The sequence below is a fragment of the Lates calcarifer genome, linkage group LG21 (genome assembly GCF_001640805.2).
Source record: "Lates calcarifer isolate ASB-BC8 linkage group LG21, TLL_Latcal_v3, whole genome shotgun sequence".
Lineage (NCBI taxonomy): Eukaryota > Metazoa > Chordata > Actinopteri > Centropomidae > Lates > Lates calcarifer.
Genome location: NC_066853.1, coordinates 7,455,848 through 7,744,205, shown reverse-complemented (window position 1 = coordinate 7,744,205; position 288,358 = coordinate 7,455,848). Strand labels below are relative to the sequence as shown.

The following is a 288,358-nucleotide window of genomic DNA, read 5'->3' as shown; positions in this document are numbered from 1 at the left end:
CGAGAGCTTTTATTATCTGAAATCTGAAACAAAAGATTATTATCTGAGTAAAACACTGAGTAGTTTATTTTCCTCTAGTATGACTGTAAAAAAATAACCCGCTCTTCTGGTAAAGTAATAGTCCCAGTGGAGTTTTACTGTTGCTGACTCATAATTACTCTATCACTATTTCTGCTAATGTCTTCATGTGATATAATGTGAAACTTTCCTGAGTCAGTCCTGGAAACAAAGCGCTCCTGCAGCTGGTAGAGGGTTCACTGCCTTGCTAACAGGTACTTTAGCAGGGGCAGGTGCCTAAGGGTGAACCAGCTGAAGCCTGGTCTCTTTAAAAACACAAAGACACATGCACACAGTGAATCCATAAACAGGATGATTTGCAATTGGCGTGATTAATCCAGAATCAGACATAACATGCAACAAATAAATGCAAACGTGATTGTGCTGAGCAGAGGACTATTGTTTCCATCTAGTGGCTGAATGGGGAGAGTATGCAGCTCCACAGCTGTTGCACTGAGCATTTGATCTTTTCTCAAACGGGTGGAACTCAAGGATTTTGGCCTCTCGCCCTGCAGGACTGAATTGGCTGTCAACTGCATACTGTCTCTATTAGCCCCTGTGTTCAAACTCAGTCTGGTCGAGACAGTTTTGCTCTAGTCTGGCCTGGGAGCAACTTGTTGCTTGTAGGATTTAGATCAATGCTGATAATGCACAGAATAAGCTGAGAAGTTAGCGCGACGCTGTGACCTCTTGAATATGGCTAGTAGATTTACGTTACCCGTCAGCTTAGCCCACCACAAGGATCGGACACTGGAGGAAACTGCTAGCTTGGCTCTGTCCAGAAGTAACAAACCTACTAACACCATTAAAGCTCACTATCCAGATTCTTCAGTCTGTATAAAAACCAAAGTGGTAAAACAGTGATTTAGTTTTATGTGCTTGACTCTTTCTTGGTGGTGAAACCTCAAAATGTAGTTTTCTACACGTTTTCGTGCGGGTTCGAAAACCAGGAGTAATAAGCATGAATTCGTCAGCTCTGATTGTGCTAGCTGGAGGGGCCAGGCTGCAGATGTTTCCCCCTCTTTATAGTGTTTCTGTCAACTTAAGCTAAGCTAACCTAAACGGCTGCTTCATACTTAGCACACCGACATGAGAGTGATATCAACCCTCTCTTCTAACTCTCGGCAAGAAAGCAAATTTCCCCAGAAATGGCAAACTATTTCTCTGCACAATATTTTGATCCTGCCCAATTAGGTGTGAAAATACTGCTGCTTAAATACTGCACTTTGTACTATCAGGCTGTAAATTTACCCCTGCCTTATGAAAGGAAATCTCCTCGTCTTATGCTTTCTAGATGACAAATTGAGCTAGATGAAGGCTGTGTGTGCAGCTTTATCAGATCTGGCTTCAGGTAGGAAAAAAAGCCTCCAACTTCAAATTAAGTCCGATTGAGCGGGGTAGGAAATACATTCCAGACTCTGCGATGATATCTTATTGTACGTCAGAGCCGAAGCTTTTGGTGAATCAAACAGAAATGCTTTGACTGAAGTTCCATTACTACTCAGCAGCCTCTCCACTTTAACGTTTTTAAGTTCACACTTCAAAGACAAGGGGTCATTGGAGACGGCCTGGAGAAGCCTGAGTGTGCCCTTAGAAGGTCTCAGATTATTATCAGTGAGATACAGTATCTCTCTCTAAAGTAAGAAGCACATATCAGGATGCATTAGCATCCAAGGCGCAAAGCCTCTCAAGGTGGGGGCACTGGTGGATAAAGGTTTGACCCTCAAAGCAGCTCAGATTATAGTTAACTGTCCCTCACATCTGTATCTGTGAGTGTCAAAGTACTAACAGTAAGCAAACTGAACATGCTTTATTTGCTTAAATACAGCTGTTTTGTAACTTAAATTAATTGTTTGACAGTGAGAAGCTTGATACTGCTTTCGTAAATGTATGGTAAATTTTAGGCTAGCACCAGCAGCCAGTTAGTTTAGTTAGGCATACGGGGGAAATAGCTAGCTGGGCTCCTGTTAGCATTTGCGTTGTTTTTATACTTTGGTTTTTGTAGGGACTAACTAAACAAAATATAATTAGTGAACTTTAGAGGTGCTGGATTGTTTTTTAAAATATTTTATTTTTGGAGGTTTTAGCCTTTATTTGATAGCGACAGTAGAGAGAGACAGGAAACGGGGAAAGAGAGTAGGGGAGTGACACGCAGAAAAGGTCTACCTGGATCAGGAGTCAAACCAGGGACCAGCCGCTCGGAGCACAGTGGCCCATCTGGTACATGCCCCAACAATTTGGCCATGAGATGCCCCACTTGCTGGATTTTGTTAGGGTCAGACTAGGTGTTTCCAAGGCAAGCTGTTTCCCCTGTTTCCAGTCAATATGCTAAGCTATATGCTGCTGGTTTCAGCCTTATATTATAGCATAGCTAGCCCAGCTCGGTCTAAAGGTATTAGCATTTTTAAAACTCACTAATGAACATATTAACTTAGCCTGCCAGGCCAAGAAAAAGTGTGCCACGTAATCCCTGCAGATTTAGCATATTGTTACTTTTGGACAGAGCTAGGCTAGCTGTTTGCCTCTTTTTCCAGTACCTAAATTAAGCTAACTTACAGCTTGTTGTAGTTTTATACTCATAGTTTTGTATTTATTTGCAGACATGACAGTGTTATCGATCTTCTCATCTAACTCTCGACAAAAAAGCATAATGAATAAACACTTAGTGGATTGATTTACAAATTAACAATTGAGTAAATTGACTGTGGGTGGCTATTGATTCTCTCCTGCGTTCCTGGGGCGACATCCATAAAGAATAAATGGCACTGTGCTGCTGATTAGTTTAGGAGACACAAGGTCTGACCGCACCATTACTCCGAGTCCTGGGCCCTACAAAAGGATACCATTGTGCTTTCTCTGTGTGTTTTTATTTCACCTAATTGTGTTATTTCTTCTTGACCTGAACGGAGAATGGGCAAAGACTAGGAATATGTGCAACTGAGTATTTTGATTTGGACACTCGCTGGCTTGCAGTCGAGTTGTTTTAAGAGGGTCAGTGTTATTTACTTTGCCATTTGGTGGAGGAAATGGATATATGCTATTTATTTCTCCCCCTGCTAGCATTCTCCCGCTCATAGTACTGCCGTATGTCAAGTCTCTGTATGGCTTTGTAATAACTAGCCTACAAAAAGAACCCCCCCAGCTTTTATTTCACGCATTCATCAGGCAATCTGGTGCAGTGTGGGCCTTGTAATTACTACCTCTCACTTATTGGTTATCATATATCAGGCACAAAGCTATAAACATCCCGTCGAGAACAATGGGAGAGCCTTGCCACAGCCTGGCATGACATTACCATCCCAGAGACACAGGCTGTCTGAGATTGTTATGGGTGTAATAAGAGACACCTCACACTTAAAGCAATACATCTGAACCAGCGCACTGCCTTTGACAGGGAGTATAATGGTGAATTGTTGAGACTTGGATCATGCAATTATCTCTTTGTTCATATTGTGTTGTAATAATCTGTAATTTATGCAGCGCTAGGGGAATGAGCGGACACAGGAGATGAGTGAATGTTAGCAGCAGCAGCTGTTTAAGTTTTCTTGTTTTCTAATCACAGCTACAGTTATGATGTCTGTTTAAGTGACATTGTTCACTTCTTTCCAGATCCACAATTTGTTATTTGCTGTAATGAGAGGACAGTGTGCACAAAATGTCTCAGTTTCACTGTTATGCAATTTTATGTAGCGCTATTAGGTGACTGGAGTGAATGGGCCTGGTTCATCACCTCAGTCCATCTGTGTTCCTCATCCACAAGTGTTTTGAAACCAGATAATGTCCTTTACAGCCTGTGGCAGGTAGCAAGAATGACGCCGCTTCCATATCCTTAAAATATCAGCATTACAGGAATTAAACAAACATATAATTTAGCCATTTCACCATCATTCAATATCATTAAACTGCCTTTGAGATGCATTTACATATAAATAACTTTATTTTGAAAATAAATGTATCCAAGATAACCATCTGAAAAATCATATATTACATTTAAAAATGCCAGCATGCCAGAATCACTCGATGTATATGACTGTAGTTTTTGATGGTCCCACTGTGCTATGCACAGCGGAAATGGAGGAGCTACTCACAGCTGGGGAAAAGTGAAATTAACTGTGAACGGTGGTGCAATGACTTCAGCAGCTCCACACACAGAAATTAAAGCAATAAATCTTTGTTTTGACAGCTATTTGTGAAATTTTCAGATTGAAAACCAATGATGGTGTTCTCTACATACATGTGAATTGATGCAGATGTTTTCTTGATCACGAAACATCAGTTTAATACAGTAATTTCTTGTTCTTCTACCATCAAAACAGTGGCGTTTCAACCTACAGTGAGTACAATACGAATATATACTTCCTGCAGCTGTTTTGAACTAAACGTCCCCTCTATGTTGTCATATTTATAAAACTAGTGCCCAACACTTAAGCTTTTAATTCATGTAAACCAAACATTGACCATGGAAACTAAGTTACTGGTTGAATATAGAAGTCATCTTTGCTACCAGCTGGCTACAGACAACATTTTAGCAGCATTGCTTTCAAGGACAGTGGCTACTTGTTGCTAAAACAAGTTTATACAGGTTGCCAGATTGTGGTTCATATAAATAGGATATATTTTCTACAGTTCCCTGTTTAGACTGAGAGAAAGGTTGCACGGTACTTAAAAGGTTTGAAGCACACGAGAAGTAGTGCAAACAAATGTGATGGTTGGAGTTCTAGTTGGAATATGTGAAGAACTATACTATCAACTGTAATTGTAACTGCAATGACAAAGGACTTTTTCTTTGTCTGCCATTTACCATGTTTAAATGCTCTAATGCCTCCTGTAATTCCAGAGCTTGTCATTCCTTCAGTGCACTAATTATACCCAGCCTTTCACCTGCCTGCACACCTGCTCTGTATTACCCTAATCAGCCACCTTTTATATATACTGGTACACCAGCAGTTCACCAGCAGCACCCAGCCCAAGTTCTGCTTATTTGTCTGCTCCCTGTTTGTTCTTTCTCGCCTTTCCTGACAATTTACCTGTTGCCAACCTTGTTTTTGAATCGAGGCCAAAGAATCTGCCTTTTAATCTTACCTGCATGGCTCTGCCTCTGCATCCTGATTTACACAACAACATCTACCTTGTTTTATGGGCTCAATAAGAAGACAAGAATCATTCAGTCAAAAGAAGAAGAAAAAAAAAAGAATTTTAACTGTGATTAGTTGTCAGATTTGACATTAGAAGTTGAAAATAAAGACCGTAGACACAGAATTGCTTCAGTTAGTCTTTGCAAAATCAACAACAATGGATTCTGGTACATTAAGTACATTAAAAATCAGGTTTTGACTGCCTCTGCAACTGCATATGGACATCTTTCTGATGCTAAATTGCAGCCACCTTCCCTATGTGGCTGTTTTTCTTAATTTCCACCTACTCATTAACGATTTGTACAGATTCATTTTTCATGGATTCATCAGCATGCTCCATGAAAACTTCAATCCAAATGCATTATAAGACAATACTGATTGTTTGTCATGAAATAGTAGTTGGTACACAACAGCTGGCCTTGTTCTGAATTATTCCAGCCTGAATGTGACATAAGTTTGAAAAGGCCCCTGTGGGAAACTGGTTTACAGGGCCTCAGTCCTGCAGCTGAATCATCAACTTAAAAAACAACAACAGAGAAACACAAAAATAGAGTTACAGATGTTTGATTGTGAAAGCATCGACAGTCCTAAATGTGTATACGGTATGAATTAGGCGATAATGCGGAGAAAAATAAAAAGGTCAGAATGAAGTGTTTAGTAAATATGGATTATAACCTTCAGTCCTTCAGCCATGTCAGAAAAATGAAATAAACGGATGATGTATTGGTGTGTTTATGTATGTCTGCGTGCAATATGCGGACATGTGTGTTTGCACTGGAAGGCTAATACTGCATGGCTCAATTTGCAACAGTTAAACGTCTCTTGCTTTGTTTTTAAAGGCTGAAGTTTCTGGGCACACTCAGGTCCACTCTCAGATGTCCTTGGGGAGCAATGCAGCTGAAAGCAATACTACTGCGCGGTCATGCAGCCATAGTGGAGAGGGGTGTGGGGGGGTGTTTTGAATGGCTGAGGCTTTGTGCAGAGGGAAAGTGGGGTCAGAGGATTTAGAAATATTTAAAGATAAAGTTTTTAGGGAGGGAAGCCTAAACAATGATATTTTGTTGTTTAAATTGTTAGGATTTTTGTGGGAGGATATGAGAAGTAACGATGCCTGTTTGCCAAGGTCGTATAACAGGAGAAGATGTTATATTCTTCTTTCCCAGAACGTGAATACTCCACACTGATTGAGTGCTGGAATTGATTGTATTTCACTGTGGGTCTGAGTGCAGCTAGTGAATGACTGTATACTGTCAGCCAGGCTGGCCTGGAAGGACTAAAAATGGATTGAGGGGGGTGGTGGAGCGAGCAAGGTTAAAGGAACAAGTAGCATGTCTGACTTGAAATAACACTTGCAGTTGCCATTTATTTTGACAAGGCCTGTCAATCACCTATGGAAACTGTACTTACAGAAAGGAAAAAAAACATATAGATTTACTTGACTTTAAAATATCTTCAGTAAACCCACTGCTTTGTTGGCATTTCAGATCTTGCTGCGCTAAGGGGTTAAATCGTTACAATATGTGGACTTTTAAGGACGGAAATATTATCTGAAAAATGCGACGGGTTGGGTGAGCACATTGATGCTACTCTTGCTGGATGGGATATAATGTGTTAATCAGTAAACTTTAGAGGTGCTGGTGGGCACAATTTGTTTCCTTTGGACAGAGCCAAGCTAGCTGTTTCCCTGTGTTTCCAGTCTTTATGCTAAACTAAGCTAACCAGCTGCTGGCAGCAGATTTAAAATTCACTGTACAGACATAAGAGTGGTAACAATCTTCCCAGGTCTCACCAAGACGAAAGTTATTAAGAACATTTCCCAAATTGTCAAATGTTTATACTTTAAAGGTGCTATATGGAGGTTTTTGCTATTGCAACTAAGCTAATGTTAGCATTTACAGTTGTTTACTTACTAAGACCTTCAGTCATCATTGTGTTTACAAGACAAGGGGATGGAGGAGCACTACTTCTTCAACCCCTCATGTTGGACTGAAGGCAGACTGGATGCTAGTGTCTCATTTTTGCAAAGTGGTATTGTAAGATGAGACAGGATGGGGCTAGCTGTTTAGCATGCTGACTTCAATAGGAGAAAAGAAGCAATAGAGATAGATGCAAAACAAGAGTTAACATTGGTGTTGTTTTCCACCACTGGAGACAGCAACATTTCTTCTAGTCTTGTCAGTAAACAGCTGTTAATGCTAACGCTGACTGTGTAGCGATAGCAAAAATGTACATAGAGCACCTTTAAATCAAAACACAAAAACATGGAAAACAGAAGATAGTTTTGCATTGTTGTTTTATTGCAGTCAAATCACAAGAGAGCTCACCAGAATCCAGCAGTTAGATTTTTTCATTGTGAATAGAGAAATGTTGTACATATTAATAACTGTCCAATTAATGCACAAAGTGTAGAAAACCCTCCACGGAGCACAGGTTCAAATGCCAGTTCCTGCCAGGCCCTCACATTTCTCCCTCCTCTCTTTCCCTTCTTCTCTGTAGTGTTGGAAAAACTAATAAAATACTGAAGGAGGGTGGATTGCTCACTCTTTGAAAAAAATGAAGGGAGAGGATTACTCCTCACAGCTGTGCAGTCCTGAGGCCATATCTAAGGAGCCGCCACTAGAGAGGTCAGCCCTGTTGCAGTCTCACACTAGCTTTTAAATCAATCACGTCAAGGCTGTGAATAGCAGGCCAATAAGCTCAATTAACACCAAAATACTCTGAATCCGTGCCCTTCTGCTGCCCGTCACCACCTCCTGGGAGAGGCCTCTCAGATCTCAGGACATGAGACGACACCGACTGCCCTGACCCACCATAGCTGCCTGCCCAGCCGCGGCCTCACAGCCACGGACAGCCCCTATCAAGCTATAGTCACATAACTTAAGCCTGCACTCACACACAAACAGCCTGGTGCCTATTTATACATCACATCCTGGCAACGCACATGGGAAAACAAGACCCCTGCGCTATCAGTGTATCCAGTGTTGTCTGCCTTTCACTGTTCTGCCCCCTCGTCTGATGTCGGAGGGGACAGAGACATAAGATAGCTGCTTAGGATAGCTGAAAGATGGCTGCTTTAGATAGCTGGAGATACCAAAACAACTTGATTATGCATTTGGCAGCAGGGAGCAGTTGTTGATATTCCAGACGTTGCATTCCCTGCCGACATTCCTGCCCGTGTAATTGTCTGTAGTGTTGTGTTATCAAATCATTATCAACATGAGTTAGCTGCGATAAAACAGCAGGGCAGTGTGATTTAACTCTGCCGGCAGCACTTTGTGCTCTGCTGTGGAATAAAAAAAAAGAAAACCCTACATGATTCTTTATTTGGATCCTGATTCAACTGATCCCTCAATCAAAAAAAGATTTCACAACACAAATAGACAGTGCAACGTGATAAACATGTGATGGGCAAAATATCAGGAACACCTCACAATATAATCTCTGCCGTGTATATAACCTCATGAAGTTTTTGTTTGGGTACGTTAGACTTGTTTTCATTCAGCTCTTCGATAACAGGCTGTGGTGTTTTGCGGCTGCAGGTCACTCATAAAGTCTGTCTTCACAATCAAATCTAACAACTTTTGACTGAAAACCATCGTTTTAAGATGTAACTAATCAAGAATAAAAGTGAAAATGAATCAAAGCACAAATATCCTCTTTAAATACATAAACACCCACCACCTGCCAGGCACCATTAATTTAAGACTCCCACTGAAAGCAGAAAAACTCTTTAAGAGACTATTAGGAGAAGGAAACCAGTCTGTTCATGGAGGGATCTCCCATCAGGATGGTGTTGTGTTACAGGCAAGCCATCTGTGCAATTTCTCTCTCATGTTTCATTTTCTCATTATCACAAAACAATTATTTCACGGCTTGACATAACAAACAATATTCTCTGACCACGAGAAGATATTCTGATCTGGAGTTAATTTGGATTATTTTTCTACAATCACAAAATAAGGCTTGTTATGATTTTTAAAAAATGACAAACATTTAACATGAGCAGAATATTTTTTTGTTTGTTTGTTTCTCAAGTATCTCAAGGTTTTTTATTTGTTTTTGTTTTGTTTTTAAATGTCGGACTAAAAAATAACAGGGTGTAATGGTGGCCAGTCTGAATCTCCCACATTTCATGCCTATCCTCATACATTATGCAGGAGAAAACACATAAAAAGACATCTTTTGCAGTAGCTTCACAGACAAAACAACCAAAACTGACAATTACAAGATGTGGAAACAGCAAAAATCCTCACTCTTCACCCTGGAAATAGTTGTTTGATGAAGTAATGTTAAAGGAACAGTTTGACATTTTCTGAGATTTCCATGAAACAGCATGACAACTGAGCTCACTCCACCCACCGATGAAGACTGTGAGGTCTGGAAAAAGTTAATAAGTGGACCATAAGTTAGGAATAATAAGCATTTTATACACAGTATAGCGCTTCTAATTAAAGTGATCTGCAGTTGATAAATGGAAATAAATCAAGGATACAATAAGAGAAGCTTGAGCGGGATGATTTTTTGGTAACACACAGCAGTATTAACAGCCCATTACACAGTACATGGACGAAAACAAGACTATATGTTTGTCATTTTGGGCATGTGACCCATATATTTTATATGTTCTTCAACAGCATTTAATCCCTTTAATTACCTGACTGTGAAATATCTTATACCATTATTACTTAATGCTGTAATTCTGCAGAAAATCAGTGTCATGTTTTCCAAGCTTCGGTTTTGTTTTCCAGTGTTGTAGCCAGTATTTACATAAATACTTAGAGCATAATTTATTTCCTCTGGAAACACTAAGTATTTTACTTAGTACCTGACTGTAAATTGCAGGCTGTAATTTATAATATTACTGTTTTTTGTACTTTAACTCTTCTGTAAATACAGTTTATATTGTGTCTCATAGATTAGTGGATAACACCAGATGACCCAATCCATCTTGGTGATAAAACCCAGGTCTGTGGCCCAGCATGGTACCTCCTGTCTTATCTTGATTGCTGTTTTTCTTTTTTATCTCTGTTTTCTTACCAAGAAATGCCTCCAACATGGCACCAGGAAGTTTGATCCTCCAGGCTTGTTTAGTTTAGAGCACTTCAGAGGTGGATCAGCAGTGATCACACAGCCCGAGCCAAAAATTATACACCCAGACGTAAGATGGGTTTAAAATCAATTTGTTGCTCTCCGCTCACTTAGACACCACATTTAATCATGCTGATCTTCCTTAATCTTGTTAATCTGCATATCCCGTTTCTCAGGGACTCTCTGTTGGGAAATACAACATGTGCTGGCCAAAGAGTCATAATTCATATTTTAACACATGTTGACTCACTCTGTGCCGCAGCCAAGTGTGGAGGTACGCTCAGGGGGGAGGAGAGAGGGTTTGGGGTCCATTATAATTATGATGATGAAGCACAAATATCTCCTACCATTTGCCATGTGTCTGAGCGGTTTGAGTACAAGCTGTCAGCCGAGCTCCAGCTGAAGAGAGAGAGAGACAGACAGGGAAGGCTCTGCAATGATGATGATGAAGCACAAATACCTCTTACCATTTGTCATGTTTTCATGTGTTTGACCATTTCAATTACATGCTGTCAGCTGGAGAGAGAGAGAGGGCAAGAGAGAAAGAGAGAGAGAGAGCACGAGAGATAGAGCGCATGCCAGAGGGCGAGAGAGTGCGAGTGACACATGTTACACAGAGTGAGTGAGGGAGGACACATGGTGGGCCGACGCCGAGATACAGAGTGAAAGGAAGAGAGAAAGCGAAGGGGCAGAAAGCTGGCAGCAGAGAGGAGGAGGTGTGTGTGTGTTATATAGAGAGCAAGAGCGGCTGGAGGACATGCACAGGGATATCAACTATCTTTGACCCTCCATCACCTTCTATCGCCCCCTCCTCCACCCCATCTGCCCAGCCTGTAAGCCTCAGCACTGGGACGTCAAACAAGTCCTAAATATAACTTGTGGATGGATGAGGGAATCAGGTGGACTCTCCTCTGGAAACAGTCCACATCTGAAGGGTGTGTGTGAATGTGTGTGTGTGTGGAGGGGTGGGATGTTATCATATGTGCATTTGCCCCTCCATGAATGTGCATAGGAATGTGTCCCAAGACTTACTGATCTACTGTGCTAATGTGTTGCTGCTGCTACACTTAATATCTGAGGACGTCCACAGAGAGAATATGGTCTGACTTTTAACTTTTCCTGAGGTTTCTATAGACTATATCCTTCTTTAGTTTGCTTTTTAATTATCCACATATCAATACTTAGGTCAAATTTAGAGGTATTTAAACAATATTTGAGTATTTTAATTCCTTTTTGCTACTTTATTCTTATGCTTCACTATAATTCAGAGGGAAATATTAAACATTTTGGCTGGGCTGTGATTGTGAGGTCAGCCTTAGAAACGTAAATGTCCATGACTGACTGAGTGATGAAGTTACACAATTGGTTGGCTGGCTGAGCGTTGGAGTTTCCCCATTGGCTGTCGTTCTTACAAAATGAACTGGTGCCAATAGTGTCTGTTACATCATCAGGGGGTTGTTTACAGGCAGCGTTGCCAACTTAGCGCCTTTTGCAAGATTTACAGACTTTACAGATGCATTTAGTGACTTTTCTGCAAATTTTCTTGAATCTGAGGAGTTCTCCCTGCTTTTTGCAGCAGCATTATCATTTGCTCTGTGAAATCCGATCTCACCGCCCTTTTTGGGTGTAATACAGACTAAAACGTGACAAAGAAATATATGAAAGTGTGCTGACTTACAAATTATGTCATTTCACAATGTTGTCGATGTTTAAAAAGAAACATAACTACATTAAAACATAGGACTTTACCGAGAGAGACATGATGATGCATTACAGCACAGAGAAATGAATAACATCATAAATAACAACTAAAACAAACATGTAAATAGAAAAATAGGTGTGCAGATGCTGTGACTTCTAACTGGGGACAGTGATCTTTGCATACCTGTTAAGACATATGCATACGAGAATCAGTGATGATGAAACAGTTATCAGCTCCTGTACACAACTGACACTTTGGTGAAGCTGTGTCAGTCAGGCCTTTCATATAAGAAAAGATACAGTCTGAATATTAAGAAAAACAACAACAACCAATCCTAGGCACCAAACAATCAGCCAGCCATAAAACACTGACTGTGTGATCCCTGCAGGACTGGGGTTTTCCTGTGAATATGTCCACAGATGTGAAGGAGCTGATTTGTGTTACTTCTTTTGACTTAAAGTTTTTCCAAACTTGATCTCCTCGTCTCATCCTCTGCATTTCCTCTTCTCTCCTCCTATTTGGCTGCAATAATCAGACGCAGTGCGCGCCACGAGCCGGAGGTGTAAGGCTAAACCTGCGCTAACACCGGACAGCTAATAGGCTCATCCATCATGGAGGAAATGAGGCTCTCCCCCACTCTCACTCTCTCTCCTCTCCTGGCTCTGTCTCACTCAGCTCTACTCTCGAGCCCAGACGTACTCGCACACACTTGCAGGCGAAATTACTGCAAAGTTCTCCAGCAGGGTACCCTTTCTTTATTATTCTAAGTGAACAAGGGGGCCCTTCATAGTCAACGTAATTTATCCAGTGTCTCATTTTGGAATAAAAAAGCCCAAAAGTGAAGCGGAAGGAGCGAGAAGGTCGTTATGGTTTGAAACCTCCAAACCTCAGGCCTTCCTGAGCGGACTGAACGTGGAGCTGAGGCCAGAGGGGTCGTGAGGAGGCCCATTCAGTCCTGGCTCTGCTTTGACACAGGCAAATACACAGATCCATCAATAGGACCATTTACAAACCCTTGCATTCCTACACTTTGTTCTCTTCTCAGTAATTTGCTGGCTGAAAATGTTTAGTTTCATGGCTTCATGATACTAAATATGTCTCAAGGATTTTTTACTTTTTCAATGCCAGAAAATGTGAAACCTGTTTTGAAGATGGCGTGTAGACGCTGCCTAATGGGCCTGCATCGCAACTGATGATACTAAAAGTTTTACTGGAGCCCCAGAACTTGTGGTGCCTGAGGATACAGGGTCTAATAAAACAAGATGTTTACAGCTATGGTGTGAGCCTCATGTGGTACACACATTTTTTTATGTGAAGTCTATGGAAACCAGGATATACAGTATATATCTGTGGAGTTTTGACCCCTAGTATAGACCAAAGCTTTTTGATTACAAATGACTTTTCTGTTAATTTGACTGATACAATTCCTAAGTGGGTGATTGCATGGACAGATAACTAGTTCGGGACAGATGTTGTTAGCCTTTGCTATTGTGCGATTTAAGAAATTCCTATGTTAATATGTGCAGGAGCTTCAGTCTCAGTATAATTTATATGTCTTTCCACAAAAAAATGATGAGAATTCAAATTTTTGTTTGACTTTTTTTGTTTGTTTGGTGATTGGTTTACTTCCTGTACATACTGCTCATGCAAACATGTGCAGGTTACATACAGAGATAGACAGATACATTCACACAAACACACCTTTTGATGGTAAAAGACGTCTTTGATTTGGTCCCAAGTGCTGTACCCAGAAGTCTGTGTGTTTTCCCAAAAGCAGGGAAATCATAAAAAGTCCAGGTTTCTAAATTACTGTCACTCAAAGAGTTTCTTTCTCCTTCTCACTCTCTCTCTCTCCTTCTCCGTCTCCAGTCACCTCTCCTCCCCACCAGCCCCGCAGTCTCCGACCCTTTCCTGCTTCCACCAGCAGCAATGGGGGCTTTCTCTTGTTTCCTGGTGCTGGCGCTGCTGGATAAACACACAACCTCCCCCTCATATAAAGGCTCAATTCTTCTCCATCATGTTTTAAATATGGATACAAAGAGAAACTTGTATGATAATTTTTGGCATATGGTGGTGGGGGTCAGTGGGTAGGGTGTGTGTGTGTATAAGAGAGAGAGGGAGAGGGGTGGAGGGTGGGGGTTCTAGGCTAGACAGAGTTCTGCCTTGTTCTGATACTTGTCTAAGATTTCGAAGTTTTTGTTTTATGCAAGACCAGACCAGTGCCATTTGACAGCCTGACAGACTGACTGACTGAGCTGTGGCTTGTGATTGTGTTTAACCCAACATTGGCTCCCTCCAGTCGCATGCTGATGTGATAAGTGCTGGCAGCGCTTGCTGCAGCATAAAACAGCGTTATGGAATTTGGGTGAAGTGGAAAACACACCGTGCAGCCAGAGATTAAACAAAGGCTTAATTGCAAAACTCAAAATGAAGGAGATCACTTCTCCTGCTCTGATGGTGGGCTGTCTAGTCCCTGGGCACGCAGCTATCTTTCATCTTTGATTTCGTGGCGGAGTAATGGAAATGAAGACAGAATCTGGCTCCTGGGTTAGAACATGCCACAGATGACACAGATACCCTGGATGATACTGATGGCCTGCTGATAGCCTGTAGATCACCTTACTGCCCCTGTGCCAGGAGCACTGCAGCGGGGCAAGTACGGGCCCCTGAGGAGAGTGATGTTACCCTCCGTGGATGCTTCAGAGGCCACAACAGCTTCCAGTAATACAGCAAAGTTGCCTCAGGCTTTAAAAATACACAAGAGTTGGTTGTAAACTTTTTTTAAATCAAGGTATATTTAGTATCATTTTCAGACTTGCTGGCTTATTAGAAAGTAAGCCATCTCTAATCTGGCCTTTATGATTATGGTTATGGCAAATACCCTTGGTGAAGGCATGGTTGGGGTTAGTTAACAAAAACTCTTCCCTCTGCCCCACTGCATACAGGGTACACTGCTTCTTGTGTTGGTGATAAATGTCACCATTGGACGTTATCTGTGAGGGGCATGATCGTCCAGGATAAATACACTGCAGTTCCCTAAGGACAATGGACTGAGTAACTTAGCAATGCAGGCACAGGAGACAGTTTTGCCAACATAAGATGACGTATGTAATTGTAATTGCGTTGTAATTTTGCCTCAAAGAGTCAATTCTACAGAAGCAAAAATAGCATTTGCAATACACAGTAAAACTGTGCTCATGACGTGTGATGATCGGCTGAAAAAGCATGTGACTTTGAGACAGAGGACCCATGTCCTATGACCTACCAGTGGTCAACCTGAACCAAATAGCTTAAGTGAATGTTTTCCCACAGATAAAAGTGCATGTCGAGCAAATCGCTTGTATGTGCTAAGCACGCCAGTAAATACTTCAACATGGCGATTGTAATTGGACAACTCAGTGCAGCTTTTACTGGAGCTAGCTCACTAGTATCTACACCTCAAGTTGGGATTATTCTGTCAAACCACAACATCCAAAGCGAAGAGTGTACTTTTATGCTTAAGTCTTAAACACTGTAGATGACAGCTGAGCAAAACCCCATCCACTGATGAAAACCCTGAGATAGGACTGGGTCATTCTCCGGATTTCACTGACAAACAATTCATCTCGCTGCTCACATATGAGGTGGATATAGTATTTGATGCTTATCAACACTGGAAATGAAAAAAGCCATCAGATAGGAGCTGGCTCCAGGATTGTCTCCTCTGGTGCGATTCTGGTGATAAAACAACAGGATCAGCCACGATTTGAGCTGGATTGTGAGTACGACACTGGGAGTAGGTGGAGATGGTTGAACTCTTGCTAAAGAGGTGAAAAAGATCGGAGGGCGACGATGTGATAAGAGATAAAACAGATTACAGATTGCACAACCTTTTTCTGTGTGCAGGGACTTTATGATCCATTATAGGATTAGTGTATGCGCTGCAGTCTGACAATGAATATCTGTGCACATGGAGCTATATATTTAATACATGATAGTCTAGCTGTTTTTGCATGAGTGCGGGGGACACCTATGATGATTGGCAGCCCAGTGCAGAGGTAATAAAACAGCTCATTCTTCTGTCTGTCAGAACATAGAGCGCACATTCACCAGCCGCCAACGGACACAGCTTACTCTGGTTTGCTGAAGAGGACATATAAAAATCCTGTTTCTTTTGTAATCGTCCCAAATGCCTATTTGATATTTTAATCCCATCTCACCTTACCCCCGTCTCTCCCAAAAATGAAAACTCCAAGGATCTGGAAAAACAACACCTTAAGTTTATATTTGGCTAAACCTTTTCCATTTTGACTTATTCCAATGAGAATGTTTGTATTTTTGTGGAGTAAGTAAAAAAAAGTCCACATCAAATGGATCATAATTACTCATGCCCGGTCTAAAGGGAACTATTGACAATCACAGCTACAGTTGGATTCCTGTGCTAGATTTCCAACCAGATAAAACTACAGAAAAAGCCTTATTCAACCGAGCTGGCGTTTCCATGCATTTGCTGAGTCTGGACTGTTGATTTTTACACAGATTATAAAAACTCGCTATCTGCCAGTGACCTAACTTCATTAATCTTTCATGCTTGTGGAACAAATAAACACCCAACAAACTTCAACTCCAAACCCTCCAATGCTCAGAAGAAGAAAACTGTAAACACGTCCCCAAGTAGCAGCAATACCTGACCCTTAGCAGCATTTTCAATTTATTCACATTTAATCTGGTTGGAATTATATCAGTGCTAAGCAGAAAAAGGAGATTTATGCCTTTTAGCTCTACTGTATATGAGTATATGTGTGTGTTGGGTCACTCCCCCCCGCCCTCATTCAACACCGAGGCACAGGGGAGTTTAGGAGACGCACTGTAGGGAGGATGATGTGAGATAAAGCGCCCCTATGCCACACTGTACACCAGAAAACTGATCTCAGAGATAATAAAGATCTAAAACACTGGTCTCGAGCTGGTAACTCTGACTCATAATAACCTGCTCGGTGCAGTGGGCATGAAAGAGAAAACTTGAATGAATTTGACATGCGGAGGAGTGAGCGATACGGTCAGTGAAAAAAGGCAGGAAGGAAACAAAGGTTTTAGTGTTTCCATCGAGGCTTGTGAGGATTTTTATGTTGTTTGTTTGGTAGGGAGGGCTGCGTACACAAATTTCTACATCTCTCTCTGACCATTATCTTTATATATTTGAGTCATGTCTGTTGTTTTTTTGCTTATGTAATCACTCAGGACTTTGACAGTGTCAAAAAGTCTCTATCTATCTTAAAGGAATAGTTCAACTTTATGGCAAATGTGCTTATTTGCTCTCTTGCTGCGAGCTTCCCCATTTCTGTTATTATGCTAAGCTAAGCTGCTAGCCTCACATTATATTTAGCGTACAGATATGAGAGTGGTAATGACCCTCTATCTAAATCTCAGTTAGCAAAGAAAGCATATGTGGTCTTGTACAGACATTAATTTTCCTCTCGGGATGAACTGTAATCACTTTAACTTTTCCACGGGCGCCCTCATCACGGTAAAATTTCCGTGTCCAACACTGTAGTTCATGACCAAAAACATTCCCATTAGCCTCAGCTGTTGACTGCTAATTAGCAGATGCTAACACGCTAACAAACTAAATTAATTAAGTAAGTGCAAACTTTTAAAAGCACTTTATTAGCTTATGGGCTATTGTGGGAAGTTGTCAAAGGGATTTTCCATCTGTCAATATAAAAGACCTTTACCTCAGGGAACTTATGAAATGGTGGAGGAGAGCTGATCTGTGGCAACAGAATATTGACCTAAACTCACTCATTCAGAATAATTAAGTGTATCTCCTCACTAATTATATAATAATGCGGATATAATTTGAAGAACACAAGCACGCAATTATCAGAGTAGAGAATCTGGCTTACTGTATGTGCATTAGTCTGTTGCCCCATGCATGCTAGGACACTCTCCTGCCTCCCTAAACCCCAGGGACTCTATACATTTATTCTGATTTACAGATTCTGTATCTTTGTTGCAGGTGCAGGACAAAGCAACAATTTAATTTCTTTATTTTCTGACTTATGACTGTGGAACAAAGTTGTTAATCAAACTCAAACTCAGGCCAGAGCAGTGAAACATATGGACTGAGATCTCCCCTAAGCATACAGAGGAATATATTCTGCCTCCCTCTACATACGTTGTCTCCGCATGTCAGTGTAATGATATGATTTTGGGAGAGCTGCCACTGTGGAGGGCATTAATAAGCCAGAGCTTAGTCTGTCAACATTCAATAATGTACTTTACTGTGTTCTTGATCCTGTAAAGCTCCAGCCAGCATAGCGAACTCTCTCAGTCTCAACAGCAGGATGGAGGATGAGCTAAAATATTGATTGCTCTCACTTCTCCACATAAATCCTGTTAACAAGAACGCTTCATCTATCACAGATGTTGGACGGAGAACATTGTGTCTCTAAGATCGAGAGAAACATTAATATTGTATGTGAATTTCTGATAGATAGCCATGTATTCTGAAAGCAACATTTTTCACTTTGCGGGTGAGAGACCTGAGTCATAAAAAAGACGAAGTTAGTGCATATAAGGTAATGTAACTTTTTAGCTTGGCTGAAGAGTTTCGTCCAAGAGCTGAGCGCTCCCTCCCCCCTCAGATCAGCCCTTGTTTCTCTCCAGGTTAAGCAGACGTGAGTTATGAAGCGTGTTCACCGACAGGAGAGGTTCAGCTTCCCTGGGTGTCATTGTTCTGGCCTGTTGATTTACAGCACATGCCTGAACTGTTTAGCCTGTTGATTTACAGCACGTGTCTGAACTGTTTCCCCTCCCGGCCAGAGAGAGTCGTGGCCCGTGAGAGCAGTGGTGGTGGTGGTGGTGGGGGGACTCTCTGCGAATCAGAGGCCTGAGCAGTCCAGGTCAGGCTGGGCGACCTGGTTCCACAGGGAGGCATACTGAAGTCTAATAAAGCTCCAGCGTGTCTGAGAGCAGAGAGGCCCCAATCCATAGGGGGGACTCAATCTGTCATGGCCCATCAGTGAAGCCCTAAAGCACAGCGATGGCTGTATTCCTAACAGCTCACTGGGGCAGTGTTTGTTACTGAGCAGGTCTGAGCTGCTACTGCCTCTACACTGCTGTCTCCACTCTACAGTCCATCCCACAAGCACTAGATATAGAGCTGCAGTAATGACCAATATGCCTGTTTGATGGAGGCCGATGCGGCTTAGCTCTAAACTGTATGAGACAACTGATGTTGACTGATGAACGCTGTGTATTGCAGGTCGAAGGTGACAGCAGAAATTAGCATTTAATGGCACTCAACCAGGCTAAGAAGTATGTTTTTGGTGGATTATGTGAAATGCCTACATGTGTAGAAATGCTAGTACTGTATGTTTCTCATTTTTCTCTTGCCAGTTGTTTCAGGCTAATTACATCAGTGCTGGAAATAACACATTCTCTATTAATTCAATCGTTTTTCTAAAAGGAGAAATGGGTCTGAGCTCTTATGGGTTAAATCTCTCTGCATGTCACAGTAGAGTTTTAAATAATAAACAAACGCTACACACTGCAGCTTTAAATAATGTTAAAATAAAGAATGCCTGTCACTTTAGAGCTTAATGTGTCACGTCAGTGTGCTTCCTTAAACACTTCAAAGATTGAGCAGTAATATTGTGTAGCCTCTATCTTCAAATAATTTACTCTGAAGACCAAATTCTGCAGGTGGTTTTGAGCGACACATTCAAGTAACCTATGATACAAGAGTTTGATGTTGTCAGGGCCCTGCAGCCCTGAGACATGCTTCATTTAAAGGAACACTTGACTGATTTTGAACCTTATTTCCGTGTATCGGTGGTAGTGGTGTCTGTAGGTAGGTCTGTATCTTCGACAGTACTTGCCAACGCTCTGCAGCCAGCTGAAGCAGCCGGGTTTCTTCTGTCATCTTTTAATGTGTTCTGACATCAATGGATGGTAAAAGAACTGCAGAGAGAGTTTGGCTCAGATACATGTTTCTTTTTTTCTCTCTCTCTCTCTCTGTGAATTGGCTCTGGGGTCGTCATTACAGTGGACTTGAAAAAGACAGAATGACATCCCAGCACAGGACGTTGTGGATTATTTCACATTTTACAACATGTTGTCAGGGTCAGGACGTATGAACTACAGCCCAGTGCTGAGGAGACGCAGAACAGAGATTCGGGTTGCCACTGCTTTTTCCGGGAGACGGCACCATGGCAGGTCGATACGAGCCTCCAGCAGCTGACAGGTAGTGTTTGTGCTCCAGCTGCTCACCAGTGCCAACTTAAACCAAATCACTGTGCTGCAGTTTCAGACGGGCCAACAGAAACAAGAGGGCAGTTAGTTGAGTAAGTGTTTCTGTTGACTAAAGCTGCCTTTCAATATCTGATACATTCATCTTTTTATTTTCATTTTAATTATCTAAATGTGTTTTAAATTTCTCTGTAAAGCACTTTGGTCAAGAGTTGTTGTTTTTAAATGTGCTCTATAAATAACTTAATTCATAATTTGTTCTGGTAATGGATATTAAATGTGGCTAGAGGATCTGTAAAATGTACATATTTACTGTTTTACCCTCCCCTTCCCAATCACAGTAAAGCCATTGTTCAGTTATGTGTGCATTGCACATTCACTGCTTGTTGTGTTTGCTCACTGGTCAGACAAACGGAAACAGTTTCAGCAGCTGTGATAAGGAACTTACGCTAACAGTCAGATAAACAACCCATTAAGTTGGACTTGATCTGTGGGTGTGCTGCTCCCAACTTCATACACAAAGCCTACTGGTACTGCCTTTCCATATGGTTACCCCTGTATAGGGAAATCAAGTTTCTGGGCATAGAGGATTTTGTATGATAACACTGAGGCAAACTTGTGATTTTGACCTGCATAAATAAATTGAACTGATTTCCAGACTGAAGCTCTTCATAAGTAAACAGCTGTTAATGCTAACTTACATATAGCACCTTTCATTTTCCTGAGAATCTATTTCTGTTGATGCCAGATATGTACATTTATTTCCCTGACTTTGACTTCAACTGACATTTCCAGGTGAAATTTCACCAACGGTTCAACTTACATTTGAACTGCTTTCAGGTCTTAAAGTTCATCTGACTCTTCAGCTCCTTTCAGCACTTTGACTTCAACTTCACCCAAGTTTACTTCAACGTCTTTCAATATTTTGTTTAAATATGAATATATTTAAATCTAGCTGATACTGACAGACACGTCTTTCCTCTCTTCAACTAGCTATCAGAATGCTAGCTGGACTCGCTGGGATCTCACAGCGATCATAAAGACCACATTATACAGCTGTACATCTGTGACTCAGCCTGAGGAAATGTCACAGCCGGGCTGTTTGCCACCCTCTGTGTGCTTCCTGGCGTGAGGGACACTCACACCGCTCTGTCACACCCTCTCACCCACAGATGCCAGTCAAAGATGACCAGGCCCTCGCTAATACATGCTAATGCATTCAGAGTGGAACATGTGCTGCGAACCGCACATTTCTTGTACTGTACGTCGATACTAATGTTTAAAACATTTGACCTCTCAGTCTTGATATCACCGCAAAGCAAAATGAGTTAAATCTGGCTCCGGTCATTGTGACTGGAGCAGCAACTGAGACCTCTGCAGCACATGTGCGCAGCGCCATCACGGAGCGTATTTGCAAGGGATTACCTCGATGATCTGTGATAAAGTGCTCAACTGTTTTCCACACACTGCTCTCATGGCCACAAGGGCATTAGAGATGGATAGAAACAGGGAGGAAGAGGGAGGGAGACAGAAATAGTAAGCGAGCTAGATGGACACAAAGACAAAGAGTGACAGAGAGACATTGAGAGGTAGAAACAGAGGAAGACAGAAGGCCGGTCAGAGGGAGAAATGAGCAGTGGCAGAAGCGACAGACTGCGAGTATGAGATGGCAGAGAGGGAGAGTGAGAGAAAGAGGGGAACAAAGAGCATATTGTCAGTGCTGGGCGCTAATCGTCTCCTCTTAGGCTGCCAGAGACAACAGGTGAGAGCAGTTTGACTCCCTGCAGGCTCCACGAAGCTTTCAGGGCTCTGTGTGTGTGTGTGTGTGTGTGTGTGCAGGGGCCAGGGGACCTCAGGAGAACTCTGCCAATGCCAACTCAAACGGCAAATGAGGAGTGAGGGCCGCACCATCAAAGGGTTCTTTTCAGACATGCCAGGGCCTTGGCTGTATATATATGAGGGAGTGTGTGTGTGTGTGTGAATATAAGTGCATAAGTGTATTGTGTGTGTGTGTGTGAGTGTGCACTTTTGCATGTGTATTCTATGTGCAAGATAAAATGTTTACACATCCTCCACGAAATGCTCCATCTCCTCACACCAGCAGTAATGAACGCTATATGTGTTCAAAGCAAAAACAGAGGGGACATTGCACTGACTGAAGAAAGGACGGTCTTTGATGTTTACAAGAGTGCATGGGCTTATTATGTGTTAACAATCTGACGAAGCATGTGACCCAGAGCAGCTGTTTGCAGAACTCTCACCTATAGGAGCATGGAAATGAACACAGAATTTCAAGCAGGAGAGATTAAGAAGGAAAAGTGAGGCGAGCATTTGTTACTGACATGATGTTAATAGTGAAAGAAATATCTGTAGAGGACTTTGACTGTCTGGTATATTACCATCCTATGCTGCAGCCAGAATAGGAGCTGTCCTCGGCATTGTTGTTGGTGAAAATATACAGATGAGTACAACAACTGAAGATAACCTTTTCTGGAATTGATCAGATTAAATGAGATCTGCAGTAGGGCTCTGTGTGGACTGGACCTGGATTTTCTTTGAAGGAAGATGGACTATTGAACTGCTGAGCTGAAAACAGCCCAGAATAAACCCAGAAAAAAATATTCAAAATTATTTTAATAGCTCCGGACATGTTATAATAACATTGTACTAATTAAAACTAGAACCTCAAAACAGCCAGACAGACTGGTCAGACTGGGCCACAAACACGAGTGAGCAGACAATTATACAGGTTGGCCAGTTTTGCCAGATTGGCTGCCACTTCATTTGGAGGTAAAACTGAAAGTGAGGTCACCTTCAATACACATGAAACTGTGACTTTTCACATTTTCAACAGACAGTTTGAGCATTCATTTTACCGTTCAACTTTATTTTCTCATCCAAATAATTTTGACTAATCTTGGGTTTTGTTAACAACCTGTAGCAGTTACTTTAGTACAGTTTTATCATAACTAATAGAAGTGATGGTTAGAGCTGCAAAGTTATAATAAACCATCCTTTTCCTTTAAAGGTCTATATGTATGTTTTTGCTATTGCTAGATCAGCATTAATGTTAGCATTAACAGCTGTTTACTTACCAGTTGTGAAGAGATATTGTAAATCTCGTCCAGTCATCATGAGAGGATGAAGAAGTAGCACTGCTCATATTCTAACCTCTTGTCTTTTAAACACAACAATGGCTGAAGCTCTTGGTAAGTAAACAGCTGTTAATGCTGTCCACTCACTCTGGTGTTTTCACTTGTGTTGAGTGACCACACTCATCTTATGGCGGGGTCAGACCAAAGTTCGCCGGACCAGATGAATTTGCTTCCACTCCTTCACTTAAGAGCTCAATCTAATTGACTTTGACACATGAAATAACAAGACTTTCCATCGTCCAGCTGGTTTGAGAAACGGGCTGGGACTGACCTCTCACTCAGGAAATATTGTTTGTTTATATTCTTGTTTTCTAACTTCATGGGAAAATAACACAAGCAGCAGAAGAGAGAGGATGCTGCTTGTCTGAAGTGAATAGCAGGAGTCCCAGCGAGCTGGCAGCAACTCTGAATAAAGAGAGATATCCCCATTCACAACATTACTGAACATTCATTTGGATGGTGCATTTGGGACACCTGCCATGACATATCTGGTAATGCAGCCATGGAAATATGTGTTATTTTGCCACCGGTGTTTCATACCAGAGAGCAGATGTGTGACAAAATCTTCTATTCTTCTTCTATTCTGTGTCCACCAAAGAGAAAATTCTGATTTAAATTCAGCGTATACAAAAAAAAAAAAAAAAAAAAACCCAAACAGTGATTTCTGCCAATGTAGGTGCAGTAATGAATAGTACTGTCCTAACCATTGTGTTTGTGGTGTTCAGAAGACTTATGGAGGGGGAAGTGGAAAAGAGTTCCAGTGGAAAAAGTGCAGAGCTCTGTTGTGCAGGGCATGGGGAGTGAACTATGCATGCAGGGATAAACAAATGTCCTGGAGTCACAGCAGACCATGGTAAGAAACATCTGGGGGCAGTGTGTGCATGTATTTATGCTGGCATATTTGTGGTGTGCGCGGGCATTTGTATGTGTGTGTGTGTGGGAGATCGCAGACCACATCCTCATGATCGTCACAAGATAAAGCCCGGCCCATTAATCCATCGTACATGCGAGTATAAAACGTCATTCACCAAAGATAAAAATAAGGGCGATAAGGTTACAGTGTGGAGTTTTTAGATTTGAGGCGTGTTACTGCTGAAAGCATTCTCAACAGAAGTTATGGCCGCCGTCGCTGGACTGGCAACTTGAGCTCCGTTGGATTTTAAATGCCAAGAGATGGCCTGCAACAAGAAAGAGCCTAAAGTAGTACTCCCTAAATTAGCCTGTCTGTCAAAACAAGATGGAGTACCTCTGAGGACGCAGCGTCCAGAGAAAGAGAGGGAGTGTTTAAAACTGTATTTTCCATCTGGGATCTCATATTATCAATCTTTTTTCTCACAAACATAGTTTTAAGCTTATTAGGATAAAGAATGTTTAGCCCCAGATTTGGCTTGTATTTCATCAGGCTTCTACACGACACTGAAGGCAACATATCATCGCCATTTGAACCAGAAAATACACTATCCATCCATTATGATGGTGCATTTGAGGAGCCTCTTCATCTCTGCTCTTGCATGAGATGGGACTATTAATTCTGGCTGCATGCACCTGCAGCTACTTCTTTGAAAGACTGAATTCAAGAGAGCAAACCTTTTCACACTAAAACTACCTTTAATAGTGTGTTTTCAGTTTAAAGTCCACCATCCTTCTGTGCAGCTGTCAAGACAGACTTACCTATTGTGATGCAGCTAACCAGTGTTCAATCTCACATGCTTCCAGGCTGTAGTACCGTACCTAAACTCTTCTACCCTGAGGCAGCTGCTTCTCTCTCACCTGGACGGGACAGTGACTTGTGAAGCCATAAACATGACATCATAAGAAAACAGCAGAGATGCCAGGCTGCTGTCGCCAAGGTGGACACTCTCCAGACCTCAGCTGCAGACTGACATCCTGTCCTATAATGACTGAAAAATTGTACAAGGTGCATCCTTCTAGGAGTCTGAACATTTTTGCCAAGAATCTGAATATACCTCTTCCTCCTCTTCCTGCTCAGGACCAAATGAGTCACAGTATGAGGAGTACCTATGAGGAAATACCACATAGTTTGGTCATAGTATGGGGGAGTAGTTGTCTCATATAATATTGAACAGACCCGACCTTCGTCTTTCAACAGAAAACCCACGTCCTATACTTTTCTTTATTAAAGAAGCAGAATTTTATCCATCAACAGCTGCGTATCAACACACCCCAGATGTTCAGGGATGCTGTGATAGGAGTGAATTTAGTGAGACGCACAAACACAAAGTGATATTGTGAGGTTGAAACGCAGTGACAGACTGGAAGAGGCAGGTTCCAGAGTCTGGCAACACACACACACACACACACACACACTAAGAGCTAGGATGGACCTGGATTTAGTCCAGACTGCCTGCCTCGCCAACTGTCAGTCATATTACACCGCTAACAAAGAATGCAATAAGTAGCAGCTAATTAAATCAAACTGGATACACTCACGACTTAGATTTCTGTTTTTGTGTCGCCGTCATCCAACACTGTGGAATTGATCGCTTTCATACCTGCTTCTGAGCACACACACACACACACACACACACACACGGGCAGGAAGAGATGTCCACACAAACGCAGATGCCAAAACCCCTCGGTCAGTGACCCCTGAGGCAGCATGTTGTACTGTAATTAAAGTACTTTCACACATGCACAGTTCAGATGGAGGGGGTTGTAAAGCGTTTCCCTGATACAGTATTCTGTATCATTGTATCCCCCTCCCTTCGTTTGATGTGCTGATCTTCAGTCACCCTGCAGTGGGTGAGGGAGGGTGGGGAGGTGGGGGGTGAGGAACATCAGAAAGCTTTACACTCCGGCCAGCTCAGGTTTCAGGATGCAACAACTTTTTGAACTTTAAGCTGTTTCCTTGGGATTTTCTACTTGTGGGAGAGAACTTTATTCCTAGTGACAGGTGACTGGAGAGATGTGGCAGAGTGCTGATCGTGGAAAAGGGTAAACTGTGAGAGTTAAGAAGCAGGATAACATTTTAAAGAGCCTGGTGTAGTCTCAGTCTAATAATCAGATTGAATTCTGAGGTCTGGAACCAGATGAGCTTAGGTCTATACTCACTGCATACTGCAGCTGCCAAGGGAGTATGTGGAAAGATTGTAGAGCAGCTAAACTAATGTGAGAAAAAATATAAAGAAACTATGACTTGATTAAGAAAAAATATCCATATCCAGCAGTTGTGCCACAAATTGTGGTTTGAAAATTAGTTTACAGAGGTCTAAACAGTTATAGCTAAAAGTATAAAAATAATACATAAGTGGATGAAATAGTTGCCTGAAATTAATTATATACTCTTGAGTTTGACACAGGTTTGCTCTAAAAGACATGAAGAAACTGTCTTAGTAGATATTTGTACTTTAATGGTGCAAATTCCTCAGCAAATCTGCAATTAATCAAGTTCAACCAGCTGATATGGAGTAAACCTGGGACCCCTGGGCTTCGGGGGACCTGTGCCAGGATGTTGATCCAGCCTTGTGAGTGAATTATTTTTTTATTTATTGAGCAAAAATGTCTTTTTTTCAGCAACTAGTCAGGGCAATCTGTAAATTCCTGCAAAAGAAAGAAAGAAAAAAAGAAGTCATTTCCATCTTTTACTGAGCCATAAAATTCCATTTTCTTGAATCAAGTGAAAACAATCTGTTAATGTGGTGAGGTCATTTTCACTGCTTCCAATACAAATCGACTTGCTTCATGAATTCTGTGCAAACATGTCATTTTCTTGATTGTCATGCTTTGTAGTTATGGTTCAAGACGATACTCTTTTCTACAAAATTCCTAAAACATGGGTCTATACAAGGAGCTAGTGGCATTAGTGGGTCCATCTGGCAGCCATTTCTTCTCTTGTTAAAAATAAATACATAGACACCAACAGAGACAGATGATTTTTGCAGTAAAGGGACCAAACATGGTGTAGAGATAGGACAAGGCTAAGAGTGTGGGACTGTTTACAAGTGCACATTAGTGTGTGTGTGTGTGTGTGTCTGATGGGGCTCTATCCATGACGTTGTCCAGCCCCTGGCAGAGGAAGGGGTCTGAGGTCTGGGCGCCTTGGAAACTGCCCATTGGGCCTCAGCAGGGAAGAACATCATGCACACACACACGCTCTGTTTCTGTTGGACCGCCCTGCAGGAATTCACTTATTTGTGGAAATGTTAAGAATTCAAGCAATGAAGCTTAGAAAACTGAACAGTAACCAAAAACTAAACATTTCCTGAGCGGTAGATGGGGTCAGCGCTGGTGGCTCAGGACGACGACGAGGCTCTCAGGCCTGATTCTTGACTCTTGATTCTAATTTATCGTCATTGTTGGGAAATAAAATGGCATGAAAATTTGCCTCAGGGAAAAAAGATTTCAACCGTTGAAAAACAAAATGTTTTGCCCAAAAAATAAAGACCTCACACTAGTACGAGACAGCAAGCAACAGCCCTCTTCCTCCTTCAATCTCTCTCCCACATGGCTGGCTCTCACTTTCCCTCAGCAGACAATGGCCTCTCTGTCTCGACTGTTTAACCACTTTCTCACCTATCCTAAATACCCACACACACACACACACTCATAGACACGCCCGGGTGCATATATAGTCACAAATCAGCGCTGTTTTCATTTTTACATCTATGGAGACACACACGCACACATGCACGTGTACGCACAAATACAGACACACACTCGCAAAGCCAAAGAAGGGAAAAAACCCAGTAATATCAGTGGTGTGATACCATCCTGAGGATGCCAGGGCAGAGCTGAAGTGTGGCACATGCCTTTGATGTGAATCCAGAGCATGGGCATGTAACAAACGCAGATACCAAATTACACCCTGTCCTGCTTTGATCTCTAAAACCCCATGCCTGCTTCTACAGAGGTAATAAGATTGTGTGTGTGTGTGTGTGTGTGTGTGTGTGCATCAAAGTGTGTCTGTCAAAGTGTTTATTTAGATGTGTGTGTGGTTTGTGTACATCTTTGCCTGTATAATCAAGTATGTAAAATTGCATAAATGTATCTGTATGTATCTGCATGCATGGGTGCAGTCATACATACAGTGTGTGTGTGTGTGTGTGTCTGTGTGTGTGTGTGTTGCATGCAGTTTGTATACTGGAGGGCAGCGTTACAGCCTAGGGCTGCAGGGAACTGAACCCTGGCAGAGGCTTGTAGGCGCCTGGTAAAACATGTTCCTGGAGACCTTCTGCTGAGTTTGTCTTGTCGTCACGTCGTCCACAGTGGACTCCTCTCGCTGCCTTCACAGCCGACGATGATCGGGTTGCGTCTTGGATTTCCATCTGAACCACCCTCTAATCTCATGACAGTCGAGCGTGAACGGAACCACTTCTCAGTCCTGTAAGGTCACCTCCCCCTCGCAGGAATTAGCACAACACATGTTTATGTGTCCCTCATTATATAAATGTGTTTGTGGTTTTGGAGTGATACCCTGAGTGACGGATGATGAATCAAGTACTGAGGTGACATTGTGGTGTAATTATAAATTTACTGTGGTTTCTGAAATGCTTCTGGTTTCCAGGCTGATCCTGGCTGCTGGAGTAGGATCATGATAGATGATATCTGTGCTTTGAGATGAGGGACAAGATAACCACGCGACTGTTAACCTGCAGCATTCAGTCTTCACTCTGAAGACCTATTTGTGAATGGAACTCATTATAGCTGTGCAGATAGTATGAGGAGTTACACCTCAACATCTGTTTGCTTGAATACTGAAAGAAAAATCTGAAAACATTGTCATGAAAAACATTTTAAAAAGTCAAAATATTCCACTGATAATATGAGAAAATCAATGTGAAATTACAATAGAATATTACAAAATGTTATAGGCACATTTACATCCTGACAGTACAGCTCTTTCTGTGAGTCATCAGTAAAACTAATGCATCACATCACACAGTACATCTTTATTTAAGACCTGTAAACAAAGTAAAAGACAATTAAAAAAAGAAAAGTCAGAAAAAAGACACATGGAACATTCAAGAGGTCTAAGATTCTGACCATGTAAATGCAACATCTTTAGTTCAAATCCAGCCAAGGCCCTTTGAATGTGATCCCTCCTAGTAAAGGCAAAAACATCTAAAGAAATATTAAAAATCTCTTTAGTTTCTCAAGTTAAAGTTAAAGTAGACAGTGTCACCCATCAAGTAATGAAACATCTAAAATTACACAGTACTTTTTATCAACAGTAGGACTCGGATCCCCCACTCCCTGAGCCTTTTACACAGCAGGAACAGAAATCAAAACTGTGCATGGACACAAGAATGAAGGCTGTGTGAAGACAGAATAGATAGATTCTCACAAACAAGCTATGCAGTTTGTTGTTACTATGTTCTAAGTAGTTAACATCACTTACTTAGGTTGTGTTATAGTTTGTAAACACAGGGTGATTTTGGGGGTGGGGGGTAATAAAGGTAGTTGGCATTGCCTTGTTAATGCCAAAAATTCCTATGTTAACATGTTTTGTTTTTTAAGTGGAAAAATGTTGTGTACACGACAGTTTGTCTCCCTGCATCCCCTTGTTAACGCTGAATGAGTCATCCAGTGCTCGTAAATACCGGAGCAGCACAGCCAAGACAACGGGGATGATGAGCAGCGCTGCGGGAGGTTGAATGCACTTCATGGGTGTCTGGCGGCACTTAGTGGTGAACGTGTGCTACTGAAGAGACTTCATGATCATCAGCTCTGCAGCACTGAGGTCGCATGACACTGCCTACTCATGTGAGTAAAAGGCATGCGTGGCATTTCTGCAACACTTTGAGTCTTTCTAACAAATGTGGCACATTAATGCAAATACCAACAGTAATCCTGCTGCTATTCAGTGACACACAGCCATTATGTAGCTTGTTTACAAACACATGTAAACACTTAGGCCTGTCAAGATGGCTGAGTGATGTAATGGAAACTATGAATGCACTGGGATCTGCTGTCTCACCAGGAATAGAGGGGGTAAAGTATAAAGCAGGGGTTGCAGCACAATGTCAGTGTGTGTTTCCATCCGGGTGCAATACTGACAACACAAACTGGTTTTGTTTTACCACTGAGACAACACATGTCCCATCGTGTTTGGCTGCAGCAGCACAATATTATCTAGATAAACCTTGCAGACGTCTTCAACAAACCTAAAAGAAGACCAGTCGCCTTCAACTCTAGCGCTTAAGACTACCATGACCTGGATGACCTACACAGACATGTTTTAAGGCTCCTGGGGTGATAAGTACAGTACTAGAATCAGGCACTTCGAGGCATTCAAAGGGGCTGTTGTTCCATCTCTGCCTGTTAGTCAGGTGATGAGGCATCTACAGGATGACACACATCCTGGACCTCCACACGTCCTCACAGTCATGTCCGTTCAGTTTGGGGTTGTTCAGCTCGTCAAACACTCCGCTGTCGATCATCTCCTGCTGCCACCGGATGGACACTGCACCCGTGCTGAACTCCTTGAAAAACTTCTCATCCTTGGCATTGAGCTCAACGTCATGGACTTCAGAGGTGTCTGTGAACTCATCCGTGTCCTTGGCGTAGACCACATTCGACTTTGGCATCCAGGGAGGATCCAACAGCCCCGCCTCCAGACGGTGGAAATTAATGTTCTTGAAAAACATGTGGCTTCGTGGGTCACCACCTCTACAGATATCAGAGAAACAGAATGCACTACATGTTTAATAACTGGACTGGGATTGAAAGTTATGATATAAAGGCAGGGGGTAATTAAACTGAGTGTTCAGGTGGGGCATTATAAATTGATTATGGTGAAATTCTCTCACAGTTTACATGTCTGGGTAATTGAGTTAATAGAGTAATGATAATACGGCAGTAAATTATGGAAACTTCCAGCAAACAGCAAACAAGGTCAACAAACGTAATGCTAATATAAATAAAAGCCACCTAAGTTACACCCACACGTGTTTTCTGTCTTTTTGCCTGAGTAAAGGCATCCACTGACACCCCCTCACTCTCCTGTTAGTTTAATAAGTTTATTTGTTGCACCTGTTGGAGCAGGACAACTTATCCTTATTTTATTATCCTTATTAGTACACTGGTGACCTCATATAAATCCCAGCATATCTCCACCCTGAGTAGAGGACTAATAAAACACACCTGTTCCGGATGTTGAGCCACCACATTAAAACCACAGACAGGTGAAGTGAATAGCGCTGATCATCTCGTTACAACGTTCTGCTGGGAACCTTGGGTCCTGGCATTCAGCTGGATACATAACACCCACCTGAACATTGCTGGAGACCAAGCACACCCCCCCATGGCGACAAAACTCCCCAGTGGCAGAGGCCTTCCCCAGCAGGACAGTGTGCCCACCACACTACGAAAACTGCTCAGAAATGGTTTGGGGAACATGAAAAAAAGCCCAAGGTGTTCACCTGGCCTCCAGACTCCCCAGATCTCAGTCTGATTGACCAAACCAGACCCGCGGAGGCCACAACCCACAACCCACAGGACCCAAAGGATCCACTGCCAGTGTCCTGGTCACCACCAGAGGTCCTGTGTCCATGCACCAGCAGGTCAGGCATGTTTTGGCGGCATGGGGGCACCCACACAGCATTAGGTAAGTGGTTTTAATGTTGTGGCTGATGTGTTTATATAGCCACTTAAATTATTTACTGTCGGTAGGTTTTAAGATGAGTCCTGACTAGTGTCAGTGAGGTGGTACACTATTATATAATCCAGAAAAGGTGTGATGTGACGGTAGTCTGTGGCTGATTTGGAGCTTTTGCAAGCATAGACATTTAAGATCAAATTCACACAGCTACAAACCAACAAGTCAGATTATGACATGAAATGACTCAGACTGGACAACATTTCACTATGCTGCATATTTTTAGTAAAGTTAAAAAAAATAATGCAAAGCTGTTCTCATGTCCTTTACCCACAGTTTTTTTTGTAAATGCATTAACTTATAATGATAAATTCAGTGCCCCCCTGTGTTGGGAAGAATCTAGTGCTTCAGTGGAGTTTATCTGGAAGCTCATTTCTAATATCCCTGCCCCCTGACTATTGTTGTCTAGACCAGAAGTGTCTAATATTTTAGGCTTATTATTAAGCACTGTCTTCTCAGATTGTTTAGATCCCTGAAGAAATGAAATTTGCCAGTAAAAAAGAAAAGTCAGAGAGGTCAGTAAATAAAGCCAGAAAACAACCATTTAGTGAAACAGAATTACACTATGTTTTGTGATGTTTCCTGTTCTCTTGAGCCCTTCATCTTAAATTTATCTGGTGACCCTTTCAAAGTGTCCTGACCTCCAGATTGGTAACCACTTGTCTGGACTTTATGGTACTCCTGGGCCTGTTCCTCTGGGGACTGTTTATTACCAAAGATAACAGTGTGGGTGCAGAGGAAGTTATATATTTTGTTGATGAAAAATTTGTTCCATGACACAAACAACATAACCACATGTGAGAGACTTATCTTTGAGAGAAAGTTTTTACTCACCGACACCCTAGGCGATGCTCCACTTTCCTCTTGAGAAAGCGGCTGATAATATCTTTGGTGGGGGCATCAAAGCGTTTGTGTTCAAACTTGCACTCGTCCTCCAGAGTTCGGCGAGTCACCTCATCGTTCTGAACCTTTTCTCTGAAGTCTTTAAAAGGCAAACGGGCCGCCACCATCTCATAGATGCTGCAGCCCAGAGCCCACCAGTCCACAGACGTGCGGTAATACTCCTGCCTCAGAATCTCAGGGGCCATGTAGCCGGTTGTACCGGCCTGACAACACACAGAGGAGGAGATGGAGAGCGAGGTGAGGGAGGATTGAAAGAGAGACATAAGCCTTCTCCATAATTCTGGTGTATAACTTCAACAATCACAATTAGAGAGAGAGGTAGGGTGGTGAGTAAAGGGGGGTAGTTTTCTTACATGTTTTGCTCTTTGCCTACTTTAGTTATTAATGGTGACTGAAGCTCCAGATTATTTTGAGATAATGGGGACGATATTTCAACTCAGGCCTTGATTTTTTTAAGCGCAACATTCAAAGTTCATCTCCAGTCCCCCAGCTCAATAATTTGGTTGAGGCCATAAGCTCATTGCTATATCCTGTAGCACATTCAAAGACTGAACACAGTTACACTAATGTAGATATTACTATTTAGCTAATAATCTCTCTCAGAGCAGGACAGACATTTTTGAGACCAGACTGAACAATCTGGTCCAGTAATTAATTCACCTTTACAAACTTAATTTCACTTATCTGCAGCAGACTATCTTAAGCAGCCTCCATGGGATGGAAAACAAGATTAAATAATGAAACATGGAGACACAAACACAGACACAAGAATGCAGTGAGAACTGTGGGGGCTGACACTGTTACAGTAAATAATGCAGCTTTACCCTCCCTCGATCGGGCCGGTCAGCTGACCAATAAAACTTTATTGTTCACTCTGATTACAGATGGGATATCTCTACTGGGTGGAGACCTGCTGTGAATCTCCTGACTCATCTCCTTGGGCAGACTGATGGAGGCCGTATCTGGTATTAGTAAAGCAAAGATCAACAAGCTATCGCTAACAGTCTGTGGTCAGTCCTCTACGCATTTCTCCACCAGTGCGGCCTGCGACTGTGGATGAGGTCAGGCACCTTTTAATAAGATTAATTTGGGTCACACAGGGTTATTCTCTCATGTGTTGTCTGTCAGAGCAGGACTGAGCCATCATACCTATTTCTGGTAAGCTACTTAAAGTTGTGGGTGAACTAATACACTGTGTAGTAGCAGTAAAGAGAGGGCAAATATTGCTTTCTTTACTCATGTATTGCACTCAGAGGCAAAAGGGTAATGACTTAGGTATTTTTCTATACATGAACAGTGTGATCCAGAGCACAGAGTAGAGTGCTGTAGGTTGATCCAGGGACAGGTCACCATACTGACCTTCTGGCAGACCATTTTGCCCTTTGGCAGCTCCACGGCCAATCCGAGGTCTGACAGGCGACACTGTCCTTTACCATCCAGCAGCACGTTCTCAGGCTTCATATCCCGGTACACAATGTCCATAGAGTGCAGGTGGAGGATCCCGGTGGTTATCTGGGCCGTGTAGTAAACAACACGCTCCATGCAGATACCACGCTCCCCGAGCTTGTAGATATGAAACCTGAGGTCTCCTCCATTCATGAGGTCCATGACCAGGCACAGGTGGGTTGTGTTGTCGTAGGCGTAAGCCAGGTTTACGATGAAGAGGCTGTTGACCTTCTCAAGGATCTGCTTCTCCAGAAGGGCCAGCCTCTCGCCGCTTTTCTTCTTCAGACACCTCTTATCCAGCTTTTTGCAGGCGTACATTTGGCCTGTGTGTTTCACCTGCACTGCACACACCTGCAACACATAGCAATACTTTAGGAAACAGTTTTATTTATCGACTGTTACTATGTCTTCCTGAAATACATTTTTGCTGCTTATTGCTGTGACTTTAAAGTCAGTGTAACTTTTACTGAATAATTGCCACTGGAGCTACAAGTGACAGTTACAGGTTAATGTAGAGGAAGCCAGTGCACAGACTCTCTGAAGTCTAAAGCTAAAGTTTACTAATATAAGCTAATATTAGCCTCCGTAAGCTGCTGGTCATACCAGACCAAATGAGACATGAGACCTACCTCACCAAAGCCACCTTTACCCAAAGTCCTAAACTCATAAAAGTATTTGTCATTGATCTTCTGCTTCTCGTACTCCTTCCACTGCAAGAACCTATAAAAGAAGGGGCTTTTCAGGTACTCAGAAAAAGGTTTTCCCCTCAGAAAGTTCCTTGTGGCTTCTCTTATCTGGTCCATCACCACCTCATTGAAGTTCTCATCTGATAAATGTTTGCATCTCTCAGCATCCTCTCCTGTAAGGTAGGAGAGAAACCTCCTGGACTCAGGGTGACAGAATGTAGCGAGGATGCTCTGTTTGGCTTTCTCTCTGGCTTCATCTTCAGCAAAGATCCAGTGACTCAGCTCCTCCAAGAACTCAGCAGCGGCCTGGCACTGCGGGTCAGAGGACAGAAGAAACTGCTGGAACAACTTCCTCCCAATGGGCTGTTGCTCACACAGTGACTCGTACTTCTGCCCAACAGCCGCCTGCAGAGCAGAGGACTTCTTCAGCTTGGGCAGCGTCAGGCTGTGCCTCTGCTTCCTCAACGCATCGCGGTCTATCTGCTGAGCCCTCAGGTAGGCTGTGTTGGCCACCAGGTTGTCCAGTCCCACCAGATCACCCATGTTGGATGAACTCTGTGGCGCACCAGGAGGCAGCTGATAAACTAAAACACAAGAGTTCACTCATCTGCAGATTCCAGGCACAACTGAGCGCCGTCAAGCACCTGCATCCTGATCATCCTCTACCTCCTGCACCACGCCTCTTTGAGCATTAAAAGTACCACCGTTCTCAGGGATTTGTTGGTGGCTAAGTGTCTTTGCATGCTTATTCGTAGACGGCTCTCAGGGAAAGCAACTTATGCAGTTTGAACTTAAGAGGCTTTAGGCTGGGCTATTTTTAGGAGATGCAAATTGCCTGTGTGCAGTAATTGGACTGCCAGCATGACATGCTGAGGTGGCAGATCCTGACCCTAACAAGTTAGGGTTGATCATAACTTTTTATGAGATAAGCCACTGAAACAGCTGCATGTGTGTGTAATATGTACATTGGGCAATGAAGTATGCTCTCTTCATGGCTTATCACAGGAGAGAGAAAGAAGACTTAACAAATTTAGCCCTAATTGGTTAAGTAAGCAGCATTAGAAATCATTTCATGACAGATCAGTGAGGCAGCAGTCAGGAGAGTGAAGGCTGTTCTCAAACAGCCTTGGAATGAATGCTGTCCTTGCAAAGCCTAAGATGTTTAAATTCTGTCAGAGGAAATATTGATTCAGCTTGATGGTATCTTTTGGACTAAGTGTTTGTGGCGAGAGTTGTGTAAGTCTACATATCTGCTGCAGGATTCATGGTGTAGTAAAGCACATCAAATTGTGCTTAAAGACAAAGGATTAGAAAAAAGAAATGTAAAGCATAAATGAATTAGAAACATCTGAAAAAGTAAGATGTACAACATCACAGCTGAGCTAGCACCACAATAATCTCTTAAATTCAAGACAATATTTGTTTATAGAGTGCCAAATCACAACAGAAGTTAGAGAGACCCAACAATTCCCATCATGAGCAGCACTTGGTGACAGTGGAGAGGAAAACTAACTTTTAAGAGGCAGAAACCTCAAGCAGAACCAGACTCTTTTTTTTCCAGCTACATTTAAGTTCCCTGTTAGAGGCCTGAACTTTGCAGATTTTCTATTTTTTTCCCATATATTCCTGCTAATTCCCAAGGGAAGTCTCCAACTTAAACCTTACATATGCAAGTGGAAATATGTAGTGTGCAAAGGAAGAAGAATGTGCCAGACATGGTCACACAGAAGTCAGAGGACAGTCTGCCAACCTGAGGAAAGAAACTTTCCCTCAGTTCCCCTGCTACCTCATTAGCTCTCTGTGCAGTGGGTTTCTGGCTTTGTGCATCTGTACAGGTGGATCTATAACAACTGCAAATTGTTAATACCAGTGAAACATCAGTGTTAAGTTTGGTGGAAGACGCAGAGTACTTCTTGTTCACTTCCCCCACATCATCAAGGTTTAAGCAGTGACCTTCCAGTCATTAGCCTCTTGACAAAGTGAATTACCCCTACAGGTCCTCCCCACTTACAATATTCCTCAACGAGGAAACTGTACTCAGCAGTTTTTCAGAGGGAACACTGAGTTCTTTTACATCAACATGGCCACTATTTAAAAACACGTTTATCATGTTGATTCATCATTCATGTAATTAATCCACACAAACAGTTGCTCTGAATAGGCCACAATCAACGAGGAGGTTAAGCTTGAAACTGGACCGAGGCCAGTCTCACCATACATGTATAACAAGTGCTAGTGGTGTAGTGGTTTGCATGGCTACCTTCCAAGTGGTGCACTTTGGCTGCCAAAGTACTTATGGCAGAACAATGACTCAAGGGTTTGAGCCAATCCTTTACTGGTACTTTCCACGACTAGAAATTGTTTGGTGGATGCTAAATCTCTACGAGCTGCATAGATGACGTTCAGGAGCTGACTCCATGCTCTGACCTCCTCTGCAGTGCTGCAAACTAAACCCTCTCTTATACTGTGTGCAGTAAGAACAGATGCACAGTAAGACGATCTTAACTGGATTGTTTCAGACATCTGGTTACACATCTGATTGAAAGGAACATTGTGTGTATCAGTGATAGCAAGAGATAAGAAGCTGATTAAGGAGTGGTTGTGGGGTAAAAGGGGCTCACGTAACAGAAAACACCTCTCTCTCCCTCTGCTAATGACTATTTTAGATTTTTAAGGACTATTTGTTTAAAAAGTGGATAAATATCACCTATCACCTTAAACCTCCTGAGCTCTGCCCTGCCAGTACTACTTGAGTCCTGGTACTCAGGTAGCACTAGCTAATTTATATCAAATTTATATTTTGATATGTTAAGGAACACATGTTTCCATGTTGCACAATAGGGGTCAAAATTATTGAATCAGAAATTTTGATTAGAGAGTGAAGAGTTGGCAAGAATTTAATGCCAGATTTCTGTTGTTGAAAGTTTTATAATTTTAATAAGGTTATATACTAAGCATATTCAAATTACCTGAAGAAAAAGTACATGTTTACAGCTATTCACAATTCTTTATTTTTAAAAAGACAGTCACGTATTCAAGATGTGCCGAACACCACCACAGACAATAATGTAAAGCTAACATGTGACTGAACACTGCAACAAGTTTCATTTGTCTCTTCATGACTCTTGATCCCCTCCAGCCACATCAGCTAAGAAGTCTGCGCTGCTTTAATTTCATCCGTCATCCTCCTTCGACACCAGGATAACAGGGACATGCAATCACGAGTAGGAGGACGGTTGTTGAGATCAGTGGCTCTATGCAGGACGTTGCAGTGATCATTGTCAAGTCTGTCACCACTTTAGGGTGCGGTACAGGTGCCGTCTGAGAGTCAGACCTGCTTGGATGTCGAACTTATTTACCGATTCTCTGAACCACCCAGTCCTGCTGGCAGAGGGGACAGCGGTTGTTCTGCTTCACCCAAAGGGACATGCAGCAGTTATGGAAGGAGTGGTTGCACTCTCCCCATACAACTGGAAGAAAGAGGAGGAGAAAGCAAGAGAGAGACACAGTGAATGAGCATCAGAGCATGAGGGTCACACAGATCACAGCAGTACAACCATATTTCTGTTGTTTCAGCCTCCCCATCTAACCCTTTCACTGTATTCAATTAAGACGACAGGGTACGAGTCCTGCATTAAAGTTTCCACTATAGTTTATAAGTATTAGTATCAAATCCCTCATATAGGCACCAAAGTAAAACTACCTTTTATGCAGATTTGCCAATTTCAGAATAATATATATTATTCCATTATGATCATTGATGCATTGAGTTGTACGTTACTTTAATGTTGCAGTTGGTAAGAGTGTTAATTTTGATGACTTTATATATGGCTGAGTAGCTTGTGGATTTCTCCCCTAAGGATCAATAAACTCTTACCTTGATATTTAATAATACATCATAATTTATTTATTGATGTATCATATATTATTCATCTGAATAGACAAAGTTACAGGTTACAGTGTAAATGTAGTGTAATAAAAACGACATTTCTAAATGAATTGTGGGCTTTGAGTTTTAAGTGGCAGAAATGGGAGGTACTCAAATAGAGTATTAATACTTGAGTAAATGTACTCCGTTACTTTTAAACCGCTAGGACTCTATAAAGAAAACAAAACACACAAATAGTGACCTTGTTATTCAACCTCCGGGTTATGTTATTCTTTGGTCTGTAATAAAACGGCTGGTTGTAGGTGAATAAAAAGCGCTTCGCTGGGTTAATTGCTGTGACAGCTCCGTCAGATTAGCATTAGTGTTAGCCGGGCTGTGTTGCAGTGCTGACATGGACTTACCAACACAATCCTCCTGTTTGTTTTCCGCCTGGCATCGGAGACAAGCGTCTGCAAATCAAGATAAACACGATTCAGTGTCACACCACTGAAAACCTTTGCCGTTCGTGGGCATATTAGCAGCGCTAGCTGCATTAGCCGGTATCCAAGCTAAGTTAAGCTAGCCGTCTAACGCTGACACTTACCCATCACCTGTACCCGACAGATTGCACAGGTGTCACATTCAACGTCCCAGCTCCACATCGCCACGGCATTCCACTTCTTTAGGGAAAACATCTTGTCACCGCCCGACTTAGAGCCCGAAGAAGTGTTGTGAGAGAGGACTAGACCCGGCTCGTCACCGTCATCCATCTCTGCTTCTCAGTACGCAAGGTAACGTTAGCCAGGCTAGCTAAGCTAAACAAGATGGACGAAAACAGTTTGGTAATGCTAGTGCTAATGCTAGCTGAAGTAGCAACCGTCTTATCGCCATAGCAGCAGGAGAGGGCGCCATTTTCAAGGATATAGAAAATCGATACGGACCAGTTATGTTTCCAACATCTTGTTGAATCCATGCCACGAAGAATTTAGGCTAACCAGTATTAGTATGGTACTTCTAAAAAATACTCAGAGAATGCAGATTTCTGTAAAAATCGTTTCAGTGCAATTCAACTCAACTGCCCTTCAGAGGACAAATACTCTATTTACAAGCCTAATCTTGCATTGACAGTAAGTAAGACAGTAAAAAGAGGGTTATACAAATCATTTTCAGGTTCAATAGTTAACTTTAATCAGACTAATAAGCGCCTCTCCCTTACACTAAGGTTTATTAATATATTTAGTCCTTCCTCTGAATATTTGAAAAATATACAAAAGTGTAATTTCCTTGTTTTGACATCCATTTACGGTTTTCATCCATTTACGGTTTTACTTGCTGATGTCTAATATTTGACCTTGATTTTAGCTCTTTCAGCCAAACTGTCAGTATTGTGGATGTAGTACATGGCAGGAATCTATAAACTTTACTAAACTGTACCACAGAAAATATTCCAACCTGACACAGGGATGTTGAGAAAAGCATGCAGACATTTCGAGGATATGACTCCAGTCAAGCGTGGAACCAAAGAAACCCAACCTCTTCGTCCAAAACATCAGTCTAGTCTTTACTAATATAATTTAATGCACCTGTATTTTATCAAATGGAAAAATATGGAATGGTACTGTAGCACTTTCACAGTTGTCAATTAAAGAATACACAGTGTATTTCACTGTTCAAATGCAGCACAAATATGCTGCACAGAGGTCAACAACAATATTGCAAAAACTCTTTATGTGCTTTAATCAAAAGCTGTGTAACTCCTAATATACACTTCATACAACTAGACAGCATAGACAGTAAATAGTGGTTGGGTTTTTCAGTTAGAAGGGCTTGTTTACTGGCCAGTGTATGTAATCCCTAAAGCACCGTGGGATTGTCTCATGCATCTCTGCTGTCTGTTTTGCATCACTTCTGCCCTCACACAGTCTGTTCTCTCTGAAATGAAGTGAGCTGAACAGACAACACAGTAACATCTGTTCTTCTTTTCTGTCAGAGGTCAGATCAGATGGGCTGTAGTGTGTGAATTTACCACCAGTGACACACAGCAGTCACTGTACTCTATGTAGTCATGGTGCTATGTGACAATTTGAATTAAGGGTCTCATAAAAATATATGTCCTATAAACTCCACCTCACATCAGATAACGTTTACATTTATTTTGATATGAAGGCATACAGATAAAATAAATCCTCTTAGAGTCAGTCTGGAGATGTATACATTATATCTTTCATATACATCTTCAAATGTTTTACAGCAACTGGTCATGACCTTGAATTTTAATCACACGATCAATCACTGTGCAGCCCTCCCAAAGTGTTTCTGCGGGTCAGACCCAAGATCAGGGTTCAAGGTTTCTGAGGTTCTGTTCCTTTGGGAAGATTTGTTTGTGTTCTGAATACATGTTTTATGGTTGCAGACAAATTTTGCAGGGCGGCAAAGTGCAGATCATTTGTACCGAACAAACAGAAATTAGTTTTAAAAGATGTTAAAAGAACAGATTTGTACAGCAGCCCAATAATCAAACACAGAAATGATGGGAGGAAGTGATGAAGTTTAAGATTTCCTTCACCTCCTCCTCTTGAATGACACTTTAAAACGAGCAGAAAGCACTTATTGAAATATGTAATCTCGGGCTGATGTTCAGACCGAAGGGCCGTGCTGTTTCCACTAAATTAACTCACTGGACAGAGTGTGAGATAAGAAATGGGCCGTAATTCGGACGTCTGGAGCCAGGTTAAGTAGAGCTGACTCCTCTTATCTCAATATGTCATCAACCTGTCTGTCTGCTGTGTAAAAATGATTTATTACTCAACAAATTTCCTCGGCTCTAAATATGTAGTTTCTTGTAACTATGTCCAGCTGGCTGTTGGGATTTGACTGATTACCGTGACGACTGGGCAGTCACAAAGAAAAGGACAAACTCTTACATAAATTGTCACTAATATGTATGAATTAGACTTATTTATCTCTTTTTATCTTTAGTGAAATGTTTCTGAAAATAGAACAAATGAACCATTATTATCTATATTAAGGCCATTTCACATCAAATCATGTTGTTCTAAGTCTGTCTGAGAAATCATGGCTGCAAATTTAGTGCCACAGTCTTTAGTAAGGAAAAGTCATGAGCCTGAAGATGAACTCCAAAGCATGCAGATGTTTTTCACTGTTTTAGCCTAATTGCAGTTTATGCATTGAGACAGTATAACAATATAAGCATTGACTGGCATGATATTGTGTTTCTGTTTTTGCTCATTGTTTAAGCAGTTAAGCATTCCCACATGTGATTACAAGACACTGCTCTATATCAGACATATAACATGCATCATTCGATAGCACAGCTACAAAACTGAAATATCAGTTATTACTTTGTGTACACTCTAAAATAACATAGGTCCAAAATTAAAATAAATTGTATAATGAATAGCAGAAGAAGTAAAATAAGGCTACAAGCTAAGTTCTGCCTTACTTCGTCCTCTTCCAGGCTTCCAAGTAACTGGCTAACTGGCTAACCAGTCATCACAGTGTTGTGCAAGAGTTTTTCAGTATCATTTTACCTGTCCTGGTGCAAATGCTTTATTCATACAGACAAGGGCTTGATTACCAAACGGGTGAAGCAGACATCAGTCCTGAGACTCCAGAGGCTCCAAATGTTCACTTTGGGTCATTTGGTTTGTGCTAATTTAATTAAAAATGTGTTTGGGAACACGCACCACTAAACATAATATCAACTGAAACACTTCTGCTGCTTCAGTACCAAATCTGAAGGCCCCCGTCTTGAAGAGAAACAGAGTTGTTATTCACTGTTGTGCTTGTATATCCCCAAATGAATGTGTTTAATTAAACTGCCACACAGCACATATGGGAGAGAAGAAAGTTGTAGCATAAAAAAAAACTGCGTTTCGTAGAGAGTTGTGCAACAGCTCTGTCTACATTGAATTTGCTTTGGATAATGGCCAATAATAATAAGAATGTTTGATTCAGTTTTATCACAATTAATGACATGTATCAGTTTCATGTAATGTTGCTGATATGATGTCAATATGACTATTGACAGATCTTTTTCCTGTTTGTGTTTGCTGTTTACCACGCAGGTCACCTGTGAAGAATAGGTGAGATGCTGAAACTCTGGTTGAGGCTGTGTGGCTACTCTAACTTGTTACCATGGCCTCGCACATGCAATATACTCACTGAGGCCAAACTTTTATTTATTGCACAGAATCCTTTCCATTCTATATCCTAAATGGTCAGGAGTGTTTTGACAGCAGTAGGTGGGCACGTTTCCGACCGCCCTTGAATGCAGCAGAGGCCGGAGCTTCACACATGCTGCACACAGAGCTGCACTGAAGTAGACATACATCCACTCATTAGGTGCCTGTGCTACTCAGGACTTCAGAGAGCTTTGAGAGAAGATTTGTTAACCTGCACTGAAACTTGTGGATCAGGAATCGAAACACTGTCAGAGGAGGAAACCTTTGTTTCAGAGAAGTGGATCTATCATGACTGCGAGGATTCAGGGAGCAGCGGCCCGGGACAAACCAGTGCCAAAGAGCCGAGCAGCAGGTAATTTGCTGGGAGCAGAGGTGGTGATGTGATGGTGCACTGGTGATATTATCAAGTACAATACATGATGTAGTGACTGGGGCAGCTGCATTAAATATATGTTTCACCTAAATCATTTTATTGTTTGAGATCTACTGAGATTCATTGGTTTAAACTGTCCAATAACAGACAGAGACCCTGTAGATGAAGAGTAATTACCCAGCAGTAGATTCATTATAGTGTAGATACTGATGTTAGAGACATGACCATGATAAGGTGTTTAGTAATGAGGATAGGCTCACTTTTAATTTGAATTTCAGTTTGTATTTTTGCCTTATAAGAGGACTGCATGCAAATGTCTTTGTATATTCAATGATTGAATATTGATGATATTGTACTTAATGGCATTTTATTTTTACAGTAGTACTAGTTTATCTGTACTATCTTCTCACAAACTGCAGTATATGTGGTGTTGCTTTATGCTATTCAGTTCTCCTAAATTATATTACTCTATTACTAGTTCAAATCGTTATAGTAATTTCCGTCAAGGTAAATAAATGCTTTTTATTTAACACCATTGCATATGAATGTTGTCTTTCATTAAAGAAGGAAGGAAAGAAAAACTATACAGTATACAGGTACAGCATATCAGTGGCCGTTACATTAAATTTAATGTCCAGACAAGTTACTCTGGTGGACTGATGACTGTATAAATTACTGATAGATATGATTAAATGTTGGAAAATGAAGAAGAGGATACGAAATACTGTGGCTTAGACAGACATTGTTTTGCTAATTTTCAGATCTATTTAAAATTGGATGAATATTTTTTTGCGTTTGCCAGCAGCTGTTCTCTTGAAGGACGTGAAATGAATCCAATAATTTACTGTATTTCACAACAATTTTTTGCAATTTTACAAAATTATAGACTAAGTGATTTCAGCTGTTTTGTGATATTTATTCCTCTGTAGGATTATCTCTCCGTAGAATCTTTTATTTTTCTGATTAATGAAGAACATTTGCTCAGTGGTGTAATTCAAATATCCTGAGGGTTGAAAGCTGATGTTTGTTTGTAAACATTGTAAACATTTATGACATTTGAACTGGACGAGATGGAGACATTGGGTTTGGATCATATTATTGTTAGAATTAAATTAAGCGAAATTAAATTAAACCTGATCAAATTAAGTTTGTTTTGTTGACCTTGAAAGTAAACTAGAAATATGCAGGTAGGCAGCTGCCAAGAGGCTCACAGCTGGCAGGCATGCAATCTAGTTTAGTGTGTTTTCTTCATCCTGCATTGTGCCACATAACGTGACTGAGTGTATCTCCCTCTCTCTCAGAGATGATGGCGAGAGTCAGGAGAGCTCTGTGCCTGGTGCTGGGCATGCTCAGTCTGTCCCTGCTGCTGGTGGTGCTGGGAGTCTACACAACCACCCGAACAGAGAGCCTGGATGTGACTGGCTACAGCTCTGGAGTTATTGTAAGTTGTTTTTCATTTGTCTCCCGTCATGATTTACTCGGCTTGAAACAGCAAGACGACAGATTTATGTGGTGAAACAAAACTCGGAAATGTTGGGTTTTCAAGTTTTGCAACGACCAGGAAATCAGCTGGAGGTTTTGAAACATAGCAAACCATCCTCCAGCATGTGATATCCATTATGAAATTAAAGCTGCAATCTTTTAGTCTCACAGCGCCAGGCCAACAGTTTAGATTCACTCATTGTGATCCTCTAATAGGCGGACACAAGTTTAGGTGGGCTGACAGTCAGATGTCAATATGAGCGCTTCCTGCAGTGACAGGCACTTGGCAGACAGTCAAAATTTCTGGACTGGACTGGTCCTCTGGAAGTGTGTCAAATTTCCCCATAACTGCATCCACCAAAATCAGTTTCTGGATGAATCTGTGGTGAGATTTGAGCCATGTTTCTCCTGAGAGAAGCACAATTTTATAAATGTAACACCTTTTACAACAGTGTAACATTAAAAGACACTGTGTGTTTTAAAAGTTGTACCACATGTGCAGTTTTCATGTACGTATAGCTGTTAAGTGCTAATACTGCCATATTGTTCTTCATGTTGCTGATTTTTTTTCTACCTTGGTATGGGAAGCAAACCGTAACAAGGTGTTACAGTTTCCAATAAAAATGAACCTTATCTTTATTTTGCATAACACTTACTGTATTCGTTACATTCTGCTCTCTGCAGCTGACCCTTGGATCGTTCCTGGGACTTCTGGGACTCCGCCTGGAAGAAAACCGCAAGCAGCTGGTATAATCCTCTCCTCCTCCTCCTGTATCTCTTCATCTGACACACACACACACACACACACACACACACACCTCATCCTCCGTTATAATTTTCCCTCATGTTTTCCCTGCGCACACCCAGTCCCGACTTGCCAAGAGGGAGTGTACATTGGCCAAGAGAGACATGCAGTATGTTTTCATGGTGACCAGCAGTGCTGCTCTGAAGGCCTCCCACTGTGACACCAAGGACTTTTAAATTGTATCAATGTGGATGCTGCTATTCCCCTGTTCATCATATTCTCAAAACTCATCTTGTGTCTCATCTTCACTTTTAAAATGTCTGGATTTTTGAGGGAGATATTAATTATTTCCTGGCAGAGGCTTAGAGGACAAACAGTAACACAAGAGATAAAGTTGCAGTGGAGATGCAAAGTGGGAGGAGGAATAGATGCTATAAACGCCATTTTTTTTCTCGCTCTGTTGGATAAATTTACAAATGCAGAATTCAGACTTTCAGATAAGATGGTGGAATGTAAATGTAGTGTGCTACAGTATGTAGTAGCTAAGGGAGTGATCTCAGTCTGAAACTGGGAGACTAGCTAGCTAGTGAATCTTAATTCACCTGCTAGCTACAGCTGAGGAACTCTGCCAGCAACATTTTTCATGTCCGTCTGAAATTACAGACATGTTTTAAAACATTACTAAGGTCCTAAAGTGGTAAATCTGCCACCAGTATCATCGTAAATATATGTGAATATTTGTGATATGGTCTGAGAAGGGGGATGTGGAGACAATTATTCAGTTTTTGGTCTGTTGTTTATTAATAAATGTTTCTCAGATGCTATAACTGACAGCTATCACACAAACGAGCCGAATTTATCAGAATCTAACAGTTATTTGTGTTATTTTATTTAACAAACTGCAGCATGTTCACAGTTCTTTTTTTTGTCCTGTAAACTGCAGCTCTTTCATGTTGCATAGTAAATAACTGCAGTAGCAATAAAAAGAAAACCAGACGTAGATGCTAATCTGCTGCCCACTCCTTTAACACACACTCCTCACTAAAATACAACTCTACATGAGCCAACTACAGCCAACTGTTATTCCAACCTTTGTAAATTTGTGAATCATGCTTCTGCTGATCATTCTTACCTAGCTCACAACTGGCTCAACATAGAGTTTTTTCTTTTTACAGCAGTGTCAAAGTGACGGCAGTCTAAAGTGTAGTAATGTAATAAGGTGGCCTGGCCTGCCTCAGTGATTGGTCTGGTTTTCAGGCCAGTAATAAGGTAGATTCACTTGTCATAACTGACATATGGTTGTTTACACTGTTAGAACAGGAAATTAGGTAATTTAATTTGTTTAAGAAAGAACCATGTATGTTGTTGCTAGTGTAACTGTGCTGGCTTGCCATAATCATGTTATTTGGGTTCTCCCAGTAAATCGTCCAAAAGTTAATTAGCTCTCCTTCCATGTATCATATGTCACGCCTGGGTCAAATATTTATGGTTTCTTTCTCCTGGTATTTATAATATACCTTTCCCATGTTTCTATAGGTACAGCTATGGGGTGTAAAAACTTTTCCATTACATCATTCTCTATGCATGGAAGATAATCAAACACACAGACTGACCTTAAATACCCTGATACCATTCATGTATTCAATCTAACGTAACATAAAAACACAATGTATAGGTGTAGTACAAAGGAAACCACATTTCCTAAGTTGTTATTGTAATGTCAACTGAATATTGCTATCTAGGGTTAGCTAGCATGTAAACTAGTCTTATAAATGTCAAAAATTGAATAATTACACATAAAATAGACTGAAAAAAGTGGAGCACATAAACCCAACTAACCTAAGAAAAGCTCAGGCAGCTTTAATCATGAAGAGATCTAAAACAGACAACAGATTTTTTTTTTTTTTTTTCTGAGCGCAGCACAGTTCATACATGATCCAAGTTTGATCTCAGTGGAGCAGTCTTAATCATTACATCATTTTTACCTGATGTGCTATCAAAGGATGCTGTCTAAACAATCCTGGTTTATGTCAGAAATGTCAAAAAATAGCACATCATCCTATCGACAGAGGACACGAAGGGCATTTGTGGACAAGACGTCCATCGGAGGAGATTTTTGGACAGAGCTGGTTGTGCTTTGATTTGATTTTATGTTTTTTCGTCCTTTTCACCAGAGGAGACAGGAAAATGACTGAGGTGGAATAATGATTGATAGTGGAACCTCATTTTCCATCTTCAATTGATTTAACTGCTGACATTTTTTTGGATTGTGGTACATTGAGATTGTGATAAATGAAGAGAAGGAATGAAGGAGAGATAGATAGATGGAGTCTCAGCTCTGCACAGTCAGGGGCTATAAGTTACGCAGTGTTAACACATTTATCTTGATTTGTTCGCTATCAAGAAGGCAGGAATAATGTTATGATTTTGAGGAGCTGCTGTGTAAACAAAGAAGACTATCATATTTCTTTTCTGAGATTGATAACAGACCTTTAAAGACTTGTTTACAGAGTCTAACCAGTGTCGACCATTGTTAACCTGTGGTTTGCAACAATGGGAAGAAATTTCAGTAAGCCCTGTTTAAAAATACACTTATAAAACATAAGAATTTTGCACAGTAACATTCACACACATACTATATATACAGACAAATTTGCTCACGATATCATAATATTTCTGCTTCTTCCTTTGTTCTTTCTTCAGCTGACGGCTGCGATCGTATTCCTCAGCTTTGGGATCATCACCTCTTTTCTGTGCGTGGTGATTGATGGCGCCTGTATTGTGTTAAGCATGGTGAGTTACCTGCACTCGCATGTGTGAACTGTAACACTATAGATGACTGACACTTTTACACAGTTTTATCCATGAAAATTTTATCCACAAATTAAAGCCCAGTCTTTATGACATTTGTCAGCTTTTCTTTTTTTTTTTTTGGACCTCATACATTACCAGTCATGAAAGCATACTGTCTTGGTCTCTGAGACTTTTTTTGTCCAAGAGGATCCATCAGTGCTGGAGACCTGGAGGAAGTCCAGTTGGTTTTGGCTTAACAAGTCCAGATATGTGATGACCTGGATGACTGAGGGTTCTTGAGAGAATGTGACTGAATGTGATAAATGTTGGTGTGATAAAGACTGAGCTGCCTCCCTAAAAGAACATTCAACAGGTTACAAAAGCAAAGTAAGGATAAATTTCATTTGGATCTGCTTGACCTGAGAAGACTCATTCAGAGAGAGACAACAGTTACTTCCATTAAGTTGTCTCTATGCACTCACACTAATTCACAATTGCTATCGGTGATGCACTTGAGTCTTGTTTTTGACTAGTATTTTCGACATTTTACAGCTACGGTTGTATTTATCCTTTTTATACCACACAGTAAAAAGGGGTGGGATGTTAATTTCAAATAATGTCTGACGTGGTGATGTTTGTTTGTTTTTTTTAGATCAGATGCTGGTGCTGTGATCAGATCGAGCTCAGTCCTTTAAAATTTGACAATGAGTTGAAAGCAGAAAAGGTTATAGGAGATATTGCATGTCAGCACAGTAGTAAAGGAAACACACTGGCATCTTGAACTGTTTGTACTCTTTACAAAATACCATAATGTGTGTGTTAAGAGGTTAAGAAAAGAATTACATGCAGTGCAGCATCGCACTGCATGACAGGTACACTTTGTTTGTGGGTATAACTGACTCCTTTGAAAGATAAAATGATATAATGTTATAATTATAGCACTGTGGTGCTTACAGCATATAGAGGAGTTATGAGTGCATACCTTCCTCTGAGAATAAATTCTTTTCTTGTCATCGTGCTTTACCGTGTCAGACCTTTGGCCTTGATTCTTTGACTCTATTCTCCGTGCGGTAAATTATGATGTGCAAGAGTTTAAAGAACAACATCTCACCTGTCCTCCATGTATTCTAAACTAGATAAGGATGGTATATGTCTGCATTCCTTTTTATCCTATATAATAAATTAAATATATTTTATGTTCAGGATATTCATATACATATAGCTGAATATGTCAAAAATGTAAATAAACTCCTTCATATGTACCATCTCAGTTTTGGGAGGGGGATCAGTACAGACAACATCATCAACTAGACAACAGCAACTGGATATTTCCATCTTTGTTGTGTTTTATTTTATTATACAGTGAAAGGAAAAGCATTTTCCAAAGCTGTGTATGACCAGTCAACATCATTGTTGGTCCAAATCAAACCACAAAAGCACAGAACCAGGAACAATGGTGAAAATAGGCCTGTGACCTTGCTGTCAAAGTCTGAATTGTTGGGTTTCATAAAATACTTCAAAACAATCTTAATGAACTAAACTCAAATCCAAAAAAATCACCCATCGTTACTGTGGATTTTAGAGAAGCCGTTTCCACTGGGGTAAAATTCAATTTAACAATGTAAAAGAACCATAAACATTTTGTTCAGAGTGGATTGAGTGAGTTTTGGGAAAGCGCTCTCCAGTTTATCACAAACAGACTCCAAACTCATCACTTCTTTACTCAGATGTGTAGTTGGTCTGTGCACACAGCCATCTGGATTATCTTGTCCAATAAATGTTTGTTTGTTTTTCATTTCTCATTTCTTTCATTCTTAAGTAAGATTGATTGGGGCTGCGTGGATGATATTTCTTCATATGTTAACTTTTGCCAGGACATGCGTCCACTGAAAGCAGAGAGATGCCAGTTCTACAGCAGCGGCGGCAGCTACATCTACGAGAATTTCTACACCTCTGTGAGTAAAGATGTACAGACATATACAAGGAAAATATATTGTCTTGAATTCAGACAAGATATCACATCTGAATTTCAATTAATGCAAGCTTGGTTAGATATAATCCCATTTTCTCTGGAGGTAGATTTCTGCTACGATTGTTTTGGACTTAGCTGTTTTCTTTTTCAGGTGTCTTGTTGGAATCTAAAGGAGTCCTGTACCATGACAGTACGAAGTGGGACCTGCTACTGCTGCGACCTGTACAACTGCGCCAAGTGAGACAATGCCACTGCCATATCATCTCAGTTTAAATGAACTCAGCCATCATTTCAGAACTGTCACCAAACTCACAGGCGTAGTCTTGCCATTTATTCATTTTCTCTTCTAACAGTTTAAAAAACATAATAATAAACAGAGCTGTTGTTTTCTCTGCAGTGGAGGCTACCTCAGCAACTACTATGAGTTTGTTGGAGTACGAAGCTGCGAGGAAGTTTTCACCATCTACATTTTGATCTGGACCCTCACCGGCCTCAACCTTGTGGCCTTCTTCACAGGGATACTGACCACAGCGGTGCTCGGCAGCATCAAGGACTCGGTAAGACACATTTTCATAAAGGTTCAGATTTGTCAAAAATCTAAATATATAATATAATAATAAATTTAGCTTATTCAGGTATTTTAATTTTAAACACATTACATGAATTGTTGAAAATGAAAGGTTACTTTACTGATATTTGACTCCAACTGAAAACATGATGAGTTTTCAGGCTCACAAACTTTGGACAGTGAAACAGCTGATACAGTGAAATGAAAATCATTTTCCACAATCTAATCCTGTGTCCCTATGTCAATTGTTAATTTATCTTTTGTTATTTATCATTCTAAATATGAGTAAATAACAACAAAAAAGTATTTAATGACTCATCCTGAACTCGAGGGAGGTTACATACATGTGTCCACACACTTGACCGTTAGCTGGTGTGGGTAGCTAGCAGAGCAGATTCATAGTAAGAGGCGTGTGTTTGGATTTCAGCTGGTAAAGACTTTATTCACATAGAAATATATTCATTTAGTTCTTGTCCCTCTCCTCCTGGTCTAACAGGAGGATGCAGGTGGACAGTCCTACTCCTCCATATCTCACTGTGCCCTATATTCCTCAAATCATAGCTACTTTTTAATCCAGTAATCCAGTTTACTGAGGCTAAAGACGCTCTGACGTTTCACTGAGACTTTAAAGGTGCATTAATTGATTTTTGGCCACTAGGTGGCAGAAGAATGCCAGAACGATCTGAGCAGAAGCGTCATTGTCTACATTCACGTCACATAGACTGAATCTGTGTCTGTTCACATATTTTTGCACTTCTACTGACTTTCTATGCATTAATCTTAACAGCAGAATTGGTAAGGGACTATTTACACTGTAGGGAAAAGTATAAAATGAGGTGGAACATGAAACAGTGTAGACAGGGTTGTAAGCACAAATTGCAACCTCATCACAGTTTTTTCAAATAAGAAAAGCCAACAATTAACACTTGTTGACAAAAACAATCTGCCTGCACATTCTTTTAAAGTTCCTGGATGCTGGTTGCTCTGACTTTTACTTGCAGGACTACATTATTGTATAGTCAGCCGAGTTGCGGATCAAATTGAATTGACAGCCTGAAGGTCTATGGAAGGTCATATCCAGCCAACCATACCACAAATAAGACCTGTAGCATAAAGTTTGCTATGACAGAGAAAACTGATTGCATCCAACCACAGGGTAAAGTCTAAACCTACCTGACCTCAAGCCACTTTCACTTATTGTTCTGTGCACAAAAGCTGCACAAGGAGACATGGATAAGAGCGCAGTATGAGGATGTGGGTTATGGAGTCCAGAAGATATTGTCCATTTGATGTTCACAGTTCTCTAAAATGCAGGGTCAATGTGGGTCTTATTGTGCGCAGATTTTATTTGGCTCCGAGTATGATGTAAACTGAGTCTCCAGACCTGTCAGTTAGTATCATCCCACCATGATCAGCTGATGAGAATTACACTGAAAAGGAAAGTGAAGCAGTGGGTTCAGGAGAAGCCTGGAGTTCATTACAAAGATTTCAGAGATGGTTACACAGCAACAAAACAGTTATACTATACAACTTTAAACAGGGAATGACTTGATGTCTGGACTATTACTCTAAATATTCAAGCTAACAGCATAGCTCTTAACACAAATGCAACTTCAATCTGTTCTTTCTGACTCTTTATCTCCCACTGGCACCAGGGTAGCAGTAAAACCAGCAAAGATAGGATGTTAAGCTGGAAAAGTGGGCCACGAAAGCTGATAAAAACTGAAAAACAGCAGTATTAACCAGGACTGTCTCTGGATGTTAAGCCCTGGTACCAGAGGCATTCCTCCACTCTTCCTGCTGCATCTTCTGCTTGTAAAACTAACAGAGAAAATTATGACCATGTGACCGTGATTGCTGCCCGCCAAAGTAGCCATTGACTGCTTTACTCAGTTAAAAATGAACATTACACTTTTCTTGTGTGTACCCACTGTTTCATGCAATATATAAATGACTTCACTATCAGTGCTGACAAGTCTTCCTTCCCTGGCCGCCATTTTCTTTAAAGTTTGAAAACACGTTGGTGGTCTCTCCTTTTCTGTTACGTAGCCAAGATGGCACCCGTTGAGAGTAACAAATGTCCACTGTTCAGTGCACCATCCTGGTACTTACAATGTACTGCATGTTTCCATACTTGCCAGTGTGCACTCAAAGTAACAAGCATGAGTACGGAAGTGCGCGAATTGAGATGCAGCAAGTGAGTCAAAGACATTTACCCCACCAGACTCTCCTTATTTGACACAGTCTAAATTTTCGTCTTCAGCATCAGTTTTGCAGTTGTAAATCTCTGCCTCCGCCGGCCCCGCCTGCTTGAAACAGAGTGTTTTCGTGATTCCTGAGGAGCTCGCTGCGCTCTGTGCTGCCAGAGATTGAGCTGATCTGGTCTGAGTGACCCCAAACTCTGCAGAAGAAGGCTGACAACAGACCACACAGCCTCCATCCTGCCGTCATGCTTTGCTGAATGCTGCCAGAACTGTTATCTTTTCATCGCATCGTGCAAAAAAATATTCTTTATCAGCTACAATTTAGGAAGCAGACTCCCTCAACTGCCATAGTTCTCTCTGTTATCTTTGTATCAGGTGTTACTCTTTTTTTCCTCCATATGTTCTGAAATTTAATGTAATTCTTAAATCACTGATCTGTCAGTTGCTCTCCCACATTCCACGTCCCATATTTACATGCTTCCACTTATGAGACACACTGTTATGACTGTTGTGTGTCTAAAACTTTTAATATCAGAGTCCATTAAATTTCCAATAACTGTAGGAGTGGTGACTTATTCTCTGGAATTTTCTGTCCCATCTTTTTCTTCGTGGAAAAATATTTATATTCATTGCATTGCAGCTTTTTAATCTAGCTTTTCTATCAGACCACCCAAATGGGGACCAAAACAACACTGAGGCCCAGAGTCATTAAGGTTTTTGCAGGGACAATTGCACGTGACCAGATAAAGGCCTTTACAACACAAAAATGTGAAATCCATGCCTGCAAATATACACAAGCTGATGCTAGTGGCACATCTGAGGAGGCAGAGGACAAACTACTGTGTGCAGTCTGTGATTGGTTGATGCCTTTATTTGTGAATATTTTCCAAGGGCTTTAAGTTTTAATATCAAAGAAGGATAATGATTCTGTTTACAGCAGAGCCCTTTTTACCAAATCTATCTCTGTCACCACTTGCTATAACCATTTGACGCAAGTTTAATCTCTGTCCAGTTTTCAGTTATTCAACATATAGGATCAACATTTGGATTTGTACACATTCTAGTCATAAATCCAAGACTTGTTTTGATTGGGATGGGTCCAACTGGCCTGATGCTCAGTTTTGGAGGTGAGAGATTTGAAATGTCAACATTCTAAACAATATATGGTTCAGACTTTCCATAATCAGGGCTAAAACAACGTAATGTAATCAGAGTGTGTTCCCAAACTTATCAACAGATAATTTTAATCATCATCATTTTTTAATGGCTGAATGTGATGTCTGTGCACGGACATTTATGTTTATGTTATAATGAAATTAAAAGATTGTTACATGGTTGATGGATATTGTCTGTGCGTTAATGGTTCTTTGCACTTACAATAACATTGTGTGTGTGTGTGTGTGTGTGTTTCTTTGTGTCAGAAGAGCAGTGGCCCTGTGACCAAGCCCTCCGAGAGCGCGCCGTCTTCCCCCACAGCTCCTCTGCTGATGGATGCCAACGTGCACACAGTTCATCAGTCCCACCCAGTCAGTGTGCGGTCGACACACACAAACACACACACACCAACACAAGCACAAGATAACCATTACATAAATATGTGTATAGTCTAGTTTTTCCGTACGTTCAAAGTCTGACACTGTGGGCTCAGACAAAACTTAAACAACCTGAGCCCTGTTTCTTTTCTATATTTGTTTTCATTGAGGCAAATTAGGCATTAAAAGTCTGCTGAATGAACCATTAGCAGTTCTTGCTTCAGATGTACCCACTGATGTACAAAACACTACCACAGGATTTACACTGATACCGAAGAAATCTTAAAAACATCATTTTAAGGCGAGTTCAAGGAGCATCTTTATCCTGTGATTTTTATGTATATTTCCATGTGTTCACATTTGAGTTGTGACTCACAGAAGGACTCAAAGTTTTGACACAAATTGCAGCTTTGAAAACCTTATGGCGTTGAGTGAAGAAAACCATGTATATATCCAAGAATTGCCCTACTGATTTCTCTGTAGACTGTGTTTCAGGGCAGGGTTTGAATGAGCTCCATCAACACTGAGATAATGGATCTCACTTGTTTCACACAGGGGCACGAAAAACTTAAAAAGTAAAAACAACACAAGTACAGCCTTGCAAAAATGAAACTGAGTGAGTAAGACTGGTGTAAAAAAAAAGTATTACATAAAAATTTTATGGATATAAGATATCATCTGTATTAGTTTTGGTGCATGTTTTAATACAAAAACATATTAGTTTTAGTTACAGTCATTCACAAGTCATTTTATTATCTTTAGTTTTGTCTAGTATGAGGTAATGGAAACTAAAACCCACTTTGTTTAGTTTTTTTTATTTTATTTTTGTTTATTGATGTAACCATCACTGTCCACGTACTTCCATGCGTTCTTTACGTTGGCATCGAATCCGTCCACTAGAGGGCAGCTAAAGTCGAGAGTTTCTAAGAACAAACATAGCGACTGTGTAGGAGGTCGTAATAAGGAACCTTTTCAGAAAGAGATGAAAGCGACAGCAGCATGGTAGAAGGAGGTGGTCTGTGAGGCCATTAAATGCACCAGTGTTTCATCAAAAAAGAATCTAAAAAGTTTGTTTGGTTGCACTGTAACTCATGCACCAGTTGCTCTTTGGTTGTATTTTTGTCAAAGTAGCTGCTCAGATGCGCTCACTGTTACCAGCAGTTACCACAAAAAGTTTAAAAATACTCTTTATATATGTATTGCGACGTATGAAATGCATTTACTATGTGTAATAGATCTTACACAATGTGTTTTGATGAGAAAAGCATTGTTTAAATGAAATCTCCATGGAGTCCCTGCAAATAATCAAACAGAAGTTATTGAAAAAGACTGTTGAAGTCTCTGCACCAGACCACCCACATTTGATCAGCTTATTGGTTGTGGCATTTTACCTTTGATTTGAGCAGTAAACCTCATGTGTTTAGAAGCAAGAATGCTGTATTTTTATCAAAACTATAAACCTGTCTTTATAACCTGTTTACTGGAATTGACATCAGTAGAAACTAATCAAAGGTAAAGTGTGAAAGTTCATTCCTGATTAGAAACAGCAGTTTGACAAAAACCGTGAGATATGGCTGAAAGCTTGTAAAAAAATCTCTATATTTGATCATTGGCAAAACAAGGACTCAATTTGCTTTTCATAAGCAAACAAAAGACACAATGCTAGAAATTATTGTGAGAACTCTCGTAACATTTGTTGTAGATTATCATAAATTGCAGTGTTTAGTACACACAAAGGACATATGACTTGAAGTCTGTGGTCAGCTTCTTTTTTTGTTTCCTTCCTTTCTTTTATTTTCTTTCTCTCCTTTGTCCTGTCCTGCTCATCCAGGGAGCCTCGATGTATTTCCCTCCAGCAGAAAACGCAGCTGCCTCACAGGGTTTCCCTCCTTCATCAGCTCCTCCTCCCTTCGCCCCGCCAACTAGCGCACTGCCTTTCAGAGTCCATGGCCTCTCTGCCTGAACTCCATCAGCAGCTTTTTAAACCAGAAAATGAGCAAGAAATTATTATTATTATTGTTGTTGTTGTTGTGTCGTTAACTTTCGTCAATGTTGTGAGGAAGGGAAGCTGAAATAACTAAAAGACAGAAATGCTGTTCTGAATATTAAGCAAAAATATATTTCGTTTTCTAAACATCCAAAAGCAGGGAAGTTTCGTGGAAAGTGCCTCCTGCTGCATTCAATTGTATGAAAAGTTTATACACATTTTAAACATATATTACTGTATTTTTGCTCAAAACATAAAAGTGATGAGTTGTAAAATGTTTGTAAATGAAATGTCGCATTAAGTGTTTCATCAGTCGACTGCATGTGTACACAAGGGTGTTTTCGCAAACATCAGTGAAATCACATGTGAACATGAACCAAATTCAGGCAATAGTGTTGTCATACAGCCAAACATAGTCCGATGCAAGTGTTTGTAAATGTGTGTGTGGTGTCACCTGTATGTGAGTTTATGTCCTGTGAAGTGTGACTCAGATGACTGATCTGATGATCTGACTGTGCTGCCACTAAATCGAAATGAGGACAGTAACTTGAATCTCAGTGACACCCACAGATATGTTTTATACATTATAAGGGATTAATCCATGAATTTTTTTATTAAATAAATGATTTGTCAAAAGAGAGACTGGTCTGGAGTCTTACGTGTGTTACAACATTAAAACCACCTACCTAATATTGTGTAGGTCACATGCCACTAAAACTGCTCCAACCCTTCGGGTTGTGGACACTGGACCTGTGCGGGTGACCTGTGGTGTCTGGCACTGGCAGCAGATCCTTTGGGTTCTGTGGGTTGTGGGGATCTGGCTCCATGGATCTGGCTTGTTCAGTGCGTCCCACAGATGTTGGATCAGATTTGGATCTGGGGAGTTTGGAGGCCAGGTCAACACCTTGGGCTCTTTGTCGTGTTCCTCAAAACATTTCTGAGCAGTTCTTGCTGTGTGGTAGGCGCATTATCCTGCTGGGGGCTGTGCTTGGTCTGCAACAATGTTTAGGTGTCTGATTCATGCCAAAGTAACATCCTGATGAATGCCAGGACCCAGCAGAATATTGCTCTGTAACCAGATGATTAATCAGGTCATCTGTCACTGGTTAATCAGTGTATGCACCAGAGCAACTCTGGACATTCCTGCCAATAGAAGGTATTTTTAGTCTTGGTGGAAAAAAAATATTTCCACACAAGTTCATTTGATGTGTTTTCTACAGCACAGTTCACTTCACATTAATGTGGAAGCTTATGAGACACTAAACAGTACATGGCAAAACCAGAGGAGTGTGAGGTGGGTCTGGCAGCAAGATGTTGGGAAAAACAAGTTGGACCGACAATAGCCCAACTCTGTGGGAATTACAGGGCACGTTTCCTCTGTAAAACACTCTTGATGGTGAAGAATTTAAGAAAACTGTCACAACTCATATTGCAGTTCTTACCAGGGGTAGATCCATACATCCAAACAGCAGATATAATAACCACAGTATGTGAGAGTCAGCAATAACACACATATGACAACCATCAAGATCATTTTGGAAAATGGCTATGCTAGAGACAAACATCAAAACTGGGATCTGTAGATTTGACAAGAAAGGAGACCGTTGTGTATACCGTAATTTCTGGACTATAAGCTGCTACTTTTTTCACACGCTTTGAACCTTGCAGCTTAAACAATAATGCGGCTAATTTACAGATTTTTAAGGACTGACGAACTTCATGCCAGCAAAACATTTAGCCTCGTCACATCAGACCAATGAAATTACCGAACAGGTCACAGTGGACCAATGAAACTGTTCAAATTAGATCAAACGCACTCACACTAAATTCTTCAGAACAGTCATTTTGCGCTTAATGCACACACACTCATCATGGAAAACACACTAAGAAATGCATATGATGCAGCTTTTAAGTTAAAGGCAATCGATCTGGCTGTTGAAAAAGGAAATAGAGCTGCTGCATGTAAGCTTAGCATCAATGAATCGATGGTGAGACATTGGAGACGGCAGCGTGAATGTGTAAATATCTCATGTTACAACATAGACACCTGCGGCTTATAGACAAGTGCGGCCTATATAAGTACATTTTTTTTTTCTTTTTAAATTTAGTGGGTTCGGCTTATATTCAGGTGCGCTCAATAGTCTGGAAATTACGGTAGATAAATATTACACTGCTTTAATGTTTAATTGCCTTAAACGAAGGATATGAAAATAGATTTCACGTGGCAGTACAATTATGAACTGTAGATAAGTCTACACCACCCTAAATGCTAACATCAGCTTGCTAACACGGTCACATGGCGATGCCAACATGCTGATGTTCACCATTTTGGCTCATCAACATTGGCACACGAAAAAGTTGATGAGAATGTCACGAGTTTTGTGGATGAAGAAGTCAGGTGTCCACCATTGTTATTACAGGTCAACCTCTCTGGGCCATGAATATCTGATGGTTGTTGAGTTATTTCTGGACAAAGGTGGTGGACAGACTGACTGTATCCTCACTTATGAGTATTTTCTGTTCTTGTTTATTGTCTGCGCGTGCATTTTTGTGTGTGTGTGTGTGTGTGTCCTGTTGGGCGTGGCCTCCTGGTTGCTGCTGCTGGTTGCGCCAGTTCTCCTGCACACCTGCTGCTCATCACCTAATCAACACCTCAACCTGCTGCAGCATTTAAACCCCGGCTCAGTCCTCTGCTCTCTGCCAGTTTGTTCAGTCTGAATGCTGTGGTCAGGATCTTAGTTTTTTATTCAAATATCAGTTTGTTGGTTTCTTGTTCTCCTGTGCCTCAGATCCCATTCATCTGCCACTTTTAAATTGAACCTTACAAGTCATACTACCAGCATAAAAATTCCATATGGAAAAATTAAAGACACTTGAGGTTGATCTCTCAGTTTCAACCTGAACTACTTTACAAAGTTGACCCACTCTGACACTGAAAATGCCATCAGTGATGAAGGAGAAAGTCTGATATTTCAAAACTGTGCAGAGCTGCTGAGATGTCACACATGTAAAACACAAAATTCACATAAAGTTCAGTGGTGACAATTTGAATCCACGTCAGTCATTGAATTAATTCATATTAATAAAATCTACACAGTAACTAGCTTCAATCTGTAAATCTCAAGTACATCATGATCCTACAATGGAAACAAACTAAGGAGCAGAGACCAACAACAAGGCCACAAGATTCACCATCCTCTACATCTGGCATTAAAACTTTGACTGGGGGAGAAAACTGACCACAGAAAAGGGGCTACATGTTTTTAGATATAGGCACGACCAGTTGGCTATACTCATTCACCTCATCTCTGCTGACTTCCAGTAAAACATAAAAGGGGCAATTACAAAACTCAGGTCCGATTTCAACAGAGAAATTCAATGATCTCGGATTAAGAACAGCCAGGCTGTCAATCACATGTCTGGGAAACATGTCTCTGTGGAGGGAGTCGACTGCTGAGACTCTGTGGACCAACGCAGCAAGTCCTGTAAAGAGGGCCAGACAGCCTTACAGTCAATATAGTATTAAAGTCAAAATATGTTCGTGGTTTTACTGTGAAATGTGATGACTGTGACATTTGCAGACCACTGAGAATGCCCAAAAAAAAGTCAGAGTAGCAGCAGCAGGGCACCAGTCAGGTTGTAATGTCATTTCCAGGCTGTGTGTACTTGTACACACATCAGTAAACAGAAGAAATATACACATCATGCAGATTTAAAATAAAACTAATTTTTAGAGTACTAGGCACATCCATTTGGTGGATGTACATAGTTTTTATTTTTTTTAAATGGCCTAAGTTCATCCCTCCTTTTGAAGTCTGTGAGATATCGGGCAACATTTGCAGCACGAAGGGAAACACCCCTTCTCCTTAAAAAGGTGGTGTACATACAGACACAAAATGTTCCTGAGTATAAAGTGGAGAGCCTCCATCTCTTTTCTTGTTCTACTCATGAGAAAACTAGAAGGAGAGATTATTAATCATTTTGCTGATCTCAAAGATTTGACATCATCAACCATGGATATTTTTTGCCCGAAGATTTGCAATCACATTGCTCAAACACTCGTGAGTGAGTGATTGCATTAGAATTCACAGGAGTAACTGAAAATCTTGTGGTTTAATGCTGCACTCCAGTTAACGTAAACTTTGAAACCTCTGAGTGGGAACTAAAGAGCAGAAAAATGTGCGTTCATGTGATTAACTCAGAAAGCAATGTGGATGCCCACAGCAACATCTCCACACTGGGTTTCTGTATGCACAAGGAATACATAAACAAGTTATTGCAGCTGCTTGACATCGGTTATATTTGTCTATTCCTTGTGTCTCAGTCTTTGTTTTGTTTTATTTTGAAACTCACCTCTTCTCTTGTTTAAGAGACTTCCTGCCCTTGTGTGTTTCCTGTCTCCTCCCTAATGTGTTTCACCTGTGTCTAATCGTTTCTGTATTCCCTCCCTCTTTTGCCAGTTCACCTTAGTTCCCTTTCTTTGTCCAGTGATTCAGCCATTGTTTCCTTGTGCAGTCGTTTGTGTGCATGACCACTTTTTCCGTTGTTTTTGGACTCTGTTTTTGCCTGTACAGTCATAAAGCAAATTACATTTTCTACAAAGCTTTGCTGGATTCAAGCACATGCACCTTGATTACACCAATCACATCCATCCCAGGCTCTGTCAGATAAACTGGAAAAACTGTCTAAACAGTGGATTATCCAAAGTAACCAGGATGTTATTTCAGAGCAGATGTGCTGCTGTTGAGTTTGGGGGTGACCTGACCCTTTAATCTATGTCAGCAAGCTGCAGGTGACAGGAAATCAGGAAGTAGTATAAGCATCAGTCCACTGTAAGAACTGTACACGGGCCTCGGGGATCAAAAAGCAGCATGACTCCGTATGATGTGTGTACTCTGCATCAAACTTTTAATAACCATTTTTGAGCGTCTGTTTTCCTTCATAGATGAAGCTTTGTACTCCTGTAATGTGAAGACATCTCATGCTGTGGTATACATCTGACCCTTAAAACACAATATTTTCCTGTCACAGAGACTTTCAAAAAATGAATTCCCCCCCCCTAATAAAAGTGAAGACAGCTTGCAGGCTCGGGTGTTGCCACATATAATGACGCTGACCGTGATGGATGGGAGCAAAGCTGAGGTTAAAACACAAGGTCAACCCCATCAACAACTCGTAGAGAGGTTATTTAGAGGTTATTTATGTCAGGCATGTATGGAAGTCCGTTTCGTAATGAGAAACTTTCTTAAAACAATGACTTGCTACATCATCATTTCAAGAACGTTTCTCACTGTTTTTCCACCACGTTGGCTTCCATAGTCACGAATGCCATGTACCATACAGTGTGGTGGAATCTACCATCTCCAGATGTGCTCTGATAATTCTACAACATTAGTATTAATATTAGTTGTCTGTTTCCCCTTGTTTCTCTTTCCCTGCTGTTGTGTGTTTGTCCCTCCCAGGTCTTCCCTGGTCAGTTCATGGACAGAACCTCCATGGCTCCCTGCCCCAGCCCCAGCCTCCAGTACAGGGGAAACTCCAGCCATGATTGTTACTCACCTTTCTCTGCACGTTTATGTACAATAAACTGTCTGAATTTGCATGGTGGGTTCAGTTTCATTAAACCCAACAATCTTCCACTTCTGTAATGTAATATTATTTTTAGATTAGATCCTGAAGATGTCTACTGAGTATTTGAGGAATTAAAGGAAGTTAATTTGACTTTTTGATAAATACGCTTTTTAACCTTCTGATAGTTGAATGAGAAAATTGATGTCACTCTGTCTCTGATAAATATGACGTCCGTTAGGTTAGCCTAGTTTGGCTTAAAGACTTGAAACGGGGGGAAACAGCTAGCCTGCCTCCTTTAGACAGGAGACAGGAATGAAGAGAGAGTCCTGCTGTCATCACCTGAGAGTGGGGGTCAGCAGTGGGCCAGTACCTTGCAGCTGGTAGGGATCCTGTCTACTGCTCGCTGACAGAGTGGAAATTCAACCAGGAGTCTCCCTGAAGGCAAAGCACATTTATTTGTGTAACGTCTTTTGCACAAGGCATAAAAATGCATTAAAAAACGCTTACAAGAGTCACAGGATGAGAACAAAATAAACTTTAATGGGATAAAATGAAATGAAATGAAATTTAAATAAACAAAATGAGGTGTGGGTTGCTCCCCTGAGCACCCTGCTGCATCAGGAACTTGAAAGATGTCCTCTATCTGTGGATATTAGAGGTTTCTTATCGTCCACCCATAACACTTCAACTTATAGATGTCAAATAAACCGTAGGGAGCCTCCTTAACCCACCACACTGCACATACTGTGCTCCATTACCCGAAGGTTTGCGACCACCTCCAACATCAACAAACCTCACACACTCTTTGCTGCAGCAGTGTTACTCGATGTGAACGGGGAAACCCAAGCTGACATGAGGGCAAAACAGTAAATGTTTCAGCAGAGAAAAACAGCCACAGCTCTTGTTTCTGGTGGCACTGCCAGGGGAGAGCAGAATGAGAGCCTAAGACCTCCCACACAAAGTCATAACTGGGTCGTACATGATGCCAAGTATGCAAGTATAGTATTTTCAGTTACACACAGGGTTAAAATCTGAAGCTGCTCTCTGTTTGCCATATGTCAACCTCCTACTCTTACGAAAAAAAATTCACATTGGGGTGCAGCAGACTGATATTACTGTTGAAATGAGGGGGGGAAAAAAATCTCTACACATGAGAAATGAGATTCTTCAGGAGCATACGTATCTTAAGGAGCTGTGGCTTTTACTCAGCATGCAGGAGACGGCCTCCGCCTGCAGAGTCATTTTGGGTGAGAGGAGAGGAAAAGAGCAAAAAGCCAAGGAAACAGCTGCAACAAACACGAGGAATTATAATCACCTTGGGAGACTTGTCATAGCAAGTAACACAATCAATTTTTGAGACTCTTGTTTTTCTGTGTAGCTAACAACAACCCAGTGAGTGTTGTATTGTAAAAAAAAAAAAAAAATGGCTGCCAGCAAAGTTTTTATCAGTACCAGTCTTCACTATAAAAACAAATGTTTAATAGAGATAAATGACTGTTGACTTAACAACAGGTTGAAGATAAAGGACATGTAAGCCTGTATATTTAAAGGTGCTATATGTAAGTTTTGCTATCGCTACGTAGCCAACATTAGCATCAACAGCTGTTTACTTACCAGTCTAGAAGAAACATTGCAAGTTCAACATCAAACTGTACTCACCAAGGGCTGTTTTGCTTCTGTTTATGTCACATCTTTTCTTCTACTAAAATTAGCATGCTAACCACTTAGCTGCAGTCTGTCCTGTCTCGTAATATCACTCTGCTAGAGTGATTCATGGTTCCAATCTGCCCCTGGTGCAACATGAGAGGATGAAGAAGTGCTGCACAGAAGGTGTATTCTAACCTCTGGTCTTGTAAACACAACGATAGTGGAAGCTCTTAAGTGGGGTACACGCTACAAGATAAGTAGCCCCCACCCCTCCCAATCAAAGTTAGCTGCAGCTCCCTGATCTGCTCCGAAGATGATCAGATTGATAAATATTATAATTATCATAAATTAGAGAGAGACAGATTTTTTTTTTTTTTTTCAGGGCTGATACCGATTATTAGTAGTCCAGGAGGCTAACCGATATTTGGAGCCGATATTCATTTGCAGTAAAAGTGAAAATATTGGCGTTAAAATTTTGAATAATACAAACTCCAACACTTTGTTTAAATGCCTTTAAGCATGTGTTAAAGAGCTTTTCAGATTTGCAACATTTTAAAGGTTTTTTGTATTTTAGACAATAGACATCTTGATTTTAAAATTCTAACAAAGTGCAGGGAGCTCCCAGGCTCAGCAGCATGTCTTATAAAGTTAAATGAAAACTTAACTTTAGGGAGCTATTTATTTGTTTTTCTACAGTAAATAAAGTTTTCCAAAATTTCAATATAACTGAAATGTTATTTTATTTTTCACTTCTTTGTTTTAAGTTCAAACAAATACAAAAAGTGCAGGGAGTTCCCAGGGTCAGTAGCATCTCTTATAAAGTTTTCTTATAAACTTTCACTGCTGATTGGCTGTTACCTGTGCCGTGGCTCTGCGTGTAACCAATCAGATGGTGCTGTGGGTGGGACAATGCTGGAGACAGACTAGTGACTGCAGACAGAGAGGTGCAGCTGCATCAGAGCAAAATAACCAGTTTTAATTGAGATATATATATATATATATATAATATATGAAATGCGTCAAAATGCCAAATATCAGCGCCGATGATCGGCCCGGCTGATGATCAGTCTATCCCTTTTTATAAATCTTGCTGTGTGGGGGGAACACCGAGGAAAGCCAAGCAAGCTGAATGAAGCACAACAAACAAGAGACAGGTCCTCCGGCGTGTTTATTCTAAAGTCTTGTTTGACTGCGCAAGATTTGGAGTTTTGAGAGTCCAGACTGGTTGTTGGTGGTGAATCTGTTGGTGTGTGGTGTGCTGTGTTGGTTTTCTCACACACTATAAGAACAAAACTGTGAAATTTGACATTGTTTGTCATTGTGTATGGTCTCTCACATTGTCTACGACTGTTAAGATTTTAAAAATCTTTTAGTGTGTGCCAGGCTTTAGCAGGTAAACCACTGTTAATGCTAACGTTGGGCATGTAGCAACAGCAAAAACTTACATCCTTTTTAAATTTAAACACTGAAAAGCAGGAATGTTAAATGTGTAACTCATTTTACTCTTCATAACATACAAAAATATAGTGTTGTTTCACACAACAGTAAAAAGTTGTGATGACAGCCCCAGTTGCTGAGCTGCAGGGCTGCTGACCAATTGGGAGACTAATCAGTGGCAATGGGACACACCTGGACCCAGTGTGCCTCATGCATATAAGCCAGAGCAGCACTCAGTCTTGGTGCAGATCCTCTAACGCTATGTAACTCTGCTGTGAGTGTGAGGTTTTTTTTTTTTTTTTTTTGGTTCCTTTTCATTGATTTTACACCACAACATCCACACAGTACATTTTCACTCAGCCGCTCCCTATACTATTACAGATGCTTCCAGACTACCTCTTTGTGTTTGTTGATAATTTTGTTATAAACAAATTACTTTTTACTGAGTATATCCGTGTGTCTTCCGTTTGTGATTTCCTCAAAAATATGGTTCATCACTTTAATACTGACTGCATTAAAGAACTGTTTATTGGATATTGTTTGCATGGAGGAATTACCGAACAAGCCTACTAGACACAGGTCCAAGGACCCAGGGGTTCAGAGGAGCCCTGGTCCAGAGCCTCTCTTTGAAGTAACATTTTTTTGTTAAAGTCAGTAAAACAACTGCACCACAAAGATATTCAAGACAACAACAAAGTGACACAAATGTCTGCAGGGGCTACTCGGAGGGGCCACAGAAAAATGCACAAAAACCACAAAGATGAAATGAGAGACTATAAAGAGAAACATATGATTATAAAAAAAAAAAACATGCAAAACAACCTCAATGACCACAAAGAGACCCAATACAACCACAAAGACATGCAAAATGACCACAAAAAGACATAAAAACCACCATAGACTCAAAATAACAATCAATCATTTTGTGTCTGTTTCAGTCTGTGGCTCTTGTCAGGAGGGCTGGGGAGCCCATTGTCAAACAATCTGCCCAGGGACCTGGGCTGACAGAAATAAAACTGGCAGAAACGCGATTTACCTTCATCCTTGTGTTGCTCAGAGAATCAGATTACAGCTGCTAAATATGAGTTGGAACATTGTTGAAATGGATAAGTGTGTGTGTTTGTGTTAGACGTGTACTGTAGTTTCCTTCTGAAGAACAAAAGACAGATGATCTCTAAAGTATAATTAATTCCAGTCAAAGCTTAAAGGGTTGTAAGATCATGGGCCAATATTTTCACAGCTGGTTACTGAATTTCAATTAAACCTCAATGTTACTAACATTCCTATATATATATATATATATATATATATATATATATGTATGTGTGTGTGTGTGTGTGTGTGTGTATGTACAGCTTTTTGCTTTGAAGCAAAGGCAGTTTGTTTTTATGCAGCTGGGTAGATGAAGTAAAACCAGAGGTCAAACAGGGTCATACATCTTTTACTTAAAGAATTTGTTTGTGTTGGAGGAATTTAGAGTTTTTCTTTTTTTTCAGGAATAAAAAATGGGTTAATTTGAACAAAAGCAAAACTTAAAGGAGCTCTCTGAGATGTAGAGCTGTTGCCGAATTGCTCCTCCAACAACTTTCTTTCCTTTCCTTCTGTTAATGTTTTGTTCTTTTATTGTAAAGAAACTGTTACAAGGGATAAATGTGGTTTTTCATTTGGACCAGCTTCTGTTTGATGTGTTTGACTACGAACAGCTAATTTAACAATCTAATGTTGCTGCTCTTACAGTGTTGAGCTGAGTGCTGTCTTGATATTTGGCTTGTTATGTTTCGGATTGTCTGTCCATCCCTCTCTCAAGATTGTGATACATTAATAACACCTTGAAGGAATCTCTTGAAATTTGGTACAAATGTTCACTTAGACTCAAGGATGAACCCATTAGATTTTGCCAGTCAAAGGTCAGTGAGACTGCAAATAACACGTTTTTGACCATAGCTCAAGATTTCACATGCTAGTTAACTGCAACTGGATTGGTTGGCGGAGGCGTACAACAATTCAAGTACAGAAACTTCACAAATATGAGAAGCATTGGCAAAGCGTTTATTGTAAATTGATTCAAATGGACACAAAAAAGACCATGTATGGAAAATAAAAATGTTTCATTAGTATAAAACAGCTACTGTATTGAAGCAGTATAGAGACATTCAGAAGAACTGAATGAGAGATATGAAGATATGCTTTGTTACTACTGACTGTACACTGGTCAAAAATAAACTTTTACATGTAAAAATAAAAAAATCCTATAAAGGTGTCAGACTGTCTTTTGTACTCACACTCTGCTATGGCAGAACAGATGTAAGTTGATTGATGTGGGGGAAAAAAAATATTGTTTTGCAATTTTCCGCCTGTATTTGAAAAGAAATGTGTATATTGTTGCCGTGCTTTCAGAGAAAACTTGGATTACAGAGCCCTGAAATCAGTTTTTGTTCTTGCATAAACCTGGACTTCTTCTCATTTCCATAATTAATACAAAGACCTCAGAAAGCCACATCAGATGTGCGAGTTGGCAACTGCCCTGATTGATGTTATTTCTCTGATAGTTCAAAGCGAATCTGAATATTTCTCTCAGTTGTGATGTTATGATATGACTCTTGGCCACAGTCCAACGTGCGAAAGTCAAGACGGCTGCTGTGCTAAATGCACTTCAACCACTACCAGGCCACTTCGTGTTGTTTCCACATGCATCTCATCCATGAACTGACAAAGACTGCTTTTTATTTCAGGACAATGCACTGACATGGGAAAACAAATGGGGAGGGGGGGAGATCCCTTATTAAAAGCAGATAAAAGAATAATTCATTGACCAAGTGAATGGAAATAAAAACCCAAAACGTGTTCACCTTCATATGAAAATGAGCACACGACCAGAGGACATCAACCTCTAGTTTACTGGCCCCATATTAAAACCAGGAGTTGACATGCAAGCTTATACAATATATAACAACAGCTTTATGCTCTGATTAGTTCAGATTCAGATCCATATATTGTTGTGGAAATTTGGTCCAGAGTAGTTTTGTTTTTTCAACCTTGTCCGACTGAAAACTTAGAGCATAGGCAAAGATCATCCAATGATTAATTTCTTAAAATCAACCATTTTACATTTGTATTTTGGCTCTGATTAGGCAGTTCACTCACTTACAGCCTGCATGTGAACACAGTCAGTGCCAGCTGCAGCTCAGTGGGACATCACACACACACTCACTCACACACACACACACACACACACACAAAGTATTCACTTCAGTAACACTGCGTTAAGCTATCGACAAGTGGAGGTTTGGCAGCAGCTACGACCACGTACAGTCAGTGAAGGGACAAAAACAACAACAAAAAAAGCGGCCAGTCTCAAGGAAGTGCTGCAGACAAAGAACAAGGTACCCTGCCAGTATAACAACACATTAAATCAGTGTTTAAAAAAAAAAGATACAAAAAACATTTTCCTATAAAAATATATTGTTAAATATACAAGATATACAAGACATGCATGTTAGAAATATATGACGGACCAAAGACAAAACAACTTATTCCACGAGCAAAAAAAAAAAAAAAAAAATCGAACCAAAAGAAAGCCAACCAAACAAAAAACAAAACAAAAACATGCTAAACCCTGTATTATTAACATTAGCAACTGTTGTTAAAATAAATTCAAGTTTCTTTTGTATCTATCTTTCAACACTTCATTGTTCAAATGGGCAAAATATGAAAAACGATAAACAAGGAAAAACCAGGATTGAATCAGAGTTTGACTTTTCTCATCAGTTTTCTCCAGCACGAAAGTGATTTGTTGATTCATCGATAGAAAAACAGTAAAAAGGTTTAAAAAGTTGCAACCTAAAATTTTGAGGTTTTGGTTTTCTGAATCACTATCATATAACATCTGAGTATATTTACTCATTTGGCATTTACATACATTTGTTGGGATAAAAAGTTGTCCAGGACAAAGAGTGTAATAGTGTTTATTATTATTATTATTATTATTATTATTATTATCATCCTTTTTTGTTGTTTTTACTTATTTACCACACTGACTTTTCTTGACTGTTTTGGCAGTGGAGTGCTATGACCAACAGCTATGAAAAAGTTAAACTAAACCACAGAGCGTCGCATTTCACACAAATTCTCTGGAGCAGATTCTGGAGTGATGCACGACTGCTGGCTTAAAAAAAAAAGAAGGACACAATGTATCTGTTTGTTGCCATGATTGTCGGGTATTAATTTAGGGATAACAGGGCCCCATTTGTTAATCTCATTGCATTTCCTCCATCATTTCTTTCATAAGCCACTATAGATATGTTGCAATGCTCTAGGCATGATAACACAGATCTGATGTACACCGTACCAATACAATTCACAATCACAGCGAAATATAATTGTGCACCACCACATGAAGATTCACAACTGAACGCATGCAATCAGCATTAAGTCAGAATATGTTAGCAAAAAACACACACATAAACCAAATATATATATATATATATATATATATCGATATATATATAATTCGTCTCCATTTTTAAAACATTTGTATTCAAAATACATTAATTTTTTTTTCAAGTCAAACCTATGAGAAATAGTCTTTGGTCAAGAAAAATATCTTAAAAACTACAGTCTATCGCTGTTATTATATAGGAATGAGACAAAAATGTACTCGAGATCATGTAACTGATCAAAAGAGGGGAAAGCTGATACCAAGTATCTAGTCATTTTTCATTTGGAGAGCTCCAAATATTTAAAGTGCTTCTGCATTATTCCCTCAGCATTTAATGCGAAAGAAATATCCATCAAAGTAAGGCAGATCGGTTTCATCTACTTAACTACACTCTGAAAAAATATATACACACATTTGTTCAGAGGAGAGAGAGGACACTAAGAATGGAGAAAGATTTAAGTGTACTCGGGCACAAGTAGAGGACGGTTGTCCAAAAAGGTCAACTATCAATCAATTAGCAAACAGAGATGTCAGAGATGTCAGAGCAAAATGTTAAAAGATTGGGAGAGTATCATCACAGCTGTTGATATAAAACTAGGTGAATAAAAAAAAAAATAGCAGCCTATTCACACTCTCACATCTAAAGATGCTTTTCTCATACAGCTGGAGACTTAAAAGAGGGCGTAAATTAAGACAGGGAAGAGTCTCTCTATAAGGAACCTGCAGTGGAGAGGACAGGGGGAGGGGGAGGACAACTAAGTGGGTTCGTTTTTTTTTTTTTTTTTTGAGGAGAGATCCTGGAAAAAAGCTCACAATCCATCCACTTCCCTTAGCTGTAGTGGAGTCATGGTGTCTAGAGGTCAGGGTGTATCAGTTGTTCTTCTCCTGGACATGCAGCAGCCGTTCTCTGGGACAACCCCTCCTGGGGTTTCTTCAAGACACCAGTGTGTTACTGTGGTGCTCTTTGTGGTGCGCTGACACCTGCTGCTATGACCGTCTCAGGCCACACCTGCTGGTTAGGAGGTTTTCCCCACTATCGGGTTGTTCCTGAAACAAAAAGGATGATAAATGATTTTTCTGTGCGGAGGTGCAGCTGCGTAGCATGTAGTGAGAGCAGTGCAGACTTACAGGCTGCCGTACTGTGCTGTGGTGTCGTTCCTGATGTTGTGCTGCCTCTGAAGTTCCTCCATGACGTTGCGGAGCTGTTTGAGTGTCTGAAAGGTCTCTTTGGGTTCCTGAATGGTGAACTTGGAGTACTCCTCCTGCTCCCGCTGAGGGCCCTGGTACACCGCCATACTGGCACACGCGTCTACGGGAGGACAGACATCATTATACAGTGCAGTTTTACACCTGACTCTCTCTCAGGTCTTCACGGACCCAGGAATAGGAGCTGTTATGTACTGTAGCAGCTAATTGGGATCCAAACAAACACTTCAGTAAGAGACACACCTGCTCAGTTGGACTGAGATCAGTAGACTGATCAGGAATATTCATGTACAAAATAAAAGACTATGTATAAAAGAGCCCACATTATTATTTTGGCTTTACTCCATCATGTTGGATTAGCAGTTAAAATAATGACAAGCACATTAAGCACATGTGTATGAGTTAATCATTATTATTACTAACAATGATTAATGCTCAAAGAATCCAATGCTGCTCTGGAGAATTGTGTAATCACCATCAAACGTGCTAATAAACCAACTCAGTGTTTCATGAACAGGCACTGACCCTCCATGTCCTGCAGTTTGGTGTCGTTTGAAGAGAGAAGGGAGAAAATTCTCTCTGTTTCCCGGTCACAGTCTATGTCCAGCTGCAGGTTGGCCAGCATGGTGCTGAAACAGGAAGGAAGTAGAGTGTAAGACGAACTTTCCAGGAGTGAATAGTAGAGAGAATTATATTTTTATTTCTTTGAATTTGAGAAAACCAATCCGACCGAACCCTGTGAGCTCTATCTACAAACAATTAATGACAAACAGAAAAAAAGAGCAGGACTGAAGAGTGAAAAAACTTCAATACACTTTGCTAATTACTGTGTGATTCCAAGAAATTGGCACTGTGTCGACAAAATACAAAAATGTGTCTGTTTTTGCTTATATCTGGGATATTTGAAGTAAAACAGGTATACAAGTCATCATGGTCTCTGGCAATTTGCTGGTGTACAGCTGGTATCTGAATTTTCTGCTTATTTTATATTTTAGTAAAGAACTGCACTCAAACAATGATCAACCTAAATTTGGTTTAGTTTGTACAAAGGTTCCTGGAAGTGGAAGTTCCTGCAGAGGAAAAGGCCTAATGCTATGTTGAGAGTGTTTTTCATGTGCATTGATGTACACATGAAAAGTGAGTGTTTTGCAGTTGCTGTAAAAAAGTCCACCTAAACGACCCAACTGTGGAAACTTTCTATTTGCCATTTTAGAGAGTTTTTATATCCAAGTGTTATCAAATCTGCTCTTTCTACACATGTGTCAGTGTTTCACAGCGGCAGTGAGTGATTTTATTAAGTGTTTATTGTGCTCTGCAACACATGTCCCACAAAAGAGCAGTAAGAACACTGAGTGCTTTATAGATGATATATTTCCTGCCCTGCTGCTACTGGTGATGATGATGTGGAGGAAAAGACTCACGTTGTGCAGGGCTTGCAGCCTGGTGCGTTGTTGCTCTGGTTTTTGCAGCACTGCCAGGCTCCACCGGTGTAATTTGATGGGTGGAAGGTGGCCAGGCGTCCTTCGTTGCAGCGGCTGACCTGGCCCAGGACCTCCAACCACTCGCTGGCCTCCACACAGTTTCCTGCTTGCACGTACAGAGGTTTCTCAGAGTGGACCACCTGAAACATCTGATGTAAGAGGGAAACAGAAGAAGTTTAGAGGCCAAATCATGACAGTGTTTCCAAGCTTTTATTATATCCCCAACAGTTTTACAGTCTTGTGTAAAATAGTAATAAACAGATCGGTGTATGGAACAATAGGAGCAGCCCATAGACGTATGACGACTTTTTCACCTAAAAGAACCTCAGAGTGTCACCAAATACGCACAAGACTATCAATACAATATTTCATCATTTGTTTGTTTTAACTTGGGCAACTGAAACTGGTACAAAAACATTTCCATCACAAGGGGGGCCACATTTCAGAAGTGATGACTGGGCGTCTGGGGGGAATTGACTCACATTTTTGCGGTTAAAGGCACTTTCATCCAGTTTCTCCACCGCCTTGATATTTTTGACGTTGATGGTGCAGAGGGCCTCTTTCCCTGGAAAGCAGAAGTCATTCTGTCAAGTTTACACAGTAACAGAAGTGTTAAAGACCTAAACTGAAGTCTGTTTGTTGGTGTACAAATATGCTCTTTGTAAAATTAGATAATATGAAGAGCGTGTAAGTGCACCTTTCAATATGCAGTTTAATAACTAATAACTCACGATTTATTTGTTTTTGGCAGTTTCTGAAAGATGGAATCCGATTCCTATCAGATGTTACTTTCTGTTGAAATTAACACTTGCCAGTTGCCCCCCATCACGAATGCTTAGGAATAGCAGTATGCTCCAAACTATTGGACTTGTTGAGTTCTCACATCCAAAATGGTGGGTTAGCAACCAAATGAAAGCACTGCACTTGGCTTCAATCGCTGCCAAAATGTTTACACAGCAGGAACGCTGTGATAAACAGATTCCTAGAGATTCCACCTTGGTGCTTTGATATGCCAGCTGTACTGATGTGGAATGAAATTTAGAAAATGCGTACTAATTGGAAGCATTCATACTCCAAAGAAACATAACTCTAACTTTAGAGCTAGCTCTCTCCATTGTCTCCAAAAAGCCTTTTAGAAACTGCTGCTCTTAATACAAAATTTGGATGATTTAACCCATCAATGATAGAGATGGAATTAAGTTTTAAGTCATTTCACATGATTTTAACTCTCTGCATTAATTCTTTATCGTAGAATTGTGTATTTGTAAGTAGTCGGCTAGTGACACAAGTTAATCCTGATGTATCTTGACTCCACATGTGAGTAATACATTATACTGCAGCACACCACTCTTGACCCTTTCCCTTAAATCCCCTGAGAGGATTTTATTTACTTTAGAAAACCCTAAAACTTTTACTACGTGTGATAATGACCCAAATGTCATCAATCAGTGAAGGCAGGGTGAACACAGTTAACAGATTTGTAGCCCTACTGGGTGGAGGAACAGAAGAGCAGCCTCCATCACAATTATGCTGGTGTTTCATTAATAATAATTTCTGTGACTGTACAACATAACGCTGTTAACATCTCAACTCAAATAAAACCAATACGTGTAGGATTTGAAAAGTCTTTACTAATGTAGCACTACAGATAATACTGTGACAGAAAAATGGCATGTGGCCATCTCCTGTTAGTTTTATCTTACCTTTTTGTTTATGGTAGGAGAGCTCCCTGTTGGTCACTCTAAGCCATCTCTTTTTGAAGTTTTTCTTCCCAAGGCGTTTTCTCCCCTGGGCGCGTTTCTGTACTTCCCTATAAAAAGACACGCGCACACACACACAGGATCTGCCTGAGTTATCTTAAAGGGCATTGAAGATCCAGAAATACTAAACTGCTGCAGCCTCCTTTTAATTCCTCTTAAAAGGGGTGATTGATAAGGTGACCCATGGTAGAAGGAGACGAGTTAAACTGCTCTCATTACATGCATGTGCACTTCAACTCTTTTAGTGATAGTGCAGAAAGTTTTAAGTTGATAACTTTTGTGGTATTTCTGTTTTTTGTGAACCCCTTCATACTTTACATCCATGATTGACTGCTTCTGGGGGGAGAAAAATGACCTTCTCTCCTGTCTCCTTCCCATTGACCCTGGCCAGACTCCTAATGAACACTCACCCCTCTTTGAGAACCACTGCGTCCTCCAGTCCGCTGGACTCCTTGCTGACGTTGGAGGAGATCTCATCGAGAAACTGGAAAACAGAATTGACACTGATATCAGAGCTCATCATTTGAAATGATATAAAACAAAAAAACCCTAATAAAATAAATAAACATTCACATTCTGTGAACAAAAAATACCTTTTTAACTTTTTCAATACATTTGTCCTCTTGGAATGATTTGAAGAAGTCATACATGTAGGTTTCTTTGAAACTAGACTGAAAAGAGAAAAAATAAAGATTTCAACATGTGACAGACTGTATTAGAAAACACATCAGGATGATTAAACAGACTACAGCCTCCTCAATGTCACACAAATCTTCATCTAAAAATCTTAATCTTACCAGTTTTTTTGACAAACTACCCCAGCTGCCCAGAGTCTGGATGGTTTTTGAGATGAGAGTGAGTGTGCGGGCAATCTCGGGATCCTAACAATTGGAAGACAAATGCACAATAAACAGCAGTGGATAAGAATGTGTGTGAATTTGGTCTGCATTCGTTGAATGGTCCGCTGTGGTGCCAGGGGTAATGCACTTACAGGATGATGGGAACGGAGCTGGAAAGAGTGAGGAGAAAGGACAGCGACTGCGAAGAACCGCAGGAACACAAAGCTGCTGACGGCCGAGTACTGAACATGAGGGTCAGCTGTCGAGAGAAAAAGTGTGTGAGAAATGACTCAGCTAAGGAATAAGCAAGTCTTGTGAAGCATAAGGAAAAACACAGAGGCTGACTTTTATTACCATCATCAGTTTACTATGAATGTTTCTAACTTGTCTTAGAAACTTAGAGATTTGGCTCCACCTAATGGTAGGCATATATCAACACACTGTAAAAGCTCAGTCGTTTAACCGGTTATATTACTTAAATAACATATATCCATGCTGGTAATTTCTCTGACTAAGTGGATACAAAGATAAAACAGTAACACCTTACACAGGCTCTCGCATTTACCTGGGAAACGTTTGCAGGCCAAGTGTCTCAGTGACCTGAAGACATCACACATGAGTGGGGGACAGGTCGAGCTGGACTGGGTGATAGAGGAAAAGACTTTCTGGACATAACCCTGTAGGTTCTCCTGTAGGAGTTAACAAGAACATTAGCATTATTATGACATATATATACAATACTAAGGGGAAAACAGATATCTTCAATAAAGAATGATCTGGGAATATGAAAACATAGCCAGAACTTTTAGTTTGTTGTCTATTAGTGATTTATCAGTATGATCAAAATCAGAAGAACTTCTGGATATTCTGGCATGTCTGTGGACAGGTTTGTAAAAGTACATTTACCTTGTTGACCTCTACGTTGTCTCCTTCCTTTAGTTTAACAGGGTCGATCTCACATGTTTTGTTAGATTCACAAATCTAAAGATTAAAAGGACAAAAAACAACAACAACAAACAATCAGGATTCAGCAAAATGTATTAATGAGAAATGAGCAAAGACTGAGAGTTTGTGCTGTGTGGAATTGGAGATTTATTCCTATTTCTTTTGGCAGCGATTGAATTAGAAGGACAACAACAGGAGATTTTTTTACTACATGTCTCAAATGAGCGCTTTAATAAACAGCAATATAAAGTCACAGATAAAAGACAAGATATGAAGACAACCGAGAACACAATAAGGCACATTTTGTAGATGCAGATAGAACAGCATCAAAAAGCTGGAAAGGGACGACTGACTCATTAATGCAAGTCATATCTGTGAAAATTCTCAGTCATCCAGGTCATGGTTATCCAAGAAGAGTTCAATCAAGGACAACTGGACTGTTGTAAATACTTTAAGACGTTTGAAGTTTCACCTCCCATCCAAGAGTCTTCTTCAGTTCTTCTGCCCTCGATTCAACCCTTCATGGATATTAATGCGAGCCATTTAGGGGAAACTATATTATATTGAAAAACTGTTTTAGTGGTTGATGCAGGACCCTGTAAGAAGTCCAAACCTACCAATTACATCTGCACATCTGCTCGCTTGCAGTGGAAAGGCAGCTGTGCAAGTGGAGTTTTCCATATTGACCTCAGTGACTCATGTCCATTCTGGCATCTGGATATGAGTGTGTCTGTGTGTGTGTGTCGTTGTTAGTCATACCTCATCTATTACAGGCTTCAGGGTAACGGCCAGGTAATTCTTTCCCACAATCTTCATCATGTCATCAATGCAGCGTGTTGCCAGTGAGTTGCCACGGAATATAGTGTTAGCCTCTCTGTGTGGACACAGAAATATTCCACCAACATCAAACTAACATTACAGCCATTTCTGACTATGTTTCATGGCATTTGTAACAAATTAGATACTCCCCATTAAGCACTCTTTGTGTTTCAGTATTTAAAAGTTTGACAGTCCAGCTCTGTTCATCCACCATCCAAAGCAAGTGAAAATAACACAATAACGCACGAAAATTCACCTTTAAATATCTATTGTTTTCCAGAGCTCCTTCCTGTTTCCAACTTAATTTTGGTTATATAGCTACAAGGAATGATGGCAGAAACTGCAATAGTCACACACAGGTTGTCAAAAACAGGAACTTCACTTTAAGGCTTTGCGAATAAGAGAAGTAACAATGTGGTCATGACATTTACGTGTACACATTTCTACCCACATACCAGTGTGTACCTGTGCTGTGTGTGTTACGAATGTGCGAGTACTCACTGAGTGTTGTCCAGCTCCAGCGCCGCCACAGCAGAGACAAAAGGCACAAAGCGATTGTGGTGGAGCAGCAGTCGAACCATGGGCAGAACAGCCTCATACCGCTCTCTGTAGATGTCCCCCAGGATGTGCGCTGCTGACGCTGAGATGGGCTGAAGGAGGCAAAGAGAAAAGAGCGGAAGGTGAGAGGGTGAAAAGGGGAAATACACCGACTGAAGAGAGAAGGAAGTAATGGGGAAAGAAAACAATGCGCAACTAATCAATTCCATTCTGATTCTGATATCACCTGAAACTAGAAGCCTACAACTGTGTTCATTCTTTTTACAAGGTTTTCCCTCCATCTTAGGATTCACTGTAACTTGAGCTATTGTCTTGCCTTCACATCTGGGGATTTGAGCAGCAGGTTGCAGAGTGGTGTGTAGCAGGCAGATGGCAGCACCGTGTCTTCTATGTAGGTCAGCTTCAAACGCAAGGATCCTAAATCATCAGACTTGGACTTGCTGCCGTTCCCTTTAGGCTGGAGGAGATACCTGTGGCAACAGAACAAAACCAAGGTTGAGGTGTTTGAGGAAAACAGGTGTGACACTTCTGGACACCTCCACATAACACAACAGTAAATACCTTTGCCCTGGTATTTACTTTTTAAAAGCCATATAGAGCGCAAAATACAGTGTGTAATATTACATAAAGGCAAAATAAATAAGAAAATAGAAGCAGATCCTGATCCTGCTGACCTGAAACCAGCTGCTTAATACATCAGGAACCAACTGTATCCCTTATTATAGCAAAAAACAACAGTGAGGGAACACATTGCGCTGTTTATGAAGCTGTTATAAAACACTACAGAGTACATAAGCACCTTTTATAGAGTCAATAAATATGAGAAATACTGCCATGTAGATAGTAATATATAAATAAGATACTTTATGTAAACACAGGAGCTTACATATCATTGTATTAGCATCACAAAGCCTTTAAAGACTTAATCAACGGGCATGAGAGTCGATACAACAGAAATCAAAGCCAAAGAGTTTATCCATAAACAGCCAGTAATGTGTTCAAATACATTAGTAGATAACGTATATGTACAATAGATGATTAGGGATTACATTAATACATCTACAGGATGTTTTATTGTGGCTACTGTTGCTCTGAAACATCACAAAGATGAAAGCAGGTCAAACTTCTCATAAAGGGGTTTCTAATCCCCTGGTCCTGTGTGCACCATTTAAATCAGTAGTTAACTTCCACTTAAATCAAAAGGATTTGTTAAATAGTTTAACTTGTTTTAAGAGAGTATTTCTCATGTTTCTGCTGCATGCATGTCTCCCTAGAAGCCAACAGGTGGAGCAAAACACAAAATGATTCAATGTAGAGTTGAACTGCAGTGCTTCAAAAGCAGCAGCAAACGTACATTAGGTTCCTCCATAAGCTGCTTGATCTGTAATCATGTTAAACAGCCGCAGAGACATCTCTCTGAAAAAGTCACGTGACCACCTGTGCTGATTTCATGAAGCTGAACTGTTTTTATGTGAGCAACATGGACAATTTCCAGCATAAACACAAGACATGAGGTTCTGCCACCATGCAAAAAGCCACCCACGCACTCAACTCACAGCCCTCATGTACCAACAGATTGCTATCTGGCATAATCCCAAATCACCTACACTGACGCAAAGCAAGGAAACACCCACACAAAGGAAAAACTGCTGAACACGGAGAAATCTAGGAAGATTTTCAAATCACCTTCTAGCTGCACAGAGAACTTAACAGTACAAGTCGCCATAATGGATAAACAGGACGTAGCTCCCAGAGAGAGAGACTCCAAAGCAACAGGCTTCTCCTCACCTCCTGTAAAGACCTGATCTAGTTAAGAGGAAGGTGATCGGGCTGTGATGACAGTTTCTGCTTGGCTTTGTTTAACAACAATAATGTGATACATTTTTAAAGAAACACATACATCCTGCAATAAAGGCAAAGACTTATTTTGATTATTGTGCTGTCTTTATGTTTTAAAAGTCTAATAATTTCTACCCAGATGGAGACAAGCATCTTGGTAGTTTTTAACTTGAGCCAGGACTGGTGTACATATGTATGCAGCAGCACAGGTCTTGCAGTTACACATTATCTTCTCCTGGAAATCTGAAATGGGCCTATTCATTTTCAGCTCTGGTAGCACATGAAAGCCTTGAGGACACAACAACATGGCAATGTATGAGAGAAGATCTGAAGTACATGTGGAGAGAGAGTGTCAGACTGACTGACTGTTTTATCAAGGTGCTTAAATTATGTGCTGCTTGAAGAGAAGTATGCATAATAAGAGATTTGGTTCTGCGAAATCAATTTTTAAATATGCTAGATTGATGTTAAGACAACAGATAATGCAAAGAAACTATCTTGAATCCTGCCTTCAAAAACTTCTCTTCAAATTTCTAAATGGATTTAGGTGTGTGTATATTTGATGGACATCAGAGATCTCCCACTGTAAAACATATACACAATAAAAGCAGGAATATGTTTGTATGTGCTGTTTTCCTACCAAAATAATACATATGTTTACATTCCTCATGGACAGTAAATGTTAGAAATATAAAGACATTTTCTTCTGTCTTAGTCCTTACCAGGCTTTGTGGATGTGGTCATTTCGCAGGATCTTGACGGGGACTCGTGTCTCCCCCAGAAACACATCCTGAGCCAAATTCTCATTGTTCCACAAATCAACTCTGCAAAGGTGGCAGATGAGAACTGAAACAACTCATTCCATCATTGAACATAAGGTATTAAACTACACCAAACCACATGTACATCAAATATAAGACAACTTTTATTGCTGTGTGTGTGTGTGTGTGTGTGTGTGTGTGTGTGTGTGTGTTCAGCACAGACACATAACCACCCAATTCCAATATGACAAAAAGGACAAAATAAATCTCACGACTCAGTGGTGCTTACCTGCTTGGTACATAAACGTCAATACAATACCCGTGCAATGACACCACCTCAAATCCAAACCTCAAAACCATGCATGAGTGTTTACCTTTGACTCTGTCTAGTCTTACCCAGTGAGCTATGAGTCCACTGTGATGGAAGCCCCCACATATCCTTAACCAGAAACCAAGGCTCTCTATCAGTAGTCAGAACACACCAGATCCAAATTCACTTTTTTTGTCCTCATGTTGTTAAGAAATAATTTTTCTTCTGTCAAGACTATAGAGGGGGGACAAGAAAGAGGGAGAGAGAGAGAGAGAGAGAGAGAGAGAGAGAGAGAAACACACAGATAAAAGAAAAACAAAAACTCACTTGATCTCAAGTTTTTCAATGTCCTCTTCCTCCACTTGGAAATGAGACTTTTTAGAGTAGCTGCTGGACCGTGTGACCTGAGGAAGAACATGTCAAGGCTTACTTACAAACAATGTTTGTTTGTTTTTTTTAATGCATCTGTTTTCAAGTAATCTAACATTACTGTAATCAGTAATGATAGATCCGACAGCAAAAACGTGTAGCTGAAGAACTTACCTCAAAAAAGAAGGTCTCTTCAAAATGAGGGTTGCTGGTTTTCTTCTTTACCTTTGTCTTCTTTTGGTCAGACCTGAGGAGATACATTACAGACTCTGATACTCACATTTTATTTATCCTTTCTGTTTTTGTTTCTTTGCATCAAGATTACAGTCATTTTTGAAGGTCTGTATTGAGAAACATCTGTAAAATTAGGTCTAAACAAAGTTGAAGATAACTGCATAATCATTATGCCACTGCCTTAGTCTCAGTTTCCTTTAGCAATTACACTTTGGTTTGATATGAATCAAAAATATCACACAGATATTAGCTCCCCTCCTGCTGGCTCAGCCCCAGGTTAAATTGTTGAGTTCATGACCCTCTTTGAGCCAGGACGTGACCTAAGATGCTCAGGTGAGATGCTTACTAAGATGCTTACTAGTTGAAACAAGGTCCAGGTCTAGGCAGCCGGCTCTATAAATTCATTTAAATCTTTAATGCATTCATTTTCATGATGTATCATGATGTTTAGCACCTGAATATTTCTTAAAGCAAAACACATTTTCCTCTATTTTTTGCCTTTTAACTCTTAGTGTAGAAAAACTGTTTATTGAAGGAAACTGGCAGGAGTCTCCATTTACAGGAGGCTGTCTTATTAATGTAAAACCACCAAGTTAAGAAGGAGCAAACAAGCTGCTGTATGTGTATGTTGTCAGGAAACCATAGCTTCCTTTTGTATATGTGCAGTATTCAGAGTTACCTGGCAGGTCCAACGAGTGACACGGTGGCATAGGGGTCGCAGTTCTGCCCACTGATCAAAGGCAGCTCCTGGCACTCTATTATCCTAAAGGGAGGTCACACAGAAATAAATATGATTACAATGTAGGGATGTGACATTTTAAAGGAAAATATCCTTAGCACTGTGTTAATTTGTGTTAATTATTATGAGCGGAAGAACTAAAAAAGACATTTACAAAGTTACAGGCTGGCAGCAGAGTGGGGGTCGAGCCACCCTTCTAAATGCTACTTTGGACCTGATCATCTTTAATAAAACTCTCAGCATTTCAAGCAGTTATGAAGTGACAGACTTTAAAGTGACCCAGACCTTGGGAGAGATTAGCTTCATAAATGGTAAACAATTTCTTGTTGGTTCAACAGATGCCTCGGTGGAAATGTTAACTCTCTATGGTCTGCATCATCATAGCAAAGAGTGAGACTTTTAGAAACAAATTAACTCATAAAGTCATGTAATAGCCAATAAAAAGATCAGGATTTTAGAGTGTGCTTGATGGAAATAATACACACTGTTCACTAATTTCTTTTTACCCAAATAAATAAAATCAGGCTTAACTCATTTTTAACACCATTAACACTGCTGCTGATAAATGCTGCACTGCATAAAGCTAACAAATACATGTTTTGATGTCCTATCTAGATTCTTTGATTGTGCAATTTTTCATTTGAATTTTCATCAGTAATTATTTCTAATCACTGGGTCCTTTGCTGTTGATGCAGCGTTGACTCATGTATTGTTGGTCATGATGCCTGGAACCAACACTGGACACAGAAGGCTGACATATTGCTACGAATTTGCGATTCAAAATAATTTTCTCTGTTTCATTTAGGTTTATCTGGTATCAACTGTCAAGATCACTATTTAAAAATGACACTGCTGCCAAGTCCTCAAACAGACACGGGGGTGGAGTATAAAGCAGCAGTCTGTCACTGATATAAATGCATTGATAAGGTGGTGTTACAGTCCTCATTTAGAAGTAAGTGCTTAGTGCCCTCATGTTTGGCTTGTGTCGCACAGGGACCACTGCTATTTTCACAGGTGTTTCAGGTGACAACAAACAGACACTGTCGGCACTCTAAACAGGATGTGGCTGCTAAGCAGGAGCCAACAGAGAATAGGAATGAATGCAGCCCATCACTAAGTGAGGCCAGAGGGAGAAGCCGTGCAGAGCGAATGTCAGGATGTTTGTGTATCATCTTCCAGGGTGTCATGACAATGCTCCCCATAGTCTCCTTTGCATCTCGTTCTTAAGTCAACCCCATTTTAGTCTTCTCTGACCATCTCTGGTGACTAATCACACTGCAGCAGGGTGGCACACAGACAGACACAGATGACTGAACGTGTGCAAATTGTAAACTTAACACTTTTGATTCTACCATTGCAACACTTTATAGTTGGGCTGTTGAAAAACAAAAAAAAAAAAAAACAACCTGCAGCATTCATCCTCTATGCACATATGGCAGTGAGCAGTTACAGTTGAAGCAAACAATCTGAGTGACACAGTGAATGACGGCAGCAGAAAACCACAGCGGTTGCAGTGTGAGAAGCGCAGGCTTCCTGCTCAGATGCCATCACTTCCTCCTCATTACCCTGCTCTTCAAGTATGAATGGGGGGTGCAAAACATCACACGTAAACAGCATGAGGTCTGACATACACACATATACACGTACGCACACTTTATCCTTCAATGAACTCTATCCTTTGATCTTCCCATGTCATTATCTGGTGACAGTAGCAGCTTTCTGATGTCAAATGCACAGCTGGGACATAAAGGTGATCGATAAAGTAATACTGTGACTCAAGCAAAACCTAGAACAACCCACTAAGAGCTAAGATTGCCAAGAGATATGATCTCATTAACGATAGCTGCTCTTTGGTAACAGCTTTAAAACACTGCTCTCTGTTTTCCTCCTCATATACCTCTGTCTGAACAATCAAGAAGAGATGTTTCAAATTTCGATCAAAGCATCTCCTAGTTTTCTTGGCATATTTTTTTTTACATTAGATGTTTTAAACTCATGCTTATAATCACTGAGAAAATGTACACAGCTGGAAAAAAATTTCACTGGCTCAGGGGAAAAGAGGAAGAGTTTTTAGAGTTTAGGTAGACCTCTTAGTCTGTTCAGGACAGTGAGGTGTTGTTTCCACATCAAACCACACAACTTAAAAACCTGATTAATAACAGTCAATAACTTCCTGATTCCTGACTGTCGTGCCTGATTGTGTTTCAAACAGCTGTGGCTTAACAATGATTCAAATACTACTTCTAATTTTCTGTTTTTATTATGTTATTTCTGGCTCAGTCTAGTTCTGTAATTGGCTTATATGTGAATGAAGCCTATGCTTTCTATGTGTGTTGTATGCATTTGTTTACATATAAAACACATGCACCTGATTCTCTTACGTAAAACACTTTGACACAAACTGGTTTGTTAAGCGCTGTAAAAATAAACTAGAGCACATCACTGTCTGGAGTTGATCTTTTTAAATTCAACCTTGATTTCAAATTCCCAGTTCACGAGACAAGCAACTGAATCAGACCACACTTGCCTGTCAACAGGGGGATCTTGGTACTCACCGGACCACTAAGTGCTGACCTACTGAGCCGTTCTCCGTGATCACTTCATTCAATCGCATCTCAAGGTGAACCTTACCCTGTTGAACATTAGGAGAAGAGAGTGACCAGCGAGAAGTTACAAATTATTCAAATCATGAGATCTCATTCTTGCATCAGGGCACAAGTCAAAAGTTGCAAGCTGAATCCTGAGTTAATATGTGGGTTGTAAACAAGATAAAAGCGTGGGCTGCAGTATGTGCTTGTGAGAAAATGACCGGCTGCCAAATCCATCAGCCCACCTAATCATTAACCCTAATATTTATTTTACCAATGACATGTAAAAATACTTTAATTCCATTTTGTTTGAATGCAGTGAAAGTACAGCTACTCTGTGGCCTCAGTCGGAGACCTGTGGCCCAGCTCCACCTCATGTTTCATGCTGTTTTATATTAATGGAGGTGCCATGTGTGACTAGACCCACAACAGCTGTGAATTTTGTCATCACTCAAAAGGATCTTTACGGGGTCGGATGTGGTGAAAGCTGCCGGTCTTGCCTTCGGAAGTGTCAGAGAAAGAGAGAGAGAGATACAGAGCGAGAGAGTGAGCAACAGAGAGAGAGAGAGAGAGAGAGCTAAACAAAACGCCCACACACTTGCACTCAGTCTCTGCAATTCAGCACTTGGCTGAGATGGTGAATAGTTCTTTCTGATGCAAGATAGGCCTTTAAGCCAATATAATACTAACTACTGTGCAAGGATATGAATGAGCCAATATAATCACCAAATTAACACTCACATTACTCACATCACATTGCACTCCTATCCTCCCTTTTGGGTAATGAATACGGTCAGAAAAAATGTGTATTGTTTGTCTTACTAACGCAGTTTTCTGTATCAACTGAGCAATTTCACTGGGATATGAGTTAACACTGCTCACCGCGCACATACACAGACCCTGTTTGACTACACAACCAAGCCAGTGAGGCATTATAATAACACCTCCATCACTCACTAATGTAACTTTGCAGTTGAAAGTGTCTACTTGTGAGTGAATCAGTGTAGCAGCGCATACCCAGAATAGTCTGGCGTGGGCTAATGGCAGCTAGAGTCAATACGTTAGCTACAGCAGCACAGAAGTGGTGGTGTGCTGTTAGTTTCACCCAATGCAACCAGACCACAAAATCTACCTGATCAAATAGAACCCACATACATGCCCATATGTGATAAGAATTAGAAATGCACCCCTGAAGAGATTATTAAGAAAGAGGGAAAAAAAAAAACCTTTCAACACATAAAAACAGACCCTGGACCAAAAACGCCTCATGAGTCAAAGCTATACAGTAGCTACAGTATCATAATCATTAGTGAGTGCTAAAGCAGCAAACTAGCTACTTTAATCAGCACCAACGGATTTCAGAAAAAAATATGTTGTCATCATTTAAACCGCAAATTTGTCTACCAAATCACTCAGAGACATTCTTGTAAACATCAGTATTGACTTCATCAGAATGTTTCCGCTCTGGCTTTGGGCAGGTGACACACTGGGAGTATAAAACGATGACTACCTGGATTCAGGCAGTATGCAAATTCCAAGTAACCATCTTGCATGCAGTCACAACAATAGACCAGTTACAGTTGCATGATTAAAAAAAAAGATGAGAGCGAGTCAGGGTTGAATTTTATCCAGAATTTTGAAACACAGCGCGAAAAATCCAGATTTAGATAATGACAGTAAAACAATGGTAAACAATATTTGCAGAAATAGTTTTAGTGATGAGAGCTTGACAGCAGCGCTGAATCGGTCGAGCCCGTCTTTGGTTTTCAAATTGCAAAAACACAACAGTTTGGACTACTAAATCTTTATTTTGACATGGAGATGATCTTATCTGTATGCAAATGTTAGACCACATGCAAGTGGATTTCCTGTTTGTTATGTTGGGGTGCTGCAAGATGTGAAAGCATGCATCCCCTGAGCCAGAGGTGAGTGGTGCTGCCTCACTACCGATAACTATAGAGCCAACTTCAAAGCAAAAGGAATTCAAAGCCAAAACCAAAATGTTTTCAGTTATAATCAGGATGAGATGTGCTAGAAATTAAGAGCAAAATTTTGAAATATGTCTCATCATTTAAAACATTACATTTCTACCTAGAAATTACCTGGACTTCTGAGTTAGGATCGACTGGCTGAAGGCTTAACCAGTGCTCCTTCCCACTGTATTTACACAGGTCATCCTTCCTAATTGACACTTTGCCTGAAAGGACAAACACACATTAAACTACAAATCATCCATTCAGATGAGAAAACATATTTGAGTAAATGCCTTTCTTAATGCGACTTACCAACAGGTAGGTCCCTCTGGAAAACGCTCTTGGCATAAACATAGAAGGATAAACACTGAAACGGACGTGGGATCTCAAAGTAGAAGTCCTCTCCATAGAAAGGGCTGTAAATAAAGGCAGAGGTTTAAATTAGCAAAACAAGGTTGCATCTTTTTCTGGGGGAAAAAAGCAGCATGTGAGAATGTGTGTCGTAGGAGGTGTAATGTGTGATAAACTGCGATCAGAATAGTGGCTATAGATTATCTTATTCAAACAGTGTTTAATTATTGATTTGTTAAAGTTGATGCTTGATTCTTGACTGTGAGCAAAACCAGTATGGCTGAAACTAACAACTGTTTTCCTCGTTGATTAATTTGCCAATTATTTTCTTGATTAATCGTTATCCTTTTATGCGTTATCCGTCTATGAAATGTCAACAAGTCATGAAAAACAGCCATTCAAACTTCCCACAGCCCATATGACAAACAGATATTTCATCTCAACTCATTGTATATGACTACAAAAAGCAGAAAATTCACACATTTGAGAGGCCAAACCAAACAATTTTTGAGTGAAAATTGATTAAAATATTATTGAAATCTCAATATCAAAATTAATTTTCTTTTTATAAAAGTAAAATGTGTCACAACATATCATTATAAATGAAGTATACTGTGGTGGTACAGACAAGACCCTGCCTACAAATCATCTCCAGATACAAACAAGCAAAAATCACGTCATCTCATTTCTAGACTTTTTTTTCAGTTAACATGAAATTCATAAATTACCACTAACTGACTCATATCATAGTCATAACATCTGTCAAATAACCGCAGTATGATTTGTTTTTAAATCATAAGTCATGTGAGGGATGCAGTCAGTATTAAATTGTTGCATAGAGTGTTGTTTCATGCTTCACAGTTACAGTCCCTTCATTTCATCTCCTCACCTGTCTGTTTATACAGTGAAAACATGTGATCTCTAGATTAAATTCCTCATGTAACACTGCTGGTGGGTTTTAACCATGATGTAATTACTGTGTTGTGTTTATGGCCCTGGATTATGTAGAATGTATGCAGCCTGAATGTACTAACATTTCCATATCTGAGTATAACTATCATCGGCACAGGAATTGGTTACTTCACTGGGAAATGAGCTGCCTGAGCAGAAGGTGGACAACACAGGGTGCCCTCATGACTCATCAGGGTTGACGAGAATGTTGTAGGTTTAAATCTGTCACTTTTGCCATCCGTTCTCTCCATAAGCTTTCTTATCATTTCCTTAATATGTAGTCTAACAGTGCACACCAAATTAAAAGGGAAAAAGGATTGCAAAAATACCTGGACAGTAAAATTAAAGTGGGCAGACTTTAAAGTGCAGAAAAGTGGCAGAATATACAGCCCAAGGAAAAACAATCTATTGAAAAAAGCCTTTGTTCTACTGGCAAGCTCAAACTTGACACTGTCTTAACGTTGTCAACCAAGCAGGACAAATGGAAAGAAGGGTCCTACTCTAGTAATAATAAACATCCATCCCTCTGCTATACTTACTAACCCTGTGCAGGACCATGTGGATAAACCAATCCACTTTCTGTACCTGACACTTGCCTATTAGTTGATGAACTTCCTAGCTTAGTAATAATAATAATGATAACAAGTAATTATACATAATAACTCCACAAAAAAACAAACAGCCTGCTACATGCACATTTAATCCACTGTTACACCAGTCTCTCACTTACAATATTATTGTCTGCATCACAAAATAAATATTCATGACTTCTGTAAATTAATTTTAACACTTTTCAATAACTTCCATGGACTTTTTTTCTGTTGAGGGAAATAAATTCAGTGCTTTTTAAGACTTTTCAAGACCTGTATATACTCTCTTTATCATCATATGGACTTTCAGTGGAATCATTTTGTGATAACATTTATATCACCCTGTACAGACAACACAATTACATTCACACCTGTGGGTAAATTTAGAGTTTCTGGTCCACCGAACCTGCAGGTCTTTAGACTGTGTGAGAAAACCTGAGCACCTGGAAGAAACCAATGTAGACGCAGGGAGAACATGCAAACTCCAATCATTAAACAGCATGTGCTACAATACTGTGTAACCTAGCCGAGCTGCAAAGGTGGTTAGATCTCTGAGATCTAGAGGGCTGCCCTGTAGGAGCTGGCAGAAACGCAGAGGGCCCAAGCATCTGTGCCACTCAGTCCTGCCAACATGACTACCTCACGACCAAGACAGCGAGTGAAGACAGCTTGATCTGACATAGCCGATTGTAGGTTAAGCACTACCTCGATGTACGTGCTGCCTGCAGATGGACCACCTGTCCCAAACAGACTGAACAGTTGTACTGGATTAACCATTCATATGGTCACAACTTGGTGGACATTTGTTTGGTGTATGTATAAGCTTGTTTTCTGGAAAAAATATATAATATTCACCACCAGTACTGAGGGAACCTGGACCTATAGCTTTCTAATCCTTGCCTCCCTCCACAATTCATGCATCTTGGATGGTGAAATATCTTTCCTGACACTTCCGCACTGGGTTTGGCCAACACATCCAATGTACACCCACACATCCTCCTCGACATCACATGGAATTATGCACTTGTAACCTCCCTATTCTGTACACACTCAAACATACACCCACACTATACTACCCTTCTGTTGTCACTGTAGCTTCTAAATAATGTGAGAATACTAGGTAGAACCACTTGACCACAGCTGTTTGTACATGCCTGCTTTATCCCGGGGATTAGCTGCAATTAGAGCTTCCATACAGCCTTTAAACCATTAGAAACAGGAGTCCATACAACGCGCATGAGTCAAGCACCATCAAATAAACAGTAGGCCAAATTTGAGTGATTATTAAGACGTGCTAAACAGAGGCTAAGGTAGTTGAGAGTGACACAGAGAGAAAGACAGGGGAGAGCGTGGGAGGACACACTTCCTCAGAGACTATAAAATCCTTTTGAACGGCACCGAAATCAGGAGAGTGAGAGAGAGAGAAAAAAAGAGCTGTTGTGAAATACCTAGAGAAGGCAGGCCCGTGTTTACAGTGAGATGTGCAATGATGTAGATAGAAACCTAAAAGGTTTCCTGAATGCCCATCTCCCACACCTTTTTTCTGAACCGCTTGTGAGCATGTAGCTATTGGTAAAATATCTCATTTCAGTCAGAATCACGTCATGTTTCCCAGCTCAGACAGCACCACACACACACATACAAACACATACACATACACACATCTCTGAGCCATGTATTGACACTTTCTAAGATGTAATCAAATGACTGCATTTCAAACCAGATATTTTTCCCATGATAGACCTACAAACAAACAAAAAGAGAGAGAGATTTTCCCCAACAAGATTTTTAGCTTTGCTTTGATTTCAGTTCTAGTAAAAACAAACTGAAAATTGTACAAAGACTAACAGCAGCCAACAGTAATGTTCCTAAAAGCTCTAGGCCACCAAGTTTGAGTAAACTGTGTCTTACATCCAGAAGTTCCCAGTTCAAAATGCACTAAACAACACTAAACTAAACTAACACTAAACTCTAGAGCACTTATCACACTTTTACCCCAGAAATGGATGTATAATGGATGTAAATGACCTCCCAAGTTCCAACGGTCAAAAACCGAAAGACATTTAATGTATAATGACGTGAAAGTCTGGCATTTTTCCTTGATTGAGCAGGTTCTAAGTTGCACATTGGGAGCCGTACAAAAGCTTCACCATCACCAAGCTCAAAGATTTACTTCAAATGGAACAAATAACCTGAATGCTCTGCCCGAATGTAAACAGAAGGATGTTTGGATTTACTTGTTGCCGATTTACGTGTTGCCGACATATACTGTAGATGAGGTGTGCAGTGACTTTACATGATAAAACCCCAGACACCAAAACACAGTTGTTTCCCCTACAGAGGATGATGTATTTTTTTTTATGTCACTTGTAGTACAGCTCTGACCAGGAAACAAATCACTGAATACTTTCATATCAGTCACACAGCTATGTGGGTTTTTTTTCAATGTTTGGTATCTGGTAATTTCAGACTTCCCGCTACCTCTATTCTTCTGTATTAGCCAGTGATCCTTTACTCTAACGTCAACATAATCAAACACCTGTAGAGTAACAGCTGTCAAACTGCAACTCTAACTGATAACAAGAAGACAATCAATATAAAAATACACTGAACACATGTCAGAAGTTACAGAGTTATCAGAGTTATTCTGCTTACCTGACGCTTTTGTCATACACCTTGGTGCGAAACACCTCCTCCTGATCCAGACTTATGGTGCAAAAGGTACAGAGATCCCTTTGTCGATTTGGACCTGAGACTGGACCCAGGTTCTTAGCTTCACCTGCAGCACCAACAGAAGAATAACATTACTACCAAATAACAATACCCATTTCCGGGATTAAAACGAAAAACAAATAAATACCAATTCACTGGAAAAACACATGCACTTGTGTTACGTGTACAGTGTCTTTGGAATTTCAGTAATACAGGTTTTAGACAATCCCCACCCATGCTACTCTATAACAGTTGTCAGTTTCTATACCTTCTTCTGGTCTGCAGTTATAAACATTTAATTTTACATTAAACAAGGGTGCTCAAGAGATATATGAACTGAATGACATTTCAGCATACATACAATATACCTTCAACTAAAAAAACCAACAACCTGTGTCTGGATTAGTCAATTTCTACTTTTAATCTTGATCAAAAAAGAAAAAAAAAACTGTTCTTAAATAAAAGTGAAGCTTTCTGAATACAAGCTAATCTCAATCAATATAAGCACATGTGATTACAATCATAACAATACATGTTTAAAACACGCTCTTGTGTATTCAACATCCTTGTGTTCATATGGGGGCTCTGGCTCTTGCCAGTTGCCAGGGCAAGCTGCAGAGCGGATGTAGCTGAAGTAGACTTGAGGCTCATATGTGGTTAAAAACATGAAACATTGACTTCCTCAGCATAACCAATGGTGACGGTACAGCGCTGATTCACAAATGACAAACACCTTTGTAACACACACCACTTGCACACACACTTCCATTACATTGCAGGCAGACCCAGATTACATGGCATGAGGTTTTGTGCAACACATGCACAAAAAATGCTCCAAATCAAAGCCAGAAAAGCTGAACATGAATCGTCAGAACAGCTAAACAGCAGTCACTCAAGTGCAGCACTATCAATAACTTCACAATGAGTCAGATTTAGACTGGTGGATTAGAGGGGCAAAGACAGTAGTCTAAATTGATCCTGTGGCTTTGGATAGGTACCCTAAGCCCAGGTGGGGACCTAATTAAGAAAAGCCACAAGTGAGATCAGCTTTTTAAACAGGCTATTAATAAAGGTGTATGGCTAATCTGAATGACCAGTAAAAACAGCTAAGTTGTCACTAAGCTTGGACCAGGATGACCTAGGCAAAGAAACACATATGCACACAGTCACTAACACACAGTATACTTTGACCAAGCAACCATACAGCCATCTCTTCTCTTCAATAACATTTCCACTAAAACAGAAGCATGTCACCCTGTGAAAACCATGACCTAAAGGTCAGAAAGTATGCCTAAATAATACCTGTCTCAGCTGAAGACTGCCTTGTCACTTTAACATCTGGTCTTTTTCTGATTTTGTTCTGACAATGAAGCAAACAAGCACGTATGTAAAAGTGCATTGGCGATCTAAATACTGCTTTAAGACTACATCTTCACACAATGCCACCTCCATTGATGTAGGCTAAAGGAAAAAGGACAAAGTGTGAACGAGGAAGAATGGAGTTTCGTAAGACTGCAAAGTGAGTTACATGCCATGATAGTTCCTCTATTTTGTTCTGCTAACCGTTTTCTCATTAATTCATAGTAGTGAAACTGACATTTGTCTTCCTATTGTGTGCCTATGCACACAGCTTACATACTAGTTAACCTATTTCCACCTTACAGTAAATACACATAGTTAAGCCACATTTATAACTAGTAATAATATGGTCTACACCTACTTTAGAAACATAAAATGTCTCCCAAGCTCATGATAAAAATGGTTTGCCAAACACATAACATATGTAAAATAATAATAACAATATTAAAGACCACGTTGCTTTAATGTCACTTTATTTCAAAATGAATTCTTCCAAAGACTGCACTTTCTCCATTAAGAAGAAGCAAAGCCACTGGGGTAAATCTAATCCTAACCATAATCAATTACCTCAAACACCGCCACAGAGATGATGGTACACCAGTGGATGTAGACTAATTGATGTGTGTTAAAAGTGAGAATAATCAAACATGCCACCACACATGTAATACCCTGTTATGTATGAGTACAAGTGTATTATGGGAATCAGTACAGGCTTGTGTAATTTTAATCTTAAATAGTTGGTAATGGCTGAAACCCGAGATACACATCTTGGACTTGAGTAATTTGACAAAAACCACAATTACACATTCAAACAGGCGCACAGCCTCTTGGCAGGTATTCCACTGGACCAGCCCTGCCTGTGAATGAGGATGAGGAAACTGGCTTGTGTGGGCATTTGACTCTGAAGCTAATGTTTCCGATTTGGACCGTCATTAAATGCACGACTATTGTAATACTATAATGCCTACACTGGCGCTATTTGGTGCTGCAGGCAAACCAATTAACTCATCTCCACGGAGGTTTTAATTTTTAATGTAGTGATGAATGATGACACACGATCATTTAAATGTTACTTCATTAATGCCTCCACATGTGGGTCAGAGTCAGACCTGCTGGAAGAAACTGTGTGCTGGGGAACGAGTTGACGTCAAGTCGTCAAACATCAATAGTCAGCAGACCACTGTGACACAATGATTGGCTAGTTACTAAGTTGTAATTAACGTTACCGGGTTGTCGTTGATATTTAACGTTAGGTGTCTTCAGTAGCTAACATTAAGCGGCCATTACTTTGCTCATTGACACGTTTTTTGATGTGTTGTCGCTCAATTTAATGTTATTACAGTCTAATATTATAGGTGAGTTACCTGACTTCCAGATGCCTGCAGTGAGTAACGTTACAGCTGAATGGCTTAGTGACGGCGGACTGTAGTGTTTGGTAGTAGCTAGCCTGCCTGCTTTGCCACCAACCCTAACTTAGCTAAACCGGGCACCTCAAGCCTACAGAATATACTGCCGTATTTTGAGATCGTTACAATTTCTAATACTCGTAAACCAACCGATTTGCTCGAGCAGCCCAACTGACGGCCGCGAGGCGCTGGTCGATGAATGAAATCATTCACAACAAGCTAGTAGCTGCTGCTAGCGCGCGCTAGGCTAACTTGACGTTAACCAGCAGACCGACCAGATGAACTGGCTGCCTCTGCCTCCACACTGCCGATAGCACGCCGCGCCCCTCCGGCTTCCCCCCCTCTCGCAGCTCGCTGGTTCTACCGATCTCTCTCACTACACCCTCCACACTGCGAGAGACGGAAAACACCGGGTCGCCGGACAAAACTTACATATTTTACCCCGAAGGCTCTGTAAAATCCGAATCCTCGCGTCGTCCTCTTCCGCCATGGTCAGAGCTGACTGTTGTCGCTGCTCCGGTGCTTTCAGCGCTGGGTTATCATATCCGTTTATGAATGCGGGCAGAGCGGAGAAAAGACAGCCCCACTGCCGCGTCACGTCAGGTCCCGTACACACTGATGTCTTAAAAACGCCTGGAGAAATATCAAGCTTCCTCAAAAGTCGAGCGCCTCGCTTTGGCCAATACTTCAACCTGGAGGTGGTAGGAGCTTTAAAGGGGATTTGAGGCGTCTCTGTAATGTTGTTCATTATGCAACGCTTGGGGAGCACACATACGTTAAGTTAATCTTGGATGTCAGTACTTTAGGTCAACACTGTCCATATATAACATGCTTGTGTGAGTGAATTAATCACTCATCTGAAACGGGAACACGGTTGCAGGGCTGCTGAAAAGCTGGCTGTTTCCTCGATCAGTCGATTAATCGTTTTGTCTATAGAATGAAAGAATGATAGAATGAAAGCTGATATACAGCTATATATGTTTTGTTTGGTCTGACCAACAGTTATAAACCCAAAGATATTTAATGGACTCACATATAGATACTCACATACTAGAAGCTACATGCAACATTTTTGCTTTTATTGTTTGTTTATCAAAATAGCTGCTGATTAATTTTCTGTTCATCAGCGAATCAATCAATTGTCTAATTGCTGCAGTCCTAATTAAAACATTTTCACTCAGTTGCAGAGAAAACTACACAAAATAATATTAAAAACACATCACAGCTAGCTATATTATTACTATTATTTGTGTAGCACTCAACTAAAAAAGTTAGCATGTTTATGTTTAGTCAATTTTTATATCAACTGAAGAGTAGGAAGTTTAAGTGTGTCTGAAAATATATAGTAAAAACCAACATATTTGACAGCAGTTTGTGTAAAGTAAATCCAGTAATGTTTTGCTCACTGTGGAATTTTTTATTGAACACACTGTGATATATGATTGTGACTGTGTGTCTTACCTGAGCTTTTTGTAGATACTGAAAACAGCTAAGATCATCCTTACTGTGGGAATTCCTGATAGTTGTGTCAGTGCTTTGAATGTTTATTTCAGTTTAATTGTATCTGTTTAATTTAGAAGGCATTACACAGGTGTAGACTTTTGTGGTTTTCCCAAATATGGTATTCCAGGATTTATAAAGATAATTCATTCATCTTGACCTGTGTTAAGCTCATGTTTTAATATCTCTTTTAGAGGAAAACATGGCAGACATCCTGGGTTCTCTTCCTGTCTTTCAAGGCGATGTTGCTCCTGATCCTCATAGCTGACAACAGCAGGGAGTCTGAAAGGGCAGTCAGGTATGCATAACTTTTATGACCAATTACAATGTATGATCTTAGTCTTCTGTTATCACGTAGTGCACACTAGTTCAATACCTGCTGTTTATACTGATAACATTTAATCTAGACGTTTGATGTTAATGTGGCACATATTTCTCATTAAGTCAAATGTATGTGACAACTTTTAAACTGCACGGTAATGTCACAAAATTCAAAGACTATTTATGTTAAATACTTTATGTTTCTGTCAGATCAGATTCTTTTTAACATAATAATTTACTTATGACCATATACGGTAAATTGTATTTTAAAACCATTACTACATTAGGGTTAGTTAAGGTCATACATTTGTATTTATATCCTATATTTTGTTCATGCTTACAGAATATTAGTGAAAAGTAAAATAATCAATCTGGAATGACATAAATAACATTATGAATAGTTGCTATCAGTGATTTTTAATAGGGGAAACGTTCCCTCCATGGCATACACAATGTGTGGAGCAGTACCTTATACCGCAAAATTATGATCCATGTGTTACATCATAAGACCAGTCTAAGAGAGCAGCAAAGAATTTAGAAACATCTGGAATTTGTATTTTGAGGCCCAGCTCTAAATACAGATGCAGTTTGTGTGGAAGAAGAAGGGAATGAGGTTCTCAGATGGGCTACAGGTCCCCGAAGGACCAGGAGGAGCAGATAACCACCATGTGGCTTTATATTTAGGAAATCAATTGTGGAGCAGGTTTTGCTGTTTAATGTGGCCTATTTTTAAAAAATCTTCACATTTTAACTGCATGACTTTTAGGGTTTCTGTAGCTATTCCCTTAACATCTGTAACAGAGTATCAGTAAGAGTGCTCATCAGTCAGTATGACATGTAGGTCAGTGGTCATTGAATACTGTGACGATACTTAAGGATTTGTCATATGCGTAACTAGGCGTAAGGAGGACAGGATGTTACTGTTTAGAATATCAACAACATTTATTTAAATAGTTTTACATGTTTTTATACATATTAAACACACAAAAGTAGTAACTCAGTGGTGCCATGTGTTAATTAGAAATTAGATGTATATCAATGGTGCTTAGAATTGAAATTGAATTATCAAAGTATTTTAACCAACAGATTAGCATAGTCAAACTATAAAGTGCAACTCGCCATGCCCAGTTAACTGAACGGGAGATTCAGAAATGTGACAGTTGTAAAATTTATATTGTTTTCCTCAGATTTATTTTAAAAAGTGAAGATGTCACCACACTAGGCAGCTTTTCAATTGTCCGTCACGTCTCACCCCTGTTCTGAAATTGCACAACTTTTGCAGAAATGTTGCCAACATTCATTTCTTTCTCTGAGGTTACAGTCATCATCAGGCTTCACTGAGTCTGCCTTATATGCATAGACAATGGACAAAGTACAGTCTGTGTCAGAAGATCCTCTATTAACCAAATAATATCCTCTACAAAGGTGAGTTTTGGAGGGAAAAAGTTACAGCCCACACTGATATTAGATCCTCGTGTTTGTTAATGTCCATTTGAAACATTTTATTGAGCTCAGCTGTGAATGCAACATTACAAATCTTATCATTTCCTAACCACGGCAGTGGCTCAAAGTCAAATTTCATCCACTTTCTCTTTTGCCTATACTTGGTCACGGTTCTCAACAATCTCTAAAAAAATGGCTCCTCTTTGCAGACCCATTTCTCTGGCTTGTGTATAGAAATGTGAGCCCCTTTAGTCTCAGAGTCATTTTTCCTAAACAGTTTACCGGACTTCTCACGATCACTGTTTGTTTTTGGCCTCATCAAAATATCCTTGTTGCTATCGCTGCCTCTGTCACGGGCTTGCTTTTTTGAGATGAGATGCATAGAATGCAGTGCACTGATCCTTTTTTTCACTGTTTTGTGTTTTACCTTTGGGGATGTCAGGGAGAACAGTGGGTCAATGCAGGGTGATAATGGACTTTTAATGTTGGAATATGACATGTCCTGGTATGCTGACAAAGACATAAAGTCAGTTGTGTCCTCGATTTTAGGTTTAATTTTATCAATGGAAAAATGTCCTCCTTCCCCTGTTTCACTTTTAATGTCGATGCTGCCTTGATTGTCACTGTCTTCTGTTTTGATGGTGTCTTGTTTATTGGCTTCACTTAGGTATTTAGAACATGGTGCAAAGTTGTCATAATTGTACCCCTCCTCATTTGTCTCTTGGTGTTTTTTCTCATGGCTTCTCTTAGTGGCAAGGTAGAGGAAACGCTGGGGACAAAATGAGCAGCGATACTTCTTCTCCGGGTTGGGGCTCCGGGGTGTATTGTCAAAGCAGGAGCCATTTTCCATACAGCTGTTGCAGATGTAATCACCACCAGCCGGTGCCTCACCAGGGGGACCTTGTTTACCACAGGTCCGGCAGAAACATGGATGTGAACCAATAACATGAGCCCTCAGACCGGTCTCTGTGATAAAAGAGCTGTCACAGATGTCACAGTTGTAGTTGGCCCTTGGGCTGCAGTTCCTGCTCAGACTACGTTTCACCTCTGCACTACCACCTGAGACGTTCTCTTCTGTCAGCCAACTATTTCTGTCAAGGTGGGCCTCAGTGGCAGCTGTTTTATCTGCAGATGTCTCAGCATAACGGTGAAACAAAGCATTTCTGTGCTTCATCCTCAGCCTCTTCCTCTTCTTTTTAGCTTTATAGGAATAGTAGGGACGCCAGAGCATGTCAGCTGTGTCACAGTCATTGGGATCATCATACGTCTCAGGCTCTGTGGTGGCAGTGACTTCTGGTCTGAGGCGGAGCCTGGGGCTCTCTGAGCTTTCCCTCATTGGAGGGCATTGAGCTGGGCTTTCCTCCTCACTTAGCTCTCTGACTCTCCTTTTCTTTCTGGGGAAGAGCTTAGATCCTTTGATTCGGCGGCGGATGATGGCTTCATTGCCTATTTTCACTGTTATCTGACAGAGTGGCATGGCATCACCATCCACAGATGGACCCGGGCATGCAGGTTTGGCGATATACGTTTCCGTCTTTGCCCCCACTGTTTTATCACGCACTAGATTATCTGTGCTTGATTGGAGTATCTCCTTGGTCATGTCCTCAACTCTTTTTGCAGAGGCTGAAAGCTCACCTAACTTTTTGACAGTTTTCAAAGAGTTTAAGAATGGCACATTGTTACTGATGTACTCTGAGTTCATAAGCACTGGAGGATCGTCTTTGTAACCCCCTGAACTGGGTTGCAAAGAGAAGGTGCTGTTGTAGTTAATGAGGGGGGAATCACTATTCTCAGCCTCTTTTCTTGTGCGTCTCTGAATTTCCAATTCACTGTTCAGATTTTGGTCAACATCTTGGTCACATGGCTTGTCAATGCTGATGCGAGGCATGACAGGGGCCACGGTCTTTGTTGTTGCCATGAATGTCAGAGGGAATGACATGGTATCAGAGTGGCTGATCAGACCGTTTTCTTCAAATGGAGGGATAAGAGAGTTGCTGTCTAGAGGAGCTTGGTCACCTCTCTCAACACTCTCTGAATATGTCTGACTGTACGTTTTGTACTGTCTCTTTCTAAACTTCATGGGCAGAAGCCTGTAGAGCTTGATTGGGTAAACGCTGGCTTTCAGCCCACCATTGGCAGATTTTTTCTTTACAGCTAGATTGGGATCGATGCCGTGAAAGGACTTCTGATGGTTCTTTAAGATATAGTATGTCATGAATGTCTCCAGGCAGAAAATGCATTGATAGCGTCGTTCACCTGTGTGCCAGATTTCATGCTTTGTACGGTACTCCGCCAATGCAAACACTTTATTGCAATAATGACAGGGATAGGCCCTCTGCCAGGAATGTACATTCTCATGCCGCTTCAGACTTGATAGGGTGACATAGACCCGTTTACACACACTGCAGTTGTATCTCCTCTGACTGCCACCTGGCCTCGCTGCTTTCTCATCATGTGGAAGCTCTGATTGGTCCACTTGAAGCGGCTCTGGGGAGTAAGGAGTGGAGAGGTCATCGGAAGGAAGCTGTGTCATGTTGCTCTCCGTGTTCGGCACGTCATCTGAATGGAGGTCTGTCTCTTTGGGTGGTGTGCCAGTATCATCTAGTTTAGGCGGCTCTCTTCCAGCCTTAGGACAAACCTGCTCATGGTTGCGCAACCGTTTGAGGTGTATGAACTTTCTGTGACAAAACTTGCAAAACAAATGACTGACAAAACGCTTTTTATGTACTTCTGAGTGAACGGTGAGAAGAGCTTTATTTGTGAATATCTCTGGACAGTGCTCGCATCCGTAGATTGAGATACTGTCCTCTGTGTGAGGGGAAAGGGCAGGGGGACCTAACTCCATTTGAACATTGTCAGTGGCTGTTGGTGGCCCTTGGTCAACACTCTTTTCTGTTTCTACCTCTGAAAAAAGTGGAGGTGGTGTCATGAGTGCAACAGGTTCTGCAGTTACACTATCAGCTGATGTGGGGGTTATTGTATTTGGTTTGTCTGCTTGTGGTTCAGCTGGTGTTGGAAGCATTGTTCTACCCACAATGCCTCTTAGCCTGTGGCGCTTTTTAAGCGGGCCTGTGTTCCTGTAAATAAGTTGCTTTGGCTGAGATATTGCTGGCTTACAGACCTTCTTGTTGTCTGACTGACTGCTATCTTTGCCTTCAGTGGATTTGCTCACTGCATATGAGTGCTCTGAGAGGGCGTGGGTGGTCTCATTGTTCCCATTGAGGCAGGACGTTGTAGGGCAACTTGATGGGAGTGGTCCCACATCTGGTGACTGCCTCTCTCCGCTGGTTTCAGCCAGAGGGGTGAAGGGATTGTTCCCAGGACACACTTCAGTGATAGAGAAGGCGTTGGTGATGCGTGGCCCTCTGGCACTGTCTATCTCCTCAGGCCTGAGCACTTCCTTCTTTGTTTTTTTAGACATTGGGGCTGCGCTGGAGTCTGTGGATTTAACACATTCATCCTGTTTCTCTTGTTCTGCAAGCTTCTCTAAAAAAGGAATTCCAAGTCTTTTTCCAGCTGCGACTAGTCCCACTGTGTCTTCTGCGCCAGTCACCTTTGAACAGTAGATGAAGTTGAGGATACTGGCGAACACCTCTGACTTCAGGTCCATCAGCTCCAGCACTTGGCTGGAGCTCCATGTCTCAGGAGTTGTCAGAGCGTTCCTGAAGTACCCACTGCAGGCTGCCAGGATGTTCTTGTGGGCCCGAAACTTAACATCCTCCACCACAATGGTAACATCACAGAAGAGGCCTTGTGACCGCTGCTCGTTGAGCTTGCTGAGCACGGTGTGAGGGTGAGCGCTATCCATCAGGTTCTGAGTGCATGGGGACACCACTGTCATCTAAAAAACATGAGAAGAAACAATTACATCACAGATCCAGACGATTGGTGTGTACATTTTATATTTGGCAAAAATAATTTTGCTCTTCTAGTGTTTAAACACTAGATGGCAGTAATGTCTTGACAGATATGCTCCAGTGGTAACAGTCTGGTCAACAGTTCTGATGACTCAAGCCATCATATCAACTCATCAAGACATCCTGTGTCATTAAAAAAAACTGCTTGACGTTTAAATCTTTGAGGCAGACTATAGGGCCATGAAATGATAGTCTATTTTACAGTGGATGTATTTTTTAATCAAACTTATTCAGGATTGTGCCACTACTGTCGTAAGTCTCTTACATTATTTTGTTCCTTTTTCGTATTCTCGTTTCTCTTTTGAGGAATCTCAGTGGGCTATAAATATATATATAAAAGCTCAATGAGACATAAAAGCCTGCATCAGAATATTATAACAGGGGCAGACCTCACTGATATACTACAGTAATAACAATACATTTGTTTTGGTACTTGAGTTACAGCAAGCTGTAAACCTTTTTTCAGTGCTCAGATGTGGGACAGTGATTGTTTTGAGGAATGAGTTTATGATTTAGAGTAGTATTTCAAATTCCAGCTGGCAGAAAATATACAGGAGGGAGAGCAGCAGTGTCCCTTAAACTACTCAACATGCCTCTGTGCAAGCCATTGAACTCCCTAATGCTGCAAATTTGCTGCTTAGTGGTCTACAGTTAACACCGGAAAACCGCAAAGTGAGGATGTATCATGCAGCTACTTAGAAATACTGTGAGGATGCGTTTTAAGTCAAAGGCTGTAACTAAATGTGCGCCAAAACCGTTGGACCTAGAATTGTAAAGTGATGGTTGCAATTAAATAAAAGTCTTGGATATAGTGACCTAATGTACGATGTTCTCTTAATTACTTCCTCAATGCAACTACTTTTGTTCTGCCGACTTATTTCCTATCTGTTCCACTGTCGTATTTCCATTACAAATTAACTTTGTTTTTCATTAATGGAACTTGCGTGTCATGAACAACTGCAGTCGGTTAAGCACTAATAACATAACAAAGTCACAAGAAGCCTTTAGACTCATCTTTCTAAAAACATCAGTACCCTAAATGCAAGGGAAGTCAAGGTCTGCACGTGATAAAAAATATGCCGTGACTCACTTGGTCATAGATTCATCGTCTTTATTAGTAATGATAATTCAGTTTGGGTGGTAATCTATTCAGCGTGGTACCACAGCTCTGCACTAGGTCCGGTTTAGTTGTCTTCACAGTCCTGCTCTTCTTAATATGAAAATGAAATGCAGATAGTCATGCACTGATGAGTCATATGTTCCCTTCTTCAGTTGTCAGTTAGCAGTAGAGGCATCTTTCAACATGTGTCATTTACAGTTGTTAGGGAACAGTTAATTAATAACTCATGAGGGAAATGGCAGCAAGGAAGGGCCATTGATGACGCAGAGAAGACCAATAATCACTACTATGAAAAGTAGAAACATTAATGTTTTTGTCCCTTTCCGAGTAACTGTAAGACTAGAATAAGACTGTATGTTAAGGACACTCACTTTAGACTTCCAGTTATTACACACAGTCACATGCTGCTGCACTGTTTATACAGGCAGAACAGATTTCTGGTCAGACAGGATTTGACATAGATTTTGTATATTGACAAAGCAGTATTTATGGATAGGTTTGATTTTTACAATAAATTAAAATGATCTGATCTAAAAGGAAGTTAAAGTTCATTCATTCTCACTTTGAAAGAGGATGTATCACCCAGCATGATGTTCTATCTGTGGCCTACTCATATCAGAGTCAATGTGGTTGGAGTCTGCTCTGAGTCATTTAGCATGTCTTATGTAGCATGCTGACTGTACCTGTTAAGACACGGTCAGCCTGCTCTTTTAGATGATGAATCAACACTATTTAAACATCAAACTTAAGCTCAGAGAGAAGTTAGTACTTCCCATTGTTATTATTATTTTTTATTCATTTACGGCTGCAGTGAAAGTCACACAGTGATTGTACAATTTAGCATGAAACCATGATTTTCTTTCCCTGGAGATGCCCTAGCTAAATGCTACTCAGGAGGCAACACTGCTATTTTACATTCCTCTCTGATGTAAAGTTTTTTATTTGTTCTTCTGCTTACTTGGTGGAAAGGAGTTTTATTTGTCGTAATCCATATTTAGTTTGTGTAAATGTAAATTATACTGTTAAGATGTCTCAGGTTGTATTAAACTAACAGGAGGTTCAATTTGATATCTTTTGTTTTGTGTTTAGCAAATTTTTGTCTTGGGCACTACGTACCATTTGGAAACTTGTTGAAATTTTTTATTTTAAAGGTAATAAATTCACAGCAGTTTTTGTTTTCACCAGAGGTAATTTTAGATAGTTTTAGCTAATTTATTAATTACGTAATATTATTTTTTTCCTTTTTTACCAATTTTGTATTCGTGCAATAAATACAATATGGCCGCCGTTCTTTAAAGCCTCTCAGACGGCTGAAAACACAACCAGCCTCCTGCCCTCCTTCTCAGACAGGCCTCCGTTGTCATGGCAACATGCTATGGCGCAGCACTTATTGGGATTCAGCTGGATGGAAAGTGACTGTATTAGCTGTCCGGGTATTCAGTCCTCTCTCTCCCACAGAATATCCTGCCCTGTCTGAGAACCTGCAACACGCAGCAATCTACAGAGCAACCGAGGTTTGCCTTTGTCTCATCGCTTGAATATACTTTATGTGTGTGTGTATTGGTCTGTGTGCCTTTGTCTGCAGCAGAGATGCTACCCAAAGGACTTTCTCATCTGATTACAGCAAGTGATGTGCCACGGCTTTTATACTCATTTCTCCGTTTGTGCTGTTTACAGAGACAGTTTCATCTTTTCTTCTAGGGTTGCTATTTTACTTTCCCACTTTCATTTTTCACAATTTGTACCAATTGTTGTGGTTTACTGCCACCACATGCTGAGCGGAAATTTTGAATTTGTCATCAGTGCTTATGATTTTGCCACACCCCACCTTACTTTAGCTTCAAAGCTCATGTGAAATTATTTTTTTTACATCTCAACCTGTAAAATAAAAAGCCCCACGTACCAAACCACAAACCAAGAAATGACAGTATAGCATACAGAGAGTCTTGTCAAACAAAGAGCGAAATGTCAAAGCAAAAGCCACTTCACGCACCTCTGCAAAGCGTACTTCCGCAAAAAAACTGATTATAAATTGAGGGAAACCATGCAAAACATACCTTAGTAAATCAGAGAAAATGATGCTGGGCGAACAGGAAACAGTGTCATGCAGTATCCCTCTTCTATAGCACTCGGTATAGGCAACTATACATCAAAAACAGTTTCGTGAGAGCAAGGCGAAAGTAGTTTTTTTTCTATGATGGTCGCTGAACAGTGGTGTTGTCAGAAGCAGAGCTTTTTCTGACGTCTTTCTTCCTCTCCCTCCCTCTCTGTGTGCAGATGACTTCAGCTCCAACGTCCTTCGCCTCTATCCATGCAGCCCAGGTCCTGGGCTAGATCTACCCTGCCCTCCTCTGACTGTCCCTCTTCTGTCCTGCTACAGCTATAGGAATAACTCACAGTTTATACAGCATGTAGCTAAACTGGAGTATGGGTCTGCCTTTGTGTTAGCTGGGCAACTGAAGCGTTCGTACTGTAGCCACTGAGCAGGAAACGGCAACTTTTATTAAGCATGGCAGAGGGCTGTGCGGAGAGCGGAGAGATGCTGGGTGCTACATCACACATCAGCTCTGTGCTCGATGCTACAGCCAGGGAAAACGCTCAGCTGCATTGCTGATAGCAGCGTAGAGTGAGAGATCCTCTGCTGTACAACAAATGCCGTATCAAATCTCCCCAGCACACCAGCTAAATCCTGATGCATGTTTATTGTTGACCAAAAGGAAAAATGTCTTTTGCATGAAACTAAATAATCTGTAGCCCTCGTAGAAACAACATGCACCTTGAATGCATAACGCTACACCATCTGTTTCATGCTTATGCACTCAGTCTCTGTCTGTGCAGCAGTATATTACACCAAAGCCCTTCGTCCGCGCTTACGCAGTCATTGTGGTTAGGTAATGCAGAACCCGAGAGAAGATGGCAGTGACTACTGTCCTATTGTGTATCAGAGCAGTCACAGGGCAGATGTTCATCGATGCTTTTTCTCACAGTTGCAGTGATCATGCAAACTAAATGCAAGGCTGAGGGGAAAAAAGAGAGTCCTGCTATCAGCGGGGACTCTGGGTATACCTATATAGAGGCTGCTGATTGATGCAAAAGCAGCAGATGCGTCAGCACTGCAGACGAGGGGGAGGGGAGGAAGCTGAACCCGACATGGCACTGTGAGCCTCTTGCTAGCCTCTGAGGACGGAAGCAGCTCTTTTATTTACATAACTGAGTATAGAGTCCTGTGGCTGTGCAGGTCTCCTCCTCATGCAGGCTGAAACCCACTTTAAACCAGTTTCAAAGCCATTTCATCTTAGGTGCTGTTAACTTCAAAAGGCAAAGTAGCAGGTGTCATATCGTTATGCATGCATTCACTCATTGCTTTAAAGGAGAGAAACGTGCTATTCATGTGGTGTTTGTAGTTTCGCCTCTTCAAATACACTTGGTGATCATGCTTAATCTGAGCTGCTGTATTTGTCCTGTTCCTTTTTCTGTGTTCGGTGCATCACATCACTGTAGTTTCATGAATGTGTAATTAACCACAGGCTCAGTCTGCTATTTTTTGGTGCTCACAGCAAGACCTGCTTCCTTGAAGACCCCTGCATTAGTCCGGGGAGCAGTTAGTGTGCCAGCATTTAAGGTATTTACATTTTCACTCTATGTTAGCGTGAAAACTAAAACAATTATGAGATTACTATTCAGATTTTAAAGGCTCCTGAACTTAGCCCCAGTTTTAGGTGGCTTCTACCCACCACTCTTGAGTTTTCCATCTTTTCTAACTTCTCATCCTCCACAGATCTCCTCTTTCCATCTCTGAAAGCCTCCTCCTTCATTTTATGACCATATAAATCACAAGTAGTGATAAAGAGACTTTTTATATTGGACTGTTGTGCTGCTGTGAAAATGACTGAATAAATAAACTTGTACCTCAAAAAAACATTAATAACCTGATTTTGTTTTTGTTTAATGTTGTACTAACTGTCAGTCAATTTGACATTGGGTCCAAATCCTTGTTTTGACATTTGGTGGTGGGGCCTCCCTTTTGTTTACATTTGGATGATGGATTGATGCTTTTATGGTTTTTGAAAACTGCACACTAAATATTTATGCCCAACAGCCTAATTTTACTTTCAGTAGCTTAGCTTTACATGCTGCGGTCAAAGTAATATACGTTAAACTAATGTATTAGAACAATTATCCATTTAGATAAAGATATAGTTTTAAGTTTTTCATAAAGTCAGAGAAAAAACAACAAACAAAAACCCTTCTAACTTTAAGTTTCAGAAGGTGCTCTGAAAACACCAAGTAGGAGCAAAGTTTGTTGTAAATTGCTTCTATTTAGCACTGCGTTACTTGACTGTGCATACTTTTATTAAGAAACCTTTATTTTATTGACTTCCCATCAGTGCACTTCAGCCTTCATGTCGGTGTTTATAAATGTAAATGCTGCATTTGAGAAATAATAAAAGCATCTACAATGTGCAGGCAGTTGGTCTGGCACAAAAATGCTATTCTGCAGGAATTGTTGTGTCATAGCAATAATGTAGTAATAGATGGCATGAAGGTCTTTATCTGTTAAGGGTGTACCCAGCCTCTTGCCCAATGTCAGCTGGGAATGGCTCCAGGGATAAGCTGTATAGATAATGGAGGGATGGATGAAGGTATTTATTGCATCAAATATAGTTTATTAATAAGCCCCGACTGAAGGACATTAAGCATGATTTTTGTTCATTGGTTATCTCTGTCTTTGTTAGTGAGGGGGATACATGTGACACCACTGTCTGCAGAGGTTGCCAGGGTCACTCCCTCCAAATGGCAAACAGGCAACATTCAGTGTCTGCCAAAATGCTTTCATATAGGGAAAAAAAGAGGATAACCCTGGTAAAATTGAAAAGTATTGTTGTATAATCTATTACAGATAAAGGCTAAGAAGAGAAAGAGAAACAACATGAAGCAGTACTTTCTAAGCTCCTATTTTTCTGAATGAAATGTAATGAAGTAAAGATTTTTACAAATTTGTCCATAGTCAAAAAAAAAAAAAAAAAAAAAAAAATCCTCTGAAGACCTAAAAACATATATCCTATATATATCCAAAGGCCTTCACCTTTTCTGGGTATTTATTTTCTTCCTGGTATCACAGCTCTGTCCATTCATAGCAGCCACCTGTTTGGTTTGGTTGACTACTCAGATAGTATCACGTGAACAAGTGGCTTCAGTGCCACTCCTGTTTCTGGAGCCAGAAAGTTTTAATTTGTCGGGATGGGGGTGGGGGTGGGATGGTTTGGTCGGAGCTGAAGTGTGGATGAGTATGCAGTGACTACAGCAGCTGATTTCCTGGGACGACTACTCAACTTCACAGCTAAGACACACATTCAAAGAAGTCAAATGAACAAATAAGACCCTGGCTCCCTGTGGACAGCAATGTATTACCATTACATTTAAAGAGAGAAGTTGAAGTCTTTTGTAGTGATTGCTGTATATTTGGAGTTTTTCTCCAAACCAGCATCTAAGATGACTTGAAATGAGTGATGGTTTTGATATCGAGCAGACTAATTGTTCTAATCAGTTGCTTTGTGCGATCCAATTCATCTCATAGCCTTCTTATTGTCTCTCTTAAATAAAGGAATCACTCATGTACTGCATACCCGACTATTGCATGTAGGCTGAAATGCATGTGGTGAGCCAATAAAATAACTGTTTTTAAATCATTTTTAAACCCAAAACATTGTGACGTAATGGACTGTTTCTAACCATTGCATCATTTTAAACTGCGGAGACTATCGATAACTGGACAAAGTTATAATACAGTTTACATGGATGGGATCATTATTTATGTTTTAAGAAAGAATTGGGAAATTTATGTGAACTCTAAATTCACATTCAAAAGAAATCTTCAGCCTAATCAGAATCAAAACTGAACTTAAAGCGCGTAAATGCTACACCGTATAGTGGATCCTATGAAGTATTTTGGTAGCATCACCTTGTCATCCACACTTGATATCACAGCTAGGATGTGTTCAAAGCCACAGGACAAAGTATACAGGCCTCTGTGCCTCTGATGCTCAGTAAGCTCAGCTGCGGCCTGTAGGGACGCTGATCAGCAGGGAGGCACAGACCGCAGTACAAGGCTGAGTAGGCCTCATCCCCATTCTCAAAGCATTCACACTCTTAGCATACAAAGGCACTCATCCCTGGTAGCAACACATGTTGCTGCCGTAACAAGCACTCATACTTTTGAGTTGCCTACCAAAAATGTTTCTGTGCAGAAGGTCTTGCAGGGCCTGTCTCTGCCGCTGTGGAAGTCTCTCTGGTGTTTGCTTAGGAGGAGGAAGGCAGAGTGACTTCCCGGCTCCCGTTCTCCCTTCAGCCTAGATCAGGCCTGTACCATCTTCCTTCTTCACTGCTGTCTGTTCTAGCAGAGGTTCCCTGTTCCTGCTGTGTATATTTGCCTTCTAGAGGCTGCTGCCACTGCTGCGTCACTCTCGCTGCATCACTGACCCACAAAGAGGAGCTGAGAAGGAGGGGTGGCGTGGAGAATGTGTGGAGGCAAGGGATAAGCAGAAAACAACCGGCACTGCTCTGCACTGCTCCAGCAAACAAATGGATGAGGCTTCCGCTCTGCCTCAGTTTGGGGCCTAGTTGCTGCTGTGGTATTCAGGAAGTGGGTCTGGGAGACAGATCCTTTATTGTTACGTAATGAATATTTTTTCTCTCAGACCAGACTCAGCTGAGAAGGCGGTATCCAGTGTTCAGAGGCTAATAATAGGCCATAGTACCTAACAGTCAGGGTTGTATGCGGTCATGTCAGATCACTCCAACCCCAAGCTATCATCTGGGCAAAAGAATATTTAATGTTGAGGGGATCTTTGTTGATGGAAAATGACCTGCATTTAAATGTGCGGTACAACAACACATTCTCTTTGCTGTCCTTTAACACAGGACACTGGAATACCTCATGTATAATAAAACAAGAACATTAATTTACTATGTAGCTGTTTTTGTTGACATTTATTATACGATATGTTGTCTCTGATCCACTGATTTACCTGATAGAAACAGAAAAAAGTGCATACCTTTGTTTAACGTTACTGTAGCTTTCTTGTACAGGTTTCAGGTGAAGTGGGATCGGTGTGGCAGATGCCTTTACAGAAGTACATGTACAAGTTTTCAATCCATAAAAAATGTGTTGTAGTCTTTAGGCCTGGTAACCAGAATTACAGCACTTGTTTTGCACACGTTACCCAAGGGTTTATTTGCCTGATCCTCCTCCTCCCATCATCTGACTCCAGTTTTCATTGCCACGTTGCTCCCTCTGCTGGCTGCACAAGTGAACACATCACAGAGACCGATACATAAACTCCGGTCGTCCATAAGCACAGGCACTGCTGAGTGCCGAAGGCCTTCAACAGAGGGCGCAAGAACCATTCAGTAGCAAATGTAAACAGGAAGCATATGATGAAATTGACCATTGACCTTGATATGATGTCAGCAGGGCTCTAGTTTAATGTTTTACCAGTTAATTATTCAGAAATCACGATTGGACACTAAATACTGTGTTATATAGTATGCTGATTTAATTAACCTGTAACATTTCACAATGTAAACTCTTTGCAACATACAGAACTTGTAAGTAACTACATCTTTCCATTGAATACTTTTGGTAATTGTTGTCATCCCAAGAGCAACAACAAATAAGCAACACAGAAATACTGATTTGTTTGTTTTGGCACATTTAGACCAATGGATTACATATTTTTTCTGCAATTCTGAATTTGAAACTTATGAACACTTACTAAACCTCAATGAAAACACTGCCTCTTGTTTAACAAAGTGCAAAATTAACACTGGCTATCCATGTGCTGTGACAGGATTTGAATTGCAGTTGTTTAACAACAGGGACAAAACCTTTACTGCTTTACTGCTGCTCTTTGCTGCCACTGGTGTGGAAAAAGGTAAAGAAGATGTTCCTCCAGCCTATGGCATTGCCTATGTCCTCCATGTCACTGGTGAACCCAGCACAGCGATTCCTCACAGTGTGCTCCCAAAACTTCTCAGAATTGCAGAGCTGGTACAGTAAAATCAGAGCACAACAAAACATAAGATTGTGTACAAATACGCATGAGCACAGAAACAGACAAAGAACAAAACAGACACTAACACACCATATTTACATCATCTAATAAAGACTCTTCCGGACTGTAGTGAACTTATCATTTTAAGAAGTTCTCACCTTTCTGAATCTATGTGAAACCTGTGCCAGAAGTGTTGCCTCTTTCAGCTGTAGGTAGGACATGATACGAAGCATAATGTCATCAGGTAAACGCTCCAGGTAATCAATCTTTCCTTGACAAAGTGAAATTGTGTATTCCAGGATCCTCTGCCCAAAAACAGCACCAAGCTGTTCTACAGATGAGAAGTGGAAAAGCACAGCCTGGATGTCAGATACTTTAAAACTTACCTAAGCATTCTCTGTCAATTGATGGCTTTATTACAGCAAAAATAGTGAGTCCCAACAGAATAATGTATCACTTCACCAAAGAAGATTCATTGCAGATTAGGAACAAGTGAAAAAAGTTTCCAGTATCATGGACATAATGTAAGACACAATGTAAGGCACTAGTGAGGAAACCGTACGCTGCAGCCTTTTATGATGTAGGAAATCCTGATGGGATGTCCTCAGCTCTTTGGGTGGAGCGCCTCGGCAATCAAGTCTCAAAGAAATCGTCCATGATCTCCAGATTACCTAAATTTAGGGCCATAGTGAAGATATTATTACCTATGATGCACTGGTGGTCATGTGAATCCAAAACACTATTTATGTATAATAATATTATATAACATACGATTTGTTTATGATTTTAACCCACAATAGCTACTGATTTCCCAAGTCATATGCTGTTTAAATCATGCCCCAAATTCACTCAGTACAACTTGAGATACAAAACTTTTATTGGATGGCACAGAACTTCTTGCTCATTTTGACAGAAGGTGTAGTACAAACTATGACATATTAGCCCAGCTAGGTATTATTCAAAGCTAGATGGCTAACTAGTGAACTGGAAAATTAAGATAGAAATTGTTACTTATAAAAAGTGGTTTAATAAACAATTGGCTTCTAACAAACTTATTCTTAGAAACTGTGTTTTATAAATAGAAACTCGTGCATATACTTCACCTCGTTTTTCGCAAACAGCAAGATGGAAAAAATCTTTCGGAGGAGGTGGACCTTGACCGCCAATTTGAAAGAGTTGCTCCCCGATTAAGGACGCCATTTTGGACGCAGACGTGTAACCATGACAACTGAAAAGCAACTGAAATAACAGTATTTATTTAAAGGCAGAGGAAACGGTTTGATGGATGTTCTCCATCAGTAATGTGTAGTTGTTTTTATAAAAGGTGACGCAGTACATCAGACTAATCTTTAGAGATTAATGATTGATGTATGTGTATTAAAGGGGGGTGGAGGGTCACGACCCAGCGGATTGATACCTCATATTTGTGACAAGCTAATGTTCCCAATCACTTCAATGTTGCTGTGAGTATCTTTGAATATGAATAAAAATACCCTCCGTCTCCTCTCTGAAGGCGTTTTAGCTATATCTTTACACAAAAGTGCGCCAGTGCCGTGTCGTTGGCTCAAAACAAGCAGATGCCGAAAGCTACAAATCATAGAAGTAAGTAGTCCCTGAGCGGATGAATCACGCGGATGTATACTGCAGTTGTAGGCCCCTCAGCTGATGTGAAAGTAGCAGGAGTGGAGAGAGAAAAGAGGAGCTGGTGCACTGTCTGTTACAACTACAACACTGGAACAAATAGGTAACAACATTATACAAAAGGTAGAAATTTTCAGTGACATGTCAACCAACGGTCTCTCGGACCTTCGAGTTTATTCAGTGTCGAAATACATCGGTGGAATTATGATTCAGTGTTGCGAAAATATCTCGAATCCCGTTCCTGCTTTCCTGTTTTTTTTGTGTCTAAAAGGTATCAGAGGCCATTTCTTTTTGCTAGCCAACGTTAACGTGTTAGCCGCTAGCTAGACAACATGTAAATTTTAACAAAATTTGACAAAATTGTTCCCAAAAGACTGAATTCGTGAGTTGTAATGAAGCTGTCGTTTGTTAAAGAAATCCCATTACCATCCTGTTGAGGTGGCAGAACGTTAGACAGCGACAACAAGGATTGCTAATATTCATTAGCTGGCATGCCAAGGTTAGCTGTAACGCTCTTGTTTGATTTGACAACGCTAAACGTCAGCTACGTGACTGCCCTGCAGTAGCTAATTCGGTGTTGATAAGGTCAGGGGTTTATTGTCACTCAGACAGCTACATTAATTAATTCCAAATGGGAACAAATAGCGTGTATACCCAACAATCTAGTGGTTATTTTTGTCCACCTACTGTTAGCGAGTGAACGGTCATTGAAGAAACATTCGCTATCTTACTTAGCTAAGCTAGCTTTAGCATGCTAATAATTAGCCTTGATACTTGTCATTCTACTCCAAACGGGAGCTTAATAAGATGCTCGACGTTATTTTGTTCCTTCACCCAAACTCCAAATATGAAGTATGCGCTTTATTGACACGTTGCTTGTTAGTAGTAAACTTGTTTCTGCCTGGTTAGCGTTAGCCGAAACGCTAGCCAGCGCTATACAAACAGGCAGGCATTGGCCTTAAGTGAGCTTAGAAAACATTAGTGATCTCCATAGCCAGCTAATATTGGTTAGCTCTACTTGTGTATTCAACATTCGCATTGACAGTTCCTAAGAGAGTGATACTGGATCTGCCTGGTTACCTGTCGACTTGACAGCTGTGTATTTTTGATTTAATCGTCGCGTCAAATAGTGCAGAAGGTGAGCTAACTTCGGTGCGAGACATGTATATTTTTTTCTTTAAACCTGATCGACTGCCAGACACAGAGCAGTGTCATGGCAGTGAGAATACCAAGTTAGCTTACGTTGGTTTACTGGTAGCTTGCTAGCTATATTACATTAAACCGCTTTCGAAAGACGGTCCAGCCGATGCTGCCATTTTCGATGTGTAGCTAATCTCAGGTGAACGTAATCGTTATTTGCCACTTCAAGGCCAGTGTTGGTCATTCTGTGTGTTTGATATTACAACCAAGGTACAAACAAGGCAGCTGTTCGATTTTGGCAGTGTGTTTAGTAAGTGAGCTAAATAGGTTGACACACCGGTACGCCAACTACGCATTTCCATGGAGCCACTGCTACGTTAGCCGACGTAACTTTAACTGGCGAGTCTCTGGTATGTAATTACTAACATTGTAGCTTTTTCTTGCCATTATATTTAGTTACAAGCTTCGCTTTTGAAATGTGGTAGTTTTTTGAAATGCTACAGATGCGATAGAGCTACTGTCAAGGTGTAGGGGACCAGCTAGGATATGAGTGGCTAAACATGCTAACGTTAGACGGTGGTGGTAGACAACTACGTCAGAAATACAGGCCTCTGTAAATCATGGGTATAAAAATTGGACACAGTCGTGCTTGTTTAGTGGTAAAGTAGAGGAAACTTTGTACCGGCGAGCATTCCAAGCTGCCGATCATTTGATGTGCTTAACTAATCACGTTATGCGCGAGTGTGGTGCACCAGTTGTCAGAATGGACGAATAAACAAAGACTAGGATGCACTGTCAGTGCAGGCCTAAAATGGCCCTGTGAGCTTGCCAAGTGTGGCGTATTTTTATGATCAATGATACCATGATTTAAGCCCAAACAACATATGTTAATTAGTAATCTTCATTTTCAAGAGGACAAAAAGTATTTAGGTTTTGATTCAGCAGTCTCTGTGTATCAATTGATAAAAATCATCCTGCTGTGTGTGTGTGTGTGTGTGTGTGTGTGTGTGTGTGTGTGTGTGTGTGTGTTAAAAACATATCAATCACTTCTGTTATCAGTACCCTCATGCCACTGACTCATGAGAATTACATTGAAATTATACTGCTCCCCATGTAAAAAATGTTTTCTTTCACATCATGTCTAAAATGATTACTACAACTTCCTCAACAACAAGAAGCTCTGTTGGTCAGGTATCCAAATGTTATGGCTATTTGAAAGAATATCAGCTAAAGTTATTTTTAAAAGAATTCTTCAGGCTTTGGAAGATCATTCTTTTTGTGAGGTCTATTTGACTTGCATTTTGCCCTGTGGTAAATTTATACAGATTTATCTCTGACGTTGCTCATTATTACTCAGTGGGACCTCAGGTAGTTGTGTTAATATTGTAAAGTGATATTTTGATGATGAAGGTGATATGATTGTGGTTATTGGATGAATGAATGCCATGGGATTAAAAGAAAAGGTACAGATGTATAAAAACAAAGAAACAAATCATGTACACTTACGAGTAGAAGGATACTTGGTTATAGCTTTACAGGCCAATCTGTAAACAATATACATGTTGACTCAACTGTTTGCATGCTGTCTCATAAAGCCACTATATTACATTATAATTTTGATAGAGATTTAGATTAATGTTTAAAAAACATTTAGTTTACCACTGTGAGTGGTTCAAATAAGTGTAAATTCTGTTGTTACCAATATTCGGTGACTGCTTGCAGACTTGGGAAAGTGTGAGGCTCCTGCAAACATAAACTGAGCTGTGTAGGTCTTGCTACTTTTTCTTATTTAGCAGAGGGCATATTACTTACTATGAAATCTTTTTGGTAAGTTTATAAGAGTCTTAACCCACTGTTATTTTTATTGTATCAACTGTGAGTTGTCTGGGTCCTTGCACGTGGTTTTTCTGTCACCAGGTCTCTGCCCCTACTCAAATGGTAGTGTCAGTGACAGGGTCAGTTGTTCTCTGGCGGGAGTTTGTATCTTGAGATGCACAGTATTGGTCAAAATGACATTTGTTCCCCAGATCATCTCAAATGGGTTGGATGGGTGATTGGTGGTGCAACAGCTGTCACCTGCAGAACAGCAACCTGTTTGAAACCAGGGCCAGTTGTTGTAGCAGTGCATACATACAAGGCACACCATTGCCTCTTGTCAGTATTCTTATGTGGCTTCTTTCTCTCTTTGATTGCAGTGAATGGTAGTGTCTAGAAAGGGTATGTCCCTTCAGGAGAGAGGTGCCAATGTCCAACCGGCCTAATTCCAATCCAGGGGGGTCACTGCGCCGTTCACAGAGGAACACTGCTGCGGCCCAGCCACAAGACCACACAGTCGCGGGAAGGTGAGTTTACCTACAAACTTACTGTGCAGTTTTTGTTAAATCTCTGTGCAATGTAAGAGGCAGTAATCATAGGTTCTGAGTAATGTAACTTGAGGTTTTCTTGAAGAGAGCAATAAAAGAGGGCTATAAAGCAGAGGGGTGTTTGTACTTAGTTTATGGGCGGTGTAGGTGGTGTTTGTTTGTAGTATATTGAAATTTAAACTTAATGCACAATGCTTACATTGGCCTCTTTGATCAAGGTGGAAGCTTATCTTGTGTTCTTTTATCATAGTCAAATGGTGATTAACTCTGTTTTAGCTGTTTTTCATTATACTCCAGAGGTGTTAATGATCAGAGGATATGCAGACGCAGTCAGGCAAATTGATTTGGGGATTGATCAAGTCTCTCTTTTATGTGGCTTAATTACAGAAACCCACACTGTCACTTGCTCTTTAATTTCCAACCTTACAGGTTGCAGTCAGAGCAGGTAAAACATAAAGCAAATTCCCCACCTGAAAGTAGAAGACCTAATTCTAAGGCTTCCAAAGCCACAGCCAGCACAGCCACTGGCCAGTCCAGAGGGCACAGCTCAAGAAGGTACCCCTCCTCTCTACTTGGTGCTTAATGTGTGTGCGTGTGTGTATGTAGGGTTTGTACTTTATCCAATAACGTCATACTTGTTGTACACCTTTGGGTTTTGTTCTAAATCTGATTGAGTACATTGAATGTGGCATTGTAATTTATCACTGTTAATGGTTTCAGAAATTTCCTAAGATGGTGTTTTGTTGTCCCTCTTGCTCCCTGGCAGAAGCGGTCTTACTCTGTCCGTGGCTTCATTTGTGTTACAAGACGACCCAGAGGCTGCAGGGACATCTGAACAAGAGCGACCAGGCCACCAGTCAAAAAGTGAAGGCACCCGAGGGTTAAAGCGAAGCGAAGCACCTGACCAAATTAGTACCTTCGGACCGACCCCTGCCAAGAAGCCCAAATCGCTCCCACCACCCCGAGACAATACCTCAGAGACCAAGAAAGGCCCAGCTAAGTCCAAGAAAAGATCACTTGCTTCAGAACCACCTGCATCGTCAGGTCGAGGTCAGAGCAAGAAGAACGGGCCCGCTGGGGCCTCACCAATCCAGAAACGGAAGAAAGCAGACTCTCTCCCCGGTCTAAGTAGCACCGCTGGGTCCCTCCCCAATCGTACCGAGGGCAGAACTGCAAAACCCACCAAGCTGGCTTCTAAATCGGCCGCCTCAGCCAAAGCTGGGTGTAGCAACGTGACAGACTCCTCCTCCTCTGCCTCCACCTCTTCCTCTTCCTCCACCACAGGCACCAACAGCGCCACCACGCAGGGCGCAAGAGTCAAACAGGGAAAAGATCAGACCAAGGCACGTCGCTCTCGCTCAGCCTCAAGTCCCTCCCCACGCCGTAGTACCCGTGACAAGGAGCAGGCCAAATCTGCCAGCTCTTCAAAATTTGAGTGGGCAGCACGCTTTAACCCCAAAGTCAACCTGCCAAAACCCAAACTGTCCTTGCCCGGATCCTCTAAAACTGAGACCTCCAAACCTGGGCCATCAGGATTACAAGCTAAACTAGCAAGTGAGTCACATTAACTGTGTGTGGATCCCCTCTCTTCATGGGAGAAATGCTCATTTAATCTACTATCTGAGCTTTAGCATCTCTGTCACAGTTTTTTCTTAAGAGAGCATTTCAGTACTATTTTGTTCCCTTTCAGAAATATTTGATATTGTCTCATATTTGAGTTTACCCCTCTTGTGATGGGAGGGGTTGAGTGTGGTGAAGGAAAGTTTATGTGAGGATTTGCGCAAATGGGTTTGTAATTGCATAAAAAGATAGAGGGATTTAATAGGGTAAAGATCGGCTTGTTGAGGGTCAGCACATTATTCTCGTGTGCTTGGTTGGAGGTTACACCTCTGGGATTAAATGTCACAGGACCTGTGATCTGAGCAGTGTCACAGCATCAGTTACAAAACCTCACTCTTGGTAGCAAAAATATTTGGTACATTTGACAGTTGAGACACATTACAACGCACATATACCACAGAGGTAGACCATACAGATAAAAGCTTAACGTCTCATAAAACTGAGTTTACTTACTTTATCTGTGCAGCTCATGATGTGCAGATATCAAGTCAAGTCAATTTTATTTATATAGCGCCAGTTCATGTATATCGCGTGCAGTCTGTGACACTTTGACGCACTGCATACAATAAAGCGTGCGTGCGTGTGTGTGTGTGTGTGTGTGTGTGTGTCTCTCTGTCTTGACTAGCATATCTAGTTTACATGTGGTGAGTGTGGACTTCACTGAGCTGGTGAAGTGGCTCAGATTTCAGACTTAAGTACCTGTAGCCTGAAACTGAAGAGTAGCTAAATACATAAATACTGTTGGGTGCTCAATTGTCAGTGTGGAGAAAATTCAGAAAGACTTTTTAGAAAAATGTTTTTTATGGTGATATCTCTGCACTCATGAATATTGTGAATGTAGAGTTATAATATGAGCAGTGCAATTTGTTTCTTTTGATGCTCTCATGATGTAATGAGGTGTCATGTTTATCTCATTAAGATGTGCCAGTAGTTAGGTTGTCAGGTTAGTAGGTTAGTATTGCAGTAGGTTTTTATTATCTGGGTGGATTTGGGCAGTTACTGTTAGAAAGTTTTCTATGACTGTGGCAGCACAACAATTGATCCTTGGTACCAGTTAAAGCCACTTTGATACAGGTTTTTGAGGCTGCCGGTGGTACTGATGTTTGTTTGAGTTTGAATCCAATAATAACAATGTTTCAACATAAAAACATAATGTATTTGTTTTTCATAAGGAGATCTTTTAGTGCTCTCCTGTTTCTGCATTACCATATTAATATATTGGTAATTATGGACTACATTTTCTTGTTATCAACTGACATATACGCCTGTGTATCTGTCAAGAACTAATATTGGTCAGAAATATTTCCTAGACACCATACTTTGCTCAGTCAAACTTATCATGCATGCATCAGCTGTATATTAAATATTGTCTTGCAAGCATTATAAATAAGCCTAAATAAAGTACAGTAAATAATCGACTAAACTTTAAATAAAGGAATATCTGATCAGAGGAAACAAAACTAACTTTTGGTACTTGACAGTCACCAATAAGCACTGTTACAGCAATCATTTGGTCAGTACTTAAGACATAGATATGGTAACCATGCCTAGTGTGAAGAGGGGAAATCCAGAATCTGGGAAATTACAGAGATATTACAGTAGAAATCTGGTGTGTATGGTGAAGTGAGTCTGAGCTGTCAGGTCAGTGTAAGGTCAGGCTGTCCCAGTTAGGTGAAAGGATAGAAACTGATGTGGGCTCTGTGCCATGGGCCCTGGGCCCAAATGGAGAGACCCCTCCTAAGTTGGCTCTGGCGTGTTGGCCCACCAGCTGACCCAGGAGTATGTTTGAGGGCAGGGAAGGACTCATATGCTGCTACTGTCAAGAGGAAAGAACTTCATCTCTCTTGGAATATCTTCATCCGTTGGCTTGTAATAACTTTTATAACACACATAGATTCCGGTGCTCTTAGCTGTAATGGTGAGTGAACATATACAGTGCTGTTGCATGTTCCAGTGATTATGTGTGGCTTTCCATTGCACATTGCCATTTTGATCATGTTGAATTAGTAATGTAATTGCAGCTTCAACAATAGAGAAGGATTTGTATTAGTGTTTGTGTTGGCTTTAGATAATTATATCTTGATTTGGAGTCATTGTGAAACACATGGAGAAATTACTGTTTGACCAGGTATAATTCAGTAGTAAATGGGGCACAAAGGAATGGCCAACTGACATACAAAAAAGAAATGATAGTTCTTTTATCTTTAATTCATTTGGTCTTAATTTTTCTAATGTTTATTTTTGTACTACTGAATTATGAGTCATAGATCCAGCATGAAGGTTGTCCTGTCATAGGGCCATGGTTGAGTTACTATTAATACCCCTCTAGTCAGTGGTACAGGGCTCTAAACAGGCAACACTAGAGCTTTTACTATACTGAAGAGCAACATTCAGCATCAAACTGTGCTCTAACAGCTTTATTGACCAACATTTTTCACAGACCTTTGAGCAATAATTATGATATTAATGATGTTTATAATTATAAGGTGAAACTTGTTGGATGCTTATGATCGTCATGATGGCTAGATGACAGATATTTAAATCAAAGCAAATATCCAGCCAGTTTTGATTTACTTTGTTTTGACAATGTATTTCAGTCAAAAAATATGTAAAGTGTTGGTGCTTTGTCACCTTAGGTTTGAGGAAATCCACTAAGAAGCGCAGCGAGTCTCCTCCAGCAGAGCTCCCCAGCTTTCGGCGGAGCACACGCCAGAAGACCACGGGCTCCTGTGCCAGCACCAGGTACAAATCACAGTGACTACAGCATAGACTATAGTGTCAACATTGATGCCCGAAGAGAGGAAAAAAAGCACATGAAATGGGAGTCATTTCTTTCATTTCTTTTAATATAAGCACACATCAGTGTAGTTAGATTAAATATTAGAAACACTCCTCTGTATAACTCATTATTCAGCAGCTCCACAAACTGTAGCCTTCAAAATGACAGCTATGTTGTACAAACAAAAACTGGACATTATAACCTTCATGACAGTAGGATTCATTGCATGACTTATTGCATTAGATTGCTTTGGTTTTAGCCAGTTAGCCATGGTTAAAGCCCTTATTTAGGTTTCGCAGGATTCAAGCAAATCACCTCAACAAAATAAAATAACTGGACCTCAAATACACAAGGGAAGAAGTCTATAAATTAGCATTTTGGACCATACAGTATCCATTTGGCTACAAACCTGGATGTTTACTGGAAATCCACTTGTACTAGTCAGTATTTACTGTTCTTATTCCTTCTATCCTTGGTAGAACATTAGGTAGGGTTATTACAGCCTTGTATCACACAGCTGACATTGTACCCACCAGCACTCACTTCAAACCTCCAGCATCTTAAACTTGGAAAGTGTTTGGCTGTCAAGACTGCACATTTGTTAAGAACAGCTGCAAGGATCCACAGGAATCTTAATGCATCCCAGTTTTAGATTTTTGTACTTTTGTGTGACCAAATTTACAATGGCATAGTCGTAGATGAGCATGAACCACTGCTGTGTATTTAAATGACAGGGAGTGGCAACACAGAATGCACTGCGTTGTGTGTTGTCTGTACTGTCACTCACTGTCAATCTGTTTTTACTCATACCACAGTCGGCGGGGCTCAGGCCTAGGCAAGCGCGGGGCAGCCGACGCTCGCCGACAGGAGAAAATGGCCGACTCCGACAACAACCAGGATGGGGCCAACTCGTCAGCCGCTCGCACTGATGAGGCATCACAAGGGGCTTCAGGTACCCATCATGACACTTTCTCAGTTTTCACTTTTTGGCAGTAAAACATCTGTTTTTGCAATGGGAAGAATATTAGGATGATCAAGAAGGGGTTTTTTTTCAGTAGCATCAAAAGCCACCAACTTGAAAGACTTCACTTTCTTTACTATTTAACTCTGATGGTGAATTTTATTTTTATACTGTTTCTTTGTCCAGCTTCAAGCTCAGTTGCTGGAGCAGTTGGCATGACCACCTCTGGAGAGAGTGAGTCTGATGACTCTGAAATGGGAAGGCTTCAAGGTATGTCAAAACACTCCCTCAGATTTTCCTGGCAGTCTTTATTAAAATTCATTCATTTGTAGACCATGTCATTATATTATAGGGCAAAAACTAAATGTAAACCTGCCTGATTTTTAATACTATAGCTTCAATTATAAAGACTTCATAAACAGTTCTCTCAGGTTTATCTTTGGTATAGTTACCCTCTAAACCTTGCTCTTTTTGTCATTATAGCCCTACTGGAGGCCAGGGGTCTCCCCCCACATCTTTTTGGGCCCCTGGGACCCCGCATGTCGCAGCTGTTTCACAGGACCATTGGCAGTGGAGCTAGTGAGTGCAACCTTCTTACCCCTACACCAGTGTTCTTCATGTTTGGTAAGATCTAAATAACTGGTGAGAAATTCTGTCCCCTATTTCCAGGCTCCAAGGCTCAGCAGCTACTGCAGGGCCTGCAGGCCACAGGCGACGAGTCTCAGCAGCTCCAAGCTGCTATTGAGATGTGCCAGCTGCTGGTGATGGGCAATGAGGAGACACTTGGTGGATTCCCTGTCAAAAGTGTGGTGCCAGCTTTGGTGAGTCTTAATCTGTTTGGTCATTAACCTATTAATTTTTTCCTTTATGTTTTACAGCTATGCTTCACCAAGATTTAAATCCTGTTGCTTTGTTTAACATGAAAATCAGCAGTTCCAGGAAAATGAAAATTATTTTGCTAAAAATTGTCAATGTAATATTTGATTATCAATCATCTGATTCCATGTCCATACTCAACTTTCTTTCACAGATTACACTGTTACAAATGGAGCATAACTTTGATATTGTGAGTATGATGAACTTCTATAGATGTACATGTGGTTGTCTCTTGTTTTATTCATTTTTGTAATGCCACTGTGTTTATGCCTGCCTTTGATCCATATACACAGATGAATCATGCCTCTCGTGCACTCACATACATGATGGAGGCATTACCTCGATCCTCTGCTGTAGTGGTCGATGCTATTCCTGTCTTCCTGGAGAAGGTAAGACACTGTGCTCTCTATCTGTCCCTAATCGCTTGTTAATTCGCTGTGGTGGCCTTTTGATATGCTAATGTCTTCTTCCACCTTCTTGTATGCAGCTTCAGGTGATCCAGTTCATTGACGTAGCAGAGCAGGCACTGACTGCCTTGGAGATGTTGTCAAGGAGACACAGCAAAGCTATTTTGCAGGCTGTAAGTGTTGCACTCTCTTTTTGTCACAGCCTTCAATTGTTCTCTTTCTTTCAGCCACATTAATGTTATAATGTCATCCCTCACAGGGTGGGCTAGCTGACTGCCTCCTCTACCTGGAGTTCTTTAGCATCAATGCTCAGAGGAATGCCTTGGCCATTGCAGCCAACTGCTGCCAGAGCATCACTCCAGATGAGTTCCACTTTGTTGCTGATTCTCTGCCACTGTTGACTCAGAGACTCACACACCAGGTACTTTTTTCCCAAGTCAGACAATGAATTACAAAACACAACACCATCACAAATGTGTCTTAGCTCAAATGGTATTATCTCATTTACATCTTCACTACAATAAATGAAGCCTGCTAGTGACACTTAACAGATATTTAAAGTTGTACCATATTTTTCATTGTGCTTGTTGGTCATTAAAAAAAGGAGTCAGGTTTTAATTGTACAGAGTTAATTTTGTCAGGATTTACATCAACAGTTGTAGCCAGTAAATGTTGCCTGTTCTCAGATTACAAAGAGTCCACATTATTATTACTGTGGCTGAGTTTGCATTGCAGTACTGCCTGCAGCAGGCTATACAGAAATGGACTAAGTCACATAGTCTGATCATAACCTCCATACTGATGCTTCTAATAGTATTTATGTCAGTAATTTTCAGTGTAACCTATTGTAAAGATTCACCAATTGCTGTATTCATTTAACACTCTTTCAGGATAAAAAATCCGTCGAAAGCACTTGTCTCTGTTTCGCCAGGCTGGTGGACAACTTTCAACATGAAGAGGTTTGTAATTTAGACTTAACACCATGTTTTCTTCAGTATTCCCCATTTTCCATCTGACTCCCCAGCTAATATGTATGTGTCTGTGTTCAAATCAACAGAACCTGCTGCAGGAGGTGGCATCACGGGATCTGTTGACCAACATTCAGCAGCTGCTGGTAGTGACCCCCCCTGTACTCAGCTCGGGGATGTTCATCATGGTTGTGCGCATGTTCTCCCTTATGTGCTCTAACTGCCCCTGCCTGGCAGTCCAGCTTATGAAACAGAGTGAGTAACCCTCACATGCACAGACCAATGGGTCACCCCCTTGCAACTCACTCACTACTTGTCCCTTTACGGTTTACATACAATCATGTTGTATGTACTCATTACACACAGCACTGTCGGACTCACTAAATGGAATAGTTACCAGTGGATACAGATTTTGAAACAAAAAATAAAGTTCCTAATGTGTCTTATTTGAATATATGTGTAAAAATCAAAAAATAATACAGATTATGCTCCCTGTTTTTTTTTTTAGCTTGTAGCTAACTAACAACAACTATCAGCCTTGTGTATTAGTGTGTGCGCACATGCTATAGCTTAGATATGCTATAGCTCATCTCAAAACATTGTTAACCTAAGTTGCCTTGCTTTGCTCCAGATCCAACAGTCCAACTAACAAGAGAAATGTCTTTGTTTTTTCTAATCAGACATAGCGGAAACTCTGCGTTTCCTCTTGTGTGGTGCATCAAATGGCAGCTGCCAGGAACAGATTGAACTGGTACCCCGGAGCCCCCAGGAGCTCTATGAACTGACCTCCCTCATATGGTAACCTCTGTTTGCTTGCCTTCTGTTCAGTATTGTGGGGGTTAAGTTTCAAGCGGTAAAATGCCTGTAAAACTTTCTTACATTCTCCTCTGCGTGGTTTAATATACTCTGCCACACTGACACTGGGCCTACAGCAGTACAAGAAATATTACTACTGCTTGTCCCAGACCTTGAACCTCAGATACAATTGTTTTGTCACTGTAATCAATTGATATTAATAAATCTATGTCAGTGGTTTTGCAGTGCCAGTCTTCCTAAGATACATGTATTATTTTAATGAAATACAAATTACAGTTACAAATTTGAACAAATTAATTAATCCACAGAAGAAGTTATCACTTTCTGTTATCGACTACTGTAGGCACACCTACCAAGTCCTACCACAGCAAAGTCTGCTTGTAAGACAGCATGTCTTGTCTGAGTCATTTCAGTAAAGCTGTTAAAAGAAAAATGAAACCCATGTCACTTGATGGCAGTTGAACTAAACATTCTGAAACCATTCTTCTTACAGTGAGCTGATGCCCTGCTTGCCAAGAGAGGGCATCTTTGCCGTTGATGTAATGCTGAAGAAGGGTAGTGCCCAGACGACTGAGGGTGCGATCTGGCAGTGGAGGGATGACAGGGGACTATGGCATCCTTACAACCGCATTGACAGCCGCATCATTGAGGTATAAATACATTAGATACAAACTATCTTTGCGAATCTCAAAATATGTGATAAAATGATTATTAATATGTTGTGGTATTTGCTTTATATAGCTACTTGACGGCTGAATAATGTATTGAATCATTGAAAATGTTACATTGCATTACATTGTGTCATTATTTACACACGCAGTTGGGCTGATCTATATGCGATACTGATGTTGGGTGTATTTGGTAATTATCTGGCCCTACAGACAGCCCACCAGAATGGAGAAGATGAGATCAGCTTGTCAACTCTGGGCCGTGTGTATACAATTGACTTCAACTCTATGCAGCAGATAAATGAAGACACAGGAACAGCACGTGGTATCCAGAGAAAACCAAATCCACTTGCCAACCCCAATACAGGTAATGCAGGTCTTGGCAGATTATGTATATTTGTTATAAGAACGTGGGTTTGTAAAGGAGCAGACATGAGCATCAGACATTCAACACCTGTATTCTTAAATGGTGGTCCTGAATGGATTTCTTAAGTTGCTTCTTTGTGGAGAATGGACATTTACAACAGTTACAATTCCAACAGTGACCAAGTTTCGTGTTAGAGAGAATCCTTAACTGTACAAAAAAACAACAATATAATTAACAAACTGCATGCAATTAGTGCAAGTCAGTGGACTGCAGTCACACAGATTCTTGCTACTAGAGGTTACAGCTGCTTTATTTGCAACAGAGCAGTCAGCAGCAAGCTCCAGTCAGTCTGTTACTGTGTCTTGTCCAGTTCTGTATGAATGGATGCTGCACCTGATGTTTGAGGGCATAAAAAATGACTTTTTCTCTGTCCATCTCCAGGGAGTCACCAGGAGGTTCGTCGAGAAGATGCACGAGCCCAGTTGATGAAGGAGGACCCTGAACTGGCAAAGTGCTTTATCAAAACTCTGTTTGGAGTCTTATATGAGGTGTACAGCTCATCGGCTGGCCCTGCTGTCAGACACAAGTGCCTTAGAGCCATCCTCAGGATCATCTACTTTGCTGATGCAGAGCTGCTGAAGGATGTGCTGAGGAACCATGCTGTGTCCAGGTAACAGTGCCAGGGCCGTGGGCTACTTTTAACACGGACCAAATGTACTCTTTGAGACAACGTAAATTGACCTCTGCCTATTTATACGTTTATTTCTACAGTCACATTGCCTCCATGCTGTCCAGCCAGGACCTGAAGATTGTAGTGGGTTCACTGCAGATGGCTGAGATCCTCATGCAGAAGCTGCCTGATGTCTTCAGTGTCTATTTCAGAAGAGAAGGTAGTGTATAATCCCATAGAAAACTCATGTCTGCTCACCAGAACAGATGACCTACAGTGATTTAAAGAGTGTTAGCCCAAGTGTCTTCTAAACTGCATGATAAACATGTTTTGAAAATCAACAGTAGTGTACAGTTGGTAGAACCCCGTCACTTTTTGTATTAAGTCATATTTGTTGGGAAATTTCACGGCTGAAAGCTGCATCCATCCACATGGAAACTGTAGAAGCTGTAGTGGTTGAGATTAACCCAAAAATATTTTGTGCAACCAGAGGTCCCATTCCACAGTTGACAGAAATATTTTCATCTAAAGCTCAACAGTCAATAAGCCAAGTGGTTTCATGCAGTTTGTAAACATTTTATCTTGGCAGTAAAATGCACTGCTGCCAGTGTTTTCCCTTGCATTTCTTTTCCAGTGCATTATTCCTTGCATTGCTTTCATTTCACTTTGATCCACAGTCCTCAGACAGATCCAAGTGACTAATGCCAAACTGGCAAGAAGTTTCTATATGTCATACTATTTTTTAAAGGCTTTAGACAATTTGTAATGTCGCTCTTTCTTCTTTCTGTTCCAGGTGTAATGCACCAGGTGAAGAACCTAGCAGAGTCTGAGAGCTTTCTAGTCACTAGTCCCCCTAAGGCTTGCCCTAGTGGTACTGCCAGTCTGTGCACCACCACCATCAGCACTGCATCCACCACATCTGCTAATAATGCAACTCCAGACCTGGGCTCGCCCAGCTTCCAGCACAGCATGGACGACTCCCTGGACCTCAGCCCACAGGGGTGAGTCTGGCTTTGGCTTGGCTGTTTACAGAAGTGTTTTAAAAATAAATTTCTAGCACAGGCCCAAATTCAGTGTCACACTGGAAACTAAGCTCATAAACACAAATTGCACTTGCGTCCTGTGTTGAACCAGCTAAAAACAGTGAGACCTAATTTTGTCTGCAAATTCTTTTGGAAACTGAAAATCTAAGTATATTAGACAGTATTGATGTTTTTATTCAGCAGTTCTCTTGTGCAGCTCTTTATAAATGTATTTATTATGTTTGTCGGTTGTTATTGGAATGAATGGTCAAAATGTCTTTATGCCCAAGAGCATTACATTAATTATTTTCTCCTCCACAAAGGCGGTTAAGTGATGTCCTAAAGAGGAAACGACTACCTAAAAGAGGGCCTAGAAGGCCCAAATACTCTCCCCCAAGAGATGATGACAAAGTAGACAATCAGGGTAAGTTTAAGTGTTACGGTCACTGTGTGTGTGTTTGTTATTACTGAGAAAGGCTTCAAAGCACATCTACTCCTTTTGTTAAAAAAATAACAAAATCTTCTAAAATATATCTCAAAGAAATAACATCAGAAAATGATTACTGACAAATTGTTTAAATTTTTTTGTATCAATGTTTTATATATTTTATATCACTAAGGTACTGTGTGGATGCATATCCTCCAGTTTTACCAGCTAGTGTATGCCTCTACTAGCTATGACCAATGAACTTCATTTTACAACTGCAAGATTGACAACAAATTCTGTTCTGCTCTTCAGTTATTTGTGGCAGGTTTATCAGTGATGCCTTGAAACACATTTGAGCTTAAATGTCATTTTGTGATCTTGGTTATATTCTCAACCCATAGATAACTCTCCTAATCTCCCTTTTTTGGTTCTTCACAGCTAAGAGCCCTACTAGTACTCAGTCACCCAAATCATCCTTCTTGGCCAGTCTCAATCCCAAGACCTGGGGCAAGCTGGGTGCCCAGACCAACAATGCCAACTCAGAGCCCTCACGCACAGCGGGGGTGAGTGGCCTGGCAAGGGCACCTCCCAAGGACTCAATTTCAAATAACAGGTATGATGATGAGAGTTACTGGACAAAAGTTTCACTTTTTTTGCACTCCCATATTATCTAAATCACACCCTCTTTGTCGTGATTGATGTCAAGTATTAATGCAGAGTGATCAGACACTGTGGGGTGAGGTGTGGACTACTGTATGTAATTTGTGAACTGTGGTTTTGCAGAGACAAAATAAAGGCCTGGATCAAAGAACAGGCGAGTAAGTTTGTGGAGCGCTACTTCAACTCTGAAAATGTGGATGGCAGCAACCCTGCACTGAATGTACTCCAGAGACTTTGCACAGCCACTGAGCAGCTCAACCTGCAGGTAAAACATACAATCATCTGTTTATTGAACAGCAGGCATAAATGAAGGAATTTCCCAACAGGTTTATGCCATCTATTGCTCTTTTAGAGGTTGTTCTTAAAGTTGAAATAGCTGTAGAAACCTTACAAACCTTGATTAGGTCCTGTTATTGCAAACTTGACAAAGAAATGAACTGAAATTCATTGTATAACACATTTTTCTTCTGTTACGTTCCCGCTACCCAGGTGGACGGTGGTATGGAGTGCCTGCTGGAGATCTCCAGTATTGTATCAGAATCTGATGTGTCGTCTTTTGAGATCCAGCACAGTGGGCTGGTGAAGCAGCTCTTGGTCTATCTGACCTCCAACACCGACAGGGACTTGCTGAGTCGTGATGTTCGGCTCAAGAGGTTCCTCCATGTCTTCGCTGGCTGTCCGGTGAGACCCTAGATCAACATTTCCTACTATTAAAATAAACTATAAGTTCAATATATGGTACACGGTGACCTGTTGCTTCTCTCTCACATTTTGTGTTTTCCTCAGTCATCCTGGAGGGTCAGTGCTATGCACCCACATTGGAGCTTTAGTGTTTGTTGTCTCTTGTCCCTGTTGAATTTAACCTTTATCCTTTACCATCTGGTTTGTAGGTTCCGGGAATGGAGCCTGTAGGTCGTCTAGACCCAGCAGAGAATGGGCCTTATCTGGCACTGGTGCACAAGATGAACAGCTGTCTGAGCCAAATGGAGCAGTTCCCTGTCAAAGTGCATGACTTTCCCAGTGGCAACGGCAATGGCAGCAGGTCCGTGGCCTTACATAACTGTGTATCTGATCACTTTAAGTTGTACTGTTAGGTATACATTTGTCTAATTCGATTAATTTCTCTCTCCAGGGGCTCTCAGGCGCTGAAGTTCTTCAACACACATCAGCTCAAGTGTCAGCTGCAGAGACACCCAGATTGCACTAATGTTAAACAGTGGAAAGGTGGCCCTGTGAAGATTGACCCCCTGGCCCTGGTGCAAGCCATTGAGAGATATCTTGTTGTCAGAGGTGAGGGACTGCTCACAGAGCTTTGACATGTGTCTTCTAATGTGGGTGGGATTACCAGGGGTCCCTTCAGTCAGGGTAAATTGAAGAAATGTGCAACTTGGTTTATTGTTTATGCTGATACCCCGCCCAACTGGACACAGTTTCTAACTTGAAATCTTGTCTGTGCAGGGTACGGCCGAATCAGAGAAGAGGATGAAGACAGTGATGATGACGGTTCAGATGATGAAATAGATGAATCACTGGTATGTGAGGCCATTGATTCCAAATAAACTTTATCTTTTTATTTGTAAGTCCTCTGTGAATATCTGTATTGAACTATTGAACTGTTAACTTTAATATTATTAATGCACCATATGTAATTTTTTGGGTACCCAGGCAGCGCAGTTTCTTAACTCCGGCAGTGTGCGTCACAGACTACAGTTCTACATTGGTGACCACCTGTTACCATATAATATGACGGTATACCAGGCTGTACGACAGTACAGTCTTCAGGCAGAAGAAGAAAGGGAGTCGACAGACGATGAGGCAAACCCACTTGGGCGAGCTGGCATCTGGACCAAAACGCACACAATATGGTAAAAATGCTTTTTTTTTTTTTTTTTAAAAAAAAAAACTGGTTCTTCATTTGTACAGGTGTCTTGTTCATCTTAATTTTTCCATTCTGCATCTTTTGACTTTCATAACCTTCACTGTCACTTTTGAAGAAAAGAGCAGCATTTTTTGGGGATGTGGTTGTTTTAATCTCATAATTCAGTCAACGACTGGTCAATCAAAAGAAATGTTATCTTATTTACTTAAGTCAATTTTTATTTGTATAGCATCAAATCACAATGGAAGTTATCTCAAGGCATTTTTCATAAAGAGCAGGTCTAGGCCATACTTTTAATATTATTATATTTACACAGAGAGACCCAACAATTCCCTAGCAGTGTCCAGCCATGCAGATTTATTTACCAAAGTTTGGAGACCTACTCTACAGTGCACTGTGAAGTGCTTTATTACACAGGATGTGATAAGCACATGCACGAACCACAAGTTAGAATATTGGCTTCAGTGCAGAGTTGAAATGATCAGTGTCAAAAATGCACATTTTTCATGTTCATGTGCCAAATCCAAAAACATTTACATGCTTTCTTTTTCATAAGGACTTGTAACACTGTAGAATGATCCCTTTTTTTTTAGAAATGTTTTTTCCTTTATTACACTTAGAGCACACCATGTCTTGAATCCTGAAATGTACATGTGAATAAGAGTATCCATAGACAAAATGTGCTGTCTTGTCTCCTGACAGGTATAAGCCTGTGAGAGAGGACGAGGACGGCAGCAAAGATGCTGTGGGTGGAAAGAGGGGCCGAGCCCAGACTGCTCCCACCAAAACCTCACCTCGCAATGCCAAGAAGCAGGATGAGCTGTGGCATGGTGAGGATCTATATCTCTTAGTGAAGGGTTTCTCAAACTAGAGTCTGTATTACTGTCTAGCTCTGACAAATTGCAGCTCTTGGTCCAGTGCAAATTTACCACATCTGCTTCTGTTACCTGGTTGTATATGAACAGTTGGACCTTAAGTGTTAAAATGGGGTTACACATTGTCAGTCTATGGGCTCAACAAAGTTATTTTTACTGGGGAATTCTTAATTATAATGTTCACAAATCAAATTAATTGTTGAGTGACCAGATGAAGAAAATAAAGTCTCCTCAATGGTCTAGTTCTGACATGTCTGCACATTGTACTTAATTATTACTGTTGATCCCAATCACTTCCAGATGGTGTGTGTCCCAGCATCATCAATCCCTTAGAGACATACCTCACTTCGGAGCCACCAGAGACCATAACCTTTGATGACCCCTCTTTAGAGGTCAACCTGCTGCTGAGGGTCCTGCACTCCATCAGTAGATACTGGTTCTACTTGTATGATGTAAGTCTCCTCGCCAAAGATTAAGAAAAGTAAAGCAGTCACATATAACTGGTTTGTTTCTTGCCTTTTTATCTCACTCACTCTATCTCACTCACAAAATTGTTAATGGAGCTTAGTTGTGAACTCTGCGCCAAACTACCAAGTGTTGGGTCTATGAACAATTAACAGGATGCTCATAAAGCTGTAAAACGTTATATATATATATATATATATATATATATATATATATATACACACACACACACACACACACACACACACACACACACACACACACAAATACAGACACATTTTAATATGATTTCAGCTACTAAATGAAAAATATAGTCCTGATTTATGGCTTATTCTAAATGTTTTTTTTTCCAGGTCTATGCGCAGTCGTTATCAGTTGCAATTTTATTACATAAAACATGAATATTTTTCGTTGTTTTGCAGAATGCTGTGTGTAAGGAAATAATCCCTACCAGTGAGTTCATTAACAGTAAGCTGACAGCCAAAGCCAACCGTCAGCTACAAGACCCGCTGGTCATCATGACGGGAAACATCCCTACTTGGCTCATCGAGCTTGGAAAGACCTGGTAAATGTTTCATACTGTTGGCGTAAAGGAGGGATAACAAATCAATCTGTCACCTGCATAGCTAGAATACAAAACAGATGTTGATACAATTGGTCAATATTGTTGGTACATATCTCTCTTTCTTTCTCTCTGCAGTCCTTTCTTCTTCCCCTTTGACACCCGGCAGATGTTGTTCTATGTAACTGCCTTTGATCGCGACAGAGCCATGCAGCGTCTACTGGACACAAACCCTGAGATCAACCAATCAGATTCTCAGGACAGCAGAGTTGCCCCACGTTTGGACAGGAAAAAGGTGCAGTGTCACACCTGTAACATTTAATGGAATCCACCAGTTTCTATTGTGTTTTGGATGTGTGTATCTTAAGAATATCTGTACCATTATGTGTGACCTGACTTTAATGTCTCTCCTTTCGATTTGCACTTTCAGAGGACGATAAACCGCGATGAGCTACTCAAACAGGCTGAGTCTGTGATGCAGGACCTTGGCAGCTCCAGGGCAATGCTGGAAATCCAGTATGAGAACGAGGTACCTTTTTAGTTTCTCACATCTGAATCAAGCCAAGACATGTATTTTGGTACAAGATTTTTGGAGTCTCAAGTCTTTTTTTAAAATCTTCTTTCAGGTCGGCACAGGTCTTGGCCCGACTCTGGAGTTCTACGCTCTGGTGTCTCAAGAGCTCCAGCGGGCCGACCTCGGCCTGTGGAGGGGTGAAGAGGTCACTCTGGCCAATCCTAAAGGTCCCATCTTATGCGCTCCAACTATGAATCCTACGATGCACATAAGAAATGATGACTAACACGTCACATTTTTGTTTCTATGCAATGTATTATTTTGTGTGCTTATTGATCAGTAAAATTACCTGACACTTTAATATACATTTTAGCTCTGATTGATGACATCCCATGACAGTCACTCTTAATACAACTGCACTGAATGTAAATCTATTTTCAATAGATTTACATGTGATGGTATATGTCATATTTTCACCTCACCTCTCTCTGACCAAACTTTTGTCTCTGCCCTACAGGGAGCCAAGAGGGAACTAAGTACATGTTCAGCTCCAGAGGACTGTTTGCTGTTCCCTTTGGCAGGACAACCAAACCAGCACACATAGCCAAAATCAAAATGAAGTTCCGTTTCTTAGGAAAGCTAATGGCCAAAGCCATTATGGACTTCAGACTGGTAATGGCTTCTATTTATCTAAGCAAAGGCATTTAGGAATGCTCTTCTGCCAGTGCTAAATTAATCCTATTTTAGACATGTATCGAGGTGGCACTGGTTCTTGGTTTGTGTCATCACATGTCCATTTTTGCAGCTTATGTAGTTGTGAAATGTTTTTGTTTTATCCAAATTCATGAACCACTTTCCTCCTGCTCCTTTCCACAGCTGGACCTGCCCCTGGGGCTGCCGTTTTATAAATGGATGCTGCGGCATGAGATGTCTATAAGCTCCCATGACCTGGTGAACATTGATCCCAGTGTGGCAAAGTCCATCCAGCACCTGGAGGATATCATTCGCCAGAAGAAGAGGCTGGAACAGGACCGATCACAGGTAAAACACCCCCTCCTCACATTGTACAGCTGCCCTTAAACCTGGTTGTCTGTGACTTTGTTTTTGTGAGGGGTTGTTTTTCACTGGCTGTTAACGTAGAAAATCATCAGAACTCTGCTCCTAAAGAGCTAAAGTGCAGACCTTTTGTATCGGAGTGTGGATACCTAGGTTCTGAAAGTCCATCATCAGAAATCATATTTCATCAGAACTTATAACAGGTGCCATATTTTAGCAGCAGCTAAAGCAAAAGACCTGTAATGTTCAGTAATAATGTATCTTCTTTAAACCTGTGTTTGTCTGTGTGTGTCAGACGAGGGAGACCCTGCAGCAGGCACTGGAGAGCCTGAACATGAACGGCTGCTCAGTGGAGGACCTGGGTTTGGACTTCACCCTCCCAGGATTCCCAAACATTGAGCTGAAAAAGGGCGGCAAAGACGTCCCAGTTACAATCTACAACCTGGAGGAGTACCTCAGGGTATGACTGTCTCATTCTGTTTCAAACTTTTTGTTACTGTTATTATTGTTCCTCTTAATGTTATTTTTTCCCCCATCACTTTGCCTTTTCTCTCCCTCTAGTTGGTGGTGTACTGGACTCTAAATGAAGGAGTGTCCAGACAATTTGAGTCATTTAGGGAAGGGTTTGAGTCAGTCTTCCCCTTGCATCACCTGCAGTATTTCTATCCAGAGGAGGTAAGAGGTTTTCTGTATATTTTCCTGTTCTTGCCACAGTTCACTTGTGTTTGATGAAAAGATTTATTTTTAGTTTAGTCTAACTTTTCTCCCCTTTGATTGCTCATTGTCTCTCCTCTTCTGCCATAGCTTGACCAGTTGCTGTGTGGCAGCAAATCAGAGACGTGGGACGTCAAGACGTTGATGGAGTGCTGTCGACCGGACCACGGTTACACACACGACAGGTGAGACAGTTAAACCAATTGTGAGGAAGAAAGAATGGCCTCAAAATACTGGCAAAGTCACATAAGCCACAATGAGACTCAATTTGTGTCTGGTTTATTGTGAATGTGTTATACCACGTGAGGCAGCCGTAGCAGACACACATCAGAAACATCATATCTAGTTGGCAGTTGTGTCCAACACTGAGCATTTTGTTGCCCCCCCTGTTAATACTTGTACGATTTTACCACCATTAAAATTTGAAAACCACACCTGACTATTTATTTAGTGTGGAGCACCATAAAACATACTTTCTACATGACTCACTGTAGGCAAAGGTAAACATTAGTCTCAAGACCCACGTTTAATGTGTATTTAATCTCATTTTCCTGCAGCCGTGCAGTTCGGTTCCTTTTTGAGGTGTTGAGCAGCTTCGATGCCGAGCAGCAGAGACTCTTCCTGCAGTTCGTCACAGGAAGCCCCAGACTGCCTGTCGGAGGTAAGGCTCCTCAGATCACCAACTAGCATTAGTCAACATACGATTGATTTATGAGCTTATGTGAAGAATAATGTGAAGGCATGTTGTGTTCAAAGTTAGCCGTCACTCTCACTCTGCTGTTGCTCTTGTCCCTCAGGTTTCCGGAGCCTGAATCCCCCTCTGACGATCGTGAGGAAGACGTTTGAGTCGACCGAGAACCCGGACGACTTCCTCCCCTCAGTCATGACCTGCGTCAACTACCTGAAGCTGCCTGACTACTCCAGCATAGAGATCATGCGAGAGAAACTGTTGATTGCGGCTCGCGAGGGCCAGCAGTCTTTCCACCTTTCCTGATCTCTCCACATCTCACATTCAAATGCCTTCTACAGCGACTGATGAAATCATAACTTCCTTCTTAGTTTTTTTGTAATCACATACATTAAGGCTACGTGTACAGCCTTCTTGTTAGAGAAAGCAGCTTGCAGAAAAATTAAGACTTTAAATATATATTTGCTGCCCCTGTCTCTCAAAAAAAATATAAAAAATAAAAAAATGGAAAGGTGTTCCATGACTCACAGAACTTAAAATATAAAAAAAGAGAGTTAAAACTTATATCAGTAGTTGAATAATGTTAAAAAAGATGAAAACATCTGGGTGACATTTTAAATTGCATTGCTATGTGATATTTAAAAAAAGGGATGTCTCCTCTCCAGAGTGGTGGACAACGTCACTGGGTGTTGGGGGGATGAAGGGTGGGTGGGGGGGTGGGTGGTCCATTGAGCAAGCTAGGTTTACTTTAGCTCCAAAGATCATTTGTACAGACAAATTTGCAAACTTTGCTCATTCTACACATTTGATAGAATAGCTCTTTGTTCTCATGTCTCTTCCCCTCAGTTCGTCTGTTCGCATTTTGTTCTGTATTATATTGGCCCCAGTTTGTGTGTTGCGTTTTGGTTCAGCTTTTCCCCCCCTGTGTGTCTTTGCTTCAAGTTGTGGAAACGAGAGTTGCAGTTGGTTGAATGCGGGTAGTGATGAGCGCATATTATCTTTTTTTTTCTCTCTCTCTTTCCCCCTACCCAAGTTGAGATTGTGCTCTGGCCTCCTTTATTATAGAGAGCTTCAGCTCAAATGAAGAGTTGTAACCAATGTGTTGATCAGGTAAATTTGTTTTGCTCTTTTTTGATAGAGTTTAGTGTCTTTCTGTTGGGGCCCTACTGGATGTGTAGGGTTATCTTGGTAGACCAAGCTCTGAGCAACCCTCAACACATAATGTAGCTGGGCACAAAATTTGGCTGGTCTCATTTTATCGTTTTCATGGCCAGATAGCATTTCAAGTTCATTTATGGAATAAAGTTTATATGCAGTTTCACACCCTGTTTGAGGTGGGAATGTCTGCTTTACCTTTTTTCTTTTTTTTTTTTTTAATTTTCTATATTGTCTTTATTTCTTGCTGTAGTTGATTATTATTATTTTTTTCTTTGCACTGCTGGCTTGGAACAAACCGTGGTGTGCACCTGCAGTCTGTGGCCAGGGGAGGGCGCCACTGTATGCTCTCCTGGCCCAATCGTTCATGTGCTGGTTTCTAAGATCTGCAATAATTTACTGCATCAGGTTCATGTTTTTACCTGAACATAAATAAAGTAACTGTTTGACTCATCTTTGTTCATTGTTAGTTTTATTTATCCATCCCTCCATTTGCTTCCCACATTGCTGTTAATGATCATTTTAGATGCGTGCGGATTTGAGCAGTTTTCATTTCGTCCTCTTAAAGACGATTACCAGCCAGTTTAGGATAATTTTCCCTGGTCCTCCATGGGACTCTGCTGTGGACAGGTTTAAGTGAGTTGCCATGGAGACGGTGACAAAGGTGAATAATGTGACTCACCTGGAGTGTTGCTCTTCAGATCTCAGCTGGTTTTAACAGCACCGGTGGCTCTAAAGCTGGATCTTTACCCACCACTGTGTTTCCCAAACTCTTGGAAACAAGAGAAAGCTTAGCAGTGGATTTAACATTACATAAGACGTGTGTGGATGTTGAAATAACCAATACTTAACCATTGGTTCAACCCATCTTCCTACAGTTTTTCGTGTTTTTTATTGAAAATTTTCTTTGATCACCCAAATGGCTTTTCTCTGTCAGCCAGTCTGTGACTGATTCTGCTCTTTTTCTTTGTGTTGTAAACATTGTAAACATGCATTATAAGGAGGGTTTTAATGGTTGGCACAGCCCTGTGAATTTACCATCTGCTGTGGTACCTGTGTTCAGTGAGCTGACTAGAGCGGTGTAAGGGGACAGATTTACTGCACTGTGGGAAGATTCATTATGGAGATGGAAAAGTTGAGGCCAGGATGTAAGTGGCCAACATTATCTCATTATCAACCGCAGGGTTTTATATTGATCATACCGAGCACGCTACTATGACAAGACCCCTCTCTCAGAGGCACGCAGCTACTTAAACTAAATAAACTGTGAGTCTCACACTCTCACACACCTGAGACTGGGAGAGGGAAAAGACAAGGTCAAGAACTTCCAGAACTACTTCTTATCAAAAAGTTAACATAGCATGTGTTTTGTAACTGGTACAGTTGAATTTGTCAGTGGTCATTTTTTTAATTCTCAATAGAGAGAAGTCAAGATATGCTATTAGTAAATTGCACTTACTCCCAAATTAAAGGTTCACTCCAGCAACTTAATGTTTGACCTGCAACTTTTTGTTCATAGTGTGGGTTAAGCACCAAAACTGCTGAATCCTACACTACATTACCCATCTGTCTTGACATGTTTATCTGGTGGCCTGCCCCTTTAATGTTCAGTGTCCTTGACAAATAACTGATGTGTAATTGGTTATTAAGTCAAACAAAAACTCTGTGACCACCCACTGCAGGATTTTGAACAAAGCAGCATTATGTAAGATTAGGAACTCTGTGTACTCAAGGCAAAATCCACCCCCCAAAATGTTTTTTGAATACACACATTTCTTGAAGACTGCAGTAAAAAGAGTCTACTATAATACAGTACTTGTGTGTAGCCCTGTAAGAGCTGAAAACAAGGGCTTGTTTTCCTCTTCCAATTAACAACCCCAACATTTATGTTATCCTTTGATTTGTGCTCATAAAAAGTAAGCTAATCCCTGTTTTTGTGATTTAGGACTGGTCATGAAAATAAAAACATGTATTCTAATTTCATTTTTCATAACAAATGATTTATTGAGAACATTGGTGAATGATCTCTGACCTGTGGGACTGTGCCGTCTACATAAACTAGATGGTTCAGTTTGCTGCCATAATAATGTGAATTAACTGAATTTAGGTTAAATCATCGCTTCAGATTTGTTGTATGAATTTAGAAGATGAAAACTAGGTTAAGTGAACTTAAGATATTGAGTTGGAGGTATGCTAATATAATCATACCTGGCTTCACCTGCAGAATAGGGTGGGTTTCAATGCTGAAGACTTAATCCTCCTTACTAACATTTTAGTTAGTGGGGTTAGTTTAACCTGCCTAAACTGAACAGTTCAGGTTACACCCCGTTCTGCAGGCTGCAGCCAGGGATACTGGTGCTAATATGCTGACAACGTTTCTTCAGAAACCTAACTGTATGAGTTGAGTGAACTCGCAGCACTTTATTCAGTCAGCTCATTGTTTTTGAGTCAGGTGAACTAATATTTATTCTGATTGTTTGGAAGTGCTCTGACATTGAAAACTAGAATTTGAAGTTGAATTGTCTCAAATTTAAGTAGTTATATAAAATAATTAGAAAACATTAGTTGACCCCATCAAATTCCTGTGCAATTTTATACATAAATTTTATGAACCATTTTAAGAAGTGGTGGAATGTAACTAAGTACATTCACTCATCTAAGGTACTTATGTACACATTTGTGGTACTTGTGCTTTACTTGAGTATGTCCATTTTATGGTACTTGATGCTTCTAATTCACTACAATTCAGAGCCAAATAACAATGTACTCTAACCAATGTTTAAATTAATAATCAATTAATTAGATTATATTTCCCCTCAATACTTTTCCACATGGTTTAATCTCAGTAACTATTCGAATTCAAACAAAGATTAGAGAAAAGTCCAAAATTTGAAAGCAGATCTATGTATCAGAATTTAGTTTTTTCTTCTTTCCCTTCACATTAATCATCTCTTCACCCCTCAGATTTATCTTGTGATAGGTTGGAGGTTTGATGAATCAGTATTAATAGTAAATTTTAATGTAATACATCAGTAACGAGTTCTTTTACTTCAAGTAAATTTTGCTGATAATGCTTCAGTTTTACTTAACATTTTAAATGCAGGACTTTTACTTGTAATGGAATATATTTATGCTGTTGTATTGGTACTTCACTTGAGTAAAGGATCTGAGTACTTGCCTGACCTTCAGTGCTCAAACCAAACTCGATCATTCAGACTTCCATCAGCATGATTCTGCTGTTTTCGGACTCATCATCTCCCTTGTGGTGAAACAGCCTGTTATCACTGGAAAGCAGCTAATCTTATGGCAAAGCTGATGAGGATTTTCTCCACCACCACTCCTCCTCGTCCTCCTTCTCCCCCTCTTTCTCCTCTGTCCTCCCCCAACTTCAGCGTCCTCCCTCTCCCCCTTCTTGGAGGCCCGACTCCAAGGAGAGGTTATGGATGATGAGACTCTAAATGAGGAGGGTGCAGAGCTCGGAAAAGCAAGGAGAGAGTGTGTGTGTGTGTTAGTGTCGTCAGCTATCGTCGTCACTGTGACTCAGAGACAAAAAAGAGCTGAGAGCCCTCCCCCTCTCCTCCCGCATCTCTACCTTCTCTCCCTTAGCCTCCTCACCGTCGGACAGCCAGTCATTCTCCCTGCGCACAGCTGAGGCTCAACATCCTAACAGCCTCCTCCCCCTCCTCTCTCTCTTTCTCTCACACTCACAGTCGCTCACACACCTCTCAGTTACTGCTGAGCTCAGTCAGCACGAACAGCAGCTCTGAGGAAAGAGAAGAAAAGATACACATAACAAAAAAAGAGAGAGTGGGTGAAGAAACCAGGCTAAGAGGATCAGGATGAGGACGAGTGTGTGCAGCGTGCCAGCAGGTCCCCGCTGCCGTCCCACACAGGCCGTACGGAGCTTCACATCATCCCCCCTGCTTCTCCTCCTCCTCCTCCTCCTGAGCAGCAGCAGCAGCATCAGTGGCGGCAGCATCAGGGCCGTCCCTTCCCCGTTCCAGCTGGCCCCGGACACCCCGGCTCCGGCAGAGCCCACCCCGACCCAGGCCACACCTCGTCCGGACCCCTGCGAAGGCCGACCCTGCCTCAACGGGGGGTTCTGCCTGGCCCTCCCATCTGCTGGCAGACCAGAGGACACCTGGGAGTACACCTGTACATGCAGCCAGGGATTCACAGGACGCAACTGTGAGGTAGGAACACATTCAGTTTTTATCTAATCGCATCTGCCTGCATGAGCACAGGATTAATCTGATCTCATTCTTTAGCCTTTGGGAAAGATTGTAGATAGTAGTAGTAGATATATATATTTTTGTGAGAGTGTGTGTGTGTGTGTGTTTCTTTAGAAAGGAATGTATCATCAGAGAAAATCAGGCTTTTGGTTCATGTGTTAATTACTTTATTTGCTTTTTATGTTTTATTTTGATGTGAATCCTTTTAGTGTGGTGTTACTTTTTGTTTTGTATTGTGCATATGAGAGTCACCGGGCTCCATTATCATTATTGTCTTAAATATACTAACTACTCCCTTACTACCCTGTTTACCTTGGATGATGTGTGTGATGAACTTGCATCTTAGGAGTGCATTTTGATCTGCATGCCCTACAGTAGGTGTCGGTGTAGATGTGAGAGCGCGTTCTTGCTCTCTGCTGTTCACGAATGGTTTTTTAATGGGAGCATGTGCTGTCACTGAGACACAGAGACGAGTGCTGCGTTGCTGTGGCAACAGGAGGGAAGGAGCGAGATGCGAGTGGAAACCGTAGATATGTGCGTTTGCGTGTGCGTGTGCGTGAGCATATGTATATGTTCTGTATGCTTGTGGGTCAGGTGTGAGTCGTTGAGTATTTTGGACATGCCGCTAGTTTTGCTTCACCCTTCAAACCAAAAGTAAAGTGTAAAGTTACAGTAGACTGTATTTCCCTGCTCTGCTCTAATTATGCATGCGTACTGAGATTAAAAACTCAAGTGTGGGTGAATTTATTAACATCTGGGATTCTGATTATCAGGTGAACAAAGACAGTCTCTGCATTAATCAACTGGAACATCTGGACAGTCATGAAGCAGATTATTGTTATTTTATCCGTTGTTTATCTGCATGAAGCTAGTTTTTTTAGCAATTCTAAGAATGTAATGAACATTTTTGTTAGATGGCAGTTTGCAAGATGTACCACATTTATTCTGCTCCCTTAGACCCCTAATTTCCAGCCCTGGAAAATGCATGAATATGGCTGATATTAACATGTTGGATTGGGTTGGTAGCATTTGGTAATCCATTAGAAGATGATGTCCATCTGTGAGAAATTATTTTTATTGTTTGTGTTTAAGAGAGGACAACAAGGATCCTGTCTAACAGTGATAAACCACTGTCACATTTCCCTGAGTTTGACCTACACACCTTTGTTCTTTCTGCAGCATCATCTTTACACTTCTGCCAGTTCAAGGACATGCAAAGTCCAGAGCCGGCCCTCTTTTAATTTGATTTAGTACTTTATTGATCTCCACATAAACCAGCTCTTCTTGCTGGACTGTGTGGAATTCATTTGAGCTTTACGATAAATAGACTGTGGCTGAGCTTTAGTAGCAATGGGCTCAATAGGCAGCCAGGCCTGTGAGTCATGCTGGGGTGAAAGAGAGCATCCGCTCGCAGCAGCAGCAGCAGCAGCAGCAGAGGATAGATGAGTCTGCTGCAGCATCACAGAGGGAAACGCCAAGGTGACTGGGCAAACTTTGGCAGAATGACCAACAGGTGGCAGCCATAACCCCCACCCCCCTTTTACTTACATGTGCATATGTACACGCAGAGCATTTGCTTATCATGTGTATGCAAAACATGCATGAAAGATGAGCATGCTGGTGATGTGCAGTCAGGATTGAAGCCTTTTAGTGGAGCATTTAGCCAGGGACCTGATCACTGTCTCCTTGGCTGTCCTGGTTTCTTCTCTCAGAATAGAAAGCAGCTGCAGTTTGTTACCTCTGCAGCCTGCTTCATTGCGCTCTGCTCCGCACAAACCACAGAGGACGATGTTGTCACACAGCCTGAACTGAGGCCGGCCAATACATGCGCAGGGGGAGGATTTTCAGTCATATTTTTCTCGCTAAGAGGAAGAAAAAACAACAACATCACTCCAGAGCCCACAGTTCTTTTCTGCTGTAAAATCCTGAGACAACAACATCCAGTCCAGCTTTATCCCTCTTATGCGCCAAAGCTCAGGTCCGGCACGGGCCCCCAAGCTGGGCCCAAGGGGGATCATTGATTTTTGCCTCGCTCTCCTCTCACCGGTTGTTTCTTCTCCATGGAAACGGGAGCAGCAGTCAATTGAGATTTGGTAAATGACCTGATTGGCTGAGCACACTGTTGGTTTGCATCCCCTGTCCTCTGCATGCGTCACAACACAGATGGTCCAGTGAGAGAGAAGGAGGAGGAGGAGGAGGAGGAGAGATTGAAGAAGGAGACAAAGGGGAAAGGGAAAGGAGGAGAAATGAGTTAGGGGGAAAGAGAGGGGGGAGAAAGAAGATGAGAAAAAGGCAAGAGGAGAGCAAGTGGAAGAAAACTACAGATCGTTTCTTAAAAAGAGTGATGTCTTCGTTTTGGAGCTTATAGTGAGGAACTGCTGCCGTAAACGGATGTCATGTACTCACCCTCCTCTCTCCCTCTCTGTTCTTTTATCTCAATTTCCGTGTCAAACCTGGGGTGCATTTCACAAAGTGGGATTAGAGCAAAAAACCAAGCTTAATCTGTAAAACTAGTTGGTTTAGGATTAAAGCTCAGTCATACCTGTTGATTTCAGGATATTTTGCAACATTTCCAAATAATCTGGCTAAATTGCTAATCCTACTTTGTGGTTTTACTCTTTTTTTTATGCTGCAGGAATTAAAGTAGCCTAATGCGAACCACAGCAGCGGGCACCAGGGCAAAACAAACTCCACTCTACTTGTTAAATTAGCTGAGTTTTTAATATCAGCAGCACCTTTTCTGAAGGCAGCGTGTAAGCCTTCCTGCTGGAATTCGCTGCCACTGGCCTTTCTGTGAGTTATTGGCCACTCGGACTCCAGCTTATTCATTATTGAGAGGCCTGTTGTGCGCCCTGATGGATTTGGTAACTTGCTCTACAACACAATAGGGCTGTGGCAGTGCAAAACAGCCATCTGTCATGAAGCAAGTCCAGGGAGCTCTTGCTGCATTGCTCGCTTATATGAAAGCAGTGGATCATAGCAGAATGTCCAGAGTGCACTTACATTTACAGGCCTGGCATTATGAACACACGATGCATTTTTTATTTTACTGTTATTTGGAGAGTAGATGTGGGACTGAGGGTGATGAAAGAGGTGATATATCTCAGGTAGCGCAGAAGCAATTTAGCTGTTTCTGCAGCAGATAGTTCCGCCTCAGTTTAATAAGCTCACACAGAGCATGTCAGAGCTGTGATGGACCGGAAGCTTTTTGATCCTTGTTGTGATGACTTTTTTTTTAATCTGAGCTGAGAGTTTTGCTCATCACTGCTCCTTCTCTCAACACCTTGTAGTGGAAACTTCACACTTCATAGTAATCCTGTATCACTTTTATGCATCAAATATCCAAACATACTGCAAGACCTTTAGATATCCAACTCTGCTAATAATGTTCATTAGAAACACACCTTTGTGCATCAGATTTGCGCTGATACTGCTTATGGGAGACAGTAACTATGTGCACCTGATGGAAAGGTTTATCTCCCAGCACAGAATTTAATTATTTGTTATCTATGCAGACACTTACTGTCTGCCAGCCAGCTTCAGACTATGGGAAAGCTGTAACGTCTTAAAAAACTGGCTGAAACCAGTTTGATTTTGCCCTATAAAGGCTCCCACCTTTGTTGACCTGTTTATGCAGACCATGAGCATGTCTCGTGTCTGTTTCAATAGACTGACCCACATGCATATGTAAGAGACGGCAATACAGATGGACACTCTCTGTTTGTGAGCTCATCACAGAAATTTCCACTGCACACCTAAAGCTATTTTCTCACTCCTCTCACTCGCTCTGTTTCACTGTCTAATAAGCATCATGTTAAGTCTCCAGGCATCTTACAGGGATTTGCAGATGTTTTCCCCATTTGACTCTGTACGAACATATTAGAGGAGTTCTTTGGGAAATTCACTCAGTCGTGTTCAGTCTCACTCTCATGTCTATATAGTAAGTAAGAAGCTACAGGCAGCAGCCAGTTAGCTTAGCTTAGCATAAGTTTTAGTTTACGGTTTATGGTTTAGGTGCTGTTAGGCAGCCTTTGTTACCTTTGGACAGAGCCAGGCCAGCTGTTTCCTCCTGTTTCTGGTCTTTATGCTAAGCTAAGCTAACTAGCTGCTGGCTGTAGCTTTATATTTATTGTACACATATAGTAGTGGTATATATTTTCTCATCTAACTCTCAGCAACAAAACAGAAAAGCACTTTTCCCACAACACTGGCCCATTTCTTTAACCTCAGTGCCTTATTTGTTTTATGTATTTTTATTTATTTATATGTATATGACATTTTAAACAAGTTGCCATTTGTGGAAGAAGTAATTCACTAGGTTTATAAATCTGAATAAAGCAGCAGCATGCTAACATTCACTCCCAATATCAAAGAACGAGATGCATTTCATTCTTGAAATAACTTAATTTACATTGGAAACAAGTTAAATGATCTCACACTTGGCAGAGTTTTTTATTTTCACAAGATTCAGTAGCAGACGATGGTAATTAGATGTTAAGGCGGCAATAAACTTGTTATTTACATCCGAGATCCTTTCACTTGCAATCCAGCCACTTTAAAAAACTGTCAAAAAAGTGACATTTATTTCGTAATGACAATGAATTATATATTTTTTCCAGTTAGCCTGAATGTAACAACACTCCCACATTATCTTCCTGACAGACCTCAGTGGAAGTAAACAGGCCCTGAAGCTGTTTCATCCTAATTGTGAGAAAGGGCAGTTGCTCTCTCTCTCTCTCTCTCTCTCTCTCTCTCTCTCTCTCTCTCTCTCTCTCCCTCTGTTTGCATGTGTGTGTGTGTGTGTGTGTGTGTGTGTGTGTGGTGGTCAGCTCTTGTCTCCCTGGGCCATTCACTCTGCTGCTACTGATTCAGCCTGAGCTGCATCCAATTAAGCAGAGCTCAAAGCTCATCACCAGCCTTTGGTCTCTTTGATATCCCTGGCTTGTTAGTCAGAGGGAAGATAGGAGCCACGAGGAATCTGCGTCTATATATACACATATATACAGTATATACTGTAAGTGTGGGTGTGTATGTGTACATCCATGGATTCTCTTGTCCTCTTGCTACAGAGGGACGTCTTTTTATTGCTGTGTTTATTGAAGCAATTCTCTTGAACATAACGTTCAGTGAATTGTCATCAGATCCTCCTTATGGCTGTTGCTTATGTTCCACAGTATGTTTTACAAGCGGGGCTGCAACCAATGATTATTGTCATTACTGATTAATCTAATCTAAATATATTCAATTTAAAGTAAGAAAAACATTAACAAACACATGTTTCTTGGAAGTTTGCAAATTTTACGATCTACCAGTTTCAGCAAAGACACCTGGGTAGCAGAGGATCATTTGAAAGCCAGTTTTAGTTGGATTAAATATTGTCTCATACTTTGCTAATTTGCCAAACTGGGACTTGTTTTTCAGTCCAGAAATAACAAGAATAAAGAAACTTTCTAAATTTAATACAACAGTTTAAAACAAGACAAACCACATTATGTCATTATGTCAAGATATCACATCACGTTGGCGCCATGTTGTCTTGGTCCTCTAAAAGAATCTATAATTACTTTAAAGAGCTTTTCTCTTTTATGTCTTCTTCACTTTATTTATTATTTTCAATCCATCTTCTCCTTTGCTTCACTCTGCTTCCCTAGCTCTCTTGTACTTTTGCTGTTTTTGTTTGTGTTCCATCTTTTGCAACTCCAGGATTTTGGATTTAGAGAAAGAAAAAAAAAAAAAACACTGAACATCCAAGAGTCCACTCCACTCAATTTTTCACCCATCTTTACAAATGCAGAAGGTTTTGTGGAGATTTTGGTTGGAAGAGCACGAGCTCTATGTGTCTTTTGGACTATAAGATATTTTGTGTGCATAGTTTTACTTTTTTTCCCTCAGGGTGGCGCAAGAGGAAGCTCATCAAGTATCCAAACTAAAAAGAGCTGATCTTCTAACTCTTCATTGTAAAGACTATGAGAGATTCTGGTTTTAGTGAGAATGTAAATTGTTGAATTTTTCACTGTAAACTTGGAAAACAGATGGTAAACTGCTGAAAACTGTTGCATTGTTTGCAAATGGAAACATGCATCTTCAAGTAATTAGTTACAGATGGTTTGATGAAAGGAGGGGATGTTGTCTTGGTAACAGGCTGCTTATAACCCTGCTGATACCTTTGATATAGCAGCTACCTATCAGCAAAAAGAGAGAGAGAGAGAGAGAGACTCCTTTGAGCTATTATCACTGAGCTATTGCTGCTATTCATGTTGATGTCCTTAGATGTTACAAGGCAGACCATGCCGCTTTTAAAAAGGAGGGCTTGTGGCCAATCACTTTGGTCATTTCCATATCACACATCACCTGGCCTTTTGATCTGTGGATGAGGAGGTGGTGGTGAGGTGGGTTAGTGAGGCCTGATACATATGGATGATATAGGAAATGAGATGAGCTGAGAGAATCAACACCAAGTACTTATGCTCCACATATTGATCGCTACAGTTGTATGTGGGTCCATAATGACAGCCGAAAGTCATACATTTGATTTAATTTCACTTGATGTATTTGACCAGGTTAGGTTGCTCATTAGTGCGTCGTAGGACTCGTCACCTCACTTAGTGAGTAACACTTTCAGTCACTACATCACACACAGAAGAGGCTAGCTTGGTAATTCTGTCTTTAATTTTTCAGCCCATTTGACAAATTTTGTGATATAGTCTGAGCTATTGATAGGCTTTGTTTTCTATACATGAGCTGTAAGCTTCTACGGTACGGTGATTCCAGTACCTGTAACCGCTCAGACTTGGAGCCCAACAGAATTTAATGTCCTGTAATTACTACTTGTGGCTGCAGAGGTGGCTGTTGCCACTGCTCTGCAAAAGTTACATAGTGTTGCTTTATTGTATTATTGATTTCAGTATAAATATTGATAGTACTTGGACCAGTGGAAGAATTCATTTTGAAGCCAGCGTGTACACACCGCTCTGCTAGCAATAATTTAAAGATAATAAATTAGTTTGACATGTCATATTTAATTTCTGCCTCTTACTTGTTTTTTTTATTAGTTCCTTAAATATAGTCAGTCACTGCATTTTCCAAGCAGTCCAGACTGCTCACATATCTGCAGCCTGTACTTTCTTTTTTTTTTTATCACTGCCACTCATCCTGAACAGTGCTCTTATCTCTGTGTCATTGGCTCTTTAATTTTCCTCGTGTCTGGCGGTGAAACTTCCCTCACTGTCCTGGATATAGAAAAAAAGTCATTACATTTCTCCCAGTGGTTTAGAGTAGGTGTTTTTTTATTGCTTTTTGTCTGCCCTCATTGCTATTTTTATCTTTAATGGAGCAGCGAGTCGTGTCACCATCCACTGTATAATGTAAAAAAGGGCAGAGCAGCTCTTACTCAGCAGTAATTCACCCCTCTAATAACCCTCTGCTCTGACACCATTGTTGTACTGTCACTTCTAATGATTAGTCTTGTTGTTGTTGCTGTCATATTAATGAGTGTATGTGGCAGGAGGGAGGTGTGTGTGTTTGGTAGACTGTGACACGTTTGTTTTTTATACAGAGAGGTATTTCAGTTATTCGCCCTATCCTAACTGGTAATAGAAACATCTGTGCATCATATCCAGCTCTCTTTACACATCCATGACCTCCTTCTTAGACTTTAACACGGATGCCTCATCAGAATTTGATTGGGAAACAAACAGACGTCGACACACAAACTCTGATGTGTACAAGTGTGTTTTAGTGTATAGAGGAGGACTGACAGCGGAGTTAGAGTGTGTGTCATCCTCTGCTCTGTTGCCCTTCCATCCCACAATAGAGACAGCGACTCAGTAACAGATGCTGAACTAAGTCTTGCTGTCTCCTCCTCAGACAGACACAACTTGTCAGTAAAGTTGATCTGACAATATGTTATTTAATGAAGCCAACTGGGAGACAAGTCAGTGCGCCTTGGTATGTATGTGTGTGCGTGCTGGTGTGTGTCATGAACATCTTCTCTCAGCTGCAGACAATAAATGCCAGCTTAATCCAAAAAAATCCCTTCAGGACCAGCAGAGCACCTCCAACAGAGAGAGGAGCGAGGCACAGTCACCAGCCTCGAGCGTTAGACACAGAGATTAGCTCGTATTAACAGCTGGGCCTGTCTGCCAGTTGATAGGAGAGACGCTGAGGAAAATTTGGCTGTCTGTTGGGGATTGTGCAAGAAATTTATTCATCACAAAGTAAATACAGAGCCCGACATAATGAGCAATTTCACCAAAAATTGGGTTTTGTTAAAAGAGTTTTAAATTGTAGTGGGAGAAGGGCGCCAACATGAACATCAAAATCAAAATGTTGAAAGTTATTGGAACATACTGGTATTAATTAATTACATTTACCGAACATACAGTACTTTGTTTACTTGTATAACGTACTACAAGTTGCAAATCTATGTAAAATCTCTCAATAATCAACTTTAAATCTGTTAAAACGGTTGTGTACTGTGTTATATTCTGTACTAAATGTACAGTATATGAAGTATTCATAGCATTATGTCACATGTTCTGTAATAAGTTACATAACATAAGAACCCAGCAAACTTTCAGTTTCTGTACAAACAGGTCTCTTGAACTTTATATTCTGTGTTGGGTAAACTGTGGGCAGTGATGTGTGATACACTTGAGTTGGAGCTGGGGAGGGGGGTCGAGCTCTCTGTCGGGAGGCATTGATCCTGTCTGGAACTTCGTCTCCTGCTGATTCATCCGCCTCCAGCAGCTCCGCTCTGATCGCATCAAACCTCATTGATCAGCAGTCAATCGCTGTTATCAGTGGGGGTGTTACACATTTATGAGATTGCCCTCTTCGGGCTTTTGAGTTTATGTGTTCAAAACATTTCATAAAAGTATTGAAACTTTTCGAGCGTAAGCTGTAATTCGATACCATTTGTTGTGTGTTTTTGACAAATATTGAACTCAAGAGAGTGGACTGAATAAGAACAGATCTAACCAGTTGTACTGAGACTTTTCAAATGTACACTCATACTGCTTTTTCTGTCTTAGAGTAAATAAACAAGGAATAGCTTGGAGAGCACAGAGAGGGGTGATTACCTCTGCCCAGAACTCAATAATATAGATTTTATTATTTTAATAGAAAATATTTTGAAATTTGAATCTGCATCAAAGTACACAATGTGACAGTTAAGGGATAAGTGTATCTTTTTATATTCAAGTAAATTCAGTGGTTCATGAGAAATTGTCAAAATATATAATAAATCCTGGATCTGCTCCACAACTGATCACTGGTTCCTTGGCCATCAAGTTTTTCCACAAGTTTTTAATCTGTTAACTATTTTTTTTTTAAGTATCATGAAAAGATTAAAACCAACAATGATTCAATCCCATTCTAGCAGCCAAAGTAGGAGTATCTGTATCTTAGTCTTCTGAGGTACTAGTAATGTTTGCCTGAATCTACAGTGCCCAGTTGTTTTAAGAAATTATTTAACCTTTTTTTAAACAAATGAAACTGTATATCTGTGGCCTGTTTTTAAAGATTTCCATCTTCAGTAGGAACCAATAGGTTTGAGCCTGAAAGCTTCAGGGAATGAAAGTCAGAATATATGGAGAGATGGACTAACACTTGACAATGAATAAATAAATAAATAAAACACCAGACAGTGTTCCTTTACAAAGTTAACCAACCCCCACTATATTCAGGAAAAAAAATCCTCTGAATCATATTTGATACTGTCGGTTCAGATCATCCTTCCTGTCATCCCTCCCTCTGTCATCGTTTCAAACATGTTCTGTAGGCGGTATGGTGCAAATCACAGTCAGATGGTCCTGAGCTCCTCAAACAGAATGAAGAGCTGCGTCTTCACTGTCGTGGCTTCTAAAAACATTTTCTTCGTCTTGAGGGACAAAGCCAGTGGGAAGAGATCACTGATGCACGTCCAGTGTCATCTTGTTCTGCGAGGCCCAGTTTTCATCACTGTGCCCCCATTTCTCTTGTAGGGTCTCCATGGCAACAGAGCAATGATGAGGGGAGCCAAAAGATCAACAGGTGGACAGCATATAACATAGAACAGCAAATGTCATATCTACTTCCTGTGCTCATGGTTGAGGACTGTTTTTCTATTCAGAAAGGGAGCAGAGCAAATCATGCAACCCACACTGAGCACAGTCTGTAGGAGGTATGACACGTTTTCCATGTTGTTCCTTTGTATGATCCATTTTTTTTAAAAACAGTTTTATTGCTGTGCACAATAGCCTCCCCGCTGTTCCACGACTTCCTGAGAGGCAGGTAAAATGAGAGGTGATCATTTACATCAGATTTTTTTGGGTGATAATGGGAACAGGATGTTACACTTTCACCGTTTCAGTGACTAATTCCCTGTGGTAGCAGGACCAGCTCCAGACCCATTTTTAGCCTGACGTGAGGCAAAGAGGGATTTTTGTTATTTTAACATCTGCTATATGCCTATTTAAAACAATGAAATATGACCTGAAAATCATGTGCTCAATTTTCAAAAGCGACAAAAGTCTCATGACACCTCATGTCTTTGATTTAGTTCCAGAAACGATTTTGCTTTCCTGCCAGCGCCCATTTAATCATGTCAGCAGTAGGTGTCACCTTTTTTTTTCATACAGTGGATATCTTGTTTTGCAAGAAACCTTCTGTGTATGTAGGTCAGAGCGAACAGCGAGCTTGTGGATCAGAGCACAGACTGACATCCATCTCCACCAGCTGTGGCCTGAGAGAGAGACAAAGACTCTTATGTTACAATATAGTGTTTTTCTCCTGCAGAAAGACATTTATTCTTGCTATTATTCACCCCACAGATGCACAAACCACATACTGTCTATGTTAAACCTGTTACACTAAATTCACTGTAATGTATAATAACTAGTTGGATCACAGTGGGTAGTAAGTTTTTATGCAGAAGGTAATGATAAAACAGCATGTCACACTGAGAGACAGCTTAAAAGCGAGAAGGAGGGCTTCCATCCAAATCATTAAGTCCTCTGTGCTGACCTGCTGCTGACCCAGTGCTGTTATTGCTATACTGTCCTTGAAACACAGTGTATGAATGATTTACAGTATACACACATACAGTATGTCCACTGCCAGACCACAACTGTCTGTAACTGTGACAGATGTAGTCCTACTCATTTTTCATACACTACTACCGGTGATAAACCATCACCAAGATCAGAACTTATATTCACAAATGTCATCTGGTGGCTCCTTTTGAGTACAGTAGGGGCAGTAGTTAAGTTTGGTGTTGGGGAAGCGCTGTTTCTGTTCTGTTGCTATCCCTAGAGACAGATGCAGAAAGCCACATTTAGTTTTGATGCACCACAAATCTGGATCAAACTCCCAGAAAACTTGAGGGCTGCTCCAACTCTCAGCTTTTTTAAAAATTGGGGATTAAAACCTTTCTGGTTGCCACTGCCTTTTATTTAATGAAATATGAGAGAATTTACTCATATCTTGTAATCCTGTAACTGTACTGTAATTTTTATGATCCAGTTTAATCTGTCTTATTCCACTTTATCTTATTTATATCCTCTGTTTTATTTTACTATTTTAAATCCTGTGTCTTTTTTGTGAGTTTCCCCAGTCTGAGCCTCCAGTTCTCAGATTCTGCAAATGTCACATGAAGACAACACTGCAACAAAACTTAAAGCTTTTAAATCACTGCTCCAAAGTCTACTTTTACGATTCCATTCGCTCACTCATTTGTTTAATACTGTACTTAAAAATAAAGAAGTCAGCAGTCAGGAAGAGCAGCTATAAATCTTTGTTTGCGGCTGTTGGCAATAGCAAATGACTAATTTTTCATGCTGAATGTTGTGGATGTCCTGTGTACAGGAAGCTAAAAATCAGAGGAGGACCTAAATACAGATGAAATATTCCACTCTGCACAAAAGCTACTATCTCAAGTGTTGTAGTCTGTTCTAGCTTTGACAACTAAAGCGCTGCAGTCCCAACACTGACACAGAGCTGATATTAAAAGTCAAAGGTAATCAAGAGGAACTGTACTGTTGTGAAGTGTCCTCACTAGAGAAATAATCTATCAAGCAGACAGACTAGCTGTCATTGTAATGTGAAAAAGCTGCATGTGGGAGATGTAATACCAATCAAAAAAAACCCCTCCTCTATCTGTCAGTGCATCTGCTGCAAGAGCAGCTTCTGATAAATTCACAAAGAGCCTGAGAGCTCTTGATCCATTTTAGTCCCTGTCTGATAGAATAAGAAGACAGACAACTGTGCCCCAGCCCTGGAGAAGAGACGCCAGAGTCTCTTGCAGCCCGGGCTCTACTTGGATAGGTATAAATAGAGCCTTGCAGCACCTCCTCTCTTAAATCATTCTCCTCTCACTTAGTATTCTCCTTACTCCTCTCCCCCTCCCTCTCTTCTTGGTCTCATTTCTTGCATCATTCGCCCTCTATCTCTCTGTCTATTTTGGCATTTGGCAGAGTTGAGAGGTAATTGAGTGATTGAGTGATGATATCGGGCAATCATGGCAGGTTATTGAACGTTATTTGTTTGATGATAGCACAGGGGCCCTTGTGGAGCCAAGTGAGTGTCCTCCTGCGAGTGACAGATGTGATGGAAAAAATATGAAGCTCCACTAAGATATAAAAGCAAAAACTAAAGATGTGGAGTTTACAAAGTAAAAAAAGATACGTACTGATGTAAAATATATTATTTGGTGGATTATGAGCATGACCTGCTCTTTCGTCTCATTGGCATGTTTTCCTCTCGCTCTCTTTCCTCTGCTCCTCCATTTACATCTCTTCATGCATCGAGGCACGGTTGATATGTATCAAGGTGCTCGGCCATGTTTGAGTCGGCTTCATGGATCAAAATTTTGAAAGAGGGGTTCCTCTTTGAAGCCACCAGGCCAGGAAGTGATGGGGAAGTTTGAGAGAGAGTGAGAGAGAGAGAGAGGGAGGGAGGGATGGCAGATGCTTTGATGTGCAGAAATAGATAACATTAAAGGCTCGCTGACAAAAACGCACTTTCTGGCTGCGGCACAAGCATCGTCCTGTGTTACTGGATGGTACAACAACTAGGATGAATACGGAGCAGATGGCTGCAGATTGTCTTTATCCCAGAATGATTTGGGATATGGTTTTGGAAAATGTAGACCTACTGTGCATAAGAGGACAATAAAATTCTGGGAGCCAGTACTTCTGAGAACAGTTAATTATTGTTTTTGGTATTTTTTCCAATTTAAATGATAGTCAACATGTATTGTGTCTTTCCATACTTTCTGTAGTCCGTCTCTTGTTACATGGCTTAGTCTTATAATGTGGACAGCAGTATCTTGACTATTAGAAACCTTAACTGGAAAATCTGTTGTGGGCACATAAATTCTTCCTCTAGAAGCAGTTAGTATTTGCTTTAAGTACCCTTGAGCAAGGCTGTTTAGTGGTATCACTGGACAGCTCCTAGGAGTGAGTGAATGAGTGTAATCCATCTTTCTCCTGCTGCAAGGCTTTGCTGTGAATAATAATGTGTTTTTATGAGTCTGTTTTCAGTGAAAACCCACTATTTGCTGCCTGCCCAGCACCAGACAGCAGACAGAAAAAATTTGCAACTAGCATTTACCAGCCTTGAAGTCAGACTTTTCCCTCAGGAGCAGGTGGAGACCAAAATGGAGCTGAAAGAGGGTGAGGCTTTCATCAAGTGGCCAGGAATGTGCCTCCAAGTGAATGTTAATGTCGCTCATATGTGAAAACAAGCAACTATTTGCCACATCAACTTAAATGTGAAAAGTTGCAGTTCTAAAGTTGAATGAATTTTGGCCACTTGGGGGCAGTGGAACAAGCTGAAAACACAGCTGATTAAGTTGGCATGATGTTGTTTTGTCTTGTTGCCTCACATCAAGAAGGTTCTGGGTTCGAGCCCCGGGGGCTTTTCTGTGTGGAGTGTGTGGAGTTTCTGTGCAGTTTCTGTGTGTGCGTGTTCTCTCTGTGCCTGCATATGTTCTCTCCAGGTACTCTGGCTTCCTCTCACTGTCCAAAAAGCATGTTAGGTTAATTGGTGACTCTGAATTGCCCTTGGGTGTGAATGTGAGTGTAATTGGTTGTTTGTCTCTATGTGTCAGCCCTGTGATGGACTGGTGATCTGTACAGGGTGTACCCTGCCTCTCGCCTAATGTCAGCTGGGATAGGCTCCAGCCCCCTGCAACCCTTAATGGATAAAAAATGAGCTAAAAAATGCTTCATAGAGCAGAGGGGAACTGCAGATTTGGGCGATAATTCTCGACGGGTTTGTCGTTCTGAACCTTTCATATGCAAGTACTGATGAAATCCATTGTTAACATAACAACATTTGATTAGTGCATTTTCTCATACCGGTTGTTCGTGGTGTCATCATCCCACAGAAAGCAGCACTGACAGCTCATACTCTTCAATTCCACTTTAACTTCATACCCAAAATGGTTTACAAGCTGAGACATGTTCAAATAAATGTAGAAACAAGTGGATAAAGAGTGCAGCCTCTTGGAACTACATACAAGTGGAGATATTGCCTAGAAACTGACTTTCCTGTATTGAAGAGAGGAACAGTGTTTACCTAAGGAGATCAATGCAGCAGAGTAATTGTATTGACAGTTCATGGTGTTGAAGCTGGAGAGCTGAATTTTCACAGGAGCTGCTGCTGTTGCTCCTGCTGGTGAACCGAAGAAACTGGGCCAGAATATTTGAGTAATTGTTCCACTGGCTGTGGCCAAAGCCTGGAAGAAGCACAAGACGACATCTGGGCATGTGAATCATTTCTCTTTGTACCTTTTTTAAAATTTTACCATATTACAAATCACACGGACAAAACAATTAAAAAAAGAAACAAAAAAAAGAAAAAGCTTTTTGATTTCTGTTTCCACTCCCAGTATCCCAATGGGAATTATTAAAGTGATCTCATTTGTTACACGCTCCATGTAAAAAGGGTCACAAGAAAATTCTATTTCTGTTTTGCGCACCTTCATTTAAGTCTTTTGTTTTTAGTAGAGTATTTATTCATGTAAGTACTTTGGTTCTTCTTTTTTATTTATCTCAACAGCCTTGTTTGCACCTCGGCTCTTATATCACTCGACAGCTGTCACTCTCTTCCCAGTTGATGATTTGATTCATGTCTGTCTGCTTTGCACTAAACAGGCGAAGGCCTCAGGTCTGTTTTTGTGTTTTTTTTGTTTTTTTTTTTACACCCGTTGTGTTTCTTAAATTCAGGCACAGTCCCTAAAATGGGTCACTGATCTGTTTCTGTTTGGTCCCCATAGATAAAGAGCATGTATATATGTTAATGAGTCAGACTCCAAGACAATAACACAATTATTCAGTTTTCTCTCACAGGCTAAAAGATTAAAATGTTGTTTTGTTTTCATGATACAGGAAGGTGAGGATATTTGTGCTCTTGTCAGTGTCCAAAAATAAAGACTGAGGTTCAGTGACTGTGGCAGAAAAAGGCTTAAAGGGGACACAAAGTGACAAAAAAAAAAAAAGAAGCTGAACAGTAAAACTTTTCTAACAGGAGTACGTCCTACCAATCACCTGCTCCTCCATTCATGACCATGATAGAAATGGGAAAAAGTCTCCGGCTGAGTATCTAAAATGGTGTCTTTAAGCCGTGTCTGTGCTGACAGCAGAAGTGATGAGGCTGGCGCATGAGGGGTTTCATGCTGAGTGGTTTTCTGACTGACGGGTGTAATAAATCATAACAACAATAATGTCTGCCTGGAATACTGACAGGATATTGCTTAAATGCTAAAGCAGAGGCTCAAAATACCGTATTACCCTGTCTTTGAATATTAACTGAGTTGATATTGTTGGCAGGTGACAAGACAAAGGTCAGGCAGGTGATTATCTTCTTTTTTTCCCCCTGAAAAGCCACAAAAAATTGTCATGACATATAATTATTTCTACATCTATCCACTTCTGTGCTGCAGTGCGTGTGCCAAAGCCTATTACCAGCATGAACCGAGCAAAAATACATGCTTGACATATTGCCAGTCCATCCTAGGGCTAGTGTAGGGAGACAAACTTATTTAACACTCACATTCACACCTACAGGAGATTTAGAGTTTCCAGTTTACCTCACATGCATGTCTGGATTGTGGATCACAAATAAAAGAATCACACTATTACAAGTGGCCTCAAAATAAAATACACTCATAGTATATTTTGCAGAATTGTACATTTTACATTTGCATTTGAAATGCAGATTTCATGTGTTGACTTTAAATTATTCCATACTGTACAACTGAACTCAATGCATTGAAATGTATGACAAAATCCCAGTTTTCACTCTAGAAATTTTAAAATGAATATTAGCAATTTTTTGGCCATCAGATAGCAGGAAAACATCAACTCATTCACACAGAAATACAACCACCATTTCTCCACAGCTGTGGCTAACGAGTTAGCACACAAATAGCCTTTAGCTTAGCACACATCCAGTTAACAGGGAGCAGTGTTAGCATCCAGCTGAAGATGTGTTTATCGCTTCCATATCTGCGGTGTTTGTGACCTCCTCGCAAATGTAAGTACAATGTTCACTCCTCATTTAGCTCTGTTTTGGTCTTCACTATCACTTAAGAGGCATATTTGGGAATTTAACTTTAGTTAGCTCTTCTTTACTAGCTAGCTGCTAACATCGTTTGCTGTGTGTTTCCGAGCAGGTAGCTAGTTTTTATCAGAAACTGATGCGTTTAATGGGGCTGCGTAAAGGCGAGACCTTTACAACAACCTGCGAAAATGTACTCCTTTCTCTAGCACTTTCTCGAGTACTTTAGTCCAGTGTTCCTCTTTTTTTATCCGCATAGACGGTATGTAAACACAGTTTTGACCACATAAAGGATACTATTAACCTGACTTCTAATGCCCATAATTTTTTTTTTTTTTTTTTTTATGTGTGTTTATTTTAAAAGGGCAGGTTGGTTGTACAAAGGATGGCAATCATCTTGGGAATGATATGGTGGTGAAATATGTGTTTAACTCATTTTTCATGCATTTTAAGACACCATGCTTATTTCCTGACATTTGCACAGTCCACTGCAGATGGAGGACACTTATAATATCAAACATCCTCTGAGTTACGATGAAACAAGCCCTTGAAGCTCAAGAAGATATTGATCCCTCATCCTAACAATTAAACTATCACCAGTATATTTAAAGGCAAGACATGCAGAATATCTGTCCATATTTTTTTCTATGTTTAGTTCATATTTCAACACCATACAGACCTCAAAAGTGGGCATGGGTGTTATTCCCAGGGCTTGAAATTAACACCAGCCATGAGCCAGATCCCTAAAATATTCACAGTGGCTGTGACTCATCAAGTCTTTCAGTTTTATTCAACACTAGTTCGACGGCTAGTTTCTCTGCAGGCTTTCAGTCAGACTATTGTATTATGAAAAGGGGCAGAAATTAGACTCATTTGCAAAAATGTTGATCCTCTTGCAACCATGGCCTTTGTAAAAATGTCACTTTTCTGTGACATAGAAATATTTGACACAGTTTTACATCATAATGCGAGCATTATATAAAACACCTGAAACTTTAAGGTTGCTACATGCTTGTACTTGTACAGTTGGAGACATTATAACTGTCTCCCCTTATGTCGCTTGATTAAAAAAAAGAATCTAACTTCCTTCCTGGGTGCAGCTTGTTTGGTATCCACAACTGTATTCACTCTGGGTTTTTATATCTTGAAAGCTCTTGTGTCCTCATCACCTACTGTGTGATCCACCTCTCTGCTTTGTTGATTCCTTACTCTTCGGTTTATTTGGTTTTTTATGCTTCATTCGGTCCACTTCCCCCTGCACGGCTGCATTTGAATCCCTGAGTCACTCTACTCATAAAACAGGGACACCCTGGGGGAAAGTGCGACATCCTCCCGTTCTCCTGGACACAAATACACAAACTCAGAAGAGTTGCGTACATTCCTATGGCTATATGAAAGCTGATATGTCTTATATATTATGAACCAGCGGCTATTTTCATGTTTTGTTTTGTTTTTTTGTTGAGTGTATTTACTTCGTTTTTGGATTTTTTTTGGTCTTTATATAATCAGATCACATCCCAGGGCTTAAACCTCATGAGAGGAGACTTGAGAGAATACTGCAGGGGAAAGTGACTCTATTGAGGGATGATTTTCAAGTATTATTTTGTCACTATCATGAATTAAATATTTTGTTTTAGCTGGATTGCGGGTGCTCATTACACACTGCACATTTGAGATAAAAATTACTGCTGGCTATATGAAAGTTTAATTTGGTTCATCTAGCTAATTGCTGTGTGATTGATTATATAATTACAGAGTATTTGTTCCCTGGTTGTTAGAGTCACATAGTTCTGGTTGTAATTCTCTTACCGTGGTAATGCAGTGTGTTTCACAGCTGTCGATCTGTGGAGACTAATGTAGTTATAGATCTTTGTTGGGAGGTGCATGGCCTGTGTGTTGCAGGGTTGTGTTTTCTCTCCATCCTTACATTTTCTGATATTTGTTCTGCTCCTGTGAGATTACGCAATGCAGACATGCTCCAGTTTCTCTCTGAAGCCTTGAATTCAGCAAATAGCGAATGCTTGACAAATACACACTCAGTCTTAAAAAGAAGATGGATCTAGATCAGATGCATCAATTTTTAACCACATCTCTCATTAGTAAAACATGAAATATAAGACCCTGACACGTCACATGAAGTTTGTCCTGATATTCCTTCAAGTCAGACTGCAGTGAGAACACTGCATTATCATAACCTGAGAAGTAACGATTCTCCAGGTTTCTCTGCCTCACAGATTCTTAGTTGATTGACTAACCTGTTTTATATGAAATGATATCCAGAATAATAAGTGCTGTGAGAGCCCAGACATGACTGTAAAACAGTGCAATAATACTATAGTCACTACTAGTAGATTTGCACTGCAAGATCAAATATTTTGGCAGAAACAAACACATTGTCTGTGAACATTTTACTGATACATTCAGTATCAACATATTTGCAACTCTGTGTATCCTACAAATCATATTTCCTGTACAAAAACATCATTTTTAGGAAACAGGTTTGGCCTTACAGAGTTGCTAGCAAGGCTGTAAACTGTCATGGAAGCCAATTTCCACTGTCATTGCTTAAAAAAAATGCTTATTGTCAATCAAAATTGTGAGATTAAAACAAAAGATTTTTGACTTTTTAATCTCTTTGATGTTTTTAATTTTAACTTACAATGAGCATTAAAAAAAAATATTATTTTTTTCTTTTACTGGCTGAGATGAGCTTTCATACACACAAAATATTAAATAGTTACCAAGACATTCCTTAATAACTCTGAATTGACTGTAAATATATATATATATATAGCAGTGTGTATAGCAGATAAGCATGTGGATACTGTGAATCTACATTCATTTTCCAAAACAATCAAGCACTGAATCACTGGGTCTGCTGTACGTTTCATCTACAGAAGTCTGCATGTGAAGTTCAGTAAGCTGGTGTCATTACATTGCAACATCTGAGACTCTCCACGCAGAAAACCTCTTCTCATCCTCCTCCTCTTCTGGTGGTGATGCAATACTTCTGCCAGTTGGCAACTATTCCTCATCATGCTCAATAACAAAATAGACAGTTTTCTGCCGTAATCAGTGTCAAGAGATGTGGTCATGTCAGTCGGTTGTTTGGGGTTTGTATTTTGTTGTTGATAGCCCAGGCAGTGCCCAAACATCCTGCAATGTTCTCATTCAGTTTTATTGTTATAGTCAAACAACAACAACAACAACAAAACATGATCTGCAGGTATTTAAAACAACATTTCTGTCAAAAGAAAGATTAAGGTTAAACTGCAAAAAAATGCTTTGTCAAGTGGAATTATCTGCCTACCATTCAACCAAACCACTGTACTGTGTCACTTTGATCAATGTAGACTATTCTTTGTAATAAATCCCATTAAGTGTTCACTCATTTCCAACCAGATTCAAACCTAAAAAAAACCTCATCAACCTCACCAACCTTCACCAGCCGATGCCGCAGGCGCTCTGTGTCCACAGTGGTCCAGATACCAACCAATCTGTGTCCTTTTACATGTCGCTTAGGAGCAACTTTTATGAGATGCATTTATCCTCTCTGACATCCTGTAGAGATATTTTCCTTTTATGTGAGCAAGTGTTTTCATGAGAGAGTGATTAAGCAAATGCCGTCTGTATCTATTCTCCCTCCACAGCGAGGGGGGTGTTGTCACCCTGACTGAGGGAGGCAAACTGGTGATAAACAGCCCAGATTAGGAAATAGGCCTAAATGGATTATAAGACATATCGTCCCTGTGCAGCATGATGGGAGTCATTGGGCAAATATTGAGACTGTGTGTGTGTGTGTGTGTGTGTGTGTGCACAGGTGTGGTGGGGGCATGACGACACACACACACACACACACACACACACACACACAGAGACACACACACACACCCACGCACACTGTGTGCTAATTGCTCTCACGTTCCCTAGCTACTGTAGCTATGGCAACACATCTTGATCGTTATAAAAGAGCTTAGAACAATTTCAAGACAACCTGCTGAGTGACCGTACCAGCTTCACACACACATACACACACACACACCTTATCGTGTAACTGTGTTTCTGTGTGTTCTCTCAAATGTCTGAGTATGCTACCTTAAATGTATTAGTATATATATATAATTACTAAGCTTTGCATCGTATTCACAAATTTCAGCTTTGTTTTGTTTGTTTTTTGTAAAAAAGCTCATAGGTCAATTTGTGACCTATAACCTCCAAAGAAAGCTGTGGGGAGTCTTGTTTTTCTCCTTCCCCTCCCTCAGTGTTGTTGACATGTTTCTTCTCATGTACGTTTCAGTTGACTTTTCCTGTGCAGTTTGAGTCAGCACTGTCCTTCCTACTAATTTTGTGTGTGTGTGTGTGTGTGATTATTTGAACGATCTGGCCATTAAAGTGAACCCCTGCAGTATTATCGCCTACTGCTCAAATGAGTCACCCATAAACAGTAAGTGGCTGATAAACTGGTGAAATGGAGCGCTCACTTAACTGCTGTTATGAAACAGCTGACAGCTCCAGCTCCGTCAGGGTTGGAGGTTCACAGGAACTTGTTGACCTTAGTGGCTGATCTGGCTGTCACAGAATGAACCCTCTTTACTAAGATAAAGCTCTTGAATTCTTAAAAGCATTTGTGATTGAGACAAAGAGGAAACACTGTGTGCTGCACCCAGCTGGGGTTAAATGTACACATTCTCCATCGCCTTTACAGGGATTTGTTCCCATTCAGTCAAAAAAAGCATTAGTGAGGTCAGCCACTGGTGTTGGGGAGCATAAGGTCTGGTTCACAGTCGATGTTCCAGATTGTCCCAAAGGTGCTGGAGGGGGATGAAGGCTCTATTCAGGCCAGTGAAGGTCATCCACAACAGACTGGAAAAATATTTTCTTTGTGGATTTGCTGGCATTGTTATGTTGAAACTGTTGCCACAAAGCATTACAGATTTTCCTCTAAGTGTGAAAAAACATGTCTAAATGCTTTTAACTTTTTTAATACTTTTATACTTGATTCACTGAAATGATGACGAAAAACTTTTAACATTCACAATACAGCCTCCTCCATGTAACTGACCGTCACAACTCTCCTTTGTCGCATATGCAGCATTTTAGTTCTTTGCTGGGCAGATTCAGGCAATGCACAGTGGAGAGAATCTCATAACTCCAGCTATTGATCTTTGTTTAGCCGTACTTGAAGGATTACATACTGGCTCAGTCATGGTCAGGCTAAAAACAAGCTCGCGCAGCACATCTTTATCAGTTTTACACAACCTCCATTTGCTGGATAGATAAATCATCACGCTCCCGCTTCGTTCTTCCTCAGTATATCAGGTTTTCTAATAATGCTCTATGTTCATCGTCACCACCCACTTACTTTGTAATATCAGGCTGAGTTTACTTCTTAAATCACCAGCGGGCTGCAGTACATATATGATATAACGAAGCTAGCAGGCAGTTTTGTAATAGCATAATTAATCTGTGTGTGGAGAAATTCTCTCTTACTCTTGCAGAGGTCAGAGGTTGGTTTCAGTTGTGTTGGGCTGGTTGGGACTTACTGTAATAAGTTGCTCAAGGACTCTTCTGCTAGGTTTCCTATCTGAGCTTCTAATTAAAGATTTGTCTCATTAATTACAAACTCTGGAGCCCAACTGACTGATGTTTAAGGTTTTAAACACATGCTTTAAGCATAACAGTGGCAAAATCACGTATGTTATCTTATAGATTATATATGTAGTAAGTGTTGGTAATATGGGTCCAGAATTTCCTCAAAAGTTTTTTTAGATTATTTTTTGGAAGAAAAGCTTAATTTAAAGCCGTCAAAATATTTATTCATGATTAGTTAACTTCTTTCCCCATGGATGAATTTCCCATTTTTAATTTTTAACACTGTGCACTGACTAAAAGACTATTTAAATGATCCCATCTCTTAATAGGAATCTGTTGATTGGAAATGTATTAATTGAACAGTCTCCATTTCCCCCAAATCAAGTTTCCTTTTTTTAGGCGGGGATGGGGGGGACGACTCTCTATGTGTTACCAAAATGATAATTCTTGAGAATATGTTAATCATATGTTACATGACATTTGAAGGCATTAAGGAGCAGAATTTCAGCCCAGTTTTTGAGTTGAACTTCAGGATTTTTTTATTTAATTTTTTTTTTTTACTGTAAATGAATGTCTGCCACTGCATGAAAACCACCTTTAACTCAAACAGCGTGTATTTTCTTGTTTTCCTCATTACTGAACACATCAAATCCGTGGGCTGCATCATCAGAATATAAACATTTTCTTTTCTGTCAAGGAAAATCCTGAATAAAAAATGACACTGCATCTTTGTTTATTGTCAGAGGACGTCAGGTTGTCTGGTGTGCAGATAAACAGCCTCTGTAAGAGGCATTGTTCGCTTTGCTTACTCGATCTCCCACACTCAGCATTTTAGGTGCCGCTGAACTCAACAAAAGACTTTCAGCTGCAGTTATGAAAAAAAAAGGCATTTTATGCTCATACTATATGTAGGTGCGCTCTCACCAGGCTTAGTCAGCCATTTGTGTTTGTCTTTAACTTCTGTTATTGGTGTGTTGCCTGTGTGTGGAGACAGAAATGTAATACAGTGGTCACGTGTTTGTGTCACTGCTAAATTAAACTATCCATTTGCTGAATTTCATGTTTAAATGATGATGTTCCAAATGGATAAACTTACAGCTGAAGTTCCCACTTTCCACACTTTCTTGCTTTATTCTTTGCATGCATGTTTCATTCCTTTCACCTCTTTGAATCCAGTCCAATTAAAACTCAGTGTGTCCTCCCAAAATAGTTTGACAAACATATCTGTATGCATGTCTGTGTGTGTGTGTGTGTGTGTGTGTGTGTGTGTGAGTGGCATGTCTACAGAAACAGACTCATCCACCAGGTTAAACTGATGATGCCAATAGCCTAAGTAGTGTTGCTGTTTCCCTCCGTCTGCCTGTATTGATCCTCTTTTCCTCAGGGCAGCCATCCCAAATTAGCAAATAGATCACAGCACCTTGTGAAGCAATTAATTTGGCCTCAGAGGATCTCTTTGTTCTGTTTGCTGCTCAATGTGGGAATATAGATAAGGGGACTAATGTGGGTTATTATCAGCTGCTTAGAAGAAATTGATTGTCAGAGCTCAGGGCAAGACCTGTTTTGGTACTGGAGAATAATAAGCAAAATGATGCAGAAATATAAGCACCATAACAGATACCATATACACTGCGTAGTAGCGTTTTTAGGCAATTTGACTGTGAAGTGTGGGCTATGCCACCTTGACAGGTGCAACTATAGAGTAATGGAAATGTCTTTCAGTCAGGTTTTGTACACACCTCCACTGTCCTGAAAAGAGCCAAATAAGTGAAGTTTAATCTCTTTCTGACCTAAACTACAGGTTTCAACAAATAAATAATCTAAATCTGCTGCTATAATTAAATTTAAATCAGCGGCATCTATCCAAACATTCAACCAACCAATTATCTAGGGCTTCTCTATCAATTAATAAGAGGGTGTTTTGCTGAATTAATCAGTTAATCATGAAGTCCATAAAATTTCAGAGAAAAGTTTTAAAAAGATCTGAATTTCTTTGAGCCCAAGATGATATCTTCAAATTATTTGTGCAAAACCCAAAGATATCCAATCTACAGTGATGTAAAAACCTTCATAACTCAGGTGCTGGAGTCAGCGAATGTTCAGCAGTATTTCCTGATAAGGGACTTATATTTTTGATTAATTTTCTGACACAGTTATTTCAGTGCTGCCAGTGACCAGTTTTATTGGATACACCTGAAAAATGAAGTGTAATCCAATATTAGTATAAATTCTACATTTGCAAAGAAAATTATTATATTAATTTAATCATATGTTTATTATTAAGGTTGTGGTTTGCCTTGGTGTTGAACTGGAATACAATATATTGCGAGGTGTTTCTGTGAAGTGTTTAGTCCACCCTATTTGCAAACAGAAGGAAGAAGGATATTAGAAACACATTCCAGTATAATGTAGTCTAGTACAACAACATCACTACTCAGTAATAAACATGTAGTTTAAATTAACACCTCTCAGACAGTTTTATCAGAACTGACCATTATGAGCTGCCTAAAGGTAGAATATGTGGCAGGGCTGCTAAAATGTTACAGTAAAACTGATCAGGATAAATATACCACCTGATTTTTAGATCATATAGTGAGCTGTGTTATAAGTTCTATTGTGTTCCTCTTTGTGCTCTGGTAGAGTACAACCTGTGCAGTCATGGATGGAGACTGTTAGGATGGAAGAGAAATCAGGAGTGACAGATGAAAAAGGTCATGAGCTGGACTCTAATGCTTCCTCTAACCCAGAGAAGCAAACATTGCTGTTCTCTAAAGGTTGATAAACTCAATCCCTGGTGCCGTTTGACCAGAGATAAGCTCAGCAGACTGTGTAAGGACCAAAGAGTGGTCTGCTGGGACTGTTGGGACTGCTGTGCTTCAGAGCGGAGACAGAGAGAGTTTGATAGAGTCATTGCGAGTAAAAACCTGAGAGAGATTAACACTAATGAGCTGTGACTCGGTCGCTGGAGAGAGCAGACTGTTAATGATGCTCTGTTGCTCTGCTTCTAACTGTTTCTCTCACACACGCACACATATGTTCATTTACATGCTCACATGCACATCTATATGCACTGAGGGATTTAGTTTGAGCGTCATTTCCATCCCTCTGTTCACCCCCTCTCCAGCCTGGGTTTTTGTTTTTCTCCTGGTTTTATTAAAACTGTTATCTGAGTGCATTTAAATCGGACAGCTGGAGCCGCAGATACCTGAGGTTGTTTCAGAGAATTTGCTCATAAATAAGAAGCAGTGGGATTATAGACGTTCTAGAGCTTAAGAAGGCTCTGAAAGCCAAGCAAAAGGCAGCACGGTGTCAGGCAGTAAGCCTTGTAAGCTTGGCTTTGTCCTCTTTCACCTTCAACATCCATACTGAAATGTTTTCCTCCAAATATCATCAATTATTGATGGGGGGGAAACCAGCATGAAGGAGGCTGTCAGGGTACATTTTTCTCAGTGCTGCTTGACAGGGGAAACCTTGTTTGGGGACGAAATGCAAGTGTGTGTATGTGCTGGCATGTGTGTACTCATACTGTAGTCTATGTGTTTGTTTGAAAGAGTGGAGAGAGGGAGCGAGAGAGAGGGAGACATACAGTCCTACAACAATTGATTAGAAGCAGCGAAATGTAATGAAAGGAAAGAGCAGAGTGGAGAGTGTAAAAGAGGAAGCTGAGTCAGGGAGCAATAAAAGAAGTAACAGCAGAGAGGAAAATGATCAGTGAGAGTTTGGACTACTTATACATTTTCTTGCTATTCACAAGCCCACAAAATGAAGCTGGATCCCAGCTGTGTAGTCCAGGCTCAGACAGAGTAGAGGACAGCAATGCAGGCAGGATGACAGAGGTGAAAAAAAACAGTCAGATAATAATGTTTTTGTTCTGTTTTCCTCTCTGACTCTTCCTGTATTTATTTATTTTCTCCACTATTCCAGTTTTTCACAGACCCCTGTGCCAGCAGCCCCTGTCTCCATGGAAACTGCAGCCGGAGCGACAGCGGGGAGGAGGGGGAGCCAGCCTATACCTGCGAGTGCACCGAGGGCTACGAGGGGGAGAGGTGCGATCAAATCCTACTGGACCTGCCGGCCGCCGACTGGGACCCCGCCACCCCCTCCACTCTTGAGCTGGCCACCCCCGTGGCCTCCACCACCGCTGCCGCCACTCAGCCGCCACAGCCAACCACCGTTGCCACCACCACCACCACAACGCCGGCACCTCCCACCCTGCCGCCATGGCAACCCAAACCCGGGCAGAGGCTGCTGGTGGTGCCGTGGGAGGCGGACAGGGTGAGATAGCTTCCACACTAAATTTAAGCTCCTGTGGGTTTATCTTTAAAATGTATAAAGAAATATATGGTGTGTGTATGTTTCAGGTGACGGAGGGTCTGCACTGTGTGAGTCCTGAGCTGTGTGAGCTGACATCAGGAACTCTGACTCTGTCTCTGGAGGTGCCTGAAGAGACGGCTGTAAAGTAAGAGTACCCTCAAGTGCCTCTTATGGTTAGCAAGACTGGATTAACCAGATGGGGGGCCACAGGCAAACATAGCTCGGGGCCCCTATATACACCTGGTTTCTCCCACTATCTTTGCCTTGTGAATCTATCATGTTGCCTACTATCAGTTGCAGTGTACATGGCAGTTTCTCCCTTTGCCTGCTTGATAAGTAAAACCTTGCCTTAAAGGAGTAGTTCACCAAACAAAGCTCTAAAAAGTCTGTACCTTGCTCCTTCAGATTAATAGTATTTACCACAGATTCCAGGCAGCCCAGTATCAGCAGCCTTTCAAGCCTGCAGTCAGTGAATATTTGATTCTTAATGGCTCCACACAACCTTAGTTTCCCTCATTCAGGTGTTTTCACACATGCCCAACTGGACTGTCTCTCAGCACTGTGTGGGTGTGAACATGCTGTGCTTGATGGACATCTTCATGACTCTCCTGTCAGTTTTCTTGCACCTAATGGGGTGGGACAAATTACACAACTATATCATTTTTACCATGGACCAACTCCTGTGCAGAGGTGTAATCAGCTGGAATATGTGAAAACACCAGTGTGGGTGTGTAGTCCCTTCAGAAGATAAGAGTATTCTTGTCATGTAATGTCAAATGAATATCTTGTTTTTGTTGACCTCCAGAGGATGAAGTTCTTACCTTATGTTGCATTCATACAGTGTCAGAAGAACGGGAGGAACAGCGTTCATGCATTACCCCTGCTGTTAGCCTTGTAGTCACACCATTTAAAACAGCCTAAATAAGCTGCTAACTTTTGCTGCATTTAATATTTGGAGCAGTTTGTTGACAGTTTGTGAACTGGGCATTACCGCAGTGATATGAAAGTGTACACAGGTGTGGCCACAGGTGTAGCAGACATGAAAGTTTCAGCTGAAAGTGGTCAGAGGAGCAGTGCTTTCCAGTTTGGTGTTACGTAAGGACACAAACTCCCTGCATCTAATGTAAAAACTGCCTTAATTAACCAAACTGGATCTACATTTTAGGTCCTAATCAACCGGAATAACAACAAAACATGCTGCACAGTATATCGCCTGCATAATCACAATAAAGAAACCTCTTAAAATAAAACTCACTTTGCACAGCATTTTATCCACATACTTACCATGCAGCAACTTTTGTTGACAACATAGCACAGCTTGTAGCTTTTGTAACTAATGACCTTCCATTTGATTCTCCTCATAACCCACTCCTGGCACAGAAGACACTGTATTACACCACTCCAGGTGTATTCCATCTTTTCAGTGCATGTTTGCTCATAAACAGTATTACAGTGGCTCACTAAATAAGGGTCAATGAATTATTCAGAAGCAGTGGTCAAGGTGAACGCTGGATGGCCTTGATGTTGCCCCTCATTACAAATGGTGGCCACAACTCGGGGCCCTGATCACGATTGCAAACTGGGAGCTACGAGGTGCAAGTTAATCAACTGCTGCTGCTTTGTTTTCACACTGTATAACTGCGCACGATACGTGATCGCACACAGATATGCAGGCAGTGAAGGACACTAATATAAAAATACACATGCACCACTTGGAGATGGAGCAGTGATCCAAAAGTGACATCGATTTAGAGGGGCTGATTATAATGTAATAAGGCTCTTGGATCCCAGAGAGGCTGGAGAGAGAGGTTGTTAGTAGCTGTTGATACTGTGAGTGCAAACAAGACACAAGCAGCATTTTAGGGAACAATATCAACAGCACTGGTAATTATCACTTCTAAAAATGTTAACCTCTTTGAATTATTGGCTAATGATGGCACTTACTTTGAAATAATAATTAATGGGTTCATAATAACTCACTGGCCACTTTGTCAACTTTAATAAACTTACAAATGAGATAAAATTACCAATAAAATAAAAATAAATGAAGTCAACATTTTACAGAACCATCCATATCTAATACCTAGTTGGCTCATTTCAAATTGAAGAAGCAGTAGTTCCCCAGATATCTGAGCCCCTCATGTTGTCCCTCTGGCTGAGCCCAGTTATCCTGTAAGAGGAAAATTCATTTCAGCTGCGATCAGCCTGTCCACCATTCTTATTATTTCGGTCCCTGCTCACAGATTCACCTTCAGGCTCAGCTCCGTCTTCACCTCCACATTTTCGGACAGCCATCATGTCGATCGACTTGTGACACTGCAACTTGCCCTCGCCTAAAATACATCCTCATATATCTCGAACTCTGCCCTGCAGGCCTTTTCTGAAGCTCTGAAAGTGCCACGAAGTTTTTTTGTTCCATGGCTCTAAACTTCAGAATGTTAACTTTTATAAAAATGTTTTATAAAAACATCTTAAATTCTGGATTTTAATTAAGATTCTTTGATTATCATTTTATCTCCTTTATACGGGCGCATGGGGCGAATTTGGCGCCGGTGTTTCATCTTCTAATAACAAATCAAACAGCTCGTCGCTAGCACTTGAGTGTGGTGCTGCTTGTGTGATGAGATATTTAATTCTTTTAAGTGTAATAAACACATTTAAGAGTTAAACACGTCATGCATCTGCTATTTTTAATCTTCATTTTCTCTGTAGAGCACTTTCAGCTGCGTGTCTTTGTGTAGAGGTAATGATGTTTATTGTTAGTCATACAACAAGAGGAGGGCTGAGAGGATAATTGTTGATTTTTTTATTTGTTTTTGTTAATATGAAAATGATTTGTTCAGGTGTGGGAGTGAGGTTAGAGGAGTGCTTAGAGGAATTTAACCGGTGTGGAGCCTCATTGAAGCTGTTCAGCATCCCTCTTACTGCCATGGTTGACAGGTTTCACTCTGCCCTTTTGCCTCTCCATCACGAGGACTTAGTGTGGCAACTCAGCTCAGTTTTGGTGTTTGCTGTCTACTCAGCAGACTGGCAGCTTTTGTAGCTCTCTGGCAGGAAACACACCGTGTGTTGTTGGTCTCCCTCTGCCCAGCAGGAGCCTGGCTGCTCCGCTCAGGTGTTTACAGATACAGTTATGAGCCTCCTCAAAGTCCTCCTTTTGGCTCCATCCATCCACCCTTTCTCTGTCAGGTCAGGTCGGTTAGGTCACAGTGGCAACAGGTTAAGTAAGGTAGTCCAGACATCCCTCTCCCCAGTAATGTATCCTGCTCCTCCTGGGGGACCCCGAGGTGTTCCCAGGCCAGATGAGGTATATATAGTCTCTCCAGCATGTTCTTGGTCTACCCCAGGTCTCCTACCAGTTTGATCTGCCTGGAAGGACGCATCCTAATCAGATTCCTGAACCATCTCAACCTTTCAATACAAAGGAGGAGCAGCTCTATTCTGAGCTCCCTTTGGATGTCAGCACTCCTCATCCTGGCTTCATAATCCTCAATCACAGATGGGATCCATATGGAGAGAAAAAATATCATTTGGGGAATTTCATGGTAATCAGAGATTACCAAGAGAGACAAGTTTTGGCGTGTCCACTTCCCATTGGTTGTGCATGGATGACTTTGTCCTCAGAGACCACTGTGTCACCAGGATCTGTTCATTTACACAAAGTTAAGTTCATTTTATGTCTGCTTGAACATTCTTGCAACATTACAATATTAAAACAAGTGAAATGAGTTCATTAAAAAAAAAAAAAACATTATTAAACATCATGCTGAATTGCGAATCCAGACTTTATCGCACATACTCTTCCCTCTCTCTCTCTGGTCAAACTTGCTTCTTTTTCAGTTTTTCTGATCTGTCATGATCCTTCTTTTTTTTGGACAAATTGTTTATAGGCCTGATGAGGGATGGCCGCCCTTGACCACACTGGCTGTATTTCACAACTCTCTTCATGAGGGTCACAGTGTTTCTACAGGAAGCAACATCACCCCCATTAAATCAGATCCACCGACAGCCATTACTCACCAGACCTGACCATGAAAACCATCCTTTAATCAACAGTTCTGGGTTCAAACACAGGACAAAGTGTCCATCAGTATGAAACTGACTGTAAGCTCCATGGCTGCTGCTGATGACCATGTGTGGAGAACGGAGGATGATGTTTTATTAAGCTTCTTATTTTGACTAAAATCAGGATTACAAGGAAAGAAGTTGACATAGAAGATTAGGTCGTTTATCTTGCTGAAGCTCATTTTGTTGACATTTTAATACTGTTTAAGATGTCACGATGAATCAAGTGCTCACTGGATATACTACATATTAAGGGTGAAGTATGTGGATTGTGTTTTTAATATTCATTATATTCCTTGCCAAAGTCTGATACCCTCCCCATTCTCCTCATCCTCCATCCTGCCCTCCCCTACTTTGTCTCTGTCCAACCAGGGTGGTGGTGAATGCCAGTGGAGCTCCAGTGCTTTGGCGTTTGAACGAAGAGGGTTTCCTCCGTTCGTCCATTTTGAACAGCACTACGGCGTCTTTCCTGCAGGCCCCTGATGGACTGGTGGTGCCAGACCACCTGCTGCCCCTGGGACAGAACTACTTCCTCAGTAAGACACCTCCAATCTCCTGAAGTATACTGGCATATGAAGCTGTTTCCAACTAATATTTCCTTATAAATTTTACTTTATCATACTGTAAACAAAAGAGTGAGAGGTGATAGGATTTAACAAAGTTAAAGATAAACTGAAGAGTTGGTTGCAGTATAATGAAAACAGTTTCTATGGGATAAAGATCCATCAGTTTGACTCATCAGTGAGCCAGTTTTTGGGGTAGTGAAATGCATTGTCCCCTGAATTTAATTGATAAATGTGGGTTTTTGCTGAATACTTGGCATCATCCTATAGCTGCCAAAAACACAGTGTTGCTTTGAAAAATGTGATGGGTTGCCAACTGACACACTGATCTGTACACAAGTAAAACTCAAGTATGTTTATCTCATCAAGTCAGGCATATCCTTATTAAACCCAGATAAGAAGATAAAACATATAATTAAATTTTTTTTTTACTCATCTCTGAGTTTATCATTTAATTTAATTTGTATATTTATGTAACAAGCATAGAGGAAGCTGAATAGGAAACATTCTGAAATATCTCCAAATCGTTCATTTACAACTGAGCCAAAAAACATCTGAGGATTAATGGATTTAAATAAATTGTATTTACAGTGTTTATTCCTGACATGTCATAGGGGAGAATCACACAATATTTGCATAAATGAGTCAGAATGTTATATTTACATATTGAGGAAGAAAAAAAACAGATATTTATGCTGAAACACCATCTGTACTTTAACACCGAGCCTCACACATAGATTTTGTGAAAGAGTACTCGCACAAGTAGTGCCAAAAACAGTGTTGTGAGCTGCAGTGGGTACTGGAGGTGGGATAATTGGAGTCTCACTCTTCAACTGAAGGGCTGGCTGACCTCTGTGTGTGCTCTACATACCTGATGCTGTTTCACTACGCTGCCTGTCTGCTGACCTTGACATGTCTGCTCACTGTATGGCAACACTGCCTCTACTTCACCAGAGAAAGAGAGAGAGAGAGAGAGAGAGAGAGAGAGAGAGGGAGAGAGAGAGAGAGAGAGAGAGAGAGAGAGAGATGGGGGGAGATGACATTGGGGAGTTAAATCAGAGGGGAGAGAGGATAATGGAGGGTGGGAGAGAGGAAGAGTCAGATAAGGAAAGAAAAAGACGGGAGAGGAGAGATGACAAGACAGAAAAGGATTAGAGGAAAGGACAAAGGATGCAGAAGGAGGGAATAATGAAGGTCAAACTGCAGGAGAAGGATGAAGACACACATGGTTGTTTTCCTCCTGCTTCTTTTTCTTTCTGCCACTGCAGTCGGGCTGGATAATAAATGAGTAATGTTCACAAGTGCAAACTCACATTTATACCCAATTTCAAGAGTGTGGCATGTAGGCCTGGAGGTGTGTGACCTTGCGTACATACACGCCTGCTGGGAAAATTCGTGGAAAGCATCAGCAAGGAGGGAGGAGCAGTGCAGTGACACTGCATTTTCCTCCTTCACACGTCACTGTGTCTGAATGTGCTTTCACGATTTGAATGAGCGTGAGTGACTCTGCAAGTCCAACATTCGATGTCATTGGGCTGACGATCATCTGGTCAGGGGTTACAGAGGAGCACGTGCTGCCCTCTGATTGGCTGAGCAGCTGACATCACCAGTGTCTCGTCATTGATGGACTTGTAGCTCGTTGACCTCGGATCAGGCTTTAAAAAATGTCGGTTAATATTCACTACCAGGCTATTTTTATCCAAGTGGCTGTGTAGCTGTCAGCTTTGATTGAAGATATAATGAGATTGTCTGAACTTCTAGACCCAGAGAGACACGGAGAGGCACACACTCTATTTCAGTCACAATGAAGAGCTGCCTGCATCATTTCTTTTGTCAACACTTTCAGCCACATGGGACTTAATTGTTTTTATTAGTTTTTTTGGCAGCAAGGTGTGCCTTTCAGGAACACATTATGTGAAATCTGTTTTGAAACATTTGCTTACAAGGCTAACAGTCTACACGCTATGCTAGCTGTTCAGTGACATTGCAGGATGAATGTTAAATGCTAACATCACCATACTCACTATGATAATGTTAACATTTGCTAACATTTGCTAATTAGCACTACATGCAAAGTACAGCTGAGGCTGATGGGACATGTGATGTGAGTTTTACTGGTATTTAGTCATAAAGCAAAGTATTAGACAAACTGAAATGAAACCTGATGATGGTGTTAAATGAAAAGTCAGGGGCTCACTAAAAAGTTCTGACAATCCTATTCAATCCACAACAGCAGTATGAAAAATATAACTCATAATATGAATGATGTATAAGGCTCTCCCCTCTTCTGTGGTAGGTGTGTTGCGTGTGGGCGCCCCCACAGCCCCGGATGTCACCTTGCGTCTCAACCTGACGGTGAAGGCCAGCAGCTGCGTGGAGCCCGGCAGCAGCTTCAGTGACCCTCAGTGCTCTGGGAAAGGCAAATGTATCACACAGCCCTCTGAGGTGAGAAATCAAGGAGATAAAATCACCTGAACGCAGGATGGTTCTTCCTATCGAGACATTTGAGCTTTGGTGTGAATGAAGCTGAGAGACACCCTGCGGTATTATTTTGTACTTGACTAGCAAATCTTACAGAGGCCAAGGGTCATCAAATAGAAATGTATTTGTGAGGCAACACATCTAAATAGAAATTGAAGTACTCAGGCATTTGCATTGAAAAATCTGCAGCATTTTCATGTGTCTTTTTGCTGTTTGTGTAAGCCTTATAACAACAGTGCAACAATAAGCAAAGTAAAGTTTCCATATTATTATAACCCAACATTATCACTGCAGCTGCATCATTGCCTGCATCAGAGCCCTTTGATCATTATTCACAAGAATAAATCACTTTCCCTGGGTTTCACTTAATAGCAGAGCAGAAAGCAAAAGAATAAAAGCTACAACAATGCAATTCCCAATTACAGCAGTGCAACATGATTAAAGTGTGTGCTGTTTTTTCCTCTGAGAGTTGGATGGTCAAAAATGCACCTGCTGATGATTATATCAGCGACAGAAGACAGGGAAAAAATATGCTGCAGCAGGTGAAGATGGAAGCACATGAGACCGTCTGGTCACTTCGACATCCATGCAGTACATCCAACTAAGAGAGCTGCAACAGTAGTGACTGTTGCAGAGACCTTTTCACAGTTTCGCTCTCTCAGCTCAGTTTCTCATTATCATTCCCCTCCCTTTTTCAGAAAACCAAACCGTGTCACTGCTGCTTGTTATTGCATTGTTATGTTCCTGAATTATTTTACAAGGCTCATTGATTTGACGTGTGAAATTTTGCAGAGCACTTTCTTCTGCGAGTGTGAAGACGGCTACACCGGAATCTTCTGCGAGGAATTTGATGCCTGTCACCACCGACCTTGTCGCAACAACGGCACCTGCACTGATGTTAGACAGGGGGGTGAAGGACATAACTTCACATGCAGCTGCCCTCCAGGTGTGTGTGTGTGTGTGTGTGCGTCCATGTGTATATTATGCCATTTTACATGGTCTCAGGCCCTTAGAAGTGTTTATTTACAGACTGTTTGTGATCTGTTTCACATGTGTGTGAGGCTTCATGAAGAGTCTCAGCTTGTGTGGTTTGATTAAAGCTGTGCAGATGTGAAGAATGAAACCCTGTCTCTCCTCCTCTGAAGAAGAAAAGAACAGTGTGTATTGAACCTTTGATCCTGTCAGATTTACTTTAGGACAGGGACTAGAAGTGAGGGCCTCTGGTAGGAAGGTAAATGTCAGAGGTGACCACTGATGGCCCATCGCTTCCCTTTCCTCTAGGGAACTGTGCTAATAAGCCCTGTGTGAGCGGCTAATGAGGAGAAATAAAAAGGTGTAAACAGACAATAGACAGCATTGTCAAATTTAGTTTAACTATGTGGCTAAAATCAGTTCATTCTGTATTTCTTTATTAGTATCCCCTTTAGCTACTACCATGCTTGCTGCTGCTCTTCCTGGGGTTTACAAAAAATGACCAAAAAAATTGCATTTGGTCAATTTTGGTCAATCTTTCTTCATTTTAAAAACAATGAAGAAAAAATAGACAGACACTGTGCGCCTGAGAGATAATAGATTCTGTATATAATTCCATATATTTATGGCTCTATAGATTTGTCTTTATTTTTGAATTTGCTCTGGTTTGCAAGGTTGCAATATATCATTTAGTAACCTGCCTTGTAAGACGACTTCTGCATGTTGTACAACAAAATATTGTGTATTTGACAGCAGGCGGTAATATGGCTGAAAACAAACACAAATACTGACTGATGCCAGTTTCTGTCTTTAGCTCTAACAGATTGCTCTTAACTGTATTTGACAAAATATACCAAATATAGTGAATCATGTTGCCTGAGACTGGAATGTGTGTTTCTCAGGTTATGAAGGGGAGCGCTGCCAGTTGCTGGTCGACCACTGCCTCTCCCAACCCTGCAAAAATGGAGCCACTTGTTTCAGCAGCCTGGCGGGACCCAGGTGCTACTGTCCCGAAGGTAGGTAATCCCATCACTGCACACTGGAACCAATCTCTGTGTGTTTGTAGGCGTGCGTTTGCTGTAAATGAGAGAAGCCGCCAGAAATACAGGGTTTGTGTTTGTGTCAGATACACACGAGTCCATCTGGGTTACATAAGCATTTCTATTCAGGAACCGTGTCAACAGTGTGTTATTTTTGAAAGAAAGAAAAACAGAGGAACAGGCTGAAATAAATGAGAAACCTGAAATTGTGTGTGTGTTTTTCAGCTGTCTTATTCCAGTCATTATACACTCTGTGTGTCTGCTGCCTGTTTAACAGTATCTGTGCCACCGAGATGCTTAATTTAAACCATCCTCCTCTATTCTAATTAGTCTTCATAGCCTCAGTGACCTGTATCAGCCTCTCTGGGGAAATCTGTGACCGCGAAACTTCTGCCGAAACAGCATTTCTCAACAAGAGCACACTAGTTTGTGGCTAACACACACCAGTGTTTATAGACTGTGTAAGCACATAGAGAATAGAGGGAAAAGATTAGGTAACAGTGGACCTCGTCGCATAAATAATCAGTAGATGGATGTAAAACCTGGCGGGAAGGTTGTTTCATTGTTCCAGGTACAGTTCCCAGCAGTCAGTTTATTCCCCAGATCTGGAGGAGGCATCACTCACACTGCAACACCTGACTGTATTATTAATCTGACGCTGCCAAAACAAAAAAACACGGCCTCCAATGTGGAAAGGAATTCATAATCCACCGCTGAGAAACAGCGCTGAGAGCAGCAGTGAGAAACATGCCAGTGCCACTTAATTAGTGCGAGGAGATTTTGTTTATAGAGCGCCTTTAGAAATTTCATGGGCTTATTAGATAATTTGGTGTCTGAGGGAACGTTGCCTTTTGGAGAAATTACCAATCTGTGTTTATTTACAGGTAGCAGCAGGGTAAATCAATTTGTCACTCGGCATTGGATCAGTTTTTCTGGACACTATGCCGGGACAAAATACCTGCTGTGGAAGCCTGCACCACTCAACAATAGCACAAGTCAGGGTTTGAGAAATAATTCATTATAACAAAAGCAGTTGTCAGTAGATAAAGTGATGCATGTCACAATGCAGCAGCAGTTTGTTTGGAATGAATGAACAAAAATACTCTGCAGTGAGAATCAGTGACTGACCAGAAAAGAGAAGTGCTTGACACATACAAACTGAAAATGGGAAATCCATAGAAAAGGATGGCTCAGCATAGGACGCACTGTTTAACAAGTGATCAATCAATAACTGAATCAGAAAGCTGAACAACACTTGCACACTCCTGCAGGAGAGTGCACACTGCATAAATAATCTCCAGCAGGTTAAGGTTAGGTTGAGGTTCATGTTTAAGGGACTGTTACTGTGTCTTATTGTCTATTCCAAGATGAAAATCAAAAATGAACCGTACTCTTTATGGGTAATGTTAGTGTAAAGACATGTACGTCATTTAAATATCCTCCTAAGCTACAAAAACAAGTTTGTGTGTTTGTGTGTTGGAGAAACACACAGAGATGAAGAGAGATGTGCATCCATACTGATGAACATATCAGAGGAGGAGGATTTCAGTGTCTGTTTGAATACACAGCCTCGGGGCAGATAATCAAAAGTAGAAGAGATGTTTTTCATCCAGAATCAAGGTTTTTTAAACATGGATACAGCACACGAGATCCTTTATAGTAATGTAAAGTTTCCAAGTGCAAGAGTATATTTAATCTTTTATCAAAAAGGGAATTCATTAACACTCCAAGTCCAAGAATGCTTTATATCTCCTTTGTGTAAAACCTCTCAGTATATAGAGCAGGGCGAGATAACAAGAGGAGAAGAAAGAGACTAAAAAGTTTGTAAAGAATTAGATCAGTTGTTCCTCCTGCATTCATTTCCCTCAGGACCAAGCCTTTGTCTCTTTGTTTGGATCAGAAGTCACAAGTTCTTTTCAGTCCTTTTGCTTGTGTTTCTCAAGGACAGAAAAGAGTAGAAATGCTTTACAATACATGATAATTAAGACTGTGTTTGTATAGCAGTGTCCTCCATTGGAGAAGAAATGTAACCACACTCATAGGGCCAAATTAGCATACACACGGGGTCCCGTTTTCGCATGCCGCTTAGTGCTTAGCCGGGATCTACCCTCCCTCTCACCCCATAAATCACCACCAGGTTTTCTTACAGTGCTCCTGCACAGACATGAGCAATACATAAAATGATGGATGGCATGACAGCTGTAGCAACTGTCATCAGAGAGATATCACCTCTGTGATCACTTGGCCAACAATGAGAGCAAAAGATGCATTTTTATTTGCTCTGTCTTTAGGGAGGCAGCATTATTTAAATAGACTCACTCTGCAGGAGTAGAGGGTGGTGTTCTCACTCCTGTTTGTTTCCCTGTTTGATGCATTTCTCAAAAACTGACAGATTTCCAGAGACGACCTGACCTGAAGTGACAACTAAATGGACTAATGTGGTCAAAAAAAAGAAAAGAAAAGAAAAGAATGAAAGAAAGAACAAAAATGTGTGATGCTAACTCTATGAATAAACTCTCCCCTTCAGAATAAAACATAAATATTCAAAAGTTCATTATAACAATGTGAGCCTGTTTTCGGCCATCTTGTTTTTTTTTTTTTTTTGTGGTTTGTTTTTTAATCTCACGCTCTCATTTCAAGGAAAAACTGATGAGGACTCCTCAACAGTGACTACCCCACTGATACAAAGTTTACTTTATCTCCCTTTCACACATACACAAACACTTATACACACTGACAGAGGAGAAAGTGTGAGTGTCAGTACTGTGACTGCCTCCAGTCAGAACTAGCAGGGCGGGGGAGTGAGCGAGCCAGCTAAATTTAAACTGTTAACTCTTTTTAATGTTGGCAGGTTTGAATGCCAGCAGCAAGAATGAACAGACTCCTCTATGTCAGCCAGGTCTCATGTCACACTGTGTGCTTCTGCATCTTTAGATAAATGCATGTATAGACAAATAAACTGAAAATAGAGAAAGACACAGAGAGAAATTGAGCTCAAGATGTGGATGTGCTCTTTAGAAAAAAAGTTCTTGCACAGAGCAAAGAAGCTAAATACAGAGGAAAGCAGGGGATTAAACCATGACAGAACAAATACAAATCATAAAATTAAATTTATGCGAGAGCTTGTGTGAGCATGTGCGTGGGCTAGCATCTGTGTGTTTGCAAGCATGTAAGAGAAAGGGGAAGAAGGGAGAAGAGATGTGGGAGCTTTGGAGGGAGGCAGAGGAGCGAAAACAGGAAGGATGAAGTAGATTGAGGCAGTGGATGGAGGGAGAGAGAGAGCAAGAGAGAGCTTTGGGTGAGATTTTCCTCTGACTGCTGCAGATTACTCCTGTCTCTCTGCTGCTGAATGATAAATGTTCTCCTCACACTCCTCACGCGGTGAAATAAAGTCTTACAGATCAATGGATGCTCGAGAGAGATCTCTTCATTAGCTCAATGGAGTGTGCACTCTGGTGCAGTCAGCACAGGGATTTACTACTACTGTTACTGTAAATCAGAGGGCACACACACACACACACACACACACACACACACACACACACACACACACACACACACACACACACTGTATCACAGCAAGGTATGTGCATATACACAGGGGAGTCTCTCTCCGTACTGTAACACAATGGCAGTCCTCATGGGAGGTGAAGACAGAGGGAGGAGAAGGGGTGAAGGGAATAGCTTATTTTTAGCAGAGATGGGTTAGGTGAAAGCAGCAGGAGCTCACAACATAATGAGAGGAGGTGAAGAAGAAATCAGTGGCTTCAGTACACAACCAGTCACCCACAAAGGCAAAGGGAGTGCATGGGCATTGTCGCACGGGGAGCATGACAGAAATGCATCCACCCTCTGCCAGAGATACTGGTGTAACACAATAGTTACACCACTAATTAATTCTCTGTAATGATGCTTTCACTCTCTTTGTCTCTGTCTCTAACAACCAAGAGGATAAAGGATAAAAGAACGAACAATAAAGTTGACTGAGGTGGTGATTTTGGCTGGTAGGTGATGACAGAATCTCACCATTCGCGGGCTTTCACTCTGTGTATTATCTCTGATCGTTGGTGTTACTCTCCCAACATCTGTCGTGAAGTAACAGTTTGACATTCTGGGAAAGAGGCTTATTTGCTTTCAAAACTCACCATATGTTGGGTAGAAGTCTCCCTGTGGAACTAAACCCACACAAAATTCTCTGTGAGCTTATTTGCATCGAGAGGTTTTCTTAGTGGGCTGAAGAGTGGGTGCAATTTCATGCCATAATGGGTGTCACATATCAAACTGCACCGCCTGATTTTCATAAACACAACCCCTGCTGTGCCACCCTGCATTTTAAGCCTCAAAAGGACCAAATTGGAGAAGAGTGTCATCTAACTTTTACCTGCAAAATTCACAATCTGCTTGCACTTGCACCTCAGATTTGTGTTCTAAGTGTTGTTCTAAGTGTTGTACTTAAACACTTGTACAATATGAGATTTGTCTCTCAGACATATTAAGACTAGTACAGAAACTATTTTTGTGTTGGTTTCTCATCATTGTCCTACTATTTCCCACCATCATCTGTGCTTTACCCCTCTCGCAGGCTACCAGGGTGCTACCTGCGAGCAGAAGGTGGACCCGTGCGCCTCCAGCCCCTGTCACAATAATGGGACATGCTATGCCCAGGGCCCCGGCCCCCTGGGGTTCGGCTGTAGCTGCACAGCAGGCTTCACCGGCCCTACATGCGCCCAGCTGGTGGACTTCTGTGCCCTGAACCCCTGCGCCCATGGGGTCTGTCGCAGCGTAGGAAACAGCTACAGGTGTCTGTGTGTCCCAGGTGAGCTGCGGTGTCACACAGCCCAGCGACTGATGCTATTTATAAGGACTTGGGGTGCTGCTGCTGACCTCTGATGTCAGGGGCGCTGTGGGCGTTGCAGAGCCAAATTTAGCCAAAGTCAGATAGAGGTGGGACAGTTCACCTCATTTTAGGTGTTTGTACCAAATGATAAAAAAAAAAAAATGTGTTAGATGGCAAGTCCTGAAAATGCACAGGGATACATTATATGATAATGGGCCCATAAGCACATACACGTAAAGGGCCTCCTTCCTACCTACCAGAACAACCACTTTTCACCCCCCTGTGTCACATGCAGTCCTTTTACATCTTTTTCTGTGGTCTGTTGCAGGTAAAACATAGTTTAAAAAAGATCCTAAACTTTAAGTTTAGTTTAAAATAAAGTAATTTGTTCAGTGTGGAAATGAGAAAAATTTTTTCACCAAAGCTTCCTGCCACAGCTGTTCCCCACTGATACTCCTCTCCACAAATAATTACAAAATACTACAATACACCATGCAATATAGTATAGAAAACCATTAAAGGAAACCTCTAGTGTAATTTTGTTAAGCAGACCTTTTCTGTTTTAGCAGAAATATAATAAAAAATAAATATTAGATCTCATATACTGCAATAAAAACTATACACTGAAGGTTCACTTTACCTAAGGCTGAAAGTTTCAGGAATAGCTGAGTAAGTGAACTTTGAGTTTACTGTATATGTTTACAAGGCTTTATAGCAAAAAGTGGTAATAAGAGTCGCCTCAGACAGAAACTATGGCTTTAGGGCCCCTGTTAAAACTTTAGACCCGAGATTGCACTTGGTTCAGTCATTCAGAAATCCATCCATGTCCATTACAACCCTCCTGAATCTTCACATTGCCTCTGTCACCGCTCTAAATGTGACTTTACAACCTGCACATAAATGTTAGTGATGGTGACTTGTAACACTGGCTCAGGCTCAGAGTAGCAGGAAATATGGTCTGGCTGACTGATGAGTTGTTTTGAGACGGGATGATCGTGGCACTGGTGCTGATGCCTCTGTGATGAAATCAATTGAGTGGAATGATGACTTATCATTATCCATTGTCTTGCAATTACCTTGCTGGGATGGTGAGATAGATGACTTTCCCAGTGGCCCATAAACATAATTTGACGCTCCGCCCCTCCTGCTCCCTCTTTGTACCATCTGTCAGTCTAATGTATAGGCCAGCCACCGTCTTGATCACTTATTTGATGTTTGCATTCATTCTCCTGTATCAGCAGCCTCTACAGCTACTGCTTCAATAGCATGGCTTTAACTGGGAAAATATTCAGAAATTAAATCGTTTTTGTTGCTTATGTTATTGATATTGATAGTTTAGTCTCTGTAGGACACAGATAAATTGCTACACAGCTGTTCTTTCACTTATTGGTTTGGATTTGGAATGAGATTTGAGTATTTCAATTTTATTTTTCCAAATAAATATCTGAACTAGCAAGAGCTATTGCTTGAGTAGATAATCCCTCCATACTTCATATTCTTCATGTTTATTCAAATGCTTTCATTCTTGCTGTTCCCTTGCACAGAGCAGGTGTCCACTGCTTTCCAATTATTCAGATATCTTACGTTTTCTTCACCATGTCCTCGGTCTTATTTCGTTTTTCTGTTTTGCTTTTCTTTCATTTTTTTTCTACTTGTCCTTTTGTCCTTCCTCATCTTTATCTTCCTGCCGTTTACCTCACCTCATTTCCCTCTCATCTTCTGTTGTCCGGTTGCCATGGTGAAGCCTTGCAAGTGTGTGTGTGTACGTGTGTGTGCGTGTGCATATGGCTCCCAATCCATTGTCTGTGTCTATGACTATGCTGGTTGGGCAGATGCTGCCATCCAATCAAATGTCTCCACTCAGACGGTTCTGTCTAATGGGATTGGTGAAATTGGTGATTTTGTAATTAGCATCCCAGACATTACGGTGAACACACACGTACACACAATGTTTTGGACCAGAACTGACCTTTTCTACACCTCATCAGAATGCCAGCTGGTGTCTGAGTGTGTGTGTGTATGCTGGGTATGAATACCTACATCTCAGTGTGAGTGTATGAGCACATAAATGCAGTAGTTTATGCGCTTGTCTGCGTCATATAAGTGTGTGGATGTGTGTCAGGGTTGTGTAAACGCCTGCTGGCTGTCTGAAAGAAAGCTGCCAGGGAGCTGATATGTGGAAGGATCCGTCCTCCAGTTTGCTGTAATCCAGTTCACATGAGAGGCTGCCAGCCCACAGAAAGCAGACAGAGTCTTGGAAAGGCACTTGACATTTCACTGGCATTTCACAGAGAGGACCCTAGAGGCTGTAGCTGGGCTCCTCATTAATCCCCCCCCCCTCTCCTTCCCCAAACACACGTTAGCTGTGGCCCAGGGAGGGTTCTGTTGAAACTTTGTCAGCACTGGGACCCGACTGAGAAATTCAGTCAGTCAAAGTGGGAGCAGAGCTAATGAAAACAGATTGCTACACTAGTCATGGAGGGACCCCAGAGATGTTGGTCCTCTGGTGATTTTGGGTTCCTCAGCTGTAGACAGTGGAACATTTCTATGAAATGAAGTGTGGGGGTTCAGCTGGGAGTGTGAACAGGTGCGAAGGTACATCAAATGTTAGATCAATGCATACACAAACATTGCAGCTATTTGTTGGCCTAATTACTGCTGATTTTAATACACAGCAGAGCCAGTTTCACTATAGAAGTTTATTAAAAACAGAAAAACATGCACTGACTACAAATACTGCCACTCGCTTTATCCTCCAGTCCTTGCCTGTGTTCCTACAGCTGGCCAACCTGCAAAACTAGCAGATACAGAAAACTGTAGCAGTGCAAGTTAAACAGATATAATCAGCTATCCCATATTCTCTCTCACATACTGTACATTACACTTTTCCTTTTAGATTCTAAACACAGTGAAAGAGAAACAGAAGAGGCAGCGAGTGTGTGCTACTCATGCACTGCCCATGTTTTCAAATGTTGCAGACTTATTCTGCCTCAGTGCACAGCTGCCATCCTATGGAAAACACAGTGCACTGCATGTCGTTTGACCTTGTTCCCAATCCCATCGAAGCTCTGTTGCAAAATACTGGGCTTACATTTACTGGACAATTAATAAGTCTTTTATTTATAGTTATTTACTGGTGTTGCACTTGTATTTCCAAAGATGTCTTGTTGAGTGTTAGCTGTTGTGTTGTCTTGTGCATTTTTGTCAGATTTTTAAGTGGATCAAGAAGTGCATGAAGTGAAGTGCTCCATGGTGATATCATATGTTTATGTACTACACAGGCTACCATATAATTCCACTTTGAATGCAAGGTTTACAGGGAAGAATAGATCAAGTACAGGAGGTAACACTTAAAGTGTGACTAAAAGCACACAGAGAAAGAGGAAGCCATTTACTGTACACTCTCTGCTCCTCAGGGTCCAAAATATGTATGTTACTGTTGCACTGGTGTGACATAGCGATGTGAATTGTGAAGTATGTAATGTGTGATAAACTCTGATCACCAAAAGCTGAATTCTTGTCATTACAAACCTACAGTTTGTCTTGAATTGAATGAAATTACGCAGTCTCTGTAGCTTTATCCTGCACTGCCCCATCTTTAACAAACTCATTTGAATTTTTTGGGTCCAGCTGACCACCAGAATGAATAATACCAACTGCTGATTGCAGCTAAAAAGGCCTGCACTTTCAGCAAAACCCCTCCTCGATGAATAAAGATTGAAACATCGTCTGATGTGGTACATCAGCAATGCAGCAGAATCATGTTATAATCTTTGAAGACTCTCAGCAACAATATATACTGTATGTATCTGTGTGTCCCTTTAAGGCTACCATGGCTTGTACTGTGAGGAGGAGTACAATGAGTGTCTGTCTGCGCCCTGTCAGAACTACGCCACCTGTAGGGATCTTATCAATGCCTATGAGTGTGTCTGCACCCCACAGTTTGAAGGTATGTGAATGAGTGTGAGATTATTTTTTTTCGTCTGTATATAAGCTCTACTTCTACATGTTATAGTGTCACAGTAAATGAGCATCAAAAAATATTACAAGTTCACCCTGTAAGTGTGTGTGTGTGTGTGTGTGTGTGTGTGTGCGCAGGCAGACACTGTGAAATCTACAAGGATCCGTGTCTGAAGATGCGCTGCCAGAATGGAGGCCGCTGTGAGAGTGCGGGACTCAACGCTTCCTGTGTCTGCCCACCTGGATACCTGGGTGAGCACTGCTGCCATGATCAGCCTGACAACCATGAAAAAAGGCAGCCGGGATTCAAAATACTGTTACCCATCAGCCTCAGTTTCTACTCTTGGCTTTGTTGCTCTTGTCGTTACTGAATGAAACCCCACCTGTCCACTCAGGAGAGAAGTGCGAGGTCGACATCAACGAGTGCGAGAGCAACCCCTGTCACCACGGAGGCACCTGCATTGACCAATCAAATGGCTTCACCTGTCACTGTCCACCTGGGTGGGTGGGGCCCAGCTGTGAGATCCGTAAGTCAGACTGCCAGAGAAAATCAGCTCAACTATTAATCTGAGACTGAGACATGTGGACACCTGTGTGCTTCTCTGTGTGTGTGTGTGTGTCAGATCTGCAGTGGAAGCCGGCACACACCGAGGACACTCTGACCAACATGCCACGCCACTCCCTCTACATCATCATCGGAGCGCTGTGCGTGGCCTTCGTCCTCATGCTCATCATCCTCATCGTGGGCATCTGCCGCATTAGCCGCATCGAGTACCAGGGCTCATCACGCCACGCCTACCAGGAGTTCTACAACTGCCGCAGCATCGACAGCGAGTTCAGCAACGCCATCGCCTCCATCCGCCACGCCAGGTCAGTGACAGGATTTGTATATGAACCTCGTTTTACCAAATTGTTGTTAAAGAATAAGGGCTACTTGAGCAGTGATATTACAGTTTGGTATAATTTACCACTAATAAACTGCTGTATTAAATGAAGTTTATCATTAAATGAATTTAATGATGGTTTACATTTGCTTCACACTGCATTTTTTAAAGGAGAACTTTTACATATAAAGGTCAGTTTAATAATTGACAAAACTCAGTGTAGACTTATTTGCTTGTTCTTTAGATTGAGGACTGTGTGACAAGGTGAGGTGTATAGGATTTTACTGAGTTGCATCATGGGAGGTGTAGGATCCAGTTGTTTTTCAGCTAAAATATCAGGATATCTCTGCCTCTGCTGCACACATTTTTACCATTATCTTTATTTTTTTTAATCATATTCTGTCTTGTGGCCCTCAGAACTTTATAGAAGTTCCATGCTGAATTACTGAATTAGTGATAAAACTTCCAGCAAAAGATAGGCTACTCAACATTGTATCTGATGCACAGTGGGTGTTTATGCTTTATTAGATTTGGCAAGAAGTCCAGGCCTGCCATGTACGATGCCACTCCCATCGCCTATGAGGACTACAGTCCTGATGACAAGCCTCTGGTCACCCTCATCAAGACAAAGGATTTGTAAAACACAACCATCACAAGCTGCACCCATACAACTGCACATGTTCACATGTGCACACACACACACACACACACACGCATAGAGAAAGTCAGAATAAATCTTTAAGTATTTCTTAAGAAAAAAAACAAAAACAAAATTGAATGTAAAGCGGAGAAAAAAATCCAAAACACACTCTGTAGTTTAAAAAGAACAAACCTGGAATTTGATACATCTATTTTCCTGTCAAAGTCCACTATAAGGCTTTATTGTAGCATAAGAGCATAGTTTGCATTACTTAAGTTATTAATGACAGGAACGCTACCAGTAACCTCTGTCTGTAGGTGGGGCCGGCAACCCAGGAGCCCAGATTTCTATGTGTAAACTCTGACAGTGCTGACAACAGTCCTTACAGGTGTTGTAGAAATAGGTGCACTCCTCATGGTGCATACACTGTATCTTTTTCTATATCTAAAAAGATTCTGCAGTAGGTTGCCTTACTTCGTGCATGGTTAGATTTGATGTTCTCTCTGCATTATTTTAAAATCTTTTGTACTCAGTTGTTGGTTGTCATTTTTTTCATTGCATTGTATCTCTCTCTCTCTTTCTCTTTGTCAAGATTGTGCCAAATATTTTCATTGAAAGTAATTTGTGGTCGGTAGATCAAATACATACATGTATAGAATACTAGTCACAGAGTTTTCTTTTTAAAATACATATCGTCCTGTTCTTTACATGCAAGTGTACGAATAGTAAAGACAGTGGGTTTACTGGAGTACTGTGACCCTACCATCCTACTATATGTATTTCAGTGATATTTAGGATAATAGGTAGGTATATTTCTCAATGCACAGAAACATAGTTGGTTTTACTCAGTGTACCTGTTTACCCCAGTGTACAAACTCACCTCTAGTACTGACAGTGTTGAATAGTTTCTGGATGAGAGTTTCTTTGCTGGAGTGGCCTCTTGCTGGCTTTAGGATGGAGAAGAGGGAGGAGGAGGAGGAAGGCGAAGAGGCATGATATTTACTCCAGAATATATGTGCTTATGTGTCCTGCCAATGGAAAACTCTCTGTCTGTGCAGCTGTGTTGTTCCCCTCAAGGTCAAGCAGTCATGTTTTACCAATAAGCTCAGCTAATCCTCAGATTTTTTTCCCCTCTCATTTTAAACACAGCAACCACATGATTACCTATTATCTATGTTGAATGATGTAAACAATAAAGATTCAAGTGAACATAATCTACAGTATTCCCCCCGGTGTCTCTTGTGAATTCTGGCTAAAACTGAATTGTGTTTCCTGCAGTGACAACAGCATGTAGTGGCGACTGCTTTTTGTAAATGATCCTAAAGTTGTGTTTACTTTTTTCGGTCAGTCATGTATGTATCACCAATCAATCAATTACAGCTGCAAGCAAATTTTCTTTACCTAGGTCTTAGTCAGGGTCAACAAACTATCTAATGCTGCAGGGATGTTTGTTTTTCTTGCTTGTTTGGTATATTTGGATTTTTTTGTGCTGCATGCATCATATTTGGGGCAAGGTGTTTGAAGGTTTTTAGTACTAGTGCTGACATAAACGCTGAGTTTCAACGCTCATACTAAAATTACACTTTTCACTTTGAGAAATATTAATGTTTATCATGTAACAAAAGTATCCGTACTTATGAAATATCTAAACACTGGAAGCAGTAGAAGAGAATCACCAAATAAAAATGATCTAGAATGGATTAAATTTAGGTTTAAATGCAGAACCATCTGATAAAATAATAAGTTTGTAAGAGCAGAAAAACTGTTAAGGTTTGATACCCAGCTCCAGTCATACTTGTTAAAACACTAGCGAAGACAATGTCAGAAAATTTAAGTCACTATTTATTTATTGCACGGTACTGCTGGGGGGGAAAAAAATTCTCTAGGGTGTCTGTTTTTCTGCAGAGTCCCAAGGTCATACCCACCAGACTGAACCATCAACCGTGGGAAAGACCTTTTATGGAGTGTTGGTAGAGTGAACACCCTCACTGACCTCAGGCTTTATCCAGATGTTCTCTGTGTAAACATCTCTAAATACAGACTGTGACAGCGGAGTCATGTCGCTCAACACACCTACATATATGTGTGTGCACACAAACATACACACGTTGCAGGAGCACCAGATGTTACTGATGGCTCTCACCTTTGCTTGTGGTCTGCTGTGGAGACCTTGTGCTCGGCCTCTGCCCTCTGAATGCCCTGGAGGGTCTGATGTTTTGCTGTTTGGCTTTACACACTGTTGTCTGCTTTCAAAGCTTCCACCCTGATAAATTGAGAGTGTCTCAGCAGCTCTGTGGCAGTTTCAGTACAAAACTGAATCATTTGTCAGAGAAAACACAGAATTATTACCCAACAGTTAAAATATGTACAAAATGTTGGCAACAGTAAAAATAATCCACTCAACTGTTTCCACAAAATAATGGATGATACTTTAGTGGATTCCCAGACTTCACTTTGAGAATAACAAGGTCATACCAAACCAGTCATAGTTCAAAACAGTCTGGGGGACTCAATGTTTTTGTTACAACTTGTTTTTGAGGAGCTTAAGAAGATCAAAATGTGTGGGTACGATCGTGACAGTTCTCCATAGATTTTTTCTTGAGCTGCTTTTGTGAAACTTGGAGAACAGAACCACATTTTACTGCCACCAACCACTGAAATAATGCCTGCCATGCCATTTATGTTAGATTTTTATATGATAATTTCCATTTTAACTGCATTCTTGTGCTGACTGGCTACTCTGGTCTGGATGACTAATCCTCTGAAGCCTTGAAGTCCTCTTTTTAATGGTGCTAGATAATATTATGGGTGCCTTTTGGTGTCCAGCTGAAAAATCGTTCATTTTATATAGATTTCTTTTTACACTGAATGAATATGAAAACTGGGCACTTGTGTATGTTTTTATCAGAAACTGTCTGTAGGAGACTAGCAACTCACTTGTTTTAGCAGCTATAATTTTCTGCCACAGTAGCTGGGTTTGTATCACTGAACCAAAATAGTATGGTTGCAAGCCATAAAACCAAAACAAGTGGCTGAAAGGTGCTAAATTGCTCTGTATTGTGAAGCAAGTCAGAGAGTTGGGTGGCAGTTTCCTGTGGGTTCATGAGCGACTCTTCCATATCATAGTCATTTTCCCATAGTAAACATAAACATATTGATTACTGCAGTTTTAAGATGAGTATTTTTTGAGAAAATTACAAAATACAAAAGCTTGAAAATTGGAAATGTAACTGTCAAAATTTTTTTTTTAAAAGGTAAAACACACCGTAAGCTCCTGAAATAAAACAATTTAAAAAGGCAATTATTATGTTTAACTTAGCTTACTAGTTGCAGATGTAATCTACTTTTACTTTGAAGCTCAAACCCGCTTGATTTCCGACAGTGCCTGAACGCCACATCAGGAGACCCAGAGAGCAGGTACCTCCACCTGCTGGCCGGTTGAAATAACTACAGCCAGGCGGAGCACACATCCTTCATAATCGACCAGTCCAGATTGAAGGAGGACAGAGAGTCAAGCCGTGAAAGCGAACAGATGTGAACCGGACTACGAAAAGGGAACAAGCTGTAGAAAAGACGGAGAACCTCTGATTCTGCGAATATGTGGCAACCCGCGTCGGAGCGATTGCAGGTAGGATACGGGTGTGTGTGAAACGCTCATTGTCGGCAGGGCAGCGGTAAATAAGACGGCTGAGCCGCGGTAATAGTTACTGAAACCCGCCGTGCTGTGCATGGCTCCAGCCAGGAGAGACTTGCTACGGTTTGTGAGCTGCCACAGATGTTTTGAGCGCACAGTGCTTCGTCTTTAAAATGGTATGAACCGGTCCCCAGCGTTCAAACATTTATTTTCTGCTAATTTCTCTGTCTCGGTATGATTCCCTCTTGGTGCTGCGTTTAAATGCACCTATTCACGTTACGCAAGCCGGGGGCACCGTGCAACAATGTGTACCTCCGCCTCGTTCTCGTGCAAATCCACCGCTGGAGATTTTCCTAAAATGTCAATGACGAGCATATTCCAGCGGTGTATAAAATGGCTATCCTGGCCCACAGGCCTGTTTCATCCAGCACCCTACCTTCACACTAACCTGAGTGCAACTGGAGGCCTTCTCCTCCTGTTGTCACTCTTATTTTTTCCTTCATGTTTGCACATCAGGATGCTTTAACTCCGTATTCCTCCTCATTCCTGTGTGAAATCGCTAAAGAATAGAGGGAAGAAGAGGAAGAAGAAGACGCAGGCTCTGGTCACCAACCTGCCGTCTGTGACCTGTTAAGAAATGGAAAAAACACCACACACACACACACACACACACACACACACCGTTAATGACACGTAGTTTGATATCCAGGGGCAAGCCGCGCACCGAGCCTGGCTTCACGTCTCCTGCAGACGTAATGCTCTCCAGATGTCGGCCTGTGGACTGCCTGCCAAGTGAACTTGCACAATCCCCTTCTTCTGCCCAGGCGTCAAGAAGATGGAATCACGAATTATTATTAAAACCGAGAGTTCCGGTGTTTGTCCTACAGTCAGATGTGGAGTTAGGGGCCGCTGTAAATTATCCCATAAACGCACATCTGCACAACCCCCTCCCTCCCACCCAACCACACACACTTCAGTTAATTTAAACATCCACGCTGTAAGTGGTTACGACCGCCACTGATGCTTCATGTGTCGCCTATATCTGTTACTGGTTAAGGTTTATTGAGCACCGCGCTGCGGATTAACTGAGGGTGTTTTTGAGCCACCGGGCTTCAGTGTCATACTCAACAAGTGTCTTAAAGTCACCATACATCTCACATTTTCCGTGGCTTGTTGCTGAAGTATTAAATTTTGGTTAGTGCATGTGAGTTAGTGAATCATCCCAGTCGCGCACTTTGCCAAAAACAGAAAAAACAGCCACATGAACAGCCATGTGGTGCAAGGTTGAAATCATCTGAGGGAAAGTTGTTTTTTTCTATCACAAGGATAGCTGTGTAATTTATTTAAGTTCATATTCAGGTCGTAGTCGACCCATCTCATGTGCTTAACAGAAAGAGTCACACTCACTGAATGTCCCAGTCCAGTATGTTCAGTAGTTACCAAGTATTTCTTCAGTGGACATTTTACAGCCTTATTCAGCCCAACAATTCCACGCATGTAGTGCTCAAAGCAGAGCGACAGAGATATAAGAAGTTTGTTAGCAGTTGTCAGCTCGTCAAACCCTGCATGCATCAGCACTATTCTGATTTCTTAAAGCACCATAATGTAACTTTGTTGAACAACAGCGGCCTCTGCAGCCATGAGTCCGAACAGTTAGGTGGTTTTCATGAACAGAACACCATGCTTATCGGCCGCTTGACAGGAGCTCCAACTGTGTAGTCCCACTTGTGGCCGAATGGAGTTTATTCTTCAGGATCCCCAGATTCAGAAGTGTTATCGCTGTAACAAACACGCCAAACTGTGTTTATAATTTTTGATATTTTCAAAGTTTCCTCACTGGATACTCAAGATGAGCCCTCTTTTTGAAGGACGTCTAAGTCTTTTTAACTGGTCTACAGTTCGGCATCACTCTTGAACTTGATGGGCCTGATGGAATGGGAATAACAGAGGTTTAATGTCAACTAGTTACATAATGTTGCTTTAGGTCTCTTTTTAAAGTCTGAAAAAATAACCCTGATGATGTTATCATGCTGCACTCATGTTGTTATAAGGGTCATTCATTCTTTTTCATAGCATTATTTTAAACTATAACCTTTTATTTATGATCCAAACAATCCTTGCTGTCCATGTGGAGCATGACCAAATCCTTGTGGTTTCTACAAGAACAGAACAACCTGGGTACACTTTGTTGATCCAAACTCTCCTCCAAAGTCATCCATCAAATTAAACACCGCCATTCTGTGTTTTAGGTCAATATCCAAATCGTAATTATGACTGGGAAACTCAGACTGTTTTTGAAAACCGTGGTATATCTGACTTGGAGCTGCCAAATATAGAAGTGCCTGAAAGTTAAGCAAAACAGGTCATGTCAGCCAAAGGCTGTCATTCATGGTGATTAACCGTGGATTTAATGGATATTATGTTGTATTGTCAGTTTACTGTAGCCTTCTCTCAACTCTATGATCATACAACTATCTTGAGTTGACGTCAGCATTTGCAAATTGTAAACATGGGAATCTCTCCCATCCATCCCATATGACGCATCACAACGCTGGGAGGGTTGAATGACAGATGCTGTTGAGTTGTATTATGGGACATGTAGGGACCAGCTTTATGTAAGTGCAGTACTAAATTGGTGGAGGGAAAGTTTAGTTTGAGTGCTTGAAGAAATCTTTTGATAACCAACACTTTTCAGCCGTCCATTTCGAAACTATGAATCACTGGATGGCATATTTAACTTGATGGATGACTTTGGAGGAGAATTTGGATCGACAAAGTGTTTCCAGGTTGTTCTGTCCTTGGTATGAACAGCAGAAACCACAATGAATTGGTCATGGTCCACATGGACTGCCAGGACTGTTTGGATTGTTAAAGAAAAGGTTATAGTTTAAAATAACACCCCTGAAACAGAATGAACAACCCTTAAAAGTGGTTATAGAATGATAGCAATACCTAGCCATTCCCTGCTTTTGTAACCATGGTGACGACCATCCTTTCAGCCGGGATTCTTTACCCGTTTTGAATTGAGGATGGTGGGATTTTCTGGAGCTGAATCCATTAGGTAGCTGATCTAGAATGTACTAGTGTTTATTATCTTCTGTTTTGTTGTTTTTCATTCACTATGGCATCCGTCCACACTTGTGCTGTCCTCTGTTGCCATAGCAACACCTGATGTCTTGCTGCATTTTTGTCTCATGCTCAAGCGGGAAGAGGAGGTAGCGCGCGGTGTGGGAGGGTGGGTGTTGTGGAGCTGGTGGGGGTGAGGAGATACAGGTCGTGGCGTTGGAGTTGCACGGTACCAGTGGCAAGCTGCTTTTACACTGAGAATCAGAGGTGTTTTGGAACTGAAGCGTGTGGCTGTGTGTTGGTTGCTGCGCTATACCTCTCTGTTTTTCTCTCGCTCTGTCCATCCTTCTCTCCATTTCCCCATCCCTCGTACCTCTCACTGACCACATCCCTCAGTCAGTTTCGGGGGCCCTTCCTCCCACAGGCAGAGGCCACGTTAGTTCAACGACAGATTGCACAATATGCAGTGGACAAATGCACACACACATATACACTAACATGCAAGTTTGCAGGCAGGTTAAGCATACAAACACACAATAACTCCCGTTTTCAATATTCCTATGGCTACCAAATGTGTTTTTTTTCCTCTGTCAGCAGCTCTTTCTTTAGCCATAGTTTCCACTTTTGACACTTTAATGTGTGTGACACTGACAAACAGGGCTGAGCAGAGAAAAAGATGTGGGCAGTGCAGAAATAGCTGACTGAGGTCAAACACGGTCAGAACCAGCCACTGTCACTGTTCATCTTCATTTGTTTCTGTGGCCCATCTTCATCTTCCTTTATTTGTTTGCATGTCTGTCTCTTTGTCTGTCTGAGGTTTCTTTGCGTGGCCACAGCTATGTTGTTGAGACTGTGGCCTCTGTGGCAAAAGGAAATCACAAGCAGACTGGCACAAAATTCCCATGGTTCCTCGACTGGTTGACTTTTTTCAGCCTGCACACATTTGCCTCTTGTGAACAAACGGATGTTGGCTCAATGGTTTCGCTCTTTGTATTTGATGAATAGGCATAATCTCCTGTTTCCGGAAGTGATCATTTTTCAAGGTTTTTTAAGGAAGTACATTTGGCAGAGAGTCTTATCCTTCCCATTGGTCAAAAATGGAACTGTCTCAGCTGTGTAATTTAGTATTTTGTTCTTTAGCTTTTAGTTTTATTTACAGAATGCTACCATAGATTGTACACTGTGGCCTTGCTTTCCTGTTCCTGTTATGTCTTGGTTTTTAGCAGGGTTTATTTGCTAGATAAGGCTGAAAACTGAAATTGTGACACTGCAAAAATGCACATAAATGTCTCTGCATGTCTATTTTCCAATTTTTCTCCATTAAACTTGGATTTTCTTTTTTACAATTTTATTCCAATAATCAATGTTCCTTTTCCTTTTTAATAATTGAAAATTGAATATCTTTGAGTTTTGCCACGTTGATTGGATCAATCAAGTAAAAAAATCACCTTGAGCTTTGGGAAATTGTTGCAAGTATTTTTCCACTATATCCAGACATATTTATAGACTAAACAAATAATCAGCTTGTTTTTCTTCAGTTACATCCTTAGAAATTATTACTAAAAATAATCTGATCAGTGGTGTTAAAATGTGGCACCCACGTACAATTTAAAAACTTCTGGATTGACTACAAGATTATCAAAACCAGTTAGTGCTCTCCGAAATTGACTCTCGTGGATGAATGAATGGACAGAATAGTGATCTTTAAGACCTCAGGAGAAATTTCTCTTTTATCCAAAAAGAGCATACTATGGACATACTGCACAGTGTTCTCTACCTGACAGCAGGTAAATATTGGAACACATGGGAACGGACCGTGTTTATGACACCAGACTACATCGTTAGCAGGTCTTTTTCATATGCCTTGAGTCTTTGTAGACAGTTTAAGATGCTGCGGTGGGTTCATTGTTTACGTCAAAGAGTTGTTGATGTTTTTACAACCAGACAGAGATTGCCACCCCCAGGCTCTGAGGTTTGGGTACTTTAATACCCGCTTCCTCCTACAGATGTAACCCACCAGTCATAACATCCGATCATTGACCTTCTCCCTCCTACACGACCTTGTGCTCCAATCACGATTGAGAAAAACAGGTCTTCCTCTGCATAAGGACCTCCCACAGTCCTCTCAGGGTCGAACCCATTCAGACATATTTCCTCTCGTAAACTGTGCCAGGATCAGAGGGGGAGGCTGTAAACACATACAGGGACAGCTTAGAAAGTTACACTGTCCAGTCCTTTACCATGCAGGAAACTGGAGGGGCGCATCCTACTGCTGGCTTTAGGAAGTAATTGCCACCACATGCTGGGTGAACCTCCCCCCTGCTCTACCTGTGGACCACAGTGTATTCCTTCAGTACAGAAGGAAGGATGTGTTTGTGTGTACAACTGCGGTCTGAGGTACAAACAAGGGCAGGACAGAGCTTGTTTCCAGTACAAAATGATGTAAGGTTTGTTAAGCCTCGAAGTAAAGTCATTGTTTGGAAAGACATGTTTTGTTTGGTTAAGCTGACCTTGTTTTGAGGAACAAATTCATGAGCAATTCATTTGATGTGCAACTCTAGCTCCTGTGCTGTTTACTCACTGGCAAATTGCACAACTGAATAAAGAAATAATTCTACCCTCTCTCATTGACAAAATATTTCTATGTGGGATGCGGTGATGTTGGTTTAATGCCTGTAGTTTTCTAAGAAAAATATTTTGCTCCTGTTTTAAAGTTACCCTGCAGAGTTTTTGGCCACAAGTAGCACAACTGGGCAATGTTTTTATGAGTTTGTCCCATCTGGTTAGTGTCTTGTGCGTACACTCACGGATGCACGAGATGTTGCACATTCGTGCAAGTGGTTTCCGGCTGTGCTGTTGAACAACAGGTGGCAATAACAGGCCAAGAAACGTAGGAATACATCAGCCAAAGGAAGGAAAGAAGGGGACAGCTAGCAAGCAAACATGGATATAAACAATGCAGGTTCCAAAATGTTAAAAAGAAAATGCTATCCTGAGGGAGGAAACATATTCAATATGTTTGTTAGGCCTCAAGCATACACACAGTTCACTTTGGTGAGTAATACTCCATGTAAACAGAACTTTACTCACAAAACTCAACAGGGTTTCTTTTAGTTTTGTCAGCTAGTATAGGAGGAACGATGCGTAGCTCCAAGTGTGGTGTGACTTACCTCTTCAGTTGTTGTCCCACTTTGAGACAAATCATAAAAGCTCTGTTGTCATGGTTGGTCCCTTGACCAAACTGACCAACCATGATGTGGTGCTAGGAGCAACACTGATTGCGAGTTTCACCCTGACATTGAAACCCCAGGGTGGAGACAGTGATGCAGAATTTGATGTGTGTACCTACCACTGTTTAAATATCCGCACATCACAACACCACACCTTGTCTGTTGTTTGTGGAAATGAACAATGAAATGATTCTGATCCTGGACCACGTCTGGTTCCACACTTGGATGTCGGGCTGGTGATTCTCTTTTGAAAATGAAGAGATGAGATGCAGAACAGATGACCAGATACCAAAGAGCGATGTCCGACTGTCTTGCTTTCTGCCAGACGGACCTGCAGCATCTGGTACAGAGCTCAACACACTCTTTCATCAAGTGTGTCTGGGTTGGCGTATGCAGATGTATCCCAGACAGGCTAACGTTGTTTACAAACTATTTTTTAGTCTTGAGGTCTTTGTTAACCTCCTGGCCATACTTTATATCACTAACCATGTTTTGAGTTTTTGGGATGAACCAGTAGCCATTTGTGTATCCAAGGGGTGTGTTTTATCAGATTGTCATGTTTTTTGAAACATCGAAACATCTATCCATTTTGCTTCTGCTGGTGTCTTAACATCAATTCCAGCTGTTTACAAGAGTTTTGTCATGATCACATCCCTATAACCCCAATTTTGCGTGTCTCAGTGGGTGTGGCAGAGGTCTGTTTTTACCCTGTTATGCAGTGTCTTACCATGAGATTGACCTTAGAACCTGATTCCTGTAAGAATGCTCCCTCAGGGGGCCAAAAGTTTAACTTACCATCTGTGACCTGTTAAGCTCATCACTGCAGGAGGCAAGCTGCACAAGACACTCTCCAAAGCCCGTCTGTCTGATTTCTCATGGATGTGATTGTTCGAGTGTTTTCCTGGATTTGCGTACTTTTAAACACATAATTCACACTAATTTAGTCGTGGAGACTCTTTGAGAAATTAGCATGTGTACTCATCTTGATGACACTTGTGATTTGCAGCAGCAATCAGACACATCCTTGGAGAGCAGTCATTCAGAATTAGCCGGTAACACTGGGTCCATTTGGCGCTAAGATCTGACCTTGGTCGTCCGCCGAATTTCAAATATTAATAGTTCCCTGAAAAAAGAAGTTAGGCCCATGTGAAATATTGTGGGATATAGTTTATTGGAAGTACTGATTTTAAGCAAAGACACATTATATGGGCCTCGAGAGCCGCAAAATATAAATAACTGAAATGTTGTAAAAGTCACACTGTTGGAGTTTTGGCAGTATAAGGCCTGGTTTCTTTTTTATTGTAACTTCTTTGCACTATAAATACAAATTAATCACATGGGCACAGGCAGCAGTGAGTCAGTGTTGATGCTTTTAGCATTACAGTCATTCTGCTAAATACATAGAACTTTGGTATTTTGACAGTAAATGTCATAACTGGCTTACAAATGACCAAATACTCTGATTTGATTTACAGCACGTCAAAATATGTTAAGAGTGGGAGTAAAACATTTTTAATAATGAGATAAGATTAAATAAAAATGTATGTGAATTTAAAAACATATGGACTATATCACATCTTGTTTAAATGGCAACTGAAGAATTAAAGCGTTGCTATGTGAAGAAGTCATGTAATCATATGATCAGTCTTTTTAGATTTCTTTGTCACCGATCTTAACAAATCATTCAAGCTGTAATTGCACATGCACTTTATAGAATATTTGACATGATTTTCTCATAAATAATAGAGATATCCCAGATAGGAATGGATGTGTACTCTGCTAACATTTTTTGTGCCGTATACTCCAATGCTCTCATAGAACAGCATGACTGTAGAATGAAAACTAAATAGTCTGATGGGAGTTTTTCTTTCTAAAATGATAATATAAGCTGCTTTAAAACAGGCTGTGTCACATCTCTGTAATTGTTTTTGAATGCTCGCCTTGACTCCATCAAACTGGGGATCCAGGTTATTAGAAGTCGTGTGGACTTTGATGAACCCTCAGGTCCCTGAGTGACTTGTGTCAGATGTTGTTAAGATGAACCTGCATTCACTAAATACTTGAGCTATAGTCACACTGATAGCTATATAGCTGATTAGTAATGTTACATCAAAATTCAAATATTCAACATGTAGAGGCTTTAACATAAGTCAAACATTTACATAGTACATATGGAGGTCAGACCTCTTGATGAAGTGTCAATCTTATATTCAATATGAATGTTTTTCATAATCCTTAAAAGGACCATTATTCAGAGATTTTAGGTTATTCTTGTGACAGCAGCCATCCTTTAACCTTTGGATCTGTAGTGTAGACAGGATCTTTGTCTTGTAACCAGCTCAAAACCAGTCAAACCCACAGTGGCCTGACAGTGGAGACAGAAAACCTGCCTGGGTCCAAGTTATAGCCAGAAATAGATTCAATAACAGCAGTAACTTGATGAGGAGACTGTTGGGAATTGAGAAATAAAAAACATTCAAATGCAGTGAAAATATTATGAATAGAATTCCAGCTTTACTCCACAAGCGGCCCTCTGCTCAGGCCTTTTGCTCCTGGTGGGGGGGTGGAGGGGTCGGGGAGCCCACCACAGCCCCCCACCACCACCAAGCCCCACCAACCCCCCACCCTTCTCCGTACCGGGGCCAACCGCAGGAATGTGAGCCGCTGTCAGGAAGCCGTAAAGTGCTGACGCGGAGGTCAGCGAGCGTTTACACACATGTGGCTTTACTTTCACAACTCCATTTTGCTTTTTCTCTTTTTCTCCTTCATCTGCTCCTTGTTTTTTTTCCTTGCCTTATCTTCGTCTTTCATGACCCCCCCCAAATTATTCATTTGAGTGTGCCTACCTCAGGTCCCAGTGATCTTGTTTCTGCTCCAACAGGTTACTGTAGGGCATAGGATCATAGGATTAAGGCTATTAGTTGGGGGGCACTGAATTGGCACTTTTGTCACAACTGCTGGCAATCAGGACCCAAAAATCTTATTTCTTTAAGCTGTAGGTGACAACAGTGACTATCAGGATATAATTTAATTGCTGATAATATTTTCAAAGACAACTCACAGTATTATTATTAACAAGATAATGGTAATATGGTAAAAAATAATATTATTTTGCAGACAAATGACAGATATTGTAAGGAAAAACTGGGAAATTAATAAAAATACTCTAGAATATTTAGAATTGAATATGTTTAATATATGGACCGGACATTTGATATAGTGGTGTTGAATTTAGAAACTGGATACCAAACCTGTTTCTTGAAGTTGATTGAGGATGGTCTACTTGGCTTTACCAAACCAACAGAAGAGTGAAGATTGATGATAGCCTGTGTTGGCAGGATTGAGTGTTTTCATCGCCTGAAAATGTTGACCATCTGTTTCGTAAAAAATGGACATTGTGCAGGTCCAACATGGAAAAGAGGTTTGAAGCACCAACGAGAGAAGGAAAAAAGTGAATGGGAGCATTTGTGAAAGTAATCTGTACTTTTAAAGAGGAACTCCACATTCATTTTTATAACCGTAACTGTACAGTAACAGTAACCTAACTATCTTGCATCTCCTTGGAGATGAAAGGTCAGTTAAGTTCTGTGGTTCTTCATTAATTGTAATGAAATAGCCAAGACTCAAGATCAACAAATCTAGGAGGTGCAGAACTGGTTCAAGACCTCTGTGATCTTCTGGCTCATTATTGTTGTGTGGATGGCTTCAGTGGAGAAAGATCCTCTGTTTTTGGCAAAATTTGTCATCGTCATGCATGTGAGTTAAAAATGGCTAGTGAACGTGTCAGTCTGTCTCTGTCCCTTATCTGTCTCTCTGACTCTAGAGATGTCAGTGTTGATCTGTCAGATGAATTTTGACTTTGGCACCACCAGCAGGTTGAAATTTTTGTTTTTCGTTGTAATATCAGGATGAATTGCTATGATATTTGATACATTACTTCATGGTTCCCAGATAATGAATCCTAATGACTTTAGTGATTCTTATCCTCTGACTCTCACTGTAGCACCACATTGAGATTGACATTTGTGGTTTACAGCTGTTGGATAGATGGACATAAAAATTTGCTATGCACATCAGAGCACATGAAATTGTAATCATTTCATCATGTAATTTCAAAATTCCAGTTTGTCAAGTACTTTGGTTCATGATGTGTACGTGCAGAACAGGCCTCAGCTGTACTCTTTTATTGCTAATTACTAAATGTTAGCATGCTAACATGCTAAACTAAAATGGCGAACATAGTATAAATGTTCAGCTCAACTTCAGCAGATTAGCATTGCCATTTTGAGCATATTACCATGCTGATGTTAATATTTAGCTCAAAGCGCAACCTCACATGGCTGTATATAGCTGCTATATACAGCCATGCTATCTGTATATGGCTAGTTAGGAAAAATAGAAAGGTGAGAAATAATGGGAATAACATACTATAACCATGCAAGTGAAAATCAAAGCCCTGAGGCCACAAGTACAGCTAGTTAAATTTATTCCACTGAGTTATTATACAAAACCTTTTAAAATTGTGTTGGCAACTCAGCAAAAGGTCATCCAGAGAAGCCTTAAAGAAACAGACAAGTAACTGTTAGAAATATTAGATTCAAAACACCTGCAGGTGCAGAGAACGTCTCAAATGTTACACACAAATTTCTTCTCAGGATTTAACTTGCCAAAGCTAGACGATGCTAAATGACTGAGGTCAGGCTGCAGACACCTAGCCCAGCAGACGTGCCATCGGGCTGCCTTTTTCTGCCTTAGTTGTCAAAGTCCTGATCTCATTAGCGGCTCAGTTTTGTCTTTGACTGTTTCGAGAAAGCCCAGAAATTCCACAGGGTGGAACGCGCAGGGCCATATTGACCATGTGGTTCTGCTCTGCTTCAGGAAACGCTGGCCGTGGACTGTAGTATGAGAGCAGGCAGCTCTCATACTCCAACTTGTTGTGACGGAGGCAGAGAGGGCAGAGCTCCCTTTATCTGCTCCTCACATTCCACTTTCTGCAGAATAAACCTCTTACACCATCTCTCTCCCAGTCTTCATCTCCAGTTTTCGCCACTGAGATGTGTGTGAGAGGGTAAATCTGGAATATATGTACCTTAAATTATACTGGTCTCTTTTCAAGCGTTAAACAATATCTTAAAGCATACTGTCCTGATGTCTGGTGTCAGATTTTTTTACCCTTTGAGCCTCATGAAAATTTTATAGAGCACCAAGTAGCATTTTTCCTACCTTCACATTTCATACTGTAGTATAAATCTTGTACATTTCTGGACTTGTGAGTGGTGACATATCTTATACTGTATTACGCACATAGAAATGATAAAAACACTAAAACGCCAGTGTTGTGGGGTTTGCAGTTTTTTGAGCCTCCAGCAGTGTTGACAAGGAAACTACAAATGTTGAACCACAGGCTTACACTTGTCTGGTACTGATTGTAAGTTTGCCTAAAGCACAGTGTGTTTCTTTCTTTCTTTCTCCATCAGCACTTTCAGACCATGCTGAAGACCAAGCTAAATGTGCTGACGCTGAGGAAGGAACCGTTGCCCACGGTGATCTTTCACGAACCCGAGGCCATTGAGCTGTGCTCCACCACGCCGCTCACAAAGAGCAGGACCCATGCTGGATACAAGGTAGGATCACATGAGCCCAATAATCCCCAAATCCAGCCCTGTTCCTGAACAGTAAATCTATAATAGCATTATTAGAATCATAATCCAAATGTTTTTCCCCTTTCTTTTTTGGACGCACAAGTTAAATTCATTCCCATGTGCCATTGCACTCCCCCAGCATAGTTTTAGAAGTTTTTGTGTCTGAATCACATCTTTTAATAATTAATATTAAATGTGTGTATGTATCCACACGTGTATGTGTGTGTGCTCTGGCATGCGTGTGTTTGTTTTCCTCCTCTCCCTGGCTCTGCTAAGTGTCAGATGTAGGTTTTGATCCAATGAGCTGTTGGACTCGCCTATTCTCTTTTCTCTGTCCTCAAAACAGAAAACAAACAGGGCTACAGATTAAAATAGCAGCCACGCTCTGTTATTATACGTTACACTTCCAACCACGTAACCCAGTGTGTCTTTTGTGTATTTGCCTGCCTTGTGCCACAGCATTGTAAGCTAACAAATAAAGTGAGATGGCTGTGGGCACATGTGAGACAACTTCAAGTGGCTGTGTGGGTATGAGCAGTTACTTTTTGTACTTAAAATATTGTGCTTGGTCACTCACGCTGTCCAACTTTACCTAACACTATAACAAACAATTCATATCTGGCAGTTGCCTTAAAATGTTGAATAAAAAATAATTCCCTCTTGAAATGATTGCCAAGAAACACACACACACATGGAACACACAGGCCCCGTGCTGCTAATTGATATTTGCATGTGTTTGCTGGATCACTGTTCAGAGGAGCTAACAGAAGCACACACACACAGTTATATATTTATGTGCATATATGTTTTGAAAAAACAATCCAAGGCTGCTAAGAGGCCAGAAGTGCTGAGTCGTCATCAGCACTTCCCAAAAGCTCCTGAAGTTCAAATGTGAACATGAAGTGAAAGTCGGGAAGACGGCCTTTACTGGCAGAACAGAAACGCTTGGTCTAGAGATACGCACTCAATATGACAAACAAGCAGTATGACACATGAAATAGGAACTAATGCTGTGGTTTCCAGGCTATTTAATTCATTGAATGGAGATGGTGAGAGGTCTATGATCAGAACTGACAGATGTGTGTGTTTTAAATAAAAAACAGTCCTGATTATGTGACACAGTTAGCTGATGCATTATTTACTACAAATCTTTTCACCTGTAACAGTGCTCTTCTTGCTTACCTTCACGTGTTTTAAAGATGGCTGTTATCCTGCAAGCAAGACTTCCACCTCTTGTAATTGCTGCAGTGAAATTGTTCAAGTATGTTTTCACTGCCCTTCCAACTCAAATCACACAGGCAGACTAGTAAGATAACTCTGATTCCTTCACTTTCTCATCAGTGTTGCAAACGACATCATGTCTTTTTCAGCTTGGTAAAAAAAAAAAAAAAGTTGTTTCTTGGCAACAAAATTGTTTCATGGTACTCCCAGTTTTGGGTCTTTATGGGAAATAGTCAGCAGCACTCAATGTCCTGACTGGAAATGAAGTCAGCACCCTTCCTCTTCATGACTCTGACAATGGTTGAAGATGACTGACTGGAATGGACTTACACATGTTAAGCAGAGGAATAGTTTGCACAGTTTATTCATTGAAATGGCAGTTTTGGCATCTTTAGCTTAAAGATGCTCCAACCACACCTCTCTCACCTGTGTTGATACATGGGACAAAATAGGTAATTAGACCACAACAGGTTGTTCTAAATAACACACACTTCCAAACCCATGATGTCGCTCTGCTAGCTACTACAGCCCATTAGCTATTATACCCATTAGATATGGGTTGCTGTAGCAAGCTAATGGGGTTAGCTGGGCACTCCAAATTACATTTGATTGGATGAACTTATGTATATTCATCCAAATGTAGGATGCATCATCAAACATTTTAGCATCATACAGGAAATTAAAACGGCGAGCACAGGGACACAAGAACCTGGATAATGTATTTTTACTTCACTGTGTCTTTAAGACTTCTTACTCCATATTAAACTCATTGAGGTAATGTCGTGTCACAGGTTACTGACTCTTCAGCATCCCAGTGCTCAGTGCGTCATACTTAATTTCCAGCTGAGCAGTCATTTTTAATTACTAGTCACGCATTGGCAATGTGTTTTTCTGTGTGACAAACCTGAATTTAGAGCTTGGAAAATGTTTTGATTGTCACATCGTGTCAAGAAGTTTCCAGATCTAACCAGCTGTTTATCCACCACTAAGCAGTGTAATGATGCACAGTTTTTCAGTGGGTATGACAGTAATAGTGACAAACAGCAGCCTCTTGTATCATCCTACTGGCAATCGCTGCCATGATAGAAGATAAATATTGATGTATCGCCTAGGTGAACATAGCTGCACATAGCTGGACTTGGTATCTCTCGCTGTCTAGTGTGAATACCAGCGTCCACCCGCTGCCCACTCCTCTCTCTCTGTACCCGCTGCTCTTTCCAGCTTTGCCGAGAATGCCAAAGCCACGTTGCCATGGATACCACTACAGCTATTCAGCAGAATACCAGCCCCACACACACACACACACTCTCACACACACACAATTCATTTCCCTCATCTGTCTGCGACCTCCTTATTTGCAAGTCTGTCTGCCTCACCGCCTGCATCTGTTGGCCTGTGTATTGGCTTGTGTAACTTCCTGTCTGAGTCACTACCTGCCTGTCTGCATATCTGTCTGCCCACCTGCTTCAGCACCTCTGCTTCCACTGTTAGACCTCAAAGAGACAGTATTTTCTTTTCATGGAAGAAAACCAAAGAGAGAATGGTTGTTGTTTTTTTTGCACTCCTTGCCCTCCTTTCTGCTTGGCTTTTATATGCTGCGATACAATACGATACAATTTATTATCCTCATGGACTGTTTTATATTCCCTCTCTTTCGTTTCTCACCCCTTTCTCCTTCTCTCTGCTCCCTCCCAGCCCCCAGTTGTGCTCCCAGTTTACAGGCAGGCAGGAAGGCTGGCTGAGGGCTGCTGTGCCCCTGCCAAAGCTAACAGCTAGCAAGGATGAAAGGCCACCTCTCATTGCCCTGCCTGGCCTGCTGCTGTCAAAGCAGTCCACTTCACGTCCATTGAGAAAACGTGTTCAATGCTCTTTAGAGCCATGCCAGCTCCATAGTCATACTCCATGACAATGGTGAAATTACTTTGGAGACTGCTCAAAATACAACTCGGCTCCTTACTCATGACTTTGTTGTGTTTGAATTGAATCTGTTCCTTAACTTCCAAGAGTTAAAAAAAAGGGTATTTACCTTTAACTCTTCAGAGTCATGTTTTCAGGGTTGTCAGGCTAGAACCCAGACTAGTCTTATTAGGTTTTTATAAAAGTGCACTTTTGCACGCTTCCCCTTGGCCATGCATATATATCTTGCGTGCATTAAATACACACAAGTGTCTGATTCAGGTCAACCTTTCATTTCTAACAGCCCAGTGGAGAGACAGTGTGCAGATTATTTATTCACTCTACTTCCAGCTTTTCGATTCTGCTGCTTTTTTTTCTTGTGTTTTTACTCTTATGTCATTTTGGGAAATATGTATATTCACTGTCATGCCCAGAATTAGGTGAGAAGATTGTTGCTACTCTCATATCCTGTCTGAGTAATATAAGACTGCAGCTTAACTTAGCATAAACAGTGTAACACATTATATTTTGTTTGTTTAATCTGTACAAAAACCTAAGAATAAAAACGAGAAGTTAGAGTGTTTATGGAGCTTATTAACTAGACTACTACTAGAGCAGTCTTGCCATCAGTCACTTAGAAATGTCAATAGTTGTAAATTTTACAGTTGTATAATAAAATGGATGTTGGCTGAATCCTGTTCCGTGTCCGGGGTCCTGGTATTGTGCATGCTGGCTCACTGTCACACTGTCATGACTTTACTGGGACACGTACATTGAACAGAGCCATCCTCAGCGTTATCATTAACATGTGTGCTTTTCCTGCTATGACAAGTCAAAACAGGGCCTGTTGTCAATTGCAGCCCAAGTTAAATTTCCACTGTTTCTGCTACTTCTGTCAAGCACAATTTCACTCATGTTTAGTTGAACCAAACCAGAGATAGTGTGTGATTCTCCTACACTGACGTCATACACACTAGTGGCCCAGGACAGGCTGGTCCTACCATGTCTTTATCGTATCTGTCAGGCAGAGAGGCTTTTTGTCTCTGTAATTGTGTAAGCTGATGTCAGTTAGTGTGCTGACGTACTGTCACTTCTTCTCCAGCGAACAGAGAACAGAACGCATAGTGATGACATTTAGATGATTAGCAACCTCCAGGGTGAGATGACCGGTCCTCCCTGTTCCCTGCTGAGTATATGAATGTGTACGTCTGTGTTTTTGTCTGACGGAGCCTTTGTATCAGTGTTTTTGGACATAAGCCTGCTTTGTGATCTGTGATAATGTACAAACATTCAGGGGTTATGTCTTCCAAGCTTAAATAGTGGCTGTCATTTTGACCTCACTGCTAATGGGAGCAGCAGACATATTTCTGTGTAAAGGTGGGTTCTGTCCTTGACCACTGTCAGGAAGATGACGCTCCTCACAAAGTGTTGGCCAGTATCAGTTTTAGGGTTGCAGATGGATACATGCAAGGGCACTTAAGAAATAGGAAAGCTGAAGTACTTGAATGGTGCTGTTCTGTGTCTGTAGTTTAGTTGCAGTCACCATATTTAGAGAAGGCACTGCTAGCTCTTATCTCAATTAGGGCTAAACAGAAATTTTGGAAACATGATGAGATAATCAATCAGGACTTGGAAAGTGCACTGTTTATGTTGGTCGTTTTCATGTGTTGTAATCAGAATTTAAACTATTGCAATGTATCATTTTTTTTGGTTTGTCAAAAGCTGGAGCAGAGATATGTTGAGATGCAGTCTGAGCAGATTCTGGTTCAGGTTAAGTAGTGTGTTGTCTCTGCTGGCATTGCTGCTCATCAGTGGGGAGCCAGACTGGGCTGCGGTTCAGGGCTTCTCTCAGATCCACTGATTGACCCAGGCTGTTTGGCTCATCTCAGATAAAAGACTGGATAGTCAGACCAAATGTTTAGTTTAGTCGTCATCGCTTTCTTTGTCTCACTCACTTTCACTGTTTTATGGTGAGTCAACAATTTTTGAAAAGTGTCTTTCAATGTCAGACCAACATATTCATACTGTATAATATCTGTATGTCGTATCCCTCCTTTCACCCAGTGTCAGCTTGGGTTGCACTCCAGCCCCTGCATAGAAGGATGGATGATAAGAGACTAAATATAATCTAGGATTTTGATTACTTACATATGATTCAATTTAGTGTTGGTGTTGGTCCAAGAGGTTGTCTTACAGTCAAATGATACATTTCTAACTGTATTCAAATGTTTTAGGGAACAGAGCTTCTACGTGTTTGGTTATTATTTCTCCAACACCAATCACTTTCTTATGTTGTTATGAATTGGTATCGGAATTAAGTAAAAAATATTGTGATATTTGATGAGAGTTTAAGGTCCTGGCCAGGTTTGATAGTGGTGACTATAGCTGAATCAAACAAAATCAACCTGGCTTAAAGGGTGTGGCTGAACCTCTTGTTTTAAGTGTAAAGTAAACTTCACTTTGACAGAGTACAACAATTTTTCTTACATATGCAAGTTAAAATCATCCCAGTGCCACTAAAATGTTCTTTGTTTACACTGATATGACTAGAATCACGATGGCCTGATAAACACAGCATGTCTCTGGTGGGAGCACATACAGAACGCTCTGTCTCTGTATAGCGTTGAACTAAACACTCTCTCCGCAAGAATCTGGACTAGATGAACCACACTGTGCTCTATACGCTGATCCTGGTGCACCCTGAGCGGGACTCATATACAGCAGTTACAGCATTTTTATGTGCCTTGACCAAATAGTATGTGTTTGTAAGGGGTGGGGTGGGGGGTAGGGATACACTTTTGCATTTGCATTACAGATTTGTGTGGGTGAGACCATATTTTGTGGCCAGGAATTGAAAAAGTAACTGGCTCCAGTGTCACTAGAGTGAAAAACACACATTTTATTGCCATCATTGGAATATGGAGAATTTTACCCTATAGTAGGCTGTATGGAAAGGGGCTGTGAATGTGAGGGCTTCTTTCATATACACTGAAGTGCTCCTGTCTTGACTTACATTGAAACACTTAGGCTCCGTTATGTACTCACACACATACACACAGCGCCTTCTTCTCACTGCACAACACAAACAAGCAAATATATACAGCACTTTTTACAAAAAAAACAACAAAAAAAACCCTCATCCATCTTTGCATGCTGTGGCAAGCAGAGCCAGCTGTACTCTGCTGATTCAATAAGTTTAGAGGAATGTTAACAACCTCCTCAGGAATGCTTCGTTCCCAAGCAGTGGATTTCCAGTCATGTTGGGGGATCCAGAGGCAGGGGCCTACTGAGGGAGAACGCCAGGACAACCTTCGTCTCCGACAGTGGGACGGTTGTGTTTTACCTGTAGAGCATGCTGTATCATTTCTGTATGTGACTCAGTAACTCCGTGTCATGGCACTGACTATAGCCCAACTGATGCCGGAACCCAATACAGATATTACAACAATATATAGTCACACAGCACAATAAACCCGTACTCATAAATTACCTGAAAGGTTAATTGTTTGTAATTTACAAGCTTCTTTTTGAACACTGATTAAAACAGGTGTTTTTTTTTACTTTTGGCAGCCAACATCAAATCATCACTGCCAGATACAAATCTGATCTGTTTCCAAATAGTCAGCCATTGAGGGATGAACAAAAACAATCATATTTTCACATCGGTATCTCATCTCCTGCCGTCTGGAAAGGGATACAAAATTTGGATGGAACAAAATGCAACCATGGGGGCGTTGAGAGATAGACTGTGTGTTTTGTCTGCAGCACCTGTTTGTCCTTGGACTGGTGTCTGGGAAAGTGCCTAATGCTGAGACGACAAGTTCCAGAAGTGTTGCTGACTGTTTGTACCTCCACATCACAGTCTGTTACCAGACCTGATCCAACAGGACCAAACTGCTTTCCTCAACAACTGCCTCCTTGTTCTGCTCTCAACCCCTCTTCCTGTCATCTGAGCCCCTTTCTTCTTCTCTCTCCATGTTCCCAAAGCTTCTCCGTAGGGACAGGTATCTCCTCATTGAATCCTCCAAGTCTCCTCCTTTCTCCTTCTTCCTCCTCCTCCGTTTCCCATACCTCTTCTTTTCTTCTGCTGATAGCCGAACCAGCTGTGGCCCCAGCAGCAGCAGCAGCAGCAGCTGCCCTAGCTCTACACCTCTCATACACACATGCGTGCCTGTGTGCTTACACACAGATACAGACTCACACTGACCAAGACAGACGCACAGACAGTGTGTGTTGTGCATGAGTGGACCAGGATGTTCCTGTCTTTCTTCCCACCGGCTCGCTCGCTGGGCTGCGGATGTTTTTTCTGTCTCCCTCTGTGTGTCCCTCACTTTCTTCTGTCTATCTTTGCATTCAATTACTTGCTATCAGCTTTTATGTCTTTGCTCCCCATCTGTTTACAACAATAAGTTTCTCTCTGCGTGTCTGTCTGTTTCTCCTTTGTCACTCCATAAATGTGGCTTTTCAGGCATTGTTGAGTTTTCATCCAGTGATTCATCAAAAAAAGTTAAATGTTAAAATCTGTTTGCCTCATTTATCATTAAACTCAGGCAGAATTATTACTGGCATGTACTCAAAAGCAGTGGTGGCAGAGTGGCTTTGTTGGCATGCATATACTACAGTATACAGTATCTTTTTAACCAGTAATAGTTGCAGAGTTTTTGCAGTGTTGTAAACATGGGGATAAAATGCTTCAGCTAGCGAGCTAATCTGCTAGCATGTTTATTGCTGTGTGAACTATTATTACAATGTTGTTTTATACACACCACACCAGCTTTGGGTTTGTCAATATTGTTAATTTCTCCCTTTTTTACATCACAATGGATATATTTAAGTAGGAGCTAATATGTGAACTTAGGTCTTTCTACTACAATAACATTTCTTTATTGCTTCATGTTTTTCCAGACAGACAGAGCAGAGCTATCTTTTATCTTTTATCTAGCTAGCTAGATATCTTTTGCAGGTCAACAGATGCACTCATTGAAGAATTTGATGGAAACCTCTATGTTAATACAACCGTAATACAGGGCCGTTTGCAAAATCTGATTAGCAATAAGTATGTCATTTAACAAGCGTATGTGTTTTTCTTGCTCGTGTTTTACTATTTTTTTCAGGGACAGCTGTGTTATGTGTTTCTCCACTGATTAAAATCTCCTCTCCTCTCCTTCTTCCCTCAGTCTGTATGTCTGTTGATTAAAGGAAAGGTTTGACATTTTGAGAATCATGGATTTTCCTTGTCTCTACAAGAGACAGATGAAAAGATTGATACCCCTCTCAGCCGGTTAGCTTAGCTTAGCATAAAGACTGTAAATAGGGAGAAACTGCTAGCCTAGATCATCTAGCTAGCACTTTTGAAGCTCACTAATTAACATGTTAGTCAGATGAACCCGTGTAAAAATTGCAACTTGTTATTCCTACACTTTTTTTTTTTTTTTTTTTTTTTTTTTTTTTTTTGCACAAACAATATATAAAGTATATATTAGGCTCTTGTATAGATTTGTTTCACTCTTTGCCAGTCTTTAAGCTAAGCTAGGCTAACCAGCTGCTGGCTGTAGCTTCATATTTAGCACATGGACATGAGAGTAGTAACAATCTTCTCTTGGTTTCGCTTGGCTTTTCTTTTACCTTCTTACAGTAGAAGCAGAGAGCTAGCAAGGTTAGTGACCTTTGCCTCGCAGGTCAGGCGGTCCGTCAAGAGTCTCCCAGTGTTGACAGAGAGAAAGAATAGAAAAGGACAATAACGTCCGTAAACCAAGAGTCAGTAATGGTGGCCACGTCTCACCACACATGCAAATGTTTAACCACACTCCTCCCCCCTCTCTGTGTCACACTCACAAATACTCTCACTCCATTTCATTGTTTTTGTCTCTCTCCTATGAAGCAGGTATACAGACCCAAATTTGAGTGTCTTGTCTGCAGCAGCAGTCCAGCAGCTACTATAAATTTCAACTTGACATAAGTTTAGTTTCCCAGCCTTTGATTTTTTTCCCCTCCTTCTTCCCTCAGTCTGTATGTCTGTTGTCTGTCTCTTTTACTGTCCATGTTTGTAGCATTCCTTATTTGTGACCCCCACCCCCCAGGGCCTTTGTTCCTGTAACTGAGCTTTATTTCTGTCTCTGTACTGCTTCACATGGAATCAGTATTTTCAGTTTGATGGTATAGAACTGTTAGCAATTAGCTGCAGATGGGAGTGCAGAAGAGTAGAGGGGATGTAAGGATAGAGGAGAGATGATGGGGGAGGAAGGGCAAAAGAGAGAATTGAGAGTGGAGGGAAGAGGAGACAACAGAGTTTCAGAGTAGAGGAGAAAGAGGAGAAACACATGGAAAGTTGAAACAAAGGGGAGGACTCTGTAGATCTCTGGAATGATTTAAGCCGCCTGCCTGACTTTGCCAGCACTGAGACGACTGGTGAGCAGGCGGCCAGAGCGCAGGACAGCAGATGTGTTCTGGTCTGGGACAGATGGATTGACGTATCAATTTTGTCCAAAGCTTGACTAGTAGAAAGCTAGAGAGCTCGAGTGGGTTGCTTTATGCACTGAACAAACACTAACAGAGTCCTCATGTGGGTCTTTATAGTCATTTGGCTTGGAGATCCTGAACACAGCTTGTTTCTGCTCTGTCAGTGAGTCCAACCTGAATCATGTCTCTTCTTCAGCTGCAGAATTTTACACTCATTCGAGTCAGCGTGTCTCTTCATTGTTCCAGTCATAACCCATGATTTGTACCTTTGGAACCTGTCCTGACGTGCTAACACTCACTCACTCTCACAAAGACATTCGCACACTCTGTAGCTGCTGAAAGTCACCCACTAACTTGTCTCAGGTCCACCCCTGCAATTTGCTTCCAGACGCACAGATTGCACACACAACCACCTCATGCTGTTGCTCTGAGTTCAATTCAGGAATTCAGCTGGTGTCAGATGTTAGATAAAAATTTGTGCTTTTAATTTTAGTGTGATCAACCCTGGCTTCTTTCAGCCTGCAAAAACGTCATTTTCCTTAGCGCAAGACAGACAGTGTACTGTACATCTGAAGCTGTAATGATGTTTCTTCCAGTATTATTCTATCAGAGGGTGTGGTTTCCTTAATTTTAAGAAAGGAAGGATTTCTTTTAAAGGAAGTATCAAACGCAACTTCTCCTTTTTAAAACAGATTTCTTATTATGTAGTGTGTCTGCTGGCCCATATTTATGTTGTTTCTGCCTGATTGTCTGTCTTTATACAGTGTTTTTTTAGCAAGTTTGTGGCTCAGCCTGACAAGAGGCTTTTGATATAGTAGAGGTTTATTTGTAAGGTTTACATGTGCGTTCCCTGCAAATTCAAAATAATCAGGTATTGAATATGATCAAGGTAAAAACACAAAATGTTTTTCTTCATTACAGTCCACAAAACTAGAAAATCATATTAATGATTAAATCTTACCCAAAAAAGCCCAAATCTGTTTGTCTTGCAGCTTTCACAATCATTCTTTCACACAAATGCCTTATGCCCAATTGCCTCATTTGTCTCCAATATGTTTGAAAAAAAAAAAAAAAATGTTTTCCTTCAATATTTCAACATACAACTGATTAATTATTGCAAAGCGAGCCTGCGATGGGCAGGATTTTCCACTTGATCACTGATATCTGTTGAGCTCAGTCTGACAGATACTAACAGCATCTCATGCTATATGATCCATTTACTACATGACAGTTTAAATAATATCTTTCCCCCAAGGTTCCTAAGGTTTTAGTAAATTAAAATATATGAATTTTCATTCTACACACGTGTGTGTAAGTTTTGTATACTACTATGTGGTCTCACCATATGAGATAAGGATGAAGTGAATTTGTATTGAGGATAACTTCATTGCAGCTTCAGCAAATCTTGTCCTCTATGATTCTAGATATTGGTGGTGATAAATGTGTCTGTTTTGTTGGCACCTGTCTAATTTTTCCAGTTCTGTCATGCTACACAGCTGTCTCATATAATTGTGCTCCAGGGACAAGTATCAAGTATATGTACATTATTCTAGCAGAGGTATTTCTGCCTGGGGTGAGGATGTTTCTGCCCCATGGCCAAGTAGTTTCTCACAAGTCTCACACGATTTCACACCAAGTTTGGCTGCTACAGTATTTTTCTGCAAAATACCACACAATGATACATTAACCATGAGCCACAGCTGTTTTGCGTGTCAAATGTATCAGAATTTACACGACAATATAAATACATTTTAATATATATTTCTGGAATAAATGTATTTAGGCCAAATGTCTACCTGTGCACATTTTTTTGGTTCCATCCATTGCCTTTTATTAGGAAGTAAACCTAATAAACTCCACATTCAGTTTCACATTTGGTGCACATAAATGAACAAGCACTCAACTTTCCTTCTGCTGATGCTAAATATTACCTACAGACCACATATTGGTGTAAATGGGCTCAGTGTCGTCTTAGGCCTGAAGGAAAAAACGTCAGTACAGTTGAAATGGGTGATTCATGCACTGCAAACCAAAAAAAAAAAAAAATTAATGCGCATCCAACATATTAGTGGTGTGTTTGTTTTTTATAAACACAGCCTTATGAGCAGTGTTTTTTTCTATTTCTGTCTCTCCCTCATCTCTCTGCTCGAGCAATGTAACAATTTCCTCTTCAGCTGCATGTTTGGTTTTAGACTTTAAAGAGACAAAGTCTGTGTGTTTGCTCTGTCTGGTGACCTCCTCATCTCACACACTGCTAGCTTATCTTTCTCTCTACCTTACACGCACACACACATCTCACCTGTTCATCTCATTTGTATGCATCCCTTTGTGTCTGGTACAAGCTACTCAGAGATTAAACATTCAGCCAAAACAGTTTGAACTAGCCTAACGTGCAGACAAAGAAGTTGCTGCTCTGATAATTCATTGTGTTCTGTTCTTTGAGTAAGAGCAAATGTTTTGTTTTTGGACTCAACTCCTAAGCTACTGCCAATGAAGATGATTGTTTTTCTTTAGTCACCCATTCCACCGTTTCGGTCCTTCTTTTTCCCCTTTTCTTTGCTAGCCTCTTTCTCATTTTCTCCTTCCTTAACTCTTCCCCTGGGTCATTGGGGATGGTTTTTGCCTCTCTGAGTTTATTGTACAGTTTAAAGCCAACTAACTGTCGTGGACACATCAGTCACATGCTTGGTTAGGGTGAAATCGAATCTTGCCCTTCGACAAATGAAGGCAATGTCGGACTGAATAGTTCATTCTTGTCTTTCAGTCTGAATATCAGGCTGTTGCAACCCCAAGCCAACACCAGGCATGTTAACTACCTCACTTCCTAATTTTTTAACACGACTGCAGAGTAGAGACAGTAAAGTAGACGTGTACTGTATAGACTGAGCGAAAACATTGGCCCACTCCCAGCTTCTGTAAGAGAATTAAACCTGGCACAGCAGTCCACCATCATTCAGCTAGGAAGCAAGCAATCAGTAGAAACAATCACAGTTTAAACAAGTAACTCGATATCAAAATAGGAGCATCAGTCCATAATGACTCTTTATTGCTGTTTGACATACAAACAGCGCACTGGATGGTTGATGTATCTTGGCTCAGTCTTTGGATTTGTTGGCTGGCTGAGTGACTGACCGCCTTTTGGCTGCGAGAGGGTGTCAGTGTGGTTGACTAGCAAACCGCCCAGCCTCCAGGCTGCTCCTGCCGACCTGTGGTACTCAGCTGAAAGATGGATCTGGTGCAAAGGCTGTATGTCCCACCCTGTGGTCACCGCTAATGAAAACCATGCACAAGGAGGCAGCTGCTTTCACTGCCTGGATCTCTTACTGTTGCCTATAGGAAACTATGAAATTAATGTCGTGTCGTGCTGCAATCAGGGTATTTCAGGGGCCAATCCACTAGAGTGGTAGGATCCTATTGTTTGTGTATATGTGGATAAGGTTCACCGCAAATCACTCCTTCAGCTGTTTTGACATGAGTTGGGGGGAAAAGAAGCTATGTGTGTTCATTCACCAGACTTCCACGTGAAATATTTTATATTACCATTGGTTGAGTCACCAAAATGTAGAGAATTAATCCTACCACTGCCTTCTGTCACAGAAAATTTCAGTTATTGTCCAGAGTGGAGACATCTCTCTGATGTTAGCATTACATTTGTTGCACAAGCAGCTAACATTTTATTTGCTGACTATTTAAGCATTATTTCCCCTAAAATGGCATTTTGTTTATTAAGGGAAATTTGCTTTGGAGTCATTCTTTTAGCTTTCTCTACCTCCTGTTGTGGCTCCCTTTTCCATCACTTTCATTTCCTCCTTTTTTATGAATCTTCAAATTCTTCCATATGTATATAATTAAGGATTTTTGTGTATGTTTTTAGATGAAAAGAACTATTGTGAGCTACACAGCTTTAGAATTACAAAAATGCAAGGCATTACATGTTACGCAACTTACTCAAGTGTATCCAAAGATATTGGTGCTACACCTGCCGTACATAAGACTAATTGTCTGTCTTACCATGAGGCTGGTGACTGGCTGACTGTTCAACATGCTTACTCTGAGAGATCCCATTCAGTCAAAGTTTAAAGCAGAGAATGAGGGCAGGTTGACTTGAGGGTTGCACACTAATCAAAACTTGTGAAAGAAGAAAAACAGTCAGATCGTGTGATGAATAAAACAGGACCTGAGCCTCTGCTTTGCATCATTTTCTGATGCTTTATGTCAGTCAGTCAGTCAGTGCCTTATACACTAGTATCTGCTGATCTGCCGGGTGGACTTTTTCTTTTATCAGCATCATAAAATGTAAGAACTGAAAAGACTTCTAGAAAATAGTTCACTTAAATTTCCTAAGGGAATAGTGTTATCAAGGCTCCAGAAAGGTTTGATGTGCATTGAGCCATGAATGCAGGCCACATCTTCTGTAAATATTCCAGACTGTTATGTGATACACATCTTTCCTCTAGTATTTCTACTTATCATTGCACTCATGTTATCTGCAGCCATGTGTCAAAATGTGTGCTGCATGTTAGGCAGCTGTAATGAACTCTAGTGAGTGCAGAGTATTCCCCTGCCCCAGTATAAACACAGACAGGAGTGAAAACTCTTTTGAGTGTTTGACTCAGAACAGGCTCCTCCTCTGTGTATTTTTATAAAGCCATAAAGAACACCATGTAGAGAAAGTGCACAAGTCAGCCATTATTCCTGGGCCGCTCTCCTTGATTTGGCCACATTCCCATAGAAAACCCAAGCTTTGTTCACTTCTTAACTCTCCCTCTCTCTCTCTTATCCCTCTCCATCTCCTCAGTCTATCGCTCTCCTGGTATGCAGTGTCATTACTATGGTATTCTATGGTCCTTGTTGTAACCACAGCTTCTCTTTGGGAAATAACACACATACACAGTGTTCAGCATGTCAGCGCACTTACCACAGAAAAATTAGAAAAGCCTCTCATCACCACTGTTGGTTGTTAAAACGTCTTTCTCTGCACAGTGACTTGAGCACCCACTTTTTTAGGTTCATTAACCTAAAGATGTGAACTAAACATAAAATGAATTATTTCACAGTGAAAGTTTATTTTTTTAATTTGTGTGACATTGATTAGCTCCCAGGACCTTTCATGTAGTTATGTTTTTGATATTGAAAACTACCTGAGGTGACTTGAATAAGAAATGAGTCGACTCTTGATTTTCACAGTTAACATCTGTTTAATTGTGGTGTTCCCCAGGGGTCCATTCTTGTCCCACCTTTGTTCTCAATTTATTTGCTTCTCCTTTGTCAAGTTATAGCTGTTGAACAATCTTCTTGTCTGTGTTAATATAGATTGATTTGAAGTTTTACATGCTTTTGTTTTTGCCTGCCTGGACTCCAGTAATGCACTTTATGGTGGCTCCACCAACTCCAGTTGGCACAGAATGCTGCAGCTCAGATTATTACCAGCACCAAGAGATTTGAATGGAACGCTTGACACACCGTGTCCATAACATCCTCTGAATCACTTCTTAAAACACTCTCGTCCAACAAAGCCTTTGTGAATATTAAATATTTCATCCAGTTTTATCTCTCCACATTTTCCATTTTGTTTTCTACCTACTTTTCCACAGTATTTTATTGTACCTGTGTCTTATGATTGCATTTCTTGTTTTTACTTAATTTTGCTTTTCTTCTTATAGTATGTCGGAGAGCAGTAAAGTCCTGCTTTATCTGAGTTGTGGGATTTTGATATTCCAGTCACTCAGTGTGTTTTCAAGCAGATTTATGATCTTTTGACAAGTGTTTTGGATTGCACCTCTGTACATCTGGTGGAACAACTGCAGCTAAAAACACTGTGATGTATTTGTGGCTGCACATTTACATTTGTTCCACATCATGCTGTGGAAAACATGAGTTCAATACTATCTGTGTGTGTGTCTCCTCTCCTGCAGGTGACCTACCTGGGTAAAGTGACTATCTCTGGGACCCAGTTCCTGTCTGGCTGTACAGAGTCAGCAGTTGTTGGTCTGGTGGAACGTCGTGCCCTGGCCCAGCAGCAGGGCACCTGCCCTGCGGGCAACTCTCTGCTGGAGATTCGTCCCTTCCAGGTGCGCCTTCACCACCTGGATGAGCACGGCGAGGCCTCAGTAACCATGGACACCTACCAGGTGGCGCGGATCGCCTACTGCACAGCTGACCATAGCATCAGACCCAACGTATTTGCCTGGATCTACAGGGAGATCAACGACGACCTGTCCTTCCAGATGGACTGCCACGCTGTGGAGTGTGAGAGCAAGCTGGAGGCCAAGAAGCTGGCGCACTCGATGATGGAGGCTTTCCGCAAGACTTTCCACAGCATGCGCAGCGACGGGCGCATCCACAAGAGTGGCTCATCGGATGACTTTGCTGAGGACTCATCCACCCCTGAAGACTCAACCCCAGACGACGGTTGAACTGAAAACTCACCCAAGCTCCTGATCCCCATCCTAACAAAGTGAGGGGTGACTGGAAGGATGGACAGATTACCTGCTTTCTCTCATTCTCCCCTACTATCCCTCTTTCTGTTATCAATTTGGAACAAAATCAACCGACCCTGTGAACCAACACACCCAGGATAATGAAGTAGCTTTTAAATACTGTAAAGGCAAGGTAGATGGAAAAAGGAGTTTTAAGAGACCTACATTTACATACAGGGATAGCAAAGTTCTGCCACTTTGAATAAATGGCCCTTAAAGACCTACAGGGGCCTTTTAAGCACCTCTGTAAACGCCCTCAAGAGATTGACTCAACATTTTCATTTTCAACCACTGTCACTCCTTCACCCAGCAGAAACACTGTTTGTGGTTCTTAAGCTTTTTCATCTAGGAAATAACAAAGTTAAGTCCCTGTGCCCCCCCCAGTTCATCAAAAACCTATTGCTACTCTTGCCATGTAGGGACCCAGCAGAAATAGGCCTGTGACCTATTTTGGGTCCCAAACCAGAGTTTATGAGACTGTTGGAGCACATAAATTCTTTAATTGTTTAATTATGTGGATCTCTGTTACAATGCCTTCGACCTTGGTAATAGCAAATGAGGATGTGAAGGGAAAGCTCAGCCTTTACACACTACTCACATTGTCACTGTAGTACCTTACTCCAACCCCAAAATTATTCGCCGGCACGGCTGTTACTCATGTGGACGATGGAGCCAGAGCTTCTACCTCTGTCTCCATTTCATAGGTACTTAAAAGACCCTGAGTATGTTAAAGGCACCTGGGAGAATAAAGGTGCTAAATGATGCTACATTTTAGATGTTCTCTCTGGGCTGAAAGTCTGGGCCTGTCTCAGACACCTTAATCATTCACATCTGACTTTTGTTTTGAGTATACCAAAATTCAGGCTGGATTTTGCCTGTCAGATTATGTGCCTCACTTTCCTCTCACATTAGTTTGGTCTCTTACCCAGGTCCCAGTGTGCATGTGTGGCCGTGTGTGTGTGTGTGTTTCTGTGTGTGTAGGTGTAATTGCTTACTTCTGTACTTTGTGTATATGAATGTACACGTGAGTGCTTGCATCTGTGTGTGTGAAAGAGAAAAGGTAAGGGAGGAAGATTAGAGGGGGGGTTATTATATGATTAGCTGGAAGTATAGACTTCTCATTGCCCCAAAAGCATCCATTTTTGATGCTTAAGGAGGCGTTTTAAAATCAGACATGGTACTGTGACCATTTGCCACGTTTTTTTTTTTTACTTTAATCTGGTATGAAATGAAAACATGAGTATGAGAGTCTGAGTGTGCCAGTCACTGAGGTTTGAAGACCTTAAAATCACAGCTGTCCACGAAAACGACTGGCACCTCCTGGCCTCTGCTGAATGTATGATGAGTCCGACGTGCTGTGAGCACCTCACACCGTCTCCAGTCACTTCAGTCTCCCATAATCTCCTCATGCTCTCACAGAAAGCTGTACGGGAGTGAGCTGGTGACCAGTTTGCTCCGTCTCTGAGCGACCGAGGTGTCACTGTGGGGCATAAACCTACAAGAGCTCCACGCTACTTTCCTCTTTTCTAACCGGATGGACTGAACAGACTAGAACTGTCAGTGGAAATGGTCTTCGGTCAGTGACTCGAACAGAATGATCAGATGGCTCTGATCAGCACACACTCTCACATATACGCACCAACATACAACTATACATATGTACACACACATTGTATTTGAATCTCGCTCAATAAGCTTATGTAAATACAAATGTATCACTTTCCAAATATTACAGCATAAATGTTGATAGCTATTTTAAATAATAAAAAAAAATGTTGAGAACATCATACGATACAGAAACAGTGTTATAAAGCCTACTGTGAATAATAAGTGGAGAGCCTGATAGCCTGATGTGTGTGCAAGTGTGTGTCTGTGTGTTTGGATGGGATTGTATGTGGTGAGAAGTGTCGTGAGGGGTGTGTATGGACAGGACAGGGGGTGGGAGGGTGGGGAGAATGTTTATAAAGCTGTAGATTACTGTGTCATGTCTGTCTGAAAGCTCAGACGCGCTTTAAATGTTCGAAAAATGTTACTTAAGTGTTTTCTATACAGTGTTTGCAAAGATCAAGAAACAATTGCATATAAAGTATTTACCAAGACCAAGCGTGTGAAGGTGTGGTCTGTTTTGTCTCAAATCCACATCCTCATGTCGCCTACTTCATTCATTCATTCCCAGCTGTCACCAGATCCTGCCTGAAAGAAGTTTTTATTCTTTAAACTCCGCTTGATTTTAACTTGCTGGATTCCCTGCTGCAGGCTGTGTGTGGGAGGATAAATACAAAGCATGTTCAGTTTCAGAACAAACAGAGTGGGTAACCAGATGATGCTCTGTCAGGGTGCCAGGTCAGATGTAAAGCATAACCACACAGTCGGTTTATCCTCCATACACACATGTTGCCACGTACTGGAATGTTATTTTCCTGAAACTATTAGAAGCATAAAATCCTTCTTGGTGTGTGCTTTAAGAAAAGTTTAGATGTGACTTAAAGCCACAATCCAACAAAAGCTATTCATTCTCTGTTTAGGTAGTTGTGGCTGAAATATTTGAAATGTCTTTCATGCTGAATTGTGACCAGTGTTTGAACAATTCTACTCCTTCGCTGCGTGTGGTCACAATGCCCTGAAACACTCATAAACATAACTTTATGGTATTTCCAAGCATGTTTCAGGTTTAAATGTGACACAGCCGCAGCCTTGTCCATCCAAGGAGGTTTTTACTCTCCCATTCCTCACATTCCTCTGACTTGCTCAGATCTTTTTTTTTTTTTTTATTGTGTTGTTGTTCTCCTGCCTCCTGTCTCGCCAGAATGTGGCAAACCCCTTTCTCTTCAAAGTGCCCACATCAATAACAAGATAACTAGCTGCTCTCTGCTTCTATGGCTGGCGATCATTTTGCAGCTTAAGAGCTGCACAGAATTGGAGGTAAAATGGATGCTGTGAAGAATGTGAATGTACGTTGAATGAGAACACTGCCTCCCTCTGGCAAGAGGAGCTACAGCTTCTGCTTTGAATTTTTTTTTTTCAAAGAGGCCTTTTCATGCTGTCATAAACCGTCCAAATCCTCATGATGATAATAATTATGTATGGCAGGAGGGAAACAGATTGTTTAGCTGTTCTATCTCTAACTCATCTGGGGTGAAAAACTAAAAGGTAACAGAGGTTGAATTTGTGCATTCTGATAAATTTTCTACAGACACTACCACATACGAATGCATGCAAAATGCTGTTTGTTTTTTAAGCAATGGTTTACTGTAAAGAGATGCAAATTTTTTTTCTGTTATTCTCACAATTAACCACGATCACATGAGATAATTTGACCACAATACTGATAATCATCTCTTCACTGGAAGTTTTATAACACTGTGTCAGTGAAGCTTCTTCCAGCTCACTGTACACAAGCTTCACTGTTTAGATGCCTCTTTGTCTTGGATCTCTGCTGAGCGTACACTCTCCAATTACTCTCCACTGTGCTCTTGTGTCTGTCTGACCCACTTCCAGCAGTGCATCAGCACAGTGGGGCCCTGTGGGGCCCAGAAAGAGGCCACCCGGGCAGCTTGCGTCTCTGCTCCACTGAGGCGTCAGTCAGTCAGTCAGCTCACAATACCACTCTGTTACCACTCCAGCTGGCTGCTCCTCCTCCTCCAAGTCCCAGAACCGCCTGTCTATCCACCCGCCAAGGGCCCACACACTTGAGGTCCGGCTGGGGAGGGGAGCAGTGCCAGTACTGGCTTCTGATCAGACTCCTTGTAGTTGCTCACTATCTCTGCCTTACTGTCTTTTTCTCTCTGCTGCTGCTCCCCAAGCAGGGGGCCCAGGCCTCTTGGAGAGAGAGTGTGGTGGAGTACTGTAAACATATGTGTGTAACATATGTGTGAAATGGACCAGGAACTGTACATTCTTTCTGCCCCTGGCTTGACTGATAAAGAACACTTAATGTTGCACAATATGTAAATAGTTCAACATGGTGAAACAATGTTTAAGGTTTCAAACATTCAGAAATTATTTGTGGAGAGAGAAAACATAAGTTTATCTATCAGCAGTGATTGTTACAGATAGATATGTATAACCACTGCTAATTCAGTACAGGCATTACATTCAATTTTGTGCGCAAAATTACTCTGGCATGAGCACCCTGTCATCACGATGTTAGGAAACTTTTGAAAACTTTCAACCATTGTATTAAATGCATTGTAAACTGAGCTTGAATGAAAACTTAAGTCAACATCGCCTGTTGCTGAAAGACCATAAAAGCATTTTGTTAAGAAAAAAACAGAGTTGAGAAATAATATGGTTTATGGTTTGTTTTATGGTTCCCTCATTTTGTAATAATTTCACAATAATTTCCTGGAGAGAACTAAGCAGTATTGTTCAGCTGCTCCATTTAAATGTAAGACAATATTCATGCATTATTTTGTTCTTATTGAAAACATTATTCTTGTTAATTATTTTTAAATGGCATGTTTTGTTGTACAGAAATTTCACATTTGCGTCCTTCTCCTGTTAAAAAAAAACTAAAGTTTTTTCCAGGAAACTTCCGAGGAAACTATTGGTAAATCATTACAGATCCATAAAGTAAAGCGCTACCATAATGGAAGGAAAACTAGTTTAAAATCTAAAATACTGAAGGTAATGTATCTTCCAGACCTGAGGATGAATGATGAAGAGGACAGCCTCAGTTAGACTCATTTTTTTCTGACATACAAAGCATTTCCTCTGATCATGTCCAGATCCCCTCTCATCCCTCCTGTTGGCCTGGTCCCTGAAGCCTTCGAATGATTTAAGATTCCTGTCGTAATGAAATGTCGACTGGAATGAAGAGGGAAGAGTCGGAGTCCGTCACAATCTAAAACTTCAGACTCTCTCATCTCATCTGTTAACCTAATCCCTAAGGATTCAGTGCACATCACTATTGTAATACACCTACAGTCACATACAGATGAGTTGTGGCCCTGGATCCCTGGGGGACAGGAAATGTCTGGACTATGTGATCCAGAAGGAGCTGGTTTGTCAGGAACAAGGGATAAGAGACTGAGAGAACAACAAGTTAAAACAGATCCCAGAAGAATGTCAGTGGTTTTGTCTTTAAAGTCTTATTGTGCATTATTTTGATGTTATTTAAACACCTGTTACTGTTTAATACAAGTAACATTAATGGGGGAAAAAACTAATTGGATTTTTGTGAAAGTAAATAATTTTATATATGCTTCAGGTGTAAAAATATCCCACTTTTCAAGTAAATTTGACATTTTTATCAATTGATAACTATATCTTTACCATAGCAAGTAAAGTTTTGGATAAGAACTGAACTAACAGTATAGTAAACAAGAAATTTAGCTTCACTAATGAACTGAGATTTGACAACAAACAAACAAATGCCAAAAAATACAAACTGTTTTAAGGTTTGGTGTTGGGGTTTTCTCACATTAAACACACCTATTCCCCAGGTGCCACAGTATTTCTCTGCCAGGTGTAGCAGCTTTATGTTAATTAAGTTAAGGTAACCGCCTGCTGGCTCTAGCTACATAGCTAGCATACAGACATGTAAGTGGGGATCAATTTTTTCTTCTAACTCTCAGCAAGAAAGCAAATAATTTTTTGAATTTGTCTTCACCTCCTTTATCACAGGACTTCTTTCTGCATGTAGATGAAAACAGACTTGGACGGTTCACTGTCGAAGGAGGACGGCAGCAGTGGGAAAGAAGCGGTGAGTAGATGTAGGTGGTAGTAGAGAAAAAGGGAAAGGAATGCATGTGGAGGGAAAAAAAATGGGATGAATAGGTGATAGGAGTGAAGACACGGCTCATCTGGTTGGGCATCTTGCATCCAGATGTTGAGGGAAGAGCAGCTCTGTCACATCCTGCAGGCTGGGCCAGAATAACAGCTCAGAAAATAAACAACTGACCAAACTGTCTCATCGGTTGTGAATGAGATCATAGACACAAATAGATAGACGACAGAAGAAAAAATACACTTTTTTTCTCCTTGCAACTATGTGAATCAGGCCTAGATAAAGCTCAAGACTTGACGACAAACATCTGATGTCCACTTGGTGTCACCATAGCTCAGCTTTTAGAGAAGAAAGAGACTGGCTTGGACGCTGTTAGAAGAAGGGACTGCCTTTAATGAGATGGTTGTAGTGTAATGTTCCCAAGTGCTGAATGTTACGCTTGTAACAGCAGGATTTGTAAAACATTAATTGTTGAATTCATTATAGTTGGCAACCTGGCCTTTAATTTGAAAACAGAGTGGGAGATTAGACTAAAACAGAAGCATTCCTATTTTTTCTCCTCATCCCTCATAATAATGTGACCTCTTTATGAGTCATCGAACTGGCGAATTTTAAAATGACATTGGTAAAACTTTTGAAATTACTGAGGTGAGACAAACGTGGTGTGTTCAAATAGCGTTCCTTGAAACTGCTCTAAATGATAGAGGTGCCGAGAGGATGTTTGAAAGGTTCCAGTCGCCTCTTAGTCACTACAGGATTTCTTTACTGAAAATGTCATGACTTCTGGATGGATGCCCCTTCACATTTGCTTCCCTTCCCACATGTCAGAACCTTTGATGGGAGCACAAAGATGAGATCACTGAGCATTGAACACATATCATGGTGGCAGGTCAGAGTACTACTCGTGATCCTGTTTCTAACCCAGAATTCAGCACACAGCCAGATCTGACCTCAATAATAAACATTACATTCAAAGATGTAAATAAGCTATAGTTTTTAGGCCATATAGATTTATGTCGAAGCAGAGAAATGGGCCTTTGTGGCCCCCTGAACTGAAGAAAGAGTTTTTCATGACATTTGAAGTAGCGGCCTACCTGTGTGGCTCAGCTGTTTGGTCCTGAAGCCCAGAAGCTCTGCAGGTAATTGGGTTGGAGGGAGATGGAGCTTATAGCACATCTTCAAAACATCTCTGAACACAGGACGGATCTCACAGCACCGTGTTATCGGTTCATCTGACTGTGTGTGTGTGTGTGTGTGTGTGTGTGTGAAAGGGATTCATAACCTTAATCCAAGATGGGAAATGGATTTCATGTTTGTCATCAGTGATAGGATCGACATATTTAATGCATACAGTAGATATGAAGCTCTGTGTTCTCTGTGTGTTTCAAAGAAAGGGAGGCTTAGAGCAGAGCTGGCCATACTGACAATAAGATAGTGTTATTGGCTTTATATGCTTCCTATATAGTGTATGACTTGAAATCACTTGCATGTTTATTTGTAGAGTAAATAAAAGGAGAAAAAAATCAGCTTTTATTTGCTGACATTCAGTCAAGCTGAAGCAAAGAATCCCCTAGAGTATGTTAATATTTCTTTGGTAGTCATATTGTTTTGAGTTGATTTCCCTGTTAAATAAAACAAAGGACTAAAAAAAACAGTGAGAAATTATTCTAAAATAAACTGGAAACCAGGTTGTCTTACATTGGCACTTGAGAGATGCTCTGAGTTTTGAGGCCTAGTTGATGTCTTTTCAACATCTGCTGCTTTCATATAGACGGGTAATGACCCTACAGCTGAATAAGAAATACAGATGTTTTGAAATTACATCAAAACCTGATAGAAGTGAACTAAATTTTGTTTGAAGAATATTGGTACAAAACTGAACAACTGTGTGATTATCATAATCAAGCCAGAAGAAAAAATGGATTTACAAATTACTGGCACTCACTGGCGCTGGCACTGGCACTAGTACTGTATCAACTGCCAATTGTTTTGGTTGCTGTGAATGTTGGATTATGCAAGTTTATACAAAACTGCCATTATTATGAATGTTTTAAGGAGTCAACATTTATTTTAGTTGTTGCATGCCAACAAAACAATCATTCTTTCTTCCTGATTAAAATGACATGATGTTGAAATATTACTATACAGTACAGTTGTAGATACTAGTGAATACGAACAATGCTATGTGTTGTTATTCTGCTTTTCAGGCAGTTCTGCTGACCAAAGCACCTTGTTGATGAGAGAAGACAGAGCCAGACTGGTCATAGCTGACAGAAAATCTATGGTAAGTCAGATAACCACTCTGTATAACTGTGGTGAGCAGAAAAACATCTCAGAACTCACAACGTGTCGAACCTTGAGGTTGAGCTACAACTGCCCGAAAACCACATTGAGTTCCACGACCAAGGACAGAAATCTGTGGCTGCAGTGGACACAGGCTCACTTAAACTGGACAGTTGAAGCCTGGAAAATGTAGAAAGATCTGATGGGAAGGTCAGCATCAACAGCATGGACCCATCCTGCTTTGAGTCAACAGTCCAGGCTGGTGCTGGTGGTTTAATGGTGTGAGGAACATTTTCTTGGCTCTCTTTGGCCCTCTTAATGTCAATCCATCGTGGTTTGACTGCCACAGTCTAGCTGAGTATTGTTGCTGACTATGTGCATCCCTCTACAGCCACAGCTTGCTGTCTTCTAATGGCTTCCTCCAGCCTGATAATGCACCATGTCACAAAGCAGAAGTTGCCTCAAACTGGATTCACAAACATAACAATAAGCTTGGTTTACTTCAGTGGCTTCCCCAATCACCAGATCTGAATCCAGTGGAACATCTTGAACAGAGGTTTGCAGAATGAATGTGCAGCTGACAAATCCACCGAGATGATCTGCATCTCTCAAAGAAATGTTTCCAACATATCATAGAACGAAGAACTGAGGCTGCTTGAGAGCAAAAAGAGGCCCTAACCAGTAACAGTGTGGTGTTCCAAATAAAGTGCTTGGTGAGTGCACTGTAAAGAAGTGCCTTCACCTGAGCAGCACTTGGCTGTGATCTTAAAGCCTTCCTAGTTAGTGGTGGGAGAAATTATTTCCCAGTTATTGGATATATAACTGCTTACTAATATGTTTGATTGCAGAGACAGAACTGAAGGTTTTGTCCTCATGTTCCTCACTGACAGTAGTGCCACTAAATTCTAATTAGCTCTGCATCACAATCTATCGTGTCATTTTCAGTTAGTCCTGTGCTGCATAAATAGGTGTTAGCTCAGAAGCAACAAGGTGACATGGTGCTGTCAAGATTCACTGGTGATAGTAGTGAGTGACATTGATGCAGGCTATGTGTGACTGAGCACACCAGCTCAACTCCCTACTGTTCTCATTCACTGTGACTGGTGATTGTTTGACTATTTTTTAACTATCCTCTGAGTGGTGCATTGACAGTAAAAACAGTTCAGGTGATTGGTCAGTTTTTTTTCCCAAGTGTACACTCAAGACAACCCTGGATATAGGGGATGTGCTCTTGTGGGCATCGGAGGCCACACGGGGTCCTGTGAGGGAACATCATGGCCATTCATTTTACAGCCATCTGGTCCAGAGTGAACCAGAGTGCAACAAAATGCGTTCTGACTCCTCTGTAATCAGGTACAGGATGTCTGCTGTCAGAACATACGGCTGAGCAGCAAAGCGCTGTCAGAAGCAATAACGTTAGCCATCGTCTGTCTGCACACTTTATGGAGGATAATCACCCTATCTCTTCAGTTTGCTACATGGGGAAAGAAAAGGTCACAGGTCACTCTTTCTAGATGAGGGGGCAACTCAGACTCTGCTACTGAAATAAGAACCAGCCTGGAGTTACAACCTCACTCCTGTCATTCTCAATGTACTTTTCTGTGATTGCTAGTTACATAACACTACATTAGTGTTACACACTAAAGATGGTTTATAATAGTTGATTTGGTATGTGTGTGAACCCTTACAGTTAATTATACTACATTAAGTTTTGGATGTCATTTACAGCAGTGGAAAATCTTTGGGATCTTTGACTTAAAATGAAGTACATTTAGCTGAACAGCTACAACTGACAATTATGGGATAATGCTAAATGCTAAAACAAAATGAAAAAGCACAAGGCGAATAGGGTTACAAAGTCAATGAAGTGACTGAGTAAAGTTTGATCACACTAGGACACAACCAAAAGTGATGCTCAAGAGTTGCATGAATTTATATAATAACACACAAAGAGGGGTCACAGCCGTAGTGTGACAGTTAATTTTGCTTAATAAGCACTGGGATACTAATATGATGATTGACAACAAGATAGCCCAATTAGTTGGTGTGCCCTGCCTACTTAAGCAGTGAGCGAGACACCAAAGCTCTGTTCAAAGAGTTAAGTAAAAGCAACATAATCAGAGTATGAAATACCCCATTAGAATTAAAACTCCTGCATTCAAGTTTTAAATGAATTAAAATATATTTTTACTCTACTGTAAGAGACAAAAATAAAAGTGTTGTGCAGAAATGCCCCAGACAAATAATCTATAACTTTTGAAGTGTAGTAGAGAAGTGTAAAGTAACACGACAGTAACTAAGTACAGCACTATTGTTTTTATTTGGCAGACCTCACAAGATAATTTACTCACTCTTATGTGCATGTCTGTCACATGCTAACTGGCATTTTCAGTGAGGTCTTTTGCAGCTCACCAAAGGAGGAAATTAAAAAAAACAGACAGTGGGGAAAATTCTTCACTCTCTAATGCACAGCCATTAGACACCTGTCTGCAGTTTCTGTCTTGTCTGGTTTGAGTAAAACCATGTTAAGTTATTCCAGAGAGAGCGTTTATAAACCTGTTTTCCTCTATTATGGTTAGCTAATGCAATGCCTTCTGAAATTAGGAAATTGTGTTGTCTGGTGTCTGCAAAAATCCTAATGAACACACTGAACAGACCAAGTCTGCAGCCTTAAATGTTATCTTCAGTCTTTCCTGCATCACATCCTCAGGTGGCAGGAGCTCCTGGATTGGTGATCTTATGTTAAAGGGCCTGCACATAAGTGAGGATTCGCAGTTTCAGTGACACAAACACAGCATCTCCTCACAGAGGGATGCTGTATGAAAACTGTAGAGCTGAAGTCCTTGAAAAGCTGAGGCTCACATTACTGCAATCCATCTGGCTCAGAGGGATGCAGCTCACAGTATCAGCAGCTTTGGTGTACTCAGACATGTCCGTGTCCAGGGATTCTCCCTTCAAAGAAACAATAGATGTCCACTTGCAGTAAATAAAATACTCTGCCGTGTGTTGTGAAAACCTTAGCAGACTTAGTTGGGGATACAGTTTGATCCAGAGAAACAAGAGGCAGGCATAGAGAAGATGATCACTTATCTGATTCGCTTCCTTCTACCTTTTCGTGCACCTGCTTTAAACTGATTGAAGAATTTGACAAATTAAATTACAGAGAGAAACAACCTCATGTATGATGGTTTAGCGAGTCAGATGTTGGTCTGTGTTGTAGACCTTTGCTGTATAAAAGCATCTTTGTCTTTAAACTTCCACCATCATGACAGCAAACCACTTCACTGTGAGGATCTCTGACACTTCTGTGGCAGCAGACTCTCTGTGTTTGTGCTGAAAATTCTGCACTTGGTTTTCAGGAACATTAGCCAGTGACAGAGAGACACTTAACCAGCTCGGACAAGGTCCTCAGCCAAAGTGAAGTCCATCACTGATGATACCACTTAAACCTGAGACCTCTGAGACAGTCGATCAAACTGCAGGGAGCTGTGTTATGCTGCTGGTCATGTTATATTTTTATTTAAATATTTTTACACATTATCAGTGTAGGTTAGAAATGGTCATTCAGTGGGTTTCGATGTGCATGTTAAACAGCAAAATCCATTTGTAAAATGCTTTTTAACTCTGCAAATGTAATTCTCTCTCTTACAAATAAGGCCTTCAACACAGATATAATGATATACCCTCTACTGTATACTTTATGCACTACATATTATATTATAAATCAGTTCAATGGTATTTAATGATGTGATTTTGTACTATTTTACACAACAGCTCATTTTACTTAATGGCAGAAAACAGTGTTGTGATAATGCTGATTAATTTCATTAATTTGTGACTGGCCAACATATTGATTTAGTTTTTTTTTCATTAGCTCAGTCTGTATTTTCCCTCGAGGAACCTTAAAATTGCATGGGATGTGAGTTCAGAAGTTGAGTCCCTGTGTGGTAATTACCATTTTTACTCTCTTAAATAAATTTTTTATGAAATTGAACTCACAATTCCAACTAAACGAGTGTGCTGCAAGTCTGATGATTGAGCCTCTGCTCTCATTCAGGGCATGTTCACATGAACACCTCCAAATTTCTTTGGTAAATCTTTCCATGTTTGAACACCATCAGCCTCCAGCCAAGGAGCCCTGCATCACTTAATCAACCTCAATGGTCCTGCCTCATCCTAAATCCACCAGTGCTATATTTGCTCCGACCACAAGATTTGCAATATTCTCAGCCATTGGTGTTTGGTTTGGAAGGTTTTTGAGTTGTCTGCTGAGCCCAGGAGCTACAGTAGATCCTTGCCAAAGTCCCAACACTGCTAAGTGTCTTGGTATTTAATTGCTTGTGAATTTTAACTTTGAAAGGCTTCAGAATGCTTTGTAGTGTAAGTCTCATCGGAGGAGAGTTTTTTTGTAAGACTGTTTCCATTAACTGTCACCAGAAAGGACATTTGGGTGGTTTTTAACCAGACACCTTGTCAGTTGTCTTTATCCTTTATTCAAGGACATCTGTGTGTGTGTGTGTGTGTGTGTGTGTGTGTTTGTGTTTGTTTGTATTTCTCCTTGCATGTGTCTCAGTACTTCCAGGACCGTCCCCCTCTGGGTTATCTAGTCTTGCCTGTCAACATGTCACATCCCAACACAGCTCTGTTCTTGGAGAGGCAGGACTGCAGGCTGGTGCTAAGGAATGAGCTTTCACAGGTATGCGTATGTGTTTGCATATGTGACACTGGAATCGTAAAATATCCTTTGCATTGTGTACATTTAACAAAACAGATACAGTACTACTAATGCATTGCGATTTCAGCGTCTAATATACAAATTATGAATAAGAAACATGCATAAACATCTGTGCTGCTGTATCTATGCTGCTAAAAACAAAGGTTTTAAGTGCTCCTTGAGGACAGAACAGGAACAGTAACTGTATCTTCACCCACTGTGAGATCAACAATACCTCCAATTGGATCAGGACAGAGTATTAAGTCCACATGTAACTACTAAAATGTATCTTTAAATGCACAGTTTCACACTTCTTTCACCTCTGTCATGGATCAACAGATTGTATTGTTAGACTCTTGCCCTAAAACCACAGGAGTCCTTGAAGAGCTGCAGTTGGTCCTCCTGACATTACATATGACTATTTAACGAGACATTGTCCTTGGATTCGTCTCCAGGTGTCACAGCTCGCTCAACACATGAATAAATAAGGCATGGAAGCCGCTTCGGGGGAGAAGACAATGACAGGAAAATGTAGAGGTAGCACTTGAACCAAATGGACTTTTCTCATGAATAATAATATGTCTTTGTGGATAATTTAGGGTATACAGACGAAGACAAATCTCCCATCAAATGGGGAAGCCTTCTTCACCTCTGGTGGTAATGAGAGATTTTAACAGCTTCAGTGGAAGCTAATCCAGAGTTGGGTCTGTCTGAAACCTCACTTTATTATCAGATGGACTGAAACTAATCTCTGTAAACATATTTTTAATTACAAATTGTAGTGATAGATGCAATCCAAGTGAGTCTATGTTGGCAAAAAAAAAACAAAAAAAACGTGGTGTATGTAAATGAAATGTGTGGTTTCACAGGTTGAAATGTGGATGGTGCTGCAGTGCCAGTCAAATATAATCCCATAACCTTTAACTAGAATATCTGTGTGATTCCCTCCTTAGTTTTACTTTGGTTGACAGCCAATCTCCACTCCTCAGTCTCACTATACTTATTTAATAATATTGGATTCCTCGCCTCCCTCCTCCTTCCTCCTGACATTTCTCCATGATTACATCACAATTCCCCATCAGTGCTCTGACATTTCCTTGCCTACCCTCTGTGTTCATTACAGGCCTCGTGGGAGCAAACAACAAGGCTGGGGAGTTCAGAGGCCAAAGCAGGTGGTTGGCCTGCATTCAAACAGTGGCGGCATTTGTGAGGGGAAGGGGAATATCTGTTTACCTGCTCGGGTCTAAGACATTCTCTGATGTCCGTGTCCTCGGAGGATGAGAGAACACAGGATGGCAGCAAGACAGACAAAGACCACTGTATTAGAAAACAGCATGTCCAAATGACAGGTTGATGTGTCAAAGTTATTCAGTCAATACTAAGGTAACATACAGTGAATGGTCTGTTTACAGAAATGTATTTTTAAATCTATAAATTTCTGCATGGAGATCCATTACGCCACTGTGCTCCTGCTGGGGTTTTGGTTGATTCTGGTGCATGAAAATACAAATATAGTGTGAAATGAGTCTCTTCTAGTGTTCTGTTGTCAAACAAGACTGTTTCAACCCAACAAGCCATGACAAACCAACCTTTTTCATTAACAGAGTTCAGTGCTGTTCAACCACAGTCAAATGATCGAGCGGGTTCGAGGGTTTTACAAAACTGTATCTCACAGATACAGTTCTTCACTGGTAGCATTTTATTCATTGGCTGACTCACACAGAGCCAGTGTGACTGATGGATTTCAGGCAGTTACCTGAAATGATGGAACATGGGGCCCTTTCTGAGTAGGATCTTACATCTATTGATTTTATTACTCATGTGAGAATGCCTCAGCACATGTTGCGCTGTAACTCCTCAGTAAACTATTACTTTCAGCGATCTGATGGATGAACCAAAAACCCTGCACCATTCAAGGTCACGTACAACCTCATCAAAAAAACAAAAACAAAAAAACAACAACTAAAAAATCACATGAAAAAATCACATGAGGATGTAGACAATTTGAATTAAGAAGCAGTCCTGGTGAAGAAGTGATGATATAACACCCAATTAATGAGTTTTTTGATATGTTCCAAAAAGGGCAGGCTGCTTTCCAGCTGAACTGCAGATGTATTTTTGATGACGCATTTGTCTCATGCAATCAAGATTTTTTTTTTTAAAGCTTAAGTGCTTTATTCATGCTTATCTTTCCCTCCATGACCCTCTTCCCTAACATATTCAAATTAATGTACTGTGTCAGTTCAAGTAGAACATTGTAAAACACAACATATAGTGCGTTTCGTGTATAATCCAGACACGTTTTTATGGCCATTCCTGAAAATCATTAGTACTACCTCAAGTTTACAAAAGTGCCTCCAATTTTTTATTATTTGCCTGTGAAATGAGAAAACAATTAAAAGGGCAAAGCTTCTAAAATTTCACTGATCTAGGGTCTCTGTCAAATTTAGATGTGCCCCAAATAATAATACGTATTATATTTGATATCTAAAGCAGGTCTTATCACGTGGTCATGTACTTTTGTCAGTAGGGTTACAACTGACCACATTTCCAAAAATGATTCCTGTGAGCTTTTATATTTCATAAAAAGAAAAAACACAACAAAACATTTGAATGAATGGAAGTATAGAATGCACAATTAGATATTAGGTGGATGGAAGAAATCTGAATTTTACACCTGTTAATAAAATGAATGTTTAATAGCAAATAGATAGATTTAATTAAAATCTCTAAATATGAATACACTGATGATTTGGCTCTCAAATATGCAGCTTGTAAATGAACAGGTACATATTTTATTCAGTGTCCTCAGGCTGGCACTGCCCTCACATGCACTTTGAATCTGTAGAAAAGAAAACATCCCACTGTTTATTTCTAATGCTTAGTGGTTTTGTGCAAAGACTTTGTACCAAAGCAACTGTACCAGAAGCCAGGCTTATATTTTATGCCCTATGAGGTCATGATAAGAGTAAGAAATGGAAGAGCTGATGGGATGTGAGGCGTGTCTGCAGAGAAAAACATGAACTCCAAAAATCACTCACACTCCTCTCTTTCTCTCTGTGTGTCTCTATCCTTCTCTCACACACACTCACACAAATTCAAAATGCATACATCTGAGCACAGTTGTACTATCTCGAGAATATCAGACACTAAAGTGCCTGATATGCCTCCAGTCTTCAGTGTCTTGGTGTCAAGGGTCATTCACTCATCCTCTGTGATAAACCAGACAGAAATCATGCAAAGCCGTTGGCTTATAATGAATAGACTGGTGGGCTTAGTGATAAGGAAGAGACATACTCAAAAAGCCAAGAGCATAAAGCTACTTTACGTAAGAGCATAAGGTTAGTATTCATAAAATTTAATAAAGTGGTATTCCTGTGAGGAGACTGGTTGGATGATTTAATGCACGTGACCTATGTGAACAGTTGGTCCAAGAAATACAGGTTCAGATCAGATTAATTAAAGTTTTTGGTGATAAACAATATGGGAGATTAAAGGGCCACCAAAGTTTTTACAATTTATCTTGAAGTGACCACGACCATGAATGTTTATACCAAATTTCATGGCAGTCCATTGGATAATTGATGAAATATCTGCTTTAGATGCTAGTGTGGCTAAAAAGTAGCATACACTGAGAGCTGCAGGTCTCAGAGCTCAAAGATAGTGGTGAAGTCTGAGGTTTGTGCTGGATGTGCTGGATGCATCTAATCCTCCAGAAAGGGAGATTAACTCTGCTCAAAGATGCTAGCCTGATGTACTGATTCAATCATTTGATTTTCTTTAACACAGTGAAAGGAAATCTCTACAACACGTGGGACTCCTCTACGATGCACCTGCATCATAGAGGTGCAGCTGCCTGTCAGTTCAGACAGAAAGCAAAGAACATCATTTGTGCCAATTTGACCAGCTGACCATTTGTGCAGTCACTGTTTATTCAAGTTGGTCGGTGCCCATCAGACGCTCCGACCTTGACTGTGGGATGTTGCCTGTGTGATTTTGTTGCGCTCAACCTTTGACTGAACTCAGAACTCACCAGAGACTCCAGTCAGTTTCTTCTATTTCTGTCCTTTTTAGTCTTACCTTCTGCACGTTTGGAAGCAGATTCATAAAGCCCTGGTATACTCACAGTTATGCAATTTTTTGCTCAAGCACTCAAATGTTTTCAACCAGTGAGGCCACATCTTTGTGTCAGTTTCCTAATCTGCTACAGGTTATATTTAGCTGAAAACAAGACATACAGAAGATCAGTTATTACATAAGATAAGGCCTAATTTAATGTTCGATACCTTTGGATAGAAAAATATAAAAACTGTTGTAATGTTGCCTGACATTATCCCTTCCCCTTCAAAATATATGTTTCTGGCTTTAAGCCTGCATATACTCTACCATACAACAAAGACATAGGTGGACTTTTCACTGTCTGCAGGATTCTTCCCTCTGGGGATGCTGAAAGAGCCAGCGTGCCTTACTGACTATGGCGAACACACCACATGAAAAGCCATTCATTTTCCAGCTGAGTGGTGCAGTTAGCCTTCTGACAGGCCAGTCATCCACATGGTTAGAGAGAGAGGCTGAGTGCTAGAGAGGCACACAGAGGTGGAGAGCCAGAAGGAGAGAGACAGAAAACTGAGAGAAAGCAGGAGAGGAGAGACCTCAGCTGAAGGGTTAATGAAGTCCAGCAATCCTGAGGGCAGATTACTCATCTCGTAACGAGCCTGCTCCGTCACCCTCGCAACCCCTCCATCACCACCCCCCTCTCCTGTTGACTCTCACTACTACCAATCACAACTGATTACTGTTTCTGAGTTTGCAGCCTCAGGTACCCCAGTCGTTCTGCATTTTGTCAAACTCCATGTGCATAAGAAAAGTCTAGAAACTCACGCTGTCAGAAAAAAACTACTGAACTATGTGGTGAGAATGTGCAGAAACGCTTAATGTGACAAAGTCATTCAAGGCTACGTTTCCTTTAGGTATAACAGAGCTTTACATTAACTTTTATGACTAGCACTGTGCCAAGCCCTGAATCTGTACATGCAGTGATTTTATTTTATCTATTGTCTCTAGTTATGTTGTTTAGTTATGTTTTTTTTATGTTTATTTGAGATTATGATTTCTTCTCATTTCACCTGTGCATTTAAAATAGATTGCTTGATGATTGGTTGATCGTTTTTAAGCACAATTAAAATATATATAGCACTAGAATAAAAAAAAAATAAATTACACTAATATATATGCATGTTGTAAGCATATTTTCACCAGTTGTGTTTGCTATTTGTTTACACAAAAAGTACAGGCTGGATTTGCACCAAACTTGGTGGAGGGATGGAACATGGGCCAGGGAAGAACCCATAAAATGTTGGCGTGAATTCGGTTAAAGTAGCGGATATGACAAATAAATAATTTATGTTATCAGACTACTTCCTTTTTCTTTTTGTTTTTCCATTATAAGAGCTTGACAGAGGTGTATGATTGTTTGCCCTTGGCGAAGATATGCACTCTCCTGTGTGCCACTCTAGTTTTAACATTGACATCCATATTGAGTTATTTTGTCACCAAGCAGAGGTGAGGGCTGATGCGTCAGGTGCAATATATCAAACGCTCCCTTTGCAGTGAGGCGGGCCGTTTAAACTCTCAGTGACCCGCCCAGCCCTGAGTTTAACTCTGTTACAGCTGCTGCTCACCTAGCTTCACACAAACCAGCTCTCCTGCCTCCAGCACATCATGCTTCTTTGTGGATGAATAATTTTGTTTTCCATGCCGATCCCCAGATCATCTTGCTTTTTTCTTCTCCAATATCAACTGTGAGCTTCAAACGGTCACTTCAAACCAGAAGCTGGAGTTTTCTGTTCCCAAAGGATTCAGTCACTCAGGAGATGCCGGGGACCGCCGCTGCACTAAAACAAAGTAAGCAGCTGCTGCCTGTGCGCACATGCGTATTGTAATATTTTAGCTTTGTTCAGTCGTGTTTGTTAGGTAGTCCAGCAGCGATATACTAGGCCCAGCTACTGTACATGGCTGCTAATTGCTCTGCTTGTCTCTTTGCTGCCTTGCCCTCTGTTGGCTGCCATGTGCAGTGGTTTGCTGTCATGCTGAGTATTATGACTGTTAGCTTTGCTGGTTTTAGGTCGTTTTGTTGACTCATTGTAAGCAGGTCTCCAGTATTGTTACAGGATAATATTATTGGCTCATAGAGATGTAAACATGTGTTTACATGAGTGTTGTCCTTCACTCACATTCAGGTCCATTAGGAGTCCCAGTGAGCACTGGGAGCCTCTTCGTTATCATTTAAACCTGTGCAATTCCTGCTCTGACATGTCAGCCCATTGTTTTCCTATAAGTAACAAAAGTATCAAAAAATGTTCACAGTTACTAATTTATAGTGTAACGTTACACTGGCTACATTCAAAAAATCTAAATCACAAAATCACACCCCTGTGCTGATGGTCATCTGCTGTGTAACATTTTGATTGTCTGCTCCATGAATTTTGGGAATTTTAATATGTTTAGTAGTTGAAGTGTGTCTTAACCTGCTGTTTCATATCAGTTGTATTGCCTATTATTATTATCATTATTATTATTTTTTTTTTCATCTCAGAATAAATTCCCTGCAATGGTTGGAGATGCTACATTTGGAAATGGCCACATGGTGGCAGGAGCCTGGTCCTGACATAGCAGATTGCACATAATAGCCTGGCATCGCTTGCTCTCTGTATCTAATGTGATTCTGGGAGGGTAATTATCATCATTCCCCAAACTCCACTGTGCTGAGCTTGGTGCTTGCTTGCAGGGTCAGAGCCTAGACGCCAAATTTAATCTCTGCACTAGGTTTATATGATAAATCTGCTCCCTGTGAGTCGATTTACTGAAATGATAAATTCTATTATAAAACTGTAAAAGATCAGAGGTAAACATATTCTGCTGGCTGCTTTTTACAGTTTGGTCTTTCAGCGGAGGTCATCCACGCGACATGTACAAGAAGACTATTTGCTATTGCACTATATTCAGTGCTGACAAAATGCTCTTGGCGACTCAAGTTGGACTTTGTTGTCATTTGTGTCTGCTAGGCCTCATGATACCACCTAAACCAGTGTTGCATCACTTGTGCAGATGGTTTTGTTTTTCTAGGTTGCACAAACATGTTGCCTAAAATATAGAAGCTGTTTTATGAGTTCTAGGCGTGATAAGCTATATCAGGCCTATTTGTAGAGTCAAATCATTGTTGTCTCTGTTTTCAAAGGTAATGGTTTATATGTGGCTGTCATTGTCATCAGGGTCCTTGAACTAGGTAAACAGCTTTTTATGTACAAAATAAGTTGTTAGCCTTGCTGTTATTACCTCTCCAAGAAGATGTATTCACCCTCTACTAAGATCCACTAGAATTTTCAGAGGGGAAACAGAACAAATTCACAGCATCAGGTGGGGAAAATCTTTTTAAGTTGCATCTTTACTTTGTAGTCCAGGCTTTTAAGCCATTTACATTTTTAGATATCTTGCCATGGTGTTACTTTAGATAGAAGTTAGCGACAGAAAGAAACATGCATAATGGAGCATGATCTGTATTTATTTATCTATTTATTTCAAGCAACAAACAGGTGTTTCCTCAGTGTGGATTCAAGATTATTCCTTTGTTGCTAAAACTGTGCTGTGCACAAAGCAAACTCCAAAAACAGCTCAGTGTTTTACCACCAGAGTAATGCAAAATTCCACCTTGTCCTTGACCTGAATTTTAAAAATATTTTAACTCGTATGTAGAGGGAATTTTGTCTCTAGAAGCTAAGAATGACCTTGCACAGTCTGTGTGTGTGTATATGTGTGAGGCAAAGTGTTGTTTCGTTATAGAAAGATTGTTGCTGTGTCCTTCACACTGGGAGACCCTCCTCCTCTCATTTTTCTTTCCTTCTTCATGTTCTCATAAGAACAAGAAAACAACCCAACACACATGCAGTTTATTTATATGATAATGCACAACACCTGTAATGTGTACATCAAATACATAATGATGAAATGGTTTAATGGAATTATGGCGTGCACTGTTTAGGAGGTGCTGAGCCCCATGAGCCCTGGCCTTGTTCTGGTTTGATAGAGGGAGAATTTTCCTTCACTCTTTCCACAGCTTGACCCAAAACAGCCTCAGTAGGAAAGGCGTATTCAATATGTATGTTACTCTCCTACAGTCCAAAATTATTTTTTTTGCATAATATTGAATATATAAAATATTAATCTCTGCAGTGATATTCTGGAAACATGAAATTTTAAAACATTGTGTGTTTCATAAGCAAGCTCTGAGCAGCAGGGGTGGAAATCTATACATGAGGGCTTCCTCAGGAAGGCCTCTGCATTTCAGAGGCATGATGGAAAGAAATCAATTTCTAAAAACTAATTTAAGGTGGTTTTGCACTGTGACCTAGCTTTACTTTAGCTTTTGTTAAGAAATTGAGTTTTCCTCCTTTCCCCCTTTAAAAAAAAAAGTGTTTCAGTGCATTTTATTCTTTCCTCTTTTCATACTTCCTCCTTCGCTGAAGGTTGCTCTGTGTTGGTTTATGGCACATAATTGTGCTGCCAGAACTTTTCTCAAAAGACATTTTGATCTCAAGAGACCATCCACGTTGGAGATAACATTAGCAGTATAGTTGTCAAACTAGTTTCTTTCAGGACTTCAGTCTTGCTCTCGCTAAGCTCCAGTGCCCCTGTTTTGTCTGTCTGGCATGGAGTCTCTTGGCGCTGGATTTGTGATGAAATCCTGTTTGCATTGTGAGGAGATCCACAGCCTTGATATCACCAGCCTGCATTTGGCCTTGTAGCCAGCTTACTCTACCAGATCAATTCCTGATGACTGGCTGTGTGTGTTGATGCTGGGATCTTGTTCTTTTAATTAAGCTGACACTTTAGTTAGTGTGTAGAGGAATTTGGATGTTGCTGCAATGTTTATAATGTGGCTGTCTTTGCAGGCATCTGCTTACACTTTTGTGGTTTTGATGTCTTCCTGATGCCGTTGCTGTATAAAGGATGTCTCATACATACAGTACTCCATCTCATGGGCCTTGTCTTAAGTTTACAAGCCAATAGGTCCAAGTTTTTGCTGGCCAAACTGGTACAACTCTAACTACTCTGATAGAGTAGGTAATAGAGGTACATTCACTTAGACATTTTCTGTCTCCCTCAATGACCTGTTTATGTGTTCCTTAGTAGAAGGACCAAAACATATTGTGGAGGTGTTACTGTGGGCACACATGTTGTTTTTGGAGTTGATCATGTGAATGTATTTTCTCAGAACTCAGAAAGTCCCACCGAGATATTTACTTTAATTTTGAAAGAAGGAAATCCCTTCAAAGAAGTTTTTTCAGTGCAGACTCATTTCACATTGCGATAATAGTTGCACTGGACACTTCTGCCATAGTACTGCAGGACATAAATGGTGCCTTTTAACTGAGAACTATATTGTTGCCAGGTCTGTGTGACCTGCATATAGAGAACATACTGATTTTATGCTCTATAATTGCACTTTGTACAGATTTAATTCCACTTATGGTTTGTCACTTTTAGCAGTACCACATGCTGGATGCATGTTTCAATATAAAAAGGAAATAAAAGGACAGAAACAGCAGGACCAGTCCTGCCTTCCCTGCAGTGCACACCAGTGGTTTGTCTGTTACAAAACTTTATTTGGTTGACTCTACTGAGACCAGCTCAAGCTTGCTGTGAGAAAGCCTTGAGAACTGCAGCCCTGCAGGAAACGCTGGAAGCAAGGTTAAGAGGGGCACTTCGAGGTCTAAGGACAGCTCAGAATAGTAACAGAACACCAAACTGGCATCCAGAAATTAGAAAAGCTGACAGATAATCTTTTCTGTAAACATGTCGAAATATTTCACATATTTTGGGTTTTTTGGGAGGATGAAGTTACATGAATAACATGTAGACCTTCACTGTGTTCATTTTCATCCATAATGGATTTTTTTTTTCTAATATGACCTCCACAGCCCTCACATTACCATGTAACTATATCACTTTCCTCAAGGGTGTGACACATCACTGCACTCGGGAGGGCCCCAACTAGACATGCATGAACTCACTCAGGGTCATGAGGCCATTGTCAAGGTCAAACAACACTGTATGCCTAGCTGGCATCTCCTCTTCGTCTGTACTTTTTGATATATCGTCAGAAGCATATTCTTTTATGCTGATGTTTATTTGACTTGTAGTTATTGTTAGTATGCAGTGGAAAACTCTGTCCTTATGATTTTGCATCTCGTCAAGAATTCTGAGAAGCAGTATGTTTTTACAGAAAAGCTTATGATGGCATCTAAAGCTGAGATCAAATCAATCATTAGTACATTCTCCATACTAATACAATGCCCTGCATATTCACTGTAAAGCACCTGCAGTAGAATGCACGACATATTATGCGATACCCCTGACAGACTTTCACATGACCTTTTTTAATACGCAACAGGCTGCTTGCAGGAGATCACTTCTCCAGAGAATGATACTGCTACTCTCCCAGTCTCAGGCGAATTATCGAGCTAATTAATCTTAGGGTTATTAGCAGGGTAGCTAACTGTATCCTACACAGTGTTACAGGTCTGTGCTTTATATAAATTATAAATTATTAAGTATTGTTGTACATTTGTCCTCTTTTGCTGCTCTCTCTCTTTGTGTTCCTCTTTCCTTGTACCCACTCTCCCATCTCTTTGTTCTTCTCTGTAGTCTGTCCCTTCTTTCACCTCTTTCTCCAGTCTCTCTTCTCTTCTTCTGCCCAGTGCCTTCTGCTCTTTTCCTCTTCTCTGTCCAGTTTTTTCCCTCCTTCTTCTCATCTACTTTTTCTCTCTCCAAAGCTGTACTCTGGCTCCTTTTGCCATTTGGCTTGTGTTCTCCAGAGGGTCCCATTTTGCTGCAGTGGAGAAAATTCACTGCTGTGTCCTTAGCAGAGTCGAACAGGGATGCAGGATTGATGTGGCGTTAACCTGTACCACCAGCAGTGGCTTCTCCTCCCTCTCTTCTCATCCCTGTTAGTTTGGCCTTCAGGTTCTACAAAGGGAAAGAGAGAGAACACTTTCTAATTCTGTTAGTTCACAAAATATGGATTTTCCACTTTTTCACTGCAACTACACTAACCCTCCCCTGCAGGCTGCCCTTGTCGATAAAGGCTTTACTGATATTAAAAGAATATAGTAATTAAATCTCAGCTTCCCAAATAATTATTGGGCAGTTTTGGGACCCTCAGCTTTACACCTAATATTTCTGACTCACACGTTTTACCACCTTACATACTATGATTTTCATACTATCAGAATATAAATCGATCAGTAGACCATAGTAACCCTAATGCTAACACCAGATGTAGCCCCAACAGACACACATATATATGGCAAAGCATAAATGAGAGTGTCTTAAACCCCATATGGATTTTATCCTGATATGAGACACTTGAAATGACACTGCACATGCTAAACTGTCCTTACTGTGAGAATGTATGACCAGCTTTTGAAGCTTTATGCAGCAGTAAATGGTCAGAGGCCATTAGTGGGTTGGCCTGACTCCAGACAGTCTTATCAACAACCACTCAGAGAGCCAGTGGCTCAATGGATGGATGGCATATAACACCTACTCCTAAAACTGTCTCATGATGAATGGCCACAATTATGGCCATGACCTTTCTCTTTGTTACTCACTCTTTCTCCCCGATTCCTTTCATAGACTTTCTGTTGGTCTGTTTACCTTTTGGTCATCCCCAGTTTCAGAGGTGCTGCTGTGAGCCTCTCACTTTCTCACTGTGGCTACATCCTGTGAACTCAGTTTTGCCAAAACTGGCAAATTTGCCAAAAAATCCTCAATTTTCACAATCCACAATCAAGAGATATTTTGTACTTCCCTTTTGATGAATCATCCAACATAATAGCGAATCAACCAAGAAGCAATCCAACAAACCATTTGCCTCCGATGTAGATTCGTGCATGTGATGCTTGAGAGTTTCTTTGCACAAAAATTGAATAAAACCAGGGGAGCTGGGATGGTGCAGGGGAAAACAAGCACTCGCCCACCACTGCAGGGATCTAATTTCAATCTTTTGGCTGTGTTGGCAAGCTGATGTGGGTTCATATCCTTGTAACCATTCATATTCATCTACAGCTAATGTTCCTTTTTTATAAATCCCAAATTATTCTGTCAGTTTGGAATTTTAAAATTACCTCTTTTCTGGTTCACTTCATCCAAACAATTAAGTCTAACTGTTCTCGCTTACCCACACAGGAACCATTCAGATAGTCACCATCTCATTTATCTATCCAATTAGCTTCACCTGTAGCATGCTACATTCATCTCCTAGGTGCTGATGCTGAATGTAAATTAGAGGTGGAGGTAGTTGTTGCGGACGCTGACATCATATGGGTCACCAGGCAGTCATTGTTTGGCCTGAATTGTAACAGAAGACATGCTGCCAACTTGTCACAGCAGCAAGTGCTCATATTAAGACAGCTGAAACATTCTGTTGGGCACATCAAGAGACAGTCAATGGTGTAAATTCTTAAATTCAGTGCCATTAAACCATTGCAGAGAAAGAGAGCAGAACAAGATGATATAATTAAAAGGGCGTGAAACAATCTTCATACAAAGGAAAACCACGTGGAGAGCATTTATGTTTGTTATATGTATTCATTTGAGGAACTTTAACAGTCTTTGCATCAGTGATGCTTTACAGTGTCATGTTTAATGCATGTCTTGATTTTATTTGTGGAGTCTCCTTTTTTTGTTGCAATATTTCAACTTTTTGAAGCAACAACAAGGGGAATAAATGGAAAGGCAAATTGATCAGAAAGGCAGGTATGCAATAGCTGATTGAACAAAAGAAGAAACTGTGTCTTCACCACAACAGTGGAAATGATCATTTAGGACATTGCTGACATTTGTTGTGCTGCAGTGATCAGAAAAAAAGATCATAAAAAGAATTGTGTTCCTAATTTAAATCTTTGCTGTGCACTATGCATAACCCTGGCTTTATTTGTGTGTGTATGTGTGTGTGTGTGTGTGAATCCAGCTGCCTTGCTGTGTTGCTGAAGCTCTTCCCTCAGTACTTTATTGTCTCTTTCTCCTCTTCCACCTCGTTTCCCCCATGGCCACTCCCCCAGCTTTTCCTCCCGTGTTTGTGTGTTTTATCCCTCCTGGCAGAAGAAGACAGACGTCTGATTCGGGTTCTTTTAACAGAAGACGACTGCAGGCGATGGCTGCTGCTGATGAATTGGATGATGGGGTCAAGGAGTGTTTTGGTCTGAGTGTGGCTGTTTTCAACAGTTTCCTCTTCCTAGATTGACAAAAGTCATGTTTATCTTACAGAAAAGAAATGAGATAAAGACCCCAGTCTTTGAACTTGAATGTCTCTGGTGTGAATGAATCAATAACATGAAAAAAAATCCTAATAGTCCTGCCTAGTTAGATAAAGGTTGCATAAAATGGAAACATAACAACGCGCTCTTTGTGTGGACACATGCTCCCATTTGGATTGCCAGATAAGATAGATAAGAGCGCCCTTAGCTATATGCTTTTTGGTTTTGGTTTTCTGACTGAACCTGTCTGCAGTTTTAGATGAGGCCAGATTTCAGAGAGATGATATGTTGACTTACGTCATCACTTTGAGCAAAGATTATTCAGTTAATAATCCATCCAGAGTCACTTAGGTTTTGTTTGAGCTTGGAACCAGTGTGCCCAGCTATTAGGATAGTCTTTATCAAAATCAAAAGCAATGCCTTTAAGCAGAATTGTTCAGCCAAATACAAATTTGAACATTAACCAAGCTAGTCAACTAGTTAATTATTTAATTCATCACCAAGTTAATTTGATCTCTTGACTTTGAGTTTGTTGTAACCAAATCAGCTTCATCTTGACATGCAAGAGCTTCAAACATGTAGAACACTGTACAAAACTCCACCTTCATTTGTTCTCTGTGTCTCATGGGAATTAGAAAAAATATTTCTATACTGAATGTGCTACAATGGGTAAACAAAGCCTGGTTTGCCTAGAAAGGCAGGTGAGAAATGCACCCTTTAGTCACCAAATACTGTGAGGCCCAACCAGTGTATTTAACACCCCAGTATATCATAGTCCATTGTGGGCCCACAGACATATCATTGTGTCTTGAAATTATGGAATTTGTCTCAGTCCCCCCCATGCTGGCTATTTTAGGGTGACTTCATGGTGATCAATTTTTAAAATATTGACTTCATGTGTCATGTGTAAACACACCTTAGTCTGAACTGGTCACAGTGACTGTCACTGCAGTGAGCCAATGGGCCATGCAATGGTTTAATTGTCGGCCATGAGGTGTAGAAAGCAGCCCCTTTGGTCAAACAAGGCATAAGTGCACCCTAGATGTACAAGGTGCATTTACGCCCAATTAATCTCTCCACATTCGTGTGTATTTTAGAGGACGCAGGGGAATTTAGCCTCTGAACTGAGACACAGAAAACATGTCATTATGTCTCTTCCACGGCAAAGAAGCCAGCTGGAAATGTCTCCTTGCACATCATCTGACTCATACATGGAAAGAGGAATTTGTGTATGTATGTTTACAACATAAAGAAGTGCCAGCTTACTGTATTTTTGGTTTTCTTCAATACATAGACAAAGTAGAATATTTACACTAAATTTATTCATGTTTGATTGCTGGATGCTGTACTCCCATTAAAACAGCAAGAGGAACTGCATTTATCTTGCTCCTTGCCTCTGGCTATACTGTGTGTGTGTATATGTGTATGTGTATGTGAGTAAGTGAATATATCTGTATGAAGGATTACTATCTGCATAGCTTTATGACGATGAGGACTAGAGCCCAGGCAGCACATACAGAGTGAATAACTATTCAGCATCTGTATTTTTTTTTCTTTTGGCCAGTTTGAAGTTGAGCACATTCTGCTTGTCTGACCCTGTAATTAGCTTTAGTGATACCAGCTGCTGACTCTCATTGTGGTGCAATCAATTTTTGTGCACCTCTAGAATGAAAATATTGAGCTATGTTTTTGACTGCATTTATAAATCTGCTAAATTAAAGCAGGCTCTTGGGCAGCAGCTGAAGTTCTCTGATGCCCAGAAAACCCAGCTGCTCATAGGCCAAGCATATGTGATAGTAGTAGGTACCCCCCGGGTATTTGTGTGTGTATGTGTTTAACTTGCCTTCACTCACTGCAAATGCTCTCTCCGTCTGTTGCTGTTGAAATGAGTCTGCTATTAGTCAACAGACCTGGTTGAACAAGGGTTGGATTAGTTACTGTGTTAATATGACTGATTAACGCCTCAGGCCTACATGTCCACTCAGAGGGAAAACAAAGAAAGTATGAAAAAGGAAAACAGTGCATTTGATTTTGTTGTCATAGTTTCATATTTGGACTACACACACACACACACACACACACACACACACACACACACACACACACACATATATATATATATATATATATATATATATATATATATATATATATATATTCCTACAGCCCCAGTGCAGCGTGTTGTCAGGTAATCCTCTGGTTACAAGCCTGCTTCTGCATCTTTTAGGGTTATCAACATCCCTAAATGCATTGGTGGAGTCTGGCACCTTGTCAAGGTTAGGGCTTGTTGTCCTGCTTCTCTGGCCTCTGTGTCAAGGACTAGTCCTGTCACTCATCATACGGTCCACTAATCTACTTAAACGTTCAAAGTGTGTGTGTGGATGTGTGCATGTGTGCATGTGAGCGTGAGAGAGACTCTGTGTTCATTAGGAAAGGCTTAACCTGGAGAGCTGACCAAAGGAATAAACTATCGTTGACGTCCTGTAGGTTGATGTCATTTACATGTGTAGAATAAGCTTTGTAGCTGACAAAGCTGGTCTGTTGTCAGCAGACTGCCTGTTAGTAAAAAATGCATCCAATCAGCTCCATTCAGGTAGTGCCATTACCATGTGTTTGACCTCATGGTGGCCTCCTCTACTGTCTTGGCCAAAACTTAATACACTGCTTTGATGCCCGGTTGTATCTTTCAGTAATGGCTAGTTTACATCACTTCTCTTCTGGTTGAACCAGGGTTATCTGGGATCCAGCTCCAGCACATCGGCACAAACTAAAACATCATTAGGCAGAGAACCAGGCCTTGACATATTTGCAATCACTTATTAAACTGAAACTAAACTTCTATTTTCTCTTGGGCTGTGGGAGTGTTATTTACATGTAACATGAAAATGGATGCATACTTGTCTGGACTGCATTTACCTTGAAATGACTGACAGCCCTCACCACCCACTCTTCTCAGTCTCAGCACAGAGTGATGTGATCAGTTTCTCTGATCAAGTGTGGGCATTTATTTGCCTCTCAAATTAGTCTGATACTGTGATTATTGACTATTGATTCTCACTAGAAGGTCTGCACTTACATACCGTGGAATACGCGATATGACATCAACCTATAGGCAGGTGAACGGGGGCTATACAGCTACAGACTACAGGTGTTTCTTGCTTATTCAAGTAAATGACCTAACTGTATGTAAAACATAATGATTATGGAAAGCTAACTAGTAGTGAAGCCACCATAATAAAACATAACAAATCCCAGTTTAACCCCTGTTGTGTGTCTAACTCTCCAGTGAACACTTGCTGCCTAGCACCCACTCCACTCAGCAGGGATTAGGCACACTAAGACACATACACACACACACAGACACACAAGCCAAATACCCTCTATCCTGAGTCTCAGTAAGAGGTTGAAGCGATAGAAGCAGCAGGAGAGCAGGGACTGATTTAAAAAAAAAAAAAAAAAAAAGCACCATTTACAAAGAAAGAGAGAGAGAGCAATCTAACCTCTCTCTACAAAGGCGATGTGATCGACCCTCATGAGTGTGGTGAGTGCTTTTGGCCATGTTGTAATAATACCTGTTGCTGTTTGATGTACCTCCTCTGTAGATGTCAACAATAGGTGGATGGTGGGTGGGTGCATATGCCTTTCATATTTTTCTGTGTATGATCTGTGTGTGTGTGTGTGTGTGTGTGTGTGTATGTGTGTGTATCAAAGGTCTTTGCGGACAATGCTGCAATTACTTGTTTCTTCTTGCAACAGTTGCTCCTTGCACCCAAATAGTTTCATTTGAAATATACAGACATAATTATGCTCAGCTTGAATTGCATGACAGGAGTGTTGTGTTGGCATATTTTTGGCATGGTTCTACATGGTCGCATGGTCACGTAAAATTGCTCAGTGTGCAGAGGGACTCAACATGCATCAAAACAACATAGGTTAATCCACACACCTGCTACATGCATCTCAATGAGTCTTCATTTGTTTGTCAGAAATTATATGCAGGCTTTCTCTGTGAGTTTGTGATGTTGTGTAACAGTACAGTGGCTTCTATGCACAGCACAGTGCCAAGTTTGAGCTTGTCAGACAGAAGAGCAGCTATCACTCATGCTGAAGACTTGTGCTCCCTCTCTCTCAACTTCTGTCTCTGACTGTAACTGATGAACGTGGGCATGTGGCAGCAATCAAAGGGTGGAATGGCACTTGCACCTTCCCAAAATGCACAAAAAGACACATTTTCCACCATGCCCAGGAGAAATTATTTCACAGACTTGGGCATCAAGGCACAGGAAGTGCTGTGACATCTTTAATTCCCAACCACACATCTTGGACTTTGGTAGTTGGTTTTGTTGTCAGAGGGTTCCTCTGTTTTGGTGTGTTTCATGTACACATTGACTATGCTGTTTTCTGGCATGTAGGCTGTGCTTTGATTCATTCCCTAAAAACCCAAATGGATATGCATATTTAGTGTAATAATCTTTCACTTTTGCTTTTGTCACTTGACTGATGAGAATTTACGTTTCATTTTGAGTGCACATGAGCTGTTCATAAATTCTAACCAGGTTTTGATTATGTGCTTTGTTCATGCTGGAAAAGTGTCAAAATTAAGTATCCATCTAAATCTCAGTTGTCATATTTAAAAGTAAATAAATAAATAAATTTTATTCTACCTTACATTACCTCAGAGGAAATGGAGGAGCCTCCCACAGCTGCAAAACATCAAATAGTGGTTGGCAGTGGGACAGTTTGAGGAAGATCTTTAGAAACAAACAAGCCAAAGAGACGACAGCCACATCCATAGCTCTGTGAGGCTCTGTTAGCCATTAATATTAGCAGTTGCTAATATCGGCAAGCTAATGTGTGCAGAATGACAATGTTAACATGCCGTGTTTAGCAGATCATTTTACTGTTATCGTGTAGTATGGAAGAGGGACACATGTATGTCTTTGCTGTTTTCAGAGACCTTGGCAGTGTAGATATGACCTGAGCAGAGAGTGGATTGAATGTTTGCATGGCTGATGACTGCTGTAACTGTTTAACACAAAGAGGAATTATGGTGGAGCTAACTGGATTAGTGTAAGGCGGTTTAGCTGGCTTCCTGCAGCTTCAGAGGAGGAAACACTAACATGGTTCCTTTTTTCTGTATTTTTTTTCCACTTCAAACAATTATTTCAGCTGTTGAGAGAAATAATGTTCCTATGTAGGCTGTTTTATTCAGATAGTATGCTGTTGCATCTCTAAGATCAATGAATATCACTCAAAGAAATGTAATATGTGGAGCTTTAGAGGCGGATTTAGAAAGAACAAGGCCACATCAAAAAACCAACTACACTAGAGTGAGAGTAAAGGTTATCATATTTGCAGTATTTTAATATATTAAACAATCTGACTCATTGAAGACACAATGTGTAGTAAGAAATGGACAAATTACATTCCCAGTCAGTGGGGAGAAAAGATAAAGGAATAAGAAAAAGAAATTTCTGAGGGAAAGCAAGAAAAAGATTGTGACTGGCCTTTACTCAACTTACTTTGCCACCCACAACACATCAAGAACGTTGGGAAAATAAAGTGGGGAAAGAGTTCTTTTAATTGAAGCTCCAAAAGGCTAAAGGTTCAGCTTGTTCACTTCAGATTGCCAATATTGTCCCTGTGATCTTTATCCAAGCGGGGATTGCTTAATTTGCTGCCTCACTGCTGCTTTAGCAAAACTTCAGTGCTGCGGCTCTTGCACAGAGAAACACAGACACACATGAAATCTGACACCACAGAGGAAAATTAAATAAAGCCCAGTCATACACTCAGGCTTATGACGCATGTCTGAAATGTGTACACCCACAGTCACACTCACATACTCTAATGTAAAAACATCTACCACATTTGGCTTCAATTTCTATTTTCCACCAATAGTTATGACCTATGATAATTATAATGGACTGCCATGCCATGTGAGTGACAAAGAATTAACTTGATCTCGTATTTTCTTTGTTGACTTTGATACATTGTTGCTGGAAAAATGTAAGTTATAGCCACTTTAGAGATCAGGAATATGTCTTCACAGATGAATTAAGATGACTACATGTCCTGTTGCATCTGACATAATAAATATAGATAAAATATTGAACAAAACCATGGCTTATTTCTATGACTCCAGTGTAATCATTAATGCAGTAGCTGCACAGATTTAAAAACTGATAAAAGTTTAAAAAAGATCATTACAAGAGATACATTAACTCTGACTGATGTTCTGCCCACATCAAACCAAGGGAACGTTTAAAGTAGCACTGTTATCAAAATCCAGATTTTCAAGCACAGCTTTACTAATGTGTCTAATGTGTTCCTGTTTTCAGAGGTGACATTATAATTTGGGAGAATTTTTTCATATGAGTTCCAGTTTGTATTAAATTATATCCTCTGTTGAAATGTCTGTTTGGAGGTAGTTTTGTTCACTGGTGGAGCACTGAATGTGGGCTTTTAAACATGATGATCTTGTTTATTAGATAAAGCAAGGTACATCACCTCAGGGGTGAGCGAGTTAATGTGGATGTCAGCCATCACTGTCAATGAGAAGCCTCAACTCTGCTATGTATGCTGTCAGAATTTATTTTTATGTCTCCTAATCTGTGCCTGTCAAAAAGCTGAAGAGTGGATGAATTCCCTGGTCTCACTGAAAGGCAAAATGTCAGTTTTTACTGATCTGAAAAAACAACCACCAACTTTTTTGAGCTGAAGTCTGCAGTGTATTTGTAACCTCGGTTACTGTAGCTGCTATACTTGGGTTATTTTCAGTTGCATAAAGTCCTGTGGTCACTGTTGGTAACAGTAGGTGCAGTTTAATACTACCTTGCTGGAGGTGTGCAGCTTGTTGTCTGCAACTCTTCGTCTAACAGCTCACCATGGCTGTTGTTATTATGGCCTGCAAAACTTAAACCTAATTGGTTGCTTAAAATGACTGTTTGATGCACTGGTAATGAACGCTTGTGATGAGCACTAACCTCTGTGACAAACACATTATGTTTCCTAATACTGCCTCACAATAAAAGCCACTCATGTTTTGTAGTTGAATGCTTTTAATACATGCATTAACAGTAACTTCATACAGCTCAGATACAGCTTGTTGAGAGTAAACAGGGAGGTGAATATCAGTGAGAAAAAATTGTAAATTGCAAACTGTAATGCTGGATTGCCTGCTGCATCTCCTGTGAATAGTGGCAGGGTCTGCCACTACTATATGGAGAGATAATTACTGAATCCTTTAAATGTCTAATGCTAAAAAGATCATGTACATATTGTCAATAAAATGCCAGAAAATAGTGGGAAATGCACATCACAATTTGCCAAAGGTGATGTAATCAAACTGCTTGTTTTGTCTGAATATAGTGTATTTGGGTTTTGGATTGTTGCTCAGTTTACTATAACATAAGACAAAGAAAAGCAGTAAATCCTTATATTGAGAAGCTAGAACTAGAGAATGCATGGTAGTACCTACAGAGCTACACATCAGTGATGTGATTAACCACAAAGTTGACTACATTTTCACTTTGATGGTCAAGTTCAACAGATCTGATCAAACAGAGCCAGTTTGCTTATGACCTATTGATTTTTTTTTACATTTATTTGAAACAATGCATATTGGGGTTTACATTAATGATTTCCCATGTGTACAAAATGTGATATTGATAACTGAGATGACTGAGGTCTGTGGTTTGGCAGCACATTTTGGAGATTTGCAAGAAAACGTGTAACCTACTTACAGTCATTCTCACAGTAATTTCCTCAGTTTCACAAATCCCTACTTCACTGTCTAACTGGGCTCTCTCTCTCTCTCTGTCTTTTCTTTCTTTTCTTTATCTCTGTCTCTCTCAATAACTGGTTCTAATCCTCACATAAAGTACTAACGTGCAAGTAGTTTAATGAACACCCTGGCACAATTATAGAGTAGGGAAATTACTAACTAGGCCAATAATATGCTACTGTACAGAGTAATCTAATGCCCCTTGCAGATCTCAGGAACAATGAGTTAATAATAGTTAGGAAACAATGGCATCTACATCACCAGTCCACACTCTCTGGCCAATTTCTGTTCCCTGCTGCAGCGCTCTCTTATTGTTCTCAACAATGGAGGATAATGACAACAGAGCAACAACAGAGGACTCTTTTCATCTCTGTCCCGCTTTGTCTCTGGCTGTTGTCGTGTCAGTATCACTCGCTGATGCTCTCATCTGATTTCTCTCTCACCTTTCTGGTTGCTTATCTCTATCCCTTTCTCTCCCTCACAACTACACTTGCACACATTCTCGTGCATACACAAGCCGGGACAGGAGGGGGAATGTGGGGTATTAAATTATTCAAACTCCTGGCAGAAAGTGTCACCATCAATGAACACAAAACACACAAGCCTCCATTCACAAGTGTTTATTTATAGTTTTTATGAGGCCAGTACAAAGGCCACAGCTCAGACTGTCCCCTGTCCATTCTCATAATGTAAATATAACATTTTGAGGAGCGCTAACACTGATGAGAAGGCTCCAAAAATCTCTCTGCATTTGTATAGATGAAGGCCGTGAGGTGGTGTAGGTGGATGACACAATTTCTGTGTGTGATGGAGGTCACCAGGGGCTCATGGTCTTTGCCCTTTGAATTTTTTTGTGAATTACTTTCCACTGAAGCTTCAGTTTGCAGTTTCCTTATCTGGATGCCTCACAATTCTTAGGCTGTATCCCCCCGAAAGGGCAGTAAGGCATCACCACCTTTTATTAGGATACAACCCTGTGATGACCACTTATTTATCTAACAAAAGTTCACCTCATCTCTCTGATATGTTTAATTAGACAGAAAACTCAGTTTAACAGATTAATTTATGGTGGATTTATTTGCATTTACCCATTTACACATTATAACTTGTGTGACACAACTTGAATTTTAGTAGTTTACAATGACACTGACAAAAATGCAATGCAAATTATATACTTGCACTGCACTATCTTGTGCAAATTTATCATGATGTAAGTTAATTTTAAAAGTAGTTTTATTTAGTTTTTATGGTGCTCATTTAAAGTTATTATTATTATTATTTTGTTGATCTGTGAATATTATCCCTGTCAAATAAACTACTGGCATAAAAATAAATGAATATGGTAATTACAACATGTCACATTTAATATATCAAGGGTCTGAATGCCAAAATATCAAGCATATCAAGAAAAATGAAAAAGAAAAGGCTTTTTGGTCTCCTGTGGCTGACAGGGATCACAGTGCCTTTGTGTACATGCTGCTTTCTGATGGTTATATTCGACAATATTCATTATCATGTTATGTTATAGATTGTAATCTGACTCCTCAAGCAAGTCAGGCTCACTGCTATGTGTGGCTATATTACAAGGAAAACAAACTGGGCTGTACTGCAGAGTAAATCTACCTAAACATATTTTAGACTGCAAAGTACAGTTTATGCAATTACATAAAACCATCATACAAAAACTTTATAACACAGAGGCTTGACTGGATAGACCTAACTGAAAACATACAGTGTTTCCCTTGAATCAATTGAATCAATATTTTTAGTAACCAGCTGAAGGTCAGCTCTTTATTTACCACCAGCAGTATGTTTACCACGCTCACCACTCTCCTTGAACTCACCCCCATTAAAAGAGTGGGAAGCTGAGATTTTATTTTCATCTCTCTGTGGTGTCATGCTCCTCTTAAAAGCACAAGACATTTTCATTTGTCCGTTAGATTCCCCACGGTTCATTTTCCTGGCTACCTAACAAAAACAAATCCGTTCTGCTGCACAACTTTGACGACTCTGCCCCTTCCAATTGTCATTATCTTTGTTCAAGCACCCGGTGATAGAAACAACAAACCAACTGAGATAAACAGCACTCCAGATACTAAAACAATGATGCCAGAAGGAACTGCTGCTGCTACAAGAAAAGACAACTCGCACAAAACCCATTTTACAGAATTTTGACAAGTATTTTTCACATTAATTGATTCCAACATTTTCTTATTAAAATCTCTGTTTTAGGTCAGACTGAGAACTTTTCCTTTGACTGCAGAAGAATCTGTTTCCAGTAAACACTTACTCACAGTAATGCAAAGTTTGCTGAAAAGCCAACTGTTTCCCAAACTGTTTCCCTCATTTGAAGTTGTTCTGAAAGGCTAATCAACCTGCTTGAATGCTGGCTTAGTGTTACAGATGTGGGGTATGAATCTCATGACACGGACAAGACTACCTGTTTTGAAATAACCCATCCCAATGCATGACATGATCCTTTACATTTTAAAAGGAACTGCTGCTACATGATCATATGAGAAGACCCTATACTAGTACTGTGTTGCCCTTTCATACAGTTGGATAGCATTAATTTTAGGTCTTGGTCCGTGATTCACTACAGAAATGATACTGATAAATGTGACATGTTTAAATTACATATATGAAAGCATGAGTTTTGATGGTCTAAAAAAATCTATGTTGCATGTTATGTTTCAAACAGTAGTAAACAACAGGCAGTGATACACAGGGCAGCTTTCTGGCAGCTTTAAGGGCTGGGGAATACATTTTTCACTGAATTGCTGCCAACTGGGCATCATTCCCCTCAATCCACGGTCAGTCTAACCTGTCTGAATCCAGCATTTTTAACAAAACTGTTTTGGATGTCTGTACAAATTCACTGCTTATTGCTTCAGTTATTACCTATGACCAGGAAGTTAAAGTAGCAAATGGGCTTTGGAAGTAGTGTTAGGTGCAAATACTAGCTTTGTTGAAGCTTTGTTATGTCATAATACTGATACAATCCTGCAGCTTAATCAGCACTATGTTGTGTTTCGGTACCATGCTGCCTTCTTATCTGTGGCAAAGTTATTGGTGGTATCAGTATGTTTTTATGATACTGTGGCAGGTTTTGCAATATGCATTTTATGGTTATATCTTTAGGCCACACAGAGACTAATTTTTGGTAGCCATATTGATTTTTTGGACAAATTTCTTGCTGAAGTTGGTTTGAATGTATAGTTTACTGAACCCCTGAAGAATGTATTGGTTTTCTGACTATGTGTCAGTTAATCTATACTGGGCCACAGCCCAAGCAAACAAATAAGATTCCACTCCAACACATTGAATTTGACCAAAATCTCCACAGTACAAGAAAAATTGTTAGTAATGTCATATGTCACCTGTTCCTCTGAGGTTGGTGTGATGTTTTTTTAACCCAATATCTAGTCTCCTGGCAGTATGGGAGGAGAGAAGAAAGAGTGCATTCAGAGGTGAAATGGTTCCTCACAGGACCATCCATCATGTGCTCAACCACAGATGGGCAGACAGCATGTTTTTGACTTTTCGCATGTGTGTCAGCAGCATATGTTTGTGTGTTTTTGCTGTGTATGTCTCAGTGTGTGAATATGTGTGTGTGTGCTGGGGGACACCACAGTGTACAGAGGGGGCTAGGGTTGTGCAGGAAGCTGTCAGGACAGTGATGAGGATCCACCCGTTCAAGCAGCACTTTGACAGCTGACATTCTCCAGAGTGCAGCTGACTGGACAGGCAGGAATAAACAGGATACCAGCCCAGGCATGCTAATGAGGCATGCGCCTTAATTGTGTTTGGATCGACAATGTGCAGTGTTAATGCCCGGGTGAGTCAAAAATAGTATGCAATAATAATGTGAGCGCTGGACTATGTGTTTGTGCCCTGTGTAATGTGGTGTAATAGCCCCCAAAATTTACAAAATATTGCAAAGGTTCCCACTGAGGAATATAATTATACAAAAACAAACAAAATATTACATAGGCCAATGTTTCAAATTAAAAGCCCAAATAAGCTTTTAATGTCAAACATCAGGAAGTGTTGATGTGTTGTTCATTCACAGTAGCTTAACAGTAACTGGTGAATGAAAACAGTATTTCTGTAAGGGAAGAGAAACTCAGAGCAGCAGAGTGGAGTATAACAGCACTCTGCTTTTCCACTGATGGAGTTAATGCTGTTGAAATGTACATTACACTTAACTGGTCCTTTGCTAAACCCCTCACTTGAGGGGCAATTGTCCTATAATAGCTTAGCAACCGTAACTAGGAGCAGCAGACCTATCAAGCTTTGGCATCCATGGGCTGTGATTAAAAACAAACAGTTTTTAGGCTTTCCAAAGCCAATGTAAGTGCAGAAGTGTAGGATTAGGCAGTGGGTTTGTCTGTTGTAATGTAAGCTGCAAATATTAGCATGTCCAGCTCCATACAACCTCACCTAACTCAGCATTGCTTCCCAGGTCAAGACATTATAGTCGTTCCTGGATACAACACTGAGCTGCTCAGTCCTGCTCAATTGATTTATTGAAGTTTATACACCTGCAAGCCCCGCTAAACTTATTGTCCACCAAACGTTCCACCATTACATTACCAAACACAGTGGCTATTCTTCCTCCTCTAAAAGTATAAAGCTAACCTCTCTCTTTCTAGTATTGCGTTCTAATGCATACTGCTAGTACTACTTAAAATGCCATTTCATCAGCTGGAGAAGATGCTAACTTTTTACCTTGGACATTTTAGCCTTAGCCACTTTCCTTTAGCACAACATAATGTATAAAGTCATCAAGTGGCAATTTAAAAGGTTACTGTACAATTAATTGTAAATTCTAAGTAACTCAGACCTCTTTTTTTGCTCTATATTTCACAAATCAACAAATGCATATGAGTGAAGGGTAAATGCTTGTTTTCTGTCTGCATTTCTAGGATTTTCTACACCTCAAATCCTCAGGGGACCCTACCACACCTAGCACATCACAGAAATGAAGTCAGGGTGTGTAGACGTGGTTTTGCTATTTCCTCTCATGCATTTCTGTTGCATAAATAGGGGTGATTCATCCTGGGTCATTGCTCCCGTCCCTTTGTCTGCCTCTGACTTTGTATCGGCTCTCAGGAGGTGACATGAAACATGTTGACAAGAGTGAAAGTGTGTCAGAGTGAGAAAAAGAGGGGGAGGAAGGGGAGATGGAGGAGAGGAGAAGGAAAGAGAGGTTGTCTGGGAGAGAGGGTGATAAGAAAGGAGAATGAGAAGGAGTAGAGGAGTCTGAAAGTGTCTGAGGAAGCAGGAGAGAGATGTGGAGGCATAAAGAAACAGGAGTATGGAGAGGGTGGGGGAGGAGAAGAGGTGTCCCTGTAGTAATCCTGTTAGAGAGGGTGAGATCAGGTTGGCAGTTTGTCACTCTGAAGAGATTTTCTTCTTTGGCCTTTGAAAAATGTTACAATGTTATAGATTTCCTTTAATTAAATCCTTTTGCAGTGTCACTGTTGGCCTGTTCCTTATAAACAGGTGTTTCTGAGCTAATCTCCTGTTGCTCTCAATGGACACATCGAGTGTGTTCTGGCTCCCATAAGGCTGACATGCACCACTTTCAAGGAGAGCGTTTGAGCGTCTGTAGTTGATGTGTCTTCTTTTGCAGTTAACTGATGAATCTGTTTGTCCGTTGCCTGAAAGTCTACAATTAATTGTATAGGATCATTTATTAAGCAAAAACTTCTCATTTGGAAACATTCACTGTGTTTAAATTAATTGTGTTACTTGTTATTTTTCTGCTGTTTTTGCTAGAGAAGTTAGTTAAGTGAAAGACTTTTCATCGGGCTGAACAGTGACATCACTGTGCGAATGTGTATTTGCGTGTGTGTGTGTGTGTGTGTGTGTGTGTTAGGGTCAGTAATAATGAATCATGAAATTTCAGCAGCTCACATACAGGGAACCACTGCCCGTGGTTTATATTGGAGTTGCAAAGGAATTAATTTCACAGCCAGTGTGGACAGCAGGAACAATCTGTTTTTATGTATATGATCTTATTGTATTAACATAGACTTGACAGACAATGAACCTGTCCTTAGAAAAGAGACCACACTGTAGATGAGAAATTTTGCCACTTTGACTCAGCAGTGTTCATCTTGTTGTTTTGTTAAAAGAGAAAAGAAAAGATGATTGCCCTCGTAAGGCACTGACAGCAGAAGTTGGAAAAGACCAGACCACATGAACTAACTCCCTCACCACAGTATGATATAATCTAATCTATGACATAATCTAAATTCAACAGTACCATGCTTAGAAACATGTTCTTTAAGTGTTCTTTAGAGATATAACTTCATGTGACCTTACCGTAAAAGGATGTTGTCTGGCTTTTCTTGTTTAAATGGCTTTCAGTCTCAGTTTCTCTCAATTTTCCTCCCTCTCTCTTTGTCCTTCTGTTTCTCTCTCCGTGCTAAAGGATATGTGTGTGTATGTGTGTGTGTATACTTCTCTGCCGAAAGGAATGTTTCTGTGAAAATGATAATTTTGTGAGTTGGCAGTATCCCTCCGTGTGGAAGTCTGCAAATGTATTTTCAGATGGCAGCCAATGCATGAGCCTGAACCCCAGCAGTGGGTGTTGTGGGATGAGTGCGGCCTTATCGTAGCTGGCCAAGGAGCCCCTGGATCCCCTGGCTCATAACCCAGCAGCCGATTACCTTCCCCCTGAATCTCTTCATTGTTTCCATTACACACAGAGGAGCTGGCACTGATAAAAGTGATGGAAATTCTAACTCTATTTAAAACATCCATGTTGCACAGGAATATACTGTAAGGTTGTAAAAGGCCACAGAGTTGAACAGTTTGTCGGGAGACTAGTCTTTAACCAAAGGTGCCAGGTGCCTGCTCTGCACTAGACCACAGAGTGTTTATCTGTGCAGGGTCAGTTAAACAAAAAGGCAGTTTCCTCCATGTAGATCAATATGCCACATTTATGTAGAGACTCTTTGAATTACCTGTGAGGGATGTCCCAACTGCAAACCAAGTTTTTGCATGTTCCCTTGCCTGTTCATGCCATTTACTGTTGTGTATCTGCCATTGGCAAGTCCCAATGTGATATCAACAGTATATTTTTATGACTGATGCATCTCAGCCTGAAGTAGACCTACATTAAATTCATAAAGCCAATCAAACCTAGACATGTTGCATATAGCTGTATTGAATGTAGCCAGCAAGTGAAGGGAATAATATTGAATAATATTCACCTGTGGAGAGAAAAGAGTGTCATCCAGGAAGTGCAAAGAACATGATATAATTTGTCAGTGTCTTCAAAAATACTTGGCTGTTACAAATATAATGATATGGAAAAGGATTTGGTTGGGTTTACACTGGTTTTCTTTTGAGGATGTATCACATTTAGGAGAGTCATATTTAAGTAATGTGTCTAGCCTTTTTTTATGCTGAAACTTGATGATTAGCTGATCAGCAAAATAGTAATCCAGAATAGATGTAATTATGAATAATGAAAATTTGCAGCTTTTTGCAGTTTTTACGTCATTTTACTCAAACTACACCCCTGAATGTCCGAGCAGAGAGCAGGACAGGAGAGCAGTTCTTTTTTTACAATGTGGGCTGAGCCGTCTGTGCCTCTCCTCTCTGCTCTCAGTGATTAGCTCCGTTTGTCATAAGACAGTGAGAGAGAGACACGAATGAGGCTCTCACAAGTGTCCTAGATTAATGGATTATAGATGAATGGGCTTTTTTTCCTCACTTGGTGATAAATGAAACACTTTACGCTCTTATTCTACTACTCCCTCTTTCTTTCTCTCCCTCTTCCACACCCACAGTCTTTACCTCTATGCCTCACTCTTTTTCGACAGTATGGAATTGGATTTTTAATCTTTTCTATGGAGTGTGGTCTGCCTGCTCATGGTTGGCTGCTTCCAAACATATTGCATTAGGAGAGGTCACAGCTTCTAGGTTGACACCAAAATGTTGTTGGGCGGGGTGTCTCATGCCACCTCTCTTTGCTGTTCTCATTCCTCTCTCTGTCACCACCGGACTCTCAAAAGCATTCACACTGTCACCTTGTCTTCCTCTTTTTACCTTTCTTCCTTATACCAAGGAGACACCTGTCTGTCAGAGGAAAAAAATATTCTTTTCTTACGGACATGTCTGTGGCTCAGTGTTAATTTAAACAACCATTTTTTTAAACTGAACCAGCTTCCTGAATACAGATGAGGAGACAGTGGAAGTGTACTAAAAATTATCTCAGCTTTAAGCCTGCTGGGAAAGCAAATGTGTTTAAGTAATTTCTGTCCACAGGGGCTGAAACTAACAATTATTTTTCTTACTGAGTCATCCTCCAATTATTTTATCCATTAAATGATACATTATTTAGTCCATAAAATATCAGAAATACTTTATAATGGCTACTTTAATTTCCCAAGGTGATGACTTCAAATTGTTTATCTGACCAACAGTCCCAAACCTAATGATGAGCAGTTTATGATAATATAACAGAAGACAGCACCAAGTCCTTACATTGGAAAAGCTGGAATCGGAGAATGTTTGCTTGAAAAATGGTTGAAATAATCTAAATAGTTGCAGATTATTTTTCAGTCAGTTGACTGATCAATTAAATGACTAATCCTTTCAGGGCTACTGTCCGCTGTTGCAATGATTCCCTCACCTCCTGTCTTGTACTTTGACTAGCAGTTCTTTTTAATTTCATTATCAGTTTAATCAGTTGATATAGGCTAAATTGTTTAGGCTAAAGAATGCCAAACAATGGTGAGTTATGTCCATCATAGTATTCCAGAGCACAAGATGACCCCAAAACCAAAAGCGAAGCCATTCAAGTTATGATGATGTAAAATGGAAAAGCAACAAATCTTCGTTTTTTGTTTGAAAAAAGGCTTAAAACTCCTGAAACTATTTCTCAATAACATTGCATACTCATTAAATGCACAACAAAGGTAAGGTTTAAGAAGAGTCAAAAACTTATCTAATCTGCTTTGTGTGAACTGTCACCAGATTTTGATTCAAATGGTGCTAAGTGATTAGTGCAAGGAAATATATGATACCTTTTTCTAACAGCGTCTTGCCCACATCACACAGTGAGAGCACAGCACAGACAGAAATCTCACATGCAAAATAACGGAAACTGTTCTAACTTTAGCAGTATCTTGTGTTCATGTAGGGTTTTATCACTCAGAATGAGAAGGTGACTGAGACCACCAGTTTTTGAGGCCATTTAACTAATAATTAAACTCTTCATTCTTACCCACATAAACACAGTGAAAGAGCTTCTTAAAACATCTTAATGAACCAGTCAAATTCTAATTAATAATTGCTCTTTTGATAAATGCATGCTTGCCAGGAGAAATGTGTGATTCTGATCCATTATGCTGTCAGTGTGCAGCACTCAGCTCCATGGGTTGATAGCAGAAAAGCACTAACATAATGTTGTGGTTACAAAAGTGATGCTCAGACATGAATATAACCGCGTATCACCTTCTGCATGTGAAGTGGCAGCAAGAGATTTCAGTTATTTCAGTTAAATATAACTGTCTTCTTCCGATACGCTTCAGGGCCTGGTAGTGTCCCCGCACTCTAGGACGTGTACATGTTGTGTGTTAGAGTGTAATATGATGTGTGTCTGTGTGTGTGTGAGGTGGGGGGAGTGATTACTATTCTCCAGCTTTGGTAGGTCAACAGTGCTGAAGCTCCCACGGATTTAGCTGACAGGGCGATGGGAGAGATTGGCTGGAATGACAGACTGAGGACAAGACAAATGTGTGGTCATTGCAATTCCACAGGGACAAGTGGCAAGTTGTCCTCACAGGGACTGTTAACTATAAAAGATTCAGTTTTACTTTCATTCCTTCTTCCATTTGTCTTTTCCTTGTGCATCATGTAAGGCCAAGAGCGATATAAAACACACATTTAAACAAAAAGTATGCTTAATTGCAACTTGGGTTTCATTTTTGTGGCGCAGGTCTTTAGTTCTATCAGTTCTGACAGCATTTTACCTACTAAATAACACAGGCTGTAAACAGCTTAGTCAAATTTATCTGGAAGAGAAAACGAAGGCAACTAGTAAATTCTAACCCAAACTTATTATTGTAAACATCCATCAAATTTTACAGCTTGATTCCCTGGTTCCACTTACTGCACTTATCATAGATGTACACAGTCACTGTTCTCCAAAGCAGTGAGGGATTATTGGCAACAACAAGGATGCATTCACTTGTTTTAACTTCTCCTTGGCTCTCATGTCCCATGTGGAGCCACTAGATAATACATTTTAGCTAAGAAACAACCTCTAAAAGGCAGTAAAAGAGACAGATATGAAGTGCAGTAGACGTAGTATTTCACATTTGTGTTTCTCTTCAGCTTTAGTGCCGGTGTCCCTGCACAGTGGGATGGAGAGAGGCTGAGTTACTGTAATTTTCATATTTCACACTGAGGTTTACAGTAATTTATCCTTTATTTCTTTCTCTCTTTTTTTGTTCTTTGTCTCAGTGATGTCTCTGTAGAGCCTCTGCCTCCAGTGAGAGGCTCGTACTCTAAGCGGAGCATAGGAGCATTTGGATGGAGAGCACGGTGAAATAATGCTCATCTACCCGCCCCCCCATCAACCATTTAATGCCAAACATTTGCTTGTTCTAGCCTCTCAAATGTGTGGATTAGTTGCTTTTCTGTTTTATATCACAGATTAATTGGAAAAGTAACAACATATTGATCAATAATAACAATTAGAATTTGTTTCAGCACAATTTAGACCACTTCAGACATACCGGTCGCCTTCTTTCATGGAAAGTCTGTGGAACAGTCATGTTATTAAAAACTATTTTGGTGAATGAGATGATTATCTTTCACTATTTGTGCACTAGTGGCAGGTAATTTAATGTTACACATCAGGTCGTTTGCTTTAAGTTAGCTTCCTCCAATGTACTTCCAACTCTAACAAATTGCTTTAGTTACTGGTGTGCTCAGTTGTGACGTGATGAAATATGAGCAATAAGTCAACGCTGTGTCTTGTGTTGATTGCTGCTGTAAAGTGGACTATTTTAGACCATGTTAGTGGTGAATTAACGCCCACATCCTTCACAGTGAGTGCCATGTTTTCTACTTTATTTGCTGTTTGAATTACAACTTGCTACCGGTGATATTTGATTTACTACTTTTACATAAAACTTTGTAAATGCTAAAGCTTCTTATTCTTAATAGAGCTGAGATGAAGAATCCTTGAGGAGACAAGTTACAGTAATGTTGCCACTAAATGCATTTCTTTTATTAGAAATGATGTTATTTCTAAAAGTAAAACAGTTATAATAATTGTGCCATTCGAATACTCTTAGAAAAGTGAAACAAATTTGACAGCCATATTAATAGCTGCTGGCTTTTGTAGGATCTTCACAATAAAAGAGAATTAGGGCAGGCTAATAGGAAAACAAGCAGGAAAGAGACAGAGGTGACAAATAATAGACAATGACAGTGAATGTGCGGAGAGTCTGATTAGACTTGTGCTGCTGTGTGAATCCTGCAGCGCAGTGCTATGCCACGTGCCACTGATCATTAATATGCACTGTGGAGCAACGTGACAAAAGGCCATAGCCAAGGCAATTTCATTTCCTAAGCAGGGCCTCTGAGGAGTTAATTTCAAATGCCCTCCAACCACGACTCAGTCTGAATTGCATTTGGAGGGAGAAAGTGGCGTGATAGAGGGGAAGAAAAAAAACAGAAAACATTTCTAACTTGCCACCAGTTAAAAGGCAGAAATGACACAGCAACACCGAAAATATAAAATGTCATGAATACATGATTTCCCCTCTAGTGTGTACTCAATCTCTGTAAACCACGGCTCAATCTTTCCCTGTGATGGCGGAGATCGTCCCGCCTCTGGCATCGGTCATGGAGGCTAGAACAAGGGCTTCACAACATTAGCTCCACTTGTTGTGTTTTCACTAAGCAGACGTGCTGCTCACACGGTGGACACTGATATGGAATGAAATAGAGTTTATGGTTTTCGTTGGAGGATCAGCAGATAGAGATTGTCTCTGTTACAAACCTTAGAATGAACCTTTGAGGGATGTCTTGGAGGATAAATCAAAATCTTCTTTCAAAGGTCATTGTAGGAAATCTGCTTTTTGAAAATATATTTACAATATCACAACATAAACCACTTCCAGTGTTTATGCATGGAGGAGGAAAACCACTAGCTTCAGTCAGTCAAAGATGCCTTTCAACAGCTCCAAATCTGACACATTTACTGATTTCAGATGAGAGCGGAATCAATCTTTTCATCTTTCGGCAAGAAATCAAATAAACATATTTCCCAAAATGTCAAACTGTTCCCTCAGTGAGCAGCTGTGCCCGGCATTTGCACCCAGCTCCTCAGAAGACTTTCACTCATTGTAGAGTCACTGGCTTTAGAGCAAAAGCCAGGTAATTCTTGGTTTTGGTGGTTGGCTTGCGTAATAAAAAGATGGACGCAGCATGTAAATAAGACAATAATATTAAAAGTTGTACTCTTGGTCTTTTCACAGAGGATGGCTGTTTTCCCTGTTTACACTCTTTGTGCCAAATTGGTCTAGAAATTCGGTTGTAAGAATGACTGTATATTGATCTTCTTATCTAACTCCCAAACAAGTATTTTCACAAAGTTTTTCAGCTGACTTTAGATTCACTATATTTGTCAGCAAGACAGCACTCAGTAGGCTGCTGACCTGAGCCAATTCCTAAAATTCTCATCAGTGACTTTCTCAGTCAATATTACTCTATGTTGAGGACAGAGTAGTTATTCAAGTGTGCTGTGAAGGTAGCACCATGGGATATATCATCAAAAGGTCACCTAACTCGACAGCTCTCTTGATGGGAACATTCTTGTCCACAAGGGTTTGGACGAATATATCATCTACCGGTGTTTGGTCATATTATGTACTTTGTCGTTGCATGGATTTCTGTCTTTCACAAAACGGGGCAGTGACTAAACGTCAATTAAGCTGTCTTTAGTAGATGTTGTCCGATCAAATGGTGCCGATAAGCAATGTCAATTCATACGTATTATTTTAGAAATAGACCAAAGGCTGTGTGCGGTTGTGCACCCTGATCACTTAATTGTAATTATCTCCATCTGTTCATTCATTTGGAATCAGCAAGCAGAGGTGTCCTTCATCTGATGCAATCAGACTCTTCAAACATTGTCAGACAGCTGTTCAGCCAAATCAGTACAAAAATCAAATCTCCAAATCAGTAATCTCCAGCCGTTGGACTGACGTTGCCTGGTTGGAAAATTGTAACATATTGCCCAACCCTGTTGTCCATGACAATGTAGTCACACCATGTTTTTGAGATATATTTGTCATCATCTAAACCTGGTGTACAATACATTCCCTGAGCATATAGAGTGTGCTAAGCTGGACCTATGTCAAAGCCAGCCCACGTTTGATTGTTCTATTGCAAAGAATATGGATGGATAAATGGCGAAAGGACAGTGACTCTGATGGTGAGAAGCTTCTACACTGTGCGCTGAACTAGATGCCATTTGAAAAGGACTTAGCTTGCTCAGATGGGACCTGAACACAAAGGAGAGCCAGAGAGAGTGAGTCTGTGGAATCAATGGCATTTAATTAAATTGATATGGTAAGCGAACAATGCAATAGATCACTGGAGCTACTCTTCCTGCTGCAGATAAGCCACCTTGCCTGCAACACAGGTCAAGAGCAGAGGTTGACTGATGTAGTCTTAATCCGTCACAAACACACACACACACACACACACACACACACACACACACAACCACATCAGCAGGTTTACAAGACGCCTTTGTAGAGCTTAACACATGGATTTTCAGGTATATAAACAACTGAGAGAAGTGAGGGATGAAGTGTAAAGTGGAGACATGGCAAAGGATGTAATTACCAAAATTCTCCGTCCTGTTTAGCTTAGCCTGAGCACTTGATGGATGATAGGTAATCACTGCTCTGTGATAGAACATTGTTCAGTCACTCGAGAGCAACAAATGACAGACTTAATTTAAGTCGTCACTAAATTGTCTTTTGTCCATTCCCTTTTTACTTTGACATATTTTCTGGACTGTAAAATTTGTCAGCTACATTTTTAATATGTATTTTTGTCCAACCTGTCTAACCACCAGCCCTGTAGCTTTCATGTTTTCCTATCCTATCTAATATTAGTATGCAGCAGCAAAGAAAAAAAAATTACCACCTGTCACAACAGTCAGCCAGCAAAGGAAATGCTATTTCTTTATTGTCCTTTTTTCTGAAACATTTTTTTTTGCCCTACGAAGGGGGGGGGGACTCGGGAAGGAATGGGTCTATTTAGCCTGTGTGAGTGCACCAGAGGAAAAAGCAAACCAAAAGGCATGTCTTTTTAGTAAAAGGTCAGAATGGGCTTTTCTTGCTCCCAGTGGATTCTGCATCTCACTCAGGAATAAAGAAAACGACAAACACTCTCACCAGGGTGACTCACCGGGCTTTAAAAGGAGATTAAATTCCTGCTTCCCCCTCCGTCCTCCCATCCCTCTCCCCAGTAGGCAAGTAATGGTGCTATCTCCCTCCAGATCGAGGACATTGTCTTGAATGTCCTGAGATGTGACCATCATCTAGTGTGAGTGCAGGGAATTACAGATACAGTATATGGGTAATATTCATCCACAGAGGAAACCCTGCTGTTTACCTTCATTTCTTCAATAAAATGTATTCTTAAAAAAGGGAGAGAGCATTGCATTATTCATATGGGGAAGCTAAGTGGGGTGACTGGTTGGTAACTATGTAGGGGAACCAATACATAAAGCAAAGAGTAATCATCTCAGCCTGTCCTGACTTCTGGTCCAAAACTGATGACCCCATCCTCAAAACAGAGCATCTTCGGGAGCTTGAAGCCTCCAAAGATCCCCTGCAGATTGCTCATTTCACGGCCCATGTGTATGATTTGACTGTGGCCCTCAGGAATGGAGGCTCTAATGTTATATGCAGCTGGCTCCTCCATCCCCTGCTAATGCTGCCCATTTGCTGCCTCCATCCCTTCCCTTAACTCAACCCAGAGACACACACTATTAATAGCTCCAACAGTTAACGGCACTAGAGTCAAAAGCATTAGATCAATATTCAAAAACCATCGGAAGAGATTCAAAACACTCACCTACTCGCACGTCCCGAGCTTATGCAATTTTTTTGGGGAAAAATAAGAAATTGAAAAGTCGCTCTGAAGTTATTTTGAGCTTGTCTTTGCCCACTCAGATGAAAAATAAGAGCTTAGTGTGCAAGAGCAGGCTCAAACAAACTGCAGTAATTAAGTCAATTCATATTCTGCAACAACACTCTAACATATCCTTAAAATTATGTATCTGAAATCTAGAAGCTGGTAATAAAAGAATAAAAAATAGACATAAAGATGGACTGCTCACATAGCAGTGCAAGCATTGCAGTGTGTAGCCAGAAATTTGCAAACAGTTGCGTTGCACTGTGCATCCAGCATTAAAATTGAAAATCTCAACCTTCGTTTTTGAGTATGATGTGGTTGGAAACACTTCAAAGAGAGAGTAGTGAGAGTAAAATGCTAAAGAGCAGCACATGATGTTATGAAGGTTACACATGGCGTTGCAAGTTGAGTGAGAGTTTTTGGTCGCAAAGTGTGAATTCATCTTAGCATTACAGGGGGTTGCACCAACACATACTGTACACACACTGGAGCAGAGGGTATGTGATTGGAAGACAAATGGAATACAGCAGAGGAGGAAACACAGGTGAAGACAGTAAATGCAATGTTTAAGTGACAAACACAATAGCAGGAATAAATAAAGAGGGAAATAAGGAGGAATGGGCAAGAGGAAAGCAAACAAGATCAGGTGAGAAAGGACAAGAAAGTAGATGAGAGAGATGGGAGGCAAGATTGGTGAGAAGAGAGGAATCTCAAAGAGAATAAAGAGGTACTGATTAAGAATGAGAGAGTAAGAAAGCAGCACAGCCAACAGAACAGAAAAAATGCCTTTACCAAATTGATTGTTTTCTTTGTTTTTTTTCTTTTGAGGACAGGAAACCTTTAAATGACAGCAATGATTCTGTTCTGTGGAGTGTAAATAAAGCAGAGCAGAAAGGAAAAATAACTGAAAATGTTTTTTCATGTTTTAGTTTATGTGAGCTTTATTCTTTAAATAAGACTTTTCCCACCAAAGACAGAGGTCAGTGTGATTATAGCTTATTATAGTTTGTTACACTGTCCCCATGACACGAGCCTGCCTCGCTATCATTCCCTCATCAGTGGCCGTTACAAAAAACCTAAATTACACACGTTGATCATAATTGTTCTTTATGCTCTTTTAACCTCATTCAGACTTTAATTGGATAGCTCATTGTGACAAATTACAGCGTGAGGTGTTGTCTGTCATGAAACATCAGAGTCGGTTTGAAACATGTCAGCCGTCCATGTGATGCCATCGATCTGCTTTTCTTTAAAATAATTTCATCTGCAATTTTGTGTTAATGTAACAACAATTTGAATAAAATTTATCTAATAATGTGCTTAACATCATCAGTTTAAATGAGTTGTATGCTTTAATATTACCGTTCTCGTATCATCACATGTTGGATAAGTTTTCCAACAAACTACCTTTTTGAAGGCAATATGTTTTACAGCTGATTGTATAATCTTGGATGTCAGAGATGCAAAATAAAAGAATGAATAATTTCCTTTTAAACAGGCAAAACACTTAAAACAAGATAAATGTACTCTCTCCAACCTCTCTCGCAGCCATCCACAGCTTTGTCAGGCATTTTTAAAGTGTCAGAAGAAACTGCTAAAGGTCTCAGCACATTTTTACATAATTTCTCTGTCTGCATGTTTAATAATCTGGGGCCTCCATATATTCAGCAGCTCCTTGCATGTCTCTTATAGTCATTGTCTTGTAGTTGTACATCTCTAATAACGCCTTGTAGTGCTTCTCACGCTCACTTTGTAATGGCTGTATCTGATGGGGAATTAGGGCTTTGTAAATTGGTTAATCAACAGTTGCTGTGTTTATATGTGGTCTAACGATCTATTAATGAGACTAATTGTCTTGTTCTCAACATGAGCAATTGTCATGCAGTACACAGCAAACCACAATGAGTGCCTTCCTTGTTCCAGTCTAATGAAGTTGTTTTGAATAAACCAAAAGTGTGACTTTAATGATACAAAATGAATACTGAATACTTCTCAGCTGCTGAAGAGCTCACTAAATTCAGTCAATGTATTTCCTCCTGTAGGCAGCAATATAATAATAATAATAATATCTTAAATATCTTTATATAGCGCCTCAAGAGACAAGGATGCTTTACAAAGACAATGTCCAAAAAAAAAAAAAAAAAACAACTCACTGCTAAAGACGTGGGTGAATAAGTGACTTTTCAGAGCAGACTTAAAAGTGACCAAAGATGTAGTGTGGCGAATCTCCACTGGAAGAGAGTTCCACACTGAAGGCTCCATCCCCAAAGGACCATGTTTCGGCGCAGGGAATAGATAGAAGACCTGAGTCAGAGGACCGCAGGTTCCGTGAAGGGGTTGCTGATGGAGGAGGTCCAAAAGGTACTGTGGAGCGAGTTTGTGGAGCGATTTATAGACAAGCAGGAGGAGTTTGTAAATTATTATGCTTCATGACTCAATCAGTTGAGTAGTTTTCAAGTCAGAAATGGAAAGTGTACCAAGTGACCCGTGTGGCACAGGTAAACTTTCAGAATTGTGTGTGGATGGGTCAGGCGGACCATAAATTAATTAATTTCCGCCCTTGCTTCTACCGCTGCCTCTGAGGGAGGAATTGAAAAGCAGTGTCTAAGCATATGCTTCATTTTACCATTATCTGTAATTGGCTCCTAGTTTCATACTGAGCAGCTTGTGGTGACAAACATTCCTCTGCCGGGAGCGAAGTAGACAGATGCTCTTGGTCTCTCTTTCTCCCTCTGCATCTGCCGATCTCTGCTGTCTGTAACTCCTTCCTGTCTTTCTCTCGGCCTGTCTGCCTCTTTCTCTTCCCTCTAAGTCTCGCTAAGTTAATCACTCTTTAGAGCATGATGACAATAAATGGAGCAGATCATAGACTGTGCTGGTGATAATCAAGTCTATGAAGCAATTTGTTAGACTGTGAGAATAGGATTTAAATTTTAAAATGACACAGAATGTACTGTTTTGTGTGTCACACTGTGGAGCTATCTGATACATTATGCCCTTTGGTCCCGAGCAGGAGCTCGTTGCTGTGTGCATGCATATTGATTGTCTATTAATATTAATCGGAACAACTCAGATTAATGGCAGGCGGTGCATACTGCAGTTATGTCAGAAGCCATCCTGTCTCTCTGTGTTATGATGCTAGTACCAAACATCCACAATCTGTCTAAAGGTTATGTATGTAATATTCTACAGGGGCAAATATGTTTTGAAGGAAACAACATAATGAAACATTTATGCAGGTAATATCTGCAAACTGTCCTCTGCCAACACAGAATGTGTGTACTGAATGTATCACCAAAATGTTCACTGTCAGCTCCTTCCTACAGCCCTGCTTGAAGCACATGACAGAACATATTCACTTTTTTAAATTTAGAATTAAAACCACAATCTTTTTCTAAATTTAAAGGAACAGTGCAACATTTCGGGGAATACTTCCTTTCCTGTAGTTAGATGAATGCATTGCTACCACTCTCATGTCTGTACATTCAACATGAAGCTAAATGCAGCAGCTGGTTAGCTTAGTTTAGCATAGAAACTGGAAACAGAGTGTAACAACTAATCTGGCTTATCCCAAAGGTAACAAAAATTGCCTACCAACATCTCTAAAGCTCACTCTTTAATACAAATATCTTGACTAACATGTCGAATGAGAGTGTTAAAAAAAACTTATTTTACCATGTCTTCTGTCTTGGCTGGGAGCAGTAACAGTCTTCAGTCTGTTTCTCATCTTTATTTCTATGCTAAGCTAACTGACTGCTGGATTTGTCTTCATATCTACTGGACAGATATGAGAGTGGTATTAATCGTCATCTCACTCTCACCAAGAAGCCAAATAGAAGGTTTCCCAGAATGTTAACATTCTGGGCTTTAACCAAGCAGTGATCTTTACCTAACCTTAAGCAAAGTGTTTTAGTGGTGTAACCATAACACCTGGGATTCAGAACACAAACCCAGATTTCTGCTGTCAGTGTTATGCCATTTGTATGCCCAACCATCCCTCCTGATCTCTGCCCTACAGTTTCTGTGTGGTATTGTACCGTCACACCTCATGGATTTGAAAAAAGGAAACAGAGTTACACACAGCAGTGCAGAGAAACACTGATGTTTACATGCACACATACAGTACATACATGCACACAAACTGAAAACACGTTTAAATCACTTTAAATGTTGTCACTTTTATAATTTTTCCACACATTTATTTTCACCAACATGCCTCATTTGCATGCAGTCATGTTTTATTCTTCCTTTGTGTGTGTGTGTGTGTGTGTGTGTGTGTTTGTGTGTGTGTGTGTGTGTGTGTGTTGTGTGTTTGTGTTACCACTGAAGCTGAACAGTGACACAGAGAGTCTGCTTTGCAGATCAGACAATGAGCGTGATCACACTGTTTCAAGAAATAATAGAACAAAACTCTGCCCCCCTCGTGGAGCACAAACTCACTGGAGATCTCACTGACAGTTTTTGCTCCCCAGTTAAATGCTTACACAATTGATGAGTCAGCCATGATACAGAAATAGGGCATTTTTCTCGTCTTTTTTTTCTCTCTTTGTGTCACACATTTTGGATACATGCTCTGCACGTTGCAAGCGATACACAAACTGAGCCACTCATCACAATACAGAACGGGGGAGGCTTTATTAACCCTAATATACATTTCACTGTAGATACGTTTAATCACGACAACCTTGTGTTATAGCTCCACTGGTATTTGTAATCAAGCCTCTACAACTCTCAGCTGTAAATAGAATGTAATTTAGGATAACTTGCTTGTGTGGTGTAGATGGAGGCACTGATGGAGAGAAGAACAATGACTGTAGTCTCTACATACTGATGCCTGTCTCCCTGTAGTTATAAAAATAAACTGATAATGTGTTATAACTTGTGGGAGCTGCACTTCAATCTAGTTTATTGAAGAAAGGATTCTTTCTCTGAGGAAGACAACAAAGAATGTGTTGATTCAACTTTAAGGCAACATTATGCAACAATTTTTAGCTTTAGCACCAAATGGTGCTTCTGTCATTCCCACTCCACACCCGAAAGCCTGTCACTGTGGTGAGTGGGTATGAAGTGAGAAGTGCCTAACTGAGTGATAGTCAGCAGCTTAAACTGAAAACAGCAAGTTCAAGGGTAATGCTGAACAGTAGATCCATTTAAAAGACTTTGAAAACCAATGACGAAACTTTGAAAACTACAGGACGACTTTTTGCCATGATGACACACACACAAACTCACAAGGTGAAAACAATACCAGCTACACTGTCACGGCCGGTAATGAGCCTTTTGTTTGAATTTCCAAACCTTCAGCATCTTGTCAAGGTTTCTGTCTTGGCTCACTATTAAAATTTAAAGCAAAACCCTGTAGTAAAAGTCCTGCAGTAGACAAACTGAGTTGGAGAAATAGACCGCTGTATCACAGACACCCCGTCATAGCTTGTACTTTAGCTTCTTTGCATTAATGTGATGTAACCATGCAAATTTAATGAAACACATATCTGTGCTGAATTTAATGGGCTGTTATGGGAAACAGGTGCACAGTAATGTATGATATTGTGAGCATAATGGTTATGATTATAATGATATACAGAGATAAAAGTTTGTTTTAATTTTTCTAAAATTATGCTTGCCAATGCCCGTTCTTTTTTCTGCCCTTTTTGTTCTAATTCCATTATTTTCCCCCACTTTCTGTATCACTCAGTTATTCTAATAAAATTATCAGAGTGAAAAAATAAACACACATTACTCCACCCATCAATCATCAAAGCCAGATAGAACTAATTGCATTACGGGGTCTGATGCACTATATTCCACAGACAGTGGCAGCATTTTGATTTTCCATTAGGGTCACCTTTCCCACATCACCTAGCTTATGTTGACGGGACTCTGGCATCAAATAACAAGAAGGAAGAGAGCGAGAGAGAGAGAGAGAGCGAGTTTGAGACGTCTAAATATGTTAATTTTCAATTTTAAGTTTGAAAACGTATGAATTTTACATCAAATATAGATGGAGATTTCCATTTAACTGCTACAGCTCTTAGACAAAAGCACCATAAATGATGCACCACTGTAATTAGCAGATGTTACTACTATTCAGATGTTGTTTGTCTTCCGTTCTTGCACTCACTCTCTTGCACTCTTTTCTATATGTTGTTTCTCTCTGTGGCTCTTTCTCCCCATACGCCCACATTGCCCTTCCTCCCTTTTCATCTTACAACCTGTCATCTGTGCCATCCCTAATTATCGCAGATAATTACACAGTATTTCCAGAGACCAAATGGATTTGATCTGCACTGACCTCGCATTATTTGCATCAAAAGACATGAGGGGAAAATCTGTTTTCTGTGTCGCCCGCTGCAATTTTTCTGTCTTTTTCTGCCTCAGCGATCCATCTGTTCCTCGTGCATTTAAACTTATGAACGTGACATCGCACACAGTGCTGCTAACACGCACTTAAATATACATACATAATGCAGCCTGAGTACAAATATAGCTATGGCTATTTGCCGTATACACTCGCGGTCAGGCGTAATGCAGGCTGACATGATTTACTGCTATCTACATGCAAACAGAATCATAGGGAATCACAGGAGGCTGGGACATCAATACAGATACAATCCGTCAACAGCTAGACAGAGAAGCTCCCTTTGTAACATCTCCATATACAGAATATATACACCATCTCTCTGTGCAAAACCCCCATAAGACTGACTAACATGCACTCAGATAACAAGACATGCAGATACAAAACAGACAGAGACACACACATCTTATCTCTGTGTATTTGTGTGTGTAGTTCTCTCATATACACAAAATCACAGGTGTGTGCCACAGTGGTCAGTATCCAGGGGAGACTCCACTATCAGTAATGTTGGTACTTCAGTCACCAACAGGAGACAGAGGGCTATTGATTTGTGGGTAATTCTAATGTATGGCTTTCACTGGCTCCCTTCTGATTTACCACACACACACACACACACACACATCATACTGCATTATTGAACCAATATTGAACAGGTTACAGTGTTGGTGCCATGTTTCCTTTCGTTTTCATGAAACAAGATGCAAGATTGTCTGCACATGATGCCACAACAGAGCAAGAGTCCAGCAGTGACCAGCATCGACCTGGACTCACTCAGGGTTTCAGCAGCAGATTTACAATGGAAATTGTGCATTGTTATTAATGGCTAAATAATAGGCATATTGTTGTAGGCTTCAAAAAAGAAATTTGTCGTAAATGCCCATCACAAATTCCCAAAGCCCCAATTGCTTGATTTGATCTGTCTAAAATGTTCAGTCTTACTGCACAGCATTTAATGCATAAGTTTTCTTTGCCCAATATAATTACAATCCATGAAATCATCCAAATTGTTGTGGATTAGTTTTCTGCCAGTAGACTTATTAATTAATCAAGTTATTGTCAGCTCTACAACCATTTTTAGGCTTGAGTGAGCAACAGATAAAACTACCACGTAGAGGCCAGTGGCAGATTTCACTCATGATCCCATCGTTAGACTGTTGTTGATCAGTGGCTGTAATAAATTAAGTTGTAATATGTCGGAGGCATTGGCTGCCATACTGTCACACAAAGTTTCTAACAGCTTTTGTTTACACGTGAAGCTCAGTGGAGATTAAACCAGGTGTACTAAGCTATTTCAGGCACTAATAATTGAGCTCTGCTCTTTCACGCACATACTCTGCTTAATAATCTGAGGCATACCTCTGATTGTAATTATTCACAAATGATATCTCTGCCCTCTGTTCCCCAATCAATTATCAAAGACTGACCGACAAAACTCAACAAGAAAGCTGGTAAGACGGCCTGAAGGAAGACAGAGAGATGCTGTCAGCCTGCTGATGACGTGACCATCTATACAGCCTGTATTTTCACAACATGAGTGACGTCAAACATGAGTATCAAGATTACTGGAGTAATTGATGAGAAGTTAAGAATTTTAAATTAAAGACTTGATGAATGTATAATGGGGCAGAAAGGAGGAGTGAAGCTGCTGCTGGCTCATCATGTACTCAGGTTTTAGTGCTGAGAGAGAAACGCAGAGGAAATGGTTTAACATTTGGATGAACTGACAAAGTATGAGGCCATACTAACTTTTTATGACCTCTGCTGCAAGCCGCAGTGAGGCTATTAAATTCAATCCTCACTACACTGTATGATCAAACAGAAGTGTCTGAGTAACCAAAAAAGAAGACTTAACCATAAATGTGATTCAGAGGAGCTTGACCAGATTAGATTCATTGCAATGTAAATCTGTAGTAAGTGGTTCATGTTTGTGTAATGAAGCAAAGGATGACACCAAATTAGATAACTTCCAAAAAGAAAGAAGTGACACTTTCTTCCACTTTAGTTCTCTAACCTTGTTGTTGGTGATAATGCTTAATGCTTCAATAAGTCTTCATCAGAGTCATTAAGTTACTCCATCATGTGTCTCTTCAGGTCGATTGGACAATTAAACTGCCATCTGATTAAAGCTTAAGCAATCTCTGCTCATTACTCTGAAAAGGTACATCATTAGGTACACTGTCATTATATTCCTCCCACTGAAAAGGATTACAGCTCATGTGTTCTAAAAGCCAAGCATAAAAGGACGTCACTCAGAACTGTTTACTTGTATTGATTTTTTGCAAAGTGACATCAGTTCTTCCATTTGGTCGTCACAGCTAGAATGGATGAAATAGTGAGAATTCATGAATGTTTGCATCATTTGAACTCTCTTTTTCCCCTGAAAATGCAATAATGTTGAAGTCTTTTCGCAATTATAATCACAGATACTCAGAACATTGCCTTACTTAGGCTTAATCAGGAAACAAGGTGCGTGAGAGAAAGGGAGAACATAGTTGCTAGAGTTGAACCATGGGCGTTGCAGTCACAGCATGTGTCTTAACCATGAGGCCCAAAGCTTAAAAAATTGTGCAATGTGTCTTGGCATTTTGTGTGTATCAATTGACACCTGTAGCACACGCATGTTGCGTCAGTGTGGGTTTTGACATGCATCATAAGCCACAGCTCTGTGTGGTGCTGTTTACTGCTAGCATCGTCTGGAGGAGAGCTACCCACAGAGCTCAGCTCTGTTCTTTCTGGGGTACAGTTTAACCTGATGAAACCAATCCATTGAAACAGCAGCATCACGCAAAACTCTTTATCCGGATAATGTCTATTTGTCACGTGTTTTTCAGTGTCTTTTACAAGCTGACACTGATAGGCAGTGTCTGAATTTGTTGTGGATATACAATAGTTTGATGGATTTATGCTCGTAAGACTCAGCACTGGAGAAACATTAAATCCAAGTAAACATAATCTGAAGGTACCCAGTGATTGTGTTCTCTGCTTAATTTATGATTTATTGTCACAAAATCTAACAAAAGCAGCTTTATTTCTAGTTCATTTTCTATATATGTTTATAGGCAATAAAGTAATAATTATTAATAATTAATCAAAGTAATAATTGTAAATTTCCCCACTGTGGGACTAATAAAGGATTATCTTATCTTAATAAACTGAAGCCAATATAAGCAATAAAATCCCAGGCTGAAAACTATGTCAGACAACTAAGGAATAATAGTTGGACCCTGCCCTTAAATATTTTGTGAATTATTGCAGAAAAAAAACTCGAACACCCAGCAAACAGAAGACAGAAGAGTTCCTCTCTGTGCTGCTCTCTCTCTCTCTCTGTGACTGTGTGTTGGTCATGCCACGTCTTGTCCATGTGTTTACACTGGCATATGATCTGTGTTCAGTGATACTGTCAGTGTCCTTCTCTGTTTTCTGACACCCATGTAAGAGGCTGTGACTGGCTAATGGGTTTTGACAGGGCAGAAAATTGATCAAGTGGCAGATCAAAAGCTCAGAGCTAGAAGGCTGTTAAGAGACAATTTTGGGTGATAGCGAGTGTGCTATATCAAATTAGACCCCTAGTACCAAGACCAAGGCTCAGTGTGGTGTGCAATATCAAAAGAACATTACTGGAGTTATGTCCATAATATAATTAGGTGCAGAGAGCTTGTGCAGTGAGCAGGGAAAACCTGGTTTTAAGAGGATCGAAGCAGTTTTCAGGGCATGGCTGACCATATGCTGTGACCTCCATATGCAGAGGGCAAACTGAGAAACTGTATGTGGGGAAGACAAATTGAATCAGAAGATTGTTTCAGTTTGTGGTCTTGAGAATAATGGATACATTGTGCACAAGAGCAAGTGCACAAGATGTGGCAATTAACTGATATTTTGGCCAGAGACCATGGCAAGACTTACATAGTCTGGAAAAGGAAGCAGTTCAGTATGAATACCATGAGCCTTTCTTCAAACATGACCAATCAATTTAGCTCTTCTTTACAAACAGTGTGTGGGAATTGGGTGTTATTCTGCCTGGGAGGAGATGGTCTCCTGGTTTGAGGTCCCTCCATTGCACTGGTGTGTTAGAAGAAAGACTCACTGCCTTTATCCTTGTTTGCTGTGATTAAACATGTGGTTTTGTACCTCTGTAGTGTAGTCAGCCTCTTAATAATCAAGCTCTGGATTATCCCACCCCCTGTAGTGTTATAAAATTAGTTTAGAAAACTAGATATTTTAATGTTTGCACCTAGGAGATGTAATAAATACACTGTATTTCTCTTAGTCAATTTACTATTAATAAACTGCTCTCTGGTTTCAGTTGCTTAAAGCCACTACATTTATCCCTATTGTGTGTGAATATGTCTCTGGTTTGCTTTGGTAACAAACCTTGTAGCCTGCATTGGCTAAGTGAGGTATTAAAGCTAGGATTTGTGCAGTATGTCCTGGGAATTATGGGTAAAATAGCCCATAGTGTTGTTTAGTCAGTTTAGTGCACATTTGAACAAGTAAATGTATTCAGAGTTGATGAGCCATGAAAATGTACTGTAACATCATAAGCAGGATGTCATCAGTTATGATACTTTTCTTGATAACTGGTGGTTGCATTGTCACACTTCACAAACTGAGCTCACAATGACTTTCCTTTTTTTTGTGCTCATAGTCTTTGCTGTTGTGGGTATGTTGGCCTGCCTTGCTGGTGGAACAACTTAAGCCTTGAGGCTCACCAACAAGACATCTACTGTGTCTGTTTTTGTTTTTGTTTTTTTCATATAAAATTAACTTGTAAATCTATGGATTTAGACTGTTTATCCCTCTGACTGTGTGTATATGTGCGCACGCCTTGCTGATTTGTATGTAATAAGGGATGTCACATTTCTGAAGCCTTAATTCCACTCGCTTCCTCCCCAGTGTTTTCTCTTTGCTTCCTGCAGCAGAAACACACACACACACACACACACACACTCTTTCTTACACACACACACACTTCCACTCCCATACGCTACACTTTGGGAAGTGTTTACTCTTTATTATTTAACGTTTCCCCAATTTGTAGTCCTTCTCAATAATTTCCAGAGGGATGTAGGATATTAAAGGCTGGTTTGTGTTCTTGCTCACGTGTCATGTAGTGTAACAGCAGGCTGCATAATTATAGATTTAAAAGCATTGTTGTTTGTCCAAAGCTGCTTTTTTCACAGTATTAGTCCTGTCTGTTCTCAGTTCCTCATGTGGGATTTTGTCATTTGTTGATGTCGCTTTGGGCATAAATTAGCTCCGCTTGCTCTGATTCATCAGATCTCCCTACTAATGCAAATGTGGCAGAATCGTCGTTTTACAAATGAGACTGCAGAGAGGTATGAATCAAAACCACAATTTTAACAAGATTAATCCTGCAGCCCTACAGCAACATGTTACATGGAGGGAACGGAGTGTGATGCTGTTACTCTTCCAACAGAGACCATCAGGCTGTCAGCAGCCTCCTCAACCTGCTCTTAATTAAGTGGTCAGAGCAAAAGCTCCAAGAGTCCAATCAAAAGGAGTTCTGACACAGAGAGGGTCTGGGGACTTGTTTAAACCTGCGGTTACACAGTTGGTTCCTCAAACTGTGAGGATAGTGGATGTGAGGTGTTTCAAGTGTTTCATTTTGTAATTCTCAATTATTCACTTCATATTTTATTTACTTCACTGTCTGCCTGTCACATGTGTTTATAGCCTCTTTGTTTGGGTCGGAAAATTCAGTTGGTGTAATGCATGAATTTCAGCAGCGGTGGTGTTCAGGTCCCTCACTTTCCTCTACGTAGCCAAGATGGCCACCGCTGAGAATGAGAAGTGTCCATCATTCCACAACTTTTTGACCATTTTGAGTGCACCATGCGGGTACTTATAGTACACTGCATGTTTCTGTACTCGTCATCCTTATTTTATTCTATCTATACTTTGTATATTTAGCTAAGAGTTTACTGTTTATTATTTATCCTGTTAAGAGTTTACTGTGCATTGTTTATTGTTTATTTTTTTATCCAATTTTTCTATACCTGTTTGCAAGCAGTTGTTGTTGTTGTTTTCAAACTGTCCTGTGTGCTGCTTATGTATCTATAAGCTGCTGGAAATTTAATTTCCCTGAGGGAGTCATCCCAAAGGGATCAGTAAAGTCAAGTCTAAGTCTAAGTCTAAGTGAACGCACTCATGCACTCAGAGTAGCAAGTGTGAGCATGGTACGTGAATTGAGACACAGCAAGCTGGTTAACCTTGGTTCAGCCAGCCAATGAGGCATTTAGGCGTTACTGGCCAAACACAACATGACCATAATATAGCTGTGCTTTGACACAAACGCAACTCAGCTGTCACCTCACTGACAGACACAGACAACATCAACAACTGTCATCCAAGAAAGAGGTCTATAGCTTGTATAAGCTGTAATTATAGATGTAAAACACTGAATTTCTGAGCAAGAACTCGCCATCCTCAAATCAATGCACTACCCTGTAATTGCCACTTTCAACCACAGTTGCATAATCTCACTTTAAAGAGTTACTCATAACAGGAAGTTGGGTCATTCCTGCCTAATTGTGTGTCTTAAAAAGTTAGGCCTACCAACAACCATGGCTGAAATGTGCTTGACAGATAGCCATTGGTCCAAAAATCCCATTGATTAGATGTTGACGGAGAGCCAGTCCTGGGCTTTCTGCCACTGGACAATTTTGTTTGTTTGTTTGTTTGTTTTAGCCAAAGCTGCTCTGCTGCAGTCATGTGCTTGGAAGGTCCAACATTCAGGACTTCCAAGCTGGCAGCTCAGCTGCACTGTCTTATGGGTGTCTTATAAGACTAATAAGTTAAATAAGCATACCATGTTATGCATTGTCAGATATTTGCATATGACTGAGTTCTTTGTGTTTTGGCTTAAGTATTATTTAACTCGACTAGTGACAGTTTGTCCAGTCAAGTAGAAATTTTACCTTACAAGCCTACCATTTAATTTGCAGCTTTGTATTTTCCATGTGTGATTGCGTTGTGACTGAAAAAGTATGTGTTCATGTGTACGCGAGGATGCATGCATCTGTGTCACAGCACAAATATGCAGATATTTGTATAAATGTATATGTGCGTCCAGTGTGATACCTGGATGAATGAGTCAATGAAGCAGCACGTCACCACAGAAACCGGACAAACAGCGTGATCCAGCAATTAACACAGGCCTTGACAAACCTTAACGAGCTCTTGGCTGAGCTCCCCTGCTGCAGACCTCGTTAAATCTCATGTGTGGGCAAGTAGCCCGCTAATGAGCCAAATCTACAGAATGTAATCAATTAATCTCTTTGACGAGTGTGCAGAAAAAGGGAGACGTGGCTTTTGAAAGAGCAGGAAATGGAGAGCAAGGACTTGACTGATTTTTTTATTTTTATTTTTTTTAGTTTTTCATGTGACATTGAGTTGGACTCACTATGATGTTTATTTTTTCCTCTGGCAGTTGTACAGGAATCAAAATGTTGGCTTCTTTTGCACTAAGTGACTGTACATAATGAGGACAACAGTCACGTTCAGTAACATGTGTCTGTACTTTATCACTTATTATATAATTTTAACGTCATTGTCAGATCATAATAAATGGATGCGATTCAACAGAAGTTTTACACATATGACCCCATACATGGCATTTAGCAATAACAGTGAAAAAGGTTAGAACCATTGGGTTGGACCAACTCCAATCATGATCTCTGTTTAATTATTTTTATTCTCTCCTTTGCTCTCTTACTCTATCTTCCTCTTTCCCTTTTCCTTTCCTCAACAGGCTTTTAAGTGATATTAAACATTAGCACAGATTAGTTTGAGCCGTTAGTCGGCTGTGAGCTGCTTTTTGGCACGAAAGTAATGAATGCCGTCTGTTGTCCCCTGTCTCTTTACGTCCCTCTCACCTATTATCAGTCATTATCAAAACAGATACTCACAGGACACGTCTCCTTTTCATCACTTAGCCAATTTAATGCACCATGATTTTATGTGAAGTGGTCGTCGTATTCACCTCATTTAAGCTCAAGAGACTTCGAATGCGCAGATGTTGGCAAATGCATTACAAGATAACTGAGGTTGAATTAGATCTTCTTCTGTGTTCTACAGCTACAGAATGATCAGTTTTTTCTCAGTAATGTGAAAACAACTGAATGACACAGATGAAAACTTTTAACATGGGTTTGTGAGTTAGAACTCAAACTTTCTGCCTTGCTAAGGTGCTAAGAAACAACAGTACCTTTACTAAAGGGCTGTGCTTATCCACAGTTAGCTGAATATTTTACATATAAAACATATGCTAATTCCACAAAATGTGAATAAATGTCACAGAATTAATCATCCAGCACCGTAGAAAGTAGTTAAAATGTTTTATACCTGTGCTGTCTCCATTAAAATGCTACCTAGATGCCAATGTGCTGCAGATTTAACAATTTAAGAGCTAGCTATTCCCGAAAAGGTTTTAGTCATGGATCTGGATATATCTGTCACTGTCACAAGAGTTGCTTAAACAAATACACAAGATTACATGCTTTGTTTTGTTACGGAGATACTACATCAAAATTAAAGTATCATCATTACATATTTTTAAAAGTTGTGACGGCAGTCGTATGAGACATACTTATTTGTGCTTTTAAACTACTGAATAACAAGCATGATAAATCCAAGAAACACTGTATCTTTTCAAAAATAGCCCACTTCACCTGCGCTGTCACAGTACATCTCAGTTCAGTTTATCAACCTCACTGACACAGCAGATGTGCCAGTGGTGTGATTCATGTTTTTTGAGTCCTGTTACGAAGTGACGAGCGAAACCTTTCACTCCTATCTTCTCATTGATTGTGCATTGCTCTGTATTCATGTGTAAGTAAGAAGCATAAACTGTACAGCGGGGGAGCGGGGCGTTTCATCAGTGTAAGTGAGGACATGAAGCTTGGAAAAGGATAAACGTACTGTGATATAGATTGTAAGAGGGTCAGGGAAGGGTGAAACAGAAGGAGAGAGTGAATGAGTAAGACAAAGGGGGAGACAGAGATTAAATGGATGAGAGCATGCGCTATGCCAGGCTGCTATAGTGCTGGCATCCGGTTCTACGCATATCCCAAAGGGTCAGACTGCTTCACTAATGGACATAGAGAGAATTGATCTGTACAGTGTTACTGGAACGCACGGCATTAGGCTGCCAGGCACAAACACACACACACACACACACACACACACACAGAGAGAGAGAGAGATGTAAAGATATTTACATACTGCACATAAAAATACACTGAAGGCTCACATTAACTTACTCCACACACACTATTTATTCATGCATCCAGCCCCACACATCTGTCCAGAGAAAGAACAAACAGGAAACACACTGTGCTGTCAGAGTATGTACTCTCTGGAACTGAGCACACGTGCAAGGAATCAGTTAAGCTATCAAACACTTCCTGCTTGCTTGCAAGCCTCATTTAGACACTGAATGTACATAATTCAAGGTGTCTGAAAATAGCCCTGAGATGTAAATAATGCAGAGAGGCCATTAAAGAAGGCTAAAACAAACAGGAGGGAGGAGGGGAGGGAGACGGGATGGATGGTGACAGGTGTAGATGAATGAATGGAGAAAATGTTAGTGTGAGTAGTTTGTGTTTGTCTCTATCTAAATGAAGAGGAAAAAAGGTTTCTAATGAAAAGATAATGATTTTTAATATTTTGACTTTGTGGTACATTTGAAAGAGCAATTTAATTATTTCTCAATATAACAGAAGACACAAAGTTACAGGCATAACCACAGTTCCCTGACTCATCATGAAGATAATTTCCGCCATGCCTGAAAATACTGATCACTCCTGGCTGGTTTGGAGGCTCAGACCTGCTGGGGCTCAATTAAACAGCTGCTGTTCACTGAGAACAGGACAGGCTGGAAAAGGGCAAACCACGGGTGTCCTTCCTTCAGGGAGCAGTGGTTATGTCCAAAAATTCATGTTCCCCCTCAGTCGAAACACTGGTACCACACTGAGCTGCTGCCTTTTGTTGTTTGTTGTTATCAAATCTGATAATTATGTATGTGCAGGGTTTGTGCTCACTGTGCAGTTGCAGATGTGTTAATGAAAAAACTGAATTAAATTTAGTTTGAACAAGTTTGAACTCTGTACACATGCAAAAACACACGGATGTAGCAGAATCTGATTGAGGCTCTCCCAATTCACTTTGCATAGTATAGTATGATATGATTAAAAACTGCTATTTGCTCTTGCACCAACATTTATTCTCACTCCAAATATATCCAAGGAGATTTATCTCATTTTTGGTTAAACATTTACCAGAAAAACTCGACTAGAATGGACTGGGCGAGGCTGAACTAAGGTCTACATGATTAAGCTGACCTGAGCCAGTGTAAATGACTGGATGAAGGTCACTTTGCTTTGACTGTAGTTTACATTGCAGTTTATTTGCATTGATCCAGAAGACCCTTGCTAAAGGTGTGTCATTTCAAAACGCCTGTCAGCAGCACAACAACAAATTGCAGTCCTCTGCTTATGTCCACACTGTATCCATGCAGCTACAGCACTGCTGTGTGCTCATGAACATCAAGCAGCCCAATACACAATCACATTCTTACATGTGCAAATAAGAAAATGGACTTGAGAATAAAAAGATGCTTTTGGTCCCAGTTACTGTTGTAAAACCTGCTGTTATGCAGCCGGCATAGTCAGATGCTTTGGTTAAATGTGTCCGAGGTGTCTGGATACATTGATTAAAATAAACAAAAAACTACCTCTGGAACACATTCTGCATTGACAGGGTGTAATTGGAGGTGAAACTGAAGTGAGAAATGCCCTACCATTGCTTTATTTTGTTTTCGATCTTTACCCTGATTGGAGCATTGTGCTGATGCTAAGTTTATTCCTAAGTGCTTTCACGGACCTGTGCTGCTTGAGCCCCATGTCCATAACCAGCGGATAAATACATCATCAGGTTGTGCTAAAAATAGCCCCACTGCTGCTTTGCAACACACATTGACACAGCCACAGAAATGTGTGAACAGAAAGTAAGCTCACTTCTTGCACACAAATGTAGCAACCTAAACAGCTGAAGCAAAAAGTATTAATTACACTTTCACCTCTGTGGATTGCGGTTACAGAAACACCAAGTGCCAAACATAGAGTTATGTTTCCTTTTCTTCTGCTAGTAGATAGCAACAGCCTGGCCAAGTGTCAAATACATTTGTATTAGTGTGGCTCAACAGCCAGAGGAGCTCTTTGAGCGAGTGTAGGGATGGAGGCCTTCAGGTTCTCCACGCACATACACACCATTTTGGTCATCTGTCTCTCATGCTCTCTCTCGTCCACACCCAGCCCTTTTTCAGAGGTAGAAACAAGACTACTGGGTCCATCTGAGTCACCTCAATCCTCTCCCACTGGGCACTGCATGGTCGCACCTGACAGGCCACATCAGGCAGAGAGACACTCACCCACCCAACCATCCATACAAACACACACACTCACACACGACCGTATCTTTACAAACAAACAAATGTGCGCGACATAGCAAGAGTACATGTGCATGTATACATGTGTCTGCTGAACTGAGGTGACTCAGACAGATGGACACAAACGTAAATGTTCCTTGACAGGATCAGCTGAGTTTCCGTAGCGGAGGTGAATTCAAAATATTTAAATATTTGAAACACAGTATGGTTATAACAGTTTTATCTATTTTTAGCTTTGCCAGTGAGTCACCAGTCAAATCAGAAACGTCAGTCGACTTTTATGGCTGTATTGTGTCACGTGTATGATGTGGCACGATTTAAGTGGCTGCACCTCATGCAAACACCCTGTTTGGCCACCCTCCCTTTTTACTAAGACTAGTGAGGTGCTAGGAAGTCTAAATATTATTCTAAAGGTCAGAATCCTGCTGAGAAAAGAAAATGCACTTGTGTCATATTAAGGGACACACTGGTGTGAAGGGTGCAAACCTCAAAGGGGAGAGGCAAAGTGACTGACAGTCATCACCCATGAACAGTAGATGTTATATAGATACATCCATTTGTAGAGACAAATTGGATACACATAATGTATTGCAGAGAGAGAGAAAAGAGGAAAATGAGGAAAAGGGTGCCCAAGGACACACATGCACACCATGAGCACAGGTGTACACATTTCTGCTGACTGCAGAGGGCAGTTACACATATGGACACTACTCGGTGGTAATGTACCGTAAGAAGTAGCACTGCAACAGTGACATCCCAAGGCAAACAAGTCTTTGCTTTGCTAAATCCTAAAGATATGCACAATGCAGTGCGGTGTAAAATGGCATTAAACAAACTGTTTGTTTCCTTTGCCTCTTACTTCACTGACAAGGGAAAGTTATTTTGAGTTGTTTGCAGAATTTAAGCAGAGTCAGTTTTTCTTAAGCTTGTGTAGGACACATCTGACTCATGTCATGTTGGAGAAACTGGGGCGAGGGAACTTAACAAAGAGGAAAGTCAGAAGTTGACTGGCTTCTTGTTTTCAAGAACTTTTCTTCCCCTGCAATTTACTTATCTGTAGCAGCATTTGTAAATTTCTAACCGTGGAATAGGTTTTTGGCCATGATTGAGCCATGTCATGTCTTAAAGGAAAGTCTCTGGTCATAAACTGTTTCTGTGCATGAAAGTAAAGTCGTGCAAAGCTCATTTCAAGAAAAACCTGACATGTTTGAATGATGACAAATCCTGGAGCATCAGCCTACTTTTAAGACCAACTGTTTAGATACAATGTGTCAAGTTCTCCAGACATCCCACCGTGAGCCAGTGATGTGCTGAGGTCTGGTTGCCTCTTTCATAATGGCCATTTGTTACTTGACTTGCAGTTACAAGTAAAAACTGACACTAAAACTAACACAGAGCCAGCAGGAGCATTAGCTAAGCAGCGTCTGTCCCTCCACCCTACAGAGAGAGTGGGCTGGGCGCGAAACACAAGTGGGAGAGGAGATAAAGAAGCAGAGGAACACAGAAAAATAGACAAAGAACCAAACACAGGGCCTGTGTGAGTCAGAGTGCTGAAAGATTGAGTTGTCAGTCAGTTAGCATTTGCCCCTGATACAGAGGACGACATGGCTGTGTCAGAAACAAGGTAGAAGACCACCAGCCTTTGCAGATGATGCATTAGGTCATCAGCTGCTATTGGTGTGGATCTCAGTCTTTTTTCTTTTTTTTTTGATTGGTGGACCCTTGGTGATGTGATAACATGCCTCAAGGATTCTTGCAGCATTTCCCCAAACATGTACAAAACCATAATCTGGAAAATATAAGGGGTGGCCAGTTATGGTACTTTTAATTTGCTGTAAGAGAAAAGAAGTTCTCAGAGAGAAAAAGCATCCTTTTTCTCTACAAACTTGGCTCATTGACAAGCCTTTTTTCAGGGGGGCTCACACTTATGTAATGTGAAGGCGAGGGAGAGAGGCAATACAATAATCCCTTAGCTCAAAAATAATTTTGTCTGTTGATGTTCAGTGGGATCAGAGGATCAGTATACAGCCAGATTTGCATGTATGAATGTATGGATGAGAGTGAGATGAAATTAAAGGCTTATCACACGCCAAAACACTTCACAGTTGTTTAGAATACAATGGTGAACTGTGATAGCAGTGTAACCCTGCAAAATAAGAAAACAGAAACTGTCATTTTGTCCACACTGATTGTCTGAGCATTACCAACATACATGTCATTCCAGTTACAGTTAGCCTGTCTACAGTGTATCTAATTTATTTCTTCTCTTCAAGTTTATTTTTGTTGCATTTCCTCCTGCAAAACTGCCTCCTCGCCCAACACTGAAATGTACATATATCCATATTCAAACAAGTTGAGTTCCACTGTTGGAAACCAAAGGAGCACACAGCATGGCTATGCAATACAGAGAAAAACAAACATTCTGGGGATATTTTTTTACTCTGAAAAGATGAAACAATACACACAAATCCTTCAAGGCAGACACAAAATCAATAGCCCAATTTAGAAATCTCTTTATTCAATACAGTGCCAGACAGCCGGGCTGGGTACATGGTATCAAACACACACTAGGTTATCAAATATGCAGTATGTATACAGCAGGGGTGGGGGAGAGGAGAGAGAGATGCTTTGTCACTGAAGAGTGTGGAAAGATAGAGAGAGAGAGTGAAGGAGAGATGACAGGCAGCCATGAGGTTTAGGAGGAAATTCGACCAAAGACAGTCTGTTATATCAGCCTTCATATGCTGACGTCGGTACTGTCAAAGCATACAGTGTCTCACCTACAACACAGCTGTCACATCGCTGTCATGTATAGAAGTTTACTGATAGTCATTTATAGATTTGTCATCCAGAGATGGGCTGTGACGTCAAGAAGTCACAAAGGAAGGAAATAAAACTGAGCAGCTCAAAAGTCCAGTTGGGATTAAGTGCCCTGCTCATGGGCACTTGTCAGTAGAGCTATACTTGAGGGAAGATAAAGTGTTATTCACTCTGTTTCCTCACTCGTACCTCTGCTGGTTTTGGGATTTGAAAAGGGAACTTCTTGGGCAAGGAATAAATGAATAGTGGTTTGATCACATTTGCCAGTGTGCATTGTGGTTGATGTCTTTTTGAGCTCATCCTTTGTGACAACCGTAATGCTCGGCTGTTTTACAGACTTTCTCCTCGGCCCATTTATGCAGTAAAGTCGTCATGAATTTATTTCCTCCATAGCAGCAGCCCTCAGAAACTCCTGCACTCTTAGGGCTGAATATAAACTGACTTTAAAACACTCATTAGCCTAGCAACATTAAGGCTACAAAGTCTGAGAGGAAACTACCTCTCTCACGTCCCCTCAAATGCTTTACTTAACAGTATGAAGTTTTACTGTGTAACAATCTTACTGCAAGTGAACAAGATATTTACAATGGCTCAACTAAAACTTGCTTTAGGCAAATCTTCCATTTCACTAAAACTTTGCCCAGCTCATGTTACCTTAAGTTGCTCTGCAGATACTGTATGTGCCCATTTACAGCCTGTCCATATTCCACACCGATGCACACAGGAGCAGCAGTGTCTGTGCGCGAGCAGGCACGCACTCTGTGGACCATGGTAATGGGTGGGAAATGTCAGTGCATCTGTCCCTGCCCTCTACCTTTCCATCCCTCCAGTGTCATCTTTCCTCCACCTCTCTTTTTATTTTCTCTTCCTTGGGGTTGTGGTGGCTGCTGGAGCGGTTCACTCGTACTGATGATGAGTGCTGTGGCTCAGAACTCACTTCTCACATTTGTTTTTGCCTTATTTTGCTTTTTCCAACTATAACAGGATTGTATCTTGACATATTATTGTACATGTCTTTTTTTATCTGCCATTTTTATGTAACAACCCAAGAGCCTGAAGAATAATTGTCAATGCACATTTTCTTTTTGTTTACCTTGTTTCTCCTCTGGTGCCAGTGGGAAACTAGTGGTCACTTTGTTCTTTTGCATTGTTTTTCTGTGTACAGCAGTAATGAAAAGCAGCGTAGTGGATCCAGTCTGTCACCTTAGCCAGTGTCTCTCTCTGATAAGACTTCCACAGTCACTCTGCAGCTTGGAGCCAATAATGAGCCATTAACAAAACATAAGGGAGAGACAGTACCCAGTACTCCCAAGTCTAAGGAGCAACAACGAGCAGCTTTTTACAGAACTAACAGAGTCTCTCTCTGTTGCTCTGTTGTGACGATGCACACATGCTGGTATACTCCTCCAAACTGACAGGCTCTAAGGCTCCCTGTGCAGGTTATTCCTCTTGATGACTCATTTGCTTGTCACCATCTCACCTCCCCCCACACTCAGTCCCTCCATCCTGGAGCCACTTTGCCACTTACTGACAACCTGAGAACATATAGAGCTGATTTTAGCATGTGATCCACAGATAATCCTGTTGAGCAAGTAGTTAAAAACCGCTTGATGATTGCCACCTGAACATGGGTTATAGACATTCATATGAGAGGTTGGTAGTTA

The 288,358-nt window shown here is 40.7% G+C and overlaps 9 protein-coding genes and 1 long non-coding RNA gene across 16 annotated transcripts; 5 read left to right on the top strand and 5 right to left on the bottom strand.

Annotated features, from left to right (window-relative positions):
* Positions 1–29,282: 29,282 nt before the first annotated feature.
* On the bottom strand, positions 29,283–35,623 carry grk7b (G protein-coupled receptor kinase 7b). Its single transcript, XM_018660039.2, has 5 exons — positions 34,965–35,623; positions 34,249–34,686; positions 32,827–33,092; positions 32,666–32,679; positions 29,283–30,996 (listed from the first exon to the last, which is right to left on the bottom strand). Exons 1-5 carry the CDS (start codon positions 35,562–35,564, stop codon positions 30,671–30,673), a joined length of 1,644 nt encoding a protein of 547 aa, XP_018515555.1. The 5' UTR covers positions 35,565–35,623; the 3' UTR covers positions 29,283–30,670.
* Positions 35,624–38,008: 2,385 nt separating this feature from the next.
* On the bottom strand, positions 38,009–39,720 carry rnf7 (ring finger protein 7). The gene is made up of 3 exons (XM_018660064.2): positions 39,494–39,720; positions 39,312–39,359; positions 38,009–38,491 (listed from the first exon to the last, which is right to left on the bottom strand). The coding sequence occupies exons 1-3, from the start codon at positions 39,657–39,659 to the stop codon at positions 38,373–38,375; spliced, it is 333 nt and encodes a 110-aa protein (XP_018515580.1). The 5' UTR covers positions 39,660–39,720; the 3' UTR covers positions 38,009–38,372.
* Positions 39,721–39,829: 109 nt separating this feature from the next.
* LOC108872409 (transmembrane protein 255B) lies at positions 39,830–57,390 on the top strand. 2 transcript variants are annotated; one of them, XM_018660063.2, is made up of 10 exons: positions 39,830–40,016; positions 42,978–43,446; positions 44,769–44,908; positions 45,634–45,696; positions 48,398–48,487; positions 50,362–50,442; positions 50,611–50,696; positions 50,857–51,016; positions 54,656–54,757; positions 56,595–57,390. In XM_018660063.2, the coding sequence occupies exons 2-10, from the start codon at positions 43,383–43,385 to the stop codon at positions 56,724–56,726; spliced, it is 918 nt and encodes a 305-aa protein (XP_018515579.1). In that variant the 5' UTR covers positions 39,830–40,016; positions 42,978–43,382; the 3' UTR covers positions 56,727–57,390. The 2 variants fall into 2 exon arrangements, with proteins under 2 accessions (XP_018515579.1, XP_018515577.1); XM_018660061.2 differs by having other exon boundaries at positions 39,833–40,016; positions 54,653–54,757.
* Positions 57,391–67,431: 10,041 nt separating this feature from the next.
* Positions 67,432–94,396, bottom strand: rasa2 (RAS p21 protein activator 2). Its single transcript, XM_018660053.2, has 24 exons — positions 94,066–94,396; positions 90,812–90,935; positions 86,577–86,680; positions 86,394–86,488; positions 84,259–84,335; positions 81,644–81,727; positions 80,905–80,977; positions 80,689–80,765; positions 80,013–80,114; positions 77,768–77,921; positions 77,395–77,543; positions 76,834–76,948; positions 76,036–76,110; positions 75,695–75,818; positions 75,282–75,388; positions 75,088–75,171; positions 74,884–74,961; positions 74,701–74,774; positions 74,234–74,340; positions 73,013–73,095; positions 72,471–72,679; positions 71,575–71,678; positions 70,972–71,152; positions 67,432–70,890 (listed from the first exon to the last, which is right to left on the bottom strand). Exons 1-24 carry the CDS (start codon positions 94,379–94,381, stop codon positions 70,860–70,862), a joined length of 2,727 nt encoding a protein of 908 aa, XP_018515569.1. The 5' UTR covers positions 94,382–94,396; the 3' UTR covers positions 67,432–70,859.
* A 1,981-nt stretch (positions 94,397–96,377) lies between these two features.
* Positions 96,378–109,214, bottom strand: zbtb38 (zinc finger and BTB domain containing 38). 3 transcript variants are annotated; one of them, XM_018660052.2, is made up of 2 exons: positions 108,990–109,214; positions 96,378–100,738 (listed from the first exon to the last, which is right to left on the bottom strand). In XM_018660052.2, exon 2 carries the CDS (start codon positions 100,736–100,738, stop codon positions 97,082–97,084), a length of 3,657 nt encoding a protein of 1,218 aa, XP_018515568.1. In that variant the 5' UTR covers positions 108,990–109,214; the 3' UTR covers positions 96,378–97,081. The 3 variants fall into 3 exon arrangements, with proteins under 3 accessions (XP_018515568.1, XP_018515566.1, XP_018515567.1); XM_018660050.2 differs by lacking the exon at positions 108,990–109,214 and adding an exon at positions 108,164–108,954; XM_018660051.2 differs by lacking the exon at positions 108,990–109,214 and adding an exon at positions 103,992–105,954.
* Positions 109,215–109,467: 253 nt separating this feature from the next.
* Positions 109,468–112,861, bottom strand: fbxo36a (F-box protein 36a). Its single transcript, XM_051065684.1, has 5 exons — positions 112,710–112,861; positions 111,087–111,227; positions 110,551–110,659; positions 110,147–110,319; positions 109,468–109,981 (listed from the first exon to the last, which is right to left on the bottom strand). Exons 2-5 carry the CDS (start codon positions 111,186–111,188, stop codon positions 109,832–109,834), a joined length of 534 nt encoding a protein of 177 aa, XP_050921641.1. The 5' UTR covers positions 111,189–111,227; positions 112,710–112,861; the 3' UTR covers positions 109,468–109,831.
* Positions 111,619–135,734, top strand: trip12 (thyroid hormone receptor interactor 12). 4 transcript variants are annotated; one of them, XM_018660044.2, is made up of 42 exons: positions 111,619–111,732; positions 114,965–115,111; positions 115,562–115,687; positions 115,899–116,686; positions 119,389–119,494; positions 120,347–120,483; positions 120,679–120,762; positions 120,976–121,071; positions 121,162–121,313; positions 121,523–121,558; positions 121,662–121,757; positions 121,856–121,948; positions 122,035–122,196; positions 122,666–122,734; positions 122,833–122,998; positions 123,424–123,541; positions 124,053–124,209; positions 124,441–124,594; positions 125,036–125,264; positions 125,366–125,484; positions 126,058–126,265; positions 126,610–126,710; positions 127,152–127,326; positions 127,497–127,638; positions 127,863–128,054; positions 128,264–128,415; positions 128,506–128,663; positions 128,832–128,905; positions 129,039–129,238; positions 129,955–130,082; positions 130,428–130,579; positions 131,015–131,157; positions 131,293–131,449; positions 131,585–131,683; positions 131,781–131,895; positions 132,186–132,340; positions 132,545–132,709; positions 133,020–133,184; positions 133,286–133,399; positions 133,529–133,623; positions 133,996–134,099; positions 134,236–135,734. In XM_018660044.2, the coding sequence occupies exons 2-42, from the start codon at positions 115,014–115,016 to the stop codon at positions 134,430–134,432; spliced, it is 6,177 nt and encodes a 2,058-aa protein (XP_018515560.1). In that variant the 5' UTR covers positions 111,619–111,732; positions 114,965–115,013; the 3' UTR covers positions 134,433–135,734. The 4 variants fall into 4 exon arrangements, with proteins under 4 accessions (XP_018515560.1, XP_018515563.1, XP_018515562.1 ...); XM_018660046.2 differs by lacking the exon at positions 111,619–111,732 and adding an exon at positions 112,749–112,767; XM_018660045.2 differs by lacking the exon at positions 111,619–111,732 and adding an exon at positions 113,034–113,179.
* A 3,133-nt stretch (positions 135,735–138,867) lies between these two features.
* dner (delta/notch-like EGF repeat containing) lies at positions 138,868–186,626 on the top strand. Its single transcript, XM_018660049.2, has 13 exons — positions 138,868–139,474; positions 165,572–165,922; positions 166,009–166,106; positions 170,399–170,562; positions 172,886–173,034; positions 173,863–174,016; positions 174,945–175,058; positions 179,665–179,898; positions 183,746–183,868; positions 184,018–184,131; positions 184,275–184,406; positions 184,503–184,749; positions 185,292–186,626. The coding sequence occupies exons 1-13, from the start codon at positions 139,121–139,123 to the stop codon at positions 185,401–185,403; spliced, it is 2,346 nt and encodes a 781-aa protein (XP_018515565.1). The 5' UTR covers positions 138,868–139,120; the 3' UTR covers positions 185,404–186,626.
* Positions 186,627–188,851: 2,225 nt separating this feature from the next.
* pid1 (phosphotyrosine interaction domain containing 1) lies at positions 188,852–219,129 on the top strand. Its single transcript, XM_018660059.2, has 3 exons — positions 188,852–189,031; positions 200,811–200,957; positions 216,467–219,129. Exons 1-3 carry the CDS (start codon positions 189,002–189,004, stop codon positions 216,965–216,967), a joined length of 678 nt encoding a protein of 225 aa, XP_018515575.1. The 5' UTR covers positions 188,852–189,001; the 3' UTR covers positions 216,968–219,129.
* Positions 219,130–224,964: 5,835 nt separating this feature from the next.
* Positions 224,965–231,269, top strand: LOC127139062 (uncharacterized). Its single transcript, XR_007808948.1, has 4 exons — positions 224,965–225,042; positions 229,615–229,737; positions 230,211–230,292; positions 230,879–231,269. It is a non-coding gene; the product is annotated as an uncharacterized LOC127139062 (long non-coding RNA).
* The last annotated feature ends 57,089 nt before the right edge of the window (positions 231,270–288,358 follow it).

Coding starts and splice junctions, on each gene's coding strand:
- dner (XM_018660049.2), top strand. CDS start 139,121: ATGAGGACGAGTGTGTGCAGCGTGCCAGCAGGTCCCCGCTGCCGTCCC. Junction 179,899..183,745: donor CAGGTGTCTGTGTGTCCCAG/GTGAGCTGCGGT, acceptor TGTCCCTTTAAG/GCTACCATGGCTTGTACTGT. Junction 184,407..184,502: donor GGGGCCCAGCTGTGAGATCC/GTAAGTCAGACT, acceptor TGTGTGTGTCAG/ATCTGCAGTGGAAGCCGGCA.
- fbxo36a (XM_051065684.1), bottom strand. CDS start 111,188: ATGGCGTCCTTAATCGGGGAGCAACTCTTTCAAATTGGCGGTCAAGGT. Junction 110,660..111,086: donor TTTGCGAAAAACGAGGTGAA/GTATATGCACGA, acceptor CCCTAAATTTAG/GTAATCTGGAGATCATGGAC. Junction 109,982..110,146: donor TTTCACATAGATTCAGAAAG/GTGAGAACTTCT, acceptor TTACTGTACCAG/CTCTGCAATTCTGAGAAGTT.
- pid1 (XM_018660059.2), top strand. CDS start 189,002: ATGTGGCAACCCGCGTCGGAGCGATTGCAG. Junction 189,032..200,810: donor CCGCGTCGGAGCGATTGCAG/GTAGGATACGGG, acceptor TTTCTCCATCAG/CACTTTCAGACCATGCTGAA. Junction 200,958..216,466: donor GGACCCATGCTGGATACAAG/GTAGGATCACAT, acceptor CCTCTCCTGCAG/GTGACCTACCTGGGTAAAGT.
- LOC108872409 (XM_018660061.2), top strand. CDS start 43,383: ATGACTGCGAGGATTCAGGGAGCAGCGGCCCGGGACAAACCAGTGCCA. Junction 50,443..50,610: donor ACGAGAATTTCTACACCTCT/GTGAGTAAAGAT, acceptor TTTCTTTTTCAG/GTGTCTTGTTGGAATCTAAA. Junction 51,017..54,652: donor TCGGCAGCATCAAGGACTCG/GTAAGACACATT, acceptor TCTTTGTGTCAG/AAGAGCAGTGGCCCTGTGAC.
- grk7b (XM_018660039.2), bottom strand. CDS start 35,564: ATGGGTGATCTGGTGGGACTGGACAACCTGGTGGCCAACACAGCCTAC. Junction 34,687..34,964: donor GTAAAGGTGGCTTTGGTGAG/GTAGGTCTCATG, acceptor TATGTGTTGCAG/GTGTGTGCAGTGCAGGTGAA. Junction 33,093..34,248: donor GCAAAATGGTCTGCCAGAAG/GTCAGTATGGTG, acceptor GTGTGTTGTCAG/GCCGGTACAACCGGCTACAT.
- trip12 (XM_018660044.2), top strand. CDS start 115,014: ATGTCCAACCGGCCTAATTCCAATCCAGGGGGGTCACTGCGCCGTTCA. Junction 119,495..120,346: donor GGCTCCTGTGCCAGCACCAG/GTACAAATCACA, acceptor CTCATACCACAG/TCGGCGGGGCTCAGGCCTAG. Junction 128,055..128,263: donor ATGTCTTCGCTGGCTGTCCG/GTGAGACCCTAG, acceptor TCTGGTTTGTAG/GTTCCGGGAATGGAGCCTGT.
- zbtb38 (XM_018660052.2), bottom strand. CDS start 100,738: ATGACAGTGGTGTCCCCATGCACTCAGAACCTGATGGATAGCGCTCAC.
- rasa2 (XM_018660053.2), bottom strand. CDS start 94,381: ATGAACAACATTACAGAGACGCCTCAAATCCCCTTTAAAGCTCCTACC. Junction 77,544..77,767: donor TCAAATCCCCAGATGTGAAG/GCAAGACAATAG, acceptor TGCCTCCTTCAG/CCCATCTCAGCGTCAGCAGC. Junction 71,153..71,574: donor CAAACTGCAGGACATGGAGG/GTCAGTGCCTGT, acceptor GTCCTCCCGTAG/ACGCGTGTGCCAGTATGGCG.
- rnf7 (XM_018660064.2), bottom strand. CDS start 39,659: ATGGATGACGGTGACGAGCCGGGTCTAGTCCTCTCTCACAACACTTCT. Junction 39,360..39,493: donor CTGTCGGGTACAGGTGATGG/GTAAGTGTCAGC, acceptor CTTGATTTGCAG/ACGCTTGTCTCCGATGCCAG. Junction 38,492..39,311: donor CAAACAGGAGGATTGTGTTG/GTAAGTCCATGT, acceptor TCTTTCTTCCAG/TTGTATGGGGAGAGTGCAAC.